This window comes from Theropithecus gelada, chromosome 13, assembly GCF_003255815.1.
Source record: "Theropithecus gelada isolate Dixy chromosome 13, Tgel_1.0, whole genome shotgun sequence".
Classification (NCBI taxonomy): Eukaryota; Metazoa; Chordata; class Mammalia; order Primates; family Cercopithecidae; genus Theropithecus; species Theropithecus gelada.
This window is the reverse complement of record NC_037681.1, coordinates 17,942,456-18,168,384: the sequence shown is the minus strand read 5'-3', so window position 1 is coordinate 18,168,384 and position 225,929 is coordinate 17,942,456. Positions and strand designations below refer to the sequence as shown.

The window sequence follows — 225,929 nt, the reverse complement described above, 5'->3', positions numbered from 1 at the left end:
CGCCCGCCCCACCGGCTCCGCCTCCGCCGCTGGAGCGCCCGCCCCGCCCCGCCGGGCCGCCCCGACCCCGCCAGCCATTGGCCGCCCGCCGCCGGCCCCGCGCCCCGCGCCCCGCGCCCCGCCAGTGGCCCGCGCGACTGTCACTTAGGGGCGCCGCCGCGCAGCCTGCTTCGCGTTCGGGAGGCCGGCCCGGCCAGCGGGGTCCCGGCGAGGTCCGGAGCGGAGCCGCGGTCTCGGGTCCCCGGTCTGGGCGCCGGCCTGCTCCCCGCCGCCGCATCTGGCTGGAACCTCCCGGCGCGTGCAGGGGCCGCTCCGGCGGCCAACAAAGGCCCTCGGCCTGCGCCTCGCGCGCGACCCGACCACCCGGGCTGCCCCAGCTCCCAGCCTGCCTCGACCCGGCCCCTTCCCAGCGGCGCGCCCCGCTCCCGACCGCCCAGACTGGGCGGCCTCCCCGGGGACAGGCCCCGGGCCCAGCCCCGCAGGAGCTCCTGAGGCCCCACGGACGGTGGCGACAGCCCCAACTTCCCGGTGAGAACCCCGCGAATCGGCCCGAAGGGCTGACTTCAGCAACGGGGAAGAAGAAAAACAACTAGGGTTTCAACGCACATCGTTGGGTGCTGATGCCCCTGATTTTCCACCATGCCCCGTTCTCCTGAACCCCATGTCCTTGTCTGCCACCGTTTCACAAGGTTAGAGATTGACTTAAAAGGCAAAAAATTGACTCATTTGTAGAAAGCCTGGGTGGTCTGCCCCTGTTTTTCATAGGATGCCTGGGACTTGTGCTAACAGTAACTACCCCTGGGCACATCCTCTTTTGAATACTTAACCAACCGTATAGCAGGTATGGGTGTTAGATCGTTCGTTGCACATCTCATGTTTTAGAGTTATTCTCCATTTTTCATAAGAGGAAACTCTGAGAGGTGAAAGGACTTGCCCAAGGTCACACCGCAGGTAACGGTTCAAAAACAAGGGATGTGTTAACTTTATTGCTGCAATAATCCTTACAGCAATCCTCCCGGGTAACATGTGAGGGAATTGAGGGGCCAAAGATCAAGAAGGAAGCCTTGTCCCTGTCAAGCTCCCAAAGGAATAAGTAGATTCTTTTCAGAAAACAGTGCTTTCAATAACTGAAAACTCTAAAAGGCATCAGTCAGAACGGGGGCCCCTCCCCACCTCCGATATATTCCTTTATTTTTATCTCAAGATAACAACAATTAATAATCAGCTAGAACGTGCATGGAGTTATCAGCTTTCCCATGGTGAGGTTTCTCCATGACGGCTAATTTAAAACCTCAGGAAGAAACACGTGACATCCCTGCTGCCATGGCCTCTTACTCCTTTAGGGGAGAACCATACCAAAAGATCTGTCCACTGCCCAGCGCTGTGGACACAACTTAGGGGATCACAGCCATGGTATCCAATGCCAGCTCTTCTCTCTACTTTGGGTGTTTTCTCTCTACTTCCAGTTTGGCTGTGTCCTCACCCAAATCTCATCTCGAATTGTAAATCCCACAATTCCCATGTGTCCTGTGGGGGGACCCTGGTGGGAGGTAATTGAATCATGGGGAAGGTCTTTCCCGTGCTGTTCTCGTGATAGTGAATACGTCTCACAAAATCTGATGGTTTTAAAAAAGAGAGTTTTGCTGCACCGATTCTCTCTCTTTGCCTGCCGCCGTTCATGTAAGAAGTGACTTGTTCCTCCTTGCCTTCCGCCACGATTGTGAGGCCTCGCCGGCCGTGTGGAACTGTAACTCCATTGAACCTCCTCTGTACATTGCCCAGTCTTGGGTATGTCTTTATCAGCGGCATGAAAACGGACACACACGTTGGGGACCTGAAAGCCAGGTTTCCTGTATTCCATGACAAAGCCATTGCCAAGTAGCAAGCTGGCAATTTGATTCATGACCAGATGTGTAAACAGAGGTAAAGACTGAGACCATTCCAAGGTAAAGCTTTTAATACGTTGTTGGCTATAACTTGCCTAAAATATCTCCTAGGAATAGATGATTCTAGGCCTTGCTGTTACGGTGCTCTTAATGACAGACAAGCACGCTACTTCTTACAGAGGAAGAAATACTGCCGTTTGATACCTCGTGATCCGCCCGTCTCGGCCTCCCAAAGTGCTGGGATTACAGGCTTGAGCCACCGCGCCCGGCCTCCCCAAGCCATTTTCATGAGTTACCCCAAAGACCAAATGGAACAGGAGCTGTTATCCTTATTTTATTCAGGAAGAAACTGAGGCCCTGAGAAATTAAGATATTTGACAGATACAACCAGTAATTTAGGCTATTAGTAAATGTTTGAATCAGAGTTCAAATCCAGGTCTGTTTGATTCCAGAGCCCCTACATCACCCCTCCAGACTACCTCTCTGCTCACATCTTCAGCAAGTTACAAAATTTTGTTGAGTGGATGAATATTTTTACATATATTTCCCAGCTGGGCACAGTGGTTCATGCCCATAATCCCAGCGCTTTGGAAGGCAGAGGTAGGAGGATTGCTTGAGCCCTGGAGTTCGAGACCGGCCTGGGAAACATAGTGAGACCCATGTCTTTAAAAAAATAAAAATTAAAAATTAGCCAGGTGTGTATGCACCTGTAGTCCCAGCTACTGGGAAAGCTATGGCGGGAGGATCACTTGAGCCCAGGAATTCCAGGCTGCAATGAAATATGATCATGCCACTGCACTGCAGCCTGGGTGACAGAGTGAGACACTCTCTCTCTCTCTCTCTCAAAAAAAAAAAAAAAAGCCAGGTGTGGTGGTGGCTTACTCCTGTAATCCCAGCACTTTGGGAGACTGAGGCGGGCAGGCAGATCACCTGAAGTCCAGGAGTCCAAGACCAGCCTGACCAACAGGGTGAAACCCTGTCTCTACTAAAAATAGAAAAATTAGCTGGGCATGGTGGTGCATGCCTATCATCCCAGCTATTTGGGAGGCTGAGGCAGGAGAATCTCTTGAACCCAGGAGGCAGAGGTTGCAGTGAGCCAAGATGGCACCATTGCACTCCAGCATGGGCAGTAAGAGTGAAACTCCATTTTAAAAAAAAAAAAAAAAAAAAAAAAAAAAGATGTTTATCTCCACCTTCTCCAGTTTTTTTTCTCTTAGTGAAGGAAGGAAATGAAAGCATTTACAGCCATTCTGTAAGCAGAGGCATATGCCAGAGGAGAAAGGAAAGGGGGGAAGGACAAGCTTCAGTTATGGACTCCATGGGCTTATTCAGATAAAAAGCAGGAATTCCCCCTGGACTCTGGGTAGTGGAGGAAACACAGCAGAAAACAAAAAGTATACAGGAAAAACACAACTGCTTTCACTGGGAGACTTTTTTGATACTTTGTTGCTGCTTCAGCTGGCAGCAAAAGGGCAGGTTTTGGAGGATACAGTTACACTTATCTCAAACCATATACATTGTAGCTCAGGAAAGTCTGGGTTTCAGTGAGTTGTCCCAAGAAACTGGAATTCCATAGAATATGTGATTCCAAGATATAGGGGAGAATTGGTGGATGATTCATGTTAACTTTGCACAGTTTACGATCCTGGATTTTCCAACTAGTCCATAGTATCTGTTAATTAATAATCAAAGACAATCCATCCAAACCCCACTGAATCCCATTCCATGTCTTTTTCTCTTTTTAATATTGTGGATGATGATTCTCCTCCTCTATCACTTCCTTTTTATTTCTTCTCTACTTCTACAGTTTCTGTTTCTGCCTTTATTGAATACTCAGTGGAAATGTACCCAAGAGGTTCTGCCAGAACTTGACCATTTTATAGTCTGTCCCCAACAAAGCTTCTATGTTGAGGCTGTTTTCCTTTCCACACACATTTTCACTGTTCCACAAACTTTTTCTGAGTGCCTATGATTACAGAGGCAGCTGTTATCTAACCACAGAGTGCTCACGGTGAAAGAAGTGGCTAAGTAATTAAACCACAGTACAGTGCTGCAGACACACAGTGCTGGGACACTCGATAGGATTGAGCCATCTCGGGGCAAGGAAGGCTTCCTGGAAGTGATATCTGAGCTAAAAGCAGAGTACAGGAAGTGAATCTTTTCCTTTTATCTCTTTCATGGTAAATGGCTGTTGGCGGGGCCATGCCTATAGCAGTCAGCTTCTAAGAATTCAAGCACATAATCTCTAGTTTTCTTTTCTACCCCAGCCCCCTCCATGCATTAACAGTCAAGCTTGCATTATTTATGAATATTTATAAAGATTGTGTTTTCTGGCTTCTTGGCCACTAGCTCTAGTGAGATTCTTCCCCCGACCTTCTAGAGGAATCATCACATCAGGAGGCTCTCCCTGGCTTTTTAAATTTTTTTATTTTTATTTATCATGTTTTTTTGAGATGGAGTTTTGCTCCTGTTGCCCAGGCTGGAGTGCAATGGCGCAGTCTCGGCTCACTGCAACCTCTGCCTCCCGGGTTCAAGCGATTCTCCTGCCTCAGCCTCCCAAGTAGCTGGGATTACAGGCACGCACCACCATGTCCAGCTAATTTTGTATTTTTAGTCGAGATGGGGTTTCTCCATGTTGGTCAGGCTGGTCTCGAACTCCGGACCTCAGGTGATCTGCCCACCTCGGCCTCCCAAAGTGATGGGATTACGGGTGTGAGCCACCGCGCCCGGACCTCCCTGGCTTTTTAAAATGGTATATGCACAAATGGTAGGAGAACTCTCTATTGTAGTCGATCAACAGCACACTCAATCACTGGAAACTAGATAAACTGGACCAGGGTGAACAGTATAGAGTCTATTAACTCTTTGTTAGATGCAGAGTGTTTCAGACACAGCATACAAACTATTTCTGTTGTCTAATCAGGGCACGGGAGGCCCAAGAAATTAAGGAGAGAAAATGCAAATACTGTGTTTAATATTCAACTCTAGGTGGATGTTAAGTTTCATCCAGATGAAAGACCTTAGATTTCTAACAGAACTGAATTATTATTATTTATTTTATTTTATTTATTTATTTATTTATTTTGAGGCAGGGTTTCACTCCCATCGCCCAGGCTGGAGTGCAGTGGTGTGATCTCGGCTCACTGCAATCTCCACATCCCAGGTTCAGTGATTCTCTTGCCTCAGCCTCCCAAGTAGCTGGGACTACAGGCGCCCGCCACCATGCTCAGCTAACTGTTGTATTTTTTGTAAAGATGGGGTTTTGTCACGTTGCCCAGGCTTGTCTTGAACTCCTGAGTTCAAGTGGTATGCCCACCTTGGCCTCCCAGAGTGCTGAGATTACAGGTGTGAGCCACTGTGCCCAGCAAAATTATTCTTATTTTTAAATTTTTATTCTTCCCCCCACACCTTTGCTCAAAGAGAGAACCCTTGAAAGATACCTCTTCTATTTCACTTTCACACCCCTGGGGAAGATCTATCAAGTGACTCATACAAATGTCAGGTTGTGTGGCTACATAATTACGAAATTGTAAGTCTTTACCATGCTTAAGTGTTGTGGCTGTTGGTATTTACATAATGTACACAAGGCATTCCTAAAATTTTTACAGAAAACTCTAGAGGATCCAACCTGTCTTAGTGGGGGACAGTCTCCCCTGCATGCATTATTAGAACAAACCACAATGCAGAGTGGCAGCAAAAGTCTCTGTCAAGATGGTTTAGAAAGCTTGAAGGGATCACCCCTACCTTGTAAGGGATGTAGCTACACCGCTCAAGCTGACTCACTTATTTTCATTATATTCGATGTATACTCAGAAGACACAGTGGATGAGAATTGTGTGCCAGACAATTACAGAGCTTTGGATATTTTTTTTCTTTTCTTTTTCTTCTTTTATAAATTTGGTACTTGTAAAAGATACTGGATGAATAGCCCTGTATCTGAAATCCACCCATGCATAAAACCAATTCGAGCAATTCAGCTATGCTACTCTATCAATACGTTTCAAAGAGAATAAAAATCTTGATTCACATCAAACATCCAGTACCATGACTGCCAATTGTTGGAGTTACGGGTATCTGGACAACAGAGTCTATGCTACCTTGTCATGGCCTCGGATGTTTCTTTATCCTCTTTTAGGGCAACTGACCGTATCCCTACAAGCCAGAGTCCAGTCAAGAAAAAAAGGTGGAGGGAGCCAGGCACGGTGGCCCATGCCTGTAATCCCAGCACTTTGGGAGGCTAAGGCAGGCAGGTCACTTGAGGTCAGGAGTTTGAGAACAGCCTGGCCAACATGGTGAAACCCCATCTCTACTAAAAAGACATAATTAACTGGGTGTGGTGGCACGCGCCTGTAATCCCAGCTACTCAGGAGGCTGAGTCAAGAGAATCGTTCGAACCTGGGAGGTGGAAGTTGCAGTGAGCCGAGATTGCACCATTACACTCCAGCCTGGGCAACAAGAGCAAAAACTCTGTCTCAAAAAACAAAAAAACATATTAGGCATCGTTTCAAGCCAAACCAGAAGCTAGTCCTGGAAACATGAGGGAACGGAGAACTATAAGCCTCTCAGATTTTTCAGGTCAAGTGGGATTTATACAGATTCTAGAAAACACCTCTCTTATTTACATTGTTCTTAAAAGAGACTGTTCATGTGTTTCATGGCAGCCATCAGGACAGTGTCACTGGTAAAGAGAGACTGCTCTATCAAACAATGCCTCTGTGTTGAGCTCCCATCACGTGATCAGCTGTCTGAAAGACATAGAATTGTAAAATGTGGTCTTGGCCCTCAAGGAGTTCACGCTGTGGTTGGAGGAACACCCAAGACCCGTCTCTTCTCATGCCTGCTCGCCTCTAACCTCTGGCCCTCAAGCTGAGCCATTCCCCCTTCTATACCGTGAGGCACGCAGCTGCCTCTGGCAGACCCACTCCCATGTCCATCCCATTGCCTCCTTGGCTAGCTAACATCCTTCAAGACTCAGCTAGAAGCCACCTGCCTAGGAAGGCTCCCCTTACCCACATGCCTGGGAAAGCCACCAGCTGCACTCTGTCCCTACTCCTATCAGAGCATGTAGCCTCACTCTGAGTTTCCAAGCTGGTCTGCCACAAGTAGGTCAGAGGAAGGCAAGCCTGAGAGCTTCTCAGCCTTTGGAGTGTCTGGATGCTGAGTGAGACCTGGAGCCAGCTACAAGCAGCCCAGGGTGCCATGGTGAATATTTTCATTTTCTCTGTGTTTTATTAAATGAAAAAGGCTTGGCAGCACCACTGTCATCATCTGCTAATGTATTTGCCTCATTCACCCAGCTCTTGAGGGCAGAGACTGTCTTAGTCATCGATATATCCCAGGCACCTGAGAGCCATTCTGCAAATGTTCATTGATAGAGTGGAGGAGGACTTCGTGGGAGAGAACAGACTTGATCTGAGCCTTGAAGAACAGATATCGGATTTGGACATGTACAGAGAAAAAGCAAATACACATGATAAGAGAAGGGTCACACCTGCAAGGTCACAAACAGGGTGGTGCACACTTAGTGTTCCTGGCACCTGGGCAGGATAGCCTGACCAAGACGGACGGTGTGAATAGAGGCATCATGGGAAATGTGTCATGCCATGGAAGCTGTGCAGTAGGGTTTGCGCCTCAGGCTTGGATAAGAGGAAAGCACTGAACATTTCTGAAAGGAGAAGCAACATTATAACTAAAATATTCAAAGATGAGTCTGAAAAAAGGACAAATTGAGCAGAGGAAGTCTGATGTCACTGACAGCAGCTAGGGAGTTGCTGTGTAATATTTTCACCTAAATGAAAAAAACAATGGGTCTTGTGATCATCAAAAAAATATTTACTGATGGGCCAGGCATGGTGGCTCACACCTGTAATCTCAGCACTTTGGGAGGCCAAGGCAGACGAATCACCTGAGGTCAGGAGTTCAAGACCAGCCTGGCCAACATGGTGAAACCCTGTCTCTACAAAAATACAAAAATTAGCTGGGCATGATGGCAGGTGCCTATAATCCCAGCTACTCAGGAGGCTTTGGCAGGAGAATCACTTGAACCCGGGAGGTGGAAGTTGCAGTGAGCTGAGATCCTGCCATTACACTCCAGCCTAGGTGACAGTGAGAGACTGCCTCAAAAAAAAAAAAAAAAAAAAAAAAACTCCTGAGCTGCTACGATATACCCAGTCTACATACCTCTACTAGAGACCCTTAGTAAATATTTGCTCCTTGCCTTGGTTTTGCTTCCTACCTGAAATTGTACACTGGTCTAGGATTAAATTCATAAGGCTTAAGACGGGATAAAGGAGAGCAGGGAAAGAAAGCTGTCTTCAATACATGACCAAATGTGCTAGTATTAGTGTCTCAGAGGCAATTGAAAATTCCATGTTGCTTCAGAAATGGACTATAGTAAAAACTAAGGTGTCTCTTTAGAGAAAAGAACCTTCTGGAATTCTGAAGCCTCCATTCAATAGACTTGTTCAAGTCAGCATCTATATAAGGGAAGCATCTGTCTGGGAAGACAGAGACAGCATAAGAAATCAAAAATCAACAATGCCTTCCAAAAATAAAATATTCATTCATGGAAGCATCAATAACACATTCCAAGATCATATCCACAAAGTGCACTGTAACACTGAAAACCTAATTTTAACAAATTATTTTTCTTTTCTTTTTTTTTTTTTTTTTTTTTTTTGAGACGGAGTCTCGCTCTGCCGCCCAGGCTGGAGTGCAGTGGCCGGATCTCAGCTCACTGCAAGCTCCGCCTCCTGGGTTTACGCCATTCTCCTGCCTCAGCCTCCCGAGTAGCTGGGAGTATAGGCGCCCGCCACGTCGCCCGGCTAGTTTTTTGTATTTTTTTTTTTTTTTTTTGTATTTTTAGTAGAGACGGGGTTTCGCCGTGTTAGCCAGGATGGTCTCGATCTCCTGACCTCGTGATCCGCCCGTCTCAGCCTCCCAAAGTGCTGGAATTACAGGCTTGAGCCACCGCACCCGGCCTTCTTTTTCTTTTTTTGAAACAGGGTCTCGCTCAGTCACCCAGGCTGGAGTGCAGTGGCACAATCGGGCCTCAGTGCAACCTCAACTTCTTGGGCTCAAGCGATCCTCCTGCCCCACCAAGGAGCTGAGACTACAGATGCTTGCCACCATACCTGGCTAATTTTTATTTTACATTTTAGTAGTGACGAGGTTTCACCATGTTGCCCAGGCTGGTCTGAAATTCCTGAGCTCAAGCAATCCACCTGCCTCAGCCTCCCAAAGTGCTGGAATTGCAGGCGTGAGCCACTGTGCCCGGCCTCAAAAATTCCTTAAAAACTTTTTGCCAGCCATTTGTTTTGTGTACTTAACAAATGCTTGTTAAAGATATATGTTACGGAAGTAAGTTGCCTCTGGTTCTGTACAGAATGGGATGGAAGAGCAACATTCGTATCTTATCCTGGAGATGAGGGGGATGTCAGCAGGGTCTTCCCAGGTGAGGGAGCAGGAGAACAAAGTTAAGAGAGGTGCAAGAAAGCTGAACATACAGTTGAGTTACACCCCAGAGCCCTCACTCTAGAGGAACCCAAGTCTTGAGCCAGGAGCACTTCCATTCCTTCTCCTCTGGGCCCCCAGGATGGCTCATAGCCTTGGGCCATCTTCCAGCCAGCCCGTAGGCTTTCCTCAGTGTTGACTTCCTCCAGCAATTGAACCGTTGCTGTATCACCGAACACCTTTGTCCTGCTGGTTTTCTTCATAAGGACTCCATGTTAGCTGAAGCTTTTGCACACAAGACAAGCACATTTATTGAGTATCATTTTCCTGATATTAACTGAATTATACACAAACAGGCAATCAGAAGTTTGATTCACACAAATGGGATGCTAGCACAAAGAGGGCTAGCTGGGACCCAGGGCCCTAGCACTTGGGCCCTGCCCCACAGGGATGATTTCAGGGACTGAGACCAAAAGAACTCTTCACATCTCTTCTTGGAAGGCCTTTTACACAGAGGCATGCAGTCTCGTTCTACCTCATCCAAGGTAGAAGCAGAAACACAGAAGATGGAGCAGGCAGGAGCCGGGAGTAAACCAAGAGGAAGCCAAAAGGCAGAGAGGAAAGTGGAGGGAGAATGCGTGAGTCAGTGAACAGGCAGAAGTAGCAGAGACGGAGAAGCCAACTGAGGGGATGAGACACCAGGGAGGCAGTTTCTGTGGGACAGTGGGAGTGTCCACTGCTGGCGGGAAGGATGGACAGACTGGAATTCAGCCATGAGGCTGCAGGACCTTCCTGCTTGGATTCCTGCTTGTCTGAACTTACCATCATATAACACCGTGGACAGGGCAGAGCAGAGGGGCCAGGGAGTTGAGGAGGAGTGTCACATCCTCAAAACAAGACTCTTGTTTTTTATGAAGGACTGTGACCACTTAACAATATCGCATATGTGAATTCAAATCAAACAATCAAACATTCTAGAATAAAAGAGATACATGTGCTTTTCGCATTATCCACGGTTTATGTTATAGGCTCTGTTATTCCTTCTCCTGTCACTCTGAGTTGAAGAAAGTAGTAGGTAATTATACTTATTTTTGTTTAAGACAACTGGGCATGGATGGAAGTTTGAATAAACAAACTTCCAGATCTCATAAAGGCAGCAAGAGATCCAGTAAGGATAAATGCATGACTGACTTTTCCATACAGATTCTAAAATCATCATGTAGAGGACAAAAATGATTTCCTTCTAGTAATCATGATTCTAAGTTTTCTGTTCCATTTATTTTACCAAAAGCCAAAATACTACCAAATGACCAAAATCACACAAATCCTCTTTAATTTCAGAATTCACTGGCACTACTAATTTCAGAATTCACTGGCACTACCTGTGTGATACTATTTTTTAATCATTTTTCTAATTTTCTAACCTGAATCCTATCTCACTGGCCACATTTATGTTGCCATTCAGCATTAACAAAGAAGGTGATATTAAGAAGTATTAAAGAGTTGGACTCTGAAACTTCCAGCCAGATGTGAATTTGCCATCATGGGCTTGTAATGAAAAAATATATAAAAGCTGCTCCCAGCTAATGGAAAGATAAATTGGAATTGTATTGGGAAAGTACCCAAAAGAACTGTCCTTAAATGAGAATTGGGTTTTTATTAGAAAAATCTGATAAGAGTAAAAAAAAAGAACATTAGCTCCCCCCATCATCTAATGGTCTGTGTTACTGTTTCATCGTCCTCCTATAAAAGGACATTCCACTCGAGTATCTCTCAAATGTTTTCATAATTATGAAAGTATCCTTTGTCCAGCAACCTGAAATGATTTCTCATTTCAAATGGAAGCTTCAATCTTGCAATGAAAGTACATACGCCAATTTCTTCATCTTCCAAGCACTAAAGGAAAAACCATCACCTTGGCCTCTGCAGAGAAGAACAAATATTTGGGAAGCTTTTTCCTCATAGATTTTAGTACTTCCCATAGTCACTATTTGATTATACATCCTATTCCTTTCCTGTTAAATATTTTCTGAGTGCCTTCCTTGTGCCGGGCACCGACACTGTGTGGTGCCCACAGCTGAACACGGCTCTTCATTGTGTCTGGGGTGAACGGTAAGGGCCGGTAGATACGCAAGAAACGAGGTTTATATGCCAGATTTTTCTAATAAAAACAGAAAGACTGGGATTGGGCTCAGTTTGTTTTGGTTTTTTTTGAGGGGGGAGGTGGGAAGCACAAGCACAAGCATAGAAAGTGTGGCCTGCCTTTAATGGATGCGGTGGTGGCAGGGGGCATGTTTTAGTGTAACTTGGTCAGAGCTGGGTCAGGAGATCTTCCTGGCGACAGCACGAACAGTGGGCAGGGGAGGAAGGGTGGGTCCTCTGAGCAAGAGCGAATCAGTCCTGACTTGGGGCTGCTGAGAGGATGGTGAGAGGAGGAGGCCACCGGAGGCACTGCGGTTGGGAGCGCAGGTGGGGATGATGGTAGATTCCAAGCCAGAGCAGGGATTGAGGCGAAGATGCTTGGGAGCTCGGCTACTTCAGTGCTGGCTCTGCTGAATCTGTGTTGGTAAGAGACACGGGATGCTGCCCTCTGGCAGGAGTGGGCAGTGAGCCCCAGAACTTGAGAGAATCAGCGGGCACCAGCAAGATGGAGAGAGATGATGGCTGAGCAGAAGCCATGGCGTTTACCAACTCGGCCACTGGTCACTTCCCTGAGAGTCATTTCAGTGGAACAGTATTGGCTAAAGGCCACATGGCCATTTGTCAAGGTTGAATGTGTGGGGATGGGCTTGGGCTATGCATTTGCAGGGAGGACTAAGGCTCTCTGGTTTTGTTTTTAAGAAACGCTGGGGCTGGGCACAGTGGCTCATGCCTGTAAGCCCAGCACTTTGGGAACCTGAGGCAGGAGGATCACTTGAGCCCAAGAGTTCCAGACCAGTTTGGGAAATATAGGGAGACCCCCAACTTTACATAAAAAGAAAAATATTAGCTGGGCGTGGTGGCACAGGCCTGGGTTCCAGCTACTTGGGAGGCTGAGGTGGAGGAGCCCTGCTTGAGCCCAGAAGGTAGAGGCTGCAGTGAACTGTGATCGTGCCACTGCACTCCAACTTCAGCCTGGATGCCAGAGCAAGACTTTGCCAAAAAAAAAAAAAAAGAAAGAAAGAAAAGAAAAAGGGGTCTAATGGATAAATCGTAAATCATGGTCTTCCCCATAACTGGCTGCATCCCACTGAGCATCCCTTTGTCTTGGCCAGCTTAGTATTCCTAACCACTCTTGACACCTCTGCTATTTTTCTATAATTATAGATAAGAATGAAATAATAGTAAAAGCAGCTAGTATTTCCAAAGCATGTATACTCTACCAGGCATCACACTAAGAATATTAATACATATTAATTAATTTGATCTTTCCTACAGCCCTGAGAAGTTGGGACTCTCATTTTGCCTGTTTTATAGGTGAGGAAAATGAGGCAAGAGAAATTAAATAACTTACTGAAGTTCACACAACTAGGAAGTAGCTGAGCTGGGAGTCAGCCCAGGAAATGTGCTGAAGTCTATGCTCTTAATTAAGATGCTGGCCACCCTCCAACCACTGCAAAGGTAGAAAGGAAGGCAGGGCATGGTGGCTCACATCTGTAATCCCAGCCCTTTGGGAGGCCTAGGGAGGCAGATTGCTTGAGCCCAGGGGTTCAAGATCAGCCTGGGCAACGTAGTGAGACCCCACTCCTACAAAAAAATTTAAAATTAGCCAGGCATGGTGGCATGAGCCTGTGGTCTCAGCTACTTGGGAGGTTGAGGTGGGAGGATTGCTTGAGCCTAGGAGGTCAAAGCTGCAGTGAGCCATGATCACGCCACTGCACTCCACCCTGGGCAACAGAGCAAGACCCTGTCTCAAAAAAAGTATAAAAGGAGTTCTAGGAGCTTTACAGAAACGAAATGAAATTGTAGAAAGCTTTCAATATTAATTTTTTAATATGCCAGCTCCTTTTAGAGAGCGCCATGGACTAAATTCAACATCAGAGCTGAAAAACCTACCAGCACCATAAGCCTATGATTTAGGACTCAGACACAGGAGGGATCTGAAAGCATCTAGAGTCAAGTGCCTTTTTTCACATAAAAAGAAACCACCATCCAGGCCAGTAGAGTGACCTGGCCAAGGTCACGTCGTGGCTAAGAGCCAGCAGAGACTGGAACTCAATGTCCCAAGTTTTTCCACTGCACCCAAAGGGCCTGGAGGTGGAGGAGACAGGGAGATGGGTGCAGTGAGGGAGAAAGGAAGCAGCTGAGGTGAGGCTGTGCCTAGGGCCCAGTCCAGGGTGCGGGCTGCATGGCACGGGCCTGCCCACAGGCTGCAGCCCATCTCAGGCCTCTACTGAGAGGTGGCTCAGAATTTGCATGTTACTTTTCAGCCATTTCACATGACTCATTTCCTTTTCCTCTCCTCCTGTGTCTTACGCTATCTATGCCCAGAACAAAGTGTTGATGAGGCCTGACCCATTAGTGCTTAATTAATGTTTTAAAATTAACTAATGTATCTGTACATGAGCAAATGATCAAAGGAGAAATGGAGAGGAAAAGTAGTTCCCCAGATCTCCCCTTCATCTGCTAGGGAAGAGGAAAAATAGCTTCAGTAGAATCTTCTTGAATCTTGCAGAAGAAAAAGATGCTGTCTGTAGCAGTAACTTGAACCGTGCAACGTTCATACTAGTCTTTTTTAAGATTTGTCCACTTCAACATCGAAGCTCCCAGCTTGTGAGCTGCAGTTGGTAACCTTCACCTTTTAATGACATTTCATCTTGTTGTCGACAGGGATGCAGTAATGTGAAAACACTGAACGTGTGTCTTTTGCAAAAACAACTTTCCACACACACACAAAAACTTACTGTGCAAACATGGCTTCTCCCTAAATGGCCCTACACATAGGCCAAGAAACAAAAAGCACATTTTGCAAAATAACCACCTCTCCCAAAACTGTTACAGCTTTTTGGGTGGTGCTGAAACTTGTAAGCAGGAGAAGGAGAAGTTTTTACTATCCAAGGATCACCTTCTGCATTTGCCTTAAGTTAAATGACTTAAAGAGAATACAAACACATTTACTTTCCACATCAAAAATATGCCTAGTTTTTGGGTTGAATTTTAGAGTATGCTGAATAGGCAGTTATTTACATGGATTCGATTAGGAACACTAGGGCAACCCCAGAAAAAAATTAGTTTCCTTGGGGATTCACTGATGTCGGACCCTTAGCATTTCATTTATGGCTTTGTTACTTCAGTGGAAGGATTTTCCATTTGTTCAAGAATGAAGGCTCCTGGAAAGCACGTTGCATTTCATCAAGGTTGATAAAGGCCTGTGGGTGCAGACAGGTCATCAAGACAAGCGAGGAGAGCTGGGGTAAGGACATTGCCAGCTTGATCACAATGGCAAATGACAACTCAGTTTAGTCCCCAGGTCAGTCAGGCAGTAGGGAGTCGTGGAGGTGAGTGATGGATGAGCAGCTGCTACACGGCTCCGGCCAATTTCTCACCTCCTGGGATGGAAGCCCAGAGTAGTCGCATCTGCTTTTTTCAGAAGCATTGAAGTTCTGAGCCTAATGTTAATTTTCCCAGTTTAAAGTAGTTGAGGGACTATACAGGACACGTTTTCTGGCCATATCTAGCGTGTGGGCCTCAGCTTCCAATCTCTGTGAAACCCTCTCACTTATTGTTGTCTTTAATGTAACCAATGGATAGGATTTCTTTTTCCCCCTTGGCACGGAGTCTTTCTTCATCACACAATCTGGACTGCAGTGGCAAAATCATGGTGCACTGCAGCCTTGACCTCCTGGGCTCAAGTGAGCCTCCCACCTCAGCCTCCCAAATAGCTGGGACCACAGGCAACCAGGCTCAGCTAATTTTTTTAAAATGTTTTAAAAAACAGGGTGTCACTATGTTGCCTAGGCTGGTCTCAAACTCCTGGGCTCAAGTGATCTGCCCACTTTGGCCTCCCAAAGTGCTGGGATTACAGGTGTGCGCCACTGCACCTGGCCAGGTAGGATCTTTAGAGCTAGCCTGAATCCTAAACTTTCCTTTTTTTTTTTTTTTTTGAGACGGATTCTCACTCTGTCACCCAGGCTGGAGTGCAGTGGCGCGATATCGGCTCACTGCAAGCTCCACCTCCCGGGTTCACGCCGTTCTCCTGCCTCAGCCTCCCGAGTAGCTGGGACTACAGGCGCCACCACCACGCCCGGCTAATTTTTTGTATTCTTTAGTAGAGACGGGGTTTCACCATGTCAGCCAGGATGGTCTCGATCTTCTGACCTCATGATCCGCCCGCCTCGGCCTCCCAGAGTGCTGGGATTACAGGCGTGAGCCACTGTGCCCGGCTTGAATCCTAAACTTTCCATTCAATATCTGTGTTATATATAAATGAATATATGGTATATACAGTTATGTCTCATTTAGTGACAGGGACACATTCTGAGAAAGGCATCATTAGGTGATTTCATCACTGTGTGAACGTTATAGAGTTTGCGTCCACAAACCTAGATGGCAGAGCCTACTACACACCCGGGCTCTGTAGTATGGCCCATTGCTCCTAGGTTACAAACCTGGGCAGCAAGTCACTGCACTGAATACTGTAAGTGGTTGTAGCATAATGTTAAGTATGTGTGTGTCTAAACATCTCTAAATGTAGAAAAAGTACAGGAAAATTACAGTATAAAGGATATAAAATGGTATACCTGTATAGGCCACTTACCAAAAATATACACTTGTATAGGGAAGGCCCGGAAGCTGCTCTGGGTGAGTTACTGAGTGAGTGGTGAGTGAATGTGAAGGCCTAGGACATGACTGTACACTACTGTAGACTTTAAAAACACTATACACCGGCCGGGCACAGTGGCTCACGCCTGTAATCCCAGCACTTTGGGAGGCTGAGGCAGGAGGATCACCGTAGGTCAGGAGTCTGAGACCAGCCTGGGCAACATGGTGAAACCCCATCTCTACCAAAAATACAAAAAATTAGCTCAGTGTGGTGGCGCATGCCTATAGTCCCAGCTACTCGGGAGGCTAAGGCAGGAGAATCTCTTGAGCCTGGAAGGCAGAGGTTGCAGTGAGCCGAGATTGCGCCACTGCACTCCAGCCTGGGCGACAGAGTGAGACTCTATCTCAAAAAAACAAACAAACAAACAAAAACCAAAAAAACTATACACTTAGGCTACACCAAATTTATAAAAACAAAACATAATTGTTCTATGACATTACAATGGCTATGATGTCACTAGGCAATAGGAATTTTTCAGCGCCATTGTAATCTTTTGGGACCATCATTGTCTATGTGGACCATCCTTGACTGAAATGTCATTATGAGGTACATGACTGTACTTTATGAATATATGTGTTGCATATTAATGTTACACATTATATGCTATATCAGCTATTAATATTATGGGATTGTAGAAGCCCAGTTTTGCATCTGTAAGATACTTTTATTTCATTTTATGTTTTTGTTTATCCCAACCACCAACTGAATGCATCTGTAAAATAAATATGACAGCCACCTGGCAGGGCTGTTGTGTTTGTGGCACGAATTCTTTTCCATTTGGATTGAACGTTCTAGGGGAGCTGCTTGAAACCTGGGTCCCTTTAGGTTTGATAGTTTGTGAAAAAGCTGCTTTTAAAGCCAGGGTAAGGCAGATGGGAATGGGATTGGGAACTGATGAACACAGGGACATTTTGGAGCAGCCACAGAAGGGAATGCTGGAGACTGGGCCTGTTTCCTTATTTTCAGCCCTTGTCTCTGGTTTTCATGACTGTGCGCTTTTGTGCATCTTAATGTAACCCCCTTCCTTTCCAGAAGTGTTCACTCTTTAAGATGGAACAGGTGATGAATGGGAAAGGGTGCTGGTGGCAGGGAGGGGCCAGGGCAGGAAGTGGCCCCAGTCAGCCCGGGAAGGTGGCGCCCCGCACTGTGCCTGGCAGCCTCAGGCCCGTGCGGCTGTCCTGCCTCCCCTGGTGTCTGCCTTAGACCAGACCTGTCCAGACACCGTAGAGGTAGCAGCATGCTCGGTTTAACAAAAGCAGTTTGCAATGTGTAAAGCACAATTTTAACTTTGTAAAAAGAAAAATAGATGTCTGTAGGAACGAAAAACCTCCTGTGTGGAGTACCCCAAAACGTGGGTGGGAGGGAGGATCGCTTTTCCCAGAACCTATGAGCTCCCCAGGCTGATGCTCTTCTCAGTTTGGATTTCCCACCTCACTCAGCAGCCTTGAGCTCTGCTGGGTCCCTTGTGAAATCCTTTCTGCTCATGCTAGGCTGTGCTAAGCCATCCAGTCTTTGGCATTTTAGAAGAAGACAGGAGAAACGAGACTTTGCTGGGCTGTGCCCCCACCTAGTTTTGTTTTTTGTGGTTGAGTTTTGTTTTTTATCTGTCACCCAGGCTGGAGGGCAGTGGTGCCGTCACAGCTCACCGCAGTCTCAAAGTTCTGGGCTCAAGTGATCCTCCTGCCTCCGCTTTCCGGAAGGTGGGACTACAGGCATGCACCGCCACACTTGGCTAATTGTTTTTTATTTTTTGTAGAGATGGGGGTCTCCCTATGTTGCTCATGCTGGTCTCAAACTCCTGGGCTCAAGCAATCCTCCCACCTCGGCCTCCCAAAGCACTTGGATTACAGGTGTGAGCCACCCGCCCACTCCTGCTGTTCAGGCTGCTGCATCTTCCTTGTTTCCTCGGCACGCTATGCTTCCCTGGAGATGCCACGGAGATGGAGCTGAAGGTCAGATCCTCAGCCCAAGGCCCCCCATGCCCTCTTTCTCTGTGAGTGTACTCATCCTCTCTACCCCGGCAGGCCTCCACTCCCGCCCCTGCCCTCATGCCACCGTCCTGAATCACCGCCACTTGCTGCAACTTTATTTGATTGTCCCACACTGTAGAGTGTGTAACATAGAACCAGCCCGGAGTGGGCTCTCTCTCAGTAAATGAGAAGTGCTTTCCCTTTTGAAACCAAACTCATCATCTTTCTCCAAAATACATCTTCTCCCCCCAACTTCTCCATTCTGGGTACAGCATCCTCTTGCTCACACATGACTGTGGCTCAAATCTCAGACTCAGCCTTTGCTCCCCGCCTGTCTCTCCCCCTACCCCTGTGCACTTCTGACTCAGTTGCCAACTCCCATCTGGCTGCCTGTTGTCAGCAGCCTTGGGTACATGCATCTTGTCTCATTTCTCCTGTCTCTTCATTAGCACTAAGCCTCATGACCTCAGCTGTCTGGTAAGTGTTGTGGAAGCCCTTGCAATCTCGCTTAAACATAAACAGGGAGTACATCTGGGCACTGTGAGGGACAGAAACCGGGAACTGGAACCAGAAGCCGCAGAGCATCCAGGAATAAGGCATTGGAGGGAAGGATTGGGAGGTGGGAGAAGCAGGGACGGTTGATTTTCTGTAAAGGAAGAGTTCCAAACCCCTCAGCCTGGCACTCAAAGCCTGCCCTGGCCATGTGGTTTCCTACCAACGGCACCTTTCGAACGTTTCTCCTCAAAAACACCATGAACATTCGTGCTTCTTTTTCCTCGTGTCATTCAAAAATATGATTTTAAATTATAAGGGGCATTATGAAATAAAAATGTCTAAGAAAAGAAATACATCTCATTAAGATGAAGGTCTCATACACCATGAACATTCATGCTTCTTTTTCCTCATGTCATTCAAAAATGTGATTTTAAATTATAAAGGACCTTATGAAATAAAAATGTCTAAGAAAAGAAATATATCTAATTAAGACAAAGGTCTCATTTTCAGTAAGACATAAGTAAAATAAAACTTACAGCTTGACTTTTTAGAAAATGCACTGTTATGTAACCTATAAACTAGGTGGTATGGCATAGAAGTTTGTTCCACTATATATTGATGGAGTCTTAAAGATATAAAGGTGCTACGGTCTGAATGTACCACCAAATTCTGGTGTTGAAATCCTAACCCCCAAGGTGATGGGGCCTTTGGGAGGTGATTAGATCATGAGGGTGGATCCCTTACCTCTTCCATTATATGAGGACAAACCAAAAACCTGAACCAAGTCTGAACCAGGAAGCTGGCCCTCACCAAGCACTGCACCTGCCAGCACCTTGGACTTCCCAGCCTCTAGAACTGTGAGAAATAAATGTCGGTTATAAGCCATCCAGTCTTTGGTATTTTACTATAGCAGTTTTTGGTACTTCCATTATGGCAGTCTTTGGTATTGATACAGAAGGACTGGGCTCCCGACTAAACCCCACCCTTAAGCCTGGAACGGCGGCCCTAAGTGAAAACAGCTGACCCTGTTTTTCCACCCAAATGATGCCTTTTTGGCCTTCCATGCCTCATCCTGTGCCCATAAAAAGACTTCAGCTGGCAGAGCAACAGAAGTGGCTGAGTGCTGGGGATACACACGGCTGAGCAGTGAGGAGACAAGGAGCTGAGCATCAGGGGTACAAGCTGCTAAGCGTCAGGGATTCAAGCGATTGAATGGCAAGCAAAGAAGCAACTGAACATCAGAGACTGTGGATAGATATGGCTAACTTCAGCCGGTGCAGCTTTGGAGAGGGGCCTGGCTGGAAACAACCAGCCTTCAGGGAAAGATCACCTTCTTCAGGCACCATCTTCTTTCCAACTCCCCATCCCACTGAGAGCTACTTCCATTGCCCAGTAAAATCCTCCACAGACACTGCCCTTCAAGCCATTCGTGAGACCTGATTCTTCCTGGAGGCCGGACAAGAACCTGGGTGCCAAGAGGTCAAGGGCTGCCACCCTAACCCTCCACTGAGCTGGTTGGCGCTTGGCTGTCCCAGGACGGCAGAACTCAAAGAGCCTTGGTTGGCCGCCGATGCAGGGCCTGCACGGAGCCTGCTCCCACCAGAGAGGAGCGACCGGCCAGTTCCAGCGTTGGTTCACTCCGGTTCCCACACTTGCTCACTCGCTTGCTCCCTCTTGCAAGAGGATTGAGCATGGGGAGGCCGAGTTAATGAGCCACACCCCTATCGCAAGTCAAAGGAATGATCCCATCTCAGCATTTTATTGTAGCCGTCTTTGGTATTTTGTTATAGTCAAGTGGATCAACAGAGAAAGGAGCTCCCCAGTGGGTATTTGTTATATTTTGTTTAATAAGCATTTTCGTGGCAGAAATAGCTGTGTTGGGGCTCAGAAATCAATATCCCCAAAGATGGTGTTTTGACATGCTGAACTGGGATCTCTCTGACTCCCCCACCCACACTGTCTCTCTCATGGAATCTGGAGTTCCTTTACCCACCTAACATCCAGACCCACCATGGAGAAGAATTATTCTTTTTCCCTCCCTGTTGTCATTATTTATTGCAGGAAAGGAGACCAAGATGTAAGCACATCTGAGAAGATCCTTTTCCAAGTATCCTGATGTCTCCAAGGGCTGTTCAGATTCCAAAGAGAACCATCTACAAGTTAATCTCTGTTACTGGAGTCATTCATTCTCCGCAGCAATCCCCTCCACAGAATTCCTCTTCTCCTCCCTCTCATCACCTGTTTTACCAGGATCCAAGCCTCCGTTCTTTCTGTAACCTCACGGAGAAGCTGGGTCTTCATTTGGAAGGCTCGCATGTATACATGATAAATAAATAGCTATGCCTTTTCTTCTATTAATCAGTCTGCTTCAGTCAGTGATTTTTAGTGAAACTTTAAGGGGCCAAGGGCCTTGGTCCTCATACTTGCCTGTCCAATATCAATTCTTCACTCTTCTTTACTAATAGAATCCTGATTTGGGTGGGACGGGGGGCATGACAATGTACCCAACCAAATAAATACCTTTCCAGTCTCTCTTGAAGATATGGGTGACAATGTGATAAAATTCCTGTCATTGATAACTAAGCAGAAGTTGTGAGGTGAGGCTTTTATATTGGCCCTTCCCGCTTCCTGTTGTGTGGATAATGAACGTGATGTCTGGGGCTTTGGCAGTGATTTTATGACTGTGAGGACAAAGACCTCACCCCCAGGGATAGTAGAGTTGAGAGTCAGGAAAAGCCTGGGTTGCCAATGCTTGGAGAAGCTGCCACATCAGCCCTGAACTGCCTAACTCCAGATTTCTTGTTATGTAAAATCCCTAATCAGTGGTTCCCAGTTTTCTCACCAGAGAAGCTCTAAAAATTATTGCTGCCTGGATCTCACCTCAAAAGGTTCTTACGTAATTGATATGGGGTGCGGCCCAGCCATTTGGTTTTTAATATCTTCCAGATGATTCTAGTATAAGTCCCTTTCGGCTAAGAATGGTTTGGCACCATGGGATGTTAGCTGCTATGATTTTTGTATTAATCTGCCTTGTCCTCTTTGCTGCATGAATAAATTTCTTGGTTGCTGTCTCTGTTTCACTGTCATTTTCAGGAGACTTCATTTAACTGGTCCTAGGGATTTTAACTTACTCTTCCCCTGTGCGCCTCCTGATGTCTGTCCAGTTGCTTGTGAAATATTGGGAACAAAAATGCGATGAAGGCTCTGTCTCTAAAACTGCTGATTGAGATGTGGTATTTAACAGCTATGAGCAATAAGATTAGATAGACTTGGTTGTGTTTTGTTGCTGCTATGCCCACTAGGTGTGATTGAGAAGCACTAGGATGGAAATCAGGGAACTTTTCTCCTTGCTGTTTTGTTTCATTGTGCACACTAAACAAACAAACACTTCTTTCCTTTCTTGGATTCAGGCAAACTGGCTTTTCCTGTCTAATCCACATGCCACTATTGCCCAGAACGTGCTTGCTGTGGTCATTCCCATCTTTACTGGTCTGTTCTCACATTGCCAATAAAGACATACGCAAGACTGGGTAATTTATACAAGGAAGAGATTTAATTCACTCACAGTTCCACATGGCTGAGGACGTGTCACAATCATGGCGGAAGACAAAGGAGGAGCAAAGTTATGTCTTACATGGCTGCAGACAGAGTGTGTGCAGGGGAACTCCCTTTTATAAAACTATCAGATCTCATGAGACTTATTCACCATCACAAGAACAGCATAGGAAAGACCCACTGCATGATTCAGTTACCTCCCTCCAGGTCCCTCCCACGACATGTGGGAATTATGGGAGCTCCAATCCAAGATGAGATTTGGGTGGGGACACAGCCAAACTATGTCACCATCTACATCTTCTGCATTTCCTTTGCCTCATTTGACATTTCTTTTGTCAGAGTCCATGTTGTGTATTATCTAAGATTCATGATTCATCTCATTTTATTATTCAGATAGTCTGAATAAGAGAATCCAATTTTCGGCAAAGATCCCCTCATTAATGTAACTGGCCTTAAAAACCTCTCTTATCCTTTTTAGTAAATGTGGCCAGTGACAATATAATCTCACAAGTTTGACAATATCACCTGCCTCCTTCGTGGGAATCACGGCGTCAATCCCAAAAGACTCACCACTGAGATGTATTCTCGAACACTGGGACCAGTTTAAACTAAATGGCCGTGAGAAGAGAAAACTGGTGTTTCTATGTAATACTGTTCGGCCTTGGTATTATTTAGAAAAACAAGAGAAACGGCCTCCTACTGGAACTGTGGCCTTTAATACCATACTTCAGCTTGATTTGTTTTGTAAGCAGGAAGGAAAATGGGGTGGAATACCATATGTTCAAGTGTTTTGCTGCTCGGTCAGAATAAACCCTGCAGCAGACATGTGCATGTTTGACGAGAGAAAAGGAAGAGAAAGAACCAGACATACTAGATGATCCCTTGGTACTGCGCCCCCAGTTCAGTGGACATCTTTGGGTGGAGCAGAACCTCCTTCTGTCAGCTCTGAAGGTTCAGATGTGTCAGCCCTTTCTCCCTCTAGTCCACCTGAAAGTTCTGTTGAGATCCCTTCATCTACTCCTCCTTACCTGTCTAGTCCTACTGTATACCCACCACTCCCTGAGGAACTTAGCCCTGCAGGTACTGCTTAGAGCGGAGCCTCTCATCAACCTTCAAAGGGAAATCTTTGGCCACTTAGACAGGTGGCAAATGGGGAAGAAGTGACTGCAAGACTATTTGTCCCCTTTTCTATGTCTGATTTGGCTCTATGTAAAGAGAAGTTTGGTCATTTCTTTCTTTTTTTTTTTTTTTTTTTTTTTTTTGGTCGGAGTCTCACTCTGTCGCCCAGGCTGGAGTGCAGTGGCCAGATCTCAGCTCACTGCAAGCTCCGCCTCCCAGGTTTACGCCATTCTCCTGCCTCAGCCTCCCGAGTAGCTGGGACTACAGGCCCCTGCCACCACGCCCGGCTAGTTTTTTGTATTTTTTAGTAGACACGGGGTTTCACCAAATTAGCCAGGATGGCCTCCATCTCCTGACCTTGTGATCTGCCCGTCTCAGCCTCCCACAGTGCTGGGATTACAGGCTTAAGCCACCGCGCCCGGCCTAGTTTGGTCATTTCTTTAAAGGGGCAGGAAAATTCATAGATGAGTTTGAGAAATTAGCTCCAACCTATGGTTTAATGCTGTAGGATCTGCACGTTTTATCGTCTCTGTGTTGTACAGTGGGAGAGAAACACCACATTTTGGGGACAACTAGGACCTATACAGATGAGGTATTAGCTCATAACCCTAACCATAATACATATCAGGCAGGAGGCGTAACGGTTCCAGATCAAGATCCGGAATGGAACAATCAAAGGGGCCGTGAGGACTTGGAGAGAAGAGACCATACAGTCATTTGTGTGTTGGAAGGGATGAAGAAATACGTGAAAAAGTCTGCTCACTATGAAGAAGTTAAAGAAGTTTCTCAGGGTAAAGATGAGAATCCAGCTTTGTTTCAAGGGCGTTTATTTGAGGCAATTAGGAAATATAGTAACACTGATTCCGCCTCAAGAGAAGGACAGACCCTTTTGGGAGTACATTTCATAATCCAGTTGACCCATGATACCTGTAGAAAACTACAAAAATCAACTCTGGGTCCCCAGACTTCTATGGAAAAACTTCTGGATGTGATGTGGCATTTTTAGCTTTTAATAACAGGGAAAAACAGAGGAAACGTAAAGAATAAGAAGGACCTCCCGCAAGGTGCAGCTCTTCACTGCAGCCTTAATCTCACCTCCCACGCGGGGTTGCCCTCCTGACTCTTGGTCTGAACAAGGAAAGCAGAAAGATGAAAAGCCCAAAGCTGGGTATCTGCATCTCCATGCTTTGGACATGAATCAGTGTACACACTATAAGAAAACTAGCCATTGGAAGGGGGACTGCCCAGCGCTCCAAACGGGGCCATCAGCACCCAAATTAATGATGGCCAAAAAAGCCAGGCAAGCCCAAGAGCGACGGGGCCTGGGACCTTCGGCCACAACTCCCACTGGACAACTAGCCATATCTCCGAAGGGGCCTCAGGTAACCCTCGACATGGCAGGTAAGACTATTAACTTCCTTTTGGACATGGGGGCTGCTTGCTCTGTTTTGACCCCATTATAATGGGACTCGGTCACCCCAAAACTGTATGGTCACGGGGATGGATAGACAAGCCCACAAATGCCATTTTACCTATCCTTTTTTTTTTTTTTTTTTTTTTTGAGATGGAGTCTCACTCTGTCGCCCAGGCTGGAGTGCAGTGGCGCGATCTCGGCTCACTGCAAGCTCCATCTCCCAGGTTCACGCCATTCTCCTGCCTCAGCCTCCCGAGTAGCTGGGACTACAGGCGCCCGCCACCACGCCCGGCTAGTTTTTTGTATTTTTAGTAGAGACGGGGTTTCACCGTGTTAGCCAGGATGGTCTCGATCTCATGACCTCGTGATCCGCCCGTCTCAGCCTCCCAAAGTGCTGGGATTACAGGTGTGAGCCGCCGCGCCCGGCCTTCCCTATCCTTTAACTCCGCTTCAGGGACTTTGGTTTTCTCACATGCCTTTCTTATCATGCCTGAATCCTCCACCGCCTTGTTGGGAAGGGATTTGTTAACTCAACTGCAAACAGTAGTATCTTTTAGAAATCAAAAGACAGACTAGGGGTTGCTTCTTCTCCTTTCCGGTGATAAAGGAGAAGAGTCAACAGGGGACTGATCTACTTTAGCTGTTGAAGTAACCTCCCAAGTAAATCCTGTAGTATGGGTCACTAACGTTACAGGCAAAATGTTACATCTTCCCCCAGTTTGCATCCAACTTAAGCCTGGTGTCCCATATCCCTGGAAGAGACGATACCCCTTAAAGCCAGAGACACAAAGAGGGATCCAACCATTAATAGCTAAGGTTTTGCAGTTTGGGTTGTGAAGGCCCTGTGAGTCTCCTTGTCATACACCAATGTTGCCAGTTAAAAAGCCAAATGGAGACGACAGATCTGTTCAAGATCTTCGAGCTGTCAATGACACTGTCATTCCCATGCATACTTTAGTTCCCAGTCCCCACACGCTGTTAGCCCAGGGACTTTGTTTTTTTTGTTTGTTTGTTTTTTTGCATTCCAGTACACCCTGATTCACAATTCGTCTTTACTTTTGAATAGACTGATCCTGATAGTCATGTAGCTTCTTAATTAACTTGGACAGTTCTTCCCCAGGGGTCTAGGGACAACCCTCATCTGTTTAAAAATGCACTGACTAGAGAATTAAAGATGGCACAATTAAATAAAAACACTAATATCCAATAGGTGGGTGACTTGTTGGTTTCTAGCTCCACTAGAAGAAACTTGGACAAAAAATACCATTCAGTTACTAAACTCTCTGGGAGCTAGTAAGTATAGGGTCTTGGCCATACAAAGCCTAGATTTCAACTCAAGAGGTTAAATACTTAGAATAAGTCCCAACCCCTGACACCCAGACAATAACACCAGAATGAAGGGAAACTATCTTGGACATTCCAAAACCCCGAACGCAAAAACACCTGTGGACCCTCCTAGGGATGGCAGGATTCTGCTATTTCTGGGCACCTGGATTTGGGCATATAGCCAAGCCTTGTTATGAGACGCTGAAAGGAGCAGATCCCTTTGGAATAGTAATTGTGAACAAGTTTTTAATACTCTCAAGGAGAAGTTGGGATAAACTCCAGCCCTAGGGATCCCTAATCTTGATAAGCCATTTTCCTTTATATGACTGAAAACAAAGCACCGCCCTAGGTGTCCTTGTCCAGAAACTGGGAGATATTCCCTGACCAGTGACATATTTTTCTACACAACTAGACCGTGTCACTTCAAGATGGCCTGGATACCTCAGGGCAGTTGCAGCAGCTGCCTTAGTGGATGAAACCAGTAAACTGGCTTTAAGACAACATCTGGAGGTTTTAACCCCACACCAAGTAGAAGGAGTCCTAGAAACCAAAAGACACCAGTGGATGACAGGGGAACTGTTATTAAAATATCAGGCTTTATTGCTAGACACTCCTGATGTAACTCTTAAAGTATGGCATACTTTAAATCTAGCTATTCACTTGCCTGAACCCACAGGCACCCTAGATCATTCTTGTCTACAAGTTATGGAGCAAGTTTACTCTGTGGAAAATCTCGGCTCACTGCAACGTCCGCCTCCCGGGTTCAAGCAAGTCTCCTGCTTCAGCCTCCCGAGTAGCTGGGATTGCAGGCATGTGCCACTATGCCCAGCTAATTTTGTATTTTTAGTAGAGACCAGGTTTCACCATGTTGGTTAGGCTGGTCTTGAACTCCTGACCTCAGGTGATCCACCCACCTCAGCCTCCCAAACTGCTGGGATTACAGGCACGAGCCACCACACCCGGCCCATCACATTCTTTAAAAAAGCGGAGAACTGAGTGACACATTCTTGAAAATTTTCCATTCCAAATGGATGAAACCTAAGAGCAGTTGTTTAAGGGGTCTCGGATGCTGGGAACCTCGCTTCCCAGGGTGGCCTATTCTTGGAGACTCCAGGCAGTGAATGTTTTACCAGGCTGTGTGTTCACTCCATCTGTTATTTGCTTCATTTGTTCATCTTTAAAGGCACGCGATGCTATCAGACTTCATTCTATACATCTATACTACTGATTTCCGTTGACTTACCCCCCACTACCCCCTATCTTCGATGGCTAGTCACTGTTTTAACCCCACACTGGGTTATGTCTTTTATTCATTTACTCTTGCACCCTCCTCTGTCGTCACTGACGAAAATTTAAGCTATACTGGCCCAAGATCAGCCTTTGAAAACACTCCTTGTGTGTTCTCTCGTGCCAACATTGGGACCATATTTTTCTGGTTGTTGAGTGATTTATGTGGGATGAGTTTAAACCTCTTACTGAAGTTAAGATGTATCATGTAAATGACAACATTTGATTAATCAAACTTAGACTCAGTAGTTAAATGTTCCTACTGCGACAGAATGTGCTCTTCCCATAGCCATACTGAAGAGTACTTCACGTTAATTCCTTGGAGGGGTTAAGTAGTGAGGCGGCCACAGGTGCTCGGATCAGGCATTTTCCTTTGTGAGGGCTGGAGGATGACTTTCTCCCCTTTCTTATCCTTAGCTACCTTGCGAATTCTCCTAAAGCTACTGAAACAATGGCAATGGTTTAGACGCCCTGCATCTCCAGGGCTCGTGGTTTGTGCACATCTCTCATCTAAATAAATATAAATACTTTCTCTGTTTCTATTTTATCTTCCCCAGATTCCTGTTTCTGTTGTTGCAGCTTCATAAAACCCAGAGCCCACCTGGCAATAGCAGCTGCTAGCCCAGGTCGAAGTTGGGGAGGGGAGCTGCCTTCCAGGTGCACTCTGTGTGATCCCAACTTCCTCCTGACAGTGCCAGGAACTCCCACGAACTGCTTTCGTGGTTGCATGCAAAAACCTTTGCATTTCTAGAACTCTCATCCCCAGCAGGCTGGGCTGTTGGCTGCCGTGGGATTGCTAGCTGGTCTAGACCCGGCCCCTCCTTCCCCAGGCTTTTCCCACCCCCTGCTTCTCTCTTGGCCTTGGGCCTCACGCCTGAGTCTCCAGCTGCCACCTTGCTGTTGGTTTACTGTTTCTCTGTGATGCTGTTTCTAGCTAGTTATAATTGGCAGGAAACCAGAGCCTCATCTGCCTAGGGCGGAAGTCACATCTGGAACAGGCTTCCCTCTTAAGACTGTGGGCCAGCCCAGCATCTTGCCACTTTGTGTGGGACTTCCTCATTCTTAGTACATGACTGTTTGACCCTCAGGGATGCTAGTGTTTCCTGGCCTCGGTACAGTTGACTTCTCCAGAAACTCTCTGGCTCGCTCTCAGTTTCCTGGAGCCCTACATCCTAATCACAGAAATGGGAAAATCGTATCTAGAGTCCCATAGAAAGAGAAATAGAACCCCCAGGTGTGCCTACAATTCATCCGTTCTCGATTCATTATTTTTAAAATGTAGCTGATGGTTCGGTTCTGAGACCAGATGGTACAAAAATTACCATTCACTCATGGTAGGGCCGCCAACTACAATAATCTTTCAGAAAAGTAATTTAGTGATATAAGTCAGGACCACTTAAAAAACCCTTAGAGTTGCTCATTCCACTCTTAGGAACTTATCCTAAAGACATCCACAGATGTGGACCAAAATTTGTGTGCAAGAATATTATGTAGAATTTCTGTATTGAGAGAATTTGGAGGCAGCCTAGCCGTCCAAAAATAGGACTAAATAAAACATGGTACAGCAATATAGTGAAATATTATATAACCATTAAGTTATGTTCTTCAACGGTTATTTATAAAATAAGGAAAATTCCAACATTTTTGAAGAGTCTTTTTAAAAACAAGAGGACAGGCCAGGCACAGTGGTGCACACTTACAATCCCAGCACTCTGGGAGGCCAAGGCAAGTGGATCACTTGAGGCCAGGAGCTGGAGACCAGCCTGGGCAACACAGTGAGACCCCACCTCTACAAAAAATACAAAAAATTAACCAGGTGTGTTGGGGCACACCTGTGGTCCCAGCTACTTGGGAGGCTGAGATGGGAGGATTGCTTGAGCCCAGGAGTTTGAGGCCACAGTGAGCTGTGATTCTGCCACTGCACTCCAGCCTGGGTGACAGAGTGAGATCCTGTCTCAAAATAAAATAGAATTTAGAAAGAGCACATGCATGAACAATGGAACATAACACTTTAGGTAGTAATATTATCCCAATCACATAGGCGTGCTTAGGGCAAACACAAAAACATTCATAGTATTTATCTCTGGTGGTAGAATTACTGGTGATTTTTGAAAAATACATTTTTTTTTTCTGTATATTCCAAGTGTTCCACAATGAATGTGTCACTTTCCTAATCAGAAAAACAATTGTTATTTGTTAAAAGAAATTAGACGACAAAAAAAGCAAAAACACAAAGGCCTTGCCTGTTCCCCCCACCCCGCCCCCCGTTTTACCACATCCTTTCTCACTGATGTAGAGAAAAAAGGAACTAATATTTATGGTGCCAAGAATGTAAATCCTTCTTATAACTTGGAAAGTACATGTGTATCTTTCCCATTTTAAAGGTAATAAAGTCACCAAAGAAAAGGGTGGCAAAAATAAAATGTGAATGCAGGTCCACTGGCCCCAAAGGAATCTTCTTGCTTCTACAGTGTCCCACTCATGATAGTTTGAAGTTGCATCGTATTCTGTACCTGGGCTTTTTCATTTTATCAAAATAAACTTCTCTTTGGTAACAAAGATATTCTACTTTCTGTAAAACTGTTATTCCAGCTAACTTTTGTTAGCTGAGATTTTGTCTAAGTAGTACCAACGCTTTGAATAATCGTACTAAAAATACAGCCTAACTGGTCTGAATGAAATTGAACAACTGCAATTGTTCAAACAAGCTGGATGCAGCATTTTTGCACGTGTCTCGTCGTTTTGCTACAGTAGTCATTGCAAACGAGTGCCTGATACACAAATTTTGGAGAAGTCATGGTTTCGGGGGATCAGCTTGGAGAAGCTGCCATCTCCTCTGTCCTTCTGAGAACATCCTCCCAGCTGGTGGCATTAGCATTCTGCCTGACCAGGTAAAGCCCTGGCAGGTTGTAGGAAGCCTCCTGTGGGAGCTGACCAGACCTGGAATACCCCTTCTGCATCACCCCAAATTGAATATGGTTATGCAAACAGCCTTTAACAATCCTTGTCACCTGGATCTGAAATACAGTTTAACGATGTCACCTATGTCATCTTGCCACTTGCCTGCCCCCGCAGATTCCCTGCTGCTGTGTGACAATGGCCACTGTGCCATGCTCGTCTGTTACCCTATGACCCAGGAGGAACTGAGAAGACGTATCACTCCTCACCTTTTATGATAAGGAAATGGGGACCAGAGAAGTTAAGCAATTTGCCCAAGGCCATGAAGCTTTAAGTGCATGCATCAGAGCTACTGCTGCATGTGTTTTTTTTTTTTTTTTTTTTTTTTGAGACGGAGTTTCCCTCTCGTTGCCCAGGCTGGAGTGCAATGGCGCAATCTCGGCTCACTGCAACTCCACCTCCTGAGGTTCAAGTAATTCTGCCTCAGCCTCCCGAGTAGCTGGGATTACAGGTGCCCGCCACCATGCCTGGCTAATATTTGTATTTTTAGTAGAGACGGGATTTCACCCTGTTGGCCAGGCTGGTCTCGAACTCCTGACCTCAGATGATCTGCCCGCCTCGGCCTCCCAAAGGGCTGGCATTACAGGCATGAATCACCGTGTCTGGCAGGCTTTGGAGGACGTACAGTGTGGCTGTCTGAAATGAGATGTGTTCTGAGAGTGAATCATGCCCTGGACTTCCAAGATGTGTTTTGAAAAAGGATGCCTAATATCTCATCCGTAATTTTTATATCAATGGCATATTGAAATGTTCATTTTGGATATACTGAGTTAAATAAAATACACCATTAAAATTAATTTCAGTCTCTTTTTTCTTTTTTTTTCTTTTTTAACGTGGTTACTAGGAAATCTTAAATTACAAATGTGACTCGCATTGAATTTCTATTAGCAGCAATGCCTCAGAACTCCGTTTTTCTCATCTGTTAAATGTTGTTAACAATGAGAACACCCGTAAAGTTCCCAAGACAGTAAATGTCGTATACATGTTTATGTTCTTCCCACATCACTTTTTCTCACCACAACACCCAAGCCTCCTGACTTTCATTTGCGTGATCCAGATCCATTCAAAACCATTGTTCCATTTCCATCCGGATTTCTCCTGAGTCAGGGCCTTTTTTTTTTTTTTTAGTCATGTGTCATTTGAAATCTTATGATTACAGTTTGTAAATAGCAAGTCAGAAGTTGGTAACTCAGCCAAGATTCTGAAACTGCCTTGCCTAAAGCAGAGGCACTGGAGAATGCACCTATTCATAAACCCGTCCCAGGCGCTTGTGAGAAGATACACTGACATTTCGGCAGGAAATGCACACAAGGTAATTCATTCCTATAGAAGCTCGCTGAGCATCAGTCTGGTTGTGATATGAATTATTCATGTCCCCCCACCTCCCCCGCCACGCCAGCCTCATGTTCAAGGCTGATGTCAGTGCAGGGCCCATAGCTCCTCTCCCTAGACCCTTTCCTGGACAGCTGTGCCCAGGTCAACACCCCGTCCCAGAGCCAGCTCTCATTCTCTCTGTGGTGAGGGCTCACTCACGTGGGCCCAGAGGCTGCGATCGACACCTAATTGGCCACTACAATTCAATTTTCTCGCCCATCTGCCAGAAGACAGATGAATTCATCCAGCAGCCAGCCCAGGACTCCGGAGGAAACACCTCGAGATAATTTATGAATTGATTTATGCCACTTCTCTTTCCACAAAGAATGTATGGTGGCTGTGTAATGTAAGTGGCCTTTTGTTGAATTTACCAAATTGGTCTCTCATTGCGTGTTGTGGGTGTCCTAGGAGGGAGTGACAAATGCATATGCTACAAGGCCCAAACGGTGATGCTGATGAGGAGCAAGGAGGAGGGAGTAAGCAGCAGGGAGCGGTGGAGACTGTGGCCATCGGAAGAGCTCCTGACCCTTCCGCAGGGGCAGCCGCTGCCCATCCAAGCAGGGTGTCACCTGTGATGATGCTCTAGGTGTTGCAAATCCCCTGATCTGTTACAAAAGGTCAGATTCCCAGATTTTAATGTGGCGATCTCCCGATTTTTGAAGCGTGGGGCTGCGTAAACCTGCCTATTGGTCCCATTCAGCCAGCCAGTTGATCGTCTCTGATCTTGTCTGTCTGCTTGTATAAATGGCAGGCTTTCACGCCGAGGATTCTAACTTCATGTTCTTTTGTATTCCCTCTACCCTTCATCCCTCCTTCCACAGTGGCATGGCGTTTACACCAATTATGATTTTCAGAATTAGACACCAATTTACCATCCTCATAGTTGCTCCAGGCGCATCTTTTTAGTTATTTCCTTTTGTGTCCTCCTCCTTTTTTCTCGAAGTTCTCCAGACTCCGAGAGGAGGGGAAGCAAGAACAGGAGTCGTTAACGGCCACTTTCCAGCCACACACCCTCATCTGTAAGAAAACGTGGCTGAGTCTCCCCCTCTGTGCTTTATCTTCTGTGTGGCCGAAGCATTGCCAGAATGTCAGGGCTCAGGACAGAAGAGGGGAAGGACGCCAGCTGAGGGTCTGGAAGGTCTCTCCTTTGTTGTAAGGCAGCGGTGGAGCAGTTGCAGGATGGCTGGACCCGCCTCCATACATCCTCTGCCAGGCGTTACTGAGCTCCTACCCACCTCCCCATGTGCCTGCCACCTGTGGGACACTTTCTTTTCTGAGGCTTGTCTTGTAAAAAGTGCCACTGCCTCCTAATGTTGTGGCCCATTCAACTAGATACTTTGTCTTTGATGACAAGCCCTGGGGTCCCAAAGAAACCTGGGCTATCTCTGCATGAGTCACCAGAATCTGTAAGTCAAATTCAGTTTCGGTAATTGGCTATTTGAGTCTAAGAGGTAGTTTGTTTGGTTCTTGTTTTTTCTTTTTGTTTTTCCCTATAGTATTGATAAAGACACAGATTAGGCCAGGTGTGGCAGCTCACACCAGTAATCCCAGGGCTTTGGGAGGCTGAGGCAGGAGGATTGCTTGAGCCCAGGAGTTTGAGGCCAGCCTGGGCGACTCACGAGAGACCCAGCTCTACAAAAACTTTAAAAATTAGCCAGGTGTGGTGTTGCGTACATGTGGTCCCAGTCACAGGAAAGGCTGAGGCCAGAGGATCATCTGAGGCCAGGAGCTCAAGGCTGCAGTGAGCCTGGATGGTACCACTGCACTCCAACCTGCGCAACAGAGGGAGACCTGGTCTCAAAAAACAAAAACAGATGCAAATCGACTTCCGTGACAGGAAGCAGGTCCAGATGACTGTTTTTCGATTGACAAATAGAAATTATATATATTTATGATGTACTACATGGTGTTTTGATATATGTTTACATTGTGAAATAACTAAATCACACTAATTAACATATGCAATCTATTCTCTTAGCACATTTCAAGTATACAATACATTGTTACTAACTATGGACACCACGCTGTATAATAGACCTCTTGAACTTGTGTCTAACTGAAAATTGGTATTTTTTGGCCATTAAAGGCATTCCCCGTCACCTCTGCTGTGAGTCCCTGCTAACCACCATTCTACTTTGCTGTTATGAGTTTGACGTTTTTAGGTTTCTCTTATGAATGAAATAATGTGGTATTTGTCCTTCTGTGCCTAGTTTATTTCACTTAGCAAAATGTCCCCAGGTTCATCCACGGTGTTCTAAATGACAGGATTCCCTTGTTTTCTAAGGCTGAATCACATTTCATTACATTTATATACCACATTTTAAAAATCCAATTATCCATTGATACACACGTAGGTTGATTTTATATCTTGGCTATTGTGAATAATGCTGCAGTGAACACGTAAATGCAGATAACTCTTTGCCATGCCGATTTTTCTTTTCTTTTCTTCTTTTCTTTTCTTTAGTTTTCTTTTTTCTTTTTGAAACAGGATCTCATTCTGTTACCCAGGCTGAGTGCAGTGTCCTGTTCAGGGCTCACTGCAGCCTCGACCTCCCAAGTTCAGGTGATTCTCCTGCCTCAGCCTTCAGAGTAGTTGAGACCACAGGTGTGCACCACCACACTCAGCTAATTTTTAAATTGTTAGTAGAAATGAGGTCTCCCTATGTTGTGCAGGCAACACAAGGATCCTCCTACCTCAGCTTCCCAAAGTGCTGGGATGACAGGTTTTGGATATATATGGTAGTTCAATTTTTAATTTTTTGAGGAAGCTCCATCGTGTTTTCCATAATAGTTATACTAATTTCCATTCCTAGCAACTGTGTAACAAGGTCCCTTCTCTCCACATTTCCTTATTGGTGCTCAGAAGGCAAAATTTGAAGAACTACAGTGTTAGTATAAAAAATGTTACAGCACTTTTATGGGAATTGAAAGAAGACAGCTGCAATTTCAGGAAACTGATTAAGAAACACTTGGTCATGCAACATTTGCTCCACATTTTCAAGAATGTGTCAATCAGTTCTCCGCTTTTTAAAGAATGTGATGGGCCAGGTGTGGTGGCTCATGCCTGTAATCCCAGCAGTTTGGGAGGCCAAGGCAGGTGGATCACCTGAGGTCAGGAATTTGAGACCAGCCTGACCAACATGGTGAAACACAGTCTCTACCAAAAATACAAAATTAGCCAGGTATGGTGGCGCATGCCTGTAATCCCAGCTATTTGGGAGGCTGAGGCAGGAGACTTGCTTGAGCCCGGGAAGCGGAGGTTGCAGTGAGCTGATTACGCCACTGCACTCCAGCCTGGGCAGCAATAGCAAAACTCCATCTCAAAAAAAAAAAGTGACGGGCCCGGCACAGTGGCTCATGCCTGTAATTCCAAAACTTTGAGAGGCCAAGGCAGGCGGATCCCTTGAGCTCAGGAGGTTGAGACCAGCCTGGGCAACATGGTGAACCTCCATCTCTACAAAAAATACAAAAATTAGCCAGACAAGGTGGTACACACCTGTGGTCCCAGCTACTTGGGGGGCCGAAGCAGGAGGATTGCTTGAGCCCAGGGGGTTGAGGCTGCAGTGAGCCAAGCTGGCACCTCTGTACTATAGCCTGCATATCAAAGTGAGATCTTGTCTCAAAAAAAAAAAAAAAAAAAAAAGAATGTGACAAATATAATGTAGCCTTCTCTTGATGACTCGGGGCAATCACTTATGATCAAAAATTGCATTTCCGTCTGTAATCCCAGCACTTTGGGAGGCCAAAGCGGGCGGATCACTCAAGAGGCTAAGGCAGGAGAATGGCTTGAACACAGGAGGTGGAGGCTGCAGTGAGCCAAGATTGCACCACTGCATTCCAACCTGGGTGACAGAGTGAAACACCATCTCAAAAAAAGAAAAAAAAATTGTATTTCAATTCAGTAAGCATTTACTGAGCCTCTCTACTTCGTGCCAAGTAGTACACATTGACCTTTAGCCATTTTTTAATTTACTTTAAAACTAGGCTTTGAAAACATTATGCTAAGTGAAAGACGTCAGTCCCAAAGGACCATCCATTTGTATCATTCCATTTATATGAAATGCCCAGAATAGGCAAGTCTGTAAAGACAGAAAGTAGATTAGTGACTGCTTGGGGCTGGGGGGACTGGGGCGCAGTGGCTGGTGTGGAGTGATGACGATGTTCTAATGACATCTGGGGCAACGATAATGCCCTGCTGATTGTGGTGGTGGATACGCAACGGTGAATATATTAAAAAGCGACTGCACGGTACACTGTAAATGGGTGACTTGTACTGTGTACGAAATATATCTCAATAAAGCCTGCTTTTTAAAAGAGATGTTGGCAATGTTCAGAAAACAGAAAGAGACAGCACCTGAACAAGGATGAGGAAGGGAGGATAGTGGGCGGGGCTGGGTCAGAATGATGATCAGTCCCTCTTTGTCTCCGTAGGATCTTTTGCCCCTCCTGGACTAGCTTGGGACACTCTGCTGCTCCACCATCTGCTCTCCCTCCTGTCCCCATGCCTGCCTGTGACAGCTTCGATGGCATCAGCTGCTCCCCATCCACTCTGGTTCTGAAAACCACAGAGGTTCAAGGCTGGACTTGGGAGTCGCAAAGCCCCCGGTTTTATGACAGGGGTGTGACCTGCACCAGCAATGTGACCTTGGACAAGTTTTTTAACCATTTTTCTTTCTTTCTTTTCTTTTTTTTTCTTTTTTGGAGACGAAGTTTTGCTCTTGTTGCCCAGGCTGGAGTGCAGTGGTGCAACCTTGGCTCACTGCAACCTCCGCCTCCCAGATTCAATCAATTCTCCTGCCTCGGCCTGCCGAGTAGCTGGGATTACAGGCTCCCACCATGTCCGGCTAATTTTTTGTATTTTTAGTAGAGATGGGGTTTCTCCACGTTGGCCAGGCTGGTCTCGAACTCCTGACCTCAGGTGATCCACTCGCCTTGGCCTCCCAAAGTGCTGGGTTTTTTTTTTTTTTAACCTTTTTAAGCCCCACTTTTCTCATCTATAAAACAGGAATGATGATATCTATCTCATGGTGTTATGGTGAGGATTAAAGGAGATAAAGCGCAGAACGTGTCTGACTCATAGTAAGTGATCAAAAGGATTTCGTATCTGGGAAGGGGAACTCAGCAGGCTGTCAGGGAGAGTTTCACTACAGATAAAGCTGGAATCCTCAGAGCATGACGCTGGAGGTAGTTACTCTGGCTACTCAGCTCGGTCAGATGTTAAGGATGTTGGTATCAGTGAATGTTCCTGCCAGATGAGAAGTTAACTGAAGCACCAGTGTTCCTTAAAATAGTAGAAGGGGGAGGCTGGGAGCAGTGGCTTATGCCTATAATCCCAGCCCTTTGGGAGGCTGAGGCAGGTGGATCACAAGGTCAGGAGTTCGAGACCAGCCTGGCCAACATGGTGAAACCCCGTCTCTGCCAAAAATACAAAAATAAGCCAGATGGGGTGGCTGGCGCCTGTAATCCCAGCTATTCGGGAGGCCGAGGCAGGAGAATTACTTAAACCCAGGAGGTGGAGGTTGCAGTGAGCTGAGATTGCACCACTGAACTCCAGCCTGGATGACAGGGGGAGACTCTGTCTCAAAACAAAACAAAACACAAATAAAATGTCCCTTAACAGCTGTTAGCCACTGCAAGGATGTGGGTGGCTGAATTTCTAATCTTACCCTGGCTTTTTTCTCCCTCATACAGTGTTGGTAGCAGAGAAGAGAGGAAGATCTTGAAGTTCCTGATGAGGCCAGTTGAACTCTGAGAACCTTGGGCCTCATCTCCCTCCCACTCTGCCCTCGCAAGCCTGGCTCAGTCTTGATAGCTGATGTGTGGAGTGTGTGGGAGAAGGTCGGGCTGGGACTCACTCCGATCAGATCCCTCTGTCTCCTCATCTCCAAGGCTGCTGTGATGGGAACAGCAGGAATCTGTTCCCCTCTGTGTCTACCCCAGTGTGGTTATTCAATGTTGGTGGCCTCTCAGTGCTAGAAAAGGGACATATCCTTCCTTCCAGACATCCTGGAATAAAGGAAGACAGTGGTTCCTAAGGACATCAGACACGGTGGGAGGGAAGGGAGCAGATGGCATATTAGTTTGTGTTGGCTGCCAAAGCAAATACCACAGACCACATGACTTAAAACAGAAGTTTTTTTTCTCACAATTCAGGAGGCTGGAAGTCTGAGTTCAAAGAGTCAGCAGGGCTGATTTCCTCTAAGGCCTCTGTCCCTGGCCTGTAGCTGCCATCCTCTCCCTGCGTCTCCACGTGGTCATCCCTCCGTGTGTGTCTGCGTCCAGATTTTTTCCTACAAGGACAGCAGTCATATTGAAGTAAGGACCAGTCCATTTTAATGTAGTCACCTTTAATGACCCTATTTCCAAATGCAGTCACATTCTGGATGTCTGGAGGTTGGGGTTTCAACATTTGAATCTTGGGGGGACAGAATTCAGCCCATAACAGATGGTGAGGGGGACAAGCTCCTTCTGCCACTTGCAGAGAATATCAAGATCACAGGCACCCGCCAGAAAGTCCCCAGGAGAAGGGTTCATCCTTCTACCCCGGAGGATGTCCTGGCCCGGGGTGCCCTGCAGGGCAGCAGCACAGCTGTGGGCTCACAGCTGGCCACTCCAAGATTCCTGGGTGCCTGGGCCAGGTTCGGGTTTATTTGAACAGGAGACCCAGGAGGGAGCAGAGGCTCTTTCTCTGCTCTGCAGTTATGAAACATACTTAGGGGAAAATCAAACTCCACGCTAATTTAATAGTTATTAATAATTGATAACACTCATTCCTCAAGGATTGTTTGTACAGTGCTTGGAGGCCTGAGAATTGGTGATAATGAAATTTTAGCATAAGATAAAATTGGGTTAAGGGTTTTTCTGCCTCTGTTTAAAATGTTCCTGTATAAAATATTCATTTTAGGTTATCAACTAATAAACAAATATGTCCCCCATATGCTCCCATGTGTGAAAATCTAATGTGATAATGAAAGTAAAAATAGTAATAAACAAATGATAGGAAAAACGATCATTTGCTACACAATGAATAAATGATTAGAGTAATAGATTAACATGAAGAACAGGCACAGGGCGGGAAGGGGAAGGGGAAGGGGTTGGCATCTACAGCTCGCTCTGCGGTTTGTGTGGACACGTGACTCGATGCCAGTAGCTCTCTCCTTTGTCCTTCCAGCAGGTGTTACTGAGCCGTGATGACTTGACAGTGGCTGGGCGGGTCTCACCGGAACGGGGCAGGCGCGCTTTGCCTGTGTTCCTGACTCCCCCTCCTTCCCGTCTCTTGTCTTTTCAAATGACGCCATGAATGCAAGAGGGGGCAAAAGGTGAAATGCAAACCCTTTGAGTTAGCCCTGCTAAAATCTCCTCGTTTCAAATCCTGCTGGCAATGCCGCCTGTAGCCTGCCTCTGTGCCCCTCTGGTCGCTTGTTCTCCTACCCAGTCCCTAGAGATCATGCCCATCAGGGTTCATCCTAGAGCTCCTGCTCTTCTCTATAGCCCGTTCTCACAGCCTTGGAAAATGCCTCCACTGACAACTCCCAACTTACATTCCGTGCCAAGACCTTCCTCGGAGCCCCAGCCTCACACATCCCACCACGCCTCACACATCCCCTCCCCTCGTCTCCTTGACATCTCCGCTTGGTGACATGCAGGCTTCTCAATCTCCCTGCTCCTTCCTCTGCCTCAGTAAATGCTGGCCCAGGCCGCTCACCTGCTTGAGACACAACCCCAAGACGCATCTTTGATGCGTCCTTTTCCGTCACTCCCCATATCCAACCCGTCCATGAGTTATTTCGGTTCTACCTTAAAAATACCCCTGGGGGCCAGGCACAGTGGCTCACACCTGTAATCCCAGCCCTTTGGGAGGCGGAGGCGGGTGGATCACGAGGTCAGGAGATCGAGACCATCCTGGTTAACACGGTGAAAGCCTGTCTCTACTAAAAATACAAAAAAAAAAAAAAAAAAAAATTAGCCGGGCGTGGTGGTGGGAGCCTGTAGCCTCAGCTACTCGGGAGGCTGAGGCAGGAGAATGGCATGAACCCAGGAGGTGGAGCTTGCAGTGAGCCGAGATGGCGCCATTGTACTGCAGCCTGGGTGACAGAGTGAGACTCCATCTCAAAAAAAAAAAAAAAAAAAAAGAAAGAAGAAGAATACCCAAGCTTCTTACTGCACAGAGACCCTGACTAAGCTGCCCCACCTATCTGGGCAGCCCTGTCTTGACTGTTCTTCGCTCTCCTCTGACATTTCTGGCTGGCTGGATCGCTAATGATCCCCTAGGACTTCATTTAATACTCTAAGTGAGATCCAGATCAGGCTCCTCAGCATCACCTGGAGCTCCTTAGAAATCTCAAGCCCTCTCCAGACCTACTGAATCAGGAATCAGGATTTCAGCAAGATCCCTGGGTGATTCAAATGCAGATTAAGGCTTGAGAAGCTCTGCTGCAGCTGAGAGCACAGCAGGCCCCTTTCCACCCCAGGGCTTTTGCACGTGCTCCTCTTTCCCCGGCTCCTCAAACAGCTTGCTTCCAGGACACCTCTGGAAATGGATGTGATGAACCATGGCTGCTTCTGGGGAGAGAAACGTGGAAGCTGGCATTGGGGATGGGAGGGAGAATTACTTTGAATTATATGCTCTCATTCACCTTCAAATAAGCCATTTTAACAGCTCTTTTTCAGTCTTCAGTTCTATTTACAGCCACTGTGAAAAGTAATCTCCCTTCCTTCCTTGGTGCCACAGTGTCCTTTGTTTCCTCAATGGCATTCGTTCATCATGATTTGGTGATGTTTCTTCACTGATGTCTTGCTTCCGCCATCAGCATACAGGAAGTGAAGACGGTTCACCCCCCTGCATCCACCAGCTTTAGATCCATGCTGCACACAGGAAGCTCTGAAACGCTGACAAAATGCGCTTCTCTGAAATCTCACGTTCAGATGCTCCTCCCTGACCCTTCCGTCCCTCCATGCAGTGCACCTACTAATTTGCTCCCACGACTCCTGTTTCATACCCACAGGAGCTCCGGTCCTGATGGCTCCGCTCTTATCTTCCAGCCTCCTTGGTTTGCATCTGTTCTGTGGCTGCTTTCTTCTCTGGCTCCCACACACAGAGCAGGTGACCTGACCTCAGCATAACCGAGAGAAATGAAAGTCATCAGAGGCAATGCGCTCACTTCCCTGCCACGAAGCCCACAAACCTGTCCACGTTTGCTGCTGTCTTTTTCTCCCTTCCGTTTGCTATTGTGCCACTGCTGTCTTTCTGAAAGTGCTCTGATCTCACTCCTCCAGTGGTGCTGGTAAACGTTTCACACCTGGCTCTCTGGGAATAAAAAGGTCTGAGCTGAAGAGATTGCTGGTTTCTGTGGTGTAAATACTCCCATCACAGCCAATTTCAAGCCACCAATGAGATAACAGTACACGCAGAGTTGGAAGAGATGCATAGACATGAGTGATTATATAGCATTCTCGCCATAGGGACACAATGGATGGACATTATCTCAGGGGAATAGCTATTGGTAGAAGGTAGCAAACTAGGAAGAGATGAGTTTTCAGTATGTATTGCTTTGTTTCTAATGTAACCTATTTAACTGTAAGTTTTCATCATTTACTTTTTAACACTGGCTGCATTTGGTGCCTGGCTCAGAAAATTCCTGCAGATTTCACAATCGGCTCTCCCACCTGTGGTCATGCCTTGCAGTCACTTTTCCACCCCCACCCAGTTCTCCGTCACCACAGTCTGGTTTCTACCCTACATGCCAAGGAACCTCTTCTACCTCCTTGTTGCTGACTTCCTTCTTACCTTCCTGGATCCCCAGGGGTGTGGGACTCTGGGACCACCTACTCCTCCAGCTTCCACAGTCCTGCAGCACCCGGCTTCTGCCTCTCCTCTGCCCGTATACTCCTGCTCTCTGTCCTTCCTCAATTCCTCTCCTCGGTCTGTCCCTCAGGGTTTCTGGCCTCAGCCCTGGCTCCCTTTGAACTCTCTCTGGGCCACTTCGGCCATCTCCCCGCCCCATGATCCTCTTCTCTCTGTGGGTGACACTCCATTCTCTATCCCCAGCCCAGCCGTCTCCCAGGCTTTGGCCCACAGCAGGTGCTCACGGAGCATCATGGCTTCAGTGAACACATGAAGGAACGCGTCGTTGAAACTATCCCTTGTCCCCTTCTCACTGGCCCCCAGTCCATCCTCCACATTTATCCAAAACCCATCTTTCTCAAATGCAAGTCTTAAGCACTGCTTTCGAGCCTCTGGCAGACTGCTGCAGTGGCTCAGGGAGGCCAGGCTGGGGCCAGGCTGGCGAGAGCAGAGATGCACAGACCTGGATACATTCGTGGTGGCTTGTGGAGTGGAAGCCACAGACAAGGGCACCCACCGAATGTGCAGGGTGGGTGGTGACTCGTGGGTGCCTGGCATAGACATCCAGGGGCAGACAAACCATTCACTGAAACAGGGACTTCGAACCATTTCTGCTCTAACTTCTGATGCCAAGTGCGTGGGTTTTTACCTCCCACTAACCAGTTCTCCAACTCTCCCGACACCAACTGGGTGTCCTACGATTCAATTCAGTTTTGACACTATCCATCAGCGTCAGGTCCTACAGGTTAAGAGCTCTGTCCCGCAAGGCTGCCCCCACTTCAGAGGCCAGTCGCAAGGCCTGGGCCTCCCATACGTCTGACCAATGGACTATAAACTGGTGGTTCCCACAAACTCCTTCTCAGGTTTAGAACAGCTCACAGAACTCAGGAAACATTTTACTTACACTTACTGGTTTATGATTAGGATGCAACTCGGGGACAGCAGATGAAAGGACTGCCCTGGGTGAGACATTGCAGTGGCTGCTGCGGAGCATCCAGGCTCTCTCTGGACGTGCCACCATCCCAGCACCTCCCTGTGCTCACCAGCCCGGAAGGTCTCCAGCCCTGTCGCTGAAGGGTTTTGTGGAGGTTACATCCCTTAGGCATGGTAGATTAAAACACTGGGCATTGTTGTGTACTTCAACCTCCAGTCCTTCCCATCTCCTTGGAGAGGAGATGGGGTAGCTGAAAGTGCTAACCCTGTAGTCACAAGGTTGGTTCCTGTGGCAACCACTCCCATCTGAGGCTCTCTCGGAGCCCACCATAAGCTCAGGTATGGTTAGAGGGGGCCCATCTTGAATAACAGAAGACATTCCTCTCACCCCTATTTCTTAGGAAATCCCAAGGCTTTTAGAGTTCTTGTGCCAGAACCAGGGTGGAGAATCAAATATATCTCTTATGATATGACAATGTCACAAGGACTGTCACAGGAAGAGCAGATCTGTGTGCAGGGGAGGTGTCTAGGTGTACAGGTGCCTACTGGACTTCCAGAGACCAAGAGGGGCACGTGGTGTTCAGAACAGAGGTCTGGGAGGAAGTAAAGGTGGGAGCTGTCAGCATACAGATGATAAGAACGTCACATAGATGAACAGACATTTCTCAAAAGAGGACATGCATACAGCCAACAGACACATGAAAAAATGCTCATCATCACTGGCCATCCGAGACATGCAAATCAAAACCACAATGAGATACCATCTCACACCAGTTAGAATGGCGATCATTAAAAAGTCAGGAAACAACAGGTGCTGGAGAGGATGCGGAGAAATAGGAACACTTTTATACACTGTTGGTGGGATTGTAAACTAGTTCAACCATTATGGAAAACAGTATGGCGATTCCTCAAGGATCTAGAACTAGAAGTACCATATGACCCAGCCATCCCATTACTGGGTATATACCCAAAGGATTATAAATCATGCTGCTATAAAGACACATGCACACATATGTTTATTGTGGCACTATTCACAATAGCAAAGACTTGGAATCAACCCAAATGTCCATCAGTGACAGACTGAATTAAGAAAATGTGGCACATATACACCATGGAATACTATGCAGCCATAAAAAAGGATGAGTTTGTGTCCTTTGTAGGGACATGGATGCAGCCGGAAACCATCATTCTTAGCAAACTATCACAAGAACAGAAAACCAAACACCGCATGTTCTCACTCATAGGTGGGAACTGAACAATGAGATCACTTGGACTCGGGAAGGGGAACATCACCCACCGGGGCCTATCATGGGGAGGGGGCAGGGGGGAGGGATTGCATTGGGAGTTATACCTGATGTAAATGACGAGTTGATGGGTGCTGACGAGTTGATGGGTGCAGCACAGCAACATGGCACAAGTATACATATGTAACAAACCTACACGTTATGCACATGTACCCTAGAACTTAAAGTATAATTAAAAAAAAAAAAAAAAAAAGAATGTCACATAGATGAAAGCAAACATTTTCAGCAAGTTTTCATGGATTTTAGAATAAATTCTAAATGCCTAGGCATGGTCTCCCACAATACCTCCGCCCCTCAGCTCCCCCTAGCTCTTGGTTTGGGTCTCAGCGCCAGCTCCCCTCCTCCACCCGTCCCTGCCCCACCCCTTCTTCCACTTCCTGCAAGAGGGTGGATGTCATGCCTGCCTTGGGTGGTTCGGGCTGTAATACCAAAATACCATAGACTGGGTGGCCTCTAAACAACACGCTTATTTTTCACAGTTCTGGAGGTTGGGAAGTTCATGATCAAGGGGCAGATTCAGTGTCTGGTGAGGGCCCAATTAATGGTTCATAGATGGTGCCTTCTGTCTGTGTCCTTCCATGGTGGAAGGGGCGAGGGGGCTCCCTGGGACCTCTTCTTATAGGAACCTATCCCATTCATCAGGGCCCCACCCTCATGACCTAACCAGCTCTCAAAGGCCCCACCTCCTAACACCAGCACACAGGGGTTACGCTTCAACATAGGAATGTGCGGGGGACACCAACATCCAGACCGCAGCAAGGCTTCTCCTGCTTGCTCCAGCAGATCCTCTGGCTGCGGTGACCGCCACGTGCCCTGAATGGAAGGGCTGTTCTGTGTCTGCCCTAGGACTTGGCCAACTCCTCTGCCCAGTGAGCTGAGAGCCCACTGGGGGCGGGGACATCCTTGTCACTCTCCCCGTGTTTCCTCAGTGCTTCCCCAGTGCCTGGCTCATGGTGGTTGTTCAATGAGCACGTGTCAGAAGAAGATGTTATGCTGTGAGCTCTCTGAGGCTTGTGAGCCGGCCTCAGGGAATGCAAGTCCAACCGTCATTGGTGTTGGAGGTAACCGAACACCAAGTCCTGGCCAGTCTCTCCTGGATGCTGTACACTGTGTTCTCGGGGAGGCAGGAGGACTTGCAGCGGATGCCAGGGACACGTGCCCACGTCAGCCTCCCCTTTTCCGGCCACATTTCAAACAGGTCTCAAGAGCCATGTAGCTTTTCCAGACTCACCTTGAGTAAACACACAGCTGCTGCCTCTCACCCACTGAGCTCGAATCTGTCGTCATTTTTGTATTGTGCACCCGTGTACGGTTTGGCTACAGGCAACAAGGTGCCGATCTGCCTCTTCATGGAAGCATCGAGGCTCTTGGACTGTGAACTGCGCTGGTGAGACGACGAGGAGGGGACATTGGGACTTAGCAGTTGGCACAAGGCCTCCTGGAGCAATTCCAGGACCCCTCTAGGGAGTTACCACAGTGGTGACAGGGAAGATTTACCATCTGGGACTGTGCTAGGTGCCAAGCGGAGCAGAGCTTGTCAGGTTCCCAGAACCGAGTATTAATCAAGCAGGAAATGTCTGTGCCCGTTCTTTGCTAAGCTGGATTCCTCGCTCACTAGGCATCAAGGTGCCTGTGGAGCACCCCAGGCATGAGAAAGGTCTCGGGAGGCCGAGAGTGCCTGGCCTGCCCTCCAGCCCCACCCCGGGTCACACTTGGGGTCCCTGCAGGCGGCTCACTGTGAATGGAGGAAGCCATCGTGGACTTGGGTCCCATGGGGCTGGCTCTCGGAGAAGCCCTGTGGAACCGTGGTTTGGTTCTAATGAGGGTAGAAGATTCCAAAAGTGTATCATGAAAAGCTCCATGACCACCTGTGTTTTAGAGACTTTGGTGACTTCAGAGGCCTTGAAATACAACCCCAGAGAATAACAGTCAGCTTTGGACATGTGTGTTTGTGTGTGCGTGCATGTGTGTGTGTGTTTTGGGCGGGGTGGGGAGGGATTCCTAATTCCCACCCCCCAGCCTTCCTCCTGAGCTGGAAGCCAGCCTTGAACAGGCGAGGGTGGGTTCTTACCTTCCTCAGAGGTGGTTGAGAACCACAGAGGCAATTCTAAGTCAAAATAAACCCGGAGCCTTGTTCCAGCTTCTGTGTTTAAAGGGAAAGTCACTGTACATTTCTCCTGGATGCCCTCCTGCCCCCAGAGTCTCACTCCTGTGTCTGAACAGTGGGTGACTTCTCTCAGTGAACACACTTTTTGTTGATTATGATTTTCCAATCTGTTTCTGAAGCGGGGGGAAGTTATAGCTGGTAAATTCTCAGTCTGGACAACACACAGTGTCACTTCACAATAAAATGTGTGAGGACAGGTAAGACAGTTATTGTCCTTGCAACATTAGAGATCACCATTAGGTGGTATATTCATCCAGGTTCTCAGAGAAACAGAACCAATAGCATATAGATATACAGTTATGTACCATATAACAACGTTTTGGTGAATGACAGACCACACATACAACAGTATTTTTACCATGCCTTTTCTCTCTTTTTTTTTTTTTTGAGATGGAGTCTCTCTGTTCCCCAGGCTGGAGTGCAGTGGGGTGATCTCAGCTCACTGCAACCTCCGCCTCCTGGGTTCAAGCGATTCTTTTGCCTCAGCCTCCTGAGTAGCTGCGACTACCAGAATGCACCACCACATCCAGTTAATTTTTGTATTTTTAGAAGAGATGGAGTTTCCCCATTTTCGCCAGGCTGGTCTCAAACTCCCAACCTCAAGTGCTGGGATTACAGGCATGAGCCACCGCACCCAGCCTTACTGTGCCTTTTCTATGTTTAGATACACGAATACTTACCATGTGTTACATGGCCTGGAGTATCCAGTACAGTATCATGCTGTATAGGTTTGTAATCTAGGAGCAACAGGCTATACCATAGAGCCTATAGGCTTGTTTAAGTGCATTCTATGATGTCCACACAATGACTTAATTGCCTAACAACGCATGTTTCAGAATGTATCCTCACTGTGAAGCAATGCAAGACTGCACATGAAGAAATTTATTATAAGGCATTGGTTCCCGTGAGTATGGAGGCTGGGAAGGCCCACGATCTGCTGTCTGCAAGCTGGAGACTCAGGAAAGCTGGGGGTTAGTTCAGAGGTCCAAGAGCTGGAGGGCCAGTGGTGTGGATTGAGTCTGAAGGCCTGAAAAGCAGGGGCACTGGGGGAAGGTGGCAAGCATCGGACAGAGAGATGGCAAATCCTCCCTCCTGCTCCAGTTTTGTTCTGTTTGGGTCTTCAGTAGATTGGGCAATGCCCGCCTGTATTACTGATGGCGATCTGCTTTACTCAGCCCACTAATCCAAATGGTCATCTCTTCCAGAAACATCCACACAGACAAATCCAGAAATAATGTTTAACCAGCTATCTGGGCAACCAGTGACCCAGTCAAGTTGAAACATAAAATTAACTATCACAGGTGTCATGGTAGCTTTTTTTCCTCTAAGTAGCTGAAATAAAAGTTAGACAATGCCCACTGTACCCTCTTACAGAATGAAGGAATGAAGCCTACACTCTTTGGCATTCTGAAAACAAAGCTGCCAGCCAGGTGTGTTCCCGTGTCAGCACCAGGAGCTGCTTTTCATTCCCCAGGTCCAACCCTGTCATAAAAGTGCAAGCTGAACAATTAACAATTTGCAGATGATATTTAATGCCTGGGGGGGGGGGAAAGAACAACATGCCTTTTCTTTTCTGTTTTTAGTAACATTCTTGGTAACATATTTATGCATTTTGTACAGAAGATATAAGTAAATATTGTGGAAAAACACACTTTATATCCTCCAAGGCCTTAATAATCATGGCAGTTATCAAAGGCGCAAGAAGGCTAGGCCGGGCGCGGTGGCTCACGCCTGTAATCCCAGCACTTTGGGAGGCCGAGACGGGCGGATCACGAGGTCAGGAGATCGAGACCATCCTGGCTAACACGGTGAAACCCCGTCTCTACTAAAAATACAAAAAAAAAAAATAAGCCGGGCGAGGTGGCGGGCGCCTGTAGTCCCAGCTGCTCGGGAGGCTGAGGCAGGAGAATTGCACGAACCCGGGAGGCGGAGCTTGCAGTGAGCGGCGATCTGGCCACTGCACTCCAGCCTGGGCGACAGAGCCAGACTCTGTCTCAAAAAAACGAAAAAAAAACAAAAAAAAAAACAAAGGCCCAAGAAGGCCTCAGCACTAAATCATGTGGCTTCAGAAATGCGTGAATAAATCTGTAGTCAAGCCTTTGCAGAGGAAATGTGAACTACAAATCAATTGGCCTCAGACAATTCATTTACTTAATTTATCCTTTGGATTTACAAAGAGACCCAATTAATTTAGAGATGCTTCCACTGGCACTTGCTGCTCTGAGGGCCCCTCGCTGAGAGTAGTGAGTTCCTGGAACCAATGACTCACGTCGTTTCTTTCTGTGCATTGTGCTCGGCCCCTTGGAACCCAGCTTTCCCCGTTTTAGAAGGTCAAGGGATTAACCTGTTCAGCATTTTATTTATTTATTTATTTATTTGAGTCTCGCTCTGTTGCCCAGGCTGGAGTACAGTGGCGTGGTCTCGGCTCACTGCCACCTCCGCCTCCAGGCTTCAAGTGACTCTCCTGCCTCAGCCTCCTGAGGAGCTGGGAGTTACAGGCGCCCACCACCACACCCAGATAATTTTTGTATTTTTAGTGGAGACAGCAGTTCACCATGTTGGGCAGGTTGGTCTCAAACTCCTGGCCTCAAGTGATCCGCCCGCCTCATCCTCCCAAAGTGCTGGGATTACAGGCGTGAGCCACCACATCATGTTCCTTCAGCATTTTAAAGGGAACTCATCACCTGAATTGAGATGCTAAAAGGAATTTGCCCCAAGGGAGAACTCTTCAAGCTGACAGCCTGGCTTGGAAAACACCCACTGGATCACCAAATGCTGACTGAGGCTTAAAGAGAGTTCTAAGAGCCTTTGTTGGGAACCGCAAGCCCAGGACCACTCAAGCTGGTGTGTGTTTGGGCTCAGAACTCTCCTGGAGTGATTCACCTCACTCTCAGTGCAGCTGAGGCTGTTGACATCACTCTTAGCTTTCCAGGCTGTTAAAATATCAATCATATCAATACACAGGGAGAAAGGAGAAAACAGTTCGACCTAATGGATTAATCATGTTCTTTTGAATATCCCCTAGAATACGAAGAACTGAAGCTTTCCTCAAGATATCCTTTAGGAAAACTAACAGCTTCAAGGAGAAGAACCAAGATAAGTGGCCCAAGGTTGGTTCCCAGGGAAAGCAGAGAGGATTCAAGATGTGGATGTCTCAGAGCGCCATGTGAGCGCATTGCTTCCATGAAACAGCAGTAGGTTGACCTAGAAAAGGTGCAGAGAACAAGAGTTCTTGAAGATTATTGGGTAGACTGAAAACTGAAATGTGACATGATTTTGAGTATTTACTGGAGTATAAGAAAAAAGAATCCGTGTGACTTTGATGCTTGGAACTGATTTAGTATCAGTGAATTATATTTATTTCTCCAATCACACTACTTAGTTCTGCAATGACTAATATTTATATAATTAAAATAATGTAAATATTGTTTCTTGGTTTGCAATTTTTAGAATCAACTTCTGGCAGAGCACCAAAGACCTAGTTAATTTACAAAACAGAATGCAAACATTATAAGATGGGTGCTGTGAAAGTTACAGTAGCATTAACAGCAGTCAGGAAAAGATGGGGAGAAGGGCAGGGTGAGGAAGGAATAGCAAGATCCTCATGTTGCCAAGGGGAGGCTCAAGAGGAATGGTCTGTCAATGGAAAAAGAAACAGCAAAGTTATAAAGGGAAACAAACCAATAGGAGAAACTATTAATATATATGTTGATAAAAGACAAGTGTTGGAGGGTTGCGGAGGAAAGAGTGTAAGAAAACAGCCTGTTGCAAGAGTAATGCCACCTGAGGTGAAATCACCATCAGGATCAATGTTTGACTCCTGAATACCAAGGTATTCCCATATTCCCACAGTCAGGCCAAGAAACAATGCCTGTAGCGTAGACAACTCTTATAAAAATGCTTATCTAACTTCCCCAGTGGTCACGAATCTTGCAGGAGGGTCTGAGACGTGACCAACTGTACATGTTTTACCAAAAGCAGTTTGCTATATAAAGACTACTTTCTGGAGGGCAAGTATAGGAATCAACCATCTCTTGGCCACCAGAGATATTGCTTCTGTTTGTTAGTTCCTATTAAATGTTTCTTTCTTTCTTGTCCAGGTGCGGCGGCTCATGCCTGTAATCCCAGCACTATGGGAGGCCAAAGCAGGCGAGTGTCACCTGAGGTCAGGAGTTTAAGACCAGCCTGGCCAACATGGTGAAACCCCAACTCTACTAAAAATACAAAAATTAGTCCAGCGTGGTGGCGTACGCCTGTAATCCCAGCTACTTGGGAGGCTGAGACAGGAGAATCACTTGAACCCAGGAGGCGGAGGCTGCAGTGAGGTGAGATCGTGCCATTGCACTCCAGCCTGGGCAACAGAGTGACCTTTTTTTTTTTTTTTTTTGAGACAGGGTATGGCTCTGTTGTTCAGGCTGGAGTGCAGTGGCATGATCATGGCTCACTGCAGCCTCCACCTCCCAGGCTCACTTGATCCACATCAGTCTCCTAAGTAGCTGGGACTACAGGCATACACTACCATGCCCAGCTAATTTTTGTATTTTTGGTGGAGATAGAGTCTCACTATGTTGCCCAGGCTGGTCTCAAACTCCTGGGTTCAAGGGACCTATCTGCCTTGGTCCCCTCAAAGTGCTGGAATTACAGGCATGAGCCACCATGCCCAGTCTAAATGTTTCTTTCTGAGACACTGGATTTGTTAGCCTCTTTCTTCTTCCTCTCAGTTCCTTTGGCCTCTAGGGGTAGGCTTACCTGCTTACCACAGAAAAAAGAGGTAATGTAAGACAGGAAATTTTATTTAAAAAAAAAAGTTTTTTAATTTTTAGTTTTTTATTTTTTGAGATGGAGTCTTGCTCTGTTGCTGAGACTGGAGTATTGTGGCATGATCTTGGCTCACTGCAACTCCCACCTCTCAGGTTCAAGCAATTCTCCTGCCTCAGCCTCCTGAGTCTCTGGGAATTACAGGCACCTGCCACCATGCCCAGCTAATTTTTGTATTTTTACTGGAGATAGCATTTCACCATGTTGGCCAGGCTGATCTCAAACTCCTGACCTCAAGTGATCTGCCTGCTTCAGGCTCCCAAAGTGCTGGGAGGAAATTTTCTCATGTTTCATGGTTGGGTGAGGGAGTCTCAATAGATTAATATATCAAGAAATAGAGTTATAAGCCTGTATTACCCAGAATTATATGTGCATCCACCCAAAGAATACAGAAAATAGTTAAATGTGATTATCCTGGAGAGTGGGACTGCTTCATGGAGAGCAAGGCTTTGCTCATTTAATATTATTCTATAGCTCAGGAATCAGTTAACTATGACGCACAGGCTGGCTGCCTCTTTTGTAAATAAAGTTTTATTGGAACACAGTCACACTCATTTGTATAAGTATGTGGATATATGAGTGTATGGTTGACTTTGTGTTAATAATGGCAGAGTTGGGTAGTAGTGACAGAGACCACATAGCTTAAATATTTGTCATTTGGCCTTTTAAGAAAAAATTTGCTGACCTCTGCTATAGACTAGGATTAAACAAACAAACAAACAAACCCATATGTATGCTTTATGCTGATTAAAAAAAAAAATTAAAGTGGGGGGAAAGTCTAAACTGCCCACTTTTCAAAGCCCATTTCCAAACCACTGTAGACTTGAACTCTAGGTTATAGAAACCTCCACATAACTTCTTTTCATTCCTAAATTGTCTCTAGTCACATGCATTTGATCCTGGAACTGGAATATTCACCATATTGTTTTATTTAATATTTCCAGCTCTCAATAGCAACAACAAAAATGTGGCATACAAAAAACCATGAAAAACACAGTCTAAAGAGATGAAGCAACCATTGGGACCAGACTCACATATGACACAGATGTTGGAGCTATCAGACATTAATTATGATTAATATGTTAAAGGACCTAAAGGAAAAGGTAGACAGCATGCAAGACCAGATAGGCAATTTCAGCAGAGAAATGGAAACCATTATAAAGAATCAAATGGAAATACTAGAAACAAAACACAGTAATGGAGATGAGATGTGCTTTTGACGGGCCCATCAGTATAATTGATAGAGCTGAGTAAAGAATAAGTAAACTTAAACATATTACCCAAAATAAAATGCAAAGGGGAATAAAGCAAAAAAAATCTCAAGACAGTACAGATAATCCAAGAACTGTAGGACAATATCAGAAATATCAGACAGTCTAATATAAGCATAATTGGAATTCCAGAAGAAGAAGAAAGAGAAAATTGGGCAGAAAACATATCTGAGAAAAATAGTGGCTGGAAACTTTTGAAAATTAGTGACAGAGCTTTATGCAGTGGCAGTATCATAGCCAATGAGGTTTATCTGAGGTGTGATTATTGCTAACTGAAAACTTTTCCTAATACTCCACCATGATGACTTGAAATATAGTCAGCACTGGCAATTTTTGACAGTCTGTACAGACACTGAACTTTATAGTTAAAAACTTAGCTAGAGACACAGAATCAAAGATCTAAGAATACCAGAGCACACCAGCAGGATAAATACCAAAAACAAAGAAACAAACATGCCTAGACATATCATGTGTAAATTGCTGCAACTCAAAGACAAAGAGAAACTCTTGAAGGTGATCAGAGAAACTAAACATGCTATCTATTGAGGAACAAGGATAAGAATTACAACAGACTTCTGTCAGAAACCATACAAACCAGAAGACAATGGATTAACATCTTTAAAGTACTAAATGAAAAAAAAAAAAAAAAAAGGCTGGCAATCCAAACTTCTATACCTACTTAGAATATCCTTAAAAAGATATGAGAAGTGAAAACCTTCTCAGGCAGACAGAGATTGAGGAAATTCATTGCCAGTAAACCTACTCTACCATAAATATTAAAGGTAGATCTTTAGGCTGGGTGCAGTGGCTCACGCCTGTAATCCCAGCACTTTGGGAGGCCAAGACGGGCAGATCACAATGTCAGGAGATCGAGACCATCCTGGCTAACATAGTGAAACTCTGTCTGTACTAAAAATACAAAAAAAAATTAGCCGGGCCTGGTGGCAGGTGCCTGTAGTCCCAGCTACTTGGGAGGCTGAGGCAGGAGAATGGCATGAACCCAGGAGGGCTTGCAGTGAGCAGAGATCGCATGACTGCACTCCAGCCTGGGTGACAGAGCAAGATTCTATCTCAAAAAAATAAAAAAATAAATAAAAATAAAGGTAGATCTTTAGGGAGAAGGAATATGATAAAAGTCAAAAGAGCATCAGAAATGAAATAAATAAAAGCAAAGTAAAACATTTTTTCTTTATTTATATTTCCTCTAAAAGATAACTGTTAAAAGCAAACACAGTAACAATAGAATATGTGTTTATAACATACGGAAAAGTGAAATGTATGGCAAACAAGGCACAAGAAATGGGAAGGAAGAATTGGAAATATATTTTTATAAAACCCTTACAATAACTGTGGAATTGCATAATGTTATTTGAAGGCATACTCAGATTATTTTAAAATGTATATTTTAAATGCTAGAGCAACCACTAAAACTGTTTTTAAAGTATAAATGAGATAAAATGGAGTGATAGAAATACTTTAATAGAGGGGATATTCAATATTGATATATTAATAGAAGTGATAAAATTGAATCATAAAATATACTTCTGGTCTGGGCAACATAGGAAGACTCTACCTATGAAAATAAAATTAGCATGATGTCACATACCTGTAGTTTGAGAGGCTGAGGTGGGAGGATTGCTTGTGCCTCAGAGGTTGAGGCTGCAGCGAGCTGTGATTGAGCTACTGCACTCCAGATTAAATGGCAGAGTGAGATACTCTCAAAATAAAATAAAATAATAGAAAAATAAACACAGAGAAGGTTGTAAAAGAGAAAAAAGGAACAAACAACAAATAGAACAAATAGAAAACAACTAGTAACACGGTAAATTTAAATCTAACCATATCAATAACCATTTAAAATATGAATGATCTAAACATGCCAATTAAAAGACTATGACTGAATAAAAAAGCATGCCTCAACTTCATACTGTCTACAATAAACCCACTTTAAAGATAAGACATACATAGATTAAAAGTAAATGGATGGAGGCTGGGCATGGTGGCTCATGCCTGTAATCCCAGCACTTTGGGAGGCCAAGGCAGGCAGATCACTTGAGGCCAGGAGTTTGAGACCAGCCTGGCCAACATGGCAAAATCTCGTCTTTACAAGTAAAAAATAAAAAAAGGAAATAGCTGGAGAAATGTACACTATGCAAACACCAGCCAAAAGAAAGTTGGAGTAGCTGTATTAATTTTAAAGTAAACTTAAGAACAAGGAAGATAATCAGGAATAGAGGCATTATATAGTAATAAAGGGTCAATTCTCCAAGAAGACGTAACAGTTCTCTACGTGTTCGCACCTAACCACAGAGGCTTCAAAATACACAAGACAAAAACTAACAGATTTGGAAGGAGAAATAGAGAAATCCACAACTGCAGTCTGAGAGTTCAACACTCCTCTTTCAGTAAATGATGGAACAAGTAGGCAGAAAAATCAGTAAGGATACAAATGACCCAAACAACACGACCAACCAATTGGATCTGATTAACATTTATAGGACTTTTCGCCCAACAACAGCATTTCTCAAGTGTACATGGAACATTAATTAGCCAAGAACATTTGCCATATTTTGGGCCACAGAATGCCCATGTAAAGGCAATATTCCATGTAACAGGTAGTTGTGGTCTGATCTGTAGCCGAGAAGAGCAGGTTTGGATAGTTTGAAACAAAGTTCCTCTTTTCTTTTACCTGTCTCCTTCTTTCCATCTCTGCTGCTCTTCCACTCCCACTAAGAAATACTGCATGGAAACATTCATGTAGCTAATTACCTTGTTTATTAATCCTTTCAACAGACATTAGCTAGACACCTACTGTGTACCAGGTGCACCACCATACTGGCGATTGACTGGGTGTAAAGTAAAAGATGGCATTGCCGGGGCTGGTGAGTGCCTCGCAAATGAAGACTGTAGCCTTCTGCAGACTGACTCAAAGCAATGTCCTAAGAAGGAGGGAGGGGCACAGGGACTGAAGGTATCGGAAACTAGGGAGAGCGAAGAGAACTAAAAATGGAAGATGATTCTTTCTCTTTCTTTCCTTTTTGTTTTTGGAGACAGTCTCGCCCTGTCACCCAGGCTGGAGTACAGTGGCACGATCTCAGCTTACTGCAACCTCCACCTCCCAGGTTCAAGAGATTCTCATGCCTCAGCCTCTGGAGTAGCTGGGATTATAGGCATGCACCACCATGCCGGCTAATTGTCGTATTTTTGGTAGAGACAAGGTTTCGCCATGTTGGCCAGGCTGAACTGGAACTCCTGACCTCGTGATCCACCTGCCTTAAGTATCAAAAATAAGCTGGCCTTATTTGTGGCTGACCACAAAGGCTTAGAGTTGGTGGGGCCCAAGAAGTCACCTCTCCTAGCCCAGACCTAGAGAGGCAACCCCAATCCTAAATGTAGACCACACTAGACTTGTACGTTAGTTTATCAGGACTGCCATAACACAGTATCCCAGACTGGGCAGCTTAAACAAGATAAATTATTTTTTTCATAATTCTAGAGGCTGAAAGTCAAAAATCAAGGTGTCAGCAGGGTTGGTTTTTTTCTGAGGCCTTTCCTTGGCTTGTAGATGGCCATCTCTGTCTTCATCTGGTCTTCCTTCAGTGTGTGTCTGTGTCCTAATCTCCTTTTCTTCTTGGTACACCAGTCATACTGGATTAGGGCCCACACTAGTGACTTCATTCTACTTTGATTACCTCTTTAAAGACCCTATCTCCAAATACAGCCAATTCTGAGGCATTAGGTTTAAAACTTCCACATATGAATTTTGAGGGACCCAATTGAGCCTATAGTTTAACTCTGAAGCCCGGCATCCCATGGGAAGAGATCATAGAGAGAAGAAAGCTCTGAAACCCTGCGATGGCCAGAGCAGAGGTGTCCAGTGGATACACGGAACTGTTGCCTGTAAGGGCAGCAACTGCTGGGATCCAGGTCCCCTGCAGTCACATTCAGGATCCCCATTGATCCAAGACACATCTGTCTCTAGCCAGTGCCAGGAAAGCCGGCTCTGATCTTGGCCACTGAGAGTTTAGTGCCCAGCCCTATATCCTTTGTAAACTCCTCATTTCAGCACCACTGGTGGACAGTGCTCTGAATGGACAGGGTAATTTGAGGCAGAGGCTCCGGTGGGCGGCCCTACACCCAGCGTTATGGCGGGCGTCCAGCCACTGCCTCCTGCTCTGCCTCGTGGGAGCCTGGGCAGCCCGCACTGGCAGAAGCACCTGATCCTTATAGATGAGATGGTAAGTGGGGCGGCAAGGGTAAGTGGTGATGAAAACAATCCCTCTGCCCGCTCCTTGGGAGAGATGGAGAATCTAAATATAAAGGCTTCTGCTCCTGAAAGATTGGGTTTATTTTGTCTAAAGGACTCCTTAGTGATTTGCTTCCAGTTTCCTTTGTCTCTGCAGCAATTTTGCATTATCCTAAGTCTGATGGCAGAATTCTTATTCCCATGGGAAATCTTTCAGGCGCAACTTGTTCTTTCTGGATCATGAGCTCGATGTTGAATTTCAGTTTTTCTGCAAGTGGAATAGCAGCTGTCACACTGGACATTTGGCAGGGAGGGCCACTCAGGCTACAAGACCTGCAGGTCTGGAGGCCTCTAGCCTGCCTGCACACCTTCAGGGTGCTCTCTGGAGAGGCTGGGCTCCTGGGGCACACCCTAACCACAAGCCTGGCCGCTGCTGTTTCTATGCACCTTCTGGAAATCACACACATCTCTCTTTTCTTTCCATGCGAATAAGGATAATTTCCCAATAGAGAAGCATGGAAGGAAGCTAGACAGTGCATAGAAAGCAAATGTCAACCACACCTGTGCTGTCACCCAACACATGTGTTCAGCCTGCATTGTTTCTGCTATTTGACCCCAAAACACCTGTTCACCAGAGATTATTTCCATTGATCAAGGGATAAATATTTCCCTCCACACAGGAGTTCAACAGAACCAACTGAAGGGCTCAGGGGTGGGGCTGGTGGAGCCGATGTGTACAGGGCCCAGAAGAGCTGCCTTCTGGTAATAAAAAGCTGTCAAAGCATTCTGGACAATGACATTCTACATAAAAGCCTACTTGGGGGACTTTCTGAATGATTACTTCTTGGTAATGAATAGTAAGAAGAGCACTATGTAAAATGCCCCTGCCTTAGATGGCACCTGTTGTCATTCTAGATGCAGAGTGGCTCCAGGCTGGGGACGCCGCTCAGTTCAGACTTCCTCTGAGGGCGAGGATCCATACAGCATCCTGGAGGGGTGAGGTCTTCCTGCAGCCTGCCCCCTCAGCTGCCAGAGAGCTCACTCCTGACCGGATATCCTGTCCTGCACTGAACAGCTCTCATAGTTAATACTTTTCTTTCTCTCGAACATTCATTTATGGTCCTGGTTTGTTCCCTGTGGCGTTATACAGAACGAGTCCACTTTCTCTTCCTCCTTCCTTCCAACAGCTGCTGTTGAAACCTCTCCTCCCTCCCCTGGTTTCTCTGAGCTAAGCCTCTCGCTTCTGTGAAGTCTCACCCACAGGAGACTTTCTCGCCTGCCATCCTGGTTGTCCTCACACGAACCCTCTCTGGAAGTTAAGGATTTGTGTAGGGGGTGCGTATCACTTCCGCCTACATTCCACAAGCCAGGACGTGATTATAGGCCTAGGCAGATGTGTGTGTTGGGTGGGAGGGGGCTGAGGCTGGCGATGTGGTTCCCAACTGGGCATCCGCTTCCAGAGCCACTCCATACCATGCAAGGGGACCACAGGGGTTCGAGGTATGCCTCCAGCTGTCTCTGCTCACAGCCTGAGACAGCCTGCCGTTCGGGAGGTGTTAAATAACATTTTCTCACACTGTGCTTACGCTTATATTCTTAACCCCAGCTAAAATGTTAACTTTAAAACAAGCAGGGATTTTTCACTTCAAGATACAGAAAAATAATATGAAAAACCTGCTGTTGTGTAACAAATTATCCCCAGTCGTGCTGACTTAATAATACATGCAGTTTCAGTGGGTCAAGATTTGGGAGCAGCCTCGCCAGGCAGTCTGACCTGGGATTTCTCATGAGGCTGCTGTCAGTGTGTCAACTGGGCTGCAGGCTTCTGAAGGCTTGACAGGGGCTGGTGGGGCCCATTCCAAGGCAATTCATCCACTTGGCTGGCGGGAGGCCTCAGCCACCAGCACCAGCTTGCTGGCCATGGGAAGGAGCTGTGTGGGCATCTCCACAGGCTGCCTGAGTGTCCTCGAGATCCAGGGACTGACTTCCTTCAGAGCGAATGGTCCAAGAACATGCACGCAAACGCAGCGGTGTCTTTCATGGCCTAGCTTCAGACAGCACACATCTTCCCATCTGCTAACTGTTCCGCAGTTAGAAGTGAGCACTCTCCCGCACTCAAGGGAAGGGGAATTAACTCCACACGTTGAACAGAGGACTGCCACAGCATGTGGGGACATACTTTGAAATGCCTAAACTATTTCCATTTCAAACCTCCTCTATAGAAATTATTTTCCTGTCTTTTTCCCCTAGAATCTAATATAATAATTGCTGTCTTTGAATTTTTTTTCTTCCCCAGTTTTCCATTTAACAGTGACGCGAATCTAGAGCCCACCTCCCTGGTTGCATTTTTCTCAAAATGTCAGGGGTACCTCTATTTTCTCCCTGTTTTTTCTCCTTCTCAATGACTCTCTGCCTATGAAATAGACGAGCATCCCCTCTGAAGTGTGCACAAGGACGCCTGGGTTGTCCTCAGGTGGGCAGCCTCACCCGAGTCAGAAACGGTGACGGTCTCAGGGAGAGGCTTATCCAAACCTGGATGGGGTATGGAGGAGGACTCTCTTCAGGGCTGTTTGCATTGTCAGTCCTATAAGATGGATTTTTTTTTCTTTTGAGAAGTGTGGCAACTCAGGATGGATGGAATCACAAGAACCACAGATCCTGTGGCTAGTGGTTTTAAGCACTTATCAAAGCATAGCCTTGAATGAGGTGGAGAACATTTTACTCATGACATTCTCCTCAGTGGGATGACTCCTTTTGTTCTGAAGATATTCTCTGTTAAGCTGCTTGGCGTGGTGTACGAGGGAGAGCTCAAGGCAGGCCTGATGTGCCTGAGACAACCAAGGGAAATTTGTCCTGCTAGGGAGGTGGAGCTGTGGGACTAGGAAGCTAGGGAGGGCCATGTCCCTCAGGATGCATCCCCTCCTTGTGACCCCAGTCCCAATTATTTAATGGGTTTGACAAAGACACAGAATGCAGATATGCATGGAGTTCTTCTGCAGACTGCTGAAGGGGCCAAGTTCTGGGAAAAGAGAGCAAAACTTCCAAGAACGCACAAGTCCCAAGTGCAAAGGAGACGGTAGAAATAGAAGACCCAGGAACCAGGAGCAAAGCTTTGCATTTCCCAAGCATAGAATCTGATGGCATCCAAGTTGATTTTACCTTGCTCTTCAGGGGAAAGGAGACTCCTGGGTATCTATCATATATATGGGCTGTCAGAGCGCTGTACACCCAAATAACATCACACACCCTTCTGCCTGAATACCAAAGCTCAGCACTAACACTCAAGCCACGGTAAGGAAAATGGGCCAGTGTTCCCATGTAGCCAGGGCAAGCACATGACCATGTCATCGTTACAGTGGCTCCCCCTTATCAGCTGGATCAAAACGTGGGGCTCCTATTGCCGGGAACCACAAAAGCAGCCTGCAAGTGTGGGTGCTTCTTCCTTGTCTGAATCTCTGGACGGCGAGGCGTGCTTCAGAAAGACCTGCTTCAGCAATTTTCCCTTTTCTCCTACAAGTCTATTCCTATTCACATGTAAACCTGCTCTTGTAGCAAATGAATAGGAAAACCTTCTCTTGCCCCCAGCTACTGCCATTTCTTCTGCTCCTATTCATGTATGAGTAAAATTTCTTGGAAGTTGGTTATAGCTGATGTAGCTACAGGCTGGCCAGCTTTGACCTACTTTACCTATACCTCCACCCCCACTTGTCCATGGGAAGGGCCCTTGTCAAGTCATTTGTGACTTTTGGGTTCCCAAGCCAATGGCTGCTCTTGTTCTCATCTAGTTGGATCTCTCAGATCCCACTCTCAGCAGATCCCACTCTCAGCGGGTCCCACTCTCAGCGGATCCCACTCTCAGCAGATCCCTCTCAGCAGATCCCACTCTCAGCAGATCCCACTCTCAGCGGGTCCCACTCGCAGCAGATCCCACTCTCAGCAGATCCCACTCTCAGCAGATCCCACTCTCAGCAGATTCCACTCTCAGCGGGTCCCACTCTCAGCAGGTCCCACTCTCAGCAGATCCCACTCTCAGCGGGTCCCACTCTCAGTGGACCCCACTCTTAGCGGGTCCAAATCTCAGTGAGTCCCACTCAGCAGATCCCACTCTCAGCAGATCCCACTCTCAGCGGTTCCAAATCTCAGCAGGTCCAAATCTCAGTGAGTCCCACTCAGCAGGTCCCACTCTCAGCTGATCTCACTCTCAGCAAATTCCACTCTCAGCAGATTCCACTCTCAGCGGGTCCCACTCTCAGCAGATCCCATTCTCAGCGGGTCCAAATCTCAGTGAGTCCCACTCAGCCGGTCCCACTCTCAGCTGATCTCGCTCTCAGCAGATTCCACTCTCAGCAGATCCCACTCTCAGCGGGTCCAAATCTCAGTGAGTCCCACTCAGCAGGTCCCACTCTCAGCGGATCTCACTCTCAGCAGATTCCACTCTCAGCGGAGTCCCCTCTCAGCGGGTTCGTCTTACACAGCTGATTCTTCCCTCTTCTTTCCAACACTTTTTCTCGCCTCACTTTTGCTTTCCCTTTTCCTTCACAGACCCTTTCGACAACTCTAGATCCCTAGTGCAGGAGTGTCCTAGGATCAATCCTGCCACCCTGCTCTCCCTTGTCTAGACCCCTGACTTCCCATCCTATCCAAATGCTGATGACCTGCAATTGTACAACTTGATATTTCCACTGAGATGTCTAACGGGAATCTCAGATTTAAGATGTCCAAATTGAACTTTCTGTAATCTCACCCTCCACATCCATTTCCGTGTTACCACGACTCACCCAGAAGCTCCAACCAAAAATCTAGGTGTCATCTCTACCTCCACCCTTTCCTTCTCACACCAAACATGTCAAACCCAACTGCATGCTGGATTTGATGCTAACTTTATTTTTGAGAGGGAGTCTCATTCTGTTGCCCAGGCTGGAGTGCAGTGGGGCAATCTCAGTTCACTGTAACCTCTACCTCCCAGGTTTAAGTGATTCTCCTGCCTCAGCCTTCCTAGTAGCTGGGATTATAGACGTGCACCACCACAACAGGCTAATTTTTTCTTTTTTTTGTATTTTTAGTAGAGACAGGGTTTTACCATGTTGGCCAGGCTGGTCTCAAACTCCTGACCTCAGGTGATCCACCCCCCTCAGCCTCCCAAAGTGTTGGGATTACAGGCATGAGCCACCACACCTGGCCTGACGCTACCTTTAAATTGTGGTTTGAATCCATCTGCTTCTCTCCACCTCCAGCATTACCTTAGACCAGGCCACCATGACCATTTTTATAATTAGATCACCTCCAGTAAACCTTTCACTAACTACCCAGTCTCACGTAGTCCTTCCGGCATGACCAAGACCTTCTGTTTTAGGCTCGCCATTGAACTTACTGCTATTTTTACTTGGGGTTTTTTGGTATGTTTTATATTTATTTATTGTCCCTCCACCATACCCAAATAAGACAGGTGTGGCACAAGGTTAGCCTGTTACTTGTTTGTTCATCAGTTGTCCCTAGGCCCTCACAGAATGCAGGCACTAAAGCATCACCTGAATGAGGTGAAGGAATGAATGAAAATACCACATAGTTAAGGCAGATGCTCACGATTAAAAATTACAAACGCCTGCCCTCCCCTTTTCCACTCTGTCTAAGGAATTAAAAGAAGACGTGTCCCTAGGACATAGAAGCCCCCAAGGTCAAGTTCAGTGCTGTCATGTCTGGGTTGTCTTTGAGGCCACAGATTCGCCACTGCACCAGTGCTTTTTATTTAAATTTTTTTTTTTTTTCTGAGATGGAGTCTCGCTCTGTCACCCAGGCTGGAGTGCGGTGGTGCGACCTTGGCTCACTGCAACCTCCACCTCCCGAGTTCAAGCAATTCTCCTGCCTCAGCCTCCTGAGTAGCTGGGATTACAGGCACGTGCCACCACGCCCAGCTAATTTTTTTTTATTTTTAGTAGAGATGGGGTTTCACCATGTTGACCGTGCTGGTCTCGAACTCTTAACCTCAAGTGATTTGCCGCACCAGTGCTTTTTAAAAATGGGGATATTGGCTGGGTGGAGTGGCTCATACCTGTAATCCCACACTCTGGGAGGCTGAGGCAGGAGGATCGCTTGAGCCCAGGAGTTCAAGACCAGCCTAGGTAACATAGTGAGACCCCGTCTCTAAAAAAAAAAAAACCCAGAAGATTAGCCAGGTGTGGTGCACATCACATCTGTTGTCTCAGCTACTTGGAAGGCTGAGGCGGGAGGACCGCTTGAGCCCAAGAGCTAAAGGCTGCAGTGAGCTGAGATTGCTCCACCACACTCCAGCCTGGGGGCAGAGCGAGACTCTGTCCATAAAATAAAATAAATAAAACATAAAAATGGGGATGTTACTCGAGGGTAGTGTTTAAAAGCGTGGGCCTTGGAGTCACTTTCCAGGTTCATACCTGCTATAGGATCTTAGCCTCAATGTGCCTCAGTTTCCTCACCTGCAAAGTGGACATAAGTACTTACCCTCAAAGGACTGTGCAGAGGATTCTAAATTACTATGAAATACAGAGCAGCGGCTGGTTCAGGAATTGCTCCCCCGTCTTTCTTCTTAGGAAAACTAGGGCTGGTAATTCCTTGCAGGCTTTTACCATCTCTGCTGCCACTCTGGACTTCCCGACATCGCCAAATTTCGGCCAACGTCTCAGCTGGTTATGACAGAAGGGTCACCACCTCCACGCTGAAAATGGCAACTGCAGGGCCACAACCTAGTGAATTCTCCCAGTGTCCTAAAAATGGCACCCTTCTAACTCACCAGGCGTCAGAGAGAATTAAACCAAGTCCTCAAATCCACAGAGAATATCAGCATCTGCTTGAACAAAACCAAACCAAATACTTTTGATCTTGCAGTGAAATCTGCTGCCTCAAAATGGTTCATCTGAAATCACCTGCTAAGGAGAAATGATGGTTTGGGGTTAATAATAGCCAACATGATTTTTGCCAGTTAAAACAATTCACAGACGCCTTGGCTTTGGGAGCAAGGCTAGATGGATGGAATTCTTGTGTTAGAGCATATTCACCATGGAATTCAGTATTGACGTTCTCTAAGAGAATGCAATCAGTAAATCAATTTGGTTGGGAAAAAAACTGACCCAGGACTTTCTGAATAAAGGTAGGCTCAATCAACTTGTGTAGTACTAACAGCTAGAAAAATAATATTCATGAAGATGGAAAATACAATAAAAGTAGCAAGGCCCTAGGGTATATAAAATCAAATTATAGTATATCATGAAGTTGTACTGATTCTGATGGCTAAATGCCCCCAGCTATACGTATTCCCATGGAGACTACCTTGTTCAAAGGAACAAATTGGAACTGTTTTAAACAGTAAAGAGGCATTCTATAACCAAGACAATTCTGAGATTTCAAATATGTTTTCCTTCTGCCTGGTTTTTCCACATTCCACATTCAGGGGTCAGACTGGCTGATGCACTAGCAACCCAGCTTTCAACAGAAATATGCAGGTTCCATTGATTAGATGCTCAAGAATGATAACTTCTAAGGAATTTTTATATATTCAGTATGTCGTACTAAATAGATGAAAAGAGTTAAAACCCTACATTACTGTCTGTCTTCAAAATTCTCACTGGGGGGGAAAAAAACCCCTCAAAAACTCAAACTCCACAATTAACCCAATTCAGAATTTTAAATGAGGCATGTATGAAGCAAACTCAGCGCTGGAGGATGTTCTCTAAATCTGAGGAGAAATAACATTTCACTTAGAACAGAGGCGTGTTTGAAACCTTTTATTAAACAGGCAATGCATTGTGCAGTGGTTAAAGACACAGATGCCTAGTGGAAAAGTTTAAAAATTATTTTTGGAAACAGTCTATGAATTGATGAACCCTGCCATGTTCCTTCATCTCCTTCTCAGAGTAGCTGTCTTTAGGAAAACAGATTGTTTTATAGCTGCTCTTGGAAACGGCATCTCTGTTTTGCCATGAATGTCATGCCTCGTAGTAAACATGAGAGAAGACAGGATCCACAGGCAAGACAGCGACCAGAGACATGGGCTGATCTCAGCTGGAAGCACAGATGTCCCTTCTCCTAGAAGGGCTTCTCTTCTGGCCTTTGCTGGGTGTCCTACTTACGCGTCCAACTTCATTTCTGTTTTCTTTCTTGTCTGAGGCTTCTTCATCAAGGGAATTCTAAAAGACACACGTACCTTTGGGCACAGGAACTGGTTCCTGGATCTTTCAGTGTTGTTCTTGTTTCTGGGCCCTCTGGCCCAGGAGTATGGCTGTGTGTTGATCCTCTTTGTTTTGCCTGGTTCCTTCCTCTTCCCCAAGTTTGTCATAACTTGATGATAAAATCAATCTTTAAGTTTCACGGTCTGTTTGCCACAATATACTGGCAGTTTTTTAACTAAGTGGCTTGTCAGGGTAGTGGACATGCTTTATCAGCACACTGCCCACCTATTTTATAATCTGGGGCATGTCACTCCAGGCTTGAGATTTCTTTCTGGCAAGTTCCATCCAGGATGGCTGATCTGTACTGGCATAACTGGCTCTCTTCAGCTGATGCAATTCCTTCTCCATCATCACTGCAGACTGAGCTGCTTGGAAGGGAGACAAAACAAACAGAAACATGAGCAGCGACTTCGGATTTTCCCTTAAGCCTCTTGCATTTCTTGAAATAGACATCGAGGTCTTAACTGTGTTCTCGAACAGAAAATTCAATAATATGTGAACATGCAAGGAAGATTTGGGCCTAGAATATGTCATTTATGTGATAAAAAGACTTACGAACAAGTTCAAACAATTCTGGCAATGCAGTGAGGTGAGAGAGACTTTGGAAATAAAATGGCAGGAGCTCTACAGATGGGCTGCACAACAGTGTCCGTCTACTTAACACTACTGAACTGTTCACTTAAAAATGGCTAAGATGGTAAATTCTGTCATGTGCCTTTACCACAATTTAAAAAATATAAAAATTTCCATATATATGCATTTTCGTGTATATATATATGTATATTTGTGTATATATATGTATGTATGTGTGTATACATATGTATTTTTTGAGACAGAAGTCTTGCTGTGTTACCCAGGCTGGAGTGCAGTGGTGCAATCTCGGTTCACTGCAATCTCTGCCTCCCGGGTTCAAGCGATTCTCCTGCCTCAGTTTCCCAAGTAGCTGGGATTACAGACATGCACCACCATGCCTGTCTAATTTTTTTATTTTTAGTAGAGATGGGGTTTTGCATGTTGGTCAGGCTGGTCTTGAACTCATGACCTCAGGTGATCCGCCCGACTCGGCCTCCCAAAGTGCTGGGATTATAGGTGTAAGCCAAGGCGTCTGGCCTAAAAATTTTTAAATATCGATACATGCAACAACAAAGGCATATCTTGAAGATGCTATGTTCAGTAAAAGATGCCAGACAAAAAAGGGCACATACGTTAGGATTCCATTCATTAGAAATGTCCAAAAAAGGCAAATCCATAGAGACAGAGTAGATTAGTGGTTGCCTAGAGCTAGGAGTGGGAGTGGGACGTGACTGTAAATGGGCATGAGGTTTCTCTTTAGTGTGAGGGAAATATTGTAAAATTAGATTGTCATCATAGCTGTGCGACTCTGCAAATACATACCTGCTCACTGTCAATATACAGTCATCCCCTGGTGTATGCCGGGGATTGGTTCTAGGACCTCTCCCACCTGTATACACCAAAATCTATGAATACTCAAGTTCTGCAGTCAGCCCCGTGGAACCCGCATATGCAAAAAGATGGCCCTCTGTTTTCTCAGGTTTCACATCCTAAGGATACAGGTAATTTTCCATCTGGGTTTGGCTGGAAAACAGTCAGCCTTTAAGTAGACCTGTACAGTTCAAACTTGTGTGTTCAAGGGTCAACCTTATACTTAATGAACTGTACCCTTAAAATGGATGAGTTTTATGACATGTAAATTATATCTCTGTAAGAGCTGAGTAGAAAACTCAAGGTGGCAAGTAATTCGCAAAAACCAAACCAAACAAAAACCCGAACTGCAGGAACGACCCAGGAAAATGATTTCAAGGTATGTGGTCATGTTTGCAGATTTCATACCCAAATTCTGATGGGACAAAGAGATTCCTCTTTGCAGCCCCTCCTTGAGGTTGAGCTTTGCCCCCTGCTTCCGGTCCACAGCGGGCTTCACAGGGGTTATCAGGAAAGACTTGCTGCGAACAAAGTCAGCTTGCTTCACAGGCTCCTGTTGGGACACAAGACACACGCTGCCAAGTCACCAGTGATTCAGACAGGGGCAAACATACCCGAAGTGAAGGAGCTGCAAGGCTGCCCGTCCAAGATGCCTGCACTGCTGGCACTTTCTTGGGAGCGCACCCTAGTGTCAGCTCACTAACACTGAGTGGTCAGATGCTGGTGCTCAGACCAGCACGCGGCCTTATCCTGGCACACGCGTGCATCACGGCTTCCTTCCTGTCCCCACACCTGGCTTCAGGGCCAGATGGCAGGGATCCCATTTGGCAGTGAAGATGATTTGTTTAGAATCAATTTGTGATTTTTATGACAGTTGGTATAGTTACAGATGTCCCAAACCGGTTACTACTTGTTTTCTAAATGCCCCACGCCTGCATGAGGGTCTTCGAGTCTGGGTATAGTGGAGGTTCTAGTTAAAACGAGGGGAAGCAGGTCCTACTGCAAGCTCAGGCTCTCTTCCCCACATGGCTGAAACACACAGATTTATCATGGTGCTACTGGGGGATACAAAAATTGCGAGTCTCGGCCTGATTCTAGGCATAGTTGTTTGGGCTGGTGAAAGCTGCCTTCGGTTCAGAGTGCAAAATGAAACCACAGGTTCCAGCCCTGTAGCCCCAGGTGAGGAATGAGGAGCTCCAGCATGTGGCCGGTGGAGCAGCAAAGAGCAGGGCTCACTCCTCACAGCATGATGAGCTGGGATGGAGCTGTTGACATCATTGCTGTGTGTCTAACTCAGAAGTTATTTTAACCTCCTTCCATTTTTCTAGATGCTGAGCTGCTGCGTTGCCAAGGAGGCAGGGAGTAGAGAGCTGTCTGCACCGCCGAAGTGACTCACGTGCTTCTCTGTATCCCAACAGCTCAGCATGTGCAAAGGCAGGCAGAATGCTCCACCATGGAGGTTAGGATTTGGCAAGTCATTTATTTTGCTTCATTGGCCCTCGACCACACATCCACAAGCATCACAGGTGACAGTCCCTGTGACGCCCATGCAGGACATGTGGTCCTTATGGGGTCCTCGCTCCAGCCCCAGCGGGCTGCTCCCTCCTGCACCCACAGAATGGAAAGCATCTGCTCTAAGCAACGGGGCTCTCTCGGGCACCTTGGCTTGCTTTCCTGGTTCAGACTTCAGGGTCCGTGTCCCAGGTTTGTCTTCCTGGTTGGGTGGCTGGTCCAAGGTCCCTCGCCGCTTCTGCCGAGTGACGGTGATCCAGGGTGGCACAGGCTGCCCATCAGCTCCAGGCCCTGTTGCTGCAGGCGGCAGACTCTTTTCTGTTGGGTAAAGGCACAAGATTATAGAAACAGTCCTGTTCCCTCTTCGGTTTCACCCTTTGTGTCTCCTGCACAGAGAACACTACTGCTTTGGTTCAGGGTTGCAGGGGGTCTGGGAGAGCATTACTTTCTTTAGGGGACTTTGTTTTCTTGTTAAAGATGCATCAGAGAGATTATGCTCCTGTAGTCTGAGTCACAAAAAATTAAATGCAACTGCTTCTATAGGGTCTGCGTGCACTTAAGCCAACTTCCTCCTAGGAATCCCTTCTGGAAGGAGATAAAAATAAGTACACAAATAGATACAATTTCTTTAATATAATCCTGTCATTGTGGACATACTACCCGATTCCTGCTCAAATGTTGCAGACGCACTATTAACCTCTTGTCTTCTAACAACTGTGAGCATAACCTTCCCTTTGTGGAGAGAGTGACACCAAAGACTGGTCACAGTTGCTTTCCTTAATGTTCTAGAGAGAAAAGAAATAGTGCCTTTGAAACCATATGTTGGCCAGGTGCGGTGGCTCATATCTGTAATTCCAACACTCTGGGAGGCCAAGGCAGGCGGATCACCTGAGGTCAGGAGTTCCAGACCAACTTGGTCAACATGGCAGAACCCCATCTCTACTAAAAATACAAAAATCAGCCGGGCGTGGTGGCGGGTGCCTGTAGTCCCACCTACTTGGGAGACTGTGGCAGGACAATCGCTTGAACTTGGGAGGTGGAGGCTGCAGTGAGCCAAGATCACGCCACTGCACTCCAGCCTGGATAAGAGTGAGACTTTGTCTCAAATATAAAAATAAAACTAAAAAAGACACCATATGTTTTGTTGACTCTCCTTCCGTATTAACTGTGCTTATCTTTGGGTGGTGAAACTGTGGGTCATTCCCCTCCTCTTACATTTCAACTCTTCTGTATTTTCATATTTTCTACAATAAGAATTTATTACCTTCATCAATAGAAAAAGGAAATCTGTGGATTAAATAAGTGGCTTTTTTTTTTTTTTTTTTTTTTTTTGAGACAGGGTCTCACTCTGACACTCAGGCTGAAGTACAGTGGTGCGATCAAGGCTCACTGCAACCCCCGCCTACCAGGCTCCAGTGATCCTCCCACCTTGGCCTCCTCAGCAGCTGGGACTACCGTCATGCACCATCACGCCCAGTGAATTTTTTGTAGAGATGGGGTCTCACCATGTTGCCCAGGCTGGTCTCGAATTCCTGAGCTCAAACAATTCGCCTGCCTCAGTTTCCCAAAGTGCTGGAATTACAGGCTTGAGCCACCTCCCCTGGCCAATAAGTGGCTTCTTACAGGTACATCAAAAGCATAGAACCCAAGGTTCCCCATGAGCTTCTGGATGTTTGCCTGCCACGGGATAAAACAAAGGCTGAAACTGATCTCCAACCACCTGGCACCTCTCCTCGGTTCCCTTCCACAGTGCGCCTGAGTCAGCCGGGTGACAACAGCACCGTTCCACAGCAACACATGCAGATGTCCGGGAGGAGTTAACGTCTCTGTTCTCTGTGGCCTGATGTATTCCACCCCTTGCTCTGGCGTGCAGAGGATATTACTCACTTTGTCTTTGTTTCTACTTCCAGTTCAGGCTGGAATTCTTTTCCCTTAGTGCCCTAGTCAACAGGGAGGTACAAGGAGGGGTGGCCACTGCTTTGCAAGCTACAGTCTCCTGCTGGGAGCGAGAAGAGCCTTCAGCCTCACACACCCAGGATCTCCCCTGGCCCTGGCAGCCAGGGACGGCTCCCACTCCTTTTTCTGGCTGCTCCCTGGGGCCTCCACCGGACTGGCCCCCTGGGAATCCTGCTCCACCTCTTGGACTCATCCTACCCCTTTCCTGACTCTTCAGTCTCTCCCTCTGCAGCTCTGCAGAATGCTTTGGTCTTCCATAGCTTGAAGTCTCCATGGAGCCTCACTGTCCCCTGAAGGCCCAGTTCTCCCTTCTCCTCTACCCTTAGCTCAAATGGCCTCTGCCCATGTCTCGTCAGCCACTTCCTGAACCAGCCACGAGCTGACACCACTGTTTGCATCCTCCCAACCAACAAACCCCAAATCCCAAGGTCAAACCTGGTACTCAACCTGCTTCACCCCTGCAGCTCTGGTGTGGCTGCACATCTGCACATCCTCTCTGGGGGAGCCTGCCCCCTGAGGCATCCCTCCAGCCTCTGAGGCCCTTCTCCAGGTCCTTGTCTGAGTTTTTTTCCTAATCTGGAACTCCTGCTTGCTCCTGACCCTCGGCCGTCATCGCTTCCTCCCAGCATTCTCTCTTCTACTCCTGATCCAACAGGCAGAACTGCTGAAATTACTAATACCTCCTAGTGTACAATCCAGTCCTACTTTCTATTCCCAGCCAGAGCCCAGCATTTCTATTCTCCTGTTTCACCTTTCTTCTTTCCATTCATTCAGTGTTTGCTACGGGCAAGGACTGCTTTATATTTGAGGTGGGAAAATAAACAACAAATTGTTCCTTCAAAAAGCTCAAAGTCTAGTTGGGGAGACAAGATGCAAACAAGTAACTGTGGTAGAAACTGGAAAATGCTAAAATTTACAAAGGGCTCTGCAGACACAGGGCCTATCACTGGTGAGTGGGAGGAGGCGTGATTCTGGGTTGGGATCTGGAGAATCATCTTCCAGGCTGGCGATGGGGGCAGGTGGAGGAGTTGTGTAAACCAGTCCCAAGGATGGGTCTTTTCTGTCTTTTTTTTTTCTTCTGTCCATCATGGGGGAGCTGTGGGGGTTTTAAACCATGGGCTCACTCTGGAGGTTGTGTGGAGAATCAGTCTGACTGTGGAGGGCCGAGAGGCTGGGACGCTAGGAGGGAGGCTGTGGCCACAGCTCAAGAGAGTTGACAAGGGCTTGGATGTCCTGTTCTAGAATCCTCCCTGCTGGTTCGCCAGGGCCCCCAGACACTACCTCCTCCATCAAGTCTGTTCTGGTCAGTCTCTCTCCTAAGTCCTCTGTAACCTCTTGAGAAACTTGCCTCACTGTGTTTGGTACTAGACATATTTGCTAGCTGAGCATCTACCCCACTGAAGTATGCCTTTGGTCATAAGCATTTCTTACTACCGAACAAACACACGCCATAGACTATGTGCAGATACAGTTCCAAACGCTGAGCTTGGCAAGAGGTAAATTTTCTTTTCCTTACATCAAGAGCATGCTGACAGAATTCCATCCCGACCACAGAAAGGTCACCTGCTGCTGCCTGTCTGTGGGGTAGGAACATTTCCAGCTGTACTGTGTGTGTGTTTACGCGTGTGTCTGTGTTCATGTGCAGACCCACAGGAGTGGGTGGGTGCCCTGGCTGGGCCAGGCTGTGCTGCTGTGGGGTAAGGCAACCTGTAATAGCAGCGTCACCAAGCAGTGGGCCAGTGTATGACCATGCCACCATTTCTCTCCTTTTTGGTTCCTGCCTCTTTCCCTGCAACTGCCGGTCTTTCCGTTTATTCTGTATTCTCTTCTTTCTCACCTTTTTCCTTGTCAGGAATGCAAGACCCTTGTCATCTCCAGACCTTGTTACAGGGACTGTCCAGGGCCACCCTCATAGGCAGAGGAGTGCAGGAATGGCAAATGGGGGTCCAGACACCAGGAAAAAGGGAGAAAACCCACTCCAACTCCCTAATGTAGTTCACAGATGCCTGAGATTCCACCTGGAGCCTCTCAGTGGGTAAGCTGAGAAAGGGGTGATGGGCTGAGCATCACCTTCCACAGTGCTGAGACTCAGAGATGCCGCGCCTTTGTCCCCAGTGAGCACAGGCAGAGCAGCTGTGTGATGAGCCACCCTGCTCTGTGGCAGGGGCCTAGCAGGCCTCTCCGAACCGTACACTCACCTCCTGTGCTTGGCACCCACACTGGCAGTGCAGGAGCTCTGGGATCTGCACAGCACCATACACCACCTGGGGAGGGCAGGAGAAGGGGCTGAAGCCCCCGGCAATGTGCGGGGTAAAGGCAGGCTTCAGAGGCCAAAGACCTTACGACGTGACCGCTCAAGCATGAACATTCAGGGTCGAGGCTGCACCACAAAATAGCTTCTGAGATTAAACATGTTCAAATGTCATTAATCCCGGGATAATGCAGATGTGGCCTCAGCTCAGATAAATCAGTTGAAAACACTCCTTTGTTTACCTCTTCCTGCCTCCATACACAGACAACCTTAATCTCCCGCGGATTTGGCTAAAGACTCTGACATCTCTTCTCCTCTCCAACTGGCAATGAGTTTAAGCTGTCAAGTGTGCTGGGTTTGCAGCAAACAGCCCAGGAGCATTTCTCACAGGCCAGGGACCAGCAATTCCAGGTCTGTGTCTGTGTGAGCGCCTTTGCGGATTGTGGAAGAGCCAGATTCCCCGTGCAGTGCAGCTGCCCTGGGAGGAAGGGGAGCAAGTTTGGTTTGCTGCAGGGCAGATGCAGCAGGACTCCTCTGAAGGCATGGTGCAGAGGGTGCAGGAAGCCGGGACGGCAACAGAGCTCCTCCCGTTTAACTCATAGGAAACCAACTTTGGATCAGAGAAAATAGTATGATGTCATTTAAGGATAGGATTCCTTCAAAGGAGCAGGTGGTAAGCTTGTTCCTCTCCAGATTCCTCCTTCTCCTTAACATGCCCCCTGCAGTCCAGCATCGATTCTGAAAAGGACGTTGCTCCAGCACTAACTTCTGAGGGCCCCTGTTCTTGGGGTTGGGCTCAACGGGCTGTGCTAATGAAGAATGTTTCCTCCCTGGGGCCAGGGCAACGGAGCTGCTAACGATGTGGCCCTGGGGCCCGCAGAGCTAGTGTAGGGCCCCAGGCTAGTGCTCTTGGGCAAATTCCAAGACCTCCCTGAGACTCATTTCGGTGTAATATGAAGAAACAGAAGCCTCTACACCTCCCCGTCAGACTGTGAAGATTCCATGAGATAACCCACTGTCTACACCTCCTGCTGTGGTCATGAAGATTTCCTGACATAACCCACTATCTATACTTGCCAGTGCGGTGTGAAGATTCCATGACATAATCCACGACCTATGTCAGTGATTGTGAAGTGAAATAGCCACTGTCTGTACCTCTCGGTGTGGTTGTGAAGGTCAGGTGGAACAGCCACTGTCTACACTTCCCAGCATGGCTGTGAAGACTGTGTGAGAATCCAGGGAAAGCCGTTAGTGCGGTACCCGGTGTTAGCTGCTGCCGCCACAATAGCCGCTGTTGTTATGTGGTTGTTGCTAGTGTTGTTATCACTGTTCCTGCTGGAGGAGGGGTGGAGAATTTTGGTCAACCCTTACCCCGGAGCTGATGGAGACCAGTGAGCCATTCTGCCATGACAGTGAGCCCTCGTGGCTCTTGTGATAAGAAAAGAACGGCAAGCACTGGGTTGCACCCCAGCCTCTTGCAGGGCCAGGCAGCCAGGCTGACTCTTGGCTCCCTGAGAACATCGTCCATGGGTTCTAGCAGACCGTCTTAATGCTGTGTGTGTGCCAGTCTGCCTGCAAGCCCTGCAAGGGTAGGTGCCTCATCCTGGTCACGTCTGCCACAGCGTGTGAGAGCCAGTGGGTCTGATCGGGGCTGCCCTGTTGGTGCTGCATCGTGGAGGAGCCTGGCCCAAGCCACACCAGTGTGCACCGTAGTCCCGCTATCCACAGCAGCACTCTCTCCTCCATGCACATGCTGTGTGTTAGGTGAGCCTGGCCATCCCGGATGCAGGACACACTGCCCGAGATGAGAGCCCACTTTTCATCTGCATTCTCAGGAATCACTCTTAAAATACCCCCTCACACAGAACTCTAAATACCCTGTAGGAGAGAACCACGAAGTTTTCAGACCCACATTTGGCATTATTACTGAGCTATTTGTATTCGGGAAGATTTAAAATGAACCGTTTCAAAAATCCTCAATGTTACACCATTTCTAGAGATGTTCAACGACACCTACGTGGGACAGGTTCGTTTTATCACTTCACTTTGACTTTCTGATTGGTGATGGTTAGTTCTTTTAGTGCCTATTAAAATTCAGCCTTAAGGTACTGTTTTTTTCCTTCAGAAAAACTTCTGTAATGACCAGTTGAGGGGCCAGGGTGGGACCCCAGTGGTGGACCACACCCTGTATGACACTAGGGACGCCGCTGTTAAGTCTGGAAGCTGAGGGCTGTCAAAGGACACAGTCTCCCCAGAGGCAACGAGCTGTAGTACAATGTAAATTCCCAGGTTCCTTGCCTTTTGACCAACGACATAAAGCAGAGGCTCTGCCTTAAGGTAAGGCGGCAGGATTTCCAGGCCTCTAAAAAATTTGGTATATGGTATCCTTTCTGAAGCAGCAATTTTTTCAGCCTCCGGAGTAGCTGGGACTACGGGTGCGAACCACATGCCTGGCTAATTTTTTTTTTTTTTTTTTTTGAGATGGAATTGCTCTCTGTCACCCAGGCTGGAGTGCAGTGGTGCAATCTCGGCTCACTGCAAGCTCCACCTCCCGGGTTCAAGTGATTCCCTTGCCTCAGTCTCCCGAGTAGCTGGGACTACAGGCATATGCCACCATGTCTGGCTAATTTTTTGTATGTTTTAGGAGAGACAAGGTTTCACTGTGTTAGCCAGAATGGTCTGGATCTCCTGACCTCGTGATCCACCCGCCTTGGCCTCCCAAAGTGCTGGGATTACAGGCATGAGCCACTGCGCCCGGCCATGCCTGGCTAATTTTTAAAAAATTAATTATTGTAGAGATGGGGTCTCGCTATGTCACCCAGGCTGGTCTTAAATGATCTTCTCACCTCTGCCTCCCAAAGTGCTGGGGTTATGGCTGTGAGCCACTGCGCCTGGCCTGATGCAGCAATTTCTAAGAAACTTTTTCTTTTCATACCGTTTCTTTCTTGTTCATAGAAGTACACGAGCATATTGTACAGATTTAGAAAGTAGATAAAAGTATAAAGGAGAAAAAAGCTTCCCATAAATCAACCACCCAAGGGAGCTGTGTGAACACTTCATACTCTGGCATACACTCCTTCCAATTTTCTCCGTTATGCTGCCATCCTAAAAATGCACATCAACAGCTCATTCCCAGGCCTTCACAACGTTTTCTGTGGAAGAGGCCTGAGTTTGCTCAGACTTCGGATCTAAAGTGGATGCATCATCGCCGTTTCTCACAGCCAGCTGAAGCTAGCACAGTCACTGTGCCTCAGTGCTTCAACAGATAGAGCCGCAGTCCTCTGTTCTGCCTGCCTTCCAGGTCCACTGCCACGGCCGTGGTTGACCTGGTGGAAATGGGACCCGACTACAGACACTAAGAGGACTTCTGGGGCAGAGGTGGGCCCCGGGCCCTGGGGACACATGGGGCCACACCACCGCTGCAGGGTTTCTCAGGCTTCCTAGATAAAGAACTTCAGGCGTTTTGTTTTTTAGAAGCCATTCATTGATCTGTTGTCAGTCTTGACTCACAGGCTGCTCCTGATCAATACATGCTGGTAAAGTCTACAGTCGCTCGTCATCCCATCTGTCCCAGAGCTAGGCTGTGTGATCCCACTGTGGAACTCGGGGTGGTAATGCTCACCCAAGGCTTCTTCTCAAGACCGTGCTGAGCATTTTGAGACCGAGCAAGAGCTTTTCACAGGGCAGGCCCCCACTGTTAATGACAGGAGACGGGGCTGTGTCCCAGTTCCACCTCAACTTAAGCTTCCCACCATTCCTTCCTCTCCTCATTCAACAAATCGAGTCAATCATTGCTATGTGCTGACTCCGTATTTTAGAATTCGCCTACTTGCTAAAATACATTTGTAATCCCCAAATCAATACACATGGCGTTGGCATGGTCATTTGCAGACATGTGCAGGGCAGCAAAAAATTTGAGTTTCCCAAGGTGCAAGTTCCCAGCTGAGGTCAGGCAGTGACGCGCTGCCTTACTGTTTTAGCTCTTACGCCGTACACAGTATTTTTTTTTGTAGTCTATTCAGGGCCACATTTTTGGGCACTAGGTTTTCTTGTGATTCTGCTGGTTAGGCCCCCAAGTGGAGTGCTCATGCGTTCCTAAGCCCAAGGAGGCTGTGATGTGCCTGACGGAGACAATGTGCGTGTCAGATAAGCTTCATTCAGGCAAGAGTTACAGTGCTATTGGCGGTGTGTTCAGTGTCAATGCATCAAAAATATGTATTAAATAAAGCATCTTTAAACAGAATTACACATAAAACAAGGTTATGTGTTGATCTATTGATGCTGTGGCAGGAGGCACACAGGAAGCTAACCTTGCATTTTCTCCAGGAGCAGTGGCTCAGTATTTGCTAAGTTAGCTTGTGGTGACTTTTCAGAACATAACTTCCTTAGACAATGAGAACGGACTGGACCTGGTGAGTGCCCACCAGGTACCAGGCCCTGGGGAAGGTGCTGAGTCTAGACAGGAAGGATTTTTTGAATCGTTCTCTCCAGTGCATGGCGACAGTCTCTCCTGCAAGAGCCATCAGGACCAGGGGATCCTCTGACAGCCACCACAGTCCACAATCAGGAATGAGTTCCAGAGCCTGCTGAAAGCGGACATGGCAGGGCCTCTGGGGGGCTGGTCTCATTCTGTTTCTTGGTCTAGGGTGTTCAGTGGAAATGCACTGAGCTACACACATAGGATCTGTGCACTTCTCTGTATGCATATTATTCTTCAATTAGAAGTAAAAGCACACAAATAACAAAAAACACCCTAAGATAGGAGTCACTAGGTACTTAAGAGTGACCAGGAAGAAGAGCCTAGCTCCCTGTGCAAGTACAGAGTGAGGCAAGTTTGCACACAGCGCTGTTTCCACACTGCGATTAAGCAAACTGCCCCGGATGCCCTCACCAGCGGACCCTTTCCACCGCTTCACTACCCCACAGCCTCAAGGGCACCCTCCCTAGGGCCTCACCCGCTTTGCCTTTTGTAAGCACTGCCTCCCCTCATCCACACAATCTCCTTCTTCCCTCCACCCTCCAGAGCCTCCCCTCCTCCTGCTCCACCTCCTCTCCCAGGTGGAAATGCACCACTCGGCCAGTGCAGAGGCTCTGACTCCACACAGACTCACTTTACGGCCTAGGGGCAAACAGAAGGACACTGTTTCTGGGAGCTTCTTTCCCAGCCACCCGCATGGGGCTGCCAGGGCCAAACTGCCCTCATCCCTTACCTGACTCCCAGGTCAGGAGGCACTGCCAAGGGCTCCTCAGCCGGCTCTCCTGCTTTCCCAGGCCAGGCTTTCTGTGGTTTGAATTTCCCAGCTGATGCTCAGAAACCCGCCTTCTCCTGGCCGACATATCTCTTTTCACACAAGCTTCAACTCCACATGGCAGAAAGACAAAAGCCACGGCTGCTTTAATAGCCCTAGGAGCACGCTTCTGTCCTAAGAGGCGAGGCAGTGAGGGCCCGGAGGCGCCGTCCTCCCGGTGAAACGGCTGAGGGAGTCAGAGAGTCTCCCGGTGGCAGCACGTATTTCCGAGGGCCTCACACGGTAGCGTGTTCATCACGGGGTGGGGGTGAGTATCGGTTCTCGTCCCAGGGCAGGAGCTTGCTCAGGTCCCCAGCGTAGAAACCGATGTGAGTTCTTCCCAAACGGGGCCCCGGGATCTGCTTTGGTTGTTGTCAGAGCCCCAGCTACATCTGCTTTGGGGATTTGCTGCTCACAGGTAACATGTGTGAGAAGGCATTCATAGAGAAAAACAATCGTGAGTCACATCTGTGTGTGCGTGTGTGCAGTGAGGCCAGGAATCCGGCCAGCCATGTGTATTGGGGACACCCCAAGGGACAGATGACTTACCAGGCTCTTTTCCTGACTTCTGGGACAGCTGCCCAGCACCTGGCATGTCGAGGCTGGCAGACATCCCAGGGTGGCCTGATCCAACCTCCACATCCCACAGTGGAGACCCCGGGGAGCCAGGGCCGGGCTCAAGGGCACAGAGTTGTCAGTGGAGGAGCTGGACTGAAAGCACATTGCTAAACTGCCACTGTCTGTGCGGTTAAAGCCAGCCTCTCGGCAGGAGGCAATGACCAGTCCACCTCCACAGAGGCAGCTGGTCTCCACTCCCAACCAGCTGATAGAACTGGGACCTCACAAGGACACGGGAAGGGAAAGGCACAGTTATTTAAAAATGACTTTGAGCTAGAACACATGATTGAGAAAAAGGTGAAAAATTATTCGACTTACACTTCGAAATGTACACAAACGCCTCACCTTAGATTCCTTGTTTCCCCACCTCAGATCTCCAGGAACTGCTGGAGTTCTTCAAGAACTGTCTAGGGCGGCCAACAGAAGAGTAACTAACCCATTCCAGGGACAGCCATTGTCCTTGGAGCTCAGATTTCCCTTTCTCTATCACATCTGGGCCCTCCTTCACCCACCACTAGCCAGGTAGGGAAATTTCTCCCCACCAAAGAAGTGTTCACAGCTAAGGTTTATTCCATCTTTGTCTTCAGAGCAGTGTCATATTCGTAATGACCCTCACAGCCCTCCTTGCAATGTAAGGATATTTTCAATCCCCATTTTAGATATGGGACCACAGAGTCTTGTGGAATAAAGTGACTTGTCCAGGGTCACTTGGCCAATATGTAACAAAGCTGGGATTTGAACACAGACCTCTTGATCTCTAATCTTCATTCACTACATCACATACTCTTACTAAGAGGTATGACCTCACGACTGTCCTATAAAACCACTTCCTCCCCATTTTAACTTATTCACTGAGTGGCAAACAACAGTTACTCAGCCTTGGCACTGCTGACATTTTGGGCTGGATAGGTCTTTGTTGTGGGGATTAGTCCTGTACACCGTAGGATGCTCAGCATCTCTACCCGCCAGATGCTAGTATACCTCCCTTCCCCACCCTACCACAGCGGTGTCAATCAAATACGTCTCCAGGCACTGCCAATGTCTGCTGGGGCCCACACCTGCCCCAGCTGAGAACTGCAGTGCAGCATGACACTGGGGAGCGCGGGCTGCAGTGAACCTATGCGGGCTCTATCTCTCCTCCACAGTTTACTAGCTACATGCCTTTGTGCAAGTTCTTTAACCTAAGTTTCTTTTATTATCTGCTAAATAGGATTGTTGTTGAAAATTAACACGTAAAGCGTTTTAACATAATACTCGGCGCTTAGTAAGTGCTCACTGTATGTTAGCTATTGTTATTATTTGCCCATTTACTGAGAGGGTAAATCCGCTGTAGACCCCGACTTCGAGAAGCTGATAGAGGGAGACAGGCATACAGGCAGAAAGGTGAAGTATTACGGTGCCTCGACACCCAAGCCATTTTTGGGAAGAGCACAACCCTTACGGGGTCTCAGAAAGATGCTGTTTGCTAGTGACAGCCCTGAAACAGTGCTGTCCAGTAAAACTTTGTATAATGGTGGAAATGCCCTCTGTGCTGTCAACCAGTCATACGTGGCTCCTGGACTCTTGAAATGTGGCTGCTGTGACTGAGGAACTACATTTTAATGTGGCTTACATTTACATTTAAACAGCCACGTGCAGCTAGTGGCTCTGTGTTGGAGCGCGCAGACCTGGAGCCTCACCACTCCACATGTGGTCCGTGGACCAGCAGTGCCGCCATCATTCCAGAAGCACTGGGTGGGAAGCATCACCTTCAGCAGATTCATAAATACTCCTAAGTTTGAGAAGTGCTGCTGTCCTAGAGCCCAGGATCTCCACACTGGCCACACATTAGAACCACCTGGGCAGCCTTTAACATCCCACTGTCTGGGATTCGTCTTGGGCAGGTCCACTGAATCCGTGGGGGTGGACCCCCACGTGACCGCCAGTCGCAGCCGGCATTGCCAACCGCGGATCTTGATGCTGCTCTGAGCGTCTGCCCAAAGAAACCCTGAAGAGAGAGCTCACAGTATGTGGTCCCCTTTCTGGCTAATACCAAGTGCCCCGCTGACCAGAGGGCCCAGTTCCTGAGAACGGGGCTGACATCTGCCCCCTGCCCCCAGGCTCTGGTAGATGTTTCTTATAACCAGCCAGTGCCCCTGGTCCCCAGGACATCGACCCCCAGGGCTGCCCATGCTACGGGTCCACACTGTTGCCACCTCAGACCTCACCTCCTGCCACACCCTTGGCCCTGCTCAGAGGGGCCTCGGACACTTCCCACTTGTCATGAAGACACTGTCTTCTCTTCTTCAAACCTACTTCTCTCCTGAGCCCTGGGGAGAGTGCACAGAGGGTCTCAGTACCTCCCCCCCGACATAAGGTTAATGGCTGCCGTGGAGAAAGCACTGAAGCCGTCCCTCTGAAATGGCACCAGTGCAGCTGCAGGCGATGGGTGACGCTGCTCATCGGCTCCTGGGAGGTGGGCTGTACCTGTGCAGGGACCAGAGCATTGCACCTTCCCAGTCCTTCTCAGGTACCAGCAGTCACCATAGTCACTTTTGTTATTATCACTTTTTCTTGTTTTTGTTTTTGTTTTTGAGACGGAGTCTCGCTCTATCGCCCAGGCTGGAGTACAGTGGCGCGATCTGGGCTCACTGCAAGCTCCGCCTCCCGGCTGCATGCCATTCGCCTGCCTCAGCCTCCCGAGTAGCTGGGACAATAGGCGCCCGCCACTACGCCTGGCTAATTTTTTTTTTTTTTTAATTTTAGTAGAGATGGGGTTTCACCGTGTTAGCCAGGATGGTCTCGATCTCCTGACCTCGTGATCCGCCCGTCTCAGCCTCCCACAGTGCTGGGATTACCCCGCACCTGGCCATAATCCGTTCTAATTCAGTAATTAAAAAGTGTAGCCTCTGGGTGAAGTCAGGTTTTGACTCCTGAACGCAGGGTGTCTGAGTTGGGGTTTGAGAGGGCTTTCCTGAGGGCTGAGAGCTGGGGAAGAAGGAGAGTAGGGCGATGAGCAGGGCTCTCTAGAGCCTTACAAGGTTTTGTCCTGCCTGGGCCTCGCAGACACTTGAAACTGACACCGGGGGATTCCCAGCCACCACTGGGACTCCGGCTGTGACCGCTTCTCACTGTCCCCTTGTGCTCTTGGCTGGCTCCTCAGGCGAGGCTCTGGGAGCACAGGTGGGTCATGTGGTGGTCCTGTCTGCCCCATGCCCACAGGTGGCCAGAGTCCAGCAGCAGTCCTCCATGTCTCCCAACGGCAGGGCACACCCGTCCAGCTTCTAAGAAGTCCCATGGAAGCCACCCTTGCAGACCCTGCATGAGGGAAGTTCCCTCTAGTTCCACCCGTGTTGTGCTGGTGGCTCACAGGACTGCAGCGTGCTCTCCACAGAAAGTGTTTTGTAAATCCCCTTTATTCCTCCCCACTCTCCGTATGTTCTGGGGACGGGGGTGGTGAGTGGTTGGTGACTCCACAGATCCTGCACACGTGCTCTCTGGTATCTTACATCTCTGCATTGGTGCCTTAACCAAAACTGGGACAAGGAGAATCCCATTCTCACACAGCCTTCTGTGCAGCTGAGATGAGAATAGTACATGTTTAGGAAAGTATGACTGTACTGTATGAAACTGTATCACATTTTGCAGTTAAAATGCCTTTGCTGCCCTATATGCTGTTATTACGAATAACCTCATTATATAAAGGAGGAAATTAAGACCCAGGGTTTAAGAGACTCAACTTGCTCAGAATCCCACAGCCCGAGAGGTGCTCCTCAGAGTAAAACCCACAGATCCACACTCTTCAGTCCTACCACCCAGCCCCTGCCTTGCTCCCTCATCCCAGCACCTGGTCATGCAGACACAGCCTGGTCCAAGGACCACTCACTGCAGGCTGGGAAGCCCAGGGCACGGGTATGGGTGCTCAACCGAGGAAGAAAAACCCTGGAAGTTCTCAAGGGCTCAGGATCTAGTTCAGGGGTCAGGTGAAGGACACTCAATACGGGCAGGGGTGTGTACAGAGTGCCAGGGAGCTGGCATCAGGGGTGGGGCTGCAGGAGATGTCGGAGGGAGTGGAGTGGCAGACAAACTGAGAGAGGCAGAAATGTTTGTTTTGGCCAGAATCTAAAAAGCCTTAAATGCCTTCTCCAGGAGTTTGAATCTTATTCTAAACATAATGGGAAGGCACTGAGAATTTTTACAGAGGAAAGCTCCACGGTTCCACCGGCGACCTGGGAAGAAAGGGGAAGAAGAGAGTTGGAGGGAGGAGGCACTCACTGCAGGTGTCAGGTTAAGGAAGAGGCTGGCATGGGGACATGGGTGGATAAAGACGCTGCACATTGTGGTGACCAGAACTTGCTGACCAAGGCGAACATCATGACTGGCATTTTTCTTTTTTTTTTTCTTTTTTTTTTGAGACGGAGTCTCGCTCTGTCGCCCAGGCTGGAGTGCAGTGGCCGGATCTCGGCTCACTGCAAGCTCCGCCTCCCGGGTTCATGCCATTCTCCTGCCTCAGCCTCCCGGGTAGCTGGGACCACAGGCGCTCGCCACCTCGCCCGGCTAGTTTTTTGTATTTTTTAGTAGAGACGGGGTTTCACCGTGTTAGCCAGGCTGGTCTTGATCTCCTGACCTCGTGATCCGCCCGTCTCGGCCTCCCAGAGTGCTGGGATTACAGGCTTGAGCCACCGCACCCGGCCATGACTGGCATTTTTCATCCATCAGATTGGAGGAAAAAAAAACACTGACGACATATGGTGTTGATGAGGGGGTGGAGAAATAGTCTCTATTCTGCTGGAAGCAGTGTAAACCAGTACAACCTTTACGGAGGGTAATTTAAAGTTGTCTCTTAAAAGTGCACATGATCTGAGAATCTGAAAATCCACTTTTAGGAATCGATCATAGAAAAACAACAGTGTGAATACATAGGGATTAAAATGAACAAGAATGATTACTGCGACACTGTCAGCAAGAGGGAAAAAAGCTCAAACAAGCGGAATGCCCCTTAGGAGGGGAACAGTGACATAAAATACAGAACACACAGAGCGTAGCCCTTAAACAGAAAGAGGTGAGGCAGTTCACGCTGATTTAAAAAAAAAAAAAAAAAAAAAAAGGTGCCCATGCTTTACTGTGGAGTGCAAACGCAAGCCAAGATGTACAGCATTTTTGCGATTAAAATAAAAGGATCCACATGCCTAGATCTGCAGGCCCATCTTGCTGTGGTTATGACTGCGGTGTTCAAGGGAAAGAGGATGAATCTGGCAGTGTGGTTCCCCCTGGGGAGTGGGATTAAAGAGGTTCAGAAAGGGGTGGGCAGGAGGCCACTACCCCTTTTTTTTTGTATTTGAAAATTATTCTGGCCGGGCGTGGTGGCTCACACCTGTAATCCCAGCACTTTGGGAGGCTGAGGCGGGTGGATCACGAGGTCGGGAGATACAGACCATCCTGGCCAACATGGTGAAACCCTGTCTCTCCTAAAAATACAAAAAAATTAGCCAGGCGTGGCAGCGCGCGCCTGTAGTCCCAGCTACTCAGGAGGCTGAGGCAGGAGAATTGCTTGAACCCAGCAGGCAGAGGCTGCAGTGAGCCAAGATCGCGCCACTGCACTCCAGTCTGGTGACAGAGTGAGAGACTCCGAGAAAGGAAAGGAAAAAGGAAAGGAAAGGAAGAAAGAAAGAAAAAATTATTCTTACATTTATATATAGTAAAATGCACCCTTTCGTTGTACAGTTGCATGGGTTTTAACACATTTAGCTTCTTATAACAACCGTCACAAACAGGATACAGAATATGAACACCCTGAAGAATTCCTTCTTCCTTCCCCTATGTAACCAGACTCTCCTTCTACTCCCAACCCCTGGCAACTACTGATGCATTTGTTCTCTGTCCATATATTTTTGCCTCTTCCAAATGTCACAGAAATGGAATAATTCAGTTTGCAATTTTGAAAGACTGGCTTTATTCACTGAGCATGTACAATTAAGGTTACTGTGCATATTGAGGGCTCATTTCTTTTGATGGCTAAGTAGTTTTTCATCATATGGATGTATCACAGTTTGTTTACCCATTCACCAGCTGAAGTACATGTGGGTTGTTTCCAGTTTTGGGTGATTATGTCATTTATATTTTTATTTTTGAGACAGGGTTGCTCTGTCACCCAGGCTGGAGTGCAGTGGCACAATCTCTGATCACTGCAACCTCCACCTCCTGGGTTCAAGCGATTCTCCTGCCTCAGCCTCCCAAGTTGCTGGGACCACAGGTGTGCACCACCACGCCCAGTTAATTTTTTATTTTTAGTATACATGGGTTTCACCATGTTGGCCATGCTGGTCTCGAACTCCTAGACTCAAGTCATCCACCTACCTCAGCCTCCCAAGGTGCTGGGATTACAGGCGTGAGCCACTGCACCTGGTTAGTTTTTGGTGATTATGAATAATGCTGTTGTAGACATTAATGTATGACTTTTGTGGGAATGTACATTTCCATTTATCTAGGATAAATACCTAAATTGGAATTGCTGGGTCCTAAGTGTATTTTTAATTTTATAAGAAATTGCCAAACTGTTTTCCAAAGTGACTGTGCCGTTTTGCATTCCCATCGGCCATAGAAATAACACTCTAATGAGAGTTGCATTTACTCTACATCCTCATCAGCACAATGGTATTATCAATATTTTTCGTTTTGGTCATTTTAATAGTTCTGTAATTGTATCTCATTATGGTTTTGTGTTTCCCTAATGGCTAACGATGGTAAGCATATCTTCAGGGGCTTATTTGCCATCTGCACACTTTCTCTGGTGAAATGTCTGTTCATGTCTTTTGCCCATTTTCTAATTGGTTTGCTTTTTTTTTTTAACCATTGACTTTAGAGAAGACTTTATATATTCTAAATACTGGTCCTTTATTGGATATGCAGTTTGCCTATCTTTTCTTACAGTTTGTAGTTTGTCTTGTCAGGCTCTTAACTAGGTCTTTGGCAAAGCAAAAGTTATTAATTTTAATAATGTCCAATTCATCAAATTTTCCACTTTGGATGCTTTGATGACAAGTCTAAGATGTCTTTGCCTAGCCCTATACTGCAAATACTGTCTCACATTTTTTCTAAAAGTTTTATAGTTTTCATTTTACATTTAAGTCCATGACCTCTTTTGAGTTAATTTTGTATATGATGTGCAACTTAGGTCAAGGTTCATACTCTTGCCTATGAATGTTCCTATGCTTCAGGATCATTTGGTTGTGATGTACAATTTGATAATATTTTGCTAAGAATTTTGCATTTAGGCAGGCACAGTAGCTCATGCCTGTAATCCCAGCACTTTGGGAGGCCCAGGTGGGTGGATCACCTGAGGTCAGAAGTTTTAGACCAGCCTGACCAACATGGTGAAACCCTGTCTCCACGAAAAATACAAAAAATTGGCTAGGTGTGGTGGTGGGTGTCTGTAATCCCAGCTACTCGGGAGGCTGAGGGAGGAGAATCGCTTGAAGCCGGCAGATGGCCATTGCACTCCAGCCTGGGCAACAAGAGCAAGACTCTGTCTTAAAAAAAAAAAAAAGAATTTTGCATCTAAATTCAGAGATACTATAGTATATTAAATTGCACATCACAACCAAATGGTCCTGAAGCATAGGAACATTCATAGGCAAAAGTATGAACCTTGACCTAAGTCTCACATCATATACAAAATTAACTCAAAAGGACTTAAATGTAAAATAAAAACCATAAAACTTTTAGAGAAAAATATGAGGAAATATAGTATCTCTGAGTTTAGTATAGTATACAAAGAGTCTATAGTTTTCTGTATTATCTTTAATTCCAGGATTACAATCACGCTGGCCTCATAAAATGGGTTGGGAAGTGTTTCCCTTTAGTTTTGCATGAGATTTTGTATAATTGGTGTTACTTCATCTTTAAATGCTTGGTAGAAATCACCAGCGAAACCCTGTGAAAATGGAGTTTTCTGGAAGGTTTTTACCTACAGATTTGATCACTTTAACAGATATAGGACCATTCATGCTACTTTTTAAGCTTGATAGTTTGTATCTTTCAAGGAATTGGCCCTTTTCTTCTCATTTGTAAAATTTATGTGCGTAGAATTGTTCATAGTATTCCCTTATTATCATTTTAATGCCTGTGGGGTCAGTAGTGGCACTCCATAATGTTTGTAATTTGTGTCTTTTTTCCCTCCGTTTTTAAATCAACTTTATTGGCTATTTTGAAGAACCATCTTTTGGCTTCATTAATTTTTTTCTATTATTTTTATATTTTCATTTACATTTGCTCTTATGTTTATTATTTCTTTCCTTCTTGCTTTAGGTTTAGTTTTTCTTTTTCTAGTTCCTTAAAGTGGAAGCTTAAACATTTTTGAAACATTTTTTCTTTCTTGCTTTGAAACATTTTTTTTCTAATATAATTTACTGTTGAGTTTCCCTAAGTACCACTTCATCCGCATTCCACAAATTTTGATATGTTGTATTTTCATTTTAATTCAGTGTTCTAATTTCCCTTGAGACATCCTCTTTGACCCACGGATTATATAGTGGTATAGGGTTTAATTTCAAATATTTGATGATCTTTTTCATATTTCTTTCCAGATATTTTGCAGATGTTATCAAATTCTTATTTAATTCATTAAGGGCACAGAACAAGCTTTGGATAATTTCAATTCTTTTAAATTTAATACAGGCTATTTAGTGACAATATGGTATATCTTCATGAATGTCCCATGTGCACTTGAAAAGAACATGTATTCTGCTGTGGCTGGTGGGCTGTTTTCTATAAATATCAATTAGGTCAAGTTGGCTGATGATGATGTTCAACCGACTTGACCTAATTGAAATATCCTTCCTGATTTTCTACCTGCTAGTTTTCTTGACTACTGACAGAGGAGTGCTAAAGTCTCCACATCTTACTATGGATTTATCTATTTTTCCTTTTAGTACTACCAAGTTTTTGCTTCATGTATTTTGAAGCTCTGTTGTTAGGGACACACACATTTAGCACTATTATGCATTCTTGATTGACCAATATTGCTAAATTATCATTACATAATGTTCCATTTTATTACTAATAATTGTCCTTTTTCTGAAGTCTTCTTTGTGTGATATTAATATATAGCCACTCCAGCTTTTCCAGTTCTAAAATTTCTATCTTTACAGCTTCTACTTTTTTTTACAGAGAATTTCTCTCTTTCCATTAATTCCAAGAGTACTCATTTTTACTTTTTAGAATGTGGCATAATAGTTGCTTTAAAGTCTTTGTCTAATAATTCCAACATTTGAATCCTCTCAGGGTTGGCATTTGTTGATTGCCTTTTTCCTTGAGAATTTTTTTAGGCTTTCCTGGTTCTCTGTATGTTGGATAATTTTGATTCATATCCTAGATATTTTGAATATTCTGCTGAGACTTGGTCCTGTTAAAATTCTCAAAAGGTTTTGCTGTGCTCATTCTAGTCAGTTTTATGCATGTGCAGCTCAGGGATGAGCCCAGAACTTCATACGCAGATTTAAAGGATATCTAACTCAGATGTCTCCTTTCTGTAATCTCCACTCCTCAAGGTTCTATGGCTAGAAAGCCAAGGTTTAGCCTCTCTGCCCCGTAGCACCTTCTTGTGACTGGGACCACCTCAGGACAGAGAGGCAAGGGAAAGGGGCCTGCAGGACCTCCAACCTCCGTACCTGTCGCTGCTGTCTGTGCTAACACAGGCGTATAGCTTCATTATTGGGTTTCTCCGGGTGTAGTATCTAAAGAGTCAAAAGAGCTCTGTCGCACAGGAGCTGCCGTGGGGAGAGGCAGGTGCTCACCTGGAGTGCTCTAGGCTGGTGCTTACTTGGAGCAGGGCTGGAAGGGCTAAAGGGCCGTTGCCCTGCAGAGGGTATTGCTATCATCTTCGGCAGGGGTGAGGGGTGGGCCACTTCACTGATGAGCCAAGATTAGGACTGAAAGAATCAAGAGTGGTGCCTCACAAGGGACATCACTGCCACTGCCACCCAGGCAAGTAGTTTTCAGCTTGTTGTTGGCATTTGCCTGGCATAGGGATGAGAGAATAGAAAGAACTCCATCCTGCAGGGATGCTGCCGCTAAGAGGGATTTGCTGCTTCGTTGCTGGTGTTCACTTAGAGTAGGGCCAAGGCTGTCCAACAAGCTCTGTCCCATAGGGGCTGGTGGTGGGGGTGTGCAGTGGGATCTAGGCTGGGAAAGTCTCAGGAACTCTGGCCTGCAGGAGTTGTTGATGCCACCAGTGACAGAGGTGCTCCTTCACTACTCACACTTGCTATGGAGTCATCACTTGGGTCCTGATCTATCTCCTCAGGCTACCAGCTCCTCTTATCTACCTTTCAGAGTCCTCTGATACTCACTTTATGCATTCTGCATAGGGTTTGATGTTGTATCAGTGGGAGAGATGGGGTGGTTTAAGTGTTTATTCCATCTTGGTCAGAACAGCGAGTCCCTTTTCATGTCATTGTAAAAGCAGTGGGATTACAAGGTGATTTTCCTATCATTTTTAGGCCTCTCAGGGTTGTTCATATCAAGGTATTTGTAATAACACTGGGGTTTCTGGCTTGAGCATCTGGGTAGATGGAGTACTGAGAAGGAAAGAGAACTGTGCTGGAGGTGGTATTGATAAATGGAATTGTGAATGCTGAGGTGTCAAGTCAGGGCTGCTCATCAGATGGGTCGGTGGCTGGCTGCTGTGGCCCAAGAAGTCAAGGGAAGCAAGAACACCAGGAAACAGGTGGGATTCTGTGATGGGTCTTGCACGAGGGAAAATGAGGAGAGGTCGCTTTGTACTGGGTGGCATGCAAGGATAAGACACACATGGCTGAGGAGCAGAGGAAGGACAGGGAAACAGAGGTTACAGTGTTGATGACACTTGCTCAGAAGGGACTGTGAAGGGAAGGGCAAGACTAAAAAAAATGCCAATGTGAGCAAAGCTGGTTTTCTTTAAGAATTCAAAACATATGTGGGTATATATCCAAAAGAACTGAAATCAGAATCTCAGAGATATTAACACTCCCTGTTCACTGAGGCACTATTCACAACAGCCAAGATGTGGAAACAGCCTAAACGTGTTTGGACAAACAAATGGATAAAGCAACTGTGGTGTATACCTACAATGGAATATTATCCAGCCTTAGAAAGGAAGGAAATTCTGTACTTGCAGCAACAGGAATGAACCTTGAAGACGTTATGCTAAGTGAAATCAGCTAGTCACAGAAGGACAAGTATTACACAATCACATTTCTATGTGAAATCTAAAACAGTCAAATTCATACAATTGAAGAGTGGAAAGGTGGTCATTAGGAGCTGGGAGGGGGAGAGGGAAATTGGGGGCTGTTCATTAATGTTTATAAAGTTTCAGTTATGTTAAGAAAAATACGTTCTAGAGATCTGCTCTACAACATTGTACCTATAGACAACAATACTGCATTGTACATTTTAAAATTTGTTAAGAGGGTCGATCTCATGTTAGGTGTTCATATCACAATAAAATGAAATTTTGAAAATTCAAGAGATAGGAATATATTTTTAGCAGGATGCCAACAAAACCCTTGACAGCTTGTATTCTAACCCAAATGAATTTGAATATATCTGAACTGTGTCATTTAAAAAGGGTGACAGTCTCTTCCAGTTCATTTCCTTCAGAAAATGGCTGTGACATCCAAAGACAAGGTGGGCCAGAAAATGGCTGTCTACACTCCTCCGGCATCCAGCTACCACCTGCCTTCTCCACGCAATAAACTCCGCGCGTCAGTCCCCTGTGCTCTTCCCATCTTTTGGGGCCAAGAAAGAGCTTGCATGGCAGGAGGACATTAAATATTTGTTGAAAACAAGAATGCATGAATGAGTGAGTACTGGAGTCTAGAAAAAGAGGGTCAGAGACTGGAGTGTGTTACTCTGTCACCAACCCTGTCTGGAGGAATCCAGCTCAGATTAGCCAACGCCGGTTATCAAATGAGGTCCCCAGGTGAGAAGGGTGGTTTCTTTTTTTTTTTTTGAGACGGAGTCTTGCTCTGTCCCCCAGGCTGGAGTGCAGTGGCGCGATCTCAGCTCACTGCAAGCTCCGCCTCCTGGGTTTACGCCATTCTCCTGCCTCAGCCTCCCGAGTAGCTGGGACTACAGGCGCCCGCCACCTCGCCCGGCTACTTTTTTTGTGTTTTTAGTAGAGACGGGGTTTCACCGTGTTAGCCAGGATGGTCTCGATCTCCTGACCTTGTGATCCGCCCGCCTCGGCCTCCCAAAGTGCTGGGATTACAGGCTTGAGCCACCGCGCCCGGCCAGAGAAGGGTGGTTTCTTACGCTACCCTCCAAAACACCAACCTGTGACCATGACTTTGTAAAAAAAATAAATCTCATACCCAGAAACAAGACAGACTAGAAGGAGAGTCGACCTAGGAGTGATTTTTTTTTCTACATACTTTCTGTGTTTTCCAATTTTTCCACACAATATTCTCTAACTCCTTTATTCTCATTCTAATCCTGTGTGCAGAAGCTGCTTTATGACCTGTAATTTGGACTCTGGGATGGATTGAACCAACAGGAGGATGTAAAATGTTCTGCACAAATGAACACAGCTGATAACCCTGGGCCATTTACTTCCTAGGACAGATCAGCAAATTATGAACCAGGCCTCTAAACAGGGCTCCTCTGCCTCGAGGAGCACAGACATGTACTAAGACTGCAGGAACCACTCCAGCACAGCCCTGTGAGGCTCAGCCCCTTCGGCAAGCCAGGCTCCTGTTTACTACAACCAACCACCACTGCATCCTTCCCTACTCCTTCTGCTGAAGCGTTCCTCCATTCCTTCAAAGAAGGAAAACAAGGTGTGGAAGAGGAGGAGGAGGAATAAACCAGGTGCTGGGGACCAAGCAGCTTGAATGCCCAAAGCTGAGTCATCTGGAACACGTCAATCATCCAACTTTACTGTACATGCCCTGGAGGGAGGACGGGGGAGGAGACTATTCAGGAGCTCTGGGCAAGGTATTTGCCACCATAACAGCAAATATTAGGTCTTTCTGGAAGCAGAGTGGTATTGTTATTAAAACTTTCATTACCTGTATGTTTTATATGAACTGAATTGCTTCTAGCTAACATAATTTGGGAGCAATGAGAATGATAATAGTAGAAGTGATAATAATCAATGAAAGCACAAACAGATTTGGTATCTGGGGAAGGTGTGGGGGCAGCTTCACTACTGGGGTCTGACAGTGCAGACCCTGAGATTCTGCTCTGGTCAGCATGAGATAGTCCCTCAAGGTCCAGGTAGGATCAGGGAGCAGGCCCAGCCTGTCCTGGTACCTGTCCTTCCAGTACCACTGCCCCTGCCTCCAGAGTTGCTTCCCTATAGAATGCAGGTAATTCCTTCCCTCCTTTCTGTGTGGTAAAATGAATATCATTACTCATGCCCATAAAGTAACCTAGATTCTTCTTTTGCTTTGGAATTCATCTAACTCTGTCATTTCTATGGCTTTAGTGAATGTGATTAAACTTAGATGGACGAGACAATTCTCTTCTACTACATAAGAAAAGCTGTTAATAAACAAACACTCTATTACATTTTATAAATCAAAGAAAAATACACAAGGTCTTTACAGACCATCCCAGGCATTTTATAGTGAAGAAAACCTGGCTTAGGTTGAGGAACTCACATATAAATAATGGGCAAAGCATTGCCCTCTGAAGCTTCTTTCCCAGATTTGACTACGAGCTTGATATTCTGTTTTTAAGTTCCATTCATTTAGCAAGCCCTTGAGAGACATTTTCAATTCTGGGCCATGAAGGTCAGGGTTTCATGTGCACAGAGAGCGACTCCTTCCTCCCTTGCTACTTCAGTGGCTTTTTTAATCACTCTACAATAGCTTCAATAACCTCAATGGAAACCTGCAGAGTGGATCGTCAGCTACGGCTTGAACTTCCTCCAAATTCCCGCACTGATTATCCTACTGCAGTGGCAGCAGCAACTCAAAATCACGGCTGTGCCAAGGGGCCTTCAGATTGGGAAGGCCACATGTGTGGGCTCTTTGGAACTGTGAATCCTTGTGTGTCACCTTAGCAATTTAAAGTACTGTAAAAGAGCCAGAAAAGATTAGACTATTTTGGAACTGTTTTCACATTGTTTTGTATGAGCTAATTTTCTTCCTGTGTATGCATCTTCCTCTTAGGGTACAGGATTCCCTCAGAGAGCCACCAGGTTCTATTTCCCTTCTGTCCTACAATACTGTGCTTGAGTAGCCTGAAACATTCTTTTTTTTTTTTTTTTTTGAGATGGAGTCTCTCTCTGTCACCCAGGCTGGAGTGCAGTGGCATGATCTCGGCTCACTGCAACCTCCACCTCCCGGGTTCAAGTGATTGTCCTGCCTCAGCCTCCTGAGTAGCTGGGATTAGAGGTGCGCGCCACCACGCCTGGCTAATTTTTGTATTTTTAGTAGAAATGGGGTTTCACCATATTGGTCAGGCTGGTCTCAAGCTCCTGACCTTGTGATCCGCCTGCCTCAGTCTCCCAAAGTGCTGGGATTACAAGTGTGAGCCACCACGCCAGGCCAAAACATTTTTAAAAAACAAAATTCGCCATGGAAAACTTCTCTCTAGGGCCCTCATCACATGCACACACAACTTATTTGTGTAGTGTCGTTTTCTGGCTCACAGATTTCCATTAATTTAAAAAAACCAGCAGGCCAGGCGCGGTGGCTCACGTCTGTAATCCCAGCACTTTGGGAGGCTGAGGCGGGCGGATCACTTGAGGTCAGGAGTTTGAAACCAGCCTGGCCAACATGGTGAAACCTCGTCTCTACCAAAACTGTAAAAAAAAATTAGCCAGGTGTAGTGGTGGGCGCCTGTAATCCCAGCTACTCGGGAGGCTGAGGCAGGAGAATCACTTGAACCTGGGAGGCAGAGGTTGCAGTGAGCCAAGATTGTACCACTACATTCCAGCCTGGGCAACAGAGTGAGACAGAGTCTCAAAACAAACAAACAAACAACAAACAAACAAAAAAACCCAGCAATGAAAGATTCTTTAGCTCTGCTGCAAATACACATTTTCAACAGATTTCTCATTTCCTCACTTCCGTAAGAAGTGACAAATGTCAAAGACAGAGAAAGGTCATCTACTTTGCTCATGTCAGAAGACAGCTGCTTTCAAAGATTCCTACGTTCTGCCTGAATCTTAACACAATCTCCCTTTCACGACAGCAAGTAAATGCTGACCCTCTTGAGAGAGACTTACATTTTATACAGACTTGTGATTTCAATACATGGAACACGTTCCATGTGCAGCTGGGCCACGCGAACCTGATTATGAACAGCAGGAGGAAATTCTTTCTTAGAGGAAAAGGTCAGAAGGACCCTGATAGTGGAGTATGTTTCGTTTATCGCCAAGAAATAGCTCAGGCCCTGAAAGAACCTGCATCAAAATGAGTACGCATGTCCTGGGATTTGGACTTTGCTGAGTTTCTCAGGTGAAAAGTGGGAGAGGAATTTGAGAGATTCGCTGAGAGTCCTATCAAAATCAGTTTTTACATTTCTCTTTATCTCATGTCTACACACTGACTTCTCTGTACTTATACAAAATCCTGGTATTTATTTTCCCTTTTCTACACTTTATTCCTTATTTTCTCTCTCTTTTTAAAAGAGACAGGGTCTCACTCTGTCACCCAGGCTGGAGTGCATGGCACCATCAGAGCTCACTGCAGCCTTGAACTCCTGAGCTCAAGCAATCCTATTTCAGCCTCCCAAGTAGCTGGGACTACAGGCGTGCACCACCACCACGCCTGGCTAGTTTTAAATTTTTTTGTAGAACAAGGTCTCGCTATGTTGCCCAGGCTGGTGTTGAACTCCTGGGCTTATCCGCAGGCCTTGGCCTCCCAAAGTGCTGGAATTACAGGCATGAGCTACCGAGGTCGGCCTATTCCTTACTCTAGATTAGGGGTGTCCAATCTTTTGGCTTCCCTGAGCCACACTGGAAGAAGAATTGTCTTGGGCCACACATAAAATACACCAACACAAAAGGCCACTGATGAGCTTTAAAAAAAACTTCGCAGAAAGTCTCAATGTTTTAAGAAAGTTTACCAATTCCTGTTGGGCCACATTCAAAGCCACCCCGGGCCCAGGTAGCGAGTTGGACAAGCTTGCTCTAGATCAGACATGATATTAGTGGGAATTCTGACTCCTTCCAACTCCCCTGCAACAACGTTTGTACCAGGAGCATTTACACAGTTAGCGAGTGTCCAGCAAGATGTGCCAGCGGATGTGGATCTCCCCAGGCCCTGCCCTTCCCGCACCCTCGACGAGCTCTTACCAGCTCCCCTGCGCAGCGACCTTTTCTCCGCCGTCCTGGGCTCCTTCCTGGGGTCGCGTTCTCCCGGGCCGGTGTCGGGGGGCGCGGCCTGGTGCGGCAGCGTGAAGCTCTGCAGAAGCGGCTTCCGGGGCAGGGGCGGCTTGGAGCTGAGCGGCTCGGGGGGCCGGGCCTTCCCCTTTCCTTGGTCGCTGGGGGCCCTGGCGCCTCGAAGGGCGGGGGCCGTCCCGAGGGGACACTTCTCCTCCTTCGGGAGCACGGTCAGCGACCTTTCTAACCGGACTTCCGCACTGTACCTCTTCACACCCTTCGTCTCCTGGGAGGCGCCATCCCTGTATTTGAGCGAGACGGAGGTGGACCGGAGCTTGACGGGGAAGGGGTTTCTGTCCTCACTCGGGGCCGGCTCCTGGGCGGCTGGGCAGGGCTCTCTCGTGCCGGGCGTGGCGGCCGCCTCCTGGGGGCTCCTGCGCGGCCCGGCCGGACTGGCCGCCCTGTCCCCCGAGTCCTGAGGGCCGCACTCCGCCGGCTTCCGAGGGCCAGGTTTCGCGTGCTGGGGCTCGGGGAGACCCTGGAGGTCGTCAAGGGCCGCCTCGCTCCTCCAGGCCGGGCTGCTCCTCGCTAGGGGAAGGCGGCAGCTGGCGCGTTCCAGCGGGCGGGAGGCGCCCGGGCGAGGCCGCGCTCGGCACGAGGACACCGAGAACTTCTTCGCGCCTCGCAGCTCGGCGCCGCCCCTCTCCGCCTTCCGCTCTGGAGCCGCCCTTTCGGCGCCCGCCGGTGGCGCCTCGGCCCGCTCGGCCTTGGGGCGCTCCGGGGCGGCGGCCTCTGCGTCGGGGGAACCGGGGCCGTGCTCCCCCGGGGGAGACTCCGCGGCTGCAAGCGTCGGGGACGCGGCGGGGCCCTCGCTGGCGGCCGCGGGCCGGTGCTTCAGGCAGCTCTTGGGCGCCGGCGGGCTCGGGGCGGGCGCCGCGGAGGGCTCGGTCCCAATTCTCTCGGGCTCGGTCCCAATTCTCTCGGGCTCTGCTCCCGCTCCTCTCTCGGGCTCGGTCTCTGCCCCTCTCTCGGGCTCGGTCTCTGCCCCTCTCTCGGGTTCGGTCCCCGCTCCTCTCTCGGGCTCGGTCTCTGCCCCTCTCTCGGGCTCGGTCTCTGCCCCTCTCTCGGGTTCAGTCCCCGCTCCTCTCTCGGGCTCGGGCGCCGGCCCTGGGGGCCCCTTCTCCTTGTCCGGGAGCACGGGCGGCGTCGGCTCCGCTTCCTTCGGGACACTGCGGTCTGGCCCGTCGGGAGCAGAGGACGCCTCCGAGGTGGCGGTGGGGTCAGTCTCGGGGGGCGTTGTGTCCCCCTCAGGGAGGGCGGTGGGAAGCGGGCTCGCGACGTCTTCGGGAGCACAGACCACCTCCTCCGCCGTGTCTGCGGCCGGGGCACACGGGCCTGCTGGGGGCGCCTCCCCCTCCTGCTTTCCGCTGTCGGGACCTGGATGCGGGGGGCCCTCCGGCGGGGACGGGGGCTCCACGCGGAGGATGGGGGCCGACTCGGGCTCGGCGAGCTCCGGGGTGGTCGGGCGGCTTGAGGGGTCGTCCCCGGGGGCGCCCTCCTCCTCCAAGCTGGCCCTGAGCGCCGAGCAGTGCTGCAGGCGGGCGCGTCTGGCACGGACCCCTCCGAGTGGCGGCAAGGGCGCCGGTGGCCCAGGCTCAGGGCCTCTGTCTGGCGCCACGTCCTGCTGCCCAGAGCTGGGGCTCTCTTCTGGGCTGACTTCCAGCAGTGGCTTCTCCTCGTTTTCCTCCTCCTCTGGGGTGCACGTCAGGTCGCTCAGGGATTCAGACTGAGCGCGCTGAGAGAAAGAAAGATAAAAAGCATCGTCACTATAGCAAATTCCAGGAAGCCTGTCAGCTCCCCACTTTCTTCAAGGCTTGTAATGGCTTAGTGATAGCAGTGAGAGCAGCACTCTAAAGTTGGCACTTAAGCAGGCATGTACCCACGGGTGTCTTTTCTCAGTTTGTATCCTCCTGGTCTACTTGGACTCACAGGTGTATTGGGACAATGGCAGATATGCCTCCCAAGTAAAAGTCTACAGCTCCTCTGACAGAGCCTCAAAACCAGTGGACTAGAGAGTAAAGCCAAGGGAAGGAGACCAACAGCAGCCAGCGTCTGCCATGCTCTGTGCTCCACACTTGTTATTTCATTTAATCCTCCATTCATCCCAGTGAGGAAGGGATGATGAGTCACTTTTTGCACTTGAGAGCCAGGAGCTCAGAGAGGCCAATACCTTGTTCAAGCCTGGCCGAGCAGGTGGCGGAGCTGAACAGCTGGGGCTCTATGGCCCTGTGTTCATCCCAGCCAGTCTCCCATGTCAACACTTTAGGAGTGCACCCTCATAGTAAAGTCAGACTGGTTTTCCTAAAAGATGGCTCGTATCATGCCAATAGCTAACCACAGCTATATAGGATAAAACCAAAATTTTCAGCTAAATTTACAGTCCTAGATTCCCTGGTCTTAAGTTGTTTCTTCCACTCCCTACTCAGGTCAAACCAAGCCCTCAACACTGCGCCAGACACTTGGTCTGAGTGACTGTCACCTCCCCACTCTCCCCCACCCCCCTGCCCCCAACCTCCAAGATATTCTACCAGGACCCCCAAGGACTGCTTCAAACTCTCCCACTCTTTGCAGTTTAAGATTCCCCCCTTCTCTAACCTCCTGAAGCCCTACTGGCTTGGCAAACGTATGCTGCCTTGTGATATTCTTCTGAAAGATCTCTAGAATTCAGATTCCAGTCCAACTTCCTCCTTTTGTCACAGAGTCAGTTCCTGCTCTCTCGGGAAGGAAAGGAGCTCCAGGTAACCAAGAACCATTCAAAAGTAACGTGGAAATGACCAAAAGGTTGATGGTGTAGAGACTGATCTTTTTAGAAAGTTCGTGATATTAGACACCAAGAGTCACCCAGGCTATTGCTCTCTCCTTCCCTTTGTCTAAAGCAGGAAATGTGACACTCAGGGTATGTTTGCAATAGGTTTTTCTTCTTGCTGTTTGTTATTATTTTAACATTTTTCATGGCATCTGCTTGCTAATAGAATACAGGATGCCTGGGATGTCTGTGACAATACCTAAGCAAACTCGCACCAAAATACACGATCCTATTCTTCTGGATTTAAAAAGAGGAAGAGGCACAAAGAAAGCTACAGAAGAACTTTCAAAAGTTGCAGGTCCTTTACTTTGCCATGTTGATGACCTTCTGCTACTACAGGAAACTGCTGATATTGAAACCTCTTTAGGATGGAGGTCACCTTTTAAAACTATCAGTCACGGAGCCCACACAAGGCAGCAGAGGGGTGGCATGCCTGTTCTTTCCCGTCCTGGGAGCATTTAGGGAGCATCTGAAAGCACCTTCATCCCTGAGAGGGGCCAGGCCACAAGGAAGATCCTTATGGTTGGGAAGAGGGACCTCATGACCAAAGGGCAAAGGGTGCTATGGACACTGAAGGACAGAGGCCCTCAGCATCACAGGTTCCACAACAGTGGATGGAGGAAGATATGGACACCTCTGAGAACTTAAGATACCTATGCCTGCTCCTTACCAAGCAGGGAAGGGGAAAAGAGGGAAAGACCATGGATGTGACAGAGTTGAAATCAAGGAAAGGCTGTGTTTACCTGTTTGCACAGACTGGCTACATCAGGTTTTCTGTTATTCTACAAAGTGGGATTCAAGAACTAAGTCAAGTTCAAATGTAAAGAAAGAAGGATACAGCCCTGCCCAGATGGGAGCAAGAAGGGAGGCTGCGTTTCCACCTGGAATAGACATCAGGCTTCGCTCTGTCACCAAGTCCTGGCCAGGTTGTGGCTGGCTATAAATGCCCTGGCCAGAGCAAAAGACATCCCCATGGGAGTCATAAATCACAGACTTGAGGACCAGAAGGGAGCAGCCCCTGGCCCTGTGGTCTCATTCAGCACGAGGACAGGCAGGTCTTCAGTGACTGGACCTTGTCACGCCGACACAGCACACAGCCTCTAACTGTACATGCACTGGACACACACACCTATGGCACAAGTATCCTGGTTCCTAGCTGGCACATCAGCCTGAAGGTAACTCACCTTGCTTCTTTCTCCAGCATTAGTCCCCTCAAAAGTCCACTCTGCTGGCATGAGTTTAAAGAGCACCTTCCATATGCCCAAAGGAAAACTCGCTCTCTTCAGGGAGTTGCTGAACTCCTGAGTGGCCCTAGTCCAACTGTCTGCAGCTGAGGCACCCAGCTTGCCCTGGGTACTTCACCAACACACCCCAATCATGTCGCCAGGGAACGACACAGGATGTTAGCCTATGAGCATCTCTTTATCAGCACTGTCATTCTCTGTGGCCAGGCTGGCCCCCACTCCAGGGGGGAGGCGTTACGGTGCCCGTCAGGTAGGGGAGAGGGAACAACCCTGTGTGAACCTCGAACCTGCCAGTAAATGAAGCCAAAGTGTTCCATGAACCAGTTTCTCAGCTTCTAGGACTAGGAGGTAACGACACCCCAAGGCAGCACACCCAGAGAGGGGTCTGTCTTTTCTCCCCATGCTACTGAGTAGGCCCCTCGTCCAAGACAGGTGTCCACGCTAGTGTTTCGGCTTCTTTCATTCACTCATTTGTTAATTCACTCATTCATTTGTTCCGTCGTTCATCCAACAACTGTCGTCATTCAACAACTCTGTGACCAGAAATGTTCTAAGGGTTGAAAGTGCAGCCGGGACAGGGTCTCAAAGAAGACTGGCAATAAGAGCACATCCATTTACAAAGGTCACTCTGGCATGAGGTGAGTGATCTGAAGGAAGTGAACGGGCAGGTGAGTTTCTCTGGGGGACTCTCAGGCCCCAAGGCTGGGACACAGCAGCACCAAGGCCTGAGGCTAGAGGCAGCTCGGGAGCTCAAGAGGCAGAAAGGTGGCCAGAGTGCTGAGTGAGAAAGGTAAGAAGCCTGAGGGGTAGGCAGGACCTGATGTACCAGGCCTGGAGTGTGGACTTTACTCTGAGTGCAGGGGGAAGGCAACCAGCATTCAGTAGTGAGTGTGTGAGGAATGACGGACAGACGGATGGATGGATGGATGAATGGAGCGATTCTGCAAGGGAGAGACAGATCTGGTTTATGTTTAAAATGATGAGCAACTTCATCTTCTCCAGCATGGCTCCGTGAACTGTGGGAGTGCTCGGAGGGGCACGAGACCCTGTGGGAGGGAGTGAGGTAGGTTGTGCGGGTTTGCGGGGGGCGTGTTAAGCCTGCCTGGCCTGCCTCTGTGTGGAGAAGGAAACCCAATTACCGATGAAAGCCGCCTCATCTTACTCGACCGCTGGTTGCGGGGCTTGACCTGGAGCTTGTGCTTAGCTGCAGAGTTGTCCAAGCAGGAGGAGGATTCTGGAGGGTAACTGAAGTCGGCCACTGGTGCCAGGCTGCTGTCCGAGGTCCGGGCAGAGACAGTGCTGTCGCTTACGTGGTCTGGAGACACGACAGAGACCTTCATGGGACGAGAACAGACACACAGAGCATGAACCTCACCATGTGAAATAAGGACGACCAAAGCAACAATGCCCTTTTCTGCCCAGGCTCAGTCTTCTCACACTGTCTCTGGCTTGATGTGTGTGGAAATTCTTTCTTTCTTTATTTTTTTTTCAAGATGGAGTCTTGCTCTGTCACCCAGGCTGGAGTGCAGTGGCATGATCTCGGCTCACTGCAACCTCCGCCTCCTGAGTTCAAGCAATTTTCCTGCTGAGTAGCTGGGATTACAGGCACCCGCCACCACACCCAGCTAATTTTTGAGTTTTTCATAGAGACGGAGTCTCACTATGTTGGCCAGGCTGGTCTCAAACTCCTGACCTGGTGATCCGCCCGCCTCGGCCTCCCAAAGTGCTGTGATTACAGGCATGAGTCACCACGTCCAGCCAATACTTTCAATTAGATTCTCAGCAAGGAGGGGTCTAGGATCCTCCTGGAGAAAGGTAAATGGCTGGGAGTTTAAAGTACAGGGCCAGCTCCTGGAAACCTGCCACTCCTTCCCAAGACCATGCAGAGAACCTGTGTCTCAGGCTCCCGTGTCACTCTTCTGTGGCAGCTGGCACAGGCACTTCAGACAAGAGCTTTCTCTGTCAAAACACACCAGCCCGATTTGTCCAAGGGCACAGTCACCTGGTCCTGTCTCTGGAAGCTGAGAGGAAGGTTCAGAGGTGTGATTTTAGAAGCAGGGGCGCAGGAAGTGCCAAGCCCACCGCCCAGCATTCCATCACTGGAGCCCTGTTGGTTCAACCTAGCAGGTCTCTGTGTGCTCATGTGTCCTTTTGAAGAAATCTGGCTGGAAACTGCCATCTGTTAAGTTACAGGTATTTTACTCATTTATACTTCAGCACGGAAGAACTGATAGCAAATAGCAAACATGTCACCTGGGACAAAGGGATGCTGACAGCCATGTGGAAGAATGAGGGCAATACCCACAGATCCCTGTCCCCCGAACTTGGCCAGCTCCACCACTGAGTGAGGTCGAAGTTTGCTCCCCTGTGGACACGAGTTGGCATACAACTCGGAGCGCCTCTGAGCACATGCAGCCCAGACGAGGGGCGAGGTGCACAGGGAGACTATGGGAGGTGGCAGGCTTTTCATATAACTCTGTGATCTTCAAACAAGCTTTGTATTCAAGCACAGTGTGCAATATTAGTGTCAAGTTTCCATTTAACTTTAGAATTTTATTCACACAACGATTCAGTAAGCCCTCAGGAAAACAGTGAATGCGGCAGTGAGACAACACACCAGTGCCGTCTCCAGTGGCAAACTCCTAGGGCCATGGGCACATCTGCTGTTTCTTTTCCATAACCCTGGGACCCCCACACAGAGCAGGTGCCCAGCAGCCTTTGCTAACCCAGACAGGGAACCATAAGGATGATCATACTGGAGAGATGGGCTCCGATACAGGAGGAACAACCTCTCCCTGTTCACGTGAAGCTCTCTCCTATTAATAAAAGTGTAAGTTTATCTATGTAAACGAGGAGGAGATAATTACTAAAATGGGGGAGAAGAGGCTAAAAGTGGTCATAATCTACTTGAATTCTCTTTTAGCTACTCAGGTACTTACGGGAATAAGGCAAGAAAAATTATGTTAAAAATAAGTCACAAGTCTCCTGATCACAACTACATCTGTGCCTGTGGCTCTGGCTCTCACTGTGGTCACTGACAACTCAGGAAGTCGCCTTAGATTGGGAAATCGATACCTTTCCCAGAGAGCCTTCCTTAAAGGTCACAAACAGATGTGTACATTTAAAAATAATCGTACAGAGTCTATAATATTTACCCTTGTCTAGAGGAACAATGTATAAACATTTGCTTAAAAAGAAAATCTCACTGCCTAGGACTCATGAGAATAGACGAGAGGAGCCGCTTTGCAAGTGCAGTGAGAATGATCACGGTGCCTGTGACAATAATACCCCGGATGGTTCCTCTTTATAGAATAAAGCCCAATACCCTGAAGGCTCCGAAGGATGCAGAGCAGGCTCTCCTCCCTGTGGGCCACCCTATGTCTGTCCTGCGTGGGCAGATGTCTTGGGTTCAGGCCCACTCTGGCCCCTGGGTTAGGGGACCTTGGCATGGAGCTTAACTTCCCTGACCTGTGTCCCAGGTACAAGCTCTCCCTGACTACAGAACTCAACTCCTCCGGCTTCAGAACTCTCACTTCTGTTTCCACGGTTGCTCTGAGAGATCTTGGGGTCCGGAAAGACCCCAGGGAGAATCGTGCCTGTTGTTGATCAGTGATGTAACTACGTGAGGTGGGCTGGCGCCCGTGTGGAGGAGGTGAGGGCTGGGAAGCTGGCTTCATGAGTGGGCTGGCAGCATCCAGAACATTCACCTCTGCATGGCTTGCTTCCAGTCACCCAGTGTTTCCTGAAATCTGTGCTTCTGGATGATTCTGCAAGCAGAGGGTTTAAAAGTCTAGCATGTGGCTCTTGGTTGCAGGGAAGGCAGCCCAAAGGACCCAGAGGAAACAGCCTGGGGTCAGCAGCTTTTCATGGGCGGCCCTGAGTGACAGGTGCTTTAGGATGTGTGTCCTCAAAAAGAGGGGCTCAGCCACTGAGGAGTGGGCCAGGGGCAGTGCATGCTGGAAGGGCCACTGGACAGGAAGCAGGGTGGCCTGGCTGTTCCAGGGGTGAAAAGAAGCTGCTGGTCCTGCTGGGAAGCAGAGGTACTGATCTACCCAATCTCATCTTGTTCCCCCAAAACCCTCTGAGCCAAACCCTCTGAGGACAGAGATTCTAAGAGGCGATAAGCCTGCCTGAGGCCTCCCTCTGGAGCTGTGGGGCATGTATTTGTTCATTTGACACCAGGTCTGTGTTCCCTCCTCATCTTCCCTTCCTGCATCACCAGGAGTAAAATGACTCAGTCGCCTTGCCGGTTTATCACACTCTACCTGGCATGTCCTGCTTCATAGCAGGACACCTAGAATAGGACCAGTGAGACATCATGTTATCTTAAAAACCACCAGGTAAAACTTTCATCAGTTGTTATCACACTCGGTAATAAAATTTGAAAAAATTATTCCATACATTTCCTGAAAACCTTATTCTATCAGGAAATGTCACCTTGGTTATAACATCAAATACTTGCTACTAAAGACTCTTTTTTCCATAATAATCTTAAATTTTTCTGTCTGTGTGGGCCTGTGTGTAAGCATGTGGGCCTGTGTAAGGTGTAAACAGCCTGCAGCCCATCGTTTTGGGGCTTTAGGCACTGTTATATCAAACACCACATATTCTACAAGCCCATTTTAAAGGGTCTGTTGTTTTTCCCTCTCAATCAACCAATTATGCGTAAAAACTTTCAGGCCTCTAAATGCAATCATTGTGTCTTCAAAACGATGAAGACACTTAAGATTACCTTTGTGTTTTTAAGTCTTAAAGGCTCCAATTTTGGTTTCCTGTGAAGCTAGTAGATTGTCCATATTACCCAATAATTGATAAAATCTCAGAGCTTTTTTTTTTTTTTTTTTTTTTTTAAATAAAGGACCAACCACAGGAGGTGGTTGTGCTGTGACAGAGAAGGTCAGGCTGGCCCAGCCAAGCCAGCTGTGGAATTTGTGCCTCATGCTGTCACACAGGTTTGGAGATAGGCTTGCTTTTCAATGGATGGGTTCCTCACTACCTCTCCTCTTACTGCCCACCCCGGCTAAAGGCAGAGAACTGGGATGCTGTGAGAGTCAGAGACCTGTGGGACGGGAGGAGGGGGAGTCCATCTATGATGAGGAACGAGGCAGCTCACGACAGACCTCTTCCTACGGCAGAGCTCAGAAATGCACACGGTCACATCTGCTCCTGAGAGGGGGACACTGAAACTGCACACAGGAGTATCTGGAGGTGTTAAAGGGGTACAGGGTTGGCTCGGTGAAGTCTACGAAATAGGCCACACCATCCTCCTCATCCTTTCTCCCTTCTGCTCGAGGCTGGAGAGAAGGCCTGGGTAGCCCACAGTCCTCAGACCCTGCTCATTCCAGGAGCAGGGACAGCTTCGCCCTGGAGCAGAATTCTGGAGAGAATAATTCTGTAGCCGACTTCATGTCAGTCCCCACCCCACACACTCAGCCACACCACAGTCCTTCTGCCTTTTTCATCAGTGACGTTCTGGGAACTCACAACTACACAAAAATCTGGTGTGGCAGGGTTTATAGGTGTCAACATTGAAGTGGCCACTGAACAGAATTCAGAGAAGCACAGAATCTGCAAGGCAGTGGGTCACAACGAAGCCCCCCTTCACTGTGAATGGCCCCTCAAGCAGGCCAGAGGTGACAGGGGCAGGGGTGTGGCTATAAAAATAACTCTGGCCTTGATTTGTTTTTCAAGTGTCACCGTAACAGGTAACTCCAACTCTATCCATCCTCCACAGTCAGGCTTGTCTACACGGGAACGATGACCACCTACTTTTAACATTTATGTGCAAGTACAGTGTATGGGCATTAAGTGCTCTTACCACAATAACATAGTTTAAAATGTGGCAGCACCGCGAGCTGTGTTGTGTACGTGCGAGAAAGAGCTCAGTTCCTCAGGGACCCCCTCTTGGATTCTAATGGGAAAGGTGGTGTTTGGGACTGGTTCCTCCACCCTGCTGAGGTCATCAGTTCCTCTCTTGCTTGTCAACCTTTCCCTGCTGCCCTGTTTGCCAGCAACACAGCACATGACTACCCCTATGCCGACACCGCCTTCAGGTCACAGACTCAGGCACCAGAAACCATCAGAGCCTCGACTATCACATGCTCACTACTTGCCCCTCCCGCCGGCCAAATGTCGTGGCAACAGAAAACAGACACAACGTGTTTCCCTACTTCTAATGGGGTTCTGCGTCTGGTCATCTGCTCAGACAGGAAAGTCAAGGGACAGGGTTGATTCTGGGTTGATTCTATCAACCTATCACCCTCATAACAAATGTCACCAAAACCACGTCTCCTAACCAGACCTGAATTTCTACTCAAAGAACGAAAATAAACACAGCTCAAGGGCTGACTGTAGGCTCCAGTGACCCAGTCGGCCACACCATGCACAGCCTCACCTATCCATAGAAATCTCAGGGACACACACAGGGGATCCCAGAGCTCCAGCGCCCTCCAGGGCAAGTGTGGACGGAGACGTGCAGTGGCTTAGGCCGTACTTGCCTTTATGGTGGTGCCGGGACCCACGTCGTGCAGCAGAGACATCTCTGGGGGGCTCCTGGGCAGCCCATCATCCTCAGAGCTCATGCCAGCATCCTCTCCGCGCTTGGCAGGAAGCCCCCCTGGAGGAGGCGGTGGCCCCATTTTCACATTACACTGTATTTTTAACTAGATTGGAATAAAGAACATGTGCTCTTATTTTCATCAATGATATTTATCAACAGATCCTCCTGCTCTAACTCATTCATGCTGGAAATGCCTTCAGTGTCTTGGCGTGGTGCAGAGAACTGAACGTGCATCTGCCACCAGCTCTTCCACTGCCATCTTTTCTTTGTTCATCTAAGAATGAGTTGAGATGCCACTGTAACTCATTTGGTGTCTCCTGGGAGAGCTGTCATGTACATGTGATCCTACTTTACGGCATATCAAATAAACCAAGCGGAAATCATTTAAAAACTTCTCAGTGGATACTTGACTTGCACACCAGGTGACATGACCAAGGAAACATTTACCTGCAGTGCTTTAATCCGATCACACACATTTTCTTGGGAAAACACCCGCACAGGCCGAGTAGGGTCCTGTCCGGACTCAGGAATGAAAATACTGTCGTGAGAAAGGGCCCGGCTGCCCAGCGTGCCCCTCGACTCCCTAGGATAAAAGAGCCACTGTGAGACTCTGCCCACCTCCATCTTACTGACCCCCGGGGGACTCAGAATGAGAAAGGGGGATGTGGGTTAACAGAATATCAAACGACATTCCCTCTGCTGCATTTACATTTCAGGGGTCCCTGACTTCAGTTCATCCACACACTGTCAACTATTTGGAGCATTGCAGAGATAGGAATCTTCCTAGGAGATCTAAAGGTTGCGTGAATTATTTTTATTAATGAAAAAACCAAGGTTTGACAAGGTGTGAGGTGCAAGACAGCAAGCCTGCAGAGGGGAGGGGCTGGCACGGCCAGCTTCTGAGGATGTCGCGGCTGCCCCGGGGAGGGTGAGGTCCCGCCTTGTGGGCAAACACGCAGCCCCTCCATGGGCTGAAGGCTGTATGTGTGCAGCAGGCTGAGGGCCTACCTGATGAACGCATCCTCACAAGACAAACCAAGACATACATCCATGGCTGGTTTGAAATGAGAACTACTAATCTGCAAAGCCGTGGCCTCTTTTTATGACCTGGCACCATCCGTGTGACCAAAACCTCTGTGCCTGCCTAGATCCTGGAGCAGAGATGGTGGCCTTCTGTCGTCGCCATCCCAGTCCTTTCCTCAGCTCGGAGCTCAAGAATCTGATCTGGGACTGAACCCACAGGACATTCACAAAATGTCCTAAAAGGATGTGGGAATTAGCTGTCAAATTTTCCTAGCAGCACTGGCTGCCTGAACAATAGGTGGAAGGAGATGACTGAGACCCAGTGATGAAGGAAGGAAAGCCTACCTCTGCACACACTGGACATCTCATGTACACCACCCCACGTCCTCGCCTCCTGCCACTCCCCTACCCTGGACATCCTGTCCACCGTGGGGCATTAAGGACTCTGAGGTGTGGCCCTGTCCCACTGTCAACCAAACTGTGTTGGTTAATAATGCTTCCTTCTAATTAAACCCTCACGCCTGCAACCGTAAGCTTGCAAGTGGGAACCCATGGCTCCCAGGATGTGCGTGTCCTCACATGCCAGGGAGGGAACCACACCAACTGAAGGAATCGGGCCCTCCCTGCCCAGGGCAGCTCTTAACCCAAAGGTCGCACACACACTTGGATTTCCCCTCCCCAGGGGACAGCCCATGGCCCACACTCTCTGGGAACCACAACCACCACCTAAGCACCTCCGTTTTGGATGTAACGAGGAGTGCAGGCAGCATGAAGAGGCCTCTGCAAAAACACAAAATGGCACATGTGCAAGGCCATTCACTACAGCAATATTCAGAAGACTGAAAGACGGGAAACGCCCAGTGCCCCTCAGTAGGCATCTAACTGAATCAACCATGAATGTCATACAATGGAGGACTCCACAGCTGGTCTGATGGGCAGGAGGGTCTCCACACGCTGCATACAGGCATCACCAGATACTACTAAGTGAAATAAATAACAACCACTGCAGAACAATGTCCACAGTATGTCAGCACTGCATAGGAAAGGGGGGCCTGGATATTATCTGAACATGTGTGTGTGTTTCTTATTTTTAAAAAAATGAAAACAGAAGAAGAAATAACAAGTAAATAAAAGTGGTTTCCTTTAGGGGGAAAGAAATAACTAGATGAGGAGACATAGTGCAAAGATACCTATATTTACAACTTTGTCTTTGAAACTACATAAACGTTTTATCTAATTAAAAGACGAAACCAAACAAAAAGAGAAATTAAAAAATCACTAAAAAGGCCCGGCATGGTGGCTCAAGCCTGTAATCCCAGCACTTTGGGAGGCCGAGACGGGCGGATCACGAGGTCAGGAGATCGAGACCATCCTGGCTAACACGGTGAAACTCCGTCTCTACTAAAAAAATACAAAAAAACTACCCTGGCGAGGTGGCGGGCACCTGTAGTCCCAGCTACTCGGGAGGCTGAGGCAGGAGAATGGCGTAAACCCGGGAGGCGGAGTTTGCAGTGAGCTGAGATCCGGCCACTGCACTCCAGCCTGGGCGACAAAGCGAGACTCCATCTCAAAAAAAAAAAAAAAAAAAAAAAAAAAAAAAAAAAAAAAAAAATCACTAAAGCTAGAAAACAAACACAAACAAACAAATCTAATTTTATATCAGATTGTTGGCATGACCACACAGAGAATATAATAATTTCAAGTGACTTTGACTGCACATCCAAGATAGAATACATTCTAAGAAAAACAAGAAAACCAAAGACAACAAATTGCACTCACTAATCTTATGAGTAGTAATAATAATTAAAAAACCAAAAATATTGAATTGCACGCTGCAGTTTTATTAGCAATAACACTGATTATAAGACAGTGTGCAGACAAGTATTTATAGTATCTTTAACTTCCATGTAGGAAAGGGATAAGGAAATTATTATGAATATATGATAGGTTAAAGAAAATAAGTCATTTCATTAATATCATAAGGAGCCCTGGTTTCCAGCGTAAGAGAAAAGAGAATACAAAGAATTAAAGAAGGAAAAATGTTGTCTTACTAAACTTGAATTGGAAATATCAGCAAATTGATGATAAATTTTTCTCTTGAAAAGTGAACCATTTCCTAGCTACATCCACTGGACAGGTTTAGAATCAGTGACAGCCAATTAGTAATTATCACCCTGGCAGCTGGACTGAGGTCTTTAAAAGCCATTGCACACCACAAGGAGGGGGCCAGGGCCCTGTGAAGAAAGTGCTGATTCCAGGTCAGGGGAAGAAAATACACTAAATAAACCTGAGATTTCTCATTGGACAAGAAAGTAAGGAAGCCATCAAAGATGAATGGGGTCATGTCAAAAGACAGAACGAATTTCAAGTGACTCTCAACAGCCTAAGATGGAACAACTTGAGCATTACATGAACAAAGACTGTCATGGATTAAAAAGCAAATCAAATATATAAAAAGTAATGCATTCCAATGATATCGGGGAAAAAAAAGAAAAAACAAAACCCACTGGCCACTGTCAGGAGTTGCCAGGGGACCACGTCATTACTCTGAGGGTGGATCAATGAAAGGAGAGCCAAGCATGATCCCGACTTTCCTCTAGATTGTATTTCAGAGCAACCAAGCAATTGATGGAGGAAAGTTCTTCATCCAGGAATTTCAGTTAGCAAGTGTACAATGAATGACAGAATTAGAAAAACCACCACTTTGTGACAAAATAACAAATCATCACCAAGTGTTAAAACTGTCAGGTGAAGGCTGGTGGAGGGACCACAATGACACACCCTGAACCCACTGCTCAGAAAGCATGTGACTCATCCCAGGATGTGACAACATCCAGCACCTGCTTGAACCTGACAGCATCTGGATCCACCGAATGATGTACCGGGAATCGGGAGAATATAGGAAAGAGCTGAATCACACCAAGAGAAAGCAAAGCCAGAATACGGGACATTCTGCAGGACACGTGGCCCTGCTTTGCCTTCAGATCAATGACGTGAAACAAAGGGAGAGGGCAAAAGGAAATCGTTACAGATTTAAGAAGCACAACCGCACAGACACAGATGCGATGAATGGGCGTCACTTTCTTCAACCCACAGGGTCCCACGTGGTTTGCTCGCACTAATGTGCCTCAGTAAATGGAGCTGTTTTCCCCCCAGTGATGGATGAGAAGTTGCCGCAGACTCTCCCACAGACCAGACAGTACCTTCCTCTTCCTCTGTGTTGCTGTCTAAAAATGTCATTTGCACGTCCCAGGCCTCCTCATGCCCCACCCCCAATCTTCCTTGCCTAGCATCAAAACCAGCAAACTGTTAGCAGTCACTGAGCACCAGCTCCCTGCAAGGTGCTAGGAATATCAAGATAAAAAGCACACCGTCTCCACTTTCCCTGGACCCCGGTGGCAGGGAGGACATCAGCAAGTGGGCAGGACAATTCATCCCAGCTTGCCCCTCTGGCTGGGCTCCCATCTGTGGTTAGAGGGGCCACACCCAGGCCTGTCTCTCCAACACCAGAACTGTGTGCTCCAGTCAACAGACGGGGTGGATGGGGGTGGATGTTAGTTTCCCTGGGGCTTGCAAAGTGATGACATTGAATAATTAGCAATATTATCGGTGATAACATCTCGTTCCCCAAGAGTTCAGAGCACCGCCTAAAAAAGTGCATGCACGGCTGGGCACGGTGGCTCATGCCTGTAATCCCAGCACTTTGGGAGGCCAGGGTGGGCGGATCACGAGGTCAGGAGATCGAGACCATCCTGGCTAACACGGTGAAACCCCGTCTCTACTAAAAATACAAAAAATTAGCCGGGCGTGGTGGCGGGCGCCTGTAGTTCCAGCTGCTCAGGAGGCTGAGGCAGGAGAATGGCGTGAACCTGGGAGGAGGAGCTTGCAGTGAGCCGAGTTCAGGCCACTGGACTCCAGCCTGGGCAACAGAGCGAGACTCCGTCTCAATAAAAATAAAAATAAAAATAAAAATAAAAAATAAAAAATAAAAAATGCAAGCACAGTGTATCCCTTCCACACTTCACACGGTGCAATGTGAGTCTATTACAATCCCTGCTAGCACCAAAAACAAACAAAACCAAAAAACAAACCCAAAACTGGAAGGAAAAAAAAAAAAAAAAAAAAGTTCCAATCTTTCCTTTCCAGTCATCTGGTGCCACCAAGTGGCCAAACGTTTCTACTCCTTTAAAAAACAGGCGAGGAAGCTGGGGAGGAGGGGAGAGCAGGGGAGGGGACAGGACACCATTATCCGGATATTCAAGCCTGATACCCATCTCGGCGTGGTCTGTACCCCAAACCTGAGGGATATTATGTTTTCTGAAGAGTTCTACCCTTAAAGGGCCAGTGTTGTCTTAAAAAAAAAAGGTAAAAGCTAGCATAGCAACAAATCTGTTTCGTTTCCTCTTAGTCACAGAAATAACTGCTAGAATAACTGCAGCATATGTACTGTAACTATATTTTAATGAAATACAAGTTACAAAAATAAGGATTTCTTTACTAGACCTCCCTAGTTTTTTGTGCTTATTGGGTCTGTTCTTAATGATATTTTTGGATGATTTTTTCTAAGAAAGCAAGAAGCACCCCCTCCCCACCCCCATCAAGTGAAAATATTCTGATTAGATTATTCAACGTTCAAGTTTAGAGAAATGTATTTTTCTAGTATAGTATCTAGTCCTCAAAAGAGTTTTAAGTCAAGTTAAACCAGGGACCCTATCCTGATCCTGTCACTTTCAGCTGTAGGATGCTGGGCAAGTTCCAAATTTTATCTAGGGCTTATTTTGTCCGTTTAGAAAATGGCATACAGTACCTCGTCTCCCACAGTTATTGTGGACTTAAACACACACAGCGTTCTCCACCCCTAAGTTTGAAAAGACAGAAAACACAACTTCTATGGAAGAACCTCTAATGGAATTACCCAGGAGGAAAGGGGGCTCAGAAATCCAGCAAGTCACCAGGATAATGAAATAGTGTATTTGGGTGCTCCTGGCCCGAGAGATGTAAAATGCAACTTACTCCAGCTCATCCTCGGAGTCGTAGCCCACTGGCCCAGACTCGATGGCAATGACCTCATTCCTCGTCTGACTCTGTTTCCAGGTGCTACTTTCTGTGGACGATGGCGATTCTTTTCTCTTCTTCTTCCCAAAAAACTTCTTAAAAGTTTTGAATTTAGATTTTTTCTTTCCTATACAGATGAGAGAAAAAAGCAAATAATTAGTAATAATAAGTAAGGGTGTTACAGTATGTGTTCATGTGCATGTATGCAATGGGCACGTAAAAGAGAGAAAGCAAGATTTCCATCCATGCATCAGTTATCTGCTTCTGGAAAGTCCTTTTACGGTGCAGAAGTACATGGTATACCAGTTTTGCACACTTGAAAACACATCTTGTTTTCTTTTATTTAGGATATTTAAGTAAAAGAGCCAAGAACACTTTGGAAGATGATCACAGAATCAAAATTAGCCACTTTCTTCTCATCTATAACCAAGTTCTAATTTCTAAAATATATGTAAGTCAACTACAAAAGTCCTGAGGAGGTAAAGGTTACGGGATAACCCAAGCTATTTAGAAAATAATTCTTGGCCAGGCATGGTGGCTCACAACCTGTAATCCCAGCACTTTGAGAGGCTGAGGCAGGAGGTTTGCTTGAGCTCAGGAGTTCAAGACCAGCCTGGGCAACATAGTGAGACCTTCTTACTACAAAAAAAAAAACAAAAACAAAAACAAAAAAAGTTGGGCATGGTGGCACATGCCTGTAGTCCCAGCTACTAGGGAAGCTAAAGTAGGAGGTTTGCTTGAGCTCAGGAGTTTGAGGCTGCAGTGAGCTATGACCGCACCACTGCACTCCAGCCTTAGTGATGGAGCAAGACCCTCTCTCTCAAAAAAATATTTAAAATTCTGAAATGCTTTGTCTAGTGTGAATACAGCATCAAGGACAGAGGAGGCCCAACCTCATGGGCAAGAAAGTGGCTCTCTAGGGCACCAACTGTATGATGAGCTAATGACTTTTGGTGAGAAAAATAATGAGACTGGTCATCTCCAAAGGGGAGGGGTGTGGCCAGGCTGAGCCCAACTCTGCCATGCTTCCTGGATTATTAGAATTCACCACACTTTTCAACATTTTGTGATCGCTTCTCTGGTGACAACTTCATTCTCTCCCACAAATTCTATCATACCCAGGTTTCCATGATTTCACATTAGCTGCTCAGCAAAGTTCATTCCTTTTCCAGAATAGTTACAGAACTGACAGTGGGGGGATGTAGCATCGTAGATTACCAGGATGCTGTCTAATACCTCCTGAAAATTTGCAAAACAATTCATTAGATTTTATAATAATTTAATAAACTGAATTCCTTAAAAAACCCAGGATCTTTCTGTTGTGTTTATATTACTGCCTCCTTGGGAAGTTTACATGATCTTACTCTCATGGGGAGAATTCCTTAGGATTACTTTAGTAGGAGTTCCTACATCATTACAGGTAGAACAAATCACTCTCCAAGGATAAATCAGTTCTACGGCACAGTTTTCTCAACTCCTAGTGTGGAAGTGTTCTCAACTTTACAATCGTAGAAAATGTTTATGTTGTTAGTAGATGGTTCTCAGTGAGCATTTATTATTTTGAAAGACTCTTAAGAGTTTTCTGCATTTCATCAGGACACCCTGTGGCTTTTGCCTAGTCAACAAATTGGAACGCATCCTTGAAGGCCTGAATAGATACACAACCTCAATATCACAACCATCAAAGATGCTGCATTAATGGTGTCCTCATGTATAACTGGTAGACCTCAAGTATAACTGCTGTACACCTTTGTTCCACTGGCAGGGCTGAGTCAGCCATCCATTTGTTCAAGTTATATTTCTTCTGCTAGTCTTTGTAGTTCAATTTCTTTAACGGTTACAGGACTAGTCCAGTTTTCTACTTCTTGAATCTGTTTTTTTAGTAACATTTTTCTGAAAATGTATTTTTTTCCAAATTCTCAAATGTATTGGCCAAAAATTATTAATAATATCCTTATATCTTTCAAGCATTCACAACATCTATAGTGACTGATGCCTCTTTTCTTACCCTGATATGAATTATCATAAATGTGCCTCTTCTTTGTTCCTTGATCAATGGCACCAGAGGCTGATCAATTTTAATTGCCTTAAAAAAGTTTAGCTTTGTTAATTCTTTCAGTTGAATGTCTATTTCATATTGTATTAATTTCTGTTCTTATCTTTATTCCTTCCTTCCTACTTTCTGCAGGTTTACTTTACTATTTTCTTAAACTTCTTGAGATAAACATTTGGTTTATTACTTTTTAGACTTTCCTGCTTTTATAATATAATATTTAAGGCAATGCATTTCCCTCTAAGTCTGTTTTAGCTGCATCTACATATTTTAGAACGTAGTATTTTCATTATTGTTTGGTCAAAAATATTTTCTAACTTCTATTATGATACCTTCTTAGACTTGTGGGTTATTTAGGAAAGTATGTCTGCTTCATTTCTAAGCAGTTGAGGATTTTCTAGCTTAATTAATTATTTCTAGCTTATTATTTCTAATAATTATTGTTATTGATTTCTAGCTAATTAGTTATTGATTTCTAGCTCAATTAATTGCACTGTGGTCCAGTAACATACTCTGAATGATTTGAACCCATTCAAATCGGTTGATACTTGCTTTATGGCTTACCACATGAACAATTTTTAAAAATGTTCCTGGTGTGCTTGAAAATAATGCTTTTTCTTCAGTGTTCTATATATGTCAATTAGAAGATCTCTCTTAAAAAATTGTGTTGTCCAAGTATTTTATATCTTTACTGACTTTTAAAATGTTTGTTTTTAGCAATTACTGAGAGAGATGTGTTAAAAATAACCCCACTCTGATGACAGATTTTCTTATTTATCTTTAGTTGTCAGTTTCTACTTTACAACTTTATTTGTTGGGGAGGTTTCTTTCCTGCAAAAACCGGAAAGCCTGCTAGACAAATTCTAAAAGAGTTGTAATACTTACAACTTTCTATAATACGTTAATGCATAGAAATGTAAAATTATTATCTTGCTGAGGAACTGAACATTTTGTGAAAAGGCCCTCTTTATGTTTAGTTATGTTTTTTGCCTTACATTTCATTTTGACTGCTCTTAGTACAGGTAGATTATACCAAATCGGAAAATCTGAAATGCCGCAAAATCTGAAACTTTTTGAGCTCCCACCCGATGCTTAAAGGAAATGCTCACTGGAGCATTTCAGACTTTAGATTTTCAAATTTGAGACACTCAACTGGTAAGTATAATGCAAGTATTCCAAAATCTGAAAAAATCTGAAATCTGAAACACTCCTGATCCCAACATTTTGGATAAGGGATATTCAACCTGTATAGCTACACCATCTTCCTCTACCCAGCGCTCACGAGGTACAGGTTTTTGTATCCTATTACTATCCTTACTTTTCTGAACCTTTATAGTTAAGATTCATACATTTAGAGTTTTGGAATCTAATCTGATAATCTTTAACTCTTAAATGGAACAATTAATGTAATTAATTAATCTAACTAGTCCACTCACACTCACTGTAATTACTGATATATTAATAAAAACAAATCTATCATCTTATGTGTTTTTTCATTGATCTTAAAAAAAAAAATTCCATTTCTTCCATTGCTAGTTTATAACCCTTATCTTTTGCTTCCTCTTTCAGTGGTTACCCTAGAAATTATACTACACATTTGACTACAGGTCAATACAAGGACCTTAGAATACTTCAATTCCATTTTTGGCACTATTGTTTTAATTCTGATTGTTAAAAAAAACCCCGAAGTTATTTCATGTTCACATAGATGTATCCACTTGCTTATTGTTTTCTTTGTTCTTCATTGCTTCTCATACTCCAGATTGTGCACTAGGAAGATTTTCCTTTGGCCTGAGGGCACATTCGTGCAGAATCTGTGTTTACTGGGGGCTTACTGGGACCAACCCAGTTTTTGTTTGTCCGAAAATGCTTTCATTTCTCCATCACTCCTGAAATACATTTTTCCTAGGTATAACATTCTATTAAGCTAGTGCAAAAGTAATTGCAGCTCTTGCCATGACAGTTAATGGCAAAAACAGCAATTACTTTTGTGCCAACATAATAGTTTGGCAGTTACTTTTCCTAAGGATATTTAGGCTATTATTTCCCTGTTTTGTGGCTTCTGTTGTGTTGAGAAGTTAGGCATTAGTTATTTTTTTGCTCCTGTCCAGGTAATCTGTCTCTTTTTCTCAGACTCATTTTAAGATTTTTCATCCTCCTTGGTTTTCTGCAGTTTTACCTCATGTGGATTTTTCTTTGATTTATCCTTCTTGGGATTCATTGGGTTTCTTAAACCTGTGGGTTGGGTCATCTTTTTGATAAAATCCAGAAAATTCTCAGTCCTTCTCTCCTCCCCTGAGACTATGCTCAAATGGATATTACACCCTTTCACTTACTCTCTACGCTCCTTGTTCCCCTTTCTGTATTTTCTATCTTTTTACCATTCTATGGTACATTTTGTATAATTTCTTGTGATCTATCTTGATCTGATATAATCTGCAGTTATAACCATGCATTTTAATAATTACATTTTATTTTACATAAATATAATTGAAAATAAAATTTTAATAATTACATTTATTTTAAATGAATTTATGTAAAATAAAATTTTAATCATTACATTTATTTCTAAAAATTCCTTTGTTTTTCAAATCTGCTACACCTTGTAAAAAAAATTATTTTGTAAATTACACACAGTAAAATTCATTCTTTCTGGTGTACATAGAGTTGTACATAGAGTTGTATAATTATCACCACAATCAAGATACAGGACTGTCCTCATGCTGCCCTTTTGTAGTCCAACATTCCCCGCTACCTTTAACCCTTGGCAACCACTTATAACTTTTCTGTTCCTATAGTTTTGCCTTTTCTAGAATGTCATATAGATTAAGTCACACACTATGTCCCCTTTTCATTCTGGCTTCTTTCACTCAGCACAACACATTAGAGGCTCACTCATGTTATACCAAATCAATAGTCTATTTCTTTTTATTGCTGAGTAGAACTCCATTGTGTGAATATACCAGTTTGTTGAACCATTTCAACCTGCTGAAAGACATCTGGGTTCTTTTCAGTTTTTAGTAATTATAAATAAGTTGCTATAGTTTGTGCGTGTGTGTGTGTGTGTGTGTGTGTGTGTGTGTGTGTAAACATAAGTTTCCACTGCCAAGTAAATACCTAGGAGTTGGATTGCCGAGTCATAGGCTAAGTGTATGTTTAATTTCACAAGGAGCTGCCAAAATGTTTTTCCAAAGTGGCTGTGCCATTTTGCATTCCTCCCTTCAGTGTATCCTTATCAGCTCCTCTTGCTATGGTGGTTTTCTCCAGACATTTAATAGGTGTGTCCTGGTATCTCACTGTAGTTTTACTCTGCATTACCTAATGATTATAGATATTGAGATTTCTTCATATGCTTATTTGTCATCTGCACATCTTCTTAGGTTAAAGCATCATTTAAAATTTGCTCCTCATTTTGTAACTGAGTTATTTGTTTTCTTATTTTTGAATTTTGAGAGTTCCAAATATATGCTGGATATAAGTCCTTTATCAAGTGTGATTTATAAATATTTTCTTCTAGTCTGTGACTTGTCTTTTCATTTTCTTAAAAGTGTCTTTCTCAGAGCATATTTTAAAGTTTTGATGAAGTCCAATTTATAAATTTTTTCCTTTTATGGATTCAGGTATTATATCTAAGAATCCTTGCCTAATCCTTGGTCATAAATATCTTCTACTATGCTTTCTTTTAAAGGCGTTAAGAGTTTTATATTTAGGTTTATGACACATTTTGAGTTAATTTTTGTATAATCTGTGAGGTATATTTACATATGAATGTCCAATTGTTCCAGCACCATTTGTTGAAATATTATCTTTTCTCCAATGAATTGCCTTTGCAATTTTGTCAAAATTGATTAACCATATTTGTATGGGTCTGTTTTTGAACTCTACTTCCTTCTGTCTCTGTGTATCTATCCTTTTGCCAATACCATACTGTCTTGGTTACTGCAGCTTTATAGCAAGTCTTAAAAACAGGTAGGACGAAGCTTTCAACTTTACGTTTTTTCAAAATTGTTTTTACCTATTCTAGCTCTTTGTTTTTTCACACAAATTTTCAAATCAGTTTGCCAATATCTGCAAAAAGTTCTGCTGGGATTTTGATTGCTTCCTCTTTACCCCTCCTCCTCCCCATTTCTGATGGGTTATTTAAAAAAAAATCATCCCAGGCACTATTATTATTTCATCTATGTGGACTTGGCTTTTTCCTAAATGAAAAAATCTCTGACTCTTCATGGAAATCAAATAAATTATTACTTGTCAGTATTCCTGCTACAGAATATTGAGCTAACTGTGTGTCGGTCTTCCATAACTGACTTTTAAATACTGCACTGCAATCTTGGTGTATTTGTGTAAGAGTTCTGAGTGTTTTTCTGTATATGTTGTATAATCATGTCGTCTATAAATAGAGACAGTTTTATTTCTTCCATCTCTCTGTCTTTTATTCCTTTCTCTTGCTTTATTGCACTGGCTGGGTGCTATGCCACTTTTCCCTGGATGTTTTAAAACTTTTTTATTATCTTCAAACATAGTATGCATAGTTGTTTTATAGGATGTATTTGGTAATTCTGATATTGATGCCTTCATGTGTCTGTTTCTCTTGTCTGTCTTCACGTGTGCATGGCGTTCTCCTTGTGTGCATATCTCCGTCCATAGTTCCCCTTTTCATAAGGAAACCCTACTCCAATATGATCTCATCTTAACAAATTACATCTGCAATAACCCTGTCTTCAAACAAAGCCACATTTGGAGATGCTGGAGACTTCAACATATGGATTTGGTGGGAGCACCATTCAACACATAGCATGTTAGCTCTCATTCATAGTATACTGCTGCCTTTGATGCCTGGTTATCACTATGTGGTTGTCATGACACTGAAAATACTGTTTTCTGTAATAACTTGAAGTCTAAATAGAAGGCGCCTTCCTTTAGTGAATATTATTTGTTTCTGCAAAATACCTGGGTTTGAATCCAGTCTAGAAGCAGTATGAACCAAGTTCAAGGGTTGAGGTTCTCTGAATTACCCGAATGGTGGAAACTCAAGCTACAAATCTACAAAAGGGTTGGTTTACCCCTACTTCACACCTACTCAGATTTGGTAGCTCCTTGGCTCCCCTTTATTGTAGAGGGCATCTTCTATTAGACCATCTACCTTACACAGACCTTGTAGTTTGATATTTGACCTTGCTCTCACCTTCCACCCCATGAAGACATGAAAATTTCCAAGACTGGTAAATGATCTAAGGGCAAAAGTGGCTTTTATACTCTGTTGTCTCTCCAGGTTACCATTTTCCTTTTCTATTTTTTTTTTTTTTTGGAGGCAGGGTCTTGCTTGTTGCCCAGGCTGGAGTGCAGTGGTGTAATCATAGCCCACTAAAGCATTAACCTTCTGGGCTCACACAATCCTCCCACCTCAGCCTCCCAAGTAGATGGGACTACAGCTGTGTGCCACCATGTCCAGCCCATTTTAAAATTTTTTTGTAGAGACAGAGTCTCACTATGCCCAAGCTGGTCTTGAACTCCTGGGCTCAAGCAATCCTCCCACCTCGGCCTCCCAGAGTGCTGGGATTACAGATGGAAGCTGCTGTGCCTGGCCCATTTGCCTTTCAATTCTGGCTTTATTATTTCTTACTGTGAAAAATATTTTAAAGAATATTCTTATCTAGAATTTTAAATTTTAAGTGGAAGAGGATTGGTCTGAATAACTTAAGCTCACTATTTGAAAAAAGGAAAACTTAGTCCGTTTTCTTCAGTAACCTCTGTGTGTATTCAGAACTAGCACTTATTGAGGTCATTTCAGGCTGATGAAATATTTATTCAAACATTTCTTGTTTAAAACAAGTAATAATTCAGTGTCCCATAATATGAGAAAATTTGAAACTCAATTTTTCTTCAGGGCTCATCTAAAAACCCTCACGTTAAATCTGGATTTATTTGGTATCCATTGAAATGTGACAGAGGAAAAATGGTTCTAATATGAAATAATAAGAAAAAATCTATCTTTAATATCTGAAATGGAGCCTTTGCTGATATTAGCATCCGAAGCTAGTGGCTAGCAGCTAGGATTTAATATTATTGGGAGCTGTTTCTCCTGAACTGTATCAAAGAAGATCACTACTGGCATTTTGAATGTAAATAAGAGAGAGATGAAGGCCTTGGTTACCAAAATAAGGGGAGTATATGAATGGCTAATCTAGGGAAAAGGTACATTGTGGGGAGATTACTTTTTTAATGTCAATTTTACAACTCTATCGACATAAACAGCAATATGTGGATAACAGTAAACCAATCACATGATTGGAGAACTCTTCGAATGTCTTGTGAGATGGTGATTCATGGGCCTGGAATTTAGCTCAGCAGAGAACATAGTAAAGATCTCCTTCAGAACAAAAGTCATGAAGGAGAGGGATCAAAGAGTCCTGATGTAATTCTTTTTTTACAGATGATCAGGCTGCCAGGTACTTTGCTCAGCCTCCTACTGATACCTTTGGATATTCTTAGATGGTGAATGAATCCATTTAGTACCTCTTCCTTTGCATTCATGTCAACCAAACACGGGGACAAGGTTACCTCCAGAAAGGAAGAAAATGAGCTAAAAGGTCCCTGTGCTTGACAGAGAAGCAGAGGAAATGTGCCCCAAGCAGCCTTAAATAATGTGCATGTGCCCTCAGTCACAGTGTGAAGGGCCTGGGGGTATCTGAGCACACTGGGACCTGAACCCCCACTTTTCATACAGAGAGCCCCAAAGGCCTGCCTCTGTCAGCCCCTCTCCCTGCCCCACAACAAAGCAAGTGCCTTCCCCAGAGCAGGGGAAGCAGGGCCTTACCTGTGCTGTCCTCCCCAAGGCCTTCTGCAGTCTCCCGAAGCTTAATGTCCATCACCCTTGTGGAAATCATGTCGAGCTCGCTGAAATTAGATGGAAATTCACGTTACAGAAACGTGGTTAGCAGAAGTTACCCATGAGTGAAACGGTGTTCGTGACTGCATTTGCCATGATCTGGCCTGCACACACTCCAGCAAAGACAGTCCAGGGCAGAGTGCAGCACAGTACAGGCCAAAACCACGTCCACAGCCACAAGATCAGCAACCGCAACAGTGTTTAATCACTGACTGGGGCAATTTAATGGAAAACAGATCACTGAAACAAATGCTTCACTAATTTACACAATGCAAATTAGGTTTCTTTCAAAACAGTTTTTCTCAAATTATAAGAAATGATTTTTTTTCTCTTGTTTACTACAGGAAGTTTGGAAAATAGAATGAAAATCACCCATAACCCAACCAAGCAAGGATCACTACAGTTAATGTTTTCATTTCCTTCCAATAATTTTTACGCAAATATTTTGTCCACGTGCACACATATCATATTAGGAAGCTTGACTTCCTGATTGTCTTACTTATACCACATCATTAAAATTCTTCACGTGTTATTTTAATGGCTACCTAATATTTTGATATACTACTGTACCATCATTTATTTACATTGAGATTCTTTTTTTTCGAATGCAATGAAAAATTTCAAACAGATACAAAAATGTGAAGAACATACAATGAACTCAAGATACGACTAATCTTGCTTCATTTTTACCCCCACACCCCATCCCACTCCTAGGAGGTGATTTCTAAGCAAATCATCCCAGACACGATGATCATTTCATCCCTATAAATTCAGCTGCTTCCTGAATTAAAAAATCCCTCACTCTTCATGGAAATGAAATACGTGATTATTGGTCAATATTCCTGCTACAGAATACTGAACTAATGGTGTCCATGCCTTCCATCGCTGACTGTTACAGCAGGCTCTGCCTCCAAGGAGGCGAAGGTTGCCCGCCGACCAAGGGACAACAAATGGATCTCATGTCGCATGGAAGGTTTCAGAACTTACTCATGTTTTACATCCCAAGCATCTTCATACTGATAAGAGCATAACATGGGGTGGAGGAAAGGGGCAAAGACTTGGATGTTAAGCAGTTCTGGGGTGGCATCTTTCCCCTACCACCTACCAGTGCCAGGCCTCAGTATCCTCATAGGCAAAAGGAAGATGATAATACTATGATGAAATGAGACCAGGACACGGCATGCAGCAGGCACAAGCTGAGCCCTGCTGTCAGTTCCCGCAGCCCACTCCTCACCGCCGCGTGCTACTGTTTATGGACAAAGGCTTCCAGAGCACACATGCCCGGCACGGCCTGGCAGCAGGTAAGCGCCGGTCGTCCAAGCAAATGGCTCCCTTCAAAGTCGCCATTGTCAGTCACGGGACGAACACCCGGCTTCCCAGCTGACCCCTGTGCTTCCGGATCCCCACCGCCCGATGGGCTCAAACCACTGCCAGGTGACTGACGAAAACATGTTCAGGGTTGCAGAGGAATGTCTGTCCAGAGACCGCAGGCCGCACAGGTGGAGAACCATTTCCTTCATGTGACATGCCAGGTGGAAACACCTCAGAGCTGTGACAACGGAACATCAGCTCTGTTGGGCCAAGTAACTTGTCTTTCTGAACACGCGTTCCCCAAACCGCAGTAAAGTCCAAGGAAACGCCAGATGTAAAACCGTACTTAGAAAGGCAGTGCGGCAAATGCCCATCCCTCCCAGACCTCCTTTTGCTCCTCACACGAAGACAGTGCTTCTCACTGGAACTCCAAGGTCAAGTCAGGCCACCTCAGTGTCCCCTCAACCAGCACCTGCTCTCCACCCTTCTACTCTTGGAGTTCTGAGAGCTCTAAATCCAAGTCAAAGAAAACTTACTCTTTCAACGAAATCCGGACGGGCACGGCCTCTTCATGGGTTCTAATGAACTCACTAGAGTGCTGAGCCTCCAGCCCCCGCTGCAGGGCACAGCACTTTGTCAGTGTGTATCTGGGCACTCACAGAATCCAGGGGAGTCCTGCCTCTCAAAAAGACCCCTTAATGTGGAGGCTGCCCCACTCCCTCTCCCTCCACCCTAACTGACCTTCCCAGCTCCTTCCCAGCTTAGAGCAGAGTTCCATCGTTAGTCTCAGCTTCTACTGAAATATTTCTACAGAAGTTAATTCACATAAAGAATGAGAACAGATTTTAATATGGTATTTTAAAGATTTCAATCTATTATATTTACCTACACAATGCAAAGAAAAATATCTGTACCCTGACTCCATACATCTGAGCACAGAATTATGGATGAAAGCTTTAGTGTTCACCCCACAGATTCCCTAATCCCACACCACCCTCCAGGCTGTTTGGACCCCTGTGGATCCTTTCTTACCTCCTGGTACCGTTCTTTCACTCTGGTCACCAAGGTTGTCATCAATAACTTGTTTGGGAGGTGTGTCTGCTTAACATCTCTTCCTCCCATAGCTGTGGGTTTTGAGGGGTGAGTGCTATGCCTATTATATTCACTGCTCCTTTACCAGTACCCAGGACAGTGCCCGACCAAAGAACTGAACAGAGCACACAAAACAAGAGAACTGACAAACTAGAGGGGCTTCTGGGTATTAGAATCCTTTGAGATCTTGGAATAGCAATTCATTTAACTTCAGAGAGATGTAGAAAGACCCAGAAAGAGTGACTCTTGGTTCACCTTTCCCTTGTCAGTTTGAGGAGGTGATTTAATCTACCTGTGGTCAGCATTAGGGAAAACATCCACCTTTATTCAGTCTTTACACCTCCCTTTCCAACTGTGCTCTCCCTCACTTTCTTCCCATGGCAGGGTTCTGCCATCTACCCGTGTCACCTTCTTGCAGGTCAGTATCAGCAGTGATGTCCTCTCAGAGGTAACTATTTTAAGTAGAAAACTCCAATGAAAGGAAGTAACTGCCAACAAAGATTCTAAACTCCAGAAAAACATCCTCCGAATTTAAAGGTAGGTTAGACTTCCAAATGGTAGAGTAGCCTACACCACAATAAAACTTTCCACTGATGATAAGTATAAACCGTGGTGAAAAGATTAAAAACAGTCACTTGAAGGCAGTTATGAGCAACCAAAAGCAGAAATTAAAGTGGAATCAACTCTTTTTTTCTTTTTTATTATTTTTTAATTTTTTATTTTTGGAATCAACACTTAAGAAGGGAACTGCAGCAGGAGTGATTTATGTGTGTAGGGCTTTTGGCCTGGAAAAGGTCTCAGGTATGTTTATTGTGGAGTGGCTGGAGCTCAAATAGAAAGCCATAATCTTATTGGCTTGATGAATCCAAGAATGGGATTTAGGACTGCCAGAGCAGATGGAAACTGAGGGAGAATATCTTAGGAAGGAAAAAATTTCAGAGACAGGAGCACCAAAATCCACATGTAAACCCCTTCCTAATTATTGGCTCCCCTCCCCTGAATTCTGCACATACTGGGGAGACTCCAAGGAACCAGGCAGAAGGTAACAGCTGGGAGGCTGAGGGAAATGAACTAAAATTTTTCTACTGCTCACTGCAGGAGTGACAGAGTTCACAGGTGACAAATAGCCTGCCAGAATAAAATCAGTAATCTTCAGGACAGCATAACAGATTCCAGAGTTCCTATGAAATATCATTTACAATGTCTACCATATAATCAAAATTTACAAAACATGTAAAGAAATAGGAAAATATGACCCATAGTCATAAGAATAAAATACCTAAGAGAGAATAATCCTGAGTCACCAAAATTTTTAAATAGCAGACAAAGACTTTAAAGAAGCTACTTAAAACAAAAATATAGCCATAAGGAATAAAAAGATAAAGAATTTCAAATTAGAAACATATGATATAAAGAAGGAACAAATGGAAAACATTAAGATGAAAACTGTAATTTCTAAAATAAAATATTTATTAAATGGGCTTAACAGCACACTGAAGACATCAAAAGAAAGGATCAATCAAACTGAAGAAAGATCAATAGAAATGATCCAATCTGAAGAACAGAGAGAAAAAAGACTGGGAAAAAAATTGAATATGAACACAGCCTCAGTGACCAGTGGTACAGTATTTATTTGTCTATCATATATTTAATTGAGCCCCAGAAGCAGGGAGTGGGGGGAGTGAGGAAGCAGGAGAGAGAAAGAAGGAAAAGGAGAGAGAAGAGAGAAGTAGAGAGGAGGGGTGGGGGGTGGAGAGGGAGAGAGAGAGAGAGAGGAAGGGAGGCAGGGAGAGGAGGGGAGGGGAGGGGAGGGGAGGGAAGGGAAGGGAAGGGAAGGGAAGGGAAGGAGGAAAAAATATTTGGAGAACTTATGAATAAAAATTTCTCCAAAATAGTGGAAAAGATAATGTTACAGATCCGAGAATCTTAGCAAACGTCAAGAAAACCACAACAAGGCACATCATAGACCTCAAAGAAGTGTGGAACACAGCGTAGTGTACTAAAACCAAAGAGGAAGAGGAAATCTTGACAACAGCCAGAGAAAAATGACACATCATAAACAGGCAAACAACAACACAAATGACCAACAATGATAAGAAAATGCAACAGAATAGCCTCTTTAAAGTGCTGATAGAAAACAAAGAACAACCCGATATTCTATATCCAGAAAAATTATCCTTCGATAATGACGGCAAAATATAGACATTTTTAGATAAGTGAAAAGTGCAAGAATCTGTTTCCAGCAGATATGTACTACAGGAAATGCAAAACAAAAGTTTTTTAGGATGAAAGAAAATGATACCAGATTGAAACTGAAAGCTATAGAAAGAATGAAGCACAACGAATGTGGTAAATATGTGGGTAAATATTAAAAAGTACATGTTTTTCTTCTCTAAATTTATTTAAATGCATATAACAACTATAAAAAACTATTATGAATTTACAATGTATGTAGATGTAATATGTGACTATAACATAAAGGTAGGAGTTATACATATGACTAGACTATCACAAGGTTCTAGTGTTTTATGTGAAGTGGTACAAGATTAACGCTAAACAGACAGTGACAACTTCAGAATTAATACTGTGATCCCTAGAGCAAACACTAAAAAATACAATGCAAGGAAGTTTAGCTAAAAAGCTAAAATAAAATTTACAATGGAACACCCAAAAATTCAATAAACCCAAAGAAGGCAGAATAGGAAGAGCAGAGGAACAAAAACAAAACCAAGCCGGCGCGGTGGCTCACACCTGTAATCCCAGCACTTTGGGAGGCCAAGGCGGGTGGATCACGAGGTCAGGAGTTCAAGACCAGTCTGGCCAACATGGCGAAACCCCGTCTCTACTAAAAATACAAAAATTAGCTGGGCATGGTGGTGGGCACCTGTAATCCCAGCTACTTGGGAGTTATTAGCTGCTGAGGCGGGAGAATTGCTTGAACCTGGGAGGCAAAAGTTGCAGTAAGCCAAGATCATGCCATTGTACTACAGCCTGGCGACAGAGTGAGACTCTGTCTCAAAAAAAAAAAAGAAAGAAAACCAGATGGGATACATTAAAAAGAGGAAAAATGATCAATATTAAATAAAAATATAAAGCTTCTAAAAAATCATCAGAACCTATCTACTTGATGTTGGGATAAGCAAAGATGTCTTACATATGCCTAAAAAAAAAAACCATAAAAGAAAAAATTTATAGTTTGCACTTCATCAAAATGAAATACTTCTGCTCATCAGAAGACAATGTTAGAAAAATGAATACGTAAGTGACTGGTACAGAGAAAATATTCATAAAAAATATCTGACAAAAATAAAACCACTTGTATCTAGCATGTATAATCCCTAGAACCCAATAAATGAAAAGCAAACAATCCCTTGCCTGAAACTTGGGCAAATTATTTGAAATACAGGCAAATAGACAATAATGAAATGTCACATGAAAAAGAATATAATTAAGGAAACATCAGACAAACCCAAATGGGAGACATTCTGTAAAGTAACTCTGCAGTACTATTAAAAACATGTCAAGGACAGGAGGAAGGCCAAGACACTATTACAGAATAGAAGCAATATATGATCCAGGACTGGAAAATGAGGAAGTGCTATAAAAGCCACTATTGGGACAAATGACAAAGGTTACAATGGACTGTGGATTACATAATAGCATCACATCGATGTAAAATTTGCTGATTTTTATGACTGTAACTATAGTTATTAAAAAGAATGTTCTTAGCCGGGCGTGGTGGCTCACGCCTGTATTCCCAACACTTTGGGAGGCCAAGGCAGGTGGATCACAATTTCAAGACCAGCCTGACCAATATGGTGAAACCCCATCTCTACTAAAAATACAAAAATTAGCTGGGCATGGTGGCGCATCCCTGTAAACCCAGCTACTTGGGAGGCTGAGGCAAGAGAATTGCTTGAATTGGGACCTGGGAGGCAGAGGTTGCAGTGAGCTGAGATCATGCCACTGCACTCCAGCCTGGGATACAGAGCAAGACTTCATCTCAAAAAACAAAAACAAAAACAAAAACAAAAACCAAAAAACAGAAACAAAAACAAAACAAAATGAAAAAACATAAAAAAGTTCTTGTTCTTTGGAAGTACATATGTGATTTTTTGAGCTCACTACCAGTCCAAAAAATGTTATAAACTTATAGATATATATATTCTTTATATAAACATATAAAGAAATAAGGATATATCAAATGAGGCAAAGTGAAAAATTGGTAAATGTGACTAAAAATTATGTGATAAATTCCTTCACTATGTAACTTTTCTGTAAATTTGGTATTATATCAAATAAAAAATTACACAAAAATTATCCAAAAAAAAAAAAAAGAGAGAAGCAGTAATTTCAGAACGGCAGTGTGAAGAATTTGGTGAAAAGTTTGACTCATACACAGAGAAAAAAATCAGGCAATAGAAACTTACTTTAAGAGGGCACAGGTGTTGAACTCCTCAGACAAAACCTTCAAAGCAGCTATTATAGATGTGCTCAAAGAAATAAAGGAAGATGTGCTTAAAGAGTTAAAGGAAGGGATGATTACAAGTTTATCAAATTGAGATTATTAAAATAGAGGTAGAAACTATAAAAATAAACAAACTGAAAATTCTTGAGTTGAAAAGTATAATAAATGAAATGAAAAAATTCACTGAAGAGGCTCAACAGGAGATTTGAGTTGGCACAATAAAAAAATCAGCAAATTTAAAAAATGTAATTTGAAGGAAAGAAATGAACAGAGGCTCAGAAAAATTCATCATTAACTATACCAATATTCAGAATGGGAGTCCCAAAGGAGAGGAGAGAGAAAAATGTAGAAAAATGATTATCTGAAATTATAGCCAAAAACTTTCCAAATTTGAGGAAAAATAACCTACATACCCAAGTAGCTCAAAAATCTTCAAGTAAGATAAACACAGAAGTCTGCTCCCAGACACAGAGTAAAAATGTGAAAGCTAAAGATAAGGAGAAAAACTTGAAAGCGGCAAGACAAAAAAGACTTATCATGTAGATGAAAATCATCATAAAATTTATAGCTAATTTCTTATCAGAAACAATGGAGGCCAGAAGACAGTAGGGTGACATATTCAAAGTACCAAAAGAAAAAAATTGTCAACCAAGAATTCTGTATCCAACAAAGTTATCTTTCAGAAATGAAGATGAACTAGAGATAGTAAAGATAAACAAAAACTGAGATGATTTCTTGCTAGCAGACCTGTCTTACAATACATATTAAAGGAAGTTCTTCTGGCCAAAAGCAACACCAAGCAGTAACTTGAATTGACACAAAAAATCAGAGGCATCAATAAAGGTAATTTTGTAGGAAATTATAAAAGATAGTATAATTGAATATTTCTTCTCATTTTTTTCCTTATAGCTGATTCAAAAAGCAATGGCACAAAATGGTATTAAAAATTGCACTGTTGGGACTATAACATATAGCAATGTAGTATATTTGACAATAACAACAAAAAGGAGGTGGGTGGAAATGAAATTTTTGTAAATTTTAAAACTTCATATTTTCCTGATGCCTCAACATCCTCACAAACAGGCTGTGAACAGCATGCCTAGGCAACCAGGTGTTCCAGTGTGAGAAGGCTGGTCCCTGCAACAAGTTCCCCTTCTTGTCCCCTGACTATGACCTAGTGACATTCAAATGAACCAGTAAGATCCTCTCATGATTCTTGCAAGTGTACTCCACCCTAATCCCTAATAAAAGCACTTGCCCAGGGATCCACACTGTTACTTATCTCCCCACCTGCTCTGTTGAGTCTGCTCCCTAGGAGCTCCTCCAATATGATCCCATGCATGGTGTGGCATGCCACGCCTCCTTTTCTAGGACCTGTGAGTATAATAAATCCTTTAATGGCATCTGTCTCTCCAGGTGCAATTTCCATAGTCATGTGGAATGATCCTTAAACACCCTAAAAGGGGAATTTATTACCCCGTTTACAACATAGCTACATTGGAGTAAGAAAATGACATCAGATGGTAACATGATCCACAAGAAAAAAGAAAGAAAAACAAAAATGGTAAAAGCTCAATATATTTTGTACAGACCCTATAAATATGTTTTTTTCTCTCTTCTATTAGTTTCTTTAAAAGAAATAAAATGATATAAAAATATAATTATTGGGTCTATGACAAATATAGATGTAATATGTACAACAATAATAGTACAACAAATAGAGCAGAGAATAAAACTACTAAGGAGCAATGTTTTTATATCTTACTGGAACTAAATTAGTATAAATCTTCAATTGATTCCAATATATTAAGATGTATATTATAAGGCCTAGATCAGCTACTAAAAAATAACAGAAGAAACTAGAATTAAAAATCAATAAGAAATTAAAATGTATGACTGACAATATAAACTTAAAGGGAAGTAGCAAAGAAGTCACAGAAGAACAAAGTACTCTGATATAAATAGGAAACAAAAAGTAAAATGGAATTTGTAGATGTAACCATGCCAATGACATTAAATGCAAATGGTTTAAATAATCAATATTAGAACAAATAAGCAGAAAATCAAGTGATATAAGAGACTTGAACAACCCTATAGAACAACTAGACCAAAGATGTGTGTATGTATGTATGTGTATGTGTATATATATATTTGCATATCTATCTGTCTTATCTATCTATGGAACATTAACAATGATACCATATGCTCAACCACAAAACAAGACAAAATACATTTAAAAGAATTTAGTTCATACAAAATATATTCTCCAACTACAACAGAATTAAATTAGAAATCAAAAACAGAAAGAATTTTGGGAAGTACATAAATATGTGGAAATTATGCAATGAACCCCTAAATAACAAATGAGTCAAAGAATAAATTACATGAAAAATTATAAAGTCCTTTGAGATGAATAAAAACAAAACCACAACATACTAAAACATATGTGATGCAGATAAAACACTGCTTGGAGAAAAGTTGTGCTTATAAACACCTATATAAAAAAGAAGAAAAAGTTGGGTGCAGTGGCTCCTGCCTGTAATCCCAACACTTTGGGAGGCTGAGGCAGGCGGATCACATGAAGCCAGGAGTTTGAGACTAGCCTGGCCAACATGGTGAAACCCCATCTCCACTCAAAATAAAAAAAAAATAGCTGGGTGTGGTGGCCCATTCCTGTAATCCCAGCTACTTGGGAGGCTGAGGCATGATAATCTCTTGAACCTGGGAGGTGGAAGTTGCAGTGAGCCCAGATCGCACCACTGCACTCCAGCCTGGGTGACAGAGTGAGACTCTGTCTCAAAAAAAAAAGAAAGAAAATTTAAATTGCTATCATAACTTTCCACTATATAAAACTAGAAAAAGAAGGGCAATCTAAACTGAAAAGCAGAAGAAAAGATAAGATAAATATTGAGCAAAAAGTAATGAAACAGAAAATAGAAAAACATTTTAAATAATCAATGCAACAAAAAGTTGGTTCTTTGAGAAAATCAATAAAATGAACAGACCTATCACTCTACTGACAGAGAGTAAAAGAGAGAAGATTCAAATTGCTAAAACCAATAATAAGAGACCATCACTACCAACCTTAAAGAAATAAAAAAGATGTATTTTAAGGGAATATTATGTATTACTGTATGCCAAAAAATTAGACATCATAGATGAAACAGACAAATTCATAGAAAGACACAAACTACTGAATTTAAGTCAATAATAAAAATAATAGACTTTTAATAAGAAAAGAGATTAGTAATTTAATAACTTTCCACAAAGAAGAATCCAGCTCCAAATGTCTTCACTGGTAAATTCTATCAAATACTTAAAGAATTAACAGACACCTTTCCCTTCACAAACGCCTCTAAAAAATATAAGAACAGGTGACACTTTCCAGCTCATTGTGAAACTAGTATTACCCTAATACCAAACCCAAAGACATCACAATAAAAGAAAATTATACACCAGTATCTCTTATGCATAGAAACACAAAAATTCTCAACATAATACTAGCAAACTAAATCCAGTAAGATATAAAAGTGAGTTTTATCTCAGGAACACAGGTTGGTTTAACATATGAAAACTAATTAATGCAAAAGCCATGTTAATAAAATAAAGGACAAAAATCACATGATCACTTTAATGGAGGTATAAAAAATAAAGATGCAAAACTCAACAGAATACTGGCAAAATTAACCCAGCAACATATAAAAGAGATTATACAGCATGACCAAGTAGGATTTATTGAAGAATGCAAGGTTGGTTCAACATATGAAAATCAAGGGAATAAATCACATTAGCAGAAAACTGACAACTATTACATTATTATCTCAGTACCTACAGAAAAAGCACTTGATGAAATCCAACATCTCTTCATGATACAAACGCTCAAACTAGGAATTGACAAAAGCTTCCTAAGCATGATAAAGGGCATCTATAAAAAACCTACAGCTTACATCATACTCAGGTAGTGAAAGACTGAATGCTTTTCCCTTGAGGTAAGAAAAAAGACAAGGACATCTACTGTCACACTGATAATCAACTTTGTACTGGACATTCTTGACAGGGCAAGCAGTTAAGAGAAAGAATAAAAAGCATTGAGATCAGAAGGGAAGAAGTTAAACTATTTATATTGGTAGATGACATGATCATGCACATAGATAATGTTGAGGGATCCATTAAAACATTATCATAACTAAAGTTTGCAAGGTTTCAGGATTTAAGACCCATACAAAAATAAAACCAGTTGTATTTCTACATACTAGCAATGAACAATCCACAGATGAAATTAAGAAAATAAACAATTGCATTTAAAATACTATCCAAAAGAATAAAACAGGAGTAAGTTTAACCAAGGAGGTAGAACACTTGTACACGGAAAATAACAACAATGCTGAAAAAAAATTAAAGTAGACATAAATAGATGGAAAGATATTCTGTGTTTATAAATCAGAAGACAATATTATTAAATGGCAATATTCTCCAAACTGATTTACAGAATCAATGCAACCTTTATCAAAATCTCAGCTGGATTTTGGGCAGAAAGTAACAAGTTGATCTGAAAATTTATGTGGAAATGCAAGGGACGTTGAAAAGTCAAAATAACCTTGAAAAATAATAAAGATGGAGCATTCACACTTTCCATGTTTCAAAACTTACTACAAAGCTACAGTAATCAGGACTGCATTGTAGTGGCATATTGGTAGACATATAGTTCAACAGAAATAAATGCATACTCTTACGGCCAATTGATTTTCAATAAGGTTGTCAAGACAATTCAATGGGGAGATATCATCTTTTCAACAAACCAGGCTGGAACAAGTAGACATCGACATGTGAAAAATAATGTGTACTCTTACCTCACACTATACATAAAAATTACCCCAAAATGGCTCATAGATCTAAATGTAAGTGCTAAAACTATAAAGCTCTTAGGAGAAAACAGGAGTAAGCCCGTCATTTTAGGTTAGGCAATAATTACTCAGATGTGACATCAAATGCATCAAAAGAGAAGATAGATAAGTTTGACTTAAACATTATAAGCTTTTGATTCAAAGGACTCTCAAGAAACTGCAAAGACAACAGACTAGGGAAAATATTTGTATATCGTCTATCTGATAAAGGACTGGTAGGCAGTACATAAAAATAATTCTTATAACTCAATAATAAAAAGACAGCCCATTTAAAAACAGACAAAGGATTTGAACATAACTTGCACAAAGAAGGCATAAAGAAGGCAAATGAATGGCTAATAAGTGCATGAAAAGATGCTCAACACTTTTAGTCATTATAAAATTGTAAATCAAAACCATAGTGATGGCTCATGCCTGTAATCCCAGCACTTTGGGAGGCCAAGGCGGGTGGATCACTTGAGGTCAGGAGTAGGAGACCAGCCTGGCCAACATGGTGAAAAAACATCTCTACTAAAAATACAAAAATTAGCTTGGCGTGCTGGTGCATATTTGTAATCCTGGCTACTCGGGAGGCTCTTGAAGAAGGAGAATCGCTTGAACCTGGGAGGCAGAGGTTGCAGTGAGCTGAGATCACACCACTGCACTCCAGCCTGGGTGACAGAGCAGGACTCTGTCTCAAAAACAACAACAACAACAACAACAACAAAACCACAGTGAGTTACTACTTCATACTCACTAGAAGGACTGTAATAAAAGACAGATAATAACAAGTGTTGCAAGGATGTGAGGAAATCCGAACCTTCATTCATTGCTGGTGGAAATGTAAAATGTAGTAGGTACTTTGGAAAAGCCTGGCAGTTCCCCAAAATGTGAAACATAAAATTACCATTCAGCCCAGCAATTACATTCCTAGATGTCTACCTCAGGGAAATAGAAACATATGTCCATGGAAGATTCTGAGAAAATGGTAGTGTAGAAAGCACCAGGAATCTGTTTCCCCACTGTTTCTGCTAGTGCAATTGCACTAGTAGAATCTGTCTGATGTAACTATTTCGAAACTCTGGAGTCAACTGAAGGCCTGCAACTTCCAAGGGAAGGATCGGGGGTATGTTGTGGTTAATTTCTGTCCATTTCTGTTCTTAGCACCGTAGCATCCACCCATCCTCCCAACTTCTCCATGTATGTGTTCCAGGAACAGCTTGTACGCAGCTTGCAGAAGCCAGAGTGAGCAAAACGAACCCTGTCCTCCAGATACAGGGGATCTGTCCTCTGGTTGTTGCTTCTGATAACAGAGGTGCAGACAAAGAGGTTGCAGCCATTGTTGTTGCACCTCTCCCCATTGTTGCAAGACTCCCTCCAGCCCCAAGTGACTCCCTGCAGATTTAATGGGCTGGTACCCTTTTTCTTCTTTCACTTTTCTTGTTTCTCATTCTGAGAGCTAGATATCAAAGACTAGGCCACTCAAAAGCAACTACATATGAGAGGAAATTAGAAAGTCACCATACATGCCTGCAAAAAGGCTCAGTCTCAGGAAAGATCTGGGAAGGCCTTAAGTTTACACTTCAGGCTGATCATCAGCACTAAGACTGCCTGCAACAATTAAAACAAACAAACAACCAAAACCCAAAAATCCAAACCAGCAAACCCTGGGAAAAGGAGAGAAGCTAATTTCCAGAGTTACCATACTCTTAGACTCAAATATCCAGTTTTCCACAACAAAAAATCACAAGACATACAAAGGAACAGGAAAGTATGGACCATCAAAGGAAAAAAAAACAACAGAAACGATCTCCAAAACACACCTGATAATGGATCTACTAGACAAAGACTTTAAAAGAACTGTCTTAAAGATGTTCACCAAACTAAAGGAAGATGTGGAGAAAATCAAGAAAATGATGTCTGAACAAAATTGAAATATCACTAAAGAGATTTTAAAATCTTGAAATCAAAAAGAAATCTGGGAGGTGAAAAGAACAATAACTGAAATGAAAAATTCACTAGAGGAATTCAAAGGCAGATTTGAGCAGGCAGAAGAAGAATCTGCAAACTTGAAGATATAACAATGGAAATTATCAAGTCTAAGGAACAGAAAAAAAGATTTGAAGAAAAGTGAACAGAAAATAAGGGATCTGTGAGACACCATGAAGTGGACCAACATACACATCGTAAGACTTCCAGAAAGAGGAGACAGAGAAATGGGAAGGAAGAATATTTGAGAAAATAATGGCTGTAAATTTCCCAAATTTGATGAAATATACATTATATATTTATACATTTATACGTTTATACATACACATATCTATATACACATTTTATATTTATACATTTATTCATTTATGTGTTTATACATACACATGTTAAACATACATATGTTTATGCGTGTGTATGTATAAAACATCCATTTAGCTCAATGAAATCAAAGTAGGATGAACTTAAGCCCACACCAAGACACATTATAATCAAACTGTTGAAAGCCAAAGACAGAAAATCTTGAAAGCAACAAGAGAGATGTCACTTGTGACATACGACAGATCCGCAATAAGATTATCAGTAGATTTTTCATCAGAAACTTTGGAAGCCAGAAGGTAGTAGGCTGATATGTCCAAAGTGTGGGAAAAAAAAAAAAAAAGTCAAGCATGAGTCCTATATCTGGCAAAAGTATCCTTGAAAAGTGAGCGAGAAATTAAGACATTCCCAAATAAATAAAAGCTGAGGGAGTCTGTTACTACTACAGCTGTCCTGCAAGAAATGCTAAAGAGAGTCCTGCAGGTTGAAGTGAAAGGACACTAGATATTAACTTGAAGGCATATAAAGAAATAAAGATCTCAATAAAGGTAAATACATGGGAATTATAAAAGCTACTATTATTGTAAAAATGGTGTGTAACTCCATTGTTTTGTATTTTACATGATTTAAGAGACTAGCACTTTTTAAAAAAAAAGAGGTACAGGCTTTTAAAACCAACTTATGATGGTCCAACTTACGATTTTTGACTTTACAATGGTGCAAAAGTAATACCCAGTCGATAGAAACCATCCATCTCTTGCAATGCTGGGCAGTGGCACCAAGTCTCCAGTCAGCTGTACCTTTTCAACTTAATGACATTTTCAACTTATGATGGGTATATCAGGACATAACCCCACTGTAAGTCAAGAAGCATCTGCAATTATTAGTCTCAAAACTAGATTCCACCTATATGAGGTACTCAGAGTAGTCAAAATCATAACATCAGAAAGTAAAATGGTGGCTGCCAGGGGCTGAAGGAGAAGGGATTAGGAAGTTACTTTTTAACGTGTACAGTGTTTCCATTTTGCAAGACGAAAAGAGTTCTGGAGGCGGATACTGATGATGACAGCACAACAATCTGAATGCACTTAATACCACTTAAAATTATTAAGATGGAAAATTTTATGTTATGTGTATTTTACCACAACTAAAAAATGAAAAAACATGCACAAAAAAACCTGTACACTAATGTTCATAGCAGCATTATTTATATAATAATCAAAAAGGAGAAATAACCCAAATATCCATCTCTGGATAGATAGAATAAAAAACATGTTACATACATGTAACGAAAAATTATCCATCAAGAAAAAGGAATAAAGTAATGATATATGCTACAATCTGGATGAATCTCGAACACATTAACCTAAGTGAAAGACAACGGCGGCAAAAGGCCACATACTGCATGATCCCACTTACACAAAATGTCCAGACTAGGCAAATCCACAGAGTCACAGCGTAGATTAGTGGTTGCAAAGAGGTGGGGAGAGGAATGCTGGGGAAATGCAGGTAGAATGGGAGTGACAACTAATGGGCACAAGGTTTCTTTCTGGGGAGATGGAAATGTTCTAAAATTAGATTGTGTTCCTTGATGCACAACTCTTTAACAAAAAACCATTGATTGTACACTTTCTTTTTTTTTTTGAGATGGCGTCTCACTCCATCACCCAGGTTGGAGTGCAGTGGCACGATCTCGGCTCACTGCAACCTCTGCCTCCTAGGTTCAAGCAATTCTCCTGCCCTAGCCTCCGGAGTAGCTGGGACTACAGGCACTCACCACCATGCCTGGCTAATTTTTGCATTTTTAGTAGAGACGGAGTTTCGCCATGCTGGCCAAGCTGGTTTTGAACTCCTGACCTCAGGTGATCCACCTGCCTCGGCCTCCCAAAGTGCTAGGATTACAGGCATGAACCACTGTGCCTGGCTTGATTAAACACTTTAAACAGGTGAACTTTATGATATGTAAAGGATACGTCATCAAAGCTGCTGAAAAAGGATGAAATAAAGACATTTTCAGAAAAGAAAAGTTGATACAATTTGTTTCCAGCAAACTCACACTGAAACAACTGTTACAAGAAGAGGGATGCAATCTCGTGGAGAAGACTGGAGATGCAGGCAGGAATAGGGGAGAAGACTGGAGATGCAGGCAGGAATGGGGAGAAGACTGGAGATGCAGGCAGGAATAGGGGAAAACACAAACGTGGATAGCTACAAACATCAACAAGAGGTGGAGGTGGGCTGGACTCCAACCCAAGCCCTGTGCACACCGGCAGAATGCGTGCCTCAGCCCTGCTCTCCCTCCACCAATGGCACTCCGTTTCCTTCCAGCTCAGGGCCTTTGCAGATGTTGTTCCCTCTGCTTGAACTTGATGTTCCCTGCCTTCACATTCCACTTTGGTCTTACTCCTACTCATCCTTCAGCTTTCAACTTTCATTCCACTTCCCCAGCAACACCAATCTCTCCCTTCAGGATGTGTCAAGACCTTCCGCAACACACTGTGGGAGAGGTTATGCCTTTTGTTCACAAAACCTATGTGTTTTACACGTATACATGTTTGTGTGATTCTTTGATCCATTTCTCCTCTACAGATTCACGCCTGGGTACATTCCCCATACATTTAATCAATTTTTCCCTTTCCTGGGGAAAAAGATGAAAATAAATTATGACTTAACTATTGTTCTCTAGTGAGTCACGCCAAGATCTGCCTGTACCTTTTTTTAGAAAAATAAGTTTCACATTACTGAAGCAAATGGAATGTGAAATGCTTGCAAAGTTCCTGTGAGAAATCTCTGTTCAAAAATTGTGCCAGCTTGCTGCTTAATGATATTATTATCCTCAAAAGCAGAGGAACTTGACAGCTGGACCCACCCCAGAGAGGCAGGGCGTCAAGACCGGACCTCACTGCAGTCAACCCTTTCTCCCTGAAGGTGTCAGAGGACTTTCTGCTCTTTTTTTTTTTTTTTTTTTTTTGAGATGGAGTTTCACTCTTGTTGCCCAGGCTAGAGTGCAATGGCGCAACCTCAGCTCACTACAACCTCCGTCTCATGGGTTCAAGTGATTCTCCTACCTCAGCCTCCTGGGCAGCTGGGATTACAGGCGCCCACCACCGACCTCGGGTGATCCATTCGCCCGGGCCTCCCACCTCCTGCTCTTTGAAGCTGTCATCCACTTGTGTGCAAAACCTTCTCTGTCCACTTGTCAGAAAGGACAGTGAGGACAGAGAGACAGATCTGCTCTGACATATGAGAGAAAGGCAAGCAAGGAAATCTCATAATCAAAGGGCTGAAATCAGAGAATATTCAGATGCTAAATGACAGAGCTCTAAGTGAAGCAAGAAGGGCGAGTAAAGGAACTTGGCTGGTCAGATTTGAAGTCTCTTATTGTCCTGCAGTTAATGTTTATTTGATTTTTAAAAACTAAAGTAAGGCTTGGCCTAGAGAAAGCCTCTTTCTTGCTAAGTAGGTAAAACTGGAAGACTAACTCCATGAGGACAGATAACATGTCACCAGCATGGAACTGCTACATGGAAGTGCTCAATGAATATTGTTAAATGAATGAATGAATGAGCAAACCATCCTGAGCACTTAGCGATAACACCTGCTAGATGAAAGAATCATTTCTCTTTTTTCTTCTTCTTCTTCTTCTTTTTTTTTTTTCTTTTTTTTTGAGATGGAGTTTCACTCTCATTGCCCAGGCTGGAGTACAATGGCATGATCTCGGTTCACTGCAACCTCCTCCTCCTGGGTTCAAGCGATTCTCCTGCCTCAGCCTCCCGAGTACCTGGGATTACAGGCACGCACCACTACGGCCGGCTAATTTTGTGTGTGTGTGTTTTTTTTTTTTTTTTAGTAGAGATGGGGTTTCACCATGTTGGCCAGGCTGGTCTTGAACTCCTGACCTCAGATGATCCCCCGCCTTGGCCTCCCAAAGTGCTGGGATTACAGGCGTGAGCCACTGTGCCCAGCAGAAAGAATCACTTCTTAATGATCACCCGGCACATTAATGCCTCAAGGACAGACTTCCTTCAAAATCTATGGCTCAGGTAGACAATGTCACATCTCTTTAGCCTGAGTTCTTCTTGCCTAGTGTCTTCCTATAAACACCATCTACCCTACAGCCACACAGAGCTGAAGGCTGCTGGGCTTTGCAGACCCCTCCGTTTGGGAGTAAAGGAATATAGAAGCAGAGGAGGTCCCTGGTGAGCATCTTGGTTTACTTCCCCAGGCTTCCCCTCGGCCATGGGCAGGGCAGGGACAGTGAGGGCATCCAGAGAGAATGGCAGGCCACAACTTGCTGGGCTGCTTCTTTGCAAGAAAATACCATAGCTTCATTCCAACACTCAGTCAGCCATGAGATAAACAGCATAGTTTATAAGCATATAAATAGTATCTTATATAAACTGCACTATTTTTTAGAAACTACCTAAATAACAGTTGATTTAGTGGTATTCAGAGTCCCTATAAATGGACAAATTAAGTAACTTAGCTAGGCATGCATACAGCTATCCAACACCGTGTATACTCATATATATGCACACATGAGCCCATGTTCACATGGGCCACCTAATCCTGCACAAACACCCCTGAATACAATTCATGTCTTAGACCGCGATGCATGACAGCTTTCACACGAGCAACCTGTTTTCACATTCATTCAGAAGTGAATGTTTTCATATGAGATTTGGAAAACATTAGTTTAGACATTTTCAGGTTATTAGAGTGAAAAAAAAAAACTATCAGAGACTTTTACAAAACCATTATTTCAAAAATAGCTAAGCATCAGACTTCATAACCTTATTTTAGAAATTCTATTTGCATAATTCTTGGTAAGATACAATATAAATTCACTCTAACGCTGGGGAGTGTCCTACAAAGAGGCCATCTAACTTGGCAACGTTCAGTCTCTGAGTGAGAGCTGTAACTCGTGCTGACTGCTGCACACATATGTGACGATGAGGACACTGAAGCCCTGGGCACAGTTTTGCAAGGGCTGGCTTATTTTTAACTTCATGAGTTTATTAAGGTAATATACTCCATTTTTGTATGCATATATCCCCCAAATAATGCTTCATTTATCTAGAACCCTAAATTTGTGACTGACATTTCTGCAGCACAGCAGGGGTGGAGCTGAATTTGTTTTTGTTTTTGTTTTTCAGTAGGAAATAACGCTCCAAAGCCTATTACCAGGACATAACATCACCACTCTATCCTGGCCCACACAAAATGGGCGGAATCGGCAATGAGGTTTCACTATTAGTAAAAAGAGTTTTATGAAACCATAACAATGCTGATGACTTACATGCACAGGGCTTTACCCAGTACAAGGCCCTGTCCTCACAAGGAATCCTTGAGTTGTTGGGTTACTACTCGTTTGCAACAAAAGAAAGTGAGGCTTTGAGGATGGACTGCCTGCCCCAACTCCCCGAGCACCCTCCAACCCCTGCTGCCAGGCAGTGCGTGGGTCTTTCCAGAGAAGGAACAACAATTTCCCAAAACCGTTCACCCAGCTCGAGTGATGTGCGGATGTAACAGTCACCTGTACTGACAGAGACTGCCCGACTGGGAATTTTCCATGTGGGCTATGAGAAACACAAATCTGGTTATTTATGCGAAGCAAATGAATTTTAATCAAGCTATAGCTCTACTTCCCTCTGCACCACTGTGCACAGAGTCAAAACGCACTGAGAGGCCGGGTGCGGTGGCTCACGCCTGTAATCCCAGCACTTTGGGAGGCCGAGGTGGGCAGATCACGAGGTCAGGAGATCGAGACCATCCTGGCCAGCACGGTGAAACCCCGTCTCTACTAAAAATACAAAAAAAAAAAAATTAGCCAGGCGTGGTGGCGGGCGCCTGTAGTCCCAGCTTCTCGGGAGGCTGAGGCAGGAGAATGGCGTGAACCTGGGAGGCGGTGGAGCTTTCAGTGAGTGGAGATGGCACCACTGCACTCCAGCCTGGGCGACAGAGCGAGACTCCATCTCAAAAAAATAAAAAATAAAAAAAAATTTTTAAATGCACTGAGAGCCAAACACCTTCCAGGGATAGGGTCACCTATAGCAGGACAGGATGCCTCTGTGCAGGGCTCCGGCTTTGGCTGTGCAGGAGCTCAGGCAGAGCGTCTCCCAAGGCTGTGGCTATCAGTTGAGCACAAGTCCTTTGGTGCTGGGCTGTAGGTAGTGGCATAATTACAATACCTGTACACTTTGACCTCTGCTGCCTTCCCTCCACTCAAAGCATACCGACTATGCCATGGAGATCCCAACTGTAAGCGCGGGATGGTAAGAATGGCACACTCTGCTCACCCAGCCCTCCTTCCCTTTCCCTCTCCCTTTCTCTTTATGAATACGTGTGTGTGTCATAAAGGAAACAAGGAAAATCCTTATTTTGCTCCAGAATTTACACAACTCAAGGAGATAAAGAGTATGTAAGGAAGGAAGTCATAAACATTCTAGAACATAAGGTAACAGACGCTGCAGGTTTATCCATAGGCCTCAGGGGATGGTGGCCACCCATGCCCTGGTGGTCACGGCCTGGCCTCCCCTCCCTCGCGTCTCTCCCCCACCACCTCTTTGCTCTCAGAGGGCCCACCTGGGGTCAGGCCTGATGCACTGGTAAAAGGCAGCCATCCTCCTGAGTGTGCTGTGAGCCTCCAGCTCTCTCATCCTCCTGGAAGCTAGCAGCAGGGAGAAGAGTGGGCCTCCCTGTCCTCTGAGTGGTCTAGGGCCCACGGGTCACCACTGGTTGCTGATCAAGAGCCCTTGTCCCCATCTCTCACAGAAGCACCCACGGGCCAGGAGGAAGTGGGGCTTCTGCCAAGCCCAGCCCTCCTGTGCCCCGTGAGCTCCTTGGGCGGGTGCACAGGCACACAACAGAAAAGGCCGTCTAAGAAACGCATGCACTTCCGCCTTCCACTCCAAGCCCTGAAGGCCGGGATGGGGGTGGCCTGGCTCTGTAGGGAGCTGGACTTGCCTCCCTGTGATTGGCATCCCCGCTGAGTTGCTTGGGCTTTGTTGATTGTGCTCACCATGGCAGCAGGCAAAGGGCAATGGCAGGTGAGGCTGCATTCCCCATCTGAGGAAGGGCAGGGCTCAGGAAGAAAGAAGAATGCTGAGAAAATCGGAAACAGCTTCTGAGCCAGACACACCCAGGCCCAGGGCTCTCCTCTCTCATTCCAGGACCAAAACCACACGGCCCCTCCTGCCTCGCCTTGAGGTCCACTTGCTATCTCGGTGCGAGGGACCCTGTGGGAGGCACGCGCGTCTCTGCCCCGCACACTTGCTCCTCGGTTTCAGTTTTCTTTTCACTTTTCCTTAAAGGCTCATCGTGTTACCTCAGGTCCTCGATATGCTTTGTTAACTGCTTTCCTGGGGCCGTCCCAGTGCTCCTTTACCAGGGATCTGCTTGCCCCACTCATTGTCCCACTGATGGGATTTCCAGCCCTCCCCCTGGAGCCCACACCTAGCAGGGGCAGGGGCCACGCCTTCCCAGAAGAAATCACCCACTGAACCTGCCCAGCCGGCTCCCCAGCCGCCCCACGTGACAAAGCCACTTGCCCTGGTGGCTCCTCTCTGATTACCTGCAGCTGCCACTTCAAAATAATAGACTCCTGCAACCGACATCACAATGCCACCTGACTCAAGTTCCTCCCAAGTCTGATGGCTGCCAACCGCAGCCGGTACCGTCAGCAGTTTCCAGGCAATATCTGGAGTGCTGACAGAGGGCTCAGGGTGGCAGGTGTGATTCTATGTTGCTAAAACCCAGGAACAGGCAGCAGCAGGGGCGACTTCTGAAGATGGTTCTGAAGAAGTCCTAGTTTGCTTTTCTGTTTTCCAAATGGCAACTGTATATAGAATTCCACTCACATGGCCTACAGTTTAAATAATAAAGCACAACAAACACATTTGATGATGACAGAAGAAAGCAGTGAGTTCAGAGGAGAGGTCAGACGATAATCACGCAGCGCGCTGAAGGTAGTTTACATACATTTGCCCTTTGTGCAATTAGAGTCTGCAGCCCACTGTGCTCCTGCCAACAACTTGGCCTTCTCCCAGGGAGAGGACCAATTAGCTGGTGGAGAGTCCCCTGTGTCCTGGGAGGTGGTGCAGGGGCCCCTGCAGCAGAGTGGATTACTAAAGGGACAGGGACTGGGCCCTTGAAGTCGCTAAGCAGCACTCTCTGCCCAGCAGCACGAGCTGGCCACACCCCACAAGGCCCACGGTGGCAATTCCACCCCGTTCAGTGAGCCGGATTGAGCCTGCAGCTTGCCTCTGCCACTAGCTTTCACCTGCTCTGGGCGTGTGACCTGCCCTCTGTCAGCAGCAGGCCCCCTCAGGAGCCTCTTCAGTACTCTGTCCCCATGGAAGCCCAGCACGCAGGTCATGCCCAGCACAGAGTGGCCCAATGCCCCAACAAGACACCACTCCACACTGAGACAAAGCCCCCAAAGGGAGGCGCTGCCACATCGTGTGAATGCCCAGGGACCGAGAGATTTGCTGAAGAGCAAGGGTAGCCACACACCTGCAGGCCTTGACACCTCCTCTCACTGCCCCTCCACCGCCTCCCAGCATGCTCTCCACAGCACGGTGCGCACGTTACCTCTCCGCTCAAATTTCAGGAGCAGAAAAGGTCAGGAGTTTTCTTTCTTTGCCCTTCTTTGCTGTGCCCAAGCCATACGTTCCCTGAGACACCAGAGAACCAAATGAAAAGGTCAGTGACACCCATGTGCATCTATTAAAATGGAATTTATAAACCGCAACAGAAAATACCTTCTGCAAGGACATCTAAGGACTTTGTGATAGGCCCTCCTCAGGCCCTAGGCTCATTTCATTCAGAGGGAAGGAAATGAACATTTATTAAGCACATCTCAGGTCTCATTTAAGGCCCACAACCAGCTATGAGTTAAATGGTCCGTCGCTTTTTTTCGCAGGTGAGGAAATAGGGGGTCTGAGCAGCTAAGCAACCAGTCCCAGATGACTGAGGCAGTCAGTGGAATCCGACCCTGAAATCAAGGCCTGTGCCCCGCACGTGTGAGCTCTTCCTCATGACGGCAGCTGCCTCCCAAGAAACCCTGGCCAAGAGTCTGAGTGACCAAGCAAGCTATCTCCTTTCTGGGCTGGAATCTGACAGCATGTATCAAAACCTGCTGCTCTAGTAATTTCACTTCTGGGGAATTTGTCCTAAGGAGATAATCCTGCATTCTTCTAACAGTGTCCTGGAAACATCCTAAAGGCCCACCAGTAGGAGACATAGGCAGGAGGCCAGACACAGCAGCAGGTCACAGTCATAGGAGGGATGTTATCCAGTCACTAGAAATCATGATTTATTCATGAAATATGAAAATATTCAGTGACGTGGGACGATACCACCACACATTGCAATGGGGGCCATATCAGCTCTGACAGACTCCTAAGAGTATCCAATAGCAAAGTCAGGGAATCAACCTCAGTGTCCATCAACAAATGACTGGATAAAGAAAAGGTGGTGCGTGTACACCATGGAATACTACACAGCTGTAAAAAAGGAATGAAATCATGTCCTTTCCAGCAACACAGATGGAGCTGGGGGCATGTACACCATGGAATACTACACAGCCATAAAAAAGGAATGAAATCATGTCCTTTCCAGCAACACTGATGGAGCTGGGGGCATGATCCTAAGTGAAATAACTCAGAATCAGAAAATCAAATACCAGGCCAGATGCAGTGGCTCATGCCTGTAATCCTAGCACTTTGGGAGGCCGAGGTGGGCGGATCACTTGAGGTCAGGAGTTCAAGACCAGCCTGGCCAACACCATCTCTACTAAAAATACAAAAATTAGCTTGGTGTGGTGGCACATGCCTGTAATCCCAGCTACTAGGGAGGCTGAGGCAAGAGAATTGCTTGAACCCTGGAGGCGGAGGTTGCAATGAGCCAAGATTGCACCACTGCACTCCAGTCTGGGTGACAGAGTGAGACTCTGACTCAAAAAAAAAAAAAAAAAAAAAAAGAAAAGATCACATGTTCTCACTTATAAGTGTGAACTAAACAAGGGGTACACATGGACATAAAGATGGAAGCGTTAGACAATGGGGACTCCAAAAGGGGGAGGGTGGAAACATTATTTATTTGGTACAACGTTGACTATTTGGGTGGTGGGTACACTAGAAGCCCAAACCTCGCCATTATATTATAAAATACATCCATGCAAAAAACCTGCACTTGTATCCCTGGAGTAAAAAAATTAAAAATAGATAAAATAAAAGTGAGGACGTATCCCCGTCATTTGAAGAGCTTGCTCAGCATGGATTCCGCTTCAGTAAGCCTGGGCTTCAGCCCAAGACGCCTGCATTTCTAACAAGCTCCCAGGTGATGCTGATGATGCTGCCTGTGGACCTTCCTTTGATGAGTACCACGTGTGCAAAATCATGTATGCAGTAAGAACCCGTTTTTATTTTTATGAAGCTCTTAGTGCATAGAATAAATAAAGGAAGGATCACAGAATGATGCGAACTGACGTTATCTCCGGGTCATGGAACGATGTTCATTTTCAACTGTCTCGTGCTTTTCCACGCTTCCTAAGTTTTCTGACTTCGCACGCATTTTGTTCATAATGAGAAGAAGCTCCGATCGTTTCTGTTAGAGACAAGGCAGTGTGATGTAAAAAGACTGGGATTTGGGGCCCAGGATTTGGAGTTAAGTTACTTCCCCTCTCTGAGGCTCAGTTTCCTAACTTGGAAACCTCATGCCTAAGCGATTGTGAGAATTGAAGCAGATCCTATGGGTAAGTTTCTACGCCGTGCCTGGCACACAGAAGGGACTCTCGATGTCAGGACCTGCCTTCTCCACTGCTGGGAACAAGATCTCATGTCTATGAGGGGCAATTTCTGTCATTTTCACCAAGTACTTTTGCACCGGCACCCTTGTTTGTCTCCATATCATCTCTGTGACAGAGGCTGGGGGAGAAGCTATCACTGCAGAACGTGAGAGCAACCGAGCTGCCCAAGGCCACAAAGCAAGTCAGCACAGGTGCCTGGAACCTCTGTCCCCAGAACACAGCTTCCCTGCTGGGCTCCACTCCCTCTAATGTACCCATTGCATGACCCACACACAGGGACCACAGTGGCTGAGCTCTGACACCAGGCTGGGAACAGGCGCACTGCTGAACTGGCCTGGGACCGAGACACAGAACTGGAGTATCTCTGGGCCTGCCAGGACACAGGCTAGAGGATCCCACACGCGATGTGCCACTTAGCCCACCACCCCTCTAAGAGGAACCCTCACTCACTCGTGGGGATTTAAAATCATGACAATGTGCTTTTCCTCATGGAACATTTTGAACATCTCATCTGTTGAAATAACTCCACAATGGGCCGGGCGCGGTGGCTCACGCCTGGAATCCCAGCACTTTGAGAAGCCAAGGCAGGCAGATCACCTGAGGTCAGCAATTCGAGACCAGCCTGGCCAACATGGAGAAACTGCATCTCTACTAAAAATACAGAAATTAATTGGGCATGGTGGCACATGCCTGTAATCCCAGCTACTCAGGTGGCTGAGGCACAAGAATCGCTTGAACCCAGGAGGCAGAGGTTACAGTGAGCCGAGATCACGCCACTGCACTCCAGCCTGGGTGACTGAGTGAGACTGTCTCAAAAAAAAAAAAGAAAAAAGAAAAAAAAGAAAGAATTCCACAAGACAAGTTTGCTACTGGTAAGTTCTTTTCAGCTGCAAAGGCAGTCAACCAATTATAGCCCCAAAGCCCAACTGAGCTCTCAAATTACTTAGATCGGTTGTTTACAATGGTCAGAAATGAGTTAGGTAACTTTAGAATCTTCCCTTTGCTGTGTGATGTTCAGGGTAAACTTTTGCAAGTGGCACCTGCCACATCTACATTCTTTTCTCACTTAATATCCCAAAGTGAGGCTACATAGAACCTAATAGCCAACATGGATTACATTGATCCCTGATCAAAATCAAAACAGGAAACTGCAGCTGCCGCTCATGTTGCCACCCTGATGATTTTTCACAGCTCCCTCCAGTTGGACATGGCTCTGTGGGAACACCAGAGTGAAACCCGAGGGCTGTGCCCTAGCTGGGAGTCAGGAGGCTCTGCACAGGCTGCTGGGCAGAATCACTGCACCTTGCGCCTCGTGGGGCCAGTCTCCCTCCACATGCCTGGACGCACCCCTCCCAATGTCCGGGAGGCAAAGAACAGTCATTGGAGAACTTGTTCTTAAAGATGGGACCTGTGTGGTGACCTCCTCCACGGCCTCCAAAAATCCACACTGTGGAACAACAAGGGACTGCAGAATGTCTGGAAGGTTTCTGGGCAAGGGGTGGTGACAGAACCAGTGGTTCCTTCTGTTCCGGTCTTAGGCCAGCCCAATATTGTCATTATCCGTCACCCCATCGCTCCACCATTAGAGGTAGCCCAAGGCACAGGGGACAAATGCTGGTGTTTCTACAAAGAAAGGCCCATCCTCATTACTGATTGCTTCATGCTGCTTCCAAGGGATTTCACAAACACAGACCCTCAGCTCATGAAGGCAACCTAGGCTCACTCCGATTCTGTTCCTCTGGCCATCCCTAAGGAAAGCAAGATGTCCTCCCCAAAACAACCCCACTGTAGCAATGCCCCGTACAAGGCCTGCTACACAATCTGTTCTTCACTTCCCTCCCACCTGGAGCCCATGTACTGCGTGCAGAGCAAACACAGTTTGCATAATAAGCATCTAATGAGATCAAACCACATTCGCAGGAATGCCTTGCAAACTTCACCTCCCAAAGCACCGTCACTCTGCACAGCCGCCTAAGTCAAGCGCCTTACTGTCAGGGGCAGGCGTGGCTCCCCGCCCACGTACACCACGAGTCACAGAAGAGAGTGTGGTCCGGCCCTTCACTCAGCACATGAAGACACAGCTCAGAGAAAGATTCGGCTGCCGGCTCAGGTTTTCACAGTCACCTAGTGGGAAAGGCACAACCAGATGCCTGGCCTCCTAACTGCCATTTCCCTGTGCTTCTTCACACAAGGCAGGCCCCTGCCAGTCCGCTCAGCAAATTAGCACCTCCCAGCTGTGTCATCTCAGACCCTGTGCTCCTCACTGACATCTGTCACACCTGTCAGTCGCTCTGTACGGGTGTGATGAGACAGGCCACTGCAATCTCTGACAGAGGGAAGAAGCAAAGTCCCAGCTGACAGACAGCAAGAGAGAACAGAGCAAGCCTGAGACACTGGGCTGTCACCCAACATTCTATCAGCTGGTGGTCTGAGCAGAAGAACCGCACTCAGGATCCTTGTGGCCTGACACGTAAGACATGCAGACATAAATGATTCAACACACCGGCATCATGAATGACTGGGAAATAACCCATTACCGGAGCCTAAGAAAACAGGCTTCAGCACGAAGGACAGAAATAGATGTTCCATACACAGCTAGTATCTGCATTTATTAAACAAAAATAAACATGATAGGAACCTGTCAGCTAATGAGATGACATATTTGCCCCTGGTAGGCTGGCACTCTGGAACTCTGACGACATAGAGGCCACAGATGTCAACGATTTGCCCCGCTGGGGCTGTAGAACATTGCCTGTAGGCACATAACATGGCCTGCCGGCCTGCTTGCTTTCCTCTCGGTCAACTCTCAGGTTTCCCATCAGCCAGCCAAGCCACAAGCTTGCAGACTGGTTTCTTATACTTGGGAGCAAAAGCCAGTGTGCTCCTGTGATCTCCCTGGCCTGGGAGAACATTCAGGTTTGGAGCTGGAGGTGTAGATATGAGGAAATTATACAATTATTGAGAACAAATTGTATGTCTGAATTTGTTTGCCTTTATTTTCTTATATCGAGAGTAAAAATATAGGTGATATTTAGATTCCTTTACAGATCTAAAATCACCTTGAAAGTTGAGTAACTGAAAAGGTATTAATTTAGTTTTTATTTAAGTTGAAAATAGTTTAGATAACCAGCACAAATGCTCTAGAGTAGGGGTCCCCAACCCCTTGGGCCGTGGCCTGGTACCAGACCGTGGCCTGGTGGGAACCCAGCCACACAGCAGGAGGTAAGTAGCAGGCGAGCAAACATCACCACCCGAACTCCACCTCCTGTCAGATCAGCAGCGGCGGTAGACTCTCACAGGAGCGTGAGCCCTACTGTGAACGGCGCATGTGAGGGATCCGGGTTGCACGTTCCTTATGAGAATCTGCCTAATTCCTGATGGTCTGAGGTGGAACAATTTCATTCCAAAGCCATCCTCCTGCCCTTCCCTGGTCCATGGAAGAACTGTCTTCCACGAAACTGACCCCTGGTGCCAAAAAGATGGGGGACCGCTACCCTAGAGAGTTTGAATCCACCGTTACATGATTTTCAGTTTCTCATTCTGTACAAGTTGCTGAAATCTCAGGAAGGTGCCCTACTGAACAAGGCTTTTGCCCTAAGCCTGTGACCTTGTGAAGGGCCAGGCTAGGTGGAATTCAGCTTTGTCTTCCCAGCACTGACAGCATGTGTTAGGCCCCAGTAAACGGTCACAGACTTAAATAAATGCATTGTAAGTCTACTTTCTAAAGGGATTACTTAACCACAGCTTCCACGTTTAGAGATACATTCTTTTCATCACCACAAGGAAAGATAAGGCAAAATGGCACCACTGGCACACCCATTGCCAAGCTCCCATCACCTGCCCTTGGCAGAAATCAGTAATCAATCACAGTGTCATTCTCAGGTTGCTCACAGCACAGTATATACTCCAGGCAGCTACCGCCGGTGGCTCAGGGCAGCACTTGGCTAGACGCTTGCTGCCTCTATTGGTAGGAATAGCAATAAGTCTGTAGAATACATCATAGTGCAATTAGTTTTAAAAATAAATTTAGTTGGTGGCTCACGCCTGTAATCCCAGCACTTTGGGAGGCCAAGGCAGGTGGATCACCTGAGGTCGGGAGTTTGAAACTAGCCTGACCAAGATGGTGAAACCCCATCTCTACTAAAAATACAAGGTTCTACTCTTGACTTTACCACTAACAAGCTACTAAGCAGCTGAGTGACTTGTGATCAGTCACTTCCCTCTCTGGGCCTCAGTTGTGATTCAAGTGGTTTGGGCTCTGATATCTAACATTCTATTATGGTCATGCACCATGTAACGGTGTTTCAGTCAATGACGAACAGCATACATGACAGTGATCCTAGAAGATTATAATGAAGCTGGGAAATTCCTATCACCTAGTGATGCTATTGACATTGTAACATCATAGTGCAATTAGCTTTAAAAATAAACTTAGTCGGTAGCTCATGCCTGTAATCCCAGAATTTTGGGAGGCCGAGGCAGGTGGAGTACCTGAGGTCGGGAGTTTGAGACTAGCCTGACCAACATGGTGAAACCCCATCTCTACGAAAAATACAAAAAATTAGCCAGGTGTGGTGGTGGGCGCCTATAGTCCCAGCAACTAGGGAGGCTGAGACAGGAGAATTGCTTGAACTTGGGAGGAGGAGGTTGCAGTGAGCCGAAGTCGTGCCACTGCACTCCAGCCTGGGCAACAGAGTGGGACTCTGTCTCAATAACAATAATAATAATAATAAATTTAAAATAAATAAATAAATAAATAAATAAATAAATTTACTATATCCTAGGTTCACAGTGTTTATGAAGTCTACAGTAAGTGTACAGTCATGTCCTAGGCCTTCATATTCACTCACCACTCACTCAGTCACCCAGAGCAACTCCAGTCCTGCAAGCTCCATTCATAGTAAGTAACTATACAGGTGTACCATTTTTAATCCTTTTTTTTTTTTTTTTTTGAGATGGAGTTTCACTCCTTTGCCCGGGCTGGAGTGAAGTGGCGTGATCTCGGTTCACTGCAACCTCTGCCCCCAGGTTCAAGTGATTCTCCTGCCTCAGGCTCCTGAGTAGCTAGGATTATAGACGTCCACCACCACGCTCAGCTCATTTTTTGTATTTTTTAGTAGAGACAGGGTTTCACTGTGTCAGCCAGGATGGTCTCGATCTCCTAACCTTGTGATCTGCCCACCTCGGCCTCCCAAACTGTTGGGATTACAGGCGTGAGCCACTGCGCCCGGCCCACGCTTGGCTAATTCTTGTATTTTCAGTAGAGATGGGGTTTCACCATGTTGGCCAGGCTGGTCTCAAACTCCTGACCACAGGTGATCCACCTGCTTTGGCCTTCCAAAGTGCTAGCATTACAGGCATGAGCCACTGCGCCCGGCCCATTTTTAATCTTTTATGTCATCTTTTTACTGTTTCTTTTCTATGTTTAGATACGTTCAGATACACACAAACTTAATGTTGAATTACAATTGCCTACAGTGTTCAGTATAGTAACACACTGTGCAGGTTGGTCATCTAGAAGAAATAGGTCACATGTAGCCCAGCTGCATAGTAGGCTATACTGTCTAGGTTTGTGTAAGCCTATTACATGATGTTCACACAATGAAATCACCTAAGGATGCATTTCTCAGACCATGTTCCTGCTATTAAGTGATCCATGACTGTATTTTACTTTTGAAAAATAAAAGTCTGTAAAATTGGCACAAACTCAGTTTTATGTGAAGACGTTTTCGTTAACCCACATATGAAACAGATACAGGAGCTGAGACCAACACGTACAGATGCTCCTCGATGTACTAAGGGGTTACGTCCGGATAAACCCAGCGTAAGCTGAAAATACTGTAGCAGCAAACGCACGGCTGAGAGGCGCCCAGCATCCACGAGACAAGTACAGTTTCTATTGAATGCGTGTGGCTTTCATAGCATCGTGAAGCTGAAAAATCCTAAATTGAACCACAGTAAGGTAGGGACCATCTGTATTGAAAATATATTTTCAAACTTTCGTTCTCAATATATGGCTTGTGTGTGATCCAGTAAAATGAATGCTATGACCACAGAAAGTCCCTCTGGCCTGGCCCAGTGCACCTCACCTACAGCCACTACCACCACCCTGGCCCTGAGAAATCTCCCTGCTGCCCTGGCAACCTGCTCCCTTCCTCCGAGCCGCTGCCCACTCACACCTGGTTTGACACATCTCCCTCCTGGACTCTGAGCTCCCTGAGGGCAGAAACCAGTTCTTTTCATCTTCGTAGCCCTAATACATATGCACAGTGGGGGCTTGATAAATGTTTTATGAATGAGTGAGCCTCACCACCTGTGCTTAGAAAACCTAAGGGCAGAATTCCTCAGATACCAAACCTGCACTTGCTTTTACTAAGGTCTTTCACTGTGTGCATTTCTTCTGAATCTCTAAGAAGAACAAATGCCAAATAGTTGATTTTCTTTGAACTGTTTCATAGGATTCTCTGAGTGATTCAGATATGAGGTTGGCCTGATTTGACATCAATATCTTCCTAGGTTGTAATTCTGAGACATACATTCAGAGAGTGAGGACACAGAACAATATGGAAATGCATTTGGCTCATTGTATGAGACATCTAATATTCCAAATCATTCTAGCCTCTGTATTTTATTTATTTATTATCATGTTTCTCAGAGATGGCGTCTCGCTCTGTTGCCCAGGCTGGAATGCAGTGGTGCAATCTCGGCTTACTGCAACCTTTGCCTCCCGGATTCAAGCAATTCCCCTGCCTCAGTCTCCTGATTTGCTGTCCTAGGTGCACACTGCCCAGCTAATTTTTTACATTTTAGTAGACACGGGGTTTCACCGTGTTGCCCAGGCTGGTCTCGAACTCCTGAGCCCAGGCAATCCGCCCGCCCTGGCCTCCCAAAGTGCTAGGACTATAGGCACAAGCCACTGTGCCCAGCCTCAACCTCTGTATTTCAAAGATCTTTAAAAAAGCAGTGAAGTCTTAATTTTCTTAAATATTTCCATGGGGGTGGACAGAGTACACAGGTGGCCCACACCATTTAGCACATAATGACTTCTACATTGTCTCATGGGTCGTAGCTGGCCTCCTCAGACTGTAAAGTGCGTGTGCACGGTACCAATAAACTTGATACGTTCTGCATATCCTACAGTGCTGAGTACACTGTAGGTGTTTAATAAATGCAGAGTTATTAATACAGTGCAACATGTACACTGTGTAATCCTCCTATTGGTACAAGCTATGTTGGACCCAGCACTGGGCATGGTACTGTAGTCACAAAGGGAACATCTGCCTGCGTTCCTTGGTTGACTGATGCACGGAAGAGTGACCAGAAGAGGACGGGCTGTGCTGATCAGGCAACATCCTGTGAACAAAGAAGGACACTGGAGAATTCCCCAACTTTACTGTTTCAGGAAGCCACGGCATGATGATGGCGACCGCTTACTCTGCACTAGGCACTGTTCTAAGTAGCTGATACATGCTTACTCCTTACGTGGTAGCTGAATTGAGTATTATGAGCACCAAGCCAGGCAACTCGGAGTTGTCACTGAAAGGTAACGTCACCAGGTGGCAGTGAGTGACATCGCTGCATCAGTATGGCACGGCGGGCAGGTGGGGCCCTGCCTTCTCTGGGCGTCCTGAGTCCTACAGACGACAGGATGGAGTGTGTTTCTGAGGGGGTGTTTGCAGGGCGTCTGCCCCGGGATAGTAGAGGATTTCCAGTTCTCTGGCGGCGGGGTCAGGTGGCCGCGAAGCCAGGAGAGGAGCTGACAAGGTCTCCTCCCACACCTGTACCTAGTTGCTTCAAGGGCAAGGGCACTGGAGCCAAACTCAACCCAGACTGGCCCCAACGGTTCCAGAGGGAAGGCAGGTGTCGGGAGAGCCCCCAGTCGGGGGGCCTTCAGGCCATTGTGACAGGTGGCCATTCGGACAAGAGTGACACATCCACCTCCCTGCAAGGGGGAAGCCTTGCCTCCCCTGCTCCATGGGCCCCTCGGCTGCCATGGCTGAAGGAGAACTTGCGGAGTACCCTTTTTAATAGCTTGAGGGGCTGTGAGCTAAACCCTCCTGGCGAGGCCTCACCCCTTCCACCCTCAGGATGGCTATCAGCGCCACTGCAGGGCTCCTAGTGCCTTCAGAGCCAACACGTCAGATGGGCTGCGCTCGGCACCTGCCTGAAACCAGATGGACAATTCTGTGTCTGGGGAGGCTGTGGCTTTGGTTTCTGCCTGGAGGCAGCCCTTTAGGACTCAGTCCGTGACGGTGAGCATGGTCATAGGCTGATGCGCCCACCTGCCAGGGCATATTCAGAAGCCTCATGGAGGGAACGCTGGTGCCCCTGCCCCTCAAGTGCAGCCTGGGGCCCAGCGGCCTCAGTCCCACCTGGAAGCAGGTCGGAGATGCAGACGCTCAGGCTCCCCGCAGACTGTGAATCCGAATCTGCACTTCGCCAAGGTTCCCAGGTGGTTCCTCTGCACATTCAAGCTTGAGAAGCACCGCCTTACAGCTCTTGTTCTCAACCCCGGCTGCACATCAGAATTGCCTGGGCGCTCTGACAAATCCTGACACTCGGGTTATGCCTCAGCCCAGCTGCTGGCAGTGGGGCTAGGGTGTGTAATTTGTGAAGCCCCACCCTGGTGATTTGAGAATGCAGGCAGAGCAGAGAACCACCGTTCTAGAGGCGTATCAAGGCCTTTCAGTGTGACTGTCGTGTCATCAGGGGAGCCTTCAGCTGGGACACCATGTATACCCACATGGTGCTCACCCACAAGGACAAGGAGCTGCCACCAGCTTGGTGCCTGCACCATCCAGGCGACGGAAGCCACTCATGGCTAATGAGTGTTTTCCTGGTCTGTGACCCGGTGGTGGAAGCTAGGCACACAGCATCATGGCGGGGAGGGGAGGGGGTCTCTGAAGTTGATCCAGTCTACTTCTGAGAGGTGCCTCTTCCAGCACAGGCTTAAGGCAGCCCAGGAAGACCCGGCCTCTAGTCAGTCAGGCTGCCCTCAGAAGGCCTGGACAACTGGAGGTCCTTGGGAAGGGGCATGATGCTTTCTAATCCTGGGGGAGGACCTGGGAACAGCAGGGTTAATGGGACTAAAACACAACGCGGGTGCTGTGTGGGAGGCACCTGGTTCCACATCCCACACTACAGTCTCCAGAATAAAAGGTTTTCCTTTGAGTCACTGAAGGCCAAATAAAGGAGAACGGAGGGACTGCAGCCTCCTAGAAATGGGAACTCATCTGGACAACTAAAGGCCACTTAGGCTGCATTCCACTTGACACCAGTGGAGAGGCGGCAGCTCTGCTCCAGGCTCTACTGAGCAGAGGGGACCACTCCTCCAGCAGGGCTAGAAGCTGTGTTCACCCAGGGATTCAGTTCGCCAGACTCTTAATACACGGTATGGCCCAAGACAGAAACTGCAGACATGGCCCAGGCCTAAGCCAGTCAACGTAGTTCTATCCCCTGGCAAGAGTGGTTGTTTCAGGGACAGGTATGGGACTGGTTTCAGGCCTAGGAGAGCGAGGCTCATGGATTTTCAGAACTGTTGCAACAGAACATTTCTTTTCTGCTGGGCCTGGGAAAATGAGAGTCTATGAAGGAAGGAAGCACCGCATGATAAAGAGAGAAAAGCAAATGCGTCTGGGGACTCTGTTTGGAGTCCTGGATCCAGCTATTCCCGAAGCTAGCTAGCTGTGATTCTCCAGATGAGCTGTAAAACCTGTCTCTCTGTTTTTTCAAAAGCCAAACAAGCCTTACCTGCAACAGAAAGAGTCCCAACTCATTCCCTGAACAAACAGGGGCTGGCTGAGTGATGTCAAACCATTTGAATCCCCCTGGTTCCACCTGGAATGCTATGTTTGGTTCCATTTTTTAGATCTGTAGAACAAAGGGGCTTGGTACACTTTCAGGATTTTCAGTGACAGCCAGGACAGGCTGAGGCAATCTCTAAGGCAGGTATCAGTAGAAGCAGCATCTGTTTGTTGCGGATTCACAGGGTAGAGGGATGACCCCTTTGTATCAGGGTGACTTTTCAACAGCTCAGTGACCAGCAGAACAAGCAAAACCCAAGCTTTGGCCCATCCCCTGCACATGCCCAGTGTGATCTGACGGCTGCGCTGCTTCTGCCAGGCGGGAAAGAACCTAGCACAGGATGAAGGGTCTTAGAGTGAGACAGACACAGGCAGACCCAGGTAGTGGCAGCAAGGTCCTTGGATAGAAAGAGCTGTGAGTGGTGTTTGGGAAAGGAAGCCTTGGTGTCCCATACAGTATTCTGTGCCCATTGGGAGCAGGGGCAGGGGTGCCCTAGGGCAGGGCAGGTCACCAAAAGCAAAAGAGACCACAAGACGGAAGGCTCCATGCCAACCCAGGGTGACTAGAACAGAGCTGGGAGGATGGAGATCTTGTTGGCATGGAGGAGCAGTGGTGGTTCTCCCGTCCACATGCCCAGGCACCACAATCTACCTCCCAGAACTCGGGTGCTGGAGGCCGGAAGAAACACCAGGCTGCGTGGGATTAAGATGGCAGGCAGGCAGCCCTGGGGGCTCAAAGCGTAAACGAGGCTGAAAGTTCTCAGGCACCTGCACTGGTGGCCTGAGACCTGCACCTGGAAAGCTCAGCCTGGAGTCGTGTACACATCAGGTGCTCGGCAAGGGGCAGGAGCATATTTTGCTCCCACTGGTTCCCTGGCCCCTTGGGAAGAGCGCGTTTGTATAAATCTAACACAGCCAGTGCGACAAACCAGAGATGATAAACCTCTGCCTGCCATCCAGAGAATAAACCCGAGCCTGGGCAGAACAGAAGTAACTCCAAGTTCTGTCTTTACTGGAGTCCTGGTGTTAACAGCCTGGGCCTAGTGAGTTTCTCACCTATCAAAAGGGGACCACAAGGCCTGTCGTCCAGGCTGCTGTTTAGGACCGAATGAGATGATGTAATGTACAAAGGAGGGATGGAGCTAATGGCAGGGATTATTGCTCACTGTTATTTTTGGCATCTCTCAAAATGCAGCACATGGGCACCCACCCACACCACCTCCAGACAGACCTGCTCTGGCTGTCCCGTCCTAACTCACTGGGATTCAGAAATAGTGCCACCCACAGGAGCTGATCGGTGGCTGGGAAGCGGCGTGTGCTGGGGGGATGGGGTGGGCGCGGGGCAGCAGACCCCACCCACCTGGAGATACGGGGCAGTAGAGGGCATGAGGGGGGTGGCATGGCAGAGCCTGGTGCTAAGGAGGCCCCGGAAGCACAGGCAACATCGCCTATACTGGCCAAATAACTCAGAAGCCTGCACAGCTCACAGAGCCAGGAGAAAGGGCTCGACACGGAAGGACAGGGAGGGCAATGGCCAGATATTGCCAGGGACCTATCACGCTCTCTGCACAGGTCTTCAGAGAAGAAACATGCAGGGCTGGAAGCAGGTCAAATCGAGTAAGGTGGTGGGGCTGGACCTGAACCCCACCCTCTCCACAGTGACAGAGCCAGGCAGCAGGACATCCCTGCCCATCACTGCCACCTGACCCAACTCCAGTGGACAGAGGATCGCACGGATGATCCTATCTACACAAAACGGTCGGAGCCCCTGCCTAAAAGTCACGTGCTGAAACCTAATCCCCAGTGCAATGGTATTACGAGGTGGAGCCTTTGGCAGGTGATTAGGTAATGAGGGTGGAGCCCTCACAAATGGGATCTGTGCCTTATAAAAGGGACCCCAGAGTGTTCCCTCACTCCTTCTGCTGTGTGAGAACAGAGAGAGAAGACAGCTGTCCATGAACCAGGAAGGGGACTCTTGCCAGACACCAACCTGCCAACGCCTTCATCTTGAACTTCTTGGCTCCCAGAACTGTGAGAAAGGCCCTGCTGTTGTTTGTGAGCCACCCATCTTATGGTATTCTGTTAGAGCAGCCCGACAGGACTGAGACCTGTCCCCACCTGCAGGGACCTGAAAAACAGGAGGATAGACTTGGGCCTTCCAGAGAGGGGAGTCAGATCCTGTGCCCACTTCTTCAAACCTTGGAACAAGTGACCACGAAGTCAGCCTCAGCTCAAAAGGAAGGTAGCAAGAGGGTGCAGGCCACAGAAAGGTATTGGAGTGTGGGAGGGTGTATGTCTATGGCAATGAGGCATCTGTACCATGGGGCCATCAGAAGAAGTCAAAGCTCAAATACAGGGGTTGTGGTTTATAGAGATGATCCAGTCTAGACAGTGACTGAAATCTGCGGCTGGGGCTAATTCTTCAGCAACTATGAAGGATGTGTGAGACACAAGGCTTGGATAATATGGGATCGGAACTCCTGCCTTCATATCAGTACCCTGTTCTAGGTTGATTTAAAGGTCTCTCTTTTAACTTACGCCGAGGAGCTGCTAAACCAAGGGGGAGGATGTTGGTGGGAAGAGCTACTGCATTTTTTTTTTTTTCAAATTTGTTATGGTGGTAAAATACATAGCAACTCCATTTTTCAAGTTTCTCAGCAGAAATAAATAACAGCCAAAAGCCATAATGATGCTGTTGGATGCTAATGTTTACAATTCAGAATGAAATAATTGTCATGAAAATACGACTGACAGGGTGTGGTATGAACTTAAAACAATAAACTCAATAATAACTGCACAAGGGAATAATAGAAAATGCAGATGAAAATATGGTCTTCAGAGGCTCAGAATCTCAGAGGTGGTAAAAACTGGAGCTCTCACTTGGCAACCAACCAAACATTTTTCAAGCAATGGAACTGAGGTTGACAGGTTCTGTAACTTGCCTCAGGACACAAAGTGAATGAGTGACAAAACTGATCTCTCTTGCTTAATCAAATATGATGATACCAAACATTCAATGTGATTCAAAACACTTTAAATCATAAAACCAAAAGCAAATGACATCAGCAAAAATGACAGAATAAGGATTTCCAAAAATTCTTTCTCCCATGAAAATAATGAGGAAACTGGTTAAAAAGAAAAAAAGGTCAGAATGAACTTTGTCAGAACTCTGGAAATTAATGCAACAATTCAGGGAACATTTATTTGAGATAAACAGCCAAATCTCAGTAAAAACAGTGAGCTTTACAGCATTTTAACTTGCCATATTTCACTACCCTGCTCTCTAGTTCGATGGCAGCCTTGACAACCGACAGCTTCCCAATAACTGTGTAAACCAGCAGCCTGGCAGCCACTGGAAGGGGACAATTGGGTTGAAGATTCTTCAAAGCTTCATTCTCAGAGATTTGTCATTAACTGACCTGGCTGGTGGTTCCCTGGAAAACCTCACTTGCAAAAAGGAAAACCCACTCGGACCTGAGTCAGAAGTCACCCAGGGTGAAAAGCCTTTTCTCTCCCACTGAGGTGCTTGCTGAAGACAATTACAGGCAAATATCTAACTTCACAGCTGCCTGAGGCAGTGAATAACAGTTGAGGCAAACAACAGATTGACTAAAAAGCTTGCAAGGAAGCTCAGTATATCGCTGGGTATCTAGAATATCACCTGTGCATATACTCAGGGAAGGCCTGAGAAGGCCCTAACTAAGCTCTCAAGGCTGATCTTGAGATTCTGCCTAAATAGGAAGAGAGGGTTTAGACAGAGTCGTCAACTGCCTGGTTGAGTGTTGAAAGGAGTGTCCCAACATGCACACAGAGATTTCAGCAAATATTGGGAGGTTTACTAGTTACAAATGTTTAAGAAAATCTCAGTCTGATCATTAGCTGATCACTAAGCCAATGAAGCAGAGACTTCAGTGGCCACACATGACAAAAATATAAACCTTACAGAATTAGTTTAGAAAAGTCAATAAACAAAGAACAACAACAAATCCTAGGGAGAGAGAAAGAATCTAATATTCCAAGCTGCCACATTATATTTTTAAAATTTTCAGCAAAAAATTACAAGATACAAAAAGAATCAAGAAAATACGGTCCACATATAGGGAACCCAGTCAGATCTGCTAGACAAATAACTTAAATAAATTATTTTAAATATTTTCAAATAATCAAAAAACATATATAAAGGAGAGTATGAGAATGATGCTTCATCAAGTAGACAATACACATAAGGAAAAATTTTTAAAGAGAACCAATAGAAAGTCTGGAGTTGAAAAGTACAATTACTTAAATTTAAAAATCACTACAGGGGCTCAATGGCATATCTAAACTAAAAGAAGAAAGATTCAGTGAACTTGAAGACAGGTCAATTGAGATTAGCCAATCTAAGGAATACAAAAAAATAATAACGAAGAAAAAATGGCTTGGCACAGTGGCTCATGCCTGTAATCCCAGCAGTTTGGGAAGCTGAGGCAGGAGAATTGCTTGAGGTCAGGAGTTCAAGATCAGCTTGGGCAGCATAGCAAGGTCCTAACTCTATTTAAAAAATTTTAAAAATTGGCCAAACATGTTGTGTGCACCTGTCGTCCCAGCTACTCGGGAGGCTGAGGCAGAGGATTTGCTTGGGCCCTGGAGGTCAAGGGTGCAATAAGCCATGATCAAGCCACTGCACTCCAGCCGGAGTGACAAAGAAAAAAAGAAAAAGAAAAATGAACAGAGACTCAAAGACCTTGGGGTAGGATATCACTGAGCATACAATGTGTACACTGAGAGACTCAGAAACGAAAGAAAGAGAAAGGTGCAGAAAGAACATTCAAAGAACTAGTAACTGAACACTTCCAAAATCTGAGGAAAATATGACCCATCCAAGAAACTCAATGACCTTCAAGGAGGGTAAACTCAAAGAGACTGACACCTAGACATATTATAATCAAACTGTCAAACCCAAAGACAAAGTGAGAATCTTGAAAGCAACAAGAGAGAAGTGACTTATCACATAGAAGATAAAATTAGTAACCGATTTCTCATGAAAAGTCATGAATGCCAGAAGACAGTGAGATGAACTATTCAGGCTGAAAGAGAAAGACTGTGGACCAAGAACACTATATCCAGCAAAACTACCCTTCAAAAATAAAAGGAATGGCGAGAAATTGCTTAATGAGTGTAGAGTTTTCTTTTGGGGTGAAGAAAATGTTTTGGAAGTAGATACATGTGGTGGTTGCACAACATCGTAAATGCACTGTCACTAAATTTTTCAATTTAAAATGATTAATTTTATGTTACATGAATTTCATCTCAATTTTTAAAAGACAGGAAAATTAAGACTTCCAAGATAAACAAAAACTGTAGAGAAATTAGCACTAGCAAACCTGTCCTACATGAAATGAGCATTGAACAGTAATCCAAATCCAAATGAAAGAATAAAGAGTACTAGTTAAGGCAATTACATGGGTAAAAATAAAAAGTAGTATAAATATACTTTTGTTTCTAATTTTTTCCTTCTAATTTAAAAGAAGACTGTGGAAAGCAATAGCTATAAATCTGAGTTAATGAGCATATAAAGACATAATGTGTATAACAATAACAGCACAGAAAAGGGAGAAGGGAATAGACATACATAAGAGTAAAGTTTTTATATAATATTGAAATTAAGTTGGTAATAATCCAAACTAGATTGTTATTAATTAATATGCAATCTGAAATCCACTGGGCAACTACTAAGAAAATAACTCAAAAAACATAGTAGAAGAAATGACAAGGGAATTAAAATGGTACACTAGAAAATATCTGTTGAACATCAAAGGAGCAATGGAGGAATAGAGACACATAAAACGACATGAAATGTACAGAAACCAAAGGGCAAAATGGCAGATGTAAATCACACCTTATTAAAAATTATGTTAAGTAAAAATAATTCAAATACTCCAGTTAAAAGGCAGAGGTTAATAGAATAAAATTTTAAAAAGATCTACATCTATGCTGTATACAACAGACACATTTAAATTCACATTTAAATTCAAAGACACAAATAGGTTAAAAGCAAAAGAATGGAAAAAAAGATACACTATGAAAACAGTAACCAGGCCAGGCGCAGTGGCTCATGCCTGTAATCCCAGCACTTTCGGAGGCCGAGGCAGGTGGATCATGAGGTCAGGAGATTGAGACCATCCTGGCCAACATGGTGAAACCCCATCTCTACTAAAATACAAAAAATTAGCCAGGCATGGTGGCATGTGCCTATAGTCCCAGCTACTCAGGAGGCTGAGGCAAGGGAATCGCTTGAACACGGGAGACGGAAGTTGCAGTGAGCCAAGATCATGCCACTGCACTCTAGCCTGGCAACAGAGCAAGACTCCGTCAAAGAAAAGAAAAGAAAAAAGAGAAGAGAAGAGAAGAGAAGGAAGGGGAAGGGGAGAAAGAAATAAAGAAAACAGTAACCAAAACAGAGCTGGAGTGGCTATACTAATAACAGAAAAAATACTGTCTAAGATAAAAATCACTGCAGACAAAGGGGGAAATTGTATAATGATAAAAGTACCAATGAATCAAGATTTAACAACCATACACATATATGCATCTAATACCAGAGGCCAAAAATACATGAAGCAAAGCTGACAAAACTGAAGGAAGACAGCAGTAATAGTTGGAATCTTCAATACCCTCCTTCAATAATTAATAGAAAAATTAAATGTAAGAACAATAAAGAAATAGGAGACTTGAAAAACATGATAAGCCAACTAGACCTAGCAGACATCTATAGAATACCAATCCAATAATAGCAGAATTCACATTTTTCTCAAAGGCACATGGAACATTATCCAGGATAGACCATCTGTTAGGTCATAAAATAAGTCTCAACAAATTTTTGAAAATTTAAATCATACAAGGTATGTTCTCCAAACACAACAGAATTAAGTTAGCAATCAATAACAAGAGAAATTTGAGAAATTCACAAATAGATTGAAATTAAACAACACACTCCTAAATAACCTATGGATCAAAGAAGAAATCATAAGAGAAATGGAAAATACTTTGACATTAATAAAAACAAAACCACCACATACCAACATTTATGGTACGCAGCGAAAACAATACTTGCAACAATATTTATAGCTGTAAATGACAATATTAAAAAAGAAGAAAAGTTTCAAATCAATTACCTAAACTTCCACTTCAAGGAATCAGAAAAGAGCAAGAGAAACTGAAAACAAACAGGAGAAAAACAATAATAAAGATTAGAGAAGAAATTAATGAAATTGAGAGTAGAAAAACAAAGAAAACTAACAAAACCAAAAGTTAGTTCTTTGAAAAGATCAATGAAATCAACAAACCTTTAGTTAGACTGACCAAGAAGAAAGGATAGAAGGCTCAAATTACGAAAATTAAGAATGAAAGAGGGGACATCACTACCAACATTACAGAAATAAAGATGATAAGAACATAATACAAACAATGGCAGGCCAACAAACTAGATAACCTAAATGGTCAAATTTCTAGAAAGACACAAACTACCAAAACTGACTGAAGAAGAAATAAAAATTATGAATAGATCAAAACAACTATAGAGATTGAATTAAGACTTTTTAAACTTCCCTCAAAAGAAAAGCCAAGGCCCAGGTGGCTTCTACCAGATAAATTCTACCAAATGTTTAAAGAATAGTACAAATTATGTATCCCTTATCCAAAATTCTTGGGATCAGAAACGTTTCAGAGTTGGGGGTTTTCCAGATTTTTGAATATTTTACATTATACATACCAAGTAAGCATTCCAAATCCAAAAATCCTAAATCTGAAATGCTACAATGAGCATTTCATTTGAGCCACATGTCGATGCCCAAAAAATTTGAAACTTTGGGGGCCGGGCGCAGTGGCTCACACCTGTAATCCCAGCACTTTGGGAGGCCGAGGTGGGCGGATCACCTGAGGTCAGGAGTTCGAAACCAGCCTGGCCAACATGGTGAAACCCCATCTCTACCAAAAATACAAAAACTAGCTGGGCATGGTGGCGGGTGCCTATAACCCCAGCTACTTGGGAGGCTGAGGCAGGAGAATTGCTTGAACCCATGAGGTGGAGGTTGCAGTGAGCCGAGATCGTGCCACTCCAGCCTGTGCGACAAGAGCAAGACTCCATCTCAAAAATAAATAAATAAATAAATAAATAAAGATTCTAAACTTTGGCTGGACACGGTGGCTCACACCTGTCATCCCAGCACTTTGGAAGGCCAAGGTGGGCGGACAACTTGAGGTCAGGAGTTCAAGACCAGCCTGGCCAACATGGTGAAACCCCGTCTCTACTAAAAATACAAAAATTAGCCAGGCGTGGTGGTGGTCACCTGTAAACCCAGCCACTCGGGAGGCTGAGGCAGGAGAATCACTTGAACCCAGGAGGCAGAGGCTGCAGTGAGCCAAGATCACGCTACTGCACTCCAGCTTGGGTGACAGAGTGAGACTCCATCTCAAAAAAATAGAAAAACAAAAAACAAAAAACAAAACCCAATGATTTATCATTATTTGTGGTATATCTATGATGTACCAGAAATATAGGCACCAAATATATAATTAATAAAAGATAAAATCTATATGTGAACGTTTTTTTTTTTTATTAAAGGCAAGAAAAATGAAGCCTTTGACCCCTATTTCCAGCAACTCAGGTGACAGCACTTAGTGGCTTGCTCTCATTCTCTTACAATGAAAAGGTCACCTTAAAAATATTCATGTCGGCCGGGCGCGGTGGCTCACGCCTGTAATCCCAGCACTTTNCCCAGCCACTCGGGAGGCTGAGGCAGGAGAATCACTTGAACCCAGGAGGCAGAGGCTGCAGTGAGCCAAGATCACGCTACTGCACTCCAGCTTGGGTGACAGAGTGAGACTCCATCTCAAAAAAAAAAAAAAAAAAAAAAAAAATCCAAACTTTGGAGATTTTTGGGTTTCAGAATTTTGGAGCGGGATGGTCAACCTGTAATGGGTACACGGCTTCTTTTTGGGGTAATGAAAATGTTCTGGAATTAGATAGTATTGATGGTTCACAATCTTGTTTGGGGATATGTTAATTTTATCTCAATTATTTTAAGAGTAGGGAGGAGGAAATGAGACAATAGCAATCCAAGTTAGTTATAACAATGTAAATCCTGGATATTTTCTTTCTTTCTTATTTGGTCAAGTTGAACATAATTTGGAAGGCTGTATACAAATCATAAGCCCTTTACATTTTTTGTCCTAAAAGTATGTGACTTTCTATTTTAATTATTTCAAACCTTTTCTACTTGAAAGCTTGGGAAAGCTTTCAATAAAGTTGAAAGGCATGAGTCAGACTAGGAGGACGTATATATAACACATACAGTAAAGGGTGTCTGTGTGTCTGTATCCATCCTTGATTTATAAAGAGGTCCTAGAAAGCAGTATGAAAAATGGCAAAAATTCAATTGAAAATTAGGCAAAGGACATGTGAAATCAATTCACATGACAGCAAATACAAAATGGGCAATCCTACTGAAAACTAAATGGAACAACCAGACTCCTGGAAATTTAAGAAGGTAGACACTATTCAACTGGCAGAGTATGAGAAATAGGCATGCCAATATACTGCTTGTAGGAGTAAAAAAATCATATACCTTTCCAGGACAGCCATTTGGCAATTTCTATCAAAATCTTAAATGTACTCATCCTTTGACCAGGCAATTCCACCTCTGGGAATTTATTCTACAGAAATATTCACAGAGGCAAATGTAGATAAATGAATAAATATATTCCCTGCAGTCAGGTTTGCATTAAAAAATTATACATATCATAAATATTCCTTGGTAGGAGAATGATTAGCTACTAAAGGGTAGCTAAAAGAAATGAGGTAGATCTATTTATGGACATAGAAGTATCTATAAAATATAATGTAAATTTAAAAAAAAATGATCTGAGGAGGCCGGGCATGGTGGCTCACACCTGTAATCCCAGCACTTTAGGAGGCTGAGGTGGGCGGATCCCTTGAGGTTAGGAGTTCGAGTCCACACAGTCAACATAGTAAAACCCCATCTCTACTAAAAACACAAAAATTAGCTGGGCATGGCGGAGGGCACCTGTAGTCCCAGCTACTCCGGAGGCTGAGGCAGGAGAATCACTTTAACCCAGAAGGCAGAGGTTGCAGTGAGCCGAGATCACAAGACTGCACTCCAGCCTGGGCGAAAGAGTGAGGCTCAGTCTCAAAAAAAAAAAAAAAAAAAAGAAAAAGAAATAAAATTTAAAAAATTTTAAAATGATCTGAGGAAAACATGCATATATGGTATGATTTTATTTTTGCAAGAAAACCCTAAACCCTAATATGCATATTACATATATGTGAGTGTAGCCAGTGATAGACCCAGCTGGACTCCTTACAGTGAAAGCAGAAACCCACAGCACCGTTCCTCACACTCTTACTAAACTCACTCCGTAGCCCTGCTCTGCCACTCCCAGGGACCTCAGCCACAGACTTTTTTGGTCTCTCTGATACCTGGGCCTGGCCTCTCCACCACCAGCTCACAAACCCCTGGCCAGCTCCCATGTGGGGAGCCCACATCCTGACATCACCCTTGCAGGAGCACCATCAGCTCAGAAAGGCCCTTCCCAGGTGCCCTCAGCCTCCAGGCACAGCAGCAGAGCATGGGGTACAGGGAGGGAAACGGGCTCCCTGCACCATTCTCCAAGGTAATCCTCTCCACCTGAAGATGCACCTCTGTAGCAGGCTGGGGGTCACTGGAGCCAATCTGCCTTCACCACACCATGGGACAAGGAGTTGTCTGGTGCCACCAAACTGTCCTCAGTCAAGAGCAGAGGAGCCCTATTTTCTTTTATTTTTTTTCTTCCTTTTTTTGGATGGAATCTCGCTCTGTCGCCCAGGTTGGAGTGCAGTGGCGCGATCTTGGCTCACGGCAAGCTCCACCTCCCGGGTTCACGACATTCTCCTGCCTCAGTCTCCATAGTAGCTGGAACTACAGGTGCCCGCCACCATGCCCAGCTAATTTTTTTGTATGTTTTAGTAGAGACGGGGTTTCACCATGGTAGCCAGGATGGTCTCGATCTCCTGACCTCGTGATCTGCCTGCCTTGGCCTCCCCAAGTGCTGGGACTACAAGTGTGAGCCACCGCGCCTGCCCAGCCTGAAGGAGCTCTATTTTCACATCCTGCTGTGTAAACGTATCAAAAAGATCTGGAAGGATACACGACGACTTTATCTCTGATGAAGGGATTATACCTTTTTACTTCTATTGCTTCTGTAGTGTATTTCCCCCCAATTACTCATGTAGTTAAAAAGAAAAAAGTCTCCCAGGTCTATTTCTGTCCCCCTCATTTTGAATAGGTTGTCTTTTACTGAGGAAATCCATGCCATCAGGGGTAGCCCAGTCAGGGCATTAGAATCAGCAAATACTTATGATCGCATCCACCTGAATGCCGGTGCACCGCAGAGTGGAGACCCTGGGTGCCACCCCTAGAAGCTCTGACTGAATTCACTGGGCATGGGCGTGGGCATCAGGCTATGCTCAAGCTCCCCAGAAGATTCAGAGGGACAGCCAGAAGCAACGGGCTTGCTCCTCTCAAAAAGGCCCAAAGCACAGACAGCTACTCCGAGCCCGCACCGACCTCCCCTACACACCACTTCCTCTTCCTCCGCCAGTGGCGCTGGCTACATAGTTCCAATCAGCAATGCTTCTGCTTAAGCTTGGATTCAAGACACTGCTTTCCAAGCAGAAAGCGATATTTTAGGTATGGGGGAGGGAAAGCAGAGTGGGAAGAGGGTGAGAACACCCCCTCCCATCACATCTCCATAAATGATTTGGCTGCGAAGTCACCCTGAAGGAGAGAGATGGCTCAGGAGAGGCCACATGGGGAAGAGTGTCAATGTGAATTAGCGCACAGAAGCAGCAACACAATCACAACACATAAAAGCAGCGTGAACCTGAGAGGCTGGGCAGAGCGGCCACACAAAATAGCCGGAGACGTGATTTCCCAAGGTACGACGGAAAATCCTCGGAGTTACCTGAAGTCACGCACAGAGGGGTGTGGGGTGGGCCCTCCTGGCCCAGCACTGGTGAGTGGGTGGCAATCTGTGTAGTGAGAGAAGTGAGGCCAATACATTTATATATACGCAATGAGAAAACAGGCAAGAAACGGTGTGGGGAAAGAAGCTCTGTGAACCTACTCCAACAGCCTCAACTCCTCAGCCTCTGTCCTCTCCTCCCTGGATGGCATTTGGAGATGATGTCCCATGGTTTAACACACTTATTGTCAAGTATGTCAACAGTTGTGATCTCCCTAAGCAGAATGGAAGCAAATCCAAAGACAGGGACCTGCACCTAAATTTCACTCATTACATTCCTGTTGGTGGCTGTGCATGGTGGATCATGTCTGTAATCTCAGCACTTTGGGAGGCAGAGGTGGGAGGATTACCTGAGCTCAGGAGTTCAGGACCAGCCTTGGCAACATAGCAAGATCTCAACTTTACAAAGAAAAAAAAAAATTAAAAATTTAGCCAGGTGTGGTGACATGCGCCCGTGGTCCAGCTACTGAGGAAGCTGAGGTTGGAGGATCACTTGAGCCTGGGAGATTAAGGCTTCAGTGGGCCTTGATCACACCACTGCACTCCAACCTGGGCAACAGAGGAGACCCTGTCTTAAAAAAATAATAATAATAATTCCTGTTGGTGGATGGCTCTGGGACCTCATAGATGCCGCTCCCCATTCAACAGAAAAGTTGTCCTCAGCAGCTTCTAGCTACAATCCCCATGCTAGGTGCCTAGGATACAACAGTGACAACAGAGGGAGGGCCATGGTGGCAAAGATCTTACAGGCTAGATCTAGAATTATGACACACACAGTGGGGAAGGTGCTGGGATAGAAGGATTGGTGGTTCTGAGGGCAGGAAGGACAGACGCTCGGCTTGGAAGAAAGTGAGAACTAGGCTGAAGTTGGACAGGTGAATGGAAAACATGCCAGACAAATATCGTGCGTGGCAAGGAGGGAAAGAACAGGGAAGATGAGATTCTAGGCCCAGGGGATGGCAGATGTAAAGGCCCAGAGGCAGGGGGGAGCATAACCTGCTCAAGGCCCTGGAAGAAATTCAATATCACTGAAGTTTTGAGAGCTGGATTGGGGAGGGGAAGGGAACTAAGTAGACGGGGCTAGATGATTCCAGAACATTACACCATGCTAAGGTGTTTGGATTCTATTCTAAAGGTGATTAGAGCATGGCAAGATTTCAGACAGAGGATCTCATGATCAAATGCAAGTGTGAGGAAGATCCATCCCCTTGGTTACAGGGCTGCTACGTCTGAATGTTCGTGTACCCTCAAAATTCCTGTATTGAAATCTTAATCCCAAGCTGATGGCATTAGGTAGTGGAGTCTCTGAGAGGTGATTAGGCCATGGGGCTGGGGCCCTCATGAATAAGATAAAAGAGAACTGAGAGAGCTCGCTCGCCCCTTCCACCATGAGAGGACACAGCAGGAAGGTGCTACCTACAAACCAAAAAGTGGATTCTCACCAGACACTGAACCTGCTGGCATCTTGATCTAGGACTTTGGCCTCCAGAATTGTAAGGAACCGCTCTCCAGAAGTTTGTTACACCAGTTCAAATGGACTAAGACAGGGCAGAAGCGGGAGTGGGGGGCTGTGGCAAGACTGCTGGCTGGTGGCATGGGACAGGCGGAGTAGGCCAATTTGAGGACAGAATACACAGGACGTGGTGCCTGAAGAAGGGCCGGGAAGTGAGGAGAAGACACGGCAAGCATGCACCCAGGTTTCACATGCAAGCATGCGAGTGGACGGGGGAGTCCCTCGCTGAGACAAAACACGGCTGTGCTGGGGAGAGTTTTGGACATGTGCATGACCCCAGACAAGAAAGTATTTCAGAGGAATAAATCAAGAGCTGAACAGGAATAACTCTTCTAAATTCATCAATTTCATATAAACAAATACGTTCATATAAACAGTCTCAAAAGCAAATAAATCCTGAGAGTGACCCCAAAAAATCCACCCAAACCTGTGCCCTACATTCACCTTAAGGGGCAAGTCTGGGGCAGAGCGGCAAACTCTGCAATCTTTTACGTAGCAGAGGAAACCAGACTGTGACCTTCAGGGAGTCCTGAGAGCTGCTGTTGGCAGAATGATTGACACAACACGGAAGTGAGCCCTGGGCTGGGGATGTGTTTAAACCTCAGCACAGAACAAACACCTTGCCTCTGGAGGGAGGGCTGGGGTCTGAGCCTGTTGTCAGTGACTACCAAGCTTGTCCAACCTATCTTATTTTGTTGGTGTTGTTCTGTTTTGGTTTTTTTTAGGCTTTTAGCAGCCTGAAGCCACGGTTGTTAGTTTCTGTCTCCAGCGATAAGTGGAAAAGAGGGATGAGGAAGGGGCTTTACTAGCCCAGCCAGAAATAGAAACTAGGAACCCGTGACTGTACTCTCTCTCCCTTGGACACCCCTGGCAGGCATTGCTCACCCTTCTGGAATTATTGTACGTTATTTCTGAAGGATCACACCATAAATCGTACTTAGTTTTGGCATACGAGTCCACGGGTTTTGACACACATGTAGAGTCATGTAGCCACCAGCACAGTCAGGATGCAGAATTGTCCCATCGCCGCCCCCCACCCCAAAATCCTCCCCCATGCTGCTCCCTTACAGCCACACACTCTTCCCCCCTGGCAACCACTGATCTGTTCCCCATCACGATCGTTCTGTCTCTTCGAGAATGTCACAAAAATGGAATCGTACAGTATGTAACATTTTCAGACTGGCTTCGTTCACAAAGTGTGATGCTTTTGAGCTTCATCCAAGCTGTTGCATGTACCGGTGGTTTGTTCCTTTTACCCTTCTGGTATTAAACGTGAAGGCACTGACAGCATTGCTAAATATATATTTGCCTTGCTCCTCTTAGCACCCACCTTTCATCTTGCACGGATACCAAAGAAATCATCTCAGTCACAGGTGTCCTAATCTCAGCACACCAACTTCATAACATGGAGTATGAAGAAAATCAGTGACTTCTGCTGAAACAGATTAGCAAAACACCAAAACCTTGAAGCTTTCATAACTTTTTCTGGTCACTTTAAATTCCTAAAGTAGGGATGTTCCACATAATCCAATGAAAGGAGAAAAAGTAACCTTTCTTTTCATTATTTACAAACCTAACTTGGTAGATAAAGACTCAGGTTATTGTTTTCTTTACCATTCCCACAAAAACAAGAGGGGCCTAGGGGTGCATATAATCATGGGTTCAGCTGTTCACAGACTTTTGAGCTAGAAGGCAACTCTGGATAATATCCTTGTTTGACAACGTATCCAGCAAACATTTACTGGATGCCTGCCTGTGCGCAGCACGGTACTAATAACAGAGACAGGGGTGCAGCCCCTGCCCTCCAGGCAGACAGTCCCAGGAGATCACAGCCACCGAGCCCACTGTGAGGTTCCGTGGCTGGCTTATTACTGTCCTCTCTGCATCTTGCTTAGGTTCCATTAAAATCCTCATGCTCCCCAAGCCTTCACCATCCGTGGGTGGGTCAGGGAGCCTCAAGGTAGCTGGGGAGGTTGCTGAGGGATTTACAGGTTGTCACATATAATGCAAAATGGTGAATTCATAATAATGAATCAAGAGTTGGTTATCTTAGGCTCCAGCAACTCTAAAGGTCAAGATGCACAGACGATGAAATCAGCTGAAGGAAAATTCTCTGTTGGTCCTTGACTGGGATGTGAATGTGAGGCTTAACTGTCAGACAGTATTTCACACATAAAAGAGAAAAAACAGCAGTGATCAATACTCATCTGCAAGCCATGGGCAAGCCAGCTTGGTATGCAATGTGGGGGCCTCAAAGAGGTCACCTGGCTAACAGCGTGGGGAGATAAGACATGCCCACAGTAAAAACATCAAAGCATGGTGTCATGTGATGAGTGACAAATGTGAGGCCTAGAAGAGAAATGTCGCAGAAGTTCAAAAAACGGAGGGCCAGGGTGGCCAGCCAGCTCTTAGCATCGCAGTCTGGTAGGGCACACCTCCAGTCCCCTTACCTGGTCACAGTGAGCGTGCTCTGGGCCAGGGCATGTTCACCGGAGTCAGATGGGCTTACTGGAGCTGAGTCTGACCTCTTCAGCCTGCCTTCGTCTGCCCAGACCCAAAACATCTGCCTGTGGCTCCCATGTCATCCAGAGCTCAGCAGGGCCCAGGAGGCCCTGAACGTCTTCCTAACAGCACCGAGAAAAACTGAGCCGTTGTGCGGGTGAGGAAGGGAGGCCACGTGTCCCGTCACTGTGTGCCTCAAAGGTGAGTGCCGCCGCTGCCGCTGTGCTTAAGCAGCGCAAAGGCCGACCTGTTCTCCTGCCTAGAACAGCAAGAGCCTATTTCAAAGAAGACAACATTGTTTTTCCTTAAATAGAAGACGAATGCACTTATTTCTGCCAGAAGGTAATCTTCTTCCAAAAGGGGGAAGACGGGCTGAAATCCAGACAGGAGTCACAATTCACAGCCTCCTTTTGTTGTAACTGAAAAATCCCCAGTGATCGTTCATGGCTACTAGGCCTCCCCAAAGTCAGGACGCCAGCAACACACCCTCTGCTTTGTCAAACCAAACGGGGACCTCAACATAAGCAAGCTGATATGCCTGGGATGTGCCCCTCCCACCCCACCAAGGCAGGGTGGCGGTAGGAACATGAAATTCACCTGCTACCATGCAAACCAGACCATTCCCCAGACTCCAGTGAAGCAGTCCCCTGCGGCCACTCCCCTGCCAGCCTGTGGCCCACTGGGCCACACGAATGGGTGACACAAGAGCTCTTAACCTCAGACGTTAAGCCTTTTAAAAATGTACAAATATGTAATAAGCACCCAAGTGACAAAGATACACAAGAGTCTTGATAGGACCTTGTAGTCAGTGGGACAGCAGACACAGACAGTCGAAGGAGTCTCCATGAGAAAGAGAAGAATGTTCTTAGGGCAGTGCAGGAGCAGGTGCCAAGTGGACGATCACCATGTGTGTGGAACACCTGGGACTGCAGTTGAGCCTGAAGGACAGTAAGGGAATGGCCAGGGGTGGCCCCACAGGCAAGGGGAGTGCCCAAGCAGGGGGCACTGGTGGCAAAGAGAAAGATGTGCTCAGTAGTCAGAGGCACCCAGAGAGACTGGAATGGAAAAAAAAAAAAAAAAGGCGTCTATGAAGGAAATGAGAGAAAAGGGTTGAAAGGCCAGGGTGGCCTGATGGTGGAGGCCCAAGGCTGACGCCGTAAGAGGCGTGTCTGAGAAGTCTTAGCTCAGTGGGGAGGCAGGTGGACAGAGGCTCAGTGGGAGGGGAGGTGGGGGACGGAGGCTCAGTGGGAGGAGAGGCAGGGGGACGGAGGAAGGCAGGCCTCTCAAGAGCACCAAGCACCCTCCTTGCATCCTGACCTGGCAACCTGAAAATGACGCAAGGGTCCAAGCTCAGCCAGGGAGCGATCTGGCCCCTCCACTCCACAGCCTTGTTAGGCAGAGCAGATCAGTCACGGGAAACAGAGACTCCAGTGTGGCTGCGGAGGGTGCCTCAGCTGTGAAGGAGAAGGTCACCCGGCTCCACCTTCTATCATGGTGCAGGAGGCAGGTAAAGGAAGTCAAGCTCCAGAGGAAGAAGCGCTGAGCCCTTCCCCTCACTTAGGACAGAAAGCCATGCTGCAAGCAATGGGGCTGGCACACAGGGTCCGGCCTGAAAGGCACGTGGCTCTGCAGCCCTGAGTTTTTCCTTTGGCTCCACTACTTAGCGTACCGTGACCTCGGACAGGTTCTGCAACCCCGCTCATCTGTGAAATGGGCTCATCCCTCTTTGCAGGGTTGTTGAGAGTTAAATGCTGATGTGTTGGCACAGAGCCTGGCCATAGAAAGGGCTCAACACATGGTGACCATTTTGACCATGACGGTCCACGGAGCCTCTGCCACAGTGGGAAAGTTGCCAGCATGACACAATAGGACCTCTGGTTTTAGTTCCCACCAAGATCTTCCCAACTCAGCCCTTGGGAGAACCCTGATCTATATACAGATCACAGGGCATGGCACAAACCTCAGTCCCAGGGATCCCCGCATCCAGAGCTCAGAGCCCTGAAGGGTGGAGCAGACATCCTGGGTGGCCAGCCCACGTGGCCTGGGGCCTAACCAACAAGCAAACTGGGGTCCACAGGTGGACATCACAGCCCACAGGGCATCTTATCCTGGATCTGTGATGGGACCACACACAGAGGTCACATCAGACCACACAGGGCCTGCAGTTCTCAAGAAATCTTATGTCTTCTCAAAGTCCTGAATCACAAAAGAGACACAGTCTAGAGACTCCAATTTATACTCTGGGATAGGGCCTCTTTGTTAGAGTCCGGAATCCTGGGTTAGAATGAGCAAACCTGAGTGAACCCCACCAGGGTGTGCATCACATGAGCTGGTGCCGGTGAGAATTAACAAGTGACCTGGTGCTGGTGAGTATTAACAACAGCTTGCCAGGGACACACTGCGCCCAGCTGGCTGCACATCAGGATCAAATGCAGCCCTTCCCCAGGAACTCGCGAGCCGGGCGAAGCAGTAAGACAGGAACACAAGAGAAGCTGCAAACAAAGGCAGGCGCAATGAAGTCTGGACACCAACTGAGAAAGTGGGATGTCACAGATGGAAGAGGCCCCCATGTCAGGACAGTCAGAAAAGGCCATTCTCCACTGTAAAAAGTTCCAAAGGTCTGCAAAGGGAACAACCAGGGCTAGCGACTTGGACACCGACCGATCCTAAACTGTGACTTGGAAACAGCTTGCAAATGAGATGTAGAGGTCAGGTCAGCCCATACGGCACAAGGGGAGAACATCATCAGTGAAAGGAGGCAGGATAGGTGTAGTCACGGACACGAGCGGGCTCGCCTCTCTCAGGGCTGCCAGCTCTATGCTGAAGGAGTCTCCGGCAGCCTTCGCTCCTGCTCTGCCTGCACGGCCCCGAGTCAGGCCTCCGGCGAAGGCAAGTGATGACCCTGCCTCTCAGCCAGGAAACATAATCCTCCTGCTAAGACGGGATCGAGACCTTTCCCTTGAGGACTCCAGCCGCGCCAGCAAACGCTCTGATGACTATGAAGCGGGCTCCCCGAGTGTGTGGGGCTTCTGACTGTGTGGGTGTCAGGGGCTCCTGAGCAGTGGGCACGGGCGTTCTGGTCTTCAGAGCAGATGTATCCCCTCTCCCAGTTCATAAACCAGGCGTCTGGCTTTCAAAGGCGTTTAAGATGAGCGTGGATGGGGGTCACTGGCTGCTGCCAGAGCCTGACCATCCCCCTAGCCGGAGGGAATGGTCTGTAGGACCGAGGGACCTGTGCTAACTAGGCCTCTCCTCACCGGGCAAACTCTCAGAACTTGCCACGGCCCAGCCTCCCTGACCTCCGGACCCTGAGTCACCCCCCATCTCAGTGTTCCGGGCTCAAGTCACCTCTTCATCCGGAACATCCTGGCCCACAGGTCATCTCTCCCAAGGTAAACAAAGAAGCCCCAGAACACACACCCCCACGTTTACTGCCTCTGCTCAGGAAAACGGACGGAGCGTCCTAGAGCCTGTGACCAGCTCTACCACTCCCGCCGGGAAGCTTCGCATCCTGAGATGAAAACAGCCTTCCCCTTGGCGTGTACCCCCAGGGCCGCGCGAGCACACTCTCCCAACCACGCAGCAGCAGGTGAGGGGGCCCTCACCCCTAGGACCGGAGTGCTCCTGCCCATTTGCTGTGGGGATGGGATCAGCCTCCGCTCCTGAGGACACCTGACCTCAATGACGCAGAAGCCTGGGGAGAGCTCACTTCTCCCAGCCCCAGGGCTTCACATGAACTGGAAGATTCAGCACCTTGATCAAAACAGCCTGAAGCCACAAGGAGCTCCCTCCGGGCCTCCGCTTCCCTCACTGCTGCACAGACTCCCGGCAAGGCTCACACCGAGTGGGCTTACTGCTCCATCCCTGGGGGCGTACGGACCATGATCAGGGGCTGAGGGACCCGCTGTCGTAAACTTGCCAAAAGCCCACCTTCAAGATACATCATTTGTAAAAACTCCCTCATTTCAAAACCCATTTTGTTTCCCCCCAATGCCTAAAAATCTCATCTAAGAAAAAAATGAAGGGGTCCTCTAACTGTCTCTCAGTGAGGCGTAAGAGCGGACATCGCCTTCACTTCACTCTGTTAAATAATTCCACCTTGGGGAAGAAATCGCATCTCTGTGGGCATGTGGAGGAGACAGATGCTTTCAACTACTGCAAACACTTAAATCAAGGAATATTTTTTTTCCCCAACGTGCCAATATACCAACGATGAAACCATTTGCATCTGATTAACCCCAAACTCTGAGAATGCAGTAGATATTCTCACAAGCTTCCCCCTCTGATTGCTCTTGAAGTTAGTCTCAGTAGTCATTTGTAAGTCAGATGCATCACTAAATTATGAAGAGAAAGATATTCTTTGCAGGATCATCCTTCAACACGCGCACGCGTCCACGTGCGTACACGCGAGCGTGGTTCTGCGATTGAGAAACACTGCCGCATTCGGCAGTCCTGCTCTCCTGGCCCTTAGTCTGGGTGACGCTACTTCGTCTGATCTCTGGCATGTCCCCTAGCGGCTCCGTGCCCAGAAAGACATCTGCGAAACAGAGGCACACAGCCTCATGTAAGAGAGCCCTGAGCCGCCTTCATCCCAGGTGTCATCGATACTTGGAGTGCCCATCAGCCTCACACGCTGTGAGGACAGGGTAAAATGATCCCTAGAGAGTTATAAAAACAGAAGGAACACTGAGAGGTCAGACGCCGAACACAACACAGTGTGATACAGGAGCCCCCTTTCCACGCACCCTCCACTGAGCTATTGCAATCCCTTTCCTTACTTAGCTACACCCTCACCGTCCTTTCCTCGGGAACAGATCTCCAGGAAGCTCCCCACTGCGGTTACTAGCGACTCTCTGTCCCAGCCAAGCGACTCTCTGTCCCAGCCAAGCGACTCTCTGTCCCAGCCACACCCCCACCCTTCTTTCAGCAGAGGAAGTCTCTCGACGGGAGCCTTCCCACAGAGAACCGGCCTTGCCGTTTGAAGACCTGGATGCTTGTCCCAGATGAGCCACCACCTATGGGAATGGCCTTGGGAAACCCACGTGATTGTTCTCAGCCTGCTTCTTCATCTGAGCAGATGAAGACGCCATTTTTTCCTGTCCAGTTTGAGGATCCAATTAGATCCTGCACCTGAATGCCCAGCCTTCCACGTGACAACGGACCCATGAGTGTTTATTGACTCAATTTTCATTCAAGAAGAACAAAGCCACCTTTTTAAATTTATTTCATTTCATTCAAGAAGAACTAAGCCACATGGGCCCCTCACTGCTCACTTTGTGTTCTTGTGTCTCTATGTTTATGAAGAATATTGGTTTGTCATTTCTTTTCCTTTTTAAAAAAATCATGACTATCCTGGCTGATACCGTTTCGATATTTTGTCCTCCACCCAATCTCATGTTGAAATGTGACCCCCAAAGTTGCAGATGGGGCCTGGTGGGAAGCGTTCTGGTCGTGGGGGTGGATCCCTCCTGAATGCTTTGGTGTCTTCCCCATAGTAATGAGTTCACGCTAGACATGGCTGTTAAAGAGAGGCTGGGCCCTCACCTCCCTCTCTCTTGCTGCCTCTCTTGCCTTGCGACAGGCAGGCTCCCCCTGCCTTCCACCATGCTCGGAAGCTTCCTGAGGCCCTCACCAGAAGTAGATGCCAACACCACACTCCCTATAGTCTGCAGAACCATGAGTCAAATAAACCTCTGTGCTTGATAAATTACTAAGTCTCAGATATTCTTTCATAACAACTTTTAAAAATTCTTTTTGCTTTATAAGTTACCCAGTCACAGGTATTCTTTTATAACAACACAAATGGACTAACACGCTGACCTCAAAATTATTTGGGAAGTATTACTCCCTCCTTTGTGAAAGATTCAGTGTAAGACTGGTGTTACCTCATCTTTTTTTTTTTTTTTTTTTTTTGAGACAGAGTCTCATTCTGTCACCCAGGCTAGAGTGCAGTGGTGTGATCTCTGCTCACTATAGCTTCCATCTCCTGGATTCAAGTGATTCTCCTGCCTCATCCTCCCGAGTAGCTGGGATAACAGGCACATGCCACCATGCCCAGCTAATGTTTGTATTTTTAGTAGAGACGGGGTTTCACCGTGTTGGCCAGGTTGGTCTTGAACTCCTGACCTCAAGTGATCTACCCACCTTGGCCTCCCAAAGTGCTGGGATGATAGGCATGAGCCACTGCACCCAACCTCTTTTTAAAATGCTTTCTAAAATTCACCAGTGAAAGCACTTGGTCCTGGAGTTTTCCTTGTGGATACATTTTTAATTACAAATTTTATTTTCTTTAAAAAAAAAATCAAACTTAGGGCCATTCATATTTTCGCTTTCTTCTTGTGTCAAATTTGATCATTTGTCTTTCAAGGAATTTACCTTTTTCATTTAATTTGTTGAATTTATTGACATACAGTAGTTATTAACATCCCATTATTATCCTTATAATATGTATAAGAGTTGTATTAATAGGCCCTCTTTCATTCCTGATACAGGAAGTCCTCACTCAGCACTGCTGATAGGTTCCTGGAAACTGTGACTTTAAGTGAAAAGATGTAACAAAACCAATTTTTTTTCTCTCATCAACCTTATAATGAAACAACAATGTTGAAGGAAACCACACACATTATTTCAGGACCTGCCATGCCAACTCCGTAATACATTACTCTTACTTTTGCTTTAAACTCCAATTGTCTTTTTAAAAAATTTTAACATGAGAAAACAAGTTCTTTTTTTTTATTTTTATTTTTGAGACGGAGTCTTGCTCTGTCACCCAGGCTGCAGTGCAATGGCGTGATCTCGGCTCACTACACCCTCCGCCTCCTGGGTTCAAGCGATTCTCCTGCCTCAGCCTCCAGAGTAGCTGGGATTACAGGCACCGGCCACCACGCCCAGCTAATTTTTGTATTTTTAGTAGAGATGGGGTTTCATCTTGTTGGCCAGACTGGTCTCGAACTCCTGACCTCGTGATCCACCCGCCTTGGCCTCCCAAAGTGCTGGGATTACAGGTGTGAGCCATTGCGCCCGGACAGAAATTCTTTTATATTTATCACATTATTTCCCATTGCTGGCACTTTTCATTCCTTCATATGGGTTCATATTCTATATGGGGACATCACTCTTCAGCCTCAAGACTTTCCTTTAATGATTCTTATAATGAAAGTCTGCAGAGAACAGTTTCGGTCATATTTTGTCAATCTGAATGCCTCTGTTTCACATTTAGTTTTGAGACAGTTTTTCCAGAACTTTAAAGATGTTCTCCCATTGTCTATGAGTTTGCATTGTTTTTGATGAGAAATCAAACATATCCATATTTTTGTTCCCCTATACATAATGTGCCTTCATTCCTCTGACTGCTTTAATATTTTATTTTTATTTCTGGTTTTCAGCAATTTAATTTGTGTGCATAGGTGTGATTGTCTTTTTTTTTTTTTTTTTTTTTTTTAGATGGGGTCTTGCTCTGTCGCCCAGGTTTGGGTGCAGTGGCACCATCTTGGCTCACTGCAACCTCCGCCTCCTGGGTTCAAGTGATTCTCCTACCTCAGCCTCCTGAGTAGCTGGGATTATAGGCACCCACCACCACGCCCAGCTAATTTTTTGTATTTTCAGTAGAGATGGGGTTTTGCCATGTTGGCCAGGCTGGTCTCAAACTCCTGACCTCAGGTGATCTGCCCTCTTCGGCCAACCAAAGTGCTGAGATTATAGGCATGAGTCACCATGCCCAGCCTAGGTGTGATTTTTTTAAAGTTTATCCTGCTAGGGGTTCCCTGAAATTCTAGAATCTGTAGGCTGATATGTTTTCATCAAATTTGGGGAAATATCCTCAAATATTTTTTGGCCCCAATCTCTCTCTCATCTCCTAACTTCCAATTGCACTTGCTGGGCTATTTCATATCACCTCTCACATGTCACTGAGGCTCCGCTAACTTCTTTTCGGTGTTTCGTCACTCTGTGACTCAGTTTGAATGGTTTTTATTGATCTGTCTTCAAGCTCACTGACATTTTCTTCTGCTCTTAGATCCAAACTGCTCTTAGATCCATCCAGAGAATTCTTTTTCTTTTTCCTTTTTCTTTTTTTTTTTTTGAGACAGTCTCGCTCTGTCACCCAAGCTAGAGTGCAGTGGCACAATCTTGGCTCACTGCAACCTTCACCTCCTGGGTTCAAGCAATTCTCCTGCCTCAGCCTCCTGAGTAGCTGGGACTACAGGCACGCACCACCACACCAGGCTCATTTTTGTATTTTTAGTACAGACAGGGTTTTGCCGTGTTGACCAGGCTAGTCTCAAACTCCTGACCTCAGGTAATCTGCCTGCCTCGGCCTCCTAAAGTGCTGGGATTACAGGTGTGAGCCATCGTGCCTGGCCATCCATCCAGTGAATTCTTCATTTGAGATATTATATATTCTAGTTTGGGAATGACCATTTAGTTGTTTCTTAAATTGCCACTTCTCTGCTGAAATTCCTGTTTGTGCACCCACTATGTTTGTATGGGTTGGTATTTATTGATCTTTTCTCTTCGTTATTAGTCTCCTGTCCTGCCTGTCTAGTGATTTTTTTAATTGTATGCTGGCTATTGCAGATAATAATTTGTTTGAAGAGTGCTGAGTTTTATTCTGGCAGAGAGTTAGTTGACTGGCATAGCATCTGGATCCTAACAAGGCTTATTTTTAGGTTTTGTTACGGAGAGTTTAGCGTGGTCTTGGGGCTAGAGCAATCTTATTCCTAATGTATGACCTTTCTGTGATCTCGGATTCCATGTTCAAGGTGCTCAGTAAGGTCTCCTCACTCTAGCAGATTGCAACTCTAAGTCTTGGCCGGGTGCAGTGGCTCACACCTGTAATCCCAGCACTTTGGGAGGCCGAGGCGGGTTGATCACCTGAGGTCAGGAGTTCAAGACCAGCCTGGCCAACACGGTGAAATCCCTTCTCTACTAAAAATACAAAAATTAGCTGGGCATGGTTGTGGGCACCTATAATCCCAGCTACTCGGGAGGCTGAGGCAGGAGAATCACTTGAACCCAGGAGGCGGAGGTTGCAGTGAGTCAAGATTGCGCCACTGCACTCCAGCCTAGGCGACAACAGTGAAACTCCATCTCAGGGGAAAAAAAAACAAAAAACAAATAAAACAAAACAAAAACTCTTAGTCTCCCAGCACAATGTGACTGTGTGACTTCCAGGTTGTGCTTAGCTCACCATCCTCCCCGCAATGTCCTGCCCAGTAGTTGTTCTCCGCCGAGCCTCAAAGACTCGTTCCCCGTGCAAATGCAGCCTAGCATTTGGCCAAGACTCAAGATCACTTTGAGGACATCTGAAGTCCCTGCTCTGCTCAGAACCCTCCTCTCCACTACCCTCCCCGGCAAGTTCCAGCTGCCTGTACTCTGATCTCTGCTGCTTGTGCTTGGCTCTCTGGTGACCTCTGCTTCCCTGCGCCTTGGTTTTGAGGGCGCTCTCAGACAGAAAGCCAGCGTGAATGTGGGGCTTGACTCACAAGCTTCCGGTTGGATCAAAGACCTGCACTGAGTGTTGTTCCATTCTTGAAACCAGTTCCTTCATGCATTCTATCCGATATCACAATTGCTTGGGAAAGAAGAGTAAGTCTGATATTTATTGTTCCATCGTGTCTGGGATTGGAAGTCTGATTACATTTTAAAAGGTGACTCTGGTTGCTGCATAGAAGCGACTGCCAGGTGAACTGCATACACTAAGACCAGATGAAAAAGGATGATGAGGGAGTATTTCTTGAAGCAGAAAACCTAATGTTTCGGCACGTGTTGAACGTCTCTGCAAATCTTGCAAGGCATCAGGAGTAAAACGTGTACCTTCAAGTAAACCCATGGGAATAGAAGGCCAGTTTTCATCTCCGACGTCAGGTAGAACATGCAGTTCTGAAGCTGGAATGGGAGGGATCTCACCTCATGGCTTTTCTGGCCCAGCCCAGCCCAGCCACTCTGTAGTAGGAGCTGCCAGTGCCCTGGAGCTCCTTTCGTGTTCAAAGCTGTAACCAGTGGACGGACTGGCTGTCTCATCTGGGAGGCAAGCCACAAGAACAGGAGACCCTAAATGTGTAGCCTAGACAGCTCTGAGGTCACCCTCAGGTAGGGCGTCTCTTCCAGACGATTCCAAAATCTCAGCTGTGGGACAGGAATGGGTCCACACTGCCTCGCTTGCAGACGCTGTTCCACGTCAACCCTCCAGCAAGTGATTTACCTGGCAAATGCCTGCCCTGTCCCTGCAGTGAGTGGTCTGGCAGGGGAGAGGCTAGCCCTCCTTCCTGGCCACACAGCTGGATGGCTCCACAGTTTCTCCCATCCCACAGCCTGTGGATAGTCCGTCAACCCAACGGCTTGGGAGTGAACAGAAAGATTTGATCAGCCCAAACAAAACCCCAAAGCCAAACTCACTCTACTGCTGCAAATGCCTATCAGGCAGATAAACTCCATTAAGCTCTGTCCCCTCCCTTCCCTGGTACAAGCTGCCACTTGCCCTGGACAACAGACCAACGCTCAGGTTTCCAAGGTGGCTTATAGTCCAGTGACCTTCCTCTCTCTGCTGTTGCCTCTATCAGCGGCACAGCAACATTCAGAGTCTGGCCCAGCCCAGCTACTCTGTAGTAGGAGCTGCCAGTGGCTGGCACAGAAGAAGGCTGGGACCTACACTTGGAAGTGGACTGAGCCTCACAATTTCCGCTAGAAGTCCATCTGTACAGAAATAAATTTCATTCATACCTCATCTACTTTCTCTCAGCCTAGCCCGAGTCCCTGTATTTATTTGTATCAGTAAATTTGCACAGCCAGAATAATCCTAAAGGTTCAGAGGTCTACACTCGGAAAAAGCCCACTGCCCCAAACGTGTCTCGCCCAGCCCTGTGTTTAAAAGCTTTGTGCAAACACTGCGAGTACAGGATGTATAAATGCGTCCTGAGTGTAAGCCTCACACAGAGAATCAGCATCTCAGCAGCTCTGCTTCCTCCAAGACTCCGGGGAGGTTTCTCCAGCGAAAATTCAGGAGAGATGGGCAGAAAGCTGCCAAGCAATTGCTATGTATGGTTTATCTGCACATCAGGAGATTCACGAGCCCTAGATAGCAACAGCAGATTCTTAACTGTCCCTTATGATATTTGCATTCGATTCCCGGTGCTTCTCAAGGGGAACGTATTTGTTCATAAAATTGCTTTCTTTATTTTGGTTCACCTTGCTTCTGGTTTACATGTAAAAACTGCGATGTCACTGCTGTAACTTATAAGAAGGGGTGAGCAGGTTCAGGAGAACCCTTATTACACATCTGAGAAAGCAGTTATGATTATTAGCTCAAGATGCAATCCCAGGGGAGGTTCTAAAGGTTTCCATGTAATCTGAACCCAAGCAACCATCGTCAAACCGCTGCTCATGAAGTCTGAGGGTGCAAACAAATTGAGCTGTCAGGCTGCAGGATGCGAGCAAACACTGGCCGGGCAAATGGCATTTCCTCCCTCCAGCACTTTCCTGCTGCTGACCCGCCTGCTCTAAGGCCCACTGAAACCTGATGCCCAGACCAGCCGGCCTCTCCAGGGAACGGGCCTGGCACCAAACGCTCCATCTGTTAGCACACCCCAAGCCACCTGGCCACTTTGCTCTTTTTCCCTGGTTCCCTTACAGGCAGGAGAATCTTGTCCCTCTGCCACCTGTAAACTCACAGAGCCTGTCCCGAGGTACAAAGCCCATCCGTGAGCGTGGCAGAGGGCCTGCGGAGTCGCTATGGAAGCCAACAACAAAAGGAATGGGTAGCGGGGCTCGGGCCACTTTCAAAAAGGGGAAACTTAATTCTGAAGCGGAAAATGGCTACATTTTGCCCCGATTCCCACCTCTCCGGATTAGTACATCATGAGTAGTCAGTAACGCCATCTCTCCCACGTCGCACTTCCCCAATAACTTCGCACTACTTCCCACCTCAGAAGGTTGGCTCTATCTCCTCCTCCAGCTGCTCCTACCTGCAGGAAGCTGATTTAAGAGATCTCTTACCAAGGGGGCTGTGAGCTGGGACGCACCTTCAGGCAGGACCTCCCACTTCCCCGTTGAGAACGGGAGACTGTCTCACCTCTGAAAACGTAGTCTAAGAAGCTCCTTGTGGCCAGGTGCGGTGGCTCACGCCTGTAATCCCAGCACTTTGGGAGGCCAAGGTGGGTGAATCACCTGAGGCCAGGAGTTTGAGACCAGCCTGACCAACATGGTGAAACTCTGTCTGTACTAAAAATACAAAAAATTAGCCGACATGGTGGCACTTGCCTGTAATCCCAGCTACTTGGGAGGTTGAAGCAGGAGAATCACTTGAACCTGGGAGGTGGAGGTTGCAGTGAGCCAAGATCACGCCACGGCACTCCAGCCTGGGCAACACAGCAAGACTCTGTCTCAAAATAAATAAATAAATAAGCTCCTTGTTTCCCAGCCACTGCTTTGAGGACCCCCCCAGAACCAGAGTCTCCTCTGCTCACAATGACAACCGTTTCTACAAAACAAGGAGCAGCCTCAAAGCCGAGAGAGCTGGAGTTGGAGCGTTCCCTCCCTCCACACCCACCTGCCGTCAGAGCGCAGTGTTGCAATTCGCCAGGCCTGGCTCCATTCACCTGCTGGTGGCCTCGGCCAGGGTTTGCTCTGACAGAGCCCATTTCCTTTTCTACAAAGTGGAGCCAATAATGGTGCCTCCTCTCACGAGTGACAGGAGGATTAAATGAGGCGATGTAAATAAGGTGTTGAGCCCAGGGTTGCCGGGAATTACCGCTCAGTAAAAGAGGGGCTGTTCTGGGCTTAGCTTCCAGTGAGTTTGCTGGGCACAGAGAATCAGAAAAATCTAAGACACCTTTTATTTTTAAAGGGAGGCTGAGAAGTTGTTGGCAGCACGTCCTGGCAAGATAGTGCCAAGCGTCGGGGGAGCAGCAGGCACCTGGGTGAGGTGCTGAACTGAGAGGCGGGAGACCCCCACGCCCGTGCTTCTGCTCTCATCACAGGCACACCCCCCTTCTGCTTTCTAGGCCTCAGGTATCTCGTCCTTAAAAGGGGCATATGAATTCTGGCCCTGGCCCACTCATAGCGGATGGGGGCTCAAGCGAGACTGCTGGGTGCACGCTGGGCCTTGCAAAGAACAGAGGCTACATCAGTGGGAGGGTTTCTCCAGATGTGTGAGACCCTTTGCACAATGCCTCCGGGACTGGTGCCAGCAGAGGGACGTGGACAGGGTGGGAGTCCACAGCACTTAGCAAGCGGCCTCCACAGGCCGCCCATTACATCAGGCTCCGCAGGGACAAGGCTGATGGCAGCAAGGTCTGTGGTCTCAGACTCCCACAGATGAGAATGTCCTACTTCGTGTCGGGCCCAGGTGTCATCCAACACGCGATGTCCAAAGATCAAACAGAAGGACCAGATCTCAGTGAGGGGTGCCAGTGCCAGGAAGGGAGGCACCTGCAGGACCGTGTGCTCCCATGCCCACTGGAAGGAGCCAGTGGGTGGCCCCTTGGCCACGCTCTGCAGCCAGCTCACCCTGGTTCTATGAACCCGAATGCTGGTGACCAAGGCCAGGTCAGGGTAGAAACCATCTGGCTGAGCCTCCAAGCTGGGCCACCCTGAGCACCTGAGGGTGTTTTGATTTCCTCCCAGTCTGCGGTGCTCATAAAATCAAACCCATGGAAACCGCAAACACACCAATCCCTGCTCTGCCTGTGTTTCCCATGTGGCTACAGGAAATCCACAAAGGTAACATGGTGTGCCCATACCGCGTACCAAAGCCTTTTAAGACGTGTTGTTCTAGAATAATGCTGACACACTCATGATTACATATTTTACTGTTCCATCTAGCTGGCTCATTTGGTGGTGACACAAGTACCTGGCCCCTCTGCACCCCTGGGAGGCACAAGGCCCACCTTGTATTTTGCCCTAATGAGCCGAGAGTGACAAGTGCTGCTTCCCTGTTTTCTGGTGTGACAACCACTGGCGTCCCGGGCAGCATACCCGTGCCAGAGTTTAGAATGAGCAGGAACGGCGCAAGGGCAAATAAAACATTTTGCAATATATTAAAGTACCTGTGCCGACAATTCTCTGCCTTTTAACAAAAAGGCAGTTTGCAAAGAGTAAAGGAAGGCCAGACAGGTGATGCATTGTCTGGTATTGCCTCTGCCTGCCTGGGTGTGCTGGGGGTAGGTGAAGGCGCTGAGCTGGCCGTCCCTGCTGCACCGTGAGCAGTGAGCTCGGTGATGCTCACACCTGTCTGCCACTCGCTCCCCAGGCATGACCTGGCCACGCCCATTCAGGGCCCACGTTTGTCTCCGGCATGCTGGGGTCACAGCAGCTGTGACTTTGCAAGGCCTGGTCCTGTGACCCTCTGCTCATCTATGATCGGGCTTGTGCTCGGCTCACAGCAGGCTTTCCCTGAATGCCCTGAGGTCTATGACAGCTCCTGAGAGCCGACCCCCACTGTGGTTGAGGGTGCTGACTCTCAGCCCCCGCCTGGCACAGCCTCCCCCTCCCCGCTGCAGCCTTTGCTGAAACGCAGCTGAGCTAATTCTGGGCTCCCTGCCACCCGCACAAGCCCACGCTGCACATGCTCTGACTCACGGCTGAGGCGTCCAGAAGCAGCGATGGGAAGGAAGGCTGCTGCCAGGCACCCACTTGGCATCAGTCAATGGCCAGGGGTCCGTCCTTGGGCCTGACAGTGGAATCTGAGGGTGGATCTGAGACCTCTATCCGCTCTCATCAAATCACACTGGCAGTAGCTAAGCCCACATTTTAAACCCAGTGAATTTCTTGAGACATGCAGCCATATATACTCATAGCACACAATCATGCAGTTAAAACCTGGAATTAAAAATTAAACCTGTTATTCTTTATCACCGAGACCTATTTCAGCATGTGGCAAATTATTACGCTATTGCCACATCTCTCAAACATAAAAAGCATTTGATCAGAAAAGAAGGGAGATAATTTGCCTCCAGAAGTTTAACGCAATCTTATTTGAAAACCTTTTCCTGAAGACCTACTATGTGCTCTCCCTCTGAGTATGCCAGAACCTAAGGTGCCATCCCCACCCTCGAGAATCCTCAGTCTGTGCAGGAGGCAGGCAGGCAGGCATGTCCGTAACCCACTCGTAAAGGAAGTGTGTGGAGTGCTGTCTAGAGGGAAACCACATGAGAACGGTCACCTTTGCCCAGGGTGGAGGAAGGGAAGAGAGCTGGCAAAGCTACTCAGGGTGGTCCGTGGGCAGTCAGCCAGTGGGGCAGGTTCCTGGGCAGAGAGGAGACAGGTGTGAGGCCTGTGGTAGGGGAGTGCTTGGGGAACAGGGAGTACAAGGCTGGAGCCTGTGGGGAGTGTGGGGAAGGGCTCAGACACAAGAAATGCTGTAGTCAGACTGGGAAGGACCCATGGATCTGGCTGGGAGGAGATAGATTGGAGGGTGCAGGCAGAGGGCCAGGCCGATGGACTCACCCAGGAGTCCCTTAGTCACGCAGGACCGCACCTCCCACCCAAGAGCAGGTCTGGGCATCCGAGGAGTCTTGGAAAGCATGGTCTTCGGGAGCAGAAAGCCCTGGCAAATGTACATGGCTGTGCAAGTGACTTACATGCTCTGAGCCTCCCCAGTCGTTAGAATGAAGAATCAGGCAATCCTTATCTTGCGGTGTTGTTTTCAGGATGCAATCAGCTAAGCTATGTGGGAGCCCTGGCAAAGTGCCTGGCCTGGGGCAGGTGATCCTGCAGCAACGCAGCAGGATGTGACGGGGAGAATATAAAACCAGCTTCAGACCTAACTCCACGGTTTACGCTTTATGTGCAGCCCAAGGACTTGGGGAGGACCTGATGCCTCGAAGCCTCAGCTGCCTCCCGCCCAGAATGGGCATTGTATGTGCCCTGTTGAAAGGCTAAGCAACCACCTCTGCAATGCAGGCTTTCAGCATCATCTGGCCAGTAAGAGGCTGCCTGCCTGCCCATGCCCCTCTCATGCCCAGGAGCCAGGAAGCCAAGGCAGGAGCCAGGCAGGGGGAGGAGGCAGGAGCCCCAAAGGCCCAGGTGACTGTATTGGTGATGCTCTTCACTTCAGAAGTAACCGTAATTGCAGAAATGGGAAGGGATCCTTGAGCAACCCGCAGGGTCCTGCCAGCCCAGCCCCCAGTCCCCAACACCAAGGAGCACCACCTCCTCACAGGCTCGTTTCCTGGGCTGGACCCTACCCCCTCACTCCCTCCACCCTCCCCGCAAGGTTGGGGCCCAGGCCTGAGCCCACAGCACTAGGAGGAGTCCTGCAGCTGCTTCCAGCAGAACCTGCCGCCCTCACCCAGACATCAGGTTACAGAAATGGGGTCCTGTCCCCGCCGAGGGGGGCTCTAAGGTTACACGGCTGGATACGGGCCAGGACAGTTTACTGTGAGCTTCCATCCTCTTCAAGGGAGTCTTTTTTAAAGACAGGAGCTTGCGCAGAGCAGAGAGGAGCCCTGCCCCCTGCCCCCCACCAGCCCTTGCCTGCTTCCAGGGAACCAGCTGGTGACCTCATGGAGCTTCACGCTGGCCCCACAACTGGGCTCTCCTGCCGACAGACCCCTCCGTCAGTGTCTCTGCTGGAATGTGGGGACATGGACAGAGCCCTGAGCTGGGCGGCTTTGGGCACAGGTCCACTAGCACTCCTCCAGGGGGAGTCCCCGGGCGGTCAGCCTCTCTTCCTCCTGTGCCTGGTGAGACAGCACCATCCTAGGACTTCAGGCCCCGGAGAGAGAAGGAGCGAAAGGTCGCTCCCAGAGCGGGGCCCAGCCCTGGGAGATGCTGTTTGCAGTTGGAGGGTGCCCAGTGAAAGAGGTGCCGTCCAGAGTCCCCCCGGATCTAGAAGACCCAGGCTTTTCGCACCAGCCCCTGTTCACAGTCACAGGTCCCTGCCAATGTGAGTGGTTTTGAGGTGGTTGGCAAAGGCCATTCAAGGTAGAGAAATAATGAGGGGAGAAAGGTCGACCCGGAAAGGACTGGGTCCAACTCATGCTTGGAGTGATAAGAGAAGGCAGAAAAGGACATCACGTGCCAGACCTTAGGAGACTCAGGCTCAGGAACAAGGGGGCACAGAGTGCTGGAGAGGTGCTGGCCATCTGCCCCTTTTCTACGTGGAACAGCACGGGCTAAGTCCTCCCTTTCAGCCCTGGTGGCAGTGCCAGGAGCCGGCCAGGGCAGGTATCATAGCAGTCTCTTTCCTGAGCACGTGGAAGGTACCTCCTGGAACCCTTAGAGATGAGTGGGGCAAGGCACAGCGTAGGCAGCACGCCACGGGACCACAGGGACCGGGGATGCCTGGGGACTGGTGTAGCATGACTCTCTCGGGAGCCCTGGAGGAGCTGCCTGGGTCTGTGCTAATCCAAGAGACAGGGAGACCTCGTGAGAGTCACCTAGATCACAGAGGGACAGCCATCAGCTCTGCCAGGTGAAGGACGAGAGCCACAGAGTGATGGTGGGGGCTGCACTGGGCAGGCGAAGAGGGCACCGCTCTTCAGAGAGGGCGGGCTGCCTGCTGGGGTTGGGGGTAAGAGCTATGAGCCACACGTAGGTGCAGGCGAGGGCACGAGTGACATGTGGAAGTTAGGCAACACCAACTTCCGACAAGACATCAGGCTTTCTCCGACTCTCCCACCAAGGCAAGGCACAAAGGCAACTATTAAGCACCTCTGATGACCACCACTAAACCTCCTGGCACCCAAATCAAAGCTCTGACCGTGAGGACATGCTTTCTAGGCAGCCTGAGCATTTCAAGGCGTGGCCAAGCCTTGTGTTTGGCGAATGACAGCCCAAGTGCCCACTGGGCTGGCGGGGCTGCTGCCCTCAGGGTCACTGGGCCAGGCCTGAGGAACTGCCCCAAAGTTCCAGAGATGGACGGATGGCACGGATCCAAACTCCCAGGACACTAGCCAGTCTCCGGGCATGCTTACAAAAAGGGGGGACTTTCCCAATTATCAAGTGATTCAAAGGATGAGAAAAACTCTACTATGCCCACACAATGGAATACTTCTCAGCAACAGAAAGGAAGAAACCATTGACACACAACGACATGGATGAATCACAAAATAATCACGGGCTGGAAGAAGCCAAAAAAGCGCATGATTCCATTTAAGGCAAATCTTAGGAAACAGTGTGAACTGAGTAATAGGGACAGAGAGTGGACCAGGGGTTGCCCTGCAGGGGATCTAGGGAGGGATTATGGACACGCATGAGGAATTTTGGGGGCAATGGGTACGTGCACTATCTTGATCGTGGTGTTGGTTTCACAGGTATACACACATATCAAGACGTGTGAAATTGTGCACTTTAAATGTGTGCAGATTATATCTCAATGATACCTCAATAAAGCTTTTTTTAAAAAAAAACAGATTATAAAAATATAGATATGAAATATCCCATAATTCTATAACAGCTAACACAAAACACATTTTTATATGTTTCCTTCCAGTCTTTTCCCTATTCCCACACATAAACATCAATTTTTTAAATGTAGGATACAACCTCTTTTTGAAAACGTTTTATTATCCTGATTTTTTTTCTTCTTTTTAATGTGAAAAGTTCTATGCACCCTGGGAAGAGGAGGTGAAGATAGCAGCTTCCCACAGAAGGGGTGAGAAGCCAGGAGAGGAGCGAGTCCCTGAGCGGGGTCATGGACACAGGGCAGAGCATCTGCCTCGTGCCCTAAGCAAGGGCCTGCCCGGGGTCAGCACCTGTCCTTAGGTATACTTCACCCAAACCATCTCCTTTGCTAAACGGAGCCTAAATGACAGCAGTTTGCACCCAGTATCTGTTCAATCAGAATTTGCTAAAGGGAATCTGAATGAAATGAAGCTGAGCCTGCTCTCCAACACATCCTGCACCTTCTGCCTCCTGTTCTGGCACTGGCCCCCGCCTCTTCCCCACGGGTCTTCTTCTCCCTCCAGCTCGGCCCACTATCCTTCCTGCCTTCTTCATTTAGCCTTAGATCATGAAGTTCCCTCATTCCCTTGTGACTAAGCATCCTTCAGAAAGGTTCCTAAGGGCCTCACTGCACTCCTGCAGATGAATGACTCATTCCCCATCATTGGATGTTCAAATTCCTTCCAAATCTTCACCTTTATATATAACATTGTGATGAACATCCTTGCATAGGAATTTTGGACTGCAGATTTAATTGTTTCCTTGGGATAAATTCCTAGAAATGGAATCCCCAGGATAAAGGGAGGAATTCTTTTAAAGGTTTTGAGACATCCTGCCAAACTGCTTGGCAGAAAGCTTGCAGCTTCCTCTCCCAAGGCATATGAGAGTCCTTGCCAAACACTTTCACATGCATTGAGTACCATCGTTCACAAAAACAAACAAACAAAAGCAAAGCACACCACAAGTTTATCAATTTAATAGCAAAAAATAGTATCTTACTTTAATAGGGCAGGTACCTACCGGATTAATGTCAGATTGACGTTCTCACACTTGCTGACATTTCTATTTCTCCTTTTATGAACTAATTCCTTTTTTAAAATGTGTATACATTTAAAGGGTACAAGCAAAATCTTGTTACATGGATATATTATATAGTAAAGTCTGGGCTTTTAGTGTAACCATCACCCAAACATTGTACCCAGTAGGTTATGCCTCATCTCTCACCCCTTAATCCTTCCCAGTTGTCAATGTCTATCATTCCACACTCTATGTCCAAGTATACACATTATTTTGCTGTCACTTATAAGTGAGAACATTGGGTATTTTGTCTAAGTTATTTCACTTAAGATAATGGCCTCCAGTTCTATCCATGTTGCTGCAAAAGATATGCTTTCATCCTTTGTTATGGCTGAATAGTATTCCACTGTGTACATACATCACATTTTCTTTGTCCAATCACCCATTAATGGACACTTAGGTTGATTTCATATCTTTGCTATTATGAACTGTGCTGCAATAAATATAAAAGTACAGGTATCTTTTTAAAATAATGATTCCTTTTCCTTAGGGTAGATACCCAGTAGTAGGATTACTGAATTGAATGGTAGTTCCATTTTTAGTTCTTTGAGAAATCTCCACACTGTTTTCCATACAGTTTGTACTAATTTACATTCCCACCAACAGTGTAGAAGTGGCTGGGTGTGGTGGCTCATACCTGTAATCCCAGCACTTTGGGAGGCCAAGGGGGGTGGATTGCTTGAGTTCAGGAGTTCGAGACCAGCCTGGCCAACATGGCAAAATCCTGACTCTACTAAAAATACAAAAATTAGCCAGACATGGTGGTGCATGTCTGTAATACCAGCTTCTTCGGAAGTTGAGGCCCAGGCTGAGAATGGCCTGAACCTGGGAGGTGGATGTTGCAGCGAGCCGAGATCACGCCATTGCACTCCAGCCTGGGCAACAGAGTGTCTCACAGTTGTCTAAAAAAAAAAAAAGAGTTCCCTTTTCTCCTCATCCATGCCAACTGTTATTTTTTGTCTTTTTTATAATAGCCATCCTTTCTGCTATCAGATGATATCACACTGTGCTTTTAATTTGCATTTCTCTGATGATTAGTGATGCTGAGCATTTTTTCATATGCTTGCTGGTCATTTGTGTGTCTTCTTTTGAAAAAATGTCTATTCACACCCTTTGCCCACGTTTTAATGGGATTATTTGTGGGTTTGTTGAGTTGTTAAGTTCCTAGTAAATTCTTGATATTAGTTCCCTGTTGGATGCATAGTTTGTAAATATTTTCTTCCATTCTGCAGGTTGTCTGTTCTCTCTGTTGATTACTTCTTTTGCTGTGCACAAGCTTTTTCATTGAAATCCTATTTGTCTATTTTTGTTTTTGTTGGATGTACTTTTGAGGTCTTAGACATGAATACTTTGCCTAGATCAATGATCAGAAGAGTTTCCTCTAGGTTTTCTTCTAGTGTTTTTATAGTTTCAGGTCTTACAATTAAGTCTTTAATCCATTTTGAGTTGATTTTGTATATGGTGATAGACAGGGGTTCCAGTTTCATTCTTCTCCATATGGCAATCCAATTTTCTCAGCACCATATACTGAAAGGGGCATCCATTTTTATACCAGTGCCATGCTGTTTTGGTTACTTTAGCCTTTTAGTATAGTTTGAAGTCAGGTAATGTGATGTCTTTGGCTTTGTTCTTTTTGCTTAGGACTGCTTTGGCTCTTCGGATTCTTTTTAGGTTCCATATTAATTTTAGGATAATTTTTTCCTTTTGTGAACTAATTCACATCTCTCACCCACTGTCTTATTAAGAAGTTCATTCACAATGAGTTGTTCATATTCATTATTAAAGTTGTTTATATAATACATTAGTCATTTATGTTGCAGACTTTTTTTCTGTCTCTGGTGTCATGTGTGGAAAGATGTTTGTCATCCTTTAACTACTTACTCTTACTTACCTAAATTATTTTTAGGACCTCAATGATTTCATTTTTATATTTCAATTTTAATCCACATGGAATATATTTGGGGGTTTGATATGAGCAAGGGGCTTGATGGTTTCCCAAGTGGTTAAATATTAACCAGATGTATTAAATTCTATATTCCAGCCTTTCTAGTCTGTTCCATGGGCATGTTGTCTATTTCCATCACAATATCAAATTGTTTACATTATTATAAATTTACAAATTTTTTTGAAACAGGGTCTCACTCTGTTGTCCAGGCTGGAGTGCAGTGGTGCAATCACAGCTCACTGCAGCCTTGAAGTCCTGGGCTTAAGCCATCCTCCCACATCAGCCTTCTGAGTAGCTGGGACTGCAGGTGTGCACTACCACACCTGGCTGATTTTTAAAAGGTTCTGCAGAGATGGGGTCTCTCTCTGTTGCTCAGGTTTGTCTTGAACTCCTGGCCTCAAGCGATCCTCCTGCCTCAGCCTCCTAAATTGTTGGGACTACAGGTGTGAGCCACTGTGCCTGGCCTACGGTATGTTTTTTAATACGTTTTAATATCTGGTAGGTTATCCACCCAGATTCTGGCCAGGGGTTGCATTAAATCAGTAAGTTAATTTGGAAACAACTGAAATATGTAAGATATTGATCCCCCACTGCTGGAACATGCTGAACATCTCTACCCGTACAATGGTTCTTTTGTGTCCCCGGTACAATTTCATGATGCGGATTGTACACACTTCCCATGAGTATCGTTCCTGGGTATTCCATTTTTGATTCTATCATGAGTGGAACTGCTCACCTGTCACATCTGCTGACCTTGCAGGCAGAGGACTATGCTGTGCACACTTCTCATCTGTAGGCACTGTCTCTGCAGCTTTCACAAACGGGGCACAGCTGGTTCCAAAGCCTTCACTGAGCAGTCATCCCACAGGCACCCAGGGCTGTCACCACCAAGGGGTGCCAGCACTTTCCTGCGGGACACAGGACCTCCCCAGTCTGGCTGCAGCTTACTTTGAAACTCCTTTGTCCCCTCCAGCCCTCCAGCACCTGTCCAGTCTCATCAGACACGGCACACTTATACACACTGGACCCCTCTCCCAGCTGGAAAAGCCTCCCCATACTTCCCTGCCTGTGGAAACGGTTCTCCTCTAGATTCACTCCGATGCTACCTCCACAATCCAAATTCATGAATCCCTACTGGAAGTCCATCTTGCACGGTAGCTTATTTTAATCTACTTTGTGATAAGAATCACTCACATGTCTGTGTCCCCTATCAGGTGTGAAAGCACACCCCGCCCTAAGTCATCCTGTCACAAATCCAGCGCTGTGCCCACAGCTGCAGCAAATGCATGTTGACAAACTGGATCAAAGAAACCTCAGGAGTGGAGAACCTGCTCCTCCCTGCTCACTCCCTGAGCCAAAAGGAAGAAGTACTCCAGGAAGACAGGAGGCTGAGGACAAAGGAACATTTATGCCTTTGCAGAGTGGATGGGGGTGCAGGCCAGCCCTGCTCAGCCTGCACTCCCAGAACCGTCCCAACGAGGTCCCAGAACCTTTCCGACAACAGAGGAGCCAATCCGCTCTCCCTTGGGAGAGGGAGCCTGTTCTTGGAAATCAAGTCTGCCTCACTATGGCCCAGACATGCTCAGGCAAAGGCTAAGTTCTCAGCCCCAGTCACAGAGCAGATTCGCCTGCAAAGCTTGTTCAGCATCAGAAGGTCCCACCCAGCCCTCCTGAGTCAGCTTGGCAGGGTGCAGGCAGGGCAGCCACAAGTGGTGCCGATACCGGGCCAATCTGCAGCCCAGGTGAGCGCACCTCCATCTCCCTGGCCTTCCTTGAATAGGATCCAGATGGGCAAAGGAGGAGGAAACCAACATTGGGCAGTGCCCAGAGGCAGGCCTTGGGCTCGGAAGGCTCTTGACATGTACTATGGTGTTCCCTCAGTGAACCTGGGTGAATGCTTGTCCCCATTTACAGATCAAGATACACAGTCAAAAATGTAAGTCTCATCCCCGGGTGACCAGGCTGGGCCTAGGACCAACCCCAATCCCCTACATTTGAGAAATCCATCCTTTTTTTGCTTAGCTAAAACTCCGAAGTTCCTGAAAGTCCCACATATCTATCTCTCAGTAATCCCCACATACCCATCTCTCGGCAATCCCCACATACCCATCTCTCGGCAATCCCCACGTACCCATCTCTCGGCAATCCCCACGTACCCATCTCTGGGCAATCCCCACGTATCCATCTCTCGGCAATCCCCACGTATCCATCTCTCGGCAATCCCCACCTCTCGGCAATCCCCACCTCTCGGCAATCCCCACGTACCCATCTCTCGGCAATCCCCACGTACCCATCTCTCGGCAATCCCCACCTCTCGGCAATCCCCACCTCTCGGCAATCCCCACGTATCCATCTCTCGGCAATCCCCACGTATCCATCTCTCGGCAATCCCCACCTCTCGGCAATCCCCACATCCCCATCTCTCGGCAATCCCCATCTCTCGGCAATCCCCATCTCTCGGCAATCCCCACGTACCCATCTCTCGGCAATCCCCACGTATCCATCTCTCGGCAATCCCCACATATCCGTCTCTCGGTAATCGCCACCTACCCGTCTCTCGGTAATCCCCACGTATCCGTCTCTCGGTAATCCCCACGTATCCGTCTCTCGGTAATCCCCAGGTACCCGTCTCTCGGTAATCCCCACGTATCCGTCTCTCCGTAATCCCCACATATCCATCTCTCGGTAATCCCTAAGGCTGAGGCCCCTGAGCACTTGATCCTGAGACGTGCTCAGAAGCCAGGGCTGCTTGCCTCACAGAACGGGCTCTGTCTGAGGTGGGGTCTCTCTGCGTTCCTGCAGCTCCTCCTGCACCCGTGCACAGCTACGCCCAGCCACCGGCCAGCCCCTCCTGCACTGAGTCATTCCCGCCTCTGTGACTCGGCCCCAGGTCGTGGAGACCCTGAGTCCCACTCCCACCCAGGGCCACATTATTACTTTCTCGGGCCCCATGCACACTCACCCTCCTGTGCCCCTTGCTCCACTTAAAAAAACAATTACAAAAGCATATTTTCCGATTGTGTCAGTACAAAGGTGAATATATTAATATTACATATTAAAACATTTTCTTTGACCTAAAGTTTGTGTTTTTCTTCTTTTTTAATTTCTTTTCTTTTCTTTTTTTGAAGAAGGCATCACAGCTCAGTGTTTATCATCCGATTAAAGAAATTAAAATGGCTGGGAGCGGTGGCTCATGCCTGCAATCCCAGCACTTTGGGAGGCCGAGGTGGGCGAATCATGAGGTCAAGAGTTCGAGACCAGACTGACCAACATGGTGAAACCCCGTCTCTACTAAAATACAAAATATGCCCATGCACAGGGCATGGTGGTGCGTGCCTGTAGTCTCAGCTACTCAGGAGGCTGAGGCAGGGGAATCGCTTGAACCCGGGATGCAGGGGTTTCAGCAAGCGGAGATCACACCACTGCACTCCAGCCTGGCACAGAGCAAGACTCCCTCTGAAAAAAAAAGAAAAGAAAAGAAAAAAAGAAATTAAAACACTTTCACAGGCCTCTCAAATTACAATGGGCCCTTGGCACTGTGCCACCTATGCCCAGTGGGCCAGCCTGGACCCGTCATGAGCAGTGCAGGATGCCCAGAACACTCCCCAGGGAAGACCAGCTCAAGCACAAGCTGCCTATGATGCCATGCAGCTCCAATTAGCTTGACACCTAGCTCTCTCTCACAGGGGAGTCTAGGCCAAGGTCCCCTGCAAGACTGGGCTGCGGAGGGAAGCACATGCCTGCAAGGATCCGAAAGCATCTTGTGAGGGGCCAGGAAGGAGACAGGGGTCTGGGGTGTCTCATGATCCCTGAGCAGACAAAACGACTTATATATTTCTAATGCTGAAAACTTTACCAGGCTAGCTGATGCTTACGGTTACTTTTAATGCCTGGAAACTAAAAAGAAATGAAATATAGAATTCAATAAAACTGAGTAGCAATTCACTATGAGAGTTGAGTTAGCTGAGCCTACTACACCTTTAAATTTGTAGGCCGGGTGCAGTGGCTCACGCCTGTAATCCTAACACTTTGGGAGGCCGAGGTGGGCAGATTGCCTGAGCTCAAGAGTTCGAGACCAGCCTGGGCTACAGTGAAACCCCATCGCTACTAAAATACAAAAAATTAGCCAGGCATGGTGGTGTGCACCTGCGGTCCCAGCTACTTGGGAGGCTGAGGCTGGAGAATCACTTGAACCCCGGAGACAGAAGTTGCAGTGAGCCGAGATCGAGCCACTGCACTCCAGCCTGAGTGACAGAGAGAGACTCCATCTTAAAAAAAAAAAAATTGTGATCACATTTGGTTATCTCTTTTAGACTATATTCTGCTAATTCATATTATTTTTTAAAATTCATGAGGAAAATGGTACTTTGTCTCATAGCTGGAGTGAAAGCCTCACCACTTGCAGAAGCGCTGTGGTCCCAGGGCACCCCCTAATGGAACCTACTCAAATTGCAAGCAAAGTACCCAAGAAGAAAAAGCAAATTGCGAAAGGATAGCCTGCCATACCCACTTCTTTGAGAGGCCACAAATATTAATTATCCAAACACAGATTTTTATGTCTTTATATATGAATCCCTGATGTACATGCATTATCTAGAAATGAAATCAACACTAGGTCACGTATTTATACAGGCTATTATTTCTCAATATGTGTCAGATGTTGATGTGATTAATTAAATATGACACCTAGTCAAGTCTCAAAATTCAGTGTCTGTCTTTCTGCTGATATGCATTTTCCCAACTGATGAATTGTGAAAACATAGTTACTGTCATATGAAAGGTTTCTCAAATTGTTCAATATTACAAAGGGAACTTCATACTCAGAAAAACTGGGAACTCTGGCTTTAGGGCAGAGTTTCCAGCCTTTACAAAAGCAAACACCATGGCAGGCCATCTTGGATATTGATCCTTGGAGGGAATTTCATGGGAATTCCACTTTCGTTGACAGTGAAGAGCTTAAGCCACAAGTTTGTCCAAAAGCCATGTGTCCATCAGAAGAGCAAAGAACTGCTGTAGTATTAACATGCTATTACAACAGAAGTATTTATTTAGGAACTGGGGAGAAACAAGAACAGACAATGTTTGGGAAGTCTCTGCTCCTTCAGTTAATGATGCTGGCACATGGCGAGCAGTTCACTCAGGTTCACCCCGGGAGCCATAAGACTCAGATGCAGCCACTCTGGTGCCACGTGACCACTGACCAAGTGCAAGTTAGGATCCTCCTGGCAGACCCTGGGCTAGAGCTGCCAGCTCGGGATCCCAGCCCAGCGCGTCAGGGGCTTCAGTGACCACCTCCCTCTCTGCCCCACCTTGGTCTCCTGGGCTGGGGACAAGCAAGCCACTTTCACCTCAAAATAAAGACATCATTTCTGCTTTTAATTAGTGGGGTAATACGCAAGGCTATAATATATCCCTTAAGTACCTAACAGTGCTTGGAACACAGCTCGGGCTCAGCCAACCACGGAGCCATTCCCATCTCCCTCTGCTCAGCTTTTATTCTCACAGAAAGGAGCCAGTTATGTTTACTCCTTCAGAAGGCGAAGAAGGACTTAACAGCCAGGGCTAATTATGTGCTCATGCTGGGCCCAGCGAGGTATGCTCCACAAAACACACCTCCCCTAAGGGACCCCCCAGGGCACGGCAACCCCCCAGGCATGGCCCATCTCCTCCCTCCTACTCCTCCACCTCCCATGACCCAGGGGCCCTGTCCAGCACCTCCACCCAGCAGGTCTTATTCCATTTTAACCAAGAATGCCTTAACCCCCCAAAAAGGGGGTGCTGAATGAGGTCTCATTATAATAAAAATATTGTTTCCAACTTTCTTGGACATCAATTACAATAGATCTGCCATTTCCACACAAATGCTCGCCTTTCCTTCTCCCTACAGCCCTAGGAGGCAGATGCCACAACCTCGCAGAGGGCAGAGGAGGAAAGTCAGCCCAAGGCTGCACCTGAAGCCACCTAAATAGCACGGGCCCCACCAGGGTGTGGTCCAGGACGACCCAGCTCTCAGTCTGTCCCTTTCCTTCCCCTTCTCTCCTGTGGCAGCTGCTGCCAGTAGGGGCTGGGGAGAGGCAGGAGGGAAGGAAAGGGGAAGAAGGAGGGAAAGAAGAGGCTCTTGGCTGGACTCCAGCCAGGGTCCAGTCCCAGGTGGGACTTCAAGGAAGAAGGAGCTGACCAGGGAATAAAGGGTCCCTCCCTCACCTAGGCTTAGCCCCAGGCCTTGGGCACACTTAGGGGAAGAACTTGCCCAAGAGTGTTCACTAGCATTAAGTGAAACCCTGGGTGGGTTACCAGGACACGTCCTGACACTGTTTCCAAGTTATCGGCTCAAGACAGGTTAAAAACAAGGTGACAAGGAAAGGACCCTGGGTTCAAATCCCTGCATAACTCGTCTGTGCCTCAGTTTGCTCCTCTGTAAAGTGGGGATAAAAACAGTGAGAGAGGAAGCAATCATGGCAGCGCCTGTGTGTCAGCTGAATAGCCACAACAGTACTGAAACCCACAACTACAAAGCACGCGTGGGCAGAGGGTCAAGGGCATCGAGGTTCACCCAGAGGAACAAAGGCTGCATTCATGGGGAGCGTGCCCCCTGAGGGAAGCGGGATAAAGGTGGACTCACAGCTCTCGCTCAGCAGCTATGCAATCCTGCCAAACTGACTTCACTTTGCTAAGCCTGGGTCTTCCCACTTATAAAACACACAGGGGCCAGGCGCGGTGGCTCACGCCTGTAATCCCAGCACTTTGGGAGGCCGAGACGGGGGGATCACGAGGTCAGGAGATGGAGATGACCCTGGCTAACAGAGAAATGCCGTCTCTACTAAAAATACAAAAAAACTAGCTGGGCGAGGTGGCGGGCGCTTGTAGTTCCAGCTACTCAGGAGGCTGAGGCAGGAGAATGGCGTGAACCCGGGAGACGGAGCTTGCAGTGAGCTGAGATCCGGCCACTGCACTCCAGCCCGGGCAACAGAGTAAGACTCCGTCTCAAAAAAAAAAAAAACAAAAAACAAAAAACCAAAAAAAAAACACACAGGGTGACGGCGAGGATTAAATAAGACGGTAAAGGCGAAGCTACCCAAAAGGCAGAGCAATGCTTGACGGGTGGAAAACAGCATCAAATCTCTGAGCTGGAAAGGGCTTCCCTTCTAAACGCACACAAGTGCGTGCACACACATGGACACACACACACACTTTATTAATTATTTTAAATCACAATACGGGGTGGGCAGGAGGGAGGGGTTATGCATTTGGCAACCTGGATTATCCAGTATTTATACGCTTCAAAAAATTGTATTTTTTTTACAATTTTTAAGATCTCATTTAATATGGTTAGAAGAATTGAAAGAAAAACCGCTGTAGCTGGTAAAATAATTATTACAATTTACTTCACAATACACAATCAACGCTTACCCCTCAAAAGTTAAAGGAAACCAGCTGTTACATACAAATCAAATCCTATTTTTAATTCACAAAGAGAAGGTGCCATAGAAACCTAAGGTGACTCATCTGGTACATGTGAAATGAGTATTATTTTCTCTTTTTAAAAAAATATGGGTTCCCTGGACAGGCCTAATTCTTGGATGGGCTAGAAGCATGAGACACTGTACCCTCCCAGGATTAGAATGGGGAAGGCTGTCTCCCTCCACCTCAACTTAGAGGGGGCTGGGCGCCTTCTTTCTATCTCCGCCCACCATCCTTTTGGGAGCTTACAGGGCAGGGAGCACCAGGCCTCTTTAAACAGTCCATCTCTGCAGGGGTGACACCTACTGCTGGCTCCCAAGAGCATGCACCATGAGGCCAGTAGCTGCCCCCACAGTGTCCAACCCTCTGCAGGCCCCCAGCTGCACTTGGGGTTGCTAAAGACAATGTGTCTCCTGGAACCCTTCCTCAGCAATGTTCTCTCTGAACACTGAAAATACAATGAACCACTCAGAGGGGCGGCTTCGAACTCTACAGACACCTGAATTCACAGTAATTACGCACAAAGGCCTGTTTGAAGAGGCAAAGAGAAATGTTGTTCATAAACTGAAGGCGAATCAATTATGACTCATGAAAACACATTGGCTATTAACTTAGCAGTGGGTTAATTCCTGCCTCCTTCCCACGCCTGCAGCGAAGGGTTGCTCGGCATTGACTCAACATGGCCAGGAACGGGGAAGAGAGCGCAAAGGTTCTCCAATGCCCAGATAGACTCACCAGACAGCCCCTTACAACCCACCCACCCTCTCAGCTAGGGCGGGTCCCCAGGGATTCTAAGTACTTGGTTTGTATGCAAGGTAAATCTGCAGGAACTATTTGCCTGCGGCTTCCCCTCATTTCTCCACCTGCTTTGAAAGTCAGGCTGGGAAGCGTCCAATCTGACTTCCAAGAGACAGCAGGGAGGGAGGCTTCAGGGCTCATGTCAAGAGGCGCCACTATGGACGTATCTGGTTTCCCCTGTGGACGGAGGCGGAGGTCGCAGAGCCTCCTCCACTAACGCAGAGCAGCAGGTGGGACTCTCCCCGGGGCGGGTGGATGGTGGAAGGTGTGCGACCTGGAGCCACCAATGACTCCCTGGCCATGCTGGAGGCAGGAGTTACTGGCGGCCAGCTCTGCAGTGTCACTCTGCGGTGGTTCCAGCACATGAAGCTGAGGCCCAAGCTTGCAACAATTCTGTGGGTCCTGAATTCCCTGCGCTAAATCCTCTTCTGCCTCAGCGAATGAGAGTGAATCCTGAGTAACACAGACGCTGCCAACCAAGATTCAGGAAATCTTGGTAAAGATTCATCTCTTGGGGAAAAAAAAAACTTGGTGTGAAAAAATTATTTCAGGCAGGACATATCAAAGGAGGAGTCTGGTATATACACAGGAAATCTACTTAGGAGACAGTACACAAAGGCACTGATCAGACAAACATGCAAAAAAATACAAAACCCATGATGCACAAAACATCACAATTTTAAATGACAAATGCACAAGCACGTATATCGTCATGTTACTAACTGGCAAATGGTTGAAAATGACTTAATTAAATGTCCATCCCAGACAGGGCTCGGAGACTAGAACCTATCCCTACAATGGAATTTCTTGCAGCCCTGAGAATGGATGCAAATGAAGAATATCTAATAATCTAGTACTGTGGAAAAGAGGCTCAACTTGTACCATTCATTTTGAAAAGGGAGCTCATGGCCAGGTGCGGTGGCTCATGCCTGTAATCCCAGCACTTTGAGAGGCCGAGGTAGGTGGAGCACTTGAGGTCAGGCATTCAAGACCAGCCTGGCCAACATGGTGGAACCCTGTCTCTGCTAAAAATACAAAAAAAAAAAAAAAAAAAAAAAACAACTAGCCAGGTATGGTGGTGCGTGCCTGTAATCCCAACTACTCGAGAGGCAGAAGAATCTCTTGAACCTGGGAGGCGGAGGTTGCAGTGATCACAAATTGCGCCACTGCATTCTAGCCTGGGCGACAAAGAGAGACTCCTTCTCCAAAAAAAAAAAAAAGACAGCTCACAAAACAATACAGGCATTACCTCTTTGGGGTAAATATGTACTCTAGTGCATATACGTATGTATGTGTAGTCACTCTAGCATAGACAGAAGTTCGGAAGGCTATGCCCCAAATGTTGTAAGAGATCCACTCCTGTTCCGCTCCCAGGCTTGACGATAGAGACCGTTACTGCAGCACCCGGCCTCAAGCCACGTAACACAGTGGCCGAAGAGCAGCCTGACTGAGGTGAGGGAAATCTCAAGTCTATTCAGAGCCCCAGACAGCTGACTGGCCTTCTCCGTGCTACCTGCTGGGCCCTCCCTGCTGGCTGGCCTGGCCACGTCCGGTCTACGGGGCTTCCTCCCCTACCGAGAGGCCAGATACTCAAGAGTCTGATGCAGGCCCACAAAATTCATTCAGTCATTTCTGTTTTAGAGTGTGGTACCACATAAGACCTGCACACCACCACACCTCCACTCAAAGACCTGTCTTGGCTCACAAAGGCTGTGAAAAGAACAAGACAACTCCGGCCAAGCCTCACCAAGCGAGTGACTCAAACCTTCAAAATGCTTGTGTTTGTCTATAAAAGTGCCATTTTCAACCAGAGAGCATACTGGAAGCACTAACACACACAGGAGAATTTCAGAATGTGATTTCCAATGGCGCATGTAGCTGACACCCAGCAATCGACCAAAACTACATGGAACTCAGTTCCTGTAGAAATGATCACAGCTCAGAGACCGAATCACCCAGCCCCACAGACAGGTGTGGCCGTGTGACTCAGACCTCAAGGGAGTGGGTCTGACCCCTGAAAACACATCATTTCTTCTCCCTCCTCACCTCCACTGGACAAGCTAGTGCTGCAGAATCAAAGTCACAAATCTTCCATGCAGAAAAGATCCGCAAAAAAGTTCTTGGTACCCCTCCCTGGGGAAGAAAGGTCAATAATTAAAGTACTAAAGCAAGATCATAGAAACTCCGGAGCCAGGAGAGGGGTGTTAAACCCAGGTTAGAAAGGAGGTGAAGAGTGGAGACAGGGCTTCAGAGCACTTGCGGTATTTCCCATGCCACCTGCACAGAAGGGACAGAACCTGAGAGCCACGGTCTGGGTCGACGTCCATGGACCCGGTGTGGCCCCTCTGCCCACTGCACCTGCTCCCTTACCTGTCTGGTGCAGACCTTGTGTGTAGTCGCGGAGGTGTCAAGAGCTGGAGCTCAGAGAACAGCCCGGTGTGCTCCAGACTCCAAGCAGCATCTACAGTGGGATGGGTGAGCCGCCTCCCTGGTCATGTCTCTGTCCCGAGGAGCCAAGGGAAGAAACCGTCCCTAAGCACAAAGTTCAGTGTCTGTGGACCTGAAGTGAGTGTAAGCAAAGCTTCACGAACCTCTACAGACCCCCGCCTGGTCCCAGAATGCCCCAGGCACGGCAGGCTCCCCCATCTGGACGGGATGATGGCTTCACAAAAATATGCCCAATCTCCAAACCCATTCCCAGGGACGAGTTTAGTGTCTTCTGTAAGGGGCATTTGTTAAATTGTTTGGGAACATTCAGTTCTGAAGCAAAAAACAACAAATGCAACGGGCGAATCTCACAGGATATGTCAGGTAGAGATAAATAGTAAGTAGAGCAGGTGTGTATCAAACAGAGGAGGAGATGCGAGCTCTAAGACACCTAGTATTCATGAAGTGCCAGATGGACCCAAGGCAGCTGGGCAGCAAAGACTCACTATACATTCGACATGGAAAAGGTGTTCAACACCACGACACATTCATATGCACGGGACCAATTACCCAGAGGAACCTGATATTCCCTCAAAATTCGCTTCCCCACTGGTGATCCAATTCTGGTCCTCTGAATCCAAGGCTGTTCAACACACTCACTAGTGAGCCCAGACATGGCAGGGCAGAACCATCCCTCTGTCTCTCCAACAGGACAGGGGCGTATGTCTTGGCCCAGGGCAGCTCCCATCTGTGGTCCCCATGCAAGGGCTTCAAGTCACGTCCTTCTCCCCACACATTGGTGGGGAGGGCAGATGCTGCAGAGCAAGAGGGGACACGCGGATGCCTTCCAGCTACCCCATCCCTGTCCCCACCTTCTGTCCTGTGTCTCTGCCCCATCCCCGTCCCCACCCTCTGTCCTGTGTCCCTACCCCATCCCCACCCTCTGTCCTGTGTCCCCTACTGCATCCCTGTCCCACCCTCTGTCCTGTGTCCCTACCCCATCCCTGTCCCCACCCTCTGTCCTGTGTCCCTACCCCATCCCTGTCCCCACCTTCTGTCCTGTGTCCCCTACTGCATCTCTGTCCCCACCCTATCCTACCTATATCACCTACCCCATCGCTATCTCACCCCTGTCCCCTCACTTCTCCCTGTGTGTTCTAAATTGCATCAAGGTTGCTCCCCACATGACAGCTTCCACCGGCAGCTGTGCTCAGGAGCACTGTGTATGGCAGTTATGCTCATTTTCCTTAAATGCCATCAGACCTCAGATGTAGAAGGACCCTTTATTGCTTTAGGGAGCGTTACTAGTGGGGGTCCTAATTGGTAATTATAACAAATGCCCTTTCACCTTCTTACAAGAAAGACAATAAGAGAGTAATACCTACAAATAATTTATGGAGCATTTTCTATGTTTGTCACACAGCACTCCATGTAACGCTCTTGTGTGTGTGTGCATGTGTGTGTGTGTGTGTGTGTGTGTGTCTGCCACCTCCCACCCCATCTAAGGGGTGACTGAGGTTGCAGGACTTCTAAGTGGCACAGCAGAAACCAGAGCCTGGGCTGGGTATGGTGGCTCACGCCTGTAATCCCAGCACCTCGGGAGGCCATGGTGGGTGGATCACTTGGAGTTGGAGACCAGCCTGGCTAACATGGAGAAACCTCGTCTTTACTAAAAACACAAAAATTAGCCAGGCGTGGTGACAGGCACCTGTAATCCCAGCTACTTAGGAGGCTGAGGCAAGAGAATCCCTTGAACCCAGGAGGCAGAGGTTGCAGTGAGCAGAGATCACGCCACTGCACTCTAGCCTGGGTGACAGAGCAAGACTCCCTCTCAAAAAAAAAAAAAAAAAAAAGACACCAGAGCCTGACTCTCCTGACCTTGACTGGACCAACTGCTTTAAAAAGAAGGCAACCTCCCTGCCATTTTCCCCTCCCACATATGGGGCAGCGTTTCCGACAGCAGTTTCTTGGGAACTGCACACCCCGCAGCTGATAGTTCTGGTGCTTCCCACAGACATGAGAATTTAAGGGTAGATACCAAGGACAGACTAGTGTATGGACCTCAGAGGTTAAGGCAAATATTTCTGGAAGTTATTCAACTACACACATAGTTAAAAACCAGCCCCACACACCACAGCCAGGAGGAGGCCTGAGCAAATAAATACCTTTTAGAAATGATCTTCCATAATTTCCTTTCACAGATACCCAGATCATAAGAAAAATGTCTAAGAATCCTTCCTACCAGCAGTCTCCTCTGGAATGGTATCTGAGCCTGTGAAAAGCCGAGGGCTGACGCTGCTAAGGGAGTGCTCTGTTACATCACACGCCTGTCTTACCGTTTCTCATCATTTCACTGCTAAATTCACTGGGCACCGCCAGCAACAGCGTCTCTTGTTCATTATCCACTTGGCTCAGGATTATGGGTTAGACTCCCTTAAATGCAATACAAATATCTTCAAGGTAATCTGTCAAAACTCCCCTTCCAAATCCTTTGTGAACTGAGTGTGAACTAAACCCAGGGCTCGGGCTTGACAAGGGCTCATCTTATTCGCCAGAAGAAGCAATTACGACTCAGACCTTTCCGGCTTGTAGTGAGTGCCAAGCACACGGGGGGTTGCTCGGATGACGAGGCGGCAACAGCATAAATAGGAACGGTGGTTTGGAAAACGCCGATCCCCATGAGAGTGGGCCGGCCTGTGCACCCAGAAAGCCATTCGGTCCCCGCAACGCCGCCGCCAGCTACTCCTTCGTCGCCTTCTCCCAGCCCTGACTGAAGTCTCCAGCAGCCCTGATGGCTCTCCCAGTCTTTTTCAGGTAATAAAAAGGCCTAGCACACTTAACCTAGGGCAGTGATGAATACAGAAATATTTTAAACTTCCTTTTATGTATCAAGGGCAAAGCCTGGAAGCTGGAGCCTAGAGCTCTCCCCAAAGCCATGATGTGCAGAGGACAGAAGACAGAACCTAAGAAACAGCCCCGACCCATGGATAGAAAAATGCCCTCTGGGCCTGGGACAGGAACCCAGGCACTGAGCACTTACCGCTGTGCACCCCCCTGGAGGGGCAGGGGTGGGGCTGCGGGGACTCTGGGAAGGCCGAGCTCAGAACAGTAGAACTGGAGGCCTAACACAGCTCAGCACAACCTGGGCGGGCTCCCAGGTGCCCAATAGGGGCCCAGAAGAGAACTCAGAGTGTGGGGACCTCTGGGCCAATGCAAGAGCCAGGTCCCCGCTGTGGCCCACCCTGGGAACACCAGCTGCACAATGATGGAAACATGAGCAGGAGGCTCCATGTGGAGGGGAAGGGGACGCACTGGGGCACCGCAAGAGGACCAGATGACCAGCCAGGGCCGCTCCTCTCCAGCTCTGATGGGACTACAACCCTCTCCTGGTGCCCAGGGGTGACTTGTAGCAAAAAGGAGTCCCCGAGGAGTAACCTGGAGAGACTGAGAGACTGACTCTCCAGGGACAAAGCTACCTCTAAGCTAAATAGCGACTGAAGTAATACCATTGATTGGGCTCCGGAAAAGCGGAACCATGCACTGGGAACTGAGTATACCAAAAAGGGAACGAAGGGACTTCACTGGGGACAGCAAAATCAAGCTCACTTACACAAAATTTTGCACCCTTCCACAATAAACCCGGGGCAGGTTTCCACCCAGAGTCTGCCTGCAACACAAGCAGTATTTATGTGCACAACAAGCGACTGCATGACAAGGCACGAGGCCAGCCTGCAGGGGAAGAGCTAGTGGCTGCAAGGTAGCTAAGTCAAGGTAGCTAAGTGGGTATACAGGCCCACCAGCACATCGCAGAAAACCTGCCCTCCTGGAGGCCGGGTACCTTTACATCTATTCTCTCATTTAACCGACAGCATCCCTGAGGGCTGGCCAGCTGAGTCCATTTCAGCTGCTATAACAAAATACCATAAACCGAGCAGCTCATAGACAACATTTATTCCTCACAGTTCTGGAGGCTGGAAGTCCAAGAGCAAGGCACTGGCAGGTTGGGTGTCTGGTGGGGGCCTGTTCCTCACAGAAGGCGCCTCCTCGCCGTGTCCTCACGTGGTAGAAGGGACAAGCAAGCTCCTTGGGCTTCTTTTATAAGGGCACCAAGCTCATTCATGACCTATCACTTCCCAAAGGCCTCATCTCTTAATACCATCACCTTGAGGATTAGGAATCAACGTATGAATTTTTGGGGGGACACAAACATTCAAACCATAGCACTATCACTACTCTCATTTCCCTGAAGAGCACACTGAGATTGGTCAAGATTCTTTTTTGTTTTTTTGTTTTGGTTATGGTTTTTTTTTGTTTGTTTGTTTTTTTTTGAGACTGAGTCTCACTCTGCCACTCAGGCTGGAGTGCAGTGGTGTGATTTCAGCTCACTGCAACCTCTACCTCCCTGGTTCAAGCAATTCCCCTGCCTCAGCCTCCCGAGCAGCTGGGATTACAGGTGCACGCCACCACATCCTGTTAAATTTTTTGTATTTTTAGTAGAGACGGGGCTTCACCACATTAGCCAGATTGGTCAGGAACTCCTGACCTCAGGCAATCCACCTGGCTTGGCCTCCCAAAGTGCTGGGATTACAGGTGTGAGCCATCGCGCCCAGCCAAGATTCACCTTAACTAGCCCAAGAGGGCCAAGCAGAGCAGTGATCCCAGTAGGACAGCCACCTGTTAGTGAGCCTCATATGCCTGATCCTCTGCAGTAGCTGAGCTGCGCAGCATCCACGGATGGTACACTTGATTTTCTAAGTGAGGAAATAGATGCTTAGAGATTAAGAACTTGACTCTCAGAGCAGGTCCAGAATTAGGGTGAGGCAAGGGAAGTACTCACCACAGGCACAAAATTTAAGGGGATACCAAAAATGCAGTCAGGTAAATGCCTTATTACAACATTTTAAAACATCAACACAAATACAGAAATCCACAATGTACAAAATCTCACACTTTTAAAAAAAGACAGGATCAGTGATCCTGATTTTTCCTCTTGCCTCACGCTCCAAGATGGCACAGCACGGGAGCCGAGCCCAGAAACCAGCCCAGCTCAACCTTCTCCACCAGCTCCAAAGCAGGGACGCCTGATGTCATCACACGACACTGTCTCTAGATATCTTTCTCCTCACAATTTTATAACCTCAATAGGTTCTTAGGATGACCACAGTGCTCCATCATTCCAGGCGTGCGTCCGTGGGACCGAGCTCCAGGGAAAATACCAGGGGTCTACACAGATTCTAGTCTATGGTATATGCAAATGAAGGAAGGCTGCAGGCTCAAATAACCGAGTAGGATACTTTAAGACCAGTTTGGGAAGGTGTGAGCTGGCTCTAAAAGGGTAACACAGCTGCCTGTCTTCCACTTGGATTTCCTGGCTCAAAACTGTCAGCAGGACCTAATGCCTGCAAGAGGCTTGCACCTACACGGAGTCACATTCACACAGTGGCACTGCTTCTGACTTGCATTTAAAAGCAAGTGACTATTATGCTCCGATCACATGTGAACTTCATACCAACGCTTTGTTCTGTTCAACAAATATTTGTTGATTAAAAATGTGAACACTTCCTAGATCAACTCCAGAATCCCTCCCGGGTGGCGTGTAATCAAAGCCTAAAACCTGTTAAATAAACCATCACCTAAAGCACAAGGCAGTTCGTGAATGTGTGCACTCCTTTCCCCTGCAAGGGCGTGTGGAGACAGTGGGCATAAAGACCTTGCATGCTAACAATTTCAACCGAGCAGGACCTTCTCTCCCTCCTCTTTCATTTTCCTGGCGCGTAAACGGCTGGTTTTGCCTCATAATGGAAAGTTGAGTCCAGCAAAGTGAGCAAAGGGAAACTTTGGGCACTCGCACCAGAGCGTCCGGCTCCCCCCTCGGCCCCAGGAGCTGCCCAGGGCTTCGGTGGCGGGGGTGGCGCCTCTCCCGGTCCGAGGGGGCCTCTGGCCTCACGGTCTCTGCCCTCGACCCCCTAGCCCCAGCCCGCGCCACCCCCGCCCGGTGCCTCCGCGCCCACCCCGTCTTCGACCCACGCCTGCCTTGGGCCACGCGATTTCAAACCCCTTGAGGTACCTGGCACGGGAGCTTGGCCCGGGCTCGGCGAGACGCGCAGAGAAGGGCACCTTTCGCGGGGTGCGGCGAGCCGGGGCTGCTCCCGCCGCGGTGCGCGTCTGGCCCCCGCCCGAAGCTGCGCCGACGCAGCAGGTGGCCGCGCGGCCTCCAGACAGCCCGGGTCTGCGGCCGGAGAGCGGGACACGGGCGCTGACACTACCCTCCCGCGGCCGGCCCGGCCCTGCGCCCGGCGCGCTCCCAGCTTCCAGCTCCCAGCTGCTGGCGCGCCGGCTCCGCTCGGCTCCGCTCGGCTCGGCGGGGGCGGACGCGGCTCAGCTCCCCTCGCCGGCCGCCGCGCGCACCTCCCCCGCGGCGCGCCGCTCCCAACGCCGCCTCCGCAGCCGGCCGGGCGGAGCGGGGCCGAGACCTCGGGGCTGGGGGTGCGGGCGCCGGCCTGGGCCTTGGCCGCCCCGCGGGAGGCGGGAGGCGGGAGGCGGGAGGGCGATCGGGGTGCGGGCCCGGCTGCCCAGCGCTCCCTCCCGAGCCCGCGCCGCTCCCGACCCGCCTCGGCTTGTCCGCGCAGCGGCGCTGTCGGGGCTCCGGGAGGGCCGGGGCGCACCGGAGACCCTGAGCGGGCGTCAAGTCAGTCCGGGACAGGCCCAGGGCACCGGCGCGCGCCGGGGAGAGGGACCCGGGACTCCAGGTCACCTCCGGATGCGCCCTCGGAGTCGGTGGCCTGCGGCAGGCGTGGGCGCCGGGGGAAGGAAGTGTGCGTTTGAATAAAAGTAAAAGTTTGTTATTGTTGTTGTTTTATAACCGTGTGGGGCCCGAGCGTCTCCAGGCTAATTAGGGAAGCTGCCGCCCAGTCTGGAGGTGATTCATGGGTGTGACACTGGCGAGTGTGGGAAGAAAAACAGCTGATGCCGTCTCAGCTGCGCTCGCCTTTCTTTATTTTCTTTCTTCTTTTTTAAAAATGCTTTTTCTTGTAAAGACAGGGCTGGTCCATTTAGGGAGACCGCGCACGAGGGAGGCGCCTTGGGTGGTCACCCAGCGAATCTCCTCCGGAGCCCGAGCCGCGGCGTGGGTCTGCGGATGGTTCAGCCCGGCGGCCCCTTCCCCGGCGGTGCCCGCCCCGGGCCAGGCAGGCGAGAGGCGCGGGAGCTGCGTCCCAGCGGGGAGCCCAGGCCGCTACCAGTCCGCAGGGGACGCCTTCAGCCCGGGCTGGAAGAGATGATGCTAACGTCAGACGGGGACTCTTGGGTGTCACCCGACGCCAGAATGAGCGGCCAGGTCCGCGCTGTTTGGAGGGGGTCACGCGGGAACCGCGCTCCTCCGCGGGACGCTGGGTCCGAGGTGAGCGCCGCGCACACTGCAGGCCTGGAAAAGCCGCGCTGCTGCGCTGTCGGAGGCAGAGCCGGCCTGGACCCCGGAAGGAGCGCTCTCCACCTGTGGCTTTCAACGGGCTCAAAATCCCAGATAGAAGAATCGAGGGAAACGAGGCCCAAGACAGATTCCCACTTACTTGGGCATATCAAACGAAGTTTCCTTTTTGAATTTTTAATGTTAGCCCTTGGGCACAAGCTAGTCACTTAAAAGCCTCTTTTGATGGTTAAGTGCTTTAAGTTCCCTGTATGAAAAGAACAAAAATAGTGATTCAGCCTTCTAGCCCCCCAAATTAATAACCTGCATTCACAATGAACGGGTGACTCATGACAATCGGAGACAACGAGTTTGTTGGGTGCCTGTGTGTTTGCTTTTTTCAAAATCTTCAAACTAAACTGAGCAACTACCAAAAAAAAAGGCTATACTCTCCTCTCCTCTCCCACCTTGAGCCTCTGCTCCTCGCTCTTCAAAATCACATTAGTTTTTGTTGCCGTAACTACTAAATATTTATGGACTCCATAAACTGCCTTTCTACCGAAGAATTTCGTTTCCAGAATATCTTAAACCTCTGGCTTTATTTGTGTTCTGTGGGTGGCTTTTGAAGTGCCTGGAGGTTTTCAGAAGACAAAAACTAAACTTCCTGGTGATTAGTTAAGGCCGAGAACATGGTGTCAACACTCAAAATAGAAACTGGCGGGGAATTTTGTGAATAGGTTGGGAAAATGGACAATTATCTGGAGCCTGGTAGAGCAAGCACCTTCACCATCATGCTTTACAAATGTGGGAAGGAAGAGTGCGCCTCCCCTACCCCTAGCACTTTCACCTTCCGGTAAGAGTGCGCGTCCCCTACCCCTAGCACTTTCACCTCTGGTTCCCAGGGCCCTGCCAAGTGGCTGGCAGTCAAGGAGGCTTTTCCCCTCCTTAATGCCTTTTGGATCAAGCCTTGAAGCCAGGTTGAGAAATGACTAAAATGTTCAAGTAAGAAGATTTGTCAAAGTTGCAAAAGAAACAGAGACCCCAGATAGCTTTTCTTGCAGCCTGCATGGACAACCGGAAAGCCAAGAGCATGGGGTTGGTTGTTTTTGAGGCTCCAGAACATCTCTCAGCTGCCCTTGAACACATCCCTTTCAGAGAAGGAGAACCTCATTGACAAGCCAAAAGAAAGAAGACCATGCTACTTCTAAATATATTGCACCTCACTGGGAACACGCTTTTATCAAATACTAGGCACTGATCTAAGCCATTTACAAACAGTCCCTCATTTAAATCATCCACCTGCCAGCAGACCCTCTGAGCTAAGACCTGCCATTACCCTGGTTTTGCAACCAAGATGCTGCTATTATCTCCATGTGGTAGATAAGGAGACTTAGTGTGAGAAGGGCAAGCACCTGTGCCCAAGGGCATGCAGATAGTAAGTGGCAGAGCCAGGGTTTGAACCCCTAATCTGCAGTTAAGGCTGGGCAAGGCTGCCTTTCTGAAAATGATGTCTACCTCTGCATACTGAAATATTTTTCAGTTTAGAAAAGAAAGGAGTATCAGCCCTTCCCACACTCAGGGAAGGGCATACTCTGGGATCTCAGAAAGCAAGAGTATTTACACTTTTGATATTTACCCTTAAAAGTATTTACATTTGCTTCTTCACTCAGTTATTCCCAGCACCATCATCATCATTGCTAATCATCAGTCCTGAGTCTTCACTTAGTCAAACCAGATGCTGGTGATTAACGGGGTGAAGACGGTGAAGTCAAAGGCAATATGCTTTCTAACCCAGGTGGTAGCAGGGACACTCCTTCAGGACAGTATTCATCCCAGGTTCTGCTTTTGGGTCTTGAGACACTCAATCTGCTTGTCTTCATCTGGATTCAGAAAATACAGCCCCATAGGCACAGACATCCATCCCTACTGGGGAGAGGATTGGAGTCAAGGGCCAACTAGGAACCAATCAGGAAGAAACGATGTCTCAACAGGTCCATTGCCCAGGTGAGCCTTGGTGGCAGAGGTCGAATTGAGCCGCCTCACTGCCAGAGGCCACAGGGACCCTACTCCTGAGGGGCTCTCTGCAGGCTGGCTGTCCAGCAATACCCAGATCCCAGCCACCGTCCCTCTCATCCTCCTCCAGCAATAGGGATTGGACCCTGTCCTTTCCCTCTTTCAAAACCCTTCCCTGGCTTCTCTGCAGTGAGGTTGAAATCCAGACTTCTTAAGAGGACCACAGCTCTTGGGCCTCCTTTCAGTACCACCCTCTGCTCCCTCCACTCCAGCCACACTGGCCTTCTTCCAGTTCTGTGAACACCCTGAGCTTCTTCCTGCCCTGGGGGCTTAGCCCAAGCTGCCCCCACCCTTCACCTGGCTGACTCCCACTAATTTTTCAGGTTTTAGCTGCAATGACATTTCCTTTGGTCTTTTTTCCTGACCTGTATTTCCCTCCTGCTCCTCTTCTTTAGAGAACATATTACACTTTGGAGTGGTTTATTTTTTATTCCATACTGGAATCCCCCACCAGCGCACAACCTCCAGGAGGGCAGGGTCTGTACCTGTGTCCAGCACCTAGCACGGTGCTGGTTTACAGCAGCTGCTGGATCAGTATTTATTAATCAATGAACTTCCACCATGACCTATCATGACCCTGAAACTGCTGTACCTCAGATGCATGAGACTGCACCCACTCTCTCTTCCCAATTCTTTTCCACCCTAGTCTTGCTCCCGTTGTTTCCTAAACTTCTGCTCCTCCCACATCCAAGGACCTTCTGCTCCAACTGCTCATTTCTCACGAGTCATCTCTCTTCAGCCTCCACCCTGCCTAACCCTGAGCCTCATGGTCATCCCCCGACTGCTCTCTTACCAGCACCCCCAGTGCCCTCATACCCTGGTCTCCCGCCACCACACCTTCCTGGTTGAAACCCCAACCGTACACCAGCCTCCTCTCTTCCTACACAAGCCCTTTGTGCTGCCAAGGAAATTCACAGAACCATGCAGACCCAAACCACAAAAATACAGTCTCCACCCACACTTGGGCCTTACTACCTTGAGCCCATTAATGCCTAGTGTTCCATTATTGGAATGCTAAGCTTGTGGGAGTTATTTACGTCCTACTGCTCAAGGTCATGGCCAAGGTCTGATTTTTGACACACAAAAATTGCAACCTCCAGCATAAACGGGTTAAACATTCTCTGAAAAACAAACAGGATGGTACATGAAATAAGAAAGAAGGAAAGATCACCAATAATTCCAACCGCAGAGGTAATCACTGTTGGCATTTTATTGTTTTTCTTCCAGTTTTTCTTTTTCCAAAAAAGGGGTTTAAGCTGGCCTGCAAACTCAAATGGCTTTTACATAGTTGAGATTAAGGCAAATACACAAGATTGTATCCTGATTTTTTCAGCTACATTCTAACACAAGTATCTTCCCTTGTGATAATGTGGTTTTTATAAATATAAGTTTTTAATAACTGATATTCCATTATGTGATACATCATGATTTATTATTTTAAACCATTTCTCTATTGTCTTATTTTCAACTTGGGAGTATTCTACAAAATTCTTTGACAAGATCTGTATGTGGCCAGACTCAGTGGCTCACACCTGTAATCCCAGCACTTTGGGAGGCTGAGGCAGGCAGATCACCTGAGGTCAGGAGCTTGAGACCAGCCTAACCAACATAGTGAAACCCTGTCTCTACTAAAAATACAAAAATTAGCTGGGCATAGTGGCAGGAGCCTGTAGTCCCAGCTACTTGGGAGGCTGAGGCAGAAGAATCACCTGAACCCTGGAGGTGGAGGTTGCAGTGAGTCAAGATCATGCCACTGCACTCCAGCCTGGGTGACAGAGTGAGACTCCGTATCAAAAAAAAAAAAAAAAAAAAAAAAGGTGTCTGTACGCATAATGTTTCTGCATTTATTTTGCCTATATTTAATTTATTTCCTTAGGAGACGTTCAGAGAGGAATCCCTGAGCTGATGACTATGAACGAGCTGAAGGCTCTGAGTCTCAGGGTGGGAAGGCGACTAAGGTTCTAAGGCCTGAAATACGCCACATTATTTCCTTTGTTCCTGCACAGCTCACTTTGCCATTGCCCACAGTAAAGGTAGCCCTAACTGCTCTCACACACTGTGTGTTCCCGGTCTGCACCATGTTCTGCGCCGAACAGATGGTTTTGCATTCTTCTTTGGAGAACATTAATGACGGGTATGAACTCTCTCAATGCCCCATATCCACCCCCAGACCAGTAACATTGATCTTTGATCCTAGACATGAGACAGTATCTCCCTGCCGCTTAGATCTTTCTTAGGGAAGACTGGCTTGCACCCACTTCCTCCAAGAGCACCACCCACAAAGATGGATCTTTCCAATCTGCAAATATTATCATGACATCCATTGTTCATTTAGTACCTATAATATATAAGACATAGGGCCGGGCGCAGTGGCTCACGCCTGTAATCCCAGCACCTTGGGAGGCCGAGGCAGGTGGATCACCTGAGGTCAGGAGTTTAAGACCAGCCTGGTCAACATAGTGAAACACGGTCTCTACTAAATATACAAAAATTAGCCAAGCGTGGTGGCGGGCACCTGTAATCCCAGCTACTCGCGAGGCTGAGGCAGGAGAATCACTTGAACCCGGGAGGCGGAGATTGCAGCCAGTCGAGATCGTGTCATTGCACTCCAGCCTGGGCAATAAGAGTGAAACTTCGTCTCAAAAAAAAAATTACATTATTTGCTTTCACAGATTCCCATTTGAATGTCCGTGAGGGAATTCTATGAAGGTGAGAACTTTTGTGGAATGTGCCCAAAGGTCGCAGTGAGACTAAGTATCCCACCCCATACGTGACTCCAAAGCTCTTGACTTCGGCGTGGCATTTCTAGGCATTTCCTGTGTTTTAGGCTTCGTTGCTCCAGATTTGTCTTGGAAAAGGGGGTACATCATAGTCCCATTTTTCACATGAATTTGCAAATATGGTCTGAGGATTATAGATTGTTACGCACATCATTTAGTGTTGACGCTTTGTTCTAATTCTATGAAATTCTGTTAACATTTAGACAGGCATTGAGGGCCTGTTTGCTCTCTTTTATTTTTCCTACTTTCTTACCTGTCATTTATGTTGTATCATCTGTCACCACAGCACCCAGGCAGGTACATTTTTTGTGTACACAATCAGGCAGCAGTATGCGTTTTGTCTCTAACCAGCAATTAACTATCTTCAGGACAACTCCAACAGCCTTGAGGTTCTCCATTTATTATCACGCCTTTATTTCACTGGTTTTGAATGTTTTCTCACAAATTGTTAAAGCTTTTTTTTTTCTTTTTGAGACAGTCTTACTCCGTCACCCAGGTTGGAGTGCAGTGGCACGGTCTTAGCTCACTGCAACCTCCACCTCCCTGGTTCAAGTGATTCTCCTGCCTCAGCCTTCTGAGTAGCTGGGATTCCAGGGGCACGCCAACACACCCGGCTAATTTTTGTATTTTTAATAGAGACGGGGTTTCACCATGTTGGCCAGGCTGGTCTCAAACTCCTGACCTCAGGTGATCCACCTGCCTCAGACTCCCAAAGTGCTGGTATTACAGGTGTGAGCCACCACGTCCAGCCTGTTACAGAATTTTTTGTAAAATAGGTGGCAGATTAAAAAAACAAGTGGGGCCAGGCATGGTGGCTCATGCCTGTAATCCTGGCTCTTTGGGAGGCCGAGGTGGGCAGATCACCTGAGGTCAGGAGTTTGAGAACAGCCTGGCCAACATGGTGAAACCCCATCTCTAGTAAAGACACAAAAATTAGCCAGACATGGTGGCTCGAAGCCTGTAGTCCCAGCTACTAGGGAGGCTGAGGCAGGAGAATTCCTTGAACCCAGGAGACAGAGGTTGCATTGAGCCGAGATCATGCCACTGCACTCCAGCCTGGGCGACAGAGTGACTCTGTTTCCAAAAAAAAAAAAAAAATCAAAATCAAGCAGACTTAGGTCAGAACAAGTTTAAGGCATTCTATATTTTCCCTTTTGGAACGTTTCTCCTAATTTAAATACTATACATCTGATCTGGCCAGTTTACTGATCTGTCGGAAGGTACCTCAGGTTTAGTGAACATTAAACAGCTCTGACTTAGTGTTGGCTGAGACTGGGAGGTTATATTTCTATTAAAAATTTATCATGGCTGATAAATTTCATAAAATTGCATTGTTTTACAGTTGGGTAAATCTTGGTAGCTGTTGTTCTTGTTTGTGTGCAGGGAAGGATTGGTTTGGTTTTTGCTTTCTGAGTGTGTCTGAACTAAAGGACACACATCTTAAGTGTGTGGCTTGAACTTTTACATACAATTACTCCCCTACCACCATCATCCACATCATGATCTAGATCATTTCCAGCACCCGGGAAGCCTTCTTGGGTGCTTTTTCAATTCATGACAACCCCAGGTTCACCACTATTCCAACCTCTATTATCATAGACCAATTTTGCCCGTTGTTAAACCTGATAGACAGGCATAAGTAGACTGACACAGTGTGTCTTTTTGGTGTCTGACTTCTGTGAGCCAACATTATGTCTATGAGATTCAACCATGTTTTGAATATTTATCACTGTGTAGTATTCCCTTGTACGGATATACCAATTTACCTTGGGCACCATCTTGGGCGTTTGAGTTGATTCCAGGTTTGTGCTATTATGATAAATCTGCTATGAACATTCTTAAAGATGTTTTTGGTAGGCACAAGCACTCAGTTTTCTGGAATATTACCCAGGTGTGGAATTATAAGTCAGGGTAGATGTATGCTTAGCTTTGGTAAGTATTGCCAAACATTTTTCTGGGGGTGATTGAACTAGTTTACATTACTACCATTCATGTAGAAGTTTCACATCCTCCACATCCTTGCATATGCGATGTTGTCATTCTTTTTAAGTGTAGTCATTTCAGTGGGTGCTGTAGTGATGTCTTATTGTGGTTTTAATCTTCATTTCTCTGATAACTAATGAAGAGTATCTTTCCATTGGCTACTTTGATATCCTCTTTTGTGAAGTGCCTATTTGCCTTTTGCTATTTCATTGGGCTATTTTTTTCTTTTAGATAGATAGATGATATAGATAGATGATAGAAAGATAGATAATTGGATAGATACATAGATAGATAGATAGATAGATAGATAGATGATAGAGATAGATGATAGAAAGATAGATAACTGGATGGATAGATAGATAGATAGATAGATAGATAGATAGATAGATAGATAGATAGGACTTTTTTTTTTTTTTGGAAATGGAGTTTTGCTCTTTGTCCAGGCTGGAGTGAAGTGGCATGATCTTGGCTCACTGTAACCTCCGCCCCCCAGGTTCAAGTGATTCTCCTGCCTCAGCCTCCCAAGTAGCTGGGATTATAGGCGCCCACCACACCACACCCAGCTAATTTTTTGTATTTTTAGTATAGACGGGGTTTCGCCATTTGGCCAGGCTGGTCTCGAACTCCTGACTTCACGTTATCCACCCGCTTCAGCTTCCCAAAGTGATAGGTGATAGGATTACAGGTGTGAGCCACCGCACCCGGCCAGAGAGAACTCTATATATTCCAGATTTCATTCCTTTATTGGAAATGTATCTATATTTGTATATATTTATGTATTTAAGTCTGTGTGTATATATGTGTGTGCATGTGTAGATACATACATACATGGAGGGAGGGAGGGAGACAGAGAGAATGCGCAAATACCTTCTCCCAGACTGTGGCCTGCCTCTCCGGCATCGGCCTCCTTTGTTCCTGCACAAGCCCTTCTGTGCTGCCCAGGAAATTCACAGAGCCATGCACAAAAATGTAGGGTCTCCAGCCTCACTTGGGCCTTAAAACATTTAATCATTCTCTTAAAAAACAAACGGGATGGTACATAAAAAGAAAGAAGGAAAGATCGAGAATTCCAACCACAGAAGAATCACTATTGCCATTTTATTGTTTTTCCTTCCAGCTTTTCTTTTACAGAAAAGGCATTCGAGGTGACCTGCAAACTCAAATGTTTTCTACATAGTTGAGATTAAGACAAATACATAATTTTGTGTCTTGATTTTTGCAAGTATGTTGTAACACAAGTATCTTCCCATGTGATAAAGTTTTTATATAAAGTTTTAATAACTGGCTAATACTCCATTATGTGGGTACATCATAATTTATGTTTTATAATTTCTCTATTGCCTTCTTTTCAGTTTGAGGGTATTATACGAAATTATTTGACAAATATCGGCCGGGCACGGTGGCTCACGCCTGAAATCCCAGCACTTTGGGAGGCCGAGGCGGGCGGATCACGAGGTCAGGAGATCGAGACCATCCTGGCTAACACGGTGTTAGCTCTCTACTAAAAATACAAAAAATTAGCCGGACGTGCCTGTAGTCCCAGCTACTCTGGAGGCTGAGGCAGGAGAACAGCGTGAACCCGGGAGGCAGAGCTTGGAGTGAGCCGAGGTGGTGCCACTGCACTCCAGCCTGGGCGACAGAACGAGACTCTGTCTCAAAAAAAAAAAAAAAAAAAAATTTATTTGACAAATATCTGTGCATGTAATTTGTCTGCGTTTATTTTGCCTGTATTTATTTCCTTAGGGGGCAGAGAGGAATTCCTGAGCAGATGCTACGAATGGGCTGAAGCATCTGACAGTCCTAGCGGGGGAGGCTTCTAAGGTTCTAGGGCCTGAATGACACCACATTCTTTCCTGTGTCCCTGCACAGCTCCCTGTGCTATTCCCCACAGCAAAACTAGCCCTAACTGCTGTCATTCACTGTGTGTTCCTGGTCCCCTCCGTGTCCTCCTTTGGATGGTTTGTGCTTCCTTCTACAGGAAACATTCAAGTTACCAGGTATAAGTTCACGAATAAGCTGACCCCAAAATGGGGAGAGTTTCCTGGATTATCTAAGTGGGCCCAAGGTAATCATTAGGGTGTTTCAGAGTGGAAGAGGGAGGCAGATGAGGACCAGAGAGAAGGTTGTGTGAAGAGGGCTTGGCTCAGCACTGCCGGCTCCGAGGGTGCAGGAGCCACAGGCCAAGGAATGAGGACAGCTTCTAAAAGCTCAAAAAGGCAAGTGAATGGATTCTTGCACCTCTAGAAGGAATGTGACCCTGCAGACACCTTTATTTTAGCCCAGTGAGACCACTATCAGGCTTCTGGCCTCTACAACTGTGGGGTAATTAATCTGTGTTGTCATAAGCCACTAAGTTTGTGGTAATTTGTTATCACAGCAGTAAGAAACTAATGCTGAATCTATTTTCAATGTCCCTAGTTGTATTGCTGGTAACCCCATTTTCCAATTCCTACTCACCAGCACAGTCTATATAGCAGAGGTGTCTAATGGTAGACACACCTGGGCTGAAACCTGGCCAAATATAATAATATTTTAAATGGGGGCTGTCATTCACACTGCTCTAATGGGAGTTAGACTGACTGTAAGCTAAGGCTCTTCTAGGAACCCCCCCGCTTGTTTATTTTTATTTTTTGACACATGCTAAACGCTGACAGTCTGAGATTGGAGTCTTGGGCAGCCATTTAAATGCCTATGGGCAATGTCCATCACCCTATCTTCTGGTAACTCAAAAACATTTTCAGTTTTAACTTGTTCAAATTTTACAGGATTTATTATTAATTCTTCTGTCTTAAAAAAAAAGGTGTGCTATGCTATCTAAAAGTCATAGTTTTGTTGGTTTCTAACATTAACAATGTTATTTTCCATGAAACTGCACTTTCCTGCTTAACGCTTACTCTTTCTGACACTTACTACTTTCTTATTCAAAGGCCGTGTCAGCTTCCTGGCCTGTAGGTGAATCTGAAAGATTATTTTGAAACAGTGCACATAATGATGCTCATTTGATGTTTGTATGAAACAATATTTTAGACAAGAGAAAGACGAACTTTGATGATGGTTATAAATAAAAAGTCCAGACCACTGCTTTTCTTTTGGGCAGAGAGATAAAACAAGCATGTGTCTGATTTGCGTGCTGGCCCACATAGCTCCCTTTGCAAATGTGGCTTTAAACCAGCTAATCTTTTAAAAAGTCTTTACAGACTAATTTAGAAGCAAGGAGAACAAATGTGGGAGTATAAATGTGAGGCACTGAATAAGAGTGACAGTCTCTGCCAATGAACACACTGCTGTGTTTCTGCGTACCCAATGGCGTTCACGATTTTCATTTAGATGAAGCTACCTGGGGCTTGTTTCACCTCCCCAGCACGATGTGCTACGTGACTGGAATTCAGATTTGGAAGGTTCGATCCGCACTGGAGCCTACAGATCGTGCTCTTCAGCTTCATTGTCTGAAGGACGGGAGAGTGACTGGCCCAAGGTTACCCACAAATGGCTAAGCTTGCCTCACACCTGCACCCAAAAGACGGCATATATAGCTCCTGCCACCTCCTCTCCCAACTGATTCTCCCATTTCTCCTCTGATTCTGCCGCTTCTCGAGTCTCTGCTATTTTGCTAGTTGCCAGCACAATTTTGACAGACAATTTTACCTTCTTAGTAGAACAAATGAGCAACATTCTTATTAATTTGATAGGAAAGCAACATCTTATTTGTCTGACATGGATTGTACATGGAGAAAGGGAATGTAGGGGTTTTTAAATTATAAAGATATTACGATAGGTCAACATGTGGGGAGTTCCTTCATTGTGGCTGACTTATGAACAAAATTACGTTCAGAAGCAGTTGTTTGGTTCCCAAAACACATCCTCCTGTGAAAACTGCTTCGGCAGCTCTTCCTTATCTCTGTCAGGGAAATGCTCTGACATTAAGGCAAAAGAACTCAGCGAATGTTTCTATAGCAAATGGTAACACTAAAAATAGTGTCTGGAGTGAAAGTAAGACGTGGAATAATTTATTCACTGTTTCCATGGAAAAATAGGGAAGTGGGAATAGATGTAGCCACTGTCTGGCTGTGCCTGTGAGGCCTTAGGCAGATTGGGAGACTTGCTGAAAAGAAGTGGGCTGGCATGCGCTGACATCACTTTCTAAACAACTGTTAATCATGTTACCACCGTCTCCATTATCTCCTCCCATTCTGAATGTCTAGGACTCTGTGGTTTGCTTCTTCTATGGATATGTGAAAGTGTTCTTTGACTGTGTTTTTGTATCCAGTTGCCTATTGCCAGATCAGTGTTAATTCTATACAAAATCACCCAGGAGTGGTGACCCTATGTGACATTGTGATACAGGTGAAGCTTGTTTGTGGTGCACTTGGAGTTCTCTTGCAGCTCAAAGACCTATCCTGCAAATGCCTGGATCCGCCTTCTGCAGGCGAAGCCCTATTTTATTGCCCTCCTCCAGGCTTCATTCAAATATACCCGTCATAGAAACCTCGGCTAGTAAACCAACATGTTGGTAAACCAATTGCATAGCAGGCTTTGTCGGCCAACACATGTTCCTGCTTAATCCTCATAAAAGTCCTGTGAGATAAATGTTATCTCCATTCCAAGAAACAGGAAACTCAGAGGGAACTTGCCCAAAGTTTGAGTAACTAGTGAGTGGGGAAGCCAGAATTCAGAACCAACTGGGTTTGACCCCAAAGCACTCAGTATGAGGCCTAAGGCATAGGCACTCAGAAGTCGCCTCTCTTCCTCTCTATTGTGAAGAATTTGGGGACATTCTGATAAATGGATTTAGATAATCTGGTGGTTCTGAACTCAAATGCTTGGTAGAAACTTAAATGTATTTTCCTTCTAACCTACGGGGCATAACCATAAAACCAGCAAGCTGTGAGAGCTGCATATGGCGAAGCTGACTCCCATGCTTTTCTGGTATTGCCTGCGGCTTAGGGATGCTGCCCTCTTGCCTCCTGTGGCTTACCTTCCTTCTGTGGCCTGAGAACAGATTTAGCTAAACGAACCTATTCCTGCTTCCTCGTATACAAACGGGTGCTGGCTGGGAGAAGACCTGTGACTAATGTCATTAGCCAGCCTTTGTGAGCCTCTGGGAAGATGGCTCTGCAGTTCTTTCAGCTAAGCCATGATGTGAAAATAGCACATCCCAGTATTCAATGCTCTGCAGACAATTAAAGTTGTGGATTTTACATCAACACAAGTGACTTTATAGCTCAGTTTTTAAAACAAGAGATTTTTTAAAAGTTTATTCTGAACTTCTAACCTTGGGTACAATGATGTATGAAGGACTAGTTTTAACAACTAGAAAACTGGGGGGAAAAATGAAACAGTTATGTTCATTTAACTGCTAGCAGCACAGGACTATGAGCCCTGAGAAGGAAACAAATTAAGCTGAATCCTAAGATCACCTTGGCTTCCTGCCTGAAGGTGATTTCTGGACTGCGTGGGCAAACAGAAAGAACTTAGTGTCTGGCAGCCTCACTGAGTTAAGAAAATTGAGATCAGAATTGAGGGAGGCTGAAGAAGCTGGAATTTGCAGGGCAGAATTCTGGAAAGGAAAAAGCCAGGGGAAAAGAACTCCAGAGGTCTAGTCTCTGCTGACAATGAGGCTGCAATGCACAGAGTGAAACTCCACAAGGCGGGGCAAAGGATGAACAGGGACCTGTAGTTTGAACAGTTCCCAGTGCTTACTACAGATGGGGGTTTATTCAAACATTGACCAGCTTGTGAGCCCCAACAGGGAGTCCCTGGGGATCACACAGCTCCTTCGGTGAAGACAAACCTTAGTAGTGGGATTTTCTCTGGATGAATCATCCTCTAGACCTACCTGAGCAAAGTGTAAGAGCTTAAACTGTGTCCCCTCAAAACTCCTATGTTGAAGACCTAACCTCCAGTACCTCAGAATGTGCCCTAATTTGGAAGAGGGTCATTACCGATGTTATTAGTTAAGATAAGCCCGTACTGTTTTGGGCGGGGCCCCTAATGCAATGAGACTGATGTCCTTATAAAAAGGGGAAATTTGACTGGGCGTGGTGGCTCACGCCTGTAATCCTAACACTTTGGAAAGTCAACATGGACAGATCATCTGAGGTCAAGACTTCGAGACCAGACTGGCCAATATGGTGAAACCCGGTCTCTACTAAAAATACAAAAATTAGCCGGGCGTGGTGGCGGGCACCTGTAATCCCAGCTACTTCAGAGGCTGGGGCAGGAGAATCACTTGAACCAGGGAGGCAGAGGTTGCAGTGAGCTGAGACCATGCCACTGCACTCCAGCCTGGGTAACAAGAGTGAAACTCTGCCTTTAAAAAAAAAAAAAAAAAAAAAGGGTTGGGGGATTTGAACACAGACACACCAGGAAAAAAGCCATATGAGCATGAAGGCAGAGAGCAGGATCATGTGTCTAGAAGTCAAGAAACACCAAAGACTGCCCGGAAGCCCCAGAAGCCAAAGGACAGGCCTGGAACAGATTCTCCCTCACATCCCTCAGAAAAGACCCACCCTGGGATCACCTTGACCTAGGATTTCCAGCACTGTGAGACAACACATTTCCGTTGTTCAAGCCACTCGGTTTGTGGCACTTTGTTATGAGAACCCTAGCAAACTAATATACAAAACTCGAAAAGCAGATGGCGGGCATGGGCAGTGGGGGAATGCCGGGGAAGCCACATTCTATGAGACCCTGTGTCCTCAGCCAGACCAGTTTGCACTCACATTGCCACAACGAGATTCTAAATGTCAAAAAGCCGAAGGTCCACTTGATGACTCCGTGTTCAATAGAAACTTCAGGGCCAGGCGCAATGGCTCATGCCTGTAATCCCAGCAACTTTGGGAGGCCAAGGCGGGCAGATCACTTGAGATCAGGAGTTCGAGACCAGCCTGTTCAACATGGCGAAACCTCACGTCTACTAAAAAGTGCAAAAAAATTAGCCAAGTGTGGTGGTGGGCGCCTATAATCCCAGCTACTTGGGAGACTGAGGCAGGAGAATCACTTGAACTCAGGAGTCAGAGGTTGCAGTGAGCCGAGATCATGCCACTTGACTCCAGCCTGGGTGACAAGAGCGAGACTCCGACTCCAAAAAAAAAAAAAAAAAAAGAAGAAATTTCAGGTGATCAAGTCTGTCTAGATAAGACCCCTGTGAAAGACTGGCAGAGGAGATGTTGGACTTTTTCACAGAGTTCTTTAAAGATCTTGTAGACAGACTTCAAGTGTTTGGAGACATTGTGTCTTCCTTGGGAGTGGTGTCATAACCAGATCTTTAACCACTGGTTAAACTGGTGAACTGGGGACCTACAGCACCAACTGAACTGGCAGACTCCAAACAGGCAAACCAGGTGTATTTTCCATCCAGTGGGCTCAAATGTTCAATTTGGACTGGAAAAATCTGGGCATTCTCCCACAACAGTGTATCTCTCCGTGAACTGCTGGACAGAGAGCAGTTTAAAGCATTAAAAACCAAACCAGACATATCGTTCTTAGCCTATTCAGGAAAAGGTATTCAATGATCAGTCCATTTTTAAAGGTTTGAAAAGCTGCAAATCCAAGACTACAGTTTCATTCTACAGTTAAATTGGTGTGGGATCTTTTTAATTCTTATTTTTGCAGACAGTTGTGCTGTACGTAACAGCTGTGTCAAAATAACTGATTCACTGCCCTCCTATCTCCAAGTTTTAATTTTTAATTAATGTGTGGTTTTGAATTTTTTGGTTAATTTCCTTCCTCACATGACCTCTCTTATCTTTTATAGTATCTAAATCTACATACCTTAAGAGAACCTGACAAAAAAGAAAAGTAATAGGAAGGAAAAAGTCTGGGCGGTGAAATGATTGGTTTTACCCTTCATACTCTGAAACTCACTGCAAAACCTCACGAGAAGAATAGCTAGCCCAGCCTTGCCATTATTTCTCAAAATGAGGCTTGTTAAAAAGAGTAGACCACTAACAACTCCACGCCCCTTGAAAGATTAAAATCACTGCCCGAGTCATTTTAGTGCTGAAGTGACCAGCAGCACGAGCATTCTCAGACAGGCTGTTCTTGTGTGACAACCAAGGTATGACCTCCAGTGGGACAAGCAGGGAAATAGACTGTGCTTTCCTTCCTATCATTTTTTTTTTTTTTTTTTGACTTAAGGTTGCTGCAGAAACACGGGTGGGTTTGGAGAGACAAGTATTCAAAAATCTTCCACAATTCTTCCCCAAAGAAAAGTAGGGGCAGATGCCTACTGCCATAGGGTCTCCACGGGATGGGCAGGGGAGTGTCATCAACAAAACCAGGGAGTGGAAGGGGGCGCTGCCTAAACTGGGAAGGGTACCATAAACCTCAATGGTGTTAGTATTGGTGGAAAGAAGCCTGGTTCTGGACTTGATTCAGCCCTGAGGTGATTGTCTACCTGTGGCAATTTTCAGAAACTTCGTTAACTTCAATTTTCCTATCGGTAAAATGAAAAGATTAACCTGTTTAGAATGTATCTGATTTCAAATTCCAACATTCAGTAGTTCTGGCAGAAGATAAAGAGGTTAGATTTCATTCTTTCTTGGTAGATGAGAGATTGACAATGAACAATGTTTTGAAAGTTATAAATTACATATAGTGTTATTTGGCATTGCCATTGAATTTTCAGCTGCATTTGTGTTAAAATAACAGCCCCCTTTACTGTGCATTTACAATGTGCCATACACAGTATCAAGCATGTTATAACTGTATTGTCTCATTTTATTCCTTATTCACTGGCACTGACATCTGAAGAATCAAAGCTTAACAAAGGCATGTAAGTGTAACAGGCAGGAAGCAAATTTAGGTCTTTCTGGTTACAAAGTCAATGCTTTCGACCACCAGCCTCCTCCACATGACTCAGTTGTTTCTGTTTTAAATCAAAGGGGGTTTATTTTCATAATAAACTCAACTTCTGTTTTCTTTTTTTAAATTTTTATTATTATACTTTAAGTTCTAGGGTACATGTGCATAACGTGCAGGTTTGTTACATATGTATACTTGTGCCATGTTTGTGTGCTGCACCCATCAACTCATCAGCACCCATCAACTCGTCATTTACATCAGGTATAACTCCCAGTGCAATCTCTCCCCCCTCCCCCGTCACCATAATAGGCCCCAGTGTGTGATGTTCCCCTTCCCGAGTCCAAGTGATCTCATTGTTCAGTTCCCACCTATGAGTGAGAACATGTGGTATTTGGCTTTCTGTTCTAGCGATAGTTTGCTGAAAATGATGGTTTCCGGCTGCATCCATGTCCCTACAAAGGACACAAACTCATCCTTTTTTATGGCTGCATAGTATTCCATGGTGTATATGTGCCACATTTTCTTAATCCAGTCTGTCACTGATGGACATTTGGGTTGATTCCAAGTCTTTGCTATTG

At 46.4% G+C, this 225,929-nt stretch overlaps 2 protein-coding genes and 2 non-coding genes across 4 annotated transcripts in view; 1 reads left to right on the top strand and 3 right to left on the bottom strand.

Moving 5' to 3' along the window:
• The first annotated feature begins 52,186 nt into the window (after window positions 1-52,186).
• LOC112605516 lies at window positions 52,187-52,325 on the top strand. Its single transcript, XR_003115494.1, has one exon. It is a non-coding gene; the product is annotated as a U4 spliceosomal RNA (small nuclear RNA).
• Window positions 52,326-63,962: 11,637 nt separating this feature from the next.
• KIAA1211L (KIAA1211 like) lies at window positions 63,963-208,668 on the bottom strand. The gene is made up of 11 exons (XM_025354194.1): window positions 208,373-208,668; window positions 119,396-119,475; window positions 110,484-110,652; window positions 104,895-105,030; window positions 104,386-104,550; window positions 99,028-99,222; window positions 94,885-95,573; window positions 93,752-94,755; window positions 67,506-67,692; window positions 66,271-66,437; window positions 63,963-64,784 (listed from the first exon to the last, which is right to left on the bottom strand). The coding sequence occupies exons 2-11, from the start codon at window positions 119,463-119,465 to the stop codon at window positions 64,645-64,647; spliced, it is 2,922 nt and encodes a 973-aa protein (XP_025209979.1). The 5' UTR covers window positions 119,466-119,475; window positions 208,373-208,668; the 3' UTR covers window positions 63,963-64,644.
• Window positions 113,397-113,461, bottom strand: LOC112605451. Its single transcript, XR_003115441.1, has one exon. It is a non-coding gene; the product is annotated as a U7 small nuclear RNA (small nuclear RNA).
• A 15,145-nt stretch (window positions 208,669-223,813) lies between the features above and the next one.
• The window catches only part of TSGA10 (testis specific 10), a 195,888-nt gene continuing 193,772 nt past the window's right edge, over window positions 223,814-225,929 (bottom strand). Inside the window, 1 exon segment of the mRNA XM_025353502.1 lies at window positions 223,814-224,035. Within this exon segment, the coding sequence (XP_025209287.1) occupies window positions 223,814-224,035 (222 nt within the window).

What these genes read in the sequence shown, in the direction of transcription:
- KIAA1211L (XM_025354194.1), bottom strand. Translation starts at nt 119,465, where the DNA reads ATGATTTCCACAAGGGTGATGGACATTAAGCTTCGGGAGACTGCAGAA. An exon ending in ATCGGATTAAAGCACTGCAG is followed by an intron (nt 104,551 to 104,894) that starts GTAAATGTTTCC and finishes ATTCCAATCTAG; the next exon opens with TTAAAAATACAGTGTAATGT. An exon ending in AAGGTGCCCGAGAGAGCCCC is followed by an intron (nt 66,438 to 67,505) that starts GTTGCTTAGAGC and finishes GTGACTTGGCAG; the next exon opens with CGTGTGTCTTGTGTCCCAAC.